This window comes from Zonotrichia leucophrys, chromosome 4 (genome assembly GCF_028769735.1).
Source record: "Zonotrichia leucophrys gambelii isolate GWCS_2022_RI chromosome 4, RI_Zleu_2.0, whole genome shotgun sequence".
Taxonomy (NCBI): Eukaryota; Metazoa; Chordata; class Aves; order Passeriformes; family Passerellidae; genus Zonotrichia; species Zonotrichia leucophrys.
The window spans coordinates 40,685,315-40,973,672 of NC_088173.1; the positions used below are offsets into that span (position 1 = coordinate 40,685,315).

At 42.3% G+C, this 288,358-nt stretch overlaps 5 protein-coding genes and 3 long non-coding RNA genes across 20 annotated transcripts in view; 2 read left to right on the plus strand and 6 right to left on the minus strand.

The window, feature by feature from the left end:
• LRBA (LPS responsive beige-like anchor protein) overlaps positions 1-10,113 on the minus strand; it is a 369,174-nt gene extending 359,061 nt beyond the window's left edge. For both annotated transcript variants that reach the window (XM_064711253.1, XM_064711252.1), the window contains exons 1-2: positions 9,968-10,113; positions 9,178-9,645 (exon numbers count right to left, since the gene is read on the minus strand). In XM_064711253.1, coding sequence (XP_064567323.1) covers positions 9,178-9,396 — 219 coding nt within the window. In that variant the 5' untranslated portion in view covers positions 9,397-9,645; positions 9,968-10,113. The remainder of the gene's footprint in view (positions 1-9,177; positions 9,646-9,967) is intronic.
• A 197-nt stretch (positions 10,114-10,310) lies between these two features.
• On the minus strand, positions 10,311-27,422 carry LOC135446840 (uncharacterized). Of its 4 annotated transcripts, XR_010439906.1 has the most exons (6): positions 18,746-18,816; positions 14,392-14,470; positions 13,937-14,145; positions 13,102-13,206; positions 11,802-11,896; positions 10,311-11,311 (listed from the first exon to the last, which is right to left on the minus strand). It is a non-coding gene; the product is annotated as an uncharacterized LOC135446840 (long non-coding RNA). The 4 variants fall into 4 exon arrangements; XR_010439908.1 differs by lacking the exons at positions 10,311-11,311; positions 18,746-18,816 and adding an exon at positions 27,321-27,422 and having other exon boundaries at positions 11,323-11,896; XR_010439905.1 differs by lacking the exon at positions 10,311-11,311 and having other exon boundaries at positions 11,323-11,896; positions 18,746-18,817.
• Positions 27,423-35,972: 8,550 nt separating this feature from the next.
• On the minus strand, positions 35,973-36,983 carry LOC135447405 (uncharacterized). The gene is made up of 2 exons (XR_010440102.1): positions 36,911-36,983; positions 35,973-36,714 (listed from the first exon to the last, which is right to left on the minus strand). It is a non-coding gene; the product is annotated as an uncharacterized LOC135447405 (long non-coding RNA).
• A 2,686-nt stretch (positions 36,984-39,669) lies between these two features.
• On the plus strand, positions 39,670-55,072 carry PPM1K (protein phosphatase, Mg2+/Mn2+ dependent 1K). The gene is made up of 7 exons (XM_064711254.1): positions 39,670-39,796; positions 42,705-43,213; positions 43,761-43,861; positions 51,798-51,963; positions 52,477-52,621; positions 53,454-53,588; positions 54,068-55,072. Exons 2-7 carry the CDS (start codon positions 42,774-42,776, stop codon positions 54,197-54,199), a joined length of 1,119 nt encoding a protein of 372 aa, XP_064567324.1. The 5' UTR covers positions 39,670-39,796; positions 42,705-42,773; the 3' UTR covers positions 54,200-55,072.
• A 7,287-nt stretch (positions 55,073-62,359) lies between these two features.
• WDFY3 (WD repeat and FYVE domain containing 3) lies at positions 62,360-215,414 on the minus strand. Of its 8 annotated transcripts, XM_064711260.1 has the most exons (68): positions 215,089-215,414; positions 182,203-182,297; positions 164,065-164,275; positions 157,381-157,504; positions 149,590-149,699; positions 148,384-148,545; positions 147,121-147,313; positions 144,551-144,737; positions 141,723-141,889; positions 138,671-139,138; positions 137,216-137,314; positions 134,886-135,079; positions 132,229-132,686; positions 130,222-130,305; positions 124,719-124,896; positions 121,872-122,086; positions 120,697-120,809; positions 119,133-119,364; positions 117,475-117,575; positions 116,485-116,703; positions 114,199-114,380; positions 112,944-113,175; positions 112,123-112,283; positions 110,832-110,943; positions 110,224-110,414; positions 108,623-108,775; positions 106,961-107,034; positions 106,697-106,858; positions 105,225-105,319; positions 103,041-103,161; positions 102,063-102,280; positions 99,214-99,449; positions 97,848-97,982; positions 96,571-96,750; positions 95,033-95,077; positions 94,351-94,584; positions 92,907-93,006; positions 92,058-92,218; positions 91,237-91,466; positions 90,295-90,404; positions 89,256-89,438; positions 88,191-88,348; positions 87,237-87,314; positions 86,278-86,505; positions 85,398-85,451; positions 83,423-83,591; positions 83,083-83,246; positions 82,169-82,317; positions 81,778-81,898; positions 81,352-81,437; positions 80,997-81,077; positions 80,540-80,594; positions 80,069-80,188; positions 79,259-79,376; positions 78,154-78,260; positions 77,481-77,634; positions 75,801-75,892; positions 75,262-75,474; positions 73,406-73,553; positions 72,437-72,591; positions 71,993-72,151; positions 70,479-70,658; positions 69,245-69,427; positions 68,519-68,615; positions 67,155-67,484; positions 66,849-66,960; positions 66,331-66,528; positions 62,360-65,813 (listed from the first exon to the last, which is right to left on the minus strand). In XM_064711260.1, the coding sequence occupies exons 3-68, from the start codon at positions 164,242-164,244 to the stop codon at positions 65,693-65,695; spliced, it is 10,629 nt and encodes a 3,542-aa protein (XP_064567330.1). In that variant the 5' UTR covers positions 164,245-164,275; positions 182,203-182,297; positions 215,089-215,414; the 3' UTR covers positions 62,360-65,692. The 8 variants fall into 8 exon arrangements, with proteins under 8 accessions (XP_064567330.1, XP_064567331.1, XP_064567328.1 ...); XM_064711261.1 differs by lacking the exon at positions 182,203-182,297; XM_064711258.1 differs by lacking the exons at positions 182,203-182,297; positions 215,089-215,414 and adding an exon at positions 176,943-177,068 and having other exon boundaries at positions 99,259-99,449.
• Positions 215,415-218,217: 2,803 nt separating this feature from the next.
• Positions 218,218-228,749, minus strand: LOC135447406 (uncharacterized). 2 transcript variants are annotated; one of them, XR_010440104.1, is made up of 4 exons: positions 228,698-228,749; positions 227,355-227,455; positions 224,368-224,468; positions 218,218-220,207 (listed from the first exon to the last, which is right to left on the minus strand). It is a non-coding gene; the product is annotated as an uncharacterized LOC135447406 (long non-coding RNA). The 2 variants fall into 2 exon arrangements; XR_010440103.1 differs by having other exon boundaries at positions 227,355-227,416; positions 228,698-228,743.
• Positions 228,750-237,469: 8,720 nt separating this feature from the next.
• On the minus strand, positions 237,470-266,730 carry CDS1 (CDP-diacylglycerol synthase 1). Its single transcript, XM_064711264.1, has 13 exons — positions 266,384-266,730; positions 258,253-258,380; positions 255,172-255,268; positions 251,908-252,005; positions 251,465-251,604; positions 249,889-249,947; positions 247,527-247,609; positions 245,989-246,076; positions 244,954-245,022; positions 243,872-244,024; positions 243,237-243,356; positions 241,365-241,468; positions 237,470-240,222 (listed from the first exon to the last, which is right to left on the minus strand). Exons 1-13 carry the CDS (start codon positions 266,462-266,464, stop codon positions 240,093-240,095), a joined length of 1,350 nt encoding a protein of 449 aa, XP_064567334.1. The 5' UTR covers positions 266,465-266,730; the 3' UTR covers positions 237,470-240,092.
• A 14,633-nt stretch (positions 266,731-281,363) lies between these two features.
• Positions 281,364-284,875, plus strand: NKX6-1 (NK6 homeobox 1). The gene is made up of 3 exons (XM_064712343.1): positions 281,364-282,435; positions 283,065-283,237; positions 284,126-284,875. Exons 1-3 carry the CDS (start codon positions 281,826-281,828, stop codon positions 284,375-284,377), a joined length of 1,035 nt encoding a protein of 344 aa, XP_064568413.1. The 5' UTR covers positions 281,364-281,825; the 3' UTR covers positions 284,378-284,875.
• The last annotated feature ends 3,483 nt before the right edge of the window (positions 284,876-288,358 follow it).

Below are 288,358 nucleotides of genomic sequence, written 5' to 3' on the forward strand. Positions count from 1 at the left end.
AATCAGCAAAACTCCCAAAGAGCCATATAGATTCCTCTTTAAAAGCAGTACACAGGAAGGGCACAAGTCTTCAGCACCAGGTCTCAGATGAGTCATGGAATAACCACGTCCCCAAGGCAATGCTCCTGCCAATCAGCTGAGCCACAGCAACTGCCGCACACGGTGGCATTCGCAGATTCCAGGGAGTGCTCAGACTCATTTCTGCAGCCAAGGGTGAGGGCACCAGGTGCCAGGTCATGGAAGAGGAGGCAAGGGGGCACAGAAAGGACAAAGCAGTGTCCTGGTGTGAGGTTAGGCAGCGGATAATCTAGGGTGGCACAAGACTGGGACCTCACTTTTAAGGTAGAAATGGGCAAGGAAACATGGCAATAATTTCCTCATAAGCATTTACTGATTTATATAAAGATGGGAAACCGTTGGTACACTTACTGATCCTGAGAACTCCTTTCACTGCACTTTACTGATCAGTTGAGCACCACTGCTACTCCATTTAAAAAAAGGATATTTGAAGTGATAAAGACATCATAGCTTCAGAAGGTGACCTTTAGCTATAGATTACAAATTAGACAGAGAATCTTTTGCAATTCCAATTGAAATATCCATTCCCAGTATCTCAGGTGTTCTCCTATTCTATAACAGCAGCAATACATTAAAAACACATATCTTCCATCTCATGTTTGATGGTTCAAAATACATTCTAAAAAATGCAATCACAGTTACTCAGTTTTATACTCCATATCACATAGCTAAAAGTCAGGCACTAGGGCACTAAATTACATACTGGAAGCAAATCCTACAGTATAAGTAAGCTTCCATTATACAGGGAGAAAAAAAAAAAGCTTGCAAGTTCTTTTCAATCAAGTTCACAACCACAACTAGAGACAAATCACATGCTTAGTTTCAACAAAAACATTAGCAGGAGGCAGATGCTGACTGGACTAATAGTTTCCATTTGTTTATTTAACAGTCATGCACCATTCACTACCTTAGTAATTTGGTTCTTACCCTCCCCTCAATGGCATTGTTCTAAGGCTCATCAGCAATTCTACGTCTGTATCACTGGCCATATTTTGTAACTGAAGTCTGCGATTCCACATAAAAAACTTTTGGGTTTGGTTTGATGGGCAGGGGGGCTGTGTTGTTTTTCAGGTTGGTTTGGGGGTTTTGGGGGAAGGGGGTTGTGGTTTTGGTTTTTTGGGGGTTTTTTTTGGTGATGGTGGTTTTTGATTGGTTTTCTTAAGCAATGATTGATTCCAAGGTCCACCTGGATCATTAATAATCACACACAAAACAATTGTCTTTAGGAATACTGTTTTAACCCCAGGAAGTGCAAGCAGCACAACTTAGAAGCTTCTCTAATAACAGATTACTAAAACTTAAAAGTTGCAGGATCTGAAAAGCCTTTATTCAGCAATTCTACAGCAAAAGGGTTTATCTCACTCCTTACCTACCCCCACCCAAATCACATATGGGAAAGCAGCCAGTACAATTCCCACCCAAACATACACAGTTTGATAAAGGAACTGCTTTGTGAGGGGTTTATCATGCAAACATTCAGCATCCTACACTCCATAATCACATATTTCCCAGTTTACTGTGAAATGCTACTGGTTCTCTTCTTGCTGGTCTTCTATTACAGAAATTGCCCTCCTGCTGCAGTTACCATCTTACCTGCTGCCTCTTGTATTTCAGGACTTGCCAAAGAGAGAATAAATAAGCTACAGGTCACCCCATGCATTCTTACAGTTACTGTTTTACAGGGCTACTCCAGGACAAACCCAGAAATTTGGAGTATCTAAGTGGGGCAAATAAATTCACTAAATGGACCCAATTCTATCTCAGTAATTTCTGTCCACACCTCAGACAACAACTGCTGATGGAAAAAGGGGAAATGCTCACACACACAAAACACACTTTCACAGAACAGATGAGTCCTACACCATTACTCTGGTTTTGATTTCCAACTGGAAAGGAAAGATAACCCAGAAGCTCTTCAGGTCTTGATTTCTTCAGTTGCATCAACAAAGGAGAAGAGGTTTTGCCTGAACAATTCAATTTCAGCTTTTTAGTCACACAAAAAAATAATCTGAACTTTTTGCATTGATGCATATAGAATTTTTTTTCCAGGATATATGCAGAACACAAAAACATCAACTATTCATATGCAGGCTGCAGTAAAGAGACTTGCAGCTCAAACTCATGGAACATTTACAGGAAGCAACAGAGCACATCCTATTCCCACTAGCAATTCTCATTTAAATATCTTCTCAAGGCAGCTATTAACAGGAAAATCGTGCCTGGGTTGCTCCCTGCTCCCCAGTTACTACTAGGGGAATCCAGTGCAACAGAAGGCATTAGATTTTTCTTCTCCACAAATTAGTTACTATTTAGAAACTACTTATGCCTATTTGTGAAGCTCTGGAATCTAAAGCACTGTGGCAACACAAGCTCTCACAAATTATTCCAGGCTCCCAGCGCCAGCACAAAGCCCCCAGTGGCTCAGGGAAAGGTACTATTGCAATTCCTGCAGTATCATCACTTGGTGAGTCTGATTACAGCAGTTGTGCAAGGATGCATCTCGATTGCTATCTGCCCTGAGCACAGAGTGCTGCATGCTGGAAACTGCAGTCTGCACTGGCCAGGCAGAGCACTCACCAAGCAGGGGGCAACAGGATCCTGTTTTACCATATTCATGGAGCCCTCGGACTCCTGGAAAACAGCCAAAGCTCACAAAGCTCCAGGGTTTCCCAGAGTCAAATAAAAATGGCCAAACTAGCTTTTGGATGAGCAGTAACATGATCTAGCCTGATATCGAGTTCACCAGAAAAATCCAGAATTAGTTAAAGCAGAAACGTAATCTAAATTAGGACATTAGTAATTAGGTCAAGCTAATACCAAAAACCATTATGCAAAATGCTGTGAAGAGGCCAGCAAGGCCTCCAGGGGCTGGGGAAGACACTTGAACAGCAGAAAGTTAGCTAACTGTAATTAGTGATTATGAACAAAAACTTTCTGCCAGATTGACCCATTTAAAATAAATAGAAGTTTTTAAAAAGATATGCATAAATTTAATGCGTGCAAGACTGAATTTGACAGAAGAGATTTTTAAAGATGACAGAAAAAGACAGAAACACCAAAGGTAGCAAGAAGCTATTTCACATTCCAGTGACTAAACAGCAGAGCTTACTTCATCTGTGCAATGGATTAAAGCTTCTCCTTAAGGCTCATAAAGAACTTGATGACTGCATGAAGACAGAAGCTATCAGTGCTTTAAGCTGCCAACTTATCTAGCAAAAAATAAAAGGTCAGAGCAACACATCAAGTGAGAGACAGCTCAGAATGAGCACAGGTTCACCAAGAGGTGGTAAAGCAAATATGCAGATAGTCAATGAAACCACAGACAAAGATCATTTTTATCTTTCATCAGACTTCAATCCATAACACATGCCAAAAAAAATATCAAGTATGATGATTTTCAGAAGACAGGGACTTCCCAGCAAACTTCAGCATTTGAATGTACACCTGACTAACCAGAGTACTGAACACTGTACCAAACCAACACTACCTCAAAAAAGAATTGAGCAAATACTTCATCTTTGATTTTCCTCAACCTCCAATGCTCAACCAATACAGCAACTTCAAAAGCCTTCTCTTCACTCACACTCATCCTTAAAGAGATTATCAAAGGAGTGAACCAACATGTGCTGATTTAACATGCATTTATAACTATCCATTTTTGTATCACTCTGCAATATCCAGCCTTTGTGGCAACCTTGACATGCCATCCACCTGCTTGCCTGATGCTTTTGACTAATTTCATTCTATTCCCTAATCCGCAGATGCTTTTCCTGAGCCAGTCCATATGGCCCCAGGTTTCTGTGCTCTCTGCACTGCTGGGTCAGGCCCATGGTCCCTCCAGCCCAGGACTGTCTGGCAGAAGCAGCAAAAAACCCTTCCCAGAGACAGCAAATCAACTGCAATGGAAACCTGATTCCCTCTCCTCTGTTACCAGACACCACCTAGAAAAATCTGTCATTGAACTGATGCGTTCCCCTCTAAAGGGGAGTTCTGAGCCATGCTATAAACACATTTTGACCAGGCTTCCTTGTAGAACAAACTGCTAATTAAAAATTGTCAAGAATTTTGCATTATTGAGACAAGATACAAATAAATGCACAGCTCAGCTTTGCTTTTGTGGCTTTATGTTTGTACAGAGTCTATTAATGTCAGTAAAGGATGCCAACACCGCTGTAAAACACAAAGCATGTTCCAGGCTTTCAGAGACACTTGAAATCTCATATTGGACACACGAAGCTACAAAAGTCTGGCAACTTAGCAGAGGAGTAAGCAAAACACTTTCCCATGCAGTCTTTGAAATTTTGTCCTCAATATTTTGTTGTCCTACATTGTGCTTGAAGTTGCAGTTACAAAAGCGAATGGATATTACAGCCAAAGTACAAACCAGCTCCTCTTCAGAGCCTGGACATTTTTCTTCAATATTGTTGCATGCCTAATTAAAGACTGCTATTACCACCCCACTACATTCCACACCTTTCTCAGCCAACCACAAAATTTCCCTCAGTTCCTGCATACACTCTACTACATAGAGTAGTATTTCCACTAAGTACAAAGTAAGGTCCAAGTTGCATCAACACCTGAAAAACCCCAATATGCATCACTTCAATAAGTAAAAACCATGCATGACCTCTAACACAGCTGACTGATCCATTCACTATGATTTTTTTTAAAAACCCTACAAGCCTGACCCAGCTGAAGCCACAGACTTACCTTATCATCTGCACTTTAAGTGGACAGAAGTGACTGAACTAGGATAACTGTAGCCAGAGGTGCATTTACTGGGAGGCTGCTAAGGAACACTGCATCTACCAGGAAACACACAACATTCAGTGATATTCTAGGAACTACTTGGTTACTCTCCCTTGTCATCAGCATTGATAGGTTTATGTAGAAAATTAAGTCTCTAAAAGCATACAGTAATGTAATGAAAGGAATGCATTGTTATAAAGACATTTATGGTGGATTTTTACCACTGCAATACATTTAATTCTATCAGCATTAACTTTGTGGGGTTTCTACAACGTGATACATGCAAAGTAAGTCAGTGACAAGAGATGAGAAAAGGGGAATTCAGACTTCATTAAAACCATTATGAGTTACAGGGTTCTAGTTGCATTAGTGTGCCCAAATCATCCAAATTAGAAATGTGACAATGTATCAGCAGGAAAATAATTGTAAGAATTTTTTAAGTCAGTTTGATTTTTTGTTTGTGGTTTTAGTTTGTCTGACAGAAGTGAAAGAGCTGACAAATTAAATTTAGAAAGCAATTTAAGCCTCTGCTCCTCAGATCCCATTATTTTCCTCCAAAGGTGATAACAACTTGTGTTTCTTTCTCATTTGCACTTTGTCACTCTTGGTGAGGATCTCACAATCCCTGAATAGAATCAGAAACAACTACGCATTACCTTCCCCAAAGAGAAAATAAATTTTAAAAAAAGTCTTTGCAACACAGACTGAGGGGAAAAAATTGAGCCAAATCAAGTAACAATCTATACCATAATCAATAAAACAGTTTGAAGCACTAAAGCTTTTTTAAACAAAACTGGCTTAGAACTATTTTAAGTTAGTAACAGATCCCACTGTAAGTAATTTGTTTTTTCACTCTATCAACTTCTCCAACCAGGAGGGTTTTTTATTTTAATAAACTATGGGGGCAAATATGAGGTAACAAACAGGAATTCACCTGATTTGTATGCAAAGGAAATTAAAGGAGTTATTGCTGCCCAAAGGCAATGAAAAATAAAATTCACAATGCATGAGGAATACATATCCATAGTTTAGCTCGGTCTGTCTAAAAAAGTATCAGAACAGATTAATACTTGAATAAGAATATGCTTTCAAAGTTGTCCACAGAATAATCAGTTTCTTGAAAGCTCCTGTTTCCCTCTTCACTTCTAAGAGGTGCTGACATATTCAAAGAAATTTTCAACATGGCCTGGGAAACTGAATTCATTGAGAACCTGACCAAAACAAAGCAGATCAGCTTGTATGTTTCTCCGAGCAGAATTTCGAAAGACAACAACATGAGACCAGTAGAGTTTTGATGCTAGAAGTGAGCTCACTAAGCACTTTGTTTCACTGCTGCACAGAGAAAATGTCTGAGGTGGCTCTCCAAGATCCAACACTGCCAAAGTGAACAACTTATTTGCTCGAGTAATCAGAGCTACAGAGGCTTACATTTCTTTAGGAAGCAGCAGATCAATTACTGTGCACTTTAGATTTCTGACCTCCTGAGTCCTTCACATATAGAATGTGATCATCTCTTAAAGATGAGGAACATCAGGACAGCACTTTGGTCTTCTCTTGATAACCTCCTTATGCTACAGCAAGTTGGAAGGGCATAACTAAGAGCAACATGTTTGTTTTCTCAAGAAATTCAAATTAGGGCACCTAACATTCCTGTTTTAAAAATAATCTCTTCAGATTTGAGGGTGGTTGTGCTAGAAAGAATAAATATACTAAGCCACCTTTCCACCCAGATTTGCTCAGCCCTCATTCCACTCTGGTCTAAAGATGCCGCAAACTAGTGACCATATGAAACCCCAGACAGAGCAGGTGTCCTCTTTCCAAACCATGGGAAGCAGGCTGGCAGATCTCTGCTCCCATGCCTGTGAGTCACCACACAGAATGAAACCCAACAGGAGGGGAGCCAGGGCTAAACCCCATCAGGTAAGAGCAGATCAGGGTGTGAGCGTCACAGCCCCTGCTCACACCCACGGAAACACGCTGCCACAGCCATTGGGAAACAATGTGCCAGAAAAGCCAGAGCTGAGAGTCACCTCTGCAGGTAAAAGTTACAGATCTTCTGTGCACCCACACAGAGGAAACCAAGCACACCACTGCTAACCAGTACTTGACACATCTAAATTCTGGTCAGTGTGATTTCAGAGGTATTAATTGACAAAATGGTCACAGGTAACAAATTCACAGAGGCAGAACTCTGTGACAGATGAATGAGCACTGCTTTGAAGAGAGACTTCATATCCCTCATATCCCAAAAAGCTACATCAAAAAGTCAGCCTCACAGTTTTTATTTTTAAAAAATCTAGAAAATAATGGCTTTCTGTAACAAAAATATAAGTTTGTTGGCTGGTTTGATTTATTCATGCATTTCAGTACCTTCCAAAACACCTGGTTTGCCAGCTAGCTGATGTTTCCCTAGGTCTCAAAGAAATCAAGGGGCCTACTGTTTTTGCTATGGCTCCAAAATTTGGATTTTGTTCTCACATATCCAGGTAAAGTGCCCTTACTATCAAACTGCTGGCAGTGTCATGACACCCAACAGCTAATAAAACAATGTGGGGCAAAAGCATGACCTTTAGCCTCCCACATGTAGGCAGGTGTGCTGAAACGGTTGAGGAATCTTCTCAGAGAGGGCAGGGTTGCTGTTTCACTTGCAGAAAGAGTGAGAACACAGTTTCAAAAATTTCCAGTGCCAGGAAATCTCCCCTATCTGGGAAATGAAGATCCAAGAAAATGCAGTCCACAGATCAAATTCTCTTAATCTAAAATCAAGTGTACTCTAAATCAGGCTGAAGTTTTTGGTCCTCTTTTCTCCAAAATGGAGCAGAGGAGGAATCACATGAATCAAGGAGCTTTTACATTTTTAATTATTCTGCTGAACCTCTTTCCACTGCTGCCACAAAATACACCTCCAGCACACCACTCAATAGGCTACACTAGAAACAAAGTAAAATTTAACATGTTCATGAACAACTTCCCCTCACACAAGTGTCCTGAATTCTAAATTATTCACCAGAATTTCCTTTTGAACCTCATGTCTATATATGTGACCACTCTGTTTAGTCCAGGACATCGTCAAGTGGACTCCAAGTACCTTTAATCACTTCCTCATACTTGAAGAATCCATGAAACCTCTGATCTGCACTTTATTTTTGTCACTACTGCCATTCCCCTGTATTGAGATTTTCATCCAAACAATCTAGGGCACTACACTGTTAATGCAAAAATATTCCAAAACAAATATTTATCATAACCCAAGAAGATAACACTGAAAAACATGAAACAGGCGCTGCACACAAATATTTAGTGACCACTGAAACTTGCATGTAGCAAAGAATATCAAAACCAAAATGACTGAAATGCAAACAGCATAAAAAACCAGTATGACTTCTGCCTCATCTTTTCTTGTTACTGAGTTTTAAATTATTAAATGCTCTCACTTCCTGGTCTGTCAGAAACCACATTGTTTTAGAGTCAGAGCTGCTCACTCAAAGGAAGAAGGAGGGACAACAATTGTTTTTAGAGATGTTTTAAGACCTCTGGTAATAGCAGAGTATCTTTGTAAACTTGAGGGTTTTTCTCCTAATATTTGATCTCCTGCATCAAGGAAACATTACTTACTAGTCTACTTGCTTTAAATCAGGCAATTTAAAGCAACTGGCCCAAAAAGTTCAGTGGTATATATTAAATTTGTAGCTTCAACAAGGAAAAGTTGTTCCCTCAATCTTTAGTCAGATCTGTTATGAAATATTAGATACAGCCACACAGCATTCAAAAAATAGCAGTTGAGTCCCTCATTCATTAATTTAAAAAAGGACACTAAAACCATATTTTGCTCTTCCCAAAAAGCAGACTGTGTAAAACATGTTTGAATGAACTACTCCCTGACACCCTCACCCCCTGCACATGAACATAAAAGTCCCACCTACTTCCAAAGCCAACAGGAAGCAAGAAGGGATGCAAACATCTTTGGAAAACTGCTTTGACTTAAAACAGTGTGTGTTTTTTGATGACAGTTTGAGTTACTACATTAACACTTAACTTTCTTGTTGAGTACACATGTTAAATGTTTAAACATAACAATACATTTCTCAATTCTAAATAAAGCAACAGTTTCTCTGAGGAAAATGAAGGAGGAAGATGCTTACAGCTGATTCAAGTATAAGAGTGTCTATAAAGAGGCTCATATGCTTTTTTCCCAGCTTTTGAGGTAAGTAAAAAGAATATGGTTGAAATCCAGCATGGTGAAAGTGTAAACATGTAAAAAAATATTAACAGAAAAACAGCATCAAAAACCCTGCAGTTTCTTCTGCACACCCGTGCTGTATTTTCCCCTCATTCAGGCAATCAACTTACCAGGTTAAACACAGTGTCGACTATATCTCTGTTGGACACTTCACCAACTTCCACCAGTCCTGTCAGCACAGCAAATTTCATCTTAATGCCTCGGATGGGGACTCCTGGATTCAAAGGCTGCAGCACGCTTCCCCCTTCAGCAGCATTTCCTTCTCTTCCCGCTCCTCCTCCTCCATCATCACCTGTTGGCTGAACAACTTGTTTGCCTTCACTCGCCATGGCCAGTTCACCGCAGGCTACGGCTTCCAGCGCCAGCTCCACACGCTCGCCGCTCGGGGAAGCGCTGCCCAGCCGGGAAGGTGAGCGGCGGCCTCTGCTTCCTTCCCTTGGGCTCCGGTTCCCGGGGAAAGCGGCGTCCGGCGGGGGAGGGCGTCGGGCGGCCGGGGAGGACGCGCCCTGGAAATCGCGGCTCTCTCCTCGGCAGGAGGCGTCTGTCAGAGCGCTGCCCCCGGGCAGGTGTCCGCAGCCCTGAAGGACAGCCCGAGTGTGTTTCAGCCCGCGCTCCGTCAGGCGCTGCCCACAGCCCGCACGTCCCGGCCCCTGCCCCGCTCCCGGCGGGAGCCGCCCTGGGAGCGCTCGCGCCTCTCCCCGCGGAAGTGCTCCCGGACCCGCCGCGCTCCGAGCTCCCACCTCACGGGTTTAATCTGCTTTTTTCTTTTTTTTTTTTTTTTTTTCTTTTTACCAAGAGGGAACGCGTTCCTCCTTCCCGCCCGGCTGCTGCCCGCCGCGGCCCCGGCTCTGTGGGGCACGGCCCCGGGCAGGTGCAGCGCCCCGCCAAGTTCGCACTCACCGCGGGCTGCGCAGGGGGCGCGGGCTGCCCCGACGCGCGGCTCCGGGGCCGGGGGCGGCTGCACTGCCCGGCTGCGGGCTGCGCTGCGCCGGCCGCCGCTCCGCCCGCCCAAAGCGCCTCAAGTTCCAGCCGCCGCTGCTCCCGCCGCTGCTGCCGCCGCCTCACAGCGCGGTCCCGGTCAGCCCCATCTCCTTCCTGCCGGCGCTGCCGCTCGCTGCCGCCATGACAGCGCGGAGCCCCCGGAGCGCCTGCGCGGGCCGGGCGCGGGCGGGGCCCGGCGCGGGGAGGGGGGCGCGGGCTGCGCACGCCCAGGTGAGCGCAGGTGAGCCCAGGTGAGCCCGAGCCGCGCCCTGGCCCTCATTCCCCTCATGCCCGGGGACGCCGCTCCACCTGGGTGTCGGACGCGTGGAGGCCCGGACGGCCTGGAGGCTGTGGGCAATAACTTGTCCCAGACTATTGCAGTGTTCACAGAATTGGTAGGGAAGGGGCCTCTGGAGATCATGGGATCCATTCCCCCCGCCAAGGCAGGGTCACCTGGAGCAGGTGGCACGTCCAGGTGGGTCTGGAATGTCTCCAGAGAGGGAGAGTCCGCCCTGGGCAGCCTGTTTCTGTGCTCTGTCACCCTCAATATAAAGTTCCTCCTCATGCTGAGGTGGAACTGATAGTGTTTTAGCTTATAGCCATTAGTCCTGTTCGTGTCGCTGGGCACTTCTGAAAAGAGTCTGGCACCATCCTCTGGGCACCCACCTTTGTGATATTTATGTGCAGTAATGAGATCCCCTTCGGTCTTCTCCAGACTGAAGAGATCCCGGCTCCCACAGTCTCCCCATAAGAGAGATGCTCCAGACCCCTCGTCATCTTCGTGTCCCTTCCCTGGACCCCCTCCTGCAGCTCCTTATCTCTCTTGTCCTGAGGAGCCCAGAACCACACACAGCCCTCCAGACGTGGCCTCACTAGGGCTGAGTTCTGTAGCTGTTCAATAACTGAAGTCTGCCCTTCCTGAAGCAATTTTCTTTTTCTTTTGGAAGGGGTGGTTTTGGAGGGACGGGGGGGAGATTTTTTTTTTTTTTAAGAATCACAGAAATCCAGTGCGAACAGCGGGCCCCCAGGCGGGCGCTCCGCGTTCGCGGACCCCCTCCGGAGGAAAGGCGCAGCTGTGCGGGAGCGGAGGTTCTTTGGATGGTCCAGCTCCGGCTCCTGCCGCTGCCAGAACGATCCCGGCGAGTCGCTTCTGCCACTCAAACTTCCAGCAGGGGCGGGCGCGCTGTCCTTCCTCCTCCTCCTCCTGCTGCTCCCTGGAGAGCGCAATGTGGGCCGTGAGAGACGCCACCCAGATGTGACGAGCTGAGGAAAAAAGGGAGCAGGCAGGATGAGGGAAGGAAAGCTCGCTCTCTCCCTCCAGGTGGAAAGCCTGTGGCGGCGGCTGTTTGGGTTGCTCAGAGCCGCGGTCACAGCCGCGCCCCAGCCCCAAAAAGTCTCCCCAAAGGGGCGGCAGTGCCAAGGCCCAGCGCCCCGAAATCCCCTCCGAGCCCCGGGGTGGGTGGCAGAACTTCCACGTAGAGCTGGGGTAAAGCACGAGAAGTGCTGCCCCTTTTGTGCTCTCTCCTAGGGTGACATGAGCTATAAATAGGCATCAACCCCATCCTGTCTCTTTTGTTTGACCTTTTACTTGAATTTATTTGATATTAATCGGAGTATCGTTTAATAAAAAAGTGGGAGGATCTGTTGGTCCAGGCTCTTGTTTCAAGGAGTCTTCAACTGTGCGTTTTTAAGGAGACTGCCTATGTTAGTAAGGATTAGACACACTCCTAAAGGCTGGAGGGTCTTATACCACCTGTTTAACACACGAACAAGTGTTTGAGGTTTGTTAATAAAGTATCACAGCATCAAGGATTTCCAGAAGAAGGATCGTCTCAGGAATGTGAAAACCTGCAGACAGATATGGAAAACAAATATAAGCATATGTACCTTTTAACCCTTCACATCCTCTCTGATATAAAAAGCTGTCATTTATGTAATTCTATGGAGGGGAAGGGAATGAATCTTTAAATGGTAAAAATTTCAGTGTTTTGAGATCTAGCATTAAAGAATTTCCAAGGAGGCCAACTGGCATTTGTATGGGAAATAAAAGTTTCTCCTTACACTTGATACTGCACCATGTTCGGGATGGAACCATTTGGATGTACCCCTCCCTGACTGTGTTTACACAGCCAAAAAAAACCGGTAGAAGTGAACTCAAACCACAATTTTTCTGGAAAATGCTTTTCTGAAGTGATCTGCAATGTTCTTTATAAGCATACCATATATTGTTGCAATTATTTAATATTCATTATTATACTAACTGTATTATTACTATTAATATTATTATCAACATCATATAAAATTTTAACTTGCCTGTGACCCAGTTTGAGAATGCCATATTTAGTATGTGTAGGTATCAAATTTCCCACAGTTTTGGGGCAAAAAGTACGAGGCACTCAAGACAAGACACATTCCATTATGCCTGTTCCATTCTCTTCCTACGTAATTTTCTCACATCGTTACTTTTATCTATAGAGAACATGTCAAGACTAGAACATTTCATAGCTGCTCTCCTGTTTGAATTTCCAAGTCCTAAGAAAAGACTAAGCTCCTTTCTTTCCTTTTCTCATTTTCCTTGGTTACATACATACATATACATTATTAGGGAGGGATGGTAGTCTCTAATTTGAGCAGCAAACATCCTGCAGTTTCTTCCTCAGAATGAGAAATGTTTAGGACTGTAATGTTGACACAGTCTCTGCAAAGCTACAGTGGTCTTGTGTGGCTACACACACGCTGTGTAATCTTGAAATTTTAATCTTAGTGTTTGCTGCTGCCAGCATTTCCCATGCATGTTTTGGATTCCTTACACCTACTGCTTGATCTTCCCTGTCTTTCTGAGTCACCTGTAGTTTGCTGAAGTATTACCTTCCCTCTCGTAAGGGACATACCATTTTTATTTGAGCCTTTAAGCTGGCTAAGTACACAAACATGTCAGTTTTATCTGCCTGCTTTTAAGTATACCCTCTCTCCACAGCCTTTAAGGTTTCCATCAGGCTACTTGCCACCAGGCAAAAGCAGAAATGAAATAATGTTTGGAATTTTTTCCATACCTAGTGACTTGGAGTATGTGTTCTCTTTGTGGCCTCTCTTGTTATCCAAAGAGAATGTAACATTTATTAATATTTTTCTGCTTTCTTCTTTGTTTTAACATCTCACTAGAAAGAAAATACATAAAACACAACAATTGCAAAAATCCAACTTAAAGGATTTCAAATGTTTTCATCTAAACTGCCCACTCCAATAGCCAGCAAATCCAGCTTGCCAGGAAAAGCAACATTGTCACATTGAATTCTGTCAGATCTTCCTGTATTTCCTTACAGAGAAATAAATACTCCCTGAGTGGCCTTGATTGTTAAAGGCAGTCGGGTATGTGCATGAGTAAGGCCAGTAAAGTTCAGAAGACTGCCAGTTCAGAGTTCCATAGACAATTGTTTAAAAATGATTTTTCAACCAGCTAAAATCAGTGTTAAATTCTTCAGCTGACCTGTTGATCTCAGTTTGGGCTGGGTTTATGTTCAAGCAACCATGCCAAAAACCCATCACCAAAGATCCGGAGAAACAGACTAGACTGGATTAAAAAAAGTTATTTAAAAGATAGCTGAGAGTTGAAAGTAAACCCTGTGGTCCTGAGCTCCCCAAGTGTGGTTACAAGCCCAGTGCTGGTTCTGCCTCCCACAAGCAAACTGAAAGTGTTGTGCTAACGGAATAAAAAAAGGACAGAAGTTTTCTGTAAACCTTACACCCCAAAAGAAAAATCAGGAAGTGTGGATTAAAAATTGACTTAAACCCCATCTTGGGAATGAACTCCACAAGATCTTATGGAAAGTATAAGCAAGGTCTCTAGGCCCCATTTTAAGAAAAAATTATACTTTCTCTTTAAATAACCTTGAAGTATTATTGTGGGTGCTGGTTTAGAAGCTTTGTTCAAACCTTCTGAACCCTCTATTCATCACTGGTCAGACCCTTTGGGGATGCTGTGTCCAGTTTTGGGCTCCTCAGTACAAAGGCTCATGGGCACACCGGAGCAGGTCCTGGAGCAGCCCCAGAGATGGTGATGAGACTCAAGCATCTGGCAGGAGGAGAGCCTGAGGGAGCTGGGGGAGAGAAGCCCTGGCGGTCATCTCAATGTGCATTAATAGCTGGTGGGGAAGTAAAGTACAGTAGATGAGGAACAGACTCATGGCCAGCTCCATTGCATCTCTTGTAAGAGTAATTTTTGGCAGCTGGAGTCATTACCCTTTAAATTGCTGCAGATAAATCTGAGCAGTGCTCAGGGATCAGATCTTTTAAGTAAAAGCTCCCATTTAGTTCATGAAGAAGAAAGCAAGAGTCCACAATACCTCATAACCTTCTTCTGCTTTCACAGAGCAGCTAAATTGATGTTCAGTTTCATCAGGGTCTGAGGGGGCTTCCTGACACCTAGCAACATCAAAAAAAAAGTATTAAACTCAGTGTATTTTAGCAGCAGCTCTACCTTTAAGCAAAATGAGGGAAGAGAAGTAATACATGATTTTATAACATTTTATGACCAAATGCTTCTTAATCTTGAGCATGGATGAGAAGAAATGGCTGCAGGTTGTGCCAGGGAGGTTTAGATTGGATATTAGGATCAAAGGGTTATCCAGCATTGGAGCAGGCTGCCCAGGGAAGCGCAGGAGTCACCCATCCCTGGAAGTATTTAAGAGATGTGTGAATGTGGCACTTGGGGACATGGTTTAGGGGTGAGATTGGCAGTGCTGGGTTGATGGTTGGACTCCATGATTTAAGAGCGACTTTTCCAGCCTAAATGATTCTATGATTTAGAGCTTCTTTAAAAATTCTTCAATAATTTAATATCCTGGATATTAAAATTCAAATGAAAAAGCCTCTTTTAAATATGGTTCACCTTAAATATGACAGGTCTCCTCAGTTTCTACAGAGAGCATAGTACATCAAGAGAGCAATGTCATCCCAAAGCAAAGATCAGCCTTGCCTAAAGAGAAAGCTTGCTTTCTTTTTGATTAGGTGTGAAGGTTTTTGCAGTATTTGATGGCATTATTTCATTTTTAGATGTATTTTGGTGCATTTTTATAATGTAGGATTTTACATTTTTATAATGTACTTTTAAAAATGCAGATGGTGATTTTCTTCTCATTTTTCTTTGCAAGTATAATCAGTATAATTCTTAATTTGTCTGCATCATGTGTTCATGATCGGTAGATTGCTGCTATCAGTGTTCTTAAAAATACAGAATTAATAAATGAATGTTTAATGAGTCTCAGCTAGGTGGCATTGGAAAATGCATTTCCATTCTCTAAGGAATTTATGCAGGCACTAAGCTGAAGAAGCTGCTTTACCTTATTTCTTTGGTTCTCTTAACCTAGAAGGAGTCCTCAAAATGTCATTGTAATTCCTTACACTATGCAGGTTATATCAGGAAATATCTCATGAAGTTTTGCCACAGCAAATTCTGAATAAATTTATGGAACACCTCATTATGTACTACTCTTAATGAGCAGTCCTTACTTTTCCTGTAGTTCTGCACCCTTGTTTTGTTAGCCTTTTTCTTCCACTCACACATTTGTACTAAAAGATGTAATTCTTCTTGTTGTTGTAGTCCTCTTCAGAATCCAGCTTCTGGCAGCATTGAAAGACACGTTTGCTTTGTTTTCTGCTTTGGTAGTAAACCCTACATTGGTTTTGGGCAAAACAAAGGTGCCTCACATGAGCAAACAGAACACTACAAGTCATGTTTCTTCACTTGGGCCCCGTTCACTGAAAGCCAGGTTTAAATTTATGAGGTCAGGTATCTGTGCACTTGCAGAGTGTGCTGGAAGGAGGTGTCTGCAGGTGCTCACCTGCCCTGCTGTGCTGCACCCAAAGGATTCTGTGAGCCTGTGGAAGCAGCTGCTCCCAACTCTTCCCTCATCACATTCAGCTTGCACTGCAGTTGTTTTTAACATGCTGTTCAAACTCTCCAGCAAAGCCTGGTCCAAAAGAAGCATAAGATCCAGAAATAACTCCGTATTTGAGTTTTGAGAGAGATTATGAGAGGTTTTCTGTATAAAACTCTCATATGATCTCAGCGGATGTTTTGAAATCCCCAACAAATTGCTTCTCACAGAGGCTGGATTAAGATCTGTGGAGTAAATGCAGTTGCTGGCCTGTGCTACATCGCAGCAAGGAATGAGTAACATAAGCTGGAATGATTACTATTATTATTAAAAAACAGCTCACAGTTGGTAGATATGGTGATGCTTCAGAATTTCAGTTCTATTGTACAGATTGAACTATAAAGGTTAGAGATGCTCCTGTAATGGACACAGGAGCCATATGATCCCCCTCTGTCTTTTAGTACTCCTCTAGATCACAACACTGAACCAAAAACAAAAGAGAACAGACAAGCCTGAGGTTTTTGGCAAAGTCACTTTTTCCCAGAGACCACACAGCAACTGGTGGCTACACAAAAAGGAAAAAAAATAAGGGGGAGACTGCATCTCTGAAAATTCATGCTGTATTTGGTTTACTTTTTTTTTAATAGCTTATGTACATTTGGGATGCTATATTGATTTTAGCTCACCTGAAACCTTTCTATTATAGCTACTAATTTCTTATATTTTTCTGTCACACATATATTTTTGCTACCTCATTTTCTTTTCAATGTAGCTCCTCCTGAATTGATGCTTTTCTAGGATTCAGAGGGAGGAGGCTCTGTGGGAGGGAGGAAATTTAATAGGGCTTTGTGTAGGACGATGGGCAGGTCAAGGAAGAAAAGGTGATCTTCATGTTTTAGAAGGAAGGAGAAGGACAATATCAAAATAATGAGATGAATTAAACAGAGGGTGGAACAGCAGAAAGTGGAAGGAATGGAGACAAAGAGCCTGTTTTAGAGAAACAGCAATCAATGGCAAGGAAATGCCCAGGGATACAGTCCATACAGAGCAGTAATGAATCTGTTCCTGCTTTAGGAACAGAATGGAAACAGGAATAAAATATTTAGAAGATTGCAGTTTTACCAACCTGCAGTGTCTTTCATTAGATTATTAGAAGACATGCACCAAGGAACATTCTTTTACTTATTTACCTGAGGAGTCACAAAGTGATCAAGGATTGTCTGACTGGATTAGCTTCGGTGTTTTGCATATCAAGTCACACAAACTGCCTACTTTGCAAAGCAGCCAGGTGCTCTGAGACAGTAGCTTATTGTTAAGCACCAGGCACTGTGGAAGCCAGCATTTCCTGAAGATACAAATCTTTTACATAATCCTTTCTGTATTATCCCCTATATGCTATACCCATTAAATTTATGAAACCAGTGATTTGCCACTGATCCAATTACTCCAGTTAGCACCAACTGAAAATTAAAAAAGTACTTGCATCTAAAAATTCTGTAAACATCTAGCTAACTCATGGGAGATAGGAGATCAGAAGAAAATCTGTAGCAGGGACCCTATATTAGGATATGGAATTAAGGCAAAATGAGGAGATAGAATTAAGGAAGAATTAATTGAGCAAAGTTGGATCTAAACAATCTGCATTGCATGATGTCCATCTTGGTTTGATAACACTTGACCAGATGGTAATACATTGATAAGTACTACTGATGTTACAGCAATTCATCTGTGGAAGGAGCAGGAAGGGACACGAAGCCAGTCCCAGCTGTTACCTCGATGAATGGTCTGTGTGAAATTCATCTTCATTATGTTGATAAGAGATGAACTGTGGGATGAGTTGATGGAGTTGTGTGGTGATTTAAATATGATGTCAAGTGATCACCCCAAATGTTATCAGTAAAAGCAAGACTATTGTTATCTCTACAGCTGCCAGCCACCTACTCACCTGCCTAAGGGATAAACTGACCCATTCCTGTTAATGAGGATTAGACACCATCGTGGGAGCTATTGATTTGCATATGGCCAGATAAATGAAATTAAACTTGTGGTATGTTATTGCACTTTCATTAAAAAGCCCCAGCAGTATCCTAGCACTTGAAAATATTGCAAGAATTCTGATCCAGACTATGATGCACTGCAGCTACGTTATCCTGTCTAGAATTACTTTTCATTACTGCTATCTGCTGCAGAGTTTCACAAAGGTACTTAAGTATTGTTTCACTCTGGCTCTGGTATTACAATCCTAATAAATGCAAAAAGGCCCCAAAGATCCAGTCTTTTTTTAAACTTATTCCAGTAGTTCTCATAAATCCTAAATTCACAGAGAAAATTTCAGACGAAAACATTCCTGAGAGACTTTGGTTTTCTCACATGAGAAGGCTAGAGAGATGTTCAACAAGATTGTTTTAATCAGTGATCTGCATCAGTCAATCAAAAATAACAAAGGAGGAGGAAAATAGTAAAAGTTTAGCAATGAATATAATATTTTCTTGATTTTTGGTCTATTTAAGGCATAGATTCTTTTTCATATGGGAAAAGAAGAGAAATGGGAGAATGCTGCAGAAATAATTGCTTGACTGTGATTACTTAACAGCCAAGTTGGCACTGGGAGTCTTTAGACAGAGCTTCCCAAATCATGGCACGTGCCAGTGGTGGCACACAGACCTCTGCCAAGTGCTGTTCAGGAAAGAGACAAGAACTGCTGCTGCCTCAGGGGCTTTCAATAGCAATGTCAGGTGCTGTACATCCTCCTGTTGTCTTATATATCAAGCGTTCTATTATCATTATAGTGCAAGGATTCCATAACACCAGAGTTTGGTACCTCCTCAGTGTTTCTCACAAGCAGCTCCTCTGAGCACTGACTGTTCCTGGTCCTTGCAGCAGCCATCTGACTCCAGATCCCAGCAATCCACTCTTTTATAACACTGTTCTTATTGGCCACAGGTGTGGCCTCTTAACATCAGGCCTGCTCCTGATCTTTAGTAATTGGTTCAGCTGCAGTTCTTTGGGAGATAAGATTACATTCTATACCACCTTCATACTGTATCCCCTGCATCCTCCCCTTTAGGCCTGCCCAGGGATCTCAGAGCACACAGGCAGAGGCCGCTGTGAAGAACCCGAATCCTCCTGCAGTTAGCACTTTTTGTGTCATTCACTTCCAGACACCTTGTAAATCTGAGGGAAGATGAACAGTCTAGGTTATCCCATGTCCTGCACTTCAGTCATTCCCAGTGCCCTGGTAGATATCATTACTTTTTTAAGTATACCTAATTTTGCACTGTAATAATTTTTTAAATTATTCTTAATTAAGTCTCTTTTTTTAAAAATAATGCAATTTTTATTTACTCTGCCAAATTCATCACTAATGGGTTCCCTGTACATTAAAAAGCTAGCTTTCTTCTGCATGTTTCCATTTCTTTGTTATGTTCTTATGAGCTTGCAAATCTGTAAGCACTTTTCTCTGTTTGCAGGCCAATGGGGGAGGTGAGGATGTTTATAAAGACCTGGAATTCAAAAAATTCATTTTGTATTTTAGTTTTGATTACTACCACTTAAGTGTAATGACAACATCCATCCAGTTAAAAGTCCAGCTTCATTGGAAATTGGGGTTTTTTTCCAATGAAGCACTGTTAATCAAAAATGTATGAGTAATGCTTTCATAAGTAAAACAAAAAAAAAGGTAACATAGCCTCATAAAATAAAGTAAATAATGGAGAGTGAACAACTTTCTGTTCTAACGTGGCCATCTGTCATTTATAAAGACATCACCCCATTAACCTGTCTAATCAACTCCATTCTTTTTTCAAAGTTGGTTAGGTAAGTTTATGAGGAGACGTAGATGTTCTCTTGATTAAATCTGTTGTAAAATGGCGTCCCTGGTGTTCTGCTTTGTGTGCATTTACACATATAAAGGTAATTACAAGTACATATCACTACTGTAAATTCCATGCCTGTCATATTACAGTACATGACATTTTCATTTCCTCCTGGTGAAAATGAAATCTGATATTTTCTGTTCAAGCAATAATGACCAATTAGAATTTGTTATTATTAATGTTTACCCAAAAGTACTCCAAGTCATGGGGTGGTTTCCTCCAAGGCAGCTGAATTTATAATGTGGAAAAAAGGGGGTTGACATGTTGCTATACCACCTTCAGCCATTCCTTCTCAAGCCTGGTTCCCCCTTCAGCAAACAGGCAGATCCTTATGGAAAACCCACAATGCAAGGAAGAATATTACTGAGCTCAAGTTTAGAAATGAAAACCCTGAGATTAGCTCAGTTGGTCAGAGCCTGGTGCTAATAAAGCCAAGATTTTGGGGTTGATCCTATATGGGACTTTCACTTAAGAGTAGGATTCTATGATCCTTGTGGGAGTGCTCCAACTCAGAATATTCTGTGAAATCATTCCTTTCTTTCTGTGAAACCATTCTTCTTGCAGAAATTTCAGAAGTCTGTCTCTGACATTTCCTCCCTGGTATTTTGCTTTTCTCCAGGAAGCAGAGCTCAGCTGTCCTGTGGCAATTGAGGGCAGTTGAGTTGCACCAGTCTTGGTGCAATGTGGTTAAGTTACCAACACCAGGATTGCTTTGGTGGCCTTGGGTGCCACCAGCATCTGGGGAAATTATTGGAAACTGATCCTCAGAAGGACTGCCCAAGAATCAATCCAAACTGCACTGTCCCTGGGAATCACAACAGGAAGGTTTCTCTAGCATGTGGTCAAAGTTTATGGAGATAGCTCAAATGCTGAGTACATTTTAAATGCTTAACTGGTCACTTAGGGAAGCCCCAAATGGTTGTACTTCACAAAATGCCAGTTTTTACACTGCAAATTTCAGCATTTGGGTTATTTTTTTAATTGCCTATTTCTTTTGTTTAAAAGACACATCCTCAAACCCTGAGATGTGTAGATTTACTCAGATTTATGTAGCTTTTTCTAAAAAGTCCTTCAATGGTGATGGAAAGCACCCTTCTCTTTAGAGGGGTTCGAGTCTGAGAATGAAAACTTGTTATATTTGAAATCTTCCCTCTAAAAGCTTTCCTCTCTGGAGGTAACCTGAGAGATGGACAACACACAAACCCACAGTGAAGAGAGGAGGAAAACCAGCCCTATATTCTATGAGAGAGAGGGTTAAAAAAGAACAAGCAGTTGGAATTATGTTGGGGCATATCATAGGACAGAAAGCAGAAGATAATTTTGGGATCCTCCCTCGGGAAGATGGAAGCAGATCTGCTCTATTCTCACTGTAATTCAGTGGAGGAAGCTGGCTGGGGAGTGTTACAACTCAAGAAATGGCCAGCACATCTCTGGAAATATCTCAGGGTATTAGAAATTCAAAGTCAGCCTAAAAATATTCAGATATAAATTAAATACCCATAGCCTTGTGTCTAGCATAGAGACAAAAGAATGGAGAATCTGACTGGCCACTTTTTCCTCTTTCCCAGGTCATAAGCACCCATGCCATGATCACAGACATAATGTGGCAGCTGTTTCATCACCTTTTTCTCTCTCTGAAGGAAACTGACACTTGGAAAAACAAGGAGTAGGCTTATATCATCTTTATGGTCTGAAAACAGCAGGATGTGACACTATGCAGCAGCTATTTTCAAAACTTTAAAAATTATGCAGTTTTGAATGATTTGTGCTTTACTGGCTCTTCCCTTTATATATTTTTTTCCTCAAAAGTGAAGAGAGAGAGTAGTATCAGAAGCAGAGAGTAGAAGTAGTAGTGGCAGACTAAAAACTGAACTTCTGCTTGTTCTGGCAGCCAGAAGACAGGATGTCCTGATGATGAGAATTTGTGGGTGCCCCATCTCTGGAAGTGTTCAAAGCCAGGCTGGATGGGGCTCTGAGCAACCTGGTTTAGTGGGAGACTGTCCCTGCAGGCAGGTTGGGATGAGATGATCCTTAAGAGCCCTCCCAACCCAAATCACTCTGTGATTCTGTGGTTCATGGCAGGGTGCTCTGAAGGGCAAAGGGCCACCGAGACCGGTCAGTGTTGGATGCCAGCCTCCTGAGAGCACAGGGACCATCCACCCAGAACTGCAGGAAAATGGGTGCACACAGAAGGCAGCCAGACTGGTTGAACAGGAAACTCCTAACTCCGTTCAAATGTGACAAGGAAGTGTGTGGGGCTGGAAGTGGGGATGGGCTGAGCAGTAGAAACAGAACTTTTGTGGCTCTGCAGGGATAGAGTTGGGTGTTGCTACTGCACATTGCCAGACAGGACATCAAATCCACAGCCATGGAAATTTAAATTAAAAAAGCTTGAATGCATAAAACCCTGAGCAGCCTGACTGAACTTTCCAACCTAAATTACTAATGATTCTATATTCTTTACAGAAATCAGAGTTGAACAGGCCAGCCTAAACCACTTTCCTCAGGGCACTGTACATCTGAGTTTTACGCTACAGAAAGGCTACTTGCCATTTTAACTTAGTCATATGAAATGAACCTAACTTAAACTCAGTCCTTACTGTTTCATTTCTGGCAGTCTTTCTTTTCAATTTGTGTGACATGTATGCACCAGTATATGCATTTCTTTCTTGAAGGGGATGTCAGATTTCGAATCAGGATCTGCATTGTTACGAGGATTTAAAGATGGAATCAATGAACATCCTGATTAAATGTAGGGTAGAACTGATTTTTTCTATAGAAATACAGGCTTAAGTCTACCTTTTTGTTGTTTATTTCTATGTGCACAGGCAGTTTATAAATGTATAATATATTTTGAAATGAGAGGTACTTCAAGTTCTTGTTAAAAATTGTCTCATTTTGAATATTGGTATTATTAAAGAAAGAAAATATCTAAAAATGTTCTCTGATTGCCAGTCAAATCAGAAGAAAAAAAATCCATGTGTTGTTAGTATGATGAAAAATAAAGAATACAAGAGTAGAAGGAATTTTCTATAACAATCACTGCACTTTTTATATAACATTTTATATAAATGAATGGATCTAAAAATATTTATAGCAGTGTAGTGAACCAGATGACTTCTTGATGACACATCCTGTAAAACATTTGTGTGATTTTTTTTTTGTCAGGATATCCCACTACTACAGATGTAAGCCCAGAGTTGAGAAGCCTTTCTGCATAAGTTCATGCATGTTGAAATATGGTGAGTTCCCTTTAGTTAGATCATTGTATTTAGCTGAACAAGATCCAATAAAACAGCCCTAAGTGCAGAAATAAAGATTTACATGATCTGGTATTACAGCTGGATTGGTTTTTGATGAAAATGTCATGGGTGTTTTTCCCCTTTTTATATTTTAAAATTCTATTCTACTTCCAGTAGAATGGCAAGGATATGTATCCATTTCAAAATAATCTCTTTTTCAACTTAAAATTTGTATCTTCAAGGGATACAGAATTAAAATAGGTGTTATCAAATGTTAGCATGTAATCTCACTGTTTAAATTTAATAAATATAGCAAATGTGAGTCCTACTTAAAGAAAGAAGCAAAAACTGAACAAAAGTTTTGGGATTCAGCTATAAAAAATAACTCCAAGTACCCATATGTTTCTAAAGGCTTGAATTCCAGCATTACAGGAGTGTGAACATTGTTGGGGACTGGATATAATATCATTCTAGTGATAAGTCTATTTGCTGCTTTTTGAAAAACAATTTTCCACTAAAATCATGGCATCCAGATTTCCTACATCCCTTGCTTTCCTCAAATATTTTGAAGGCTCCCATCATCTTAATATAAGCTGTGAAAGGGATGATTTGGCCCTGGGAGCACATATACAGCAGTTCCTATGATACTTCAGACAGCTGGTAGTCTGAAAAGCACAATTTGAACACTCTTATGTGAGCAAATAATCATGTTCTCCACTTACTAAATTAATTTAATGGGCCACGTTGTAAAATTACACTGCAAACCATTCCTGGTCCTTGAGATGAAACATGCTACTCTTCAAATAATGCTGTACAGTGAAATATTTATTCCTTGAAAGGAAAAAAAGTCACAGAAATATCTCAATTTAGCTGTGGTACCTGATCTTTCATATTTTTAACATATGGACCCAGTAAAAGTGATGATTGGGTAAATAGACAGTCAGGCAAATGCCTTTTAGACAAAAACTTTCAAAGTCTCATTTTCTTAATTTGAAGTGGGTGCTGGATAAAATGCATGAGGAAAGTCAGTTTTTTTGCCAACTACAGCATAGTGGAAATCTTCTTGCATAACGAAGTGTTAACTAAGTCATGCTTGTGGAGAATGATTTAAAGTGTGATTCCAGCACCAAAGGACTGTGAAAAAAGCAGGGCACCATGGTGCCTCAGTAATTGCAGCATAGGATATGCTGAGTTTGCAAGGGAAAAAGGTGGGAATGTTTGGTTTGGGATTTTTTCCCCTTCCTAATTTCCAGCTGCCCAAACTCCTCCTCTGAGATTTTTATATTTCATGCATGATTAAGTGGAATAAATTATCATAAGACTAAATTGCATGATTGACTGTAGCTCAGTTGGTAGGAGAGAAGGGGAGATTTTAAGCTGCACCATGGGCAAATTTGGTGAGCAATAACTGATTAAGAAAATTCTTAACCACCTCACTAGGGCTCTTTTACAAAATAATATAGGAGAATCAGATCTTTCAGAATAGCATAATAATGAGCTAAAACAAGCGTGTATAAAAAGATGCATGCCATTCCAGTTACAGGAAAACTCACCAGCAATTTTATGGATTCCAGATTGTTCTATCAACCATCAGGGAAAAAAACCAGGGAATTGGGAAGCAGACAGGTAAATAAAATCTTGATAATCAATCCTTTGCTTAGGATAGAAAACAGGAAAAAGAAGAAAGGATACATAAAAATCCCCTAAAGCAGGTAAATGTGAACAATCAACTGAAGCATGACCTAAAAGAGCAGAGGATTATGGACCACAGGCACTATCTGCCCTCACCCTGTTTAATTTGCAGAAGTGAAAAATTAAGAGGCAGTGGCCTCTTTTCCCTACAGAGGCCACATTTAATTGTACTTACACTAAGAGATCATTTTTTTTTGTCTTAATAGCTTTCTGCTCTTTCAGCCAGAGGGCTCTTAGGACTCTGGCTCTGCCTGTGCCCTCCAAAGCTGCAGCAGAAGGAAATGGATGGAGATTCTGGGAGAGAGGGCAGGAGTGGCCACTCCCAGGGAAGGGAGTAACAGGAGAGATGAGAGGGGCTGGACATTCACTGTGCTCCCTCTTATTACAAATGCTGGGAAGTGATCCATGCTAGCAGTAGTTTCTTCTTCATAATTTATGTGCTATGCCATGGTGTTTTGCTACAGTGGGATCCAAACTATTTCAAGTATTTTTAATTAACAAGGACCCATAAAGGAAGAATTATATATCCATGCAAGAAAATAGGACAGCAGGGAGGTTCTCATGTGAGCCTGGGCTCTACGGAAAATCTTGCCAATAAGGCATAAGGCTGCCTGCATCTGCACTTACAGAGTGCTGTAAATACTTTGGGTGAGTTAAATAATGTAAATTTGAAGGAAAATCAAAATCAGAGAATTAAATAGGCTGGAGAAGTGCCATAAAAAACATATCCTCACCAAAAATGAACTCAGTGTGACAAAGTCCTCAGACCTTGATTTTTTCTGCCTAAATTGCACCTGAGCTGTTGACTAATGTTACTCCTAATGAAATTCAGGTTTGACTAATCTGTTCCTTAATACCTGCTTGCTGTGGGCAAAAATAAATTGTTATACATAGCAAAACCAAATATTTTTTCCTAAATTAGAGTATTTTAATAAAAACTTAAGTGAATCTGCCATGGAAGTGGGCCATCAGGATCTGGCAGTGCTGAGGTACAGAGCTGGCTTGGCTTTTTTGCTATGCAAGTTATTTCTGTAGATATACCCTGCCTGTAAGATTTGCTAAACTAGAAGTGCAAAAACAGTTGTAGGAGTTATCTGAGAAGGGGACAGGAGGATTTGAAACAAAGGGCTTGTGTTTTACTTTGCTTGTAAGGTAAAAGCAAAGGGAAATTTCAGGATAATGTGTATTATGTACTCTTTATGACAACTAAAATAAAAGGGAAGATACTTTCTTACATCTGTAAAGAATAATCTTCTTGATTCAGATGCTAAATGAAATGATGATAATTCCTCCTTCAAACATGGAGTACATAAATAAGTTATACAGAAATACTGATTTTGTTGTGCAGTAAATTCATAAATATTAGATAAAAAAAGAATCTCAGTTACAGAAAGCAACAAAAGCTTTTGCAGTCTCTTGGGTTTTCCTTTTATTAAAATTAATTAGTAATCTTTCTTGGACTCTTAAAAACAATTTCTATCCAGAAGTTAAACATGTTTAAATAAATGGATGACATAGATTTCCAAAGAAAGAAAGGCCCAACATTACTGTCAGATTTATGAAGAAAGTTCCTTATTTTTATTTTAGTAGATTAAAAAATATATTTCTAATAAAGCACAAACAACAGTTTGTGTTGATTTACTTGATCATAGTTTGTATGATCGGTGTATGAAAAATTGGTTTCTAGAAAAGAGTCTATTTTGGCAGGAGTTGAAAGTTTTCACTGATGGTTTAAAAAAAAAAGATTCCATAAGGTTACAATTCTTAGGAACATTCAAAAATATCTTTGACATGTAGCAATAAGAAAGTGTTCAAAGCTTGATCATTTAAAGAGAACTAATAGAAATCCTTTTTCTTCAGACTGGTTATCTGAAAGGACAAGACTGAATAAGACTTTCATGCCCCTTTTTTAAAAAAAGAACAAAGTAATATCCTGAAGTGTTGATTGAGATGTGTACTCTCAGTTCTCCTCGGCTTTAAAGGTGCCCTATTCTTTGTCTGCAGTGTGTGATATGGGAAGTGACTTCTCCTTTCTCAAGCCTGTGTAAAGATCTTTGGGACTGATTTGAATTTATTTGATTTAGGGAAATTGAGAACAGGAAATTTCTGGCACTTCCACTGTCCTTATCTTGCATTGTGATTATTAGCAAAGGGCACTAGAGAACCACTTCATGTTGAGGAAACTCTTTGCAAAGGCCAGTCATTTTGGGTGGTATAGACAAGATCTCAAAACAGTTAAGGAGGAGGGGAGGTCAGACTTAGCTTCCTCTATTTCCACAAATTTACCAGGAGCTACATAAAACATCCTGGCTTCTGAAGTAGGAAATCATGTTTATTCCTTGGTGGGGGTTACAAGTCTTCATAAGGAGACAAACAGTTCCTTTTCTCACAAAACCTTTCAGCTAGCAATAGAAATGAAATAGACCTCAGCATTTAAAGTGAGAACTTCTTTAGCCCTTAGTTATTACCTTTATACATATATTTTAAACCCAGTTCTAGTGTAGACATGCATTTCATAGCTAGTTCTGACCATAGGAAATAATTTTGCCTGACATGGTGGATATGAAAACCACATTTCACAGCTTACCTTCACTTCTGTCTCCTGCCAGGCAGCAGGAGCCCTCATGGGCCAGTCTGGTGGGACAATGGGCAGAAACACCTCTGCTGTTTATAGCCTGTGGTGATGCCACATCTATTCAGAGAAGTACCAAAGCCTAATGAAGCCCTTTACTCAGCCCTACTGTTGCCACACCTGGAGATCTGTGAAGGCCCAGGTGGCCAAGAAGGTCAATGGCATCCAGGCCTGCATCAGCAAGTGTGGCCAGAAGGAGCAGGGCAATAATCATCCCCCTGTACTCGGTACTGCTGAGGCCACACCCCAAATGCAGTGCTCAGGATCCCTCACTACAAGAAGGACACTGGGGTGCTGGAGTGAACCCAGAGAAAGGAAATGGAGCTTGGGAAGGGTCTGGAGCAGAAAGTGAGATAAGGGTGTTTAATCTGCAGAAGAGGAGTCTCAGGGGTTGGTCTCTTCTCCCTGGTAATAAATGACAGGACAAGAGGAAATTGCCTCAAGCTGAGCCAGGGGAGGTTGAGATTGGATAATTAGGAAAAACATGTTTGCTGAAAGGGTTGTCAAGCTGTGGAACAGGCTGTGTGGGTAAGTGGTGGTGTCACCATCTGTGGAGGCATGCATTACCCATGTGCAACCCATTTGCTTTTGCAGTTTAGATGTGGCACTTGGGGACATGGTCTAGTGGTGGGCTCGGCAGTGCTGGGTTAGCACCTTTAACCCTAAGGGTTCTTTCTAAGCTGCAGGACTCCGTGACTCAGTACGTGAATCCCAGCGCAGGGACGGGGATCAGACGCGCTCCAAGGCCGTGCCGCAGTGCATCCTTTGTGCCACCAGGCGGCGGCAGCGGGGCAGGCTCTGCCCACCCCCGCTGGGCGGGCGGGCGCTGCTGCCGTGCCGCTCTCCGGGCACCAGGCGGCGCCAGCGAGGGCTCGGCGGGCGGCGCTGGGCGGGAGCGGCACCGGAGATCCACAGGCTCTGGATCGCCCTGCGCTCACTGGGTCCCGGAGATCCACAGGCTCTGGACCATCCTGCGCTCACCGCATCCCGGTGATCCACAGCCTCTGGACTGCCCTGCACTCATCCCGCCGGGAGATGTGCGCTACTGCGGAGAACCGACACGGAGAGCTCCTGCCAGCACCCAGCGCGGGACATTAAATCACAGATGACGCTGTTTCCTCGCCCCCTCCGGGCAGGAATAGCTCCCAAGGCCAAGAGAGGAGAGGAAAGGAATGAAGCGCCTTGAGGCTCAGGTTTCACGGTGGTCACTTAACTCAAGTACACTACAGGTACTTTTGCTGGACATCATTATGGAAAATAAGTACAAACGTGTATATCCTGGTCTCTGAGGAGGAAATATGCTGTGTTTTGTCCAAGTTAACAAGCTCCCGATAAAATTTACTCTGAGGCACTGGAGAGACCCTGCAGGAAAGCACCCTCCAAGCTATTCCGTTCCTTCAGCAAGGCAGACCAAGTGTTACAGTGTTGAAGGCAGTTCTTACCTGGCAATTGCTCTGAGATACTTAAATCAACTTACTGTTACCATCTTGGTTCCTCTCCCAGTTAAGGAGTTGAAAAACTCCTATTTTTGCTAGAGCTTTCTCCCATGCACATGGAAACCCTATGCAGAGGTTTTGCCGTGGAGGAGTTTGCTGAGAGTGGGATATCCTGGGAATACCTGAACTACTCCTGCCTGCAGTCGTCAGTTGTCACCCTGTAGGTTTCCCTCAGAGACCAAACTGAAGCAGGGAATTTAAAATGTGTTTTCCAACTAGTGGCTCCTGTGACACTGTGCAGACAATCCCTGTGAGTGCTGCTGATGGGGGAAACCACAGCCCTGGCCAAACACAGGACACAACAGCAAAGATCTCATCTGTCACCCATAGGCTGCAGAGTCTCAGCAGACTTGGCTGGTACTCGTGTTTTGTGCTCTTCATCTTCATGGAGCTGGCACTCACAGCATCTTTTCAAGGAAAGGGAAATACTCGCTAGTATGAATCAGTGCAGTAGGAATTGCAATGCTGCTTCTTTAACTGGCATGAGGGTCATGTTTCGTGATTTATTTCTGTACCAGAGGCCAAGGTTATATTTAACGTGCCCTTTCTATGCTTGCTGGGATTGAGGCAGGCAGATGAGCAGACACAGGTCTCAGAAGAACTGCTGATTTCAGAGCAGCAGGACACATAAGTAATTTTGTCAGTATTTACAGATGTATTTCATTTCCAATAGAGCAGGTGACGACTGCCTTGTGCAGACACAGACACAAGGGAATAACTGTGTGGGAAGACAGACTTTTGCCCATGTCATGATGTGGGGAAAGGACATTAGAATAACTTTGCAGCTCACCTGCCATCTCACCCCCAGCTTTTGCTGTTGCCCAAGATGTCTATGAGCACTTTGGTAGGGAGGGACGTGATGAAAATCCACTGTGGTCCTGCATTTGTAATTCTGTGTCATGGTTTAATCCCAGCCAGCACTTCAGTCCCACAAAGCCACTCAGTCACTCCTCTTCCTGGTTAAAGGGGGAGAGAATCATAAAAGTGAGAAAACTCATGGGTTAAGAGAAAGACAGTTTAATAGGTAAAGTAAAAGCTCCACACACAAGCAAAGGGAAAGTAGGAATTCAGTCACTACTTCCATGGGCAGGTGTTCAGCCACCCCCAGGAGAGCAGGTGACTTGGGAAGACAAACACCATCACTCTGAGTGTGCTTCCCTTCTGCCTTTCCCACTCACCTTTACATGCTGAACATGTCTCCATATGTTATGGGGTATCCCTTGCGTCACTTAGGGTTGGCTGTCCTGGCTGTGTCCCCTCCCAGCTCCCTGTGCACCCCCAGCCCCCTCACTGCTGGGGTGGGATGGGAGGCAGAAAAGGCCTTGGCTCTGGGCAAGTGCTGTCAGCATTACAAAAACATCCTTGTGTTATAAACACTATTTCCAGCACAAATCCAAAACACAATTCATGCCAGCTACTAGGAGAAAAGTAGCTCTATCCCCAGCCAAAACCAGCACAGACTGCTTCTTTGAGAGAGCCCAGTTATGAAAAAGGAGGCACAAGGAGGTCCCCTAACCACAATGTCCTCCTAACCAACCCTTTTCCTTTAGCACCCAAGAGAGACAATCAAAAGTCCACATCTTCACCCAGCAAGGCTGCAAATAAAACCAAATGGGTTTTATTTTTTTACCTCAAAATCTCCTCAGCATTATACCCATTCCAGATAAATACCTACACAGCATGAGAGACAGGTTTTCTTGGTGTCAGGCAATTAAACCTTTATCAAGGTATAATTTGAAACACTAGGTTACAAATCACTGTCATCAAACATTGCTGGAGGTTATGTTTGCCTGATTCTTTTCTACAGCTTACTAACCATATCTTTCTGGAATATGTTCTTTCAGATTTGTCAGAGAGTAACACAGAACTTGAATTCAGGTATATGGATGTGTCTTAAAATACTGGAAATAACTTGTGAACATTTGTTACAGCTGCTTGTGCCTTCATTTATTGGCTGTTATATCAACTTGAACCCGTGTCATGTTATGGAGAGGTATGCACAGATATGAAGCTGTCAGATGTGTCATAGCTAATTGTGTTGGACTCCAAAGAGCCTGAGGGTCTGTCCTGTCATTGGATTGTGCACCTGTAACTGATGCCCACCTGCCCAACTTACACATGTTGGGAAGGTGCCCAGCGAGGAGCTGGGGCATCTGCCAGGTCACTGATTTCTGACTGTCCCACGCTGAGGTCTGGGAAATGTGACTTTGCTGTGCTACACAATTACTTAAATGCATTACCTGCCTATTGAGGCAAACTAATCAAATTTGCTGCTGCTGCTGCTGTACACTGTGTTGTACTGGGCACTGTGCCTTTTCTTTATTCCAGCCTTACACCATCAAAGCTGTCATTGAAAGGAGATGTAAAATGGGAGGCAACAAACTGTCTGCATTAAGTGACATTTAACTGTGCAGGTCATGCTGGATGGAGTCCTGTTTATCTTCTCTTTGTTGCTCATAGTCAGATCTTTTAGAAAGGAGAATATTTTGCATGGCTTTATCAAACATTTTGAATGCAGTTCATGCAAAGATCAAGAGTTCCTATGCGGTCAGTAAGTGATAAACCATGTTTAAAATGCATCAGTTAAAAGACAATCTAAAAGTGCTGCTTTTCCAAAGGATCATGCAGAATTCAGAACATGCTGAACTCAGAAACAGGTACATCATGACTGCTGTGGGATGTGGAGGCCAAGCAAAACAGTGACAAGCTGCCTGTGGAGAAGAGGAGGAATAAATCTTGCAGGAACAGCAACTCCACTCACCTTTCACAGGATATTAACGCTGACCCTAAGAACTGGCCTTGACTCCCCTGAAATGAAGAACCAGGGTCTGTGTCTCTCCATGTCTCCTCTGTGCCAGGGTGCTGTTTTTCAGCCCCTGCAGAGGTACCTTGCAGAACAGCTGGGTTTCCTCCTCGGCTTACAGGCACTGTGTGTGGAAAGGATCCTCCACTCCAGCTCTGCAGTGTGGGCCCAGATGTAAAGCAGCATTTTGGAAGAGATGCACTCTAGCATCTCATTGGCTGTTCACACTGTGATTTAGGGTTAACAGCTGTTAAGACAGAAGCAGGACGTACATGTTTTTGTTTGTGACAAGGACATTTCAAACCAGAGCTTGTAAATCTGCAAACAACAGTGGTGTTGGCAACACACTGTGCTCTGTGCAAGGGAGAACTCTGGCAAACCATAGCTGGAGCATGATGATCACAGAGAGGAAGGGAATGGGGCCAGGGAAGGGAGAGATTCAATAATTAGATGTGCTCTCACAAAGCATTTTGGCTGGTTCTGCGCTACAGGGAAAACCTTTTTCTTTGCAGCACCAAGCATAAAACATGTTTTCACTTATTTCAATACATTGGAAAAACAGTCATTTCTCAGGGGTGTAGAAAAAGATGAGAACTTAAATACAGACTGGGAGCAATCTGAAACTCAAAATGAGAGAGAAGGAATAAAATCATGCGTGGATGCAACTGTGCAAAGTGGCTCACCTGAAAGGCAAAAGGCTGAACAGGAGTCTCAAGGAGCAGAGACCAAAGGCACATGGAGTCAGGACCCATGGGAACCTGTGAGGGAACACTTGTGTTTTCTGAGGTTTTCCCATCTGGTGGAATAACTTTACATGTTTTCATTCAGAACTACAGCTGGGCCAGGCTTGCCCAGGGTTAGAATACAGTAGGTGACAGCCTGAAACAGGATGTGCCTACCTGCTCAAAATTACCATTCTCTTAACTGGGTGCAAAAAACAGGTAGGTTCTGCCACCTTCTGTCACAGTAAAGGCGAGAGTTAAGACCATACTTCATTTTTGTTTTCATCAATATTTACTATCATTTCTTTCAAAACAATTCTTATTAAAATAGCCTTCTGGATGACCCTCCACCTGGTTTTGGAAACATTCAAATAACATTCCTAAAGATCATCCTAGGCAGTTAATCCTGCACAGGTGGATTAAGCACAGTGTGACATTTAACAGTGTAACTATCATACCTCCACCCTGTGAACAAAGCTAAATGCAAATATTACTTCTTTCCTCTCCCTGTACTGAGTTGTTCTGAGAACTAAGCAGGTATTTCCTCAAATGCTGACAATAAAATTTGTGTTATTCAATCAGCACAAAAGTAGAGTTCTGGAATAATCAGAAATGGAAGAAGATGACAGCAGCAGATATTCTGCAAGTGCAGAACCACAAACACCCCAGATTCTCAGTGCCTGTAATAGGCCTTTACAAAAAGTAGAGGGCAAAGCAGCTCAGATCACACACAGAGAATGTTTCTACATGACATTCTCATGCCAAACCCAAAGATTACACACAGCTGAAGCTTCCATTCAATGCTGGACATGATTTTGAATGCATCCATCTTCCTGTGGACCCAGTGCCGTCCATGCTAAGGCAAAATTTGGAGGATTCTCCGAAGCTTCCATATGCTATGGGTCAGGATCTGCAAGTTCCCAGGCTCACTTGTAAACACAAGATTTCATTAAATTGTTTGCATTTCAAAATGATGCTTGACGATTTCATTTTGCATGTGGGCTCTGTTTTTCTGGTTTTATATAAACATGTAATTTTAATTGGAATATTGCTTCAGCTTTGGTCTTACAGAAGGGTCATGGATTTACAACACTGAATGCTGATTATCCTATTCTTTTTTCCTCTTAAGATAAAGCAGTAACCCTTTCCATAACAGCAGGCAGTGATTGGAGTAACAACTGGTAAGTAAAGATGAGTAGGAAATAAAAAGGAAAGGGAAATAAAAACTGCTAGTAAGTACAGTAATGCCACAGGCTGGGTCACACATGAGCTGTGTTCTGCACGATTTCTACTTTGAGGAATTTGTGCTGATTTCTGCCTTCAAACCCATAAATCCAAAGAAGCAACTGCTTTCAGAAAGCACTCTCTTTTTCTGTGTCAGTTCTAGAAACTCTTGAGAGTTCCAGAAAGAAAAGCATGGCCAAGCAATAAACTACTCCTACACATCAGGCTTACCTAAAGAAACAAGTATGAGAATCTCTTAAAGAATGCTTGTCAGCAATCACCTCCCTTCACCAGCCCTATTTTCCCAGTCTGCTCCTAGAGACCCCAGCACTGCTGGGGCACCCAATGAGGCTCCCACAGGGCTGATGACAAACACCAGCCAAGTGCCCTCCATTCGGATCACTGTAGCACATTTCCCCTGAGCAGCATTTGTTTTCTTGAAGATGCTCAGCTCAGTTCTGCTAAAGCTGCCTTAAATCTCAGATATCCATAGCAAATAAGGAAGCCAATCCAAATCAGAATGAATACATAACTGGAAAGCTTTGGAGAAGAGCAACTCTGTGTTAATGATGCCTCCAGGATTCTCCATCGTTAATTGGCTTTACATTCTTATTGATCATAAATGGGGTCGAAGGATAAATTATGTGATGCCCCAGACAGCTGAGATGTAAAATAAAAAATAAAAGAATGCAGGCTGTGCAGCTAAGAGCTGTGCTTGCTTTCTCTTTTAATGGGAAACTACAAGTCACAAGAATTGTCTTGTCGTGGAGGGGAAGTGCAGGCAAATGAGAAATAAACCCCCCATTGCTCAGGGCTGTTGGATAGCACAGCCAATGTGAGCATGGACAGCTCCTCCACCCCTCTGGAAGCCTATGCCAGCTCAGAGGTGTGTCCTTGCTCGTCTGGATAAAACCCGGCAGGCAGCAAGCTTCCCTCTGAGCTCCGGGCTGTTGGGCAGCGAGGAACTATGCATGACCCAGCAGGGCTGGAAACGAGTGCCTTTAATATTGCAGGGCTGATCCCAGTCCAGCAGGATACTTAACAGCATGGATTGATCTCTAAAGAAGAGTGGTTGCCAAGGAAACCACTTAAAAGCTGCTTTAAAATATTTGCTACATATTCAAAAGCCACAATCATTTCCTGCTGTCAAATTACAACAGCTCTTCAAAAATAATTTGGAATATTCTTTAATCATCAAGGCAGAAATAGCCACGTGGTTCTTCTCAGCAGGCAGATGACTGAATTCTGATCTGGAATATTATCTTTGTAAAACCAAAGCTGTGACACTGAAACAAAATCAGCTGTGCTGCTGTGCGACCATCCCAAAAATCAGATCTTTCAATTTCATATACAAGTAATACAAAGTTATCATGCATAGCATCCTCATATTTTGAGGTATCACAACTTCTAAGTTACGATACTTCCTAATAGAATCATACAATCATTTAGGTTGGAAAAGTTCAAGGAGAAATTAAATTTACACAGCTAACATGCTGTAATTGGAGAATGCCAAAGGCACAATGTGAAGGGCTAGGAACATTCTGTTCTAACTCACTTTTCCCTGCATTTAAGATGACATCTTCTTCACAACGGGTACAAAAAGCTCAGTCAAGCCTTTTTTTGGTCTGTTTCCAAATAAACTGCTTGAATATTCTGAAGCCATTTAAGTCAGGATAAACAACTCAACCATTTTCTTTTACTTTAGGAAACTCAGTGTGTTGGGTTAGTTAACTTTCTTGTAGCAGTCCTCAGTGCTGTGGTTTGCATTAGCCGCTGCAGTGGTGTTGAAAACACAGCAGTGGCTTGGCTGCTGCTCAGCAGTGCTGGCACTGCTCACTGAGGAGGGGCAATGACAGTGGCTTCACTAGGTGGCTGCTCAGGGGCAACCCACCACGCCAGGGATCACCAAGAAATGAAAGCTGACTTTGATTTAATGACAAGAGCCAATCCTCTAGGTGTGCTCTGGATCTGCCCATCCCAGCACAGTGTTTTGGTACAGGAGTTTATTTTCCATCTTCACCAGGACAGAACCAAGCCATGTCATCTGAATTGAGAGGAATCCTGTGAGAACAGATGTACAACTGACTCCCACTTTCCCTGCAAGTGAGAACTGGTTCAGAGCCAGCAGTTTGATCTGGGCAGTCCTGGGAATGTGCTTAAGCTACACCACGGCCCTTCTGTTTCAGAACACCTTCTGTCTCTGTAAACCATGAGTCCCAAATGAAGTAGAAATTTATTGAGTAGGATAACCAGAGGAAGACTACCATATCCCAAAGTCTGAGCACAGAAGGTTTGTCACATCACCCATAAAAGTATAGAGTATGAGCTTGAGAATTAAGTGTTGCACATCATTTGAGCAGTATCAAAACCAATGTTTTTAATTCTTGTTTCAAAACAGAATGCCTATTAGCTTGCTTAGTCATGTTTCAGTGTTAACACTGTGATTATTTATACAAGGGCAATACCTGGCAAGAGTACCAAAAAGCACTGGAAGAAAAAAGCTGCTTATTACCCACGCCCTGAGGACTGTGTGCAGCCCTCATCAGCATGGAGAAGCATGGCTGCTCCACCACGACTGGGGATAAGGGAGATGGTGAGGCAGGCAGGGACTTCCCTGACAGCTCCATGGCACCTAAGGAGAGCCAGGCCAGCAACAGGGGGACAGCTGCCATCCAGGGACCACCAAGCCTGACCACAGAGACTAGCCAGATTCGAGGTCAAGCGAGAGGATCTATCAGCCAGGGAAGCACAGGATCAGTGACCAGGCACATCCACAACATGGCTAAGGCAAGGGTCCGAACTTAAATTTGGCTCCTCATCCTAGGAAAAGAGATCCCCAATAAGCTTTCCTGCTGCTCTTTTCTCATCACCAATGTCCACACTGAGAGCTGGAGTATCCAGAGCTGTCCATGAGCTACTGAGAGGCAGTCAAATGGCCATGGCAGGGGTGACACAGTAGCTCACTTGATTTTAAAGGGCTGCCTTTGAAAAGTGCTGTGAGAAATTATAGCTTTGGCCAGTTATTTGAATGTTGATGTTAAAATAGTGGCCACTTCACCATAGCCACAGGTTGTTTTCTGGTCTCTTCTGACCTGCTAGGAGACCTAGATTGTACAGGCAGATAATCAGCCAGAAGAAAAAAAACCAAAAAAAAGAAAAGAAAAGAAAAGAAAAAAAAAAACAAAAAAAAAAAAAAAAAAAAACCTATGAGGACAGAAAGCATGGTGCAATGTTGTCATATATATCAAGAGTTTTATCATCATTATAGTGCAAGGATTCCATATCACCAGAGTTTCATACCCCCTTGATGTTTCTCACAGGCAGCTCCTCTGAGCACTGACTGTTTCTAATCCTTACAGCAGCTATCTGACTCCAGATCCCACCAATCCACTCTTTTAGAACACTGTTCTTATTGGCTACAGGTGTGGCCTCTTAACATCAGGCCTGCTCCTGATCTTTAGTGATTGGTTCAGCTGCAACTCGTTGGGGGACAAGATTACATTCTATACCACCTTCATTTACCCACACTGTATCCCCCTACAGTGTAAGAGTAAATTCTCCAACTTTTAACATCATGTGCTGGTGAAAAGAGCCTGGCACTCAGAATCAGCTTGTCCTGCATTTATAGCTTGGTGTGAGATATGATACATGGATATTGCAATGGACATTTCTTCTCCCCCCACCCAGCATTCCAGCTGCTGTTTGTTCAGTTACAATGCTGGGCAGGACAGCACGTAGAAAACCAACCTGCCCCTGCCCCCAGGAGTTTGGTTTGTTTTCCAGCCACACAAGACAGTCCCAGATTAAGGGTTTAGAAGTTGAAGATGGAAGCTTGCAGGAAAGATGAGTGAAAAAGGGAAGAAGAAGCAGTAAAGAAACACAGAAAAATATGTGCAAATCATTAATAAAATTGAATAAAAAGCAGAAAAAATAAAGTAGAATAGGAAGCAAGGGAGGGAAAGGTCAGGAACAAGATGAAGCAGCAAAAAGAGAGGCAGTAAGACTGAAGACAGAACCTTGCAGGAGCAGAGATTCCTTGTTAGGAGAGCTGGAATCTAGGAATACTTACCTCATCCTTTAGGGGGAAAAAACTTATGATGGGAAAGTCCAAATTAACTGTTTGAAGTCAAAACCAAATATTGCATAGTACAAGTTCCTGCCTTTTATGTTGCTGATTTTTTTTGCCTCCTGTTCTCCAAGTGTTATCAGAGGCCCCTCAAAGCACCAAATGCTGCAGTGCAGATCATCCTGCCTGCCCTGTCGCCTGACCTGTGTATTCTTGTCATTGTGCCCTGGCCTTGTCTTCAAGCCTTCTGCCTTCTCACAATGCTATTCTTATGCTTACTGCCTCATTTTTTCCTGCTGCCTCTCCAGATGCCTCCCACTTGCCTTCCAAAGCCTTGTAAAGATAAGAGCAGTTCTACTGCACTTAAGGGCTCAACATGAAACATTTATCATTTCCATGCTGGCCTTTCACTGCCAACTCAATGGGGCAGAAATTGTCTCCCAGCACTCATGCCTCCATGTCATGTAGGACCCTGACACTTCTGAGGAGACCCCACTGGTGCTGCTCTGTAAATCTGTTTTACAGATAATATGCTGGCTTTGTTCTCAGTAATTCACTGTGCTAGCTTGGATACACTTCTGTATGAATCCTTTGTGCTCAGAACTGCTGCTCTCTGCCCAATGCCAGGAGAGTTGGCAGGAGAGCTTTGTTTTTCCTGTCTCACCGAGGACAAACGGGAACCAGAGAACAACTTGCAGTGACAGATGACACTGTTGCTATCCCCAAAACACTAACAGGATCAAATTCCATTCTAAATGCTGAGTGGGACACCACACATCTGGAAACCTGAACAATCTGGTACGTGCTGCCATGTTCACCTAACCCCTTCTTCTACAAGTACAGCTGTACAGTGAGAGGTCTGAGAGGTTTTATTGCTAATTTTCTGACCAGGTTTTGCAGCAACCAGAAATCTCACTCCAACAAAACAAAAGCTTCTTTATCTCAAAAATATATAGGACAAACTTGACAGCAACCTCCTTAACCTCCTATGGAAATTGCATTGGCTCTGACTTTTCTCTCAGGTGCCTGTTTTCGAATACTCTGGTCTCCAGCAGACAGCACAAAACAGAATGGACAGCATGTTTCAAGGCTTTTGTAATCAGAGCCATCTGATTTGCCAAATTGCATCAGAGGTCAGAGACTGGCAGTAGCACAGTGTGGAGCAAATGATCGCTTTAAAATCCTGATAGGGCATGGGTCTCATCAGGAGGCAGCAGGCCTCAGAGCAGCACATACAGCCGTGCTTTAAATCTTTTGGATATTTGATGCATAAAGGCATCACTGCTGCTTCCAGAGGCCTCTTGGGCAGCCTGTGGGCAGCAGCTGCAGGCACAGCCTGGCTGTCCCGGCCCTCGGGCTTCCACCTGCCGAACCCAGGCCTGGAAGGAGGCTGGAGCCAGGTGGGGGTCGGGCTCCTCTCCCAGGACGAGAGGACATGGCCTAAGGCTGCGCCAGGAGAGGGCTGGGCTGGATCTGTGCAGCGCCAGAAGTGTGTCTCTCCTACGCAGTAAATTCCGTGATTCTGTGAGATTAGGGGGAATTCCATAGCAGAAAGGGTGATTAGACATTGAAATGGGCTGCCCAGGGAGGTGATGGAGTCACCCTCTCTCGATGTGTTTAAGGAAAAACAGGGTGCGGTTGGACTCAATGATCTCTGCGGTCCTTTCCAGCCTAAGCGATTCTGTGATTCTGTGAAACCGAGGGCTGTGCACGGTCACCCCGGCCACAGCCACTGCCGTGCTCCCGCTGCTGGCGCGGCCCCAGGCCCGTGTGAGGGGCCGGGCAGGGTCGCCACGGCCACTGCCGTACTCCCGCTGCTGGCGCGACCCCAGGCCTGTGTGAGGGGCCGGGCAGGATCATCCCGGCCACGGTCACTGCCGCGCTCCCGCTGCTGGCGCGGCCCCAGGCCGGTGTGAGGGGCCGGGCGCGGGGGAGGGCGGGCCGGGGGCGGTGGGGGAGGCTCGGCTGGCGCGGCCGCCGCCGCTGGGGCCGATTGGCCGGGCGGGCTCGGCGGGCGGGGCCGGGCGGCGGCGGCGGGGCCGCTCTGCAGCCTTGGCCGGGGAGGCGCCGCTCTCGCTCCGCTGAGGCGCTGCCGCCGCCGGGCCCAGGCGCGGGAGGAGGTAAGGGCCGCCCGCCCCCCCGGGGCATGGGCCGGGGGCGAGGGAGGGTGAGGGACCGCGCTCGCAAGCGTCTCCTTCTTTTGCCCCTTCCGCTCGCTCCGCTCTCCCTTCTCCTTCAGCCGTGGCTGCTGGGCGGGAAGGGCCGCGGCGGGGTTGGGAATGTCAGGGAGCCGGGCTGGCACATCACGGAGCGGGGCTGGGCACGGCTGGCGCTCCGCAGGGGCTGCCGCCGGACGCCGCAGCTTTGATATGCACGGAATAAACGCGATCTGTTGTAATTCGTGATACGCAAACTGCAGCAGAGACACCTTTAAATTGCTGCTGTCCGCGTCCAGTTTGCTGTCCCGGCAGGGAGGCGTGTCACGGATTTAAAAAAATAAAACCAAACAACAAAACACCAAGGCACCTGCTTTATGGCGAGCTTAACAGCCAGAACCGTACGGTCCTGCCCACATCCGTGGGGCTGGGAAGGCACGGGAGGCAAGTGCACTTGGAGTTGTACATTCTTTTTCACATACGTCGGATCCCCTGGGGCTGCAGGCATGCCTTCGCTTTCTTCCGGGTTTCCTTTTCTTCCCCTTTGCTTCTGGCAGCCTGGAAAATCTCCATCTTCCGAGGAGCAGACAGCCTGTAAAACAACAGTTTTAATAACCTCATCCCGCTTTAAGATCTGTGTTTCCCTGTGTGTCTGTAGGAACTCTTTCCCTCCAGGAAAACGTGGACAGATGAACAGGGTCAGATGGAGCACCTCAAAGCACATTTCTATCTAGAACTGTCTATCTTGCACTTTGTCTCTCACACCGGTGCCCCCCTTTTCATTTCCTTAGTCTTGTTTTGCCCAGATTTGACTGCCCGGTGTTTGCAGGCATATCAGCTGGGAAAGCACAGAGTGTTGTGTGTCCAGAGCTGTTTACATAACAAACTAAAGAGCAGGTTCCTACTTCTCTCTTGCAGAGACACTTGGAAGGCAAAACTATCGTCACTATTTTTACTTGCCTGGTGAGAGTTGAATTTGATAGGGAACAAATGCATTAATTAGCTGGTGAGTTTGGATTGATCCTCTGATTCATGCTGTGGATACAGGGTAGTCTAAATATAGCAAACATTTCATGTTCTCTTCTCAAGCTGACAGAAGTGAAAGTGAGCGTGGGTTTTGCTAATTGACAAGTTTTTAGTTTGGGCCTGCTGTGCTTCACAGAAGGAAGTTAACCTGCTGCTGTGCAGGTCAAGGATAGCATGAAAGAAAAAGCAGCTCCAGGAAGTAAACCAGGTTTTAAATACCTGTAAGTACGCTAAAATAAGGGTGTGATATTGCAATCACCCTGCAGTGAAATGGAAAATCCAAAGATTTCAAGTAGTTCCATATTCAGCTGGTGCAAAAGCAGTGATCTCCAGAACATTCAGCCTTTTATCAAGCCAACAGTTAACCTCTAAGTGCTAAGTAAAGAAACCTTTCCTCTTTTCATGCAACCTAAGAATTGCATGAAAGATAAGCCCACAGCATCTGAAGCAACATGCTTTGAGCTGGGAACAACATGTTTATTGAAGGCCTTCTGAAAGCTTTGTCACTGCCATTTTCTACCAAAGGAACCCATTACTAATTTACCTTTGATTGCATGCTTTTTGTGAGACACAGACTTTTATCTAGCAACTTAAAAACATAGTTTTAACAAATATTTCAGAGGCAGAGATGCAGTTGTGATTGGCTTGGGCAGAGGACAACAGCAAGGCACTCCAGCCCAGAATTAAAGTGTCTCTGGGGTACAAGTGTTGCTCTTTGCTGCTCAATTACATCAGATCACCTAATATTTTCTTCATCATCATCATCATTATTATTATTAATTCACAATAAGCCTGGGTATATTTAGATCTTTTGTTGTCATTTAACACTTCTCACTCATAATTTTGCCTTTAAAAACTTTTAAGTAATTAAGTTAGAAATTCCTCACTGGGCTTATATCTTTAGTGTGGTTAGTTACAGTAGTTACAGTGATCTGTGTGGTCCAGTTTGAATTACTCCATTGCAAGCCCATGTAATTATTACAAACTGCATCCTTGGACTTGGGTGATGTTGGGTGTTACTCTACAAAAGATCACATAATCCAATCTTTCTGCACTTTTCAGCATGCTAGGTGAGTCATCATTAGCGAATTTTTGTCTGTGCTGAGCCAAGTGGTGTGTTTGAATTTATCTGGGCTGGAAAAGAGATATGAGAAGCCAGTAGAAGATCTTGTCTGCCTGTGTTAGCCCATTTCAAGGTTAGGTGGCAGAGAGCTTCACGCCAGACAAAACAGCAAATAGCTGCATGGGGTTTTTTGAGGGGGAAGTTTGTGTGTACAGTTGTGGCTGTCGATGGATACACTCTTAGTAATCATTATTAGAATTTTTTTAAAAATCACAATTAACTTAACATCTCTGTTAAAAAGTATTATTCAGGATCTCCATAAATGTGACAGAAACAAATATCACATGCAGATAAAAAATTTAAAATCTAAGCATATATATTTTTCCTCCCTTTCCCCTGGGAGTCACAGTGCAGATATCTCGGCTGGGGTTTGCAGACCATGCGTGATAAGCTCATTTTCTCAACCTTATCTCATATTTTCACATATTCATATTTTAGTACTGTCGTCACTCCCATTTGCTCCTTCTCCACCCCTGTGGAAGCTCGGGCTGTCGCTCTGCAGGGGCAGCAGAAGCGCCTCCCTGGCTGTGTGCGCAGAGCTGGGCTGGATGTGGGATAGTTTCCCGGTGAGTCACGCACATCCCGCTGCAGTGATTCCCAGGGCGTGCTGCGCTCCGCACGCTTAGCGGGCTCTCAGGGTGACATTGTTTCCTGAATGATGCAACTGAAAATTCCCTTTCCCGTGCTGCTTGTTTCCTGATCGCTTCTCCCTCATTCTCTAAGGCATTCCGGCAGCTGCGCACCTTTTGCTCGCCGTCCCTTTTCCCCGGCGAATCTCTGCGAAGACAAGTGATGTCCACAGCTACCCTAATTAGCTTGGTACGGAGCGGAGGGTTCCAGGTGAGAAGGAGAGCCGCGCTCACGTCCCGGCTGCTGCAGGACGAGAAGCGCCCCGCAGCCGCCTGCTCCATCTCCACCTGCGAGCGCCGCGCCTCCCGCTTCGACCCCGACGGCAGCGGGCGGCCCACCACATGGGACACCTTCGGCATCTGGGACAACCGCATCGATGAACCCATTCTCCTCCCACCCAGCATAAAGTACGGCAAGCCCATCCCAAAGGTGAGCCTGAGCAACGTGGGCTGCGCCAGCCACATCGGGAAGCGAAAGGAAAATGAGGACCGCTTCGATTACGCGCAGCTGACAGAGGATATCCTGTACTTCGCGGTGTACGATGGTCACGGCGGGGCGGCAGCTGCCGACTTCTGTCATAAGTACATGGAAAAATATATTAAGTAAGTGCTCATCAAGGCAATGTGTGTCAAATAAATTACAGCCGAGATTCCTTCTTTAATGCGTTGTACATTGTAGCTAAAACTCCCAGGTTATGTAGCTGCCTGTTCTTATGGGACAGCAGGAGCGCTGGGTGGAACAGACATGCGATGAATGACTTAATGCGTTGGTACCGGCCCCACTGGGCAAGCCCAAAACTGCAGGAGACAAAAGCACAATTGTGCCCCCTGTCCAGGAAAGGTCTTGGAACACAGGGAGAGTGTGGACTAACTGTTTTCACACAGGCTCTCTGTAATTGCTGACCTGTGGTTTGCTTACACTCTTCTGTATCTATCATATCCCTGGGTGCTGGATAAGGAACTTAGATATTTCCAAAATTAGAGGATTATGCTTTCAGTGCACACAGTTAGTAAAATCACATTACCTTTCCACTCAGGTCCGGCATGATTCACTGGGTGCAGGGAGGAGATAAGACTGTGAAACAGATTGATCAGGATGTATATTTCTTGGAAAGAAGTTTAATTTCTGTGTTTACTTGCTTGCTTGCAGGGAATTTCTTGCTGAGGAGGAGAACTTGGAAAATGTTTTGAGCAAAGCTTTTCTAGAAATAGACAAAGCATATGCAAGGCATGCTAATGTCTCTGCTGATGGTAGGTAAAAAAAAATTCTACTCATATAAATGTGGAGAATAAAATTTATTTGCTCAGTAGTTTTGCAGTAAAATGTCCAGAAGACTGGCTTGAAAACAATTTTACTTAACACAGGATTTTGCTCTGGTCACTTACTGCAAATAAAACAATTATGCTTTATCTCCTACAAATGAAATAACTACTGTAAGTCTCAGTCAAATTTACTGGAGGAGTTATGAATCTGAATGTTAGCATAATCATCAATGAATTTCTCTTAATGTGATTCTAAAAAGGATTATGTTTTTCAAGGTAGCAAAGAGTGATTTAGATTTGCAAAGACCATAATTTTACTGGTAAGAAATGTGGAGAGGGGTGTTTTTGATTCTCTTTTTTTAAAAATTATTTTATGAGTGTGGAGGTGGGTGCTTTTATATGTTTGCTTTAAAGCTGTGAGTCCCGTGGATTAAAAGCAACAGTGTCAAAGTTCCCCTTCCTAACTTGGCTGCTGCACCTGAGGAGGAACATAAGCCAAAATTAATGCAACCCATATTGCTTCTGTACAAACAGAATCACAGGAGTAGCTGAGTGGGGAAGGGAAAAAAGCAGTGAAGAGGAAAACAAGTTTGGCCGTGGTAAGGCTGTGGTAAAGCTGGTACCAGCTCTTTTAGACTCCCATTTAATCCTGGCTGTTAATGAAGTTCTCGTACATGTGTCTAGAGACTAAATACCTCTGAACTTCCAGTTGCAGCAAGCAGAGCTTATAGGGAGTAACATAGGAGGGGAGATAGAAATCCCTGCCCCAGTTCTGTCACAGGAGCTTTCTCAGCTATGAGATACAATTTTGAGAGTCAGTTTAGCCAGTTTTAAAAAGAAAACCCCAAACAAACCCAATTAAAAAAACAAACAAACACATACCCACAACAGAAAAAACCCAAACAAAATCCCCCACAAACAACCAAACAAAAAACCTGTCCCCATGCTCGTGCAGGCACAGGCAGAATAGCTGAGGTTTTACCACAAGAACAGAAACTGTAAAAGTCTTCTCTCCAAGAAAGACTGGAAACCAAGAAACCCTGTGTGGACTGAAGTGATACTGGATTCTCAAGCTGCTTTTCTGAAGCACTGGTTGAGTACAATCAAGTAATGGAGTGGCTCTCTGCACTTTAATTACTAGATGAATCTATGTAGGCTCAAATGCAGATCAGGTAGCCTGACTGCTGCAGCACTGCCTCTTACCTTAGCCTGCACCAAGGATCAGGAAAAAAGTCTCAAGCTCTGAGATGCAGCCCTTAAAAAAGGACTGTATCTCAGTCCTTACTATATTTTTTTTAATTTTATTATTATTTAGTATTTTATATTTAGCATTATAGTATTACTATAAATGTAATTTTCCCATTGCATTTCATGTTGTAAAAAAGACCAGAGTTACTTTTGACCTATGAGCTGAGTTTTAGCTGAGCTCTTGAGAGACATCAGCAGAGCAGATGTGCTTTTTATCCCACAGCCTCTTCGCAAATGTGTTTTCTTACCAATCCAAATCCAAGACATATTTGAGTACAAGTTTGTGTGCTTTCCTAGATCAGGCCATTCCATTTTCAGATCTAATTGTCCTCTGCCCTGCCCCTTTGTGTGTAAGACAGCTCTTGGTTTGGCTCATTGCAGTGACCTCTGTGTCAGAGCAGCTTCTTGAGGAGAAGGATTGAGAACTGTACTGGATGTATTACTCTGTTTTTTTTCTGAAAACTATTTCAAATCATAACACTTTGTAGGTGAGGCTTACAGAATTGGATAAGAACAATATTTGACAAAGTGTGCAGCATTTTAGAACTGCTTGTAGGATTTTTTTCATAACCAATTAACTGGTGTTGCTTAATGCCAGAAAACGTATGCGATGGTTACCAGGATACTGCACAAGCCCCCTTCATTAAAAAAGCAAAACAGAGGGTAAAAGAGTTGCCAAACCTCCACAGGGGCCACGCTCTGGCAGGCACTCAGTGTTTCTCAGCCTGAGCACCTGCAAGCTCTTGCAGGAACATCAGGGATCTAAGAGAGCCCATTGTTCTTGGCTGAAAATCAAGCTCTAAGGCAAAGAATGGAGTAACAGAGTGCAAAGTCAAGTTTGGATTTCTGAACAGATTAAACTTGTCACATATCTGTTGTTAAAGTGACTCAATACTTTGTTGACTGCTTTGTGTGGATATTTCTGTTGTTGCTGATGTTTTGAAAGTTACATAAAATTTCGGTGCTTGGCATGTGTCTGTTAGAATCCTGCTTCCAAACTGATTCAGTTTGCCAGCAAAATTTCTGATTAAGTGTGGCTATTCTGGATGTGACAGTCAATACAGTTGCTGGAGTGTCTTGAAGTTGGTGGTTGATTGTGTAACTTGGTGTATCTGGGTTACACTGGAAGCTCCCCAAGACTGACTCCTTTTGAAACCTGGCCATAGCTGAGGAAGTGCAAAATAATAGCTTTGACTTGTTCCAGCAGATGACCCTTCCAGGCCTCACTCCTTTCACTGTGTCTGCAAAAATAACAGTGCACATTAAGGATGTCCAGCTCTTTACTAACACACAGCCAGCTCTAAAACTTGTACCTGGGTGTTTGAAGGAAACTAAACCCTGGGACAAATCCCTGTAGCCAAAATGGCATGTTTGAGGCATTGTTTATAGTACTGTTTTAAGGAGTAAGACCTTACATAAGGCATAAATTTAACAGGACTAGAGACGTTCCTTGTTGGGGGACCCCAGCTGTGTCTTCAAGGGCATGGCCCTCTGTAGGTCACTTAACAATGATACAGTATTTGAAATTATAGATAGAAAATGCATAGCATGGTAGCTTCTGTGAGCTTTCAATAATAAAAATGGTTTATGTATGTGTTCCAGGCACTGCTCTGTGTCTGGCATGCAGTTCACCAGTGCTATTGCCAGCTGTATTGGCCTGCTGGGGCTTGCTCCAGTAACCCCTCTGACAGTGACCTATACCTGCTGTTTCACACAAAAGCATAAGAAACTTGCTGTAGGCAGGTCTGGGATAATCTCTGCTCTGCCTGAATCCTGTGTAATCATTGACAGCTTAGAGCCCTGAAGCTTGGTGTTTGATACCTCTTCAAAAATGTATTTTCATTCACATCCATGCATTTAAATACAGGCCAGTCACTTTCAAATCACTGCTAAAGTTAGGTATAGAACATAAAGGAAGCTCACATCCAACAAATGACATTGTCCATGGCCCCAGAGACGGGCAGAATTTTCTGCTATTTCTTACCAGCCATAAAAACTAAAACGTAAAGGCTGAAAAGCTTTGCTCAGCAAAGATAGAAATAAGAAATTAAATTCTGTGCTTGAGGAAATTTGAGCATTTCCCTGAACAAATGTGAGACAAACCTTTTCTTGGCCTACTGGAATCCTACCAGGTATTGTTACTGCTTCTGTTCACTGTGAGCCAGAGAAAACAAGAGGGAGTTTGTCCATCAACCTCCACATTCAGTGCATCCAACTCTAATCACATTGGCCACTCACATCTGGAATAGCCATCTTGTTAAAACATAACCAGGTATTAACTTGTCTACCCATGTTTGAAAGCATTCTTACAGTTGAATCTTATTATGCTGACAAACAGCTGAAGTTATTTTAAAGTAATTCTATTTTTAAAGTAATGTTTGTTTTGTTGGGCTTTTTTAAAGTTACCGTTCAAAAATGATTTTCATTTCTTTAAATATGTTAACCTGCAACACTGAGGGAAAGGGAGAGCTGCAGAAATTGGACTTGAGTATTTAATAAATTTATCAACATTGTAAAGGCAGCCTTTTTATCCAAGGGCTCTGATTATAACCTGATCAATTTAGAAGATACTAATTACAATATTAAAGGTATGTTTGTTTTGGCTATTTCCCATTAGTCAGAACAATTCATAAACTTCTATCCAGTGCCTTTAAGATGGCCCCATTTCATTTGACACTGATTTGAACTCCCCATATTGGTGTAATTACCTTGAGGGAGCAGATGTTCTTCAGTGGCCACTCTTGCCATTTATGAGACAGCTGATCCTCTAGCATTGATAAAATTCTTCATTTGATGGGTTGGTTGGTTACTTATCTCCATCGGGGAAACTAAATTTAGATTTTATTTGGGCTGAATTTAAACTGGTTTTGTCACAGAGTTTTAGTGAGAAGGTGAGAACACTGGCCAGTATTTCCCCAGAAATACCAAGGCTGATTTACCAAGGCCAAAGATGCAGGTGCTTCCTACGTGACCTGCACAGGGCAGTGCAGGCAGACCTGAGAGTGACTGACTCCACCTCCTGTTCTGCAGCCCTTATTCTCACATCTCCAGTGTTGCAGGTTTATTTTGTTTGAACAAAGTCCCTGGGTGAATTTCCTATTTGCCTCTGTGTGCGTGTTATTTGTGGCAGACACTGTACCTGGTCAGCAGCTCTAGAACTGGAGGCCCTGGACACTTTAAGCTGGGCTTCAGTGGAAAAAGAGATCTGCTTAATTTTGTCCCAGGTGAAGGAGTCCAGCGGTTCCTAGCCTGGACTACTGGAAGGTTTCCACATCCTCTTTGTCACATTAGTTGAGATGACTTGCAGTAGAAGTTGTCCAGTGAGTGTTAAGAACCTATTGAAAGATCTTAGTTTTATAGTGATATTGTTAGGAAAACAAACTCTTTAATTGTTAAAACCAATACATGTGCTGATGCAACGTATTTTGTGTTAAACTAGTAGCAGTTGTAGAAAAGCATTAGACATGCAATCCCATCATCATTCCTGTGGTTTTGGGCTGTGCTAGAAATCACATAATGCTACATCTGGCTTCATGCATGTTCTTGCATCCCTCCTCAGAGCATGAACTGGATCCAAGGAAGAGATTGTGAGCAGCATGTATTTTTTTCTAGGAGTGCTATTTAACTAATAAAGTTCAAGTCACTATGTTCATTACCACAATTCTGGACAATATATTTTTCTTTAGTACCAGCCCTTGATTTTGTGATAGCAGCTCTTGTCATTGGGAGTTTGCTCTGAAAAGATGCAGATCCACCTGAATTCCAAATATTTCCAGTCTTCTGTGAATTGAAGAATGTGATTTAACTTTTCATATGTTTCTCAGCATAGTTCTAAAACCACAGAATGAAATGGGAAAGTAGCAGCAGTTCTGCATTAATTTTAATGTCTATATAAAAGGTATCTTCTGTAAAATAAACAGGTAGTTTAACATAGGTTGCTCTATTTCACTTGTTCTAACTGTTGGCTAAAACAGGTATTTTACTGGTTCTACTAAAATTTCTAATTGCACTGATACTTTTTAATATCTTATTTTCATAATGTGCCTCAAAGTGACCCTGCACTGGGCTAGTTCTTGCTTCAGATGTGTCCTGGTTTAGGGCAAATTTGTTAAAGAATCTGCAAAGGAGGGCCCTTCCAGAAAGCAAACCCACACGGCCCCTCCCCCCAACCGGTTCGGGAAGGATTCCTTGGAGAGAGGTGGAAAGAACCTGTTTATTTCAGGCACAGCACCCCCCAGCACACAAAATGAACAATACCCGTTGACACCGCTCTGAGAAAGATGACAAAATCAGAAAGTCTCGTTCAGGAGTGGTTGCTCTGTTCTCAGTCCCTCTGGCGCTGGGCCAGCTGCTGCAGCCAAACGTGCAAACCCTCAGTGTTCCCAGGTCCCAGTCCAGAGCAGGTTCGAGATGGTCACAGAAAAGGAGAGGAGAAACAGTCCAGGGAGGAATGTGGACTGTTTAGCTAGAACTAGCTAATAAGCAGAAGCCACAGCAGAGCAGAAGCGAGAGCAGAAAAAGAGCAAGCAAAGCAGCAAGCCAAAAGCAAAAAGTGAAAACAGCCCTATGTACCGCTCATCTCTGTGTCCCTGATAAGAGAAACCCAAACAAAACTTCCACTCTTCAGAGACAGTCTTAAAGGCACAGAACAGATGAATGGGGATACAAGCATCATAATGTCATGCCAGGACAAGATGAGAAGCAGGATGTCAGTGCCCACCAGTGCCACCAGTCAGAAGCTGCCACATCCAGTTTCCAGTGTCCCAGCCTGCGTGGCCCTGGCACAGCCCATGGCCACTGACGGTCAGCCCTGACCTGCTGGTTCAGCGTTCAGCTAAACCCAGTCCTGGCAGCAGTAATAATACCTGTTTTAAATACTAACACCAGCTTAATTAACACCTGTTTGTGAGGGTTTGTGTTTGGGCTTTTTTGATTCATGGACTCTCTGCTTTCACTGCACAACAAGGCTCAATGCATCTTCCAGGGCTTGGTGACTTCAGTTTGCTCCTAGCCCCATTTGACTTAGAGGGTGCTGAGACCTCACAGGGCTGGGGAAGGAGGCTGTAAAGATCTCACAGCTCTTGCATTTCTGTTGCTACCTGTTGGCATCTGGTCAGATTTGGGGCTGCCTGGCATTCCTTGGGGTCAAACACAAAGTCCTGTCTCAAATCTGTCCCATGTCCCCAGGGCTGCAGGACCAGATGTAGGAGCACATGTAGTTGTAGCTGATCTCTGCAGAAGCAGTGGTGGAAAGACAATGAAATGTTAACTGTTAGCACATGAAAGCAAGAATATAACTGGGGAGTCACATTCCTTAGCAAGCCCAAATCTCATCTCAAATGCTTGCTTTGAAAAACCAGAACAACTGGAAAAGCCCAGAAAGCAGGTGACCTACAGTGGCCCTTTCAAAGGAAATTGCATTGGCTGTAGATGCAAATGTATTCCAGGCAGCAGCTGGTCCTGTCCAGATATTTAGGTGTAATAGCTCAAGTTAGCAGGAGCTTTCCAGGCCTCTCTTGCTGGGTTACCTCTGCAGAATCTGCAGGAAGAGAAGATAACAACTGTAAAGTGGGACTTGGCCTTTCAAAAAGCAAAGAAAATGAGGCAAGCTGGGCATTTTTTCTGGCATTTCTTCACTGCAGATGATACAACAGATCTTTTTCCTAAAATAAGCACTTGCATTTCTCTTTTCCAAGAGTTTCCTTCTTCTTTTTTTTTCTTTTTTGCTCCAGACCATTGTAGCAACTGAAGTGAGAAGCCCTCAAATCTGCTTGCATGAGTGAATCCAGGCAGGTCCCTGGGTGCAGTCAGCCAGCCCAGCTCCCTCCCTTGCCCTGTAGAGGAGGGCAGCACCAGGGCTCTGTTTTGCCCTCTGGGCACTCACAGTGACCCCTGTCAGGAGATCCCAGCAGTGCCCCAGAGGTTCCCAGACACCCACTGCCACCTGCACCAGTCTGGAGGCACAAGGCAAGGCTGAATCCCAGAATGCAGCTTCACCTTTGCGCTGGGACCTCCAACAAGTTCACAGGGAGCACCTTTCCTGGAAAAAGCCAGGAAGCCTGTTGGCTGAATCCCCCTCTGGGGCAAGCAGAGGGGGAGTAACAGCTCTGACAGTGACAGAAGGATGCCACAGACTGATCTACTGCTTCCCTCTGGTGGAGTTACAATTACTGTAACTATAATTTATCAATTACTGTAACTATAATTTATCAATTACTATATAATTGCCTGCTTCACCACCTAAAAGAAAGAAAGAGCCATCAGCTTTATGGTGACCTACTTGTGCAGTCACTGTGCCCAGAGATAAGGACAATAACCCTGTAACTTGAGGTGAGCTCATGGGGCTGGAAAACTGCTACAAACTGAAAGGAAGCTACTGTACCTTGTACTGCTTTTATCCCACTTGCCCTGTTTGCATGGAGCCATGTTGTTGCACAGAAACACAGAAACACTTCATCCTTCCCACCTCCCCTCTCTTCCTCTCCACTCCTACATGCATGCATGTTTGCTTTTTTTTTTTGTGTATGTGTAAATTTAGTTTTAACTTCAAAGCAGTTACTTGCTGATTAGGTAGAGCACAAGTTGTCTTTATTTTACCAATTGAAACTGTTGCTATTATAAAGGACTCCACTCTTTGAGGCAGTGCTAAAACTTCTCTCTTTGATGACATTTGTAGCAACTCTGCTGAGCTCTGGGACTACTGCAACAGTGGCTCTGCTCCGGGATGGAATTGAGCTGGTTGTGGCAAGCGTGGGAGACAGTCGTGCTCTGCTGTGCCGGAAAGGAAAGCCCGTGAAACTCACCACTGACCACACTCCAGAGAGAAAGGAGGAGAAGGAAAGGTACCTGCAGGCTGATGATGTGGCTTCCTGAGCACAATGGACAGCAGAAGTCAGAAGTCCAACTGCTGCTGGGTTGGGCCATAAAGAAAGAAGAGTTGGACACAGAGCCCTTAGACCACTCTGAGCTGGCAGTAAGCTCCAGCCACTGGGTCCCATTTAGAGGACCAGGGATGTGGAAAGACCTCCATGAGCATAAGATCTCAGCAGTAAGATCAGCATCTAAGATTCAGAACAGAGCTATGACCACAAGGTTCAGACTTGTGCAAAAGTGCCAAGTTAGAACCAGCTCAGAACCTGAGGAAATGCACTGTGATTCCCAGGTCAGGACTCAGCCCACCAAGACACATCACTTCCATAGAGCCCTTCAAACAGATAAAGCCAACCCTCAGCCACCAGCACAGGCTCTCCATACATCATTCCTCATTCTAGCTACTGACAGAAATAGAGGATAGGGATAGGGGTAATGGTATGAAGCAGTAACTCATTTGCTTTTTCTTTTGTGCTTCTGGACAGGATTAAGAAGTGTGGTGGCTTCATTTCCTGGAACAGTTTGGGACAGCCTCACGTGAATGGTAGACTTGCAATGACACGGAGCATAGGAGATTTGGATCTTAAAAACAGTGGTGTGATAGCCCAGCCAGAAACAAAAAGGGTTCAGGTAAAAGGAGGTCTGGTTTACAGGGACAGCAGCACTTGGATTAAGGGCTTCATAGGTATTTGATGCAGTGGTGCTACCCACACAACACAAGCCCAGATGAAGTCTGATGGCCACACATTGTTTTTTACTGAAATAACCAGAGAACAACTCTCGTTAAGTTGTTTCAGATTAACACTTACAGGACAGAAAGGAATCTGGTACTAAATTCAACCAGATCAACTTCTAAATCTCACTTCTCACAGCAAAATATATGACGAGGGAAGAAAGATAACACATGATATGTATTACAGCTCTTAGTCTGTTTGGGTCCTGTGGTCAAATGAATAATTTTGAGGCTAATGCTGGTATAAAACCATCACTGAGAACTGGGTGGGATATGGATGGGCTGCCATCAAAAAAGTAGGATGTAGAGAGATTTGCACAGTTGAGAGGAAGAGGGGGAGGAGGAAAGGACAGCTGCATGTATCTTACCATAGCTCTGTAGTCATCTAGAAAACAAACACTCAGAAGGTATTCAGCCTCCACTTTGGCAGGAAGCTCTCCTGTCAATTCATATTCTATTTGTTACTTTTCCTCTATGCACCTCCCAGGGCCCCAAGAACTTCCATTGGTTTGGTCCCAATAGAGTGCCACCCACAAGGGGTTTAGGGAGATGACTGAAGTGTTATCATGTCTTCCTTGAAACCCTCAGCTTCAGGAGACATTTTGCAGGAGAGCACACAGCACCCCAAGAAAATAAAAAAGTGCTTGGCAAGAGGGTTAAATCATGGGGGCCATTGCCTTGCCCTGCAGCACTCACCCAGGTCATGCACCCCGTGTGCCTCTGTTGCAGCTGCAGCACGCAGACGACAGCTTCCTGGTGCTGACCACCGACGGCATCAACTTCATAGTGAACAGCCAGGAGATCTGCAACTTCATCAGCCAGTGCCATGACCCTGCTGAGGCTGCCCACGTGGTCACTGAGCAGGTAATGCCAGCGCTGCTCTGGCCACCAAGGGCTCCTGCTTGGGCTGGTTTGGCTTAAAAACACAAGGGTTTTGTTTACATAATACCACACATTCAACTGAATTGAATGATGCTGGCCGATACATTCACCATTCCTGCTGGCCAGCCTTTTCCTTACCCTGGGTCTTGCCACATCCTTGCCAGGCATCATTCAATGAGCTTGTTTAGCTCACTGTCCACTGAACTGCACGGGATTGTAACTGCAGCTTCTGCCTGTGCTGAAAATGTCACTGTCACAGACAGAAATGGCCAGTTTCTGACCATGGTTCTGGATGGTAGCATATCCTATGGGAAGCTCTAGGGCATATCAGAATGGAGGATGAGGGCTGGGAAGGGGCAAGGGAATCTCTGGCCTCAGAGTGTGCTGTCCCAGGTGAAGCCAGACCCTTGTTTCCCTTTCCAAGCGAGACCCCGATGCTGACACTTTGTTTCTGCTCTCAGGCAGTGCAGTTTGGCACTGAAGACAACAGCACAGTTGTCATAGTGCCATTTGGAGCTTGGGGCAAGTACAAGAACGGGGACATTACCTTCTCCTTCAGCCGCAGCTTCGCTTCCAGCGGGAGGTGGGCGTGAAGACAAGGACACAGCGATCCCTTCCTGCCGTCACCTGGACACAGCGTGCTACAGGAGAACACCTCCATCTGTTCCTAGGCTGACTCAGTGTCTTGTCCATCTCTTCTGTTCCCAGTGTTAGAAGATGCCACTGCTCCCTTGGTGCGTAGTGCCCGTTGTTGCTTACAGCTGACTGTGTCTCGCTGCCCGTTATTCCCAGCAGCATCGCGGCAGCGTCCTGGGTTTGTCGCCCCAGCAGCTCCACACATCACTTTGTTCACACAGACGAGGTTCTGGGCTTTCACCTGAGGCTGGAGGGGGTGCACAGTCACTTCATGCCTACCTGTACTCCTCAGGACCCTCAGCTCCCTGGCAGCTGGGTCCCTGAGCCACATGCTGGATTCCTTGTCCGATAAAACACGGGGGAACAAACGCACAATGTTCTTAGGTAGGCAGAAAGAGGGTTTGTTTTCTTCTTCTGCTGCAGCCACCTGAAACTCCCCTGTGCTCCAGGAGAAGTGGGTGAAAAATAAAGGAGAAGTTTTAGAATATTTAGGTTCTGATGCCAGTGGCATTTGGTGTAGCTGTACAAGTTCCTGAGACAGTGCTGCTTTGTGCTCTCGCTGCCAGCATCTGTGATCCTCTAGCTCCAAGGAGACAGACCAGGCTGGAGCCATGTGCTGTTGGACAGATGGGAACCTTTCTCCATTGGGTCCAAAGCCTGTGCAGTCTCTGTGGACCATGCAGCAGCCCCTTGCACTGTCTTCTCTTTGCTGTCAGTGCCTGACAGAAGCACAGAGGAGGGAAAAAGACGCACAGTTTTGATATCCAGAGACTCATCAACTTGAATTTCTTTTTTTTTTTTTAATAAAGAAAATAAGCTAATTTCAAAGAGTTTACTCTTCAAGATCTGATGCTTAACACAGTTTATTTCTTCATACATACATGAGGATTTTCCTGCCCTCTGCTGAAGTTGTCTGAGTTAGTTGTGATCTCTCATGTCTCTTCATGGTACACAAGGAGGTATAAATTGCCCCAAACTAGCTAAAGAAAGGAGAGAGCACTGTAACAACGTAAGGTAATTTTTGTAAGTTTTGGGTGTTGTTTCTAGTAGATATCAGATATTCTCAGATACCAGAAAGGAATATTATCCTTAAAGGAAGCGTTTCCACTTCCCTTCTTGGAGGGGAATCTGTATCCAGTGAACATGGGGGGGGGACCAGAGCTCTGATCCAGCTCATATCACTGCTGTGACATGGACTACAGCTGACATGTTGGCACAGGTGAAGATCTGTCCTGGTGTGCCTCATTCAGACCTTTTCCTTCCTCTACTCCATGTCAGCTGTCAGCTCCTGTGGCAGTGAAATATGGGCAGAGAAGAATTGGTCTTTTCTCAGACTTGCCACAGTATTTTTCCTTCTATGGATGCTTCCAATAGCACAATGGTAAAAACAAAACAAAATGAAAGAGAAGTTGCCTGATGCTAAATCACCTTGTAAAAAAAAGAAAAAGAATTCTGAGGTGCCTGGACTGATTCTGATTTTCCATTGTGAAGTACATATCTTTATTACTTTTATCCCTTTCCTTTAGTCCAGGGTTAGCCCTTAGGCAGTCAGTCCGTTAGTTTCTCCTTGTCTGTGGTGGAAGGCCCAGCAGCACCAGCACCAGCGTGTGGCACTGACAGCATTAAGTGCTGGGTGTGCAGAGTGCCCTGGGTTTGTCTGTGCCATCACTTGGTGTGGTGAGCACATGCACTTCTTTGGGTTGTGACTGCAGTGCTGTGTGTAAACCTCTGCTGTACTGGGTGCTGGTGCCCAGGCCTAAGCACACCACTGTTTTACAATCCTAATTCCCTCTCTCTCCTCAGATTTTCCCCAGAGTCTGGGTTCAGTGTTCACCTGAGGTCAGGATAGTTGCTGTTGGGGGTTTTTATTTCTCCTAACAGCACAGTTGTCTTCTTGGGGGAAGGATCCATCCATAACTTCTATGAAATTTTACCAAGGAAGGGATAGGACAAAGCTCTGTGAAGCAGAGGATGATTAGATTCTGGTGCATTGGTGGTTGCTATTGCTGCTTCTCTACTATCACAGAAACACTTGGATTGGGAAAGATTCCCGGGCACCATCTCACCTCCAGTCCTTTCTATTGGATCCATTGCTTTGTCCAGTTTCTTTTCCACTCCTGGGGCAATTCCTGTGATTCCTGCTGTTGTCTGAGCCCTGCCCCAAGCCCAGCCCTCTCAGAGCACTGGACTGAGGCTCGGTAGGCACAGCCAGGCCCCAGTGCGGGGCAAAAGCTGCTGGTTTTCACTGGGGTGGGCAAGGCACCCCTCCATCAGGTGGCACACCGGTTTGCCAGGGTTGGAACCCATTCAGGTGTAAAGTCCCAGGCTCTGGGTGGTGATACCTGTGCTAGGAACCTGCCCAAATCCTTGCACACACCCTGCCAGCCAGGGAACAGCTGCCTCAGGGTGCATTTCAGTGTTGCCTCACCTAGAAATCTTCTCTTGTACCATGGTGACACCAGATTCCACCAACCCCATGATGTGCCAATAGTGTCAGGAGCATTAGCAGCTCATGTAAGCATGAACAAGGACCCCTGGACCCTGCACAATCATCCACACCAATCCAGAGCGAGGAGAGGGAGATGTATTCCCTCATCCTCTTGTGGAGACAAGGCAGTTCCTGCAGCTCAGCAAGGCCATCCGTGCCAGGACACAGCCCAGAGCCATTGTTTGTACAAACACATTCCAGCTTCAGCCTTATAGAGGATAAGCAGTACAGCCAGCAAACTCCCTGACTCCCACAGGAGGCTGTGGCTGCTGCAGCAATAACACACTGCATACAAAGCTGCCATTGTCTGTGCCCCGTGTTTAGTGCCAAAAAGGACCAAGGAAGATGAACCTTGGCTGAACGTCAGCTGCCCAAGCTGCTCTTATCACTGACGTTCTCAGAAGAGTGGGGGCTAGGGGCAGAAAATAAAATGAAAATACCCCAAAACCTGGTCAAGATAAAGATAATTAATAAAGAGTGTTACCAGCCCCTTTCTGGGTGCCAATACACTGCCCAGCATTGTGAGGACGCTGTGGGGAGAGGAGCTCCATCCCAGCCAGGCTCAATAAACACTTCAGGTTTTCCATCTGGTCACTGGGCCTCCTGCAGCCCATGGCAGCTCTGCAAGCAACAGCTCCACTGTACCCCCATGTCGGATCTCAAGATCTCAGTCCTGAGATACTGAGCCTCCGAGACCACCCTGGGGGGGCTCGGGAGTCCTGGAATGTTGCCAGAAGTGTCTGGTAGCTGGACTTTAACCCTGCGCAGGAGACGACAAGGATGAGGGCTTCACCGGGTGAATGGTGAAGGGATTAGTTAATTAGAGGGTGAGACACAGGGTTTAGGATTTATGTACAGGGGGGTTTAGAGGAGTAAGATGGAGGAATTGGGGTGTGTCCTGTCCTCCTCCTTCTTCCTCCTCTCCTCCATCTTCTTTGGCCACGGTGGCACCTTTCTATTGGTTATTACTAAGAGTACACCGAGTTATAAGAATAGATGGTATTGGGGAAAAATGATAAATATTGTATACGTAGCAAAGGGTATAAAGATACGTGGCTGCCCGGGAGGGAGAGACAGTGTGCCCATGGCTGACTGCTGTGCAGATCTCTGGTGGCTGAAAGAACATCTTTTAGATAAACAATTAATAAACATAAAACCAGAAAGAAGAACTGAAGCCTCTTCTCGTCCTTCGATACGCGGGCTGCCCCAAGGTCACCCAGGGCCTTTCCAGGCCCCTCAAACAGCCGAGATAAAACCGGACGCTTGGCGTCCCTGGGTGGGCCAGAATCACCAAAACCTTTCGGGGGAGATAATCCGGACACCCCCAGGGACTGGCAGGATCCTCCTGCACAGCAGAGCTCCTTCGGCTTGAGGACAGAGAGCAAATTGTTCTAAAACCACAGCTGCCTGCCAGAGAGGTTTATTATTCCAGGACCGTGAAGGATCTCACACTTTGAATGAAACAAAATGGAATGTTTGCTCTCTAGCTCACTGTCTTTGTTGTGCATCTGAGGTTACAACAAAAAGAGTATTTTTTGTTTATGACAGACTGAACCAAACATTAGGGGTGATCTCCTGGGCAAGCTGTAAAAAATGTTCACTTTTTTCTTCTTTTTAGGGGATGGATTCTGAAATCCAATGGATTTGGTATGAATATTTTCCTGCCTGAACATGGTCCCTGGAGCAGTGGAATCTCTCTCTGTACAGGCATTGTAGGAGGGTGGGCTGTGGGTGCAGAAAGGCAAAAATGCTGTCCAGCTAAGTATTCATTTTTACTGTGAGGATATGGAAGGCATGGGGGTGGCCTCATGTTGCTGGATTTACCAGGAGAGGTGTTGAGGCTGCAGATGGATTTCCAACTTCAGTCTCCCCGCCACTTGCAAAGATGGGGGTTTCATGCTTTATAGAGGGAACTCCCAAAAAAGTCATTTGCAACCTGGATTTAGGAGAGCTGGTCTCTCTGGATGATGAACGTAGCACAGGAGACTGAAATGGGGCAGAGATACAGTAATTAATTGAATATAGGCCTTCATTACAGTTAGTCCCTTTGGGCTGAAATGCTTAGGGCTGGAGAATAATCCTGGAGCAGCTGAAAATGGGGGTGTGGAGAGAAATCAGCAATATCACTGCTTTTTACATATTTGGAAATTGAGAGGAGCTTAGACTCACCGCAGGATTTCTGCTACCTTCCCTGGGATCAGGGTTCCATGAGCTACATTTTCTGTCTCAGCTGGTGGATGTGTGGTGGTCAGAGACTTTGGGATTCTTGGCTAAGGGAGAAGCACAAAACAACAGCTGTGAGTGAAACTGGTTTAATAATAATTTCTTTTAAAAACCTTCAGTTGGGCATGGCCAGGTCATTGCTGACTCACCCAAGAAGCCAAATGTGCAGTACAAGAACACTCTGGGCATTCCTTGGTTCCAAACTGCTGTTCTGAATGCAGAGATACCCATCAGGTGCCCTCTTGACCCGGGATATGGAGTGCTTGGGCAGTGGTGCCTGTCATAACTTTCTTACAGAAGTTAAGTGCAATTGTGCACATTTATTACATGCTTTGCCTTGGGGCTGTGTGTAATTTCTGTGGCTTGATATTTATCTTTGGTGTAATCAGTGTACAAATTTCATCTACTATGAAATTTTATAGAGGTGCCCATCTTGCTTTTTTTCTTCTTTAAAAATGTTTTTTCATCTTCATAAACTCAAAGCTACAGTAGAGCAGCTAAGTCTGTACCGGAATGCTTACAAGATCTTTCAATAAAGAATTGGCTTCTGGAAGCTGTGTCACTCACTACAAATGGATTTTTCTTCCACCACCGCATTGCCAACAACCAGAAAAGCTGCAGCTTCTCCAGCTGTGTCACATCTGCCCTGTCAGCCCTGGGCCTCATTCTTGCCATAAAAAGCTTCTGATAACCAAGGCTCTGGCTACAAAGACGCTCTCCCAGTGATAACCAGTGCAAAGGACCTCTGGGCTGTGCTGCACCAGGATGTAATGTTCCAACGTGCTATTTCTGTCTGCCTGGGTGGCTGTCATGGTGAGCAATGCCAGCCTGTGAACCGGGGCAAAGAAACAAACTGGGCCTCTGCAGGAATAGTTTTGCTGCTGCATGAATTCAAAGCTGCTCTGTTACACTTGAAGAAACTATAAGGAAAAAGTAAGAGCCAAGGGTTTTAACTCAGAAGTAGCCCTGAGATCACTGGTATTTTTAGTTAATATAGCTTTTCACAGTTGCACTCAAACCTATTTAACTCTCTCTCCCTTGAAGGCAGCAGCCTTGGCTTCAATGAGGCCTTAGTTCCCTACAGCTGAGCTCCAGCATTTCTTTTTAGGAGCAGAGTCCTTTTCTGCTCTCCTTTGTTGCCAATCCACATCTCAGTTTGGAGCTGGATCGGCTCTTAGATATATGCACATATCCCATGGCAGTCTTGTAATCACTGCTCACATGGGTAAATTTGGAGAGCTTGGGTGGTGTGCTGGAAAACCTGCTGGCCAGCTCTGCCCTTCCACAGGACTTGGGAAATGGCTCCCAGGTTTCTCTGCAGCTGGAGCATTTATCCCGCAATGAGCATCCCTGTGAGCTGCTGCTTTGTGAGAAGAGGGCAGCGAAGCACCAGCAGCACCGCACTGGTTTCCCTCCCCAGCTTCAAGACGGTCTGGGCAGAGCAGCCAAGCTTTTAGGAGAGCCTAAAGGTCTCAGAGGCTGTGCCTGGGAAGGGCTGGGAACTCTTGCCAGAGCTCGTGTGAGCACCACGTCCCGCCCCTCACCCGCACGGGATTTTCATCGCCGCTGCTGGGCAGAGCCTCGCTACAGCTCCCCCCGCTCAGCGCGGGCAGGGCAAACGCTCCCACCCAGACCCTGTCTGCTCCCGCCCGGCTCCGGCACCAGGAGCTCTGGTGCGCTCTGGTGCAGGCAGCATTACATTCGGGTTCATCCATGACCCAGTTTTGGTGCCATTCCTTACAAATTGCCCTTAACTGTAGGGCCAGGCCCACATTCATCGCAGTGCCACACAACTCTTCTTCAGGAACACAGGGCAGGATTTGGCTCCCAGCACATCAGCCCTGTTCCTGGGCTTGCTTACCCCTCCCTCCTCCCTACACTTCACTGCTGAATCAAATCAGTATCCTGACATGGAGAGAGATGTGTCCCACTGCCAGGAATTCCTTAAAAACATTCATGCATTTTATACAGAACACTGAGCCTGGAAAGCAGCTCAACGTCACCTTTCTGAACTGAGTTACTGCACCTGTCATGAAAGGCAATTTGGTCACAGCAAATTGGCCACAAATTTGGTTTTACCTGCTAAATGGAAAGCCTGGTCCCAGGCAGTGCTTCCACCTGGCAGGAACTGTGGTGGAGCCAGAGCTAAAGGCTGGGGCACTTGCAAGGAGCTGCCCTGTCACTCAACAAGTGCCTCATTTCACTCCAAAACTGGCTGCTGGCCCAGCTGATGCCTGTTGGGATCTACAGGGCTGGGACTGCACTTTCCCAGTAAAAAGGTCCATCAGGATTGTGAGCTCCACCACTTCCCGATGCTTGTTCCTGGCTCTGCTGCTCTCCACCACGCCTGAAAAATGAGCTTGAAATATTGCATATAGCAATTGACCCAGCTGCACAGAGCAGCCTGGAGCTGCTGTTAGCAGGAAATCTCTCCCCAAAAAGAGTGGGAGGCAATGCCAGACCCCACAGCCCAGAGTTGGTATGGTTACCTGGCTCAGTGCTTTGGTGACATTGATCCATGACCTGCTCCCTAGCAGCTGAAGGACACTCAGGCTGCAGCTGTCATATGTCTGCAGCTGCTGAGAACAGTAACTCCCCCAAAACTGTTGAAGAGAAAGCGTTTTTGTTTTTTTTTTTCAGTGTGTGAAAAGATTTAAAATGTGGAAATGGCCAAGTGTGAAATACTTGAACCTATGAAAAATGGACATTACCACCCTATATAACCAAGACATGGCTAAGCAAGGGACCACGTGGGACATTGCGGACACTTAAGTGTGGTGGGCTCAGTGACCAATGACCTGGGGGCACAGGGGTGGTTAAAGGGCAGCAACCTGTAAGGGGGTGAGGGACAAATAACTGGGGTGGGCAGTGTCAGCTGGCCAGTGGGGGAGGCAATCTGACGTAGACTGGCAGTGGTGCTGCAGAGCATCATGTCTTCTCTTTCACAAAGTCTTCTCTGTCAGCCTAGGTGGGAAAACCTCTATGGTATCAAGGGATTCCAGATTCTGCTGAATTCACACTCTACAATTTAAAGCAAAAAAGGACAAACTAATGCACATGATTTCATGCTGCACCAACATGGATGGGCATACTCACACTCAGAAAGCAAAAATGTGACCAGTAATAGGAACTTACTTCTCATGATGACACAGAAAAATGTTACTCATTAGCTACTGCTCCCGAGTTAAAAACGTTTATTCAACTGCAAATGATTTGCCTTTCCAACAAATGCGAACCAGCTTTTTGGTGGTAAATAGCAGGTATTTATTTGAAATGAAAAAAAAATACTTCAGTACCTGAACTATTGCATTTAATCATGTATTGTTGTAATTGTGTTACTCTACCTTTTTGCATTGGAGACAAATATACAATGAACATTCAGATATCACAGATTGCACACTAGATAGTAAATCGTCAGGCCTTTTATGTAACCACCAAAAAACAGATATTGGATTCTGCAATATAGTACAAAATTCCACACTCCAGTCTTAGCCAGTTATCTTCAATTTACTCCTGATGCTGTACAAATAAATGGCCATTTAACTAGGGCTTACAAGTTAATAACAGGACAAAAAAAATATACATTGCACTGACACAAAAAGTCAGCTGTGTTAATAGTCATGCAACAAGTAACCAAACTTGCTGAAATTAAAAATACTTTCTAAAAACAGTTTTAACTGCATAAGTATTTTATACACAGTTCATTTACTGAAACAAAAGGAGTCTTTAAATGATACAAAGCAATATAAGTTTCTACCAATTTTATACATAAGAAAGTGCAAAATAACTTATCTAAAGTGTTTTGCTATTGAACTGATGAATGTTGGCTGGAGGCAGCCAACCCCTCTCAAAAGCATGACATTACAGTTGCACACTACACACGAATGTTAGGAGTACATGGATAAGTTTACTACAAAGAACAAGGCAGGAGAAGACATGTGAGGTACTTGCAGAGAATACAGTCTACTAATGTTAGTGTAAATGAGTATATTTTTGCTCAACAGATTTTTACATGGAAAACAAAGCAAGTATTTGCATTAGAAGCTCGAATGAAATGGAAAAAAACCCCACTCCCACATGAACACCACAGTTGCCCACAGCACCAGCTGCCAGAGGGAATATGAGCAGGTGTGTTTGTCCCCCTCCGCCTCCAACAAGCAAAAACGTGGTTTTTTGGGAACAGCATTAAGTCAGAGGGCTGTGGTGGTTTGCTTGCAAAATGTAAACTGGGCCTACCTGCACACTGCAGAATTTGTAAGGAATGAGGATTTCCTTGGCGCGCTGCCAGCGCCGCAGGCGCGGAACAACACCCGTGCGACACAACTGCAGCCGACAGCGCCGTCCTCGGGAGCCGCAGCTCGGCCCTGGCCTGGCCTCAGGGCTGGACCCCATCAGTGCTGCTGTCACAGCCTTGCTTTTATTAGGGCTTAACCACGTGGCTGTACAAGCTGCAGTCCACAGAAAAGAAGGCTTCCTTAAATTTGGGGATGATTTGGAAATCTGGAGGCAAGGGGAGAAAAACTGTGGACTCAAAGGCATTTAGAGTTGTTAAAACAGCCTTTTCTTCAAACAGAAAACGTTAAGGCCACTAGCCTGTCTTCTGAACTATGCTGGTTTTGCATCATTTTGGGAAGGGTGAAGGCAACGTTAGAGAGAACGGCTGAACACAGAAATTCCAGTGCTCTGCACATGCTTACCGAGGACCTCTTCCTGTTTTTAGGGTCAAATCTGCCAGGTAGCCAGTAGTCAGTGTGGCTACTTGACCATCGCTCTTTGGATCCAAAATTTGGGTCAACTAAGCTCAACAAACCTGCATTTCCTCAACAGTGTGCAAGGGCTCTAGAAAAGCCTTTCTGTTCATTTGGGGACCTAGTATACATACCAAAACAGGAATATATTTCATTTTACAGACCAGCACATATATAATAAACAAACAAGTATCAAAATACATATTTAACCTTCAGTGCATAAACATGTGATACCAGGGTAAATAGTAAGTGGTCAGAATTAACAAATTATTCACTGCTAAAAGCTCAAATCAAGAGAAGACAGGGGTGCCCCCATAGCGCCAGGGACCCTCTGGAAGGAGCTCACCCCAACAGAGAGGGCCTGGAATTTCTGATGGTGCAATTCCAACAATGCTGGTTTTAAGGATTTGCTGTCCCAGGGCCAGAGCCTGCCCAAGTCATTCCAAGTGAAGGATAATCTCATCCCATTGAGTGACAACATTCACTCAAGTACTGCCAGAGCCACCTGTCTTCTGTTGGTCTGGGTCATATCCTTACCTCTATTTAAAAGAATCCATTGTGAATATGCCTAGTTCTAGATCAGTTTGTCACCCATTTACAAAATATATACACATATGTTAAAAAGCAAAAACAAACGGACCACCAGCCTGCCTGCTGCCCTCCCTCTACCCAAACAAAAACCCACTGGTAAGACCTCATGCAGAAATTAAGTCCATGGGCCTATCCCAATGCACGTGCTCCAATCCCAGCAGATATCAGTGTCTCTACTTCATCCCACATGTAGTGCAAAATAAATGACAGAGTAGTAAAAAAATACTGCAATTAAATTCATATTAAAACTTAAAAACCATAATGGAAATCTACAGCTGTCCTCAAGCTGATGGCCTGTGCTGAAAGACAAAGAGAGCTCCGAGGAGCATTTCTGACATGACCAAGATCACTCTGCTTTAGAGCAATGCCTGTTGTTACAAAAAGGTTTTTTGCAGAGAAGCTAGGGGACAACAGCAGGTCAATTTTATGCACAAGGAATTAATTCTGCACCTATATGCAAAAGCCAATTGCTCTTGACTAAAGAAGGTAAAAGCTGGTTCTTGCACTGCATGAATCAGCTGCTAATGAACAGTAAGTAATTAACAAAACTGCAGCTCTGATATATGTATAAAAGAGGCCTTATTAAATATGAACAACACTGAGGTGGTAAATAGTTTGGTATAAAATGCAACACAAGTGTACAATTTAGTTCCTGGTTATCTTACAGCTAGAATAAAATACTCCAAGTTCCTATTCTCAAAAATGTTTTCTTTTGAAAAAATCTGTGTAATTCTATGAATAGCCTCACTTAAGATTCTGTGGGCAACTGAAAGAACAAACATGCACAGATTGGATTTTTAACAGAAATACACATAATGCCTTTGAGTTTTCTGGTTTGGTTTTTTTTTTTTTGTTTTTGTTTTTTTTAAACATTTGTATTTAAATTGATAGATGAGATAAAGATGCCACACAAAGTACAGTGGTTAATCTGAAGTCCCATGTAACAGGCAGTTAAGTTCATATTTAGATAAAAAGGCCGTTATACCTATTTACAATATACACAGTTGCTTGCGAAGAAGGCAGATTTACAACTATCTTCTAAAAAGCCTTGCCCTCCCTCCCCCCAGTTAAGATGACTAACTCTACAAAAACAAGACAAGAAGGGGTGTTTACGATAAACGAGGATTTTCGTGGCAGCCACCCCAGCATGGGCTTAGGGGCTGCCAGTTCTGTTGGATTTGTGGTTATTAACCATGTCTTCCTGGGCCTTGCTCTTCTCCTTCTGCTGTTCACCTCGTCTGCCTTCTGTCAGCACAAACCAATGCAATGATCCCTTTTTACTCTTAGTGCTTAGAATGCAGTATAAACGTAAGTGTAAACAGACAATATTCCAATTCCTTCTGATGCTCTCACTGGTTCCCGGAGTGACAGCGGGGCTGGATGAGGTTTGCCAGGCCCCATCAATTTCTGGGCCCCTCCTCTGAGCCCCGCTCGTGCTGCAGGTTGTAGAAGCAGTTCTGGCACACCCTGACCGGTGATGAAATCTTCAGCCGTTTGATTTCTGACTGAAACCGGCTGCACCTGTGGAGGATAAACAACCATCACTGAACGCAGGTCCTCTCCATTTCTACCCATTTTCTCTTGAGCTCTGGGAATTATCACCATGACTTCAAACACCAGAAAACTGTCCTAACTCACCTTGACATAGAGATGCAATGCAGTGTGGCAGAAGCAGAATTTAACTCAAATGATCACCACAGACTCAATGCAATGAAACTGTGTGACAGATAGCTCAACAGCAGCTCTTGTCACCAGTTTAGACTCAGACAGATAAAACTAGAAATATCATCTCTGACCCAGGGGATCAGAGATGAGATTTGCACTTCAGTTTGTGGGTAAGGAGAGGTCACACACATCCTTTATGTCATACATTTTCTCTGAGGCTACCAGCTAGTGGCCCCTAAACCAGCATCCTCGCCGTCCTGCACACAGCTTAGGCAGCCTTAGTCTTTCACAAGAGTTCTGTGGTATTTCACAGCTTTACCCCACCTAAAACCCTGTGTGGAAAAGAGCCCAAAGGAGGCTGTTGGCTGCTTACTTCTGGCAGAAGAGCTGTCCACAGTTCCTGCAGTGGTGCCGCCTCTCGGTGAGCGAGAAGCGCACGGTGCAGCCCGAGCAGCTGTCGCCGCCCTCGTCCTTCACCCAGTGGTCGGCCGCGGACCGGCCCGGCTGATCGCTCACTGACCAGCTGAACACCCTGCCCCGGCCGTCCCCGATCAGGATCCTGCTGTGATCCCTGCAAGGGAAACCAAAAGCATTCCTGCAACAGCTCTGGCACAGTAACACACAAGCATCAATGGCTGATTTTAAACATCAGAGAATGTAAAATGTGTGTGACTAACCCAACTGCTCTGCTCTAACTGAGAGATGAATCTGCAACACGGTGTTTAACACAGTGCAGCTGAACAGCTCTCCCTCTCTTTAGGGTTTTTATCTCAGTCTTTGAAGAAGGCTGCCCCAGACAGAAGCACTACAGAACAGAGTTATGAACAATGGCACCTCTTCTTGCTGACAACAGCCAAAAGTGTTTGAAGTGCTCAAGTGTGAGCTACTCACTTGGAGATGCCGAGCGCAGTGATTTCTGCTGGGTGTGCGTTGTCCTTGCGATCAAATGCCGTGTGCATAGTTAGCTTGCTTCTGAACACCAGCTGACGCTCCCATCTGTATCCTACAAAGGAGTGGGAAGTGGGAGGGGATAAAGCAAATTTGCTCATTTTCATTTTTGTTCCCTCCTCCCCCAACACATCTGTAACTGCAACTTTGGAGTAAGAACAAAATCCCCCTCAGAGATTGAAGTTTTTCTCTTTTTCTGTAACATTTCACTTAGGAATAAAATTGAGGGCTGTGCACAGTTCCTTTTACCTGGTTTGAGCTTGCTGTAGTGCCGTGCTTCAGCATAGCTGGGGTGAGGGTGGTTAACCTGAGCATGGGGATGCATTTTTGCTTGTCCCTCCGAATAATTGACAAAGATAAATCCATCCTTCTCATCCAAGCTGAGCTGGTCTGACCAACGCCTGGAGTCATCAGAGCCGCTGTCTGCTGACCACGCCGCTGCTGCCCTGGCTGACGATGAGCGGGGCCTGTGGCTGGTGCTGCCTGGCTGGCTCTGGCTCTCCTGCCCTTTGGTGTCCTGGCCTATGCAGGCATCGTCTGCCTCGGAGTCACTGCTGTCCTCCTCATGGGCTTCCTGCCCTGCATGGGAACAGCAGGGAACAAGGCACTGTTAGTGAACCTGGCCATGGCCTGAGCTTTTTCCTTGCTCTGCTGCTGCACTGCCTGAAACCCAATGGGCACCAACTGCTGAGAGAGAGACACTGCATGCAGGCATTGCAGGCATCTCAGAGCCTTTTCAGAGATTCAGCTCCTGCCAGGAATCACACCATTCATATTTTTGCACTTTTTTTGCACTTTTTTCTGTTTTGCCAGAGAATGACACACCTTAGCTAAAGCTACTTCCTACAACAGTCCCTCTGAGGAAGGCTACGATAGACAAAAGAAACTTCAGAAACACTTCAGAAACACTCAAATTGGCAAAACCTTTCAGCAAAACTTACACAAGTAAGCACAGTCAGCTGTGCTGAAACTGACTGAAAAATATGATGCAGACTTGTTAATAACAGGACTTGTTAACACAAAAGAGCAATTAACAAAGACATTTATACTCCAAGTGACACTGAAAATAACCAAAAGCTGTATTTATATAATAATTACTTATGAGTAAAAATGAGATTCAGATCCAAATCCAGATCATATCTTCAAGATGAAGAGTGCAGGAAATGGCTAAAAGAAACAGTCATAAGGCACAGAGCAAACTCTTCCAAGAGTGGAAAGGGAAATCATTGCTTGTCTTGTTTAAGCTGTTCCATCAGTAGATTCAACTTGGCTGCTATGCTATAATTCCATTTCACACTAAAATATACCTAGCTTTTGGACAATCCACTGAGCGTGCCAACAGCCAAAGCCAACAGAGAAAAGTTCCACCTTCACAGAACAAAAAGCTATGATGGGAACATTTTTTCTTACTTGTAGCAGTATGAAACTATCTTAAGTAAGGTGGTGAACACAGAACTCAGATGCTCTGTTCATTGTGCCCACTGGATATCTACTGCTTTTTGAGATAAAATCTCCATCATTCCATTCTGCACTGTATAACCACAGGACTTGACCTACTCACAGCAAAGATCAGATAGAACAGGGAAATACCAAACACTTGTCAGGAGACATACCTATTTGAGCATCCTGACAGTCCTCTTGCATTTCCAGCATCTCCACAGGCTCTGGAGCTGGTGTTTCTGGCACTTGCAAAAACTCCATCCGCCAGAACTGGAGGGACAGGGGATAAGCAGAGTGGCACTTACTGAACTCTTGCCTTTTTCCTGAGCTACTTGAAGAGTTAAAATGCCTTAGCAGAACTGTGTATTCACAATGGTAGCATGCAAGGCAGGTCACATCTCCATACTAAACTCTGTTTTTGAGGACTAGAAACTATAAGAGGAGATCTGTGTTCATGCCTGAATCCACTCCACACAGTTGTCTGACCAGCAGACTCTGCTTAAAGCTGCACCCAAAAGTACTGCGGGCTGAGTTAGACATGTAGTGGTCAGAGATGACACTAAGTTTCTCTTTTCTTTCCAGCCAAGAAAAATGAATTGTCTCAAGGTGTGTGAAATTATAATGGTGAACCAAAGCAATAGTCTCCAGGTATGAAAGCTGGTGACCAAAACAGAGCAAGAAGGAAAATGCATGCTCTGCTGACTATTGCTGGTTACCACATCCCAATGGGGGCACCAAAAAAGGAGAAAGAAGTGTTCAGGTGAAATTCCCAAGTAAAGCAGGACTGCTTTTGGTCCTGGTCAGGACACTGTGTTCTCCTGGACAGGCATGACTTTTCTAAATACTACCACCAGCAAGGCAAAAGCTTTATTTTCCAGGCAATGATTCCTGGTACTCACCCGGACAACTCCATCTGAATGCCCTGTGACAATGACATTCTGGGTGTCCCACTCATTCATCTCTGACACAAAACAACACATAATTTGCTGGCTTCGGCCAGTGAAGGTGTTTACACTTGCAGTAGGGCTGCCATTAATGCTCCACACATGGATGTAAGTGCCAGCACATGATACAATGTCTCCCTGCAAAGACAAATAACACCTCCAGATTTCAATACAAAGCTGCAGGTATTCTTCAGCAAAAATATAAGTCAAGCTCATTTATAAGTCAAGTTGCTGGCACTTTTCAGGAAGTTCTATTCAGGGGGTGCCTGGCCAGCTGAAGAAGCCTTTAGGATTATATGAATTTATTTTTTTTTTAACTCTACCTAGAAAACCACACTTAGTAGCCACCAATTTGTTCTATTTACAGCATAGAATCAGTTGGCCAATTCCTCCGCTTTTCATAGCATAACAATCCAACAGCCTATTTTTAGTACTTTCAGTTTCCAAAGACTGCTCATGTTCACACTGCTCTTTTTCACAAATATGTATCACCCTAAATTTCATTTGCTTCCTTACTGGGAACAGTCCAAACTACTGCAGAGGGAAACGGGAGCTGCATGCTAAAGCACTGGCAGCACTACAGCCAGACCACCAACAGGTAGTAAACTGTACTTGCTACCCCCTGCTTGCATTACAGCCCTCTCTTGTCTTGATTTCTACCACTGCATCTGCTCCAGCTGCAACAGGGTCCATCCAGCCTTGATGGCCACGCATGGGAGCTGGATAAATGGTGACTTGTAACTCACAGGACCACCAGGGACAGAAGCTTTTAGGATACATCTGTTTCCACTACAACTGGCACTGCACTGTCACCCAAGGCATCCCTTGTTTCCTTTAAATTCAGCTTAAGACAAGAGAAGCCAACCAAGGTCGTGTATCAAAAGCTCTTCTTAGCTCCTGTGGCAGATCTGGCATCTCACTTGGAATGTCACACTAACAGTGCTTGCAGCACTGTTAATAAATAACCTCCTCTGAGCTCAAGCCACTCTGCATGGAATGCACCCACGTATGGCTCTAGACAAATGACACAAATTACTCCTAAACCAGTTGTTAATCAGTTTTCAGATGAGTTATACAAGTTCTGCCAAATTAACAGGAGAGCCCAGTGGCTTTTTTCCCTTTGGTTTAATGATTTCCAACTCTTGCTACTGTTCCCACTGCAGCCTGGTGGACAGGGTTTGGCTCTCACCGTTAATTCATTTATGCAGAGTGCTGAAATGGGAGCCCTGTGCCCCCGGAGCTGTGTGAGGAAGGAGAGCTTGTTCAAGTCCCAGATGATGCAGGTGCGATCCCGAGACCCGCTCACAATGATGTGATATGCCAGTGACGCCGTTAAACACGTAACAGTGTCAGTGTGACCCAGCAGCGCCTGCAAAACACAAGCCAGGAGCAAAAGTGGAAATCAGGAGAGAGCACAAAAATTCCACATCAAAGCCTCTTACCTGAAAGATTCAGATAACCTAACCAGAATGTCCCATCAGAAGATGCAGCCACCTTATAAGTCTTCAGTTGATAACTATTTCTATAACTGAAAATGGTAAAAGTAATATTTTTTTTCCATTTAAAAAGAGCTCTGACAAAACAAAATTCCGAGGGTCTAATATTACAGATCCTTCCACTGAAGAAAACCCCATTCTGCATCAGTAGCACTTGGTTTAGGGTCAGAAAGTGTTCCAGGCTGCACCTGAAATGACATTCTGACTCCTACAATAACTGCTGATGACTAAGAGAAGATAAGGAGACAAGAAACAGTTGAAGCCCAAAAAAGCAAAGTCAGTTGGAAGGAGAAGAAAAGTATGATTATCTACTCATATTAGGCCCTACTTTTCCATTTTAGGCTTAATCTATTGGAAAAAGAGTCTGAAATACAGTCAGATTACTGCACCTTACTCAGTTAAAATGAACTCAGTTAAAATAAAACTCATTGAATACGTAAATGTATTCCAATATGCTGCCTCAAAATTTAAGATAGAGTGTTTTATCATGTACAGTTTTAAAGTAAAACACTTCAGAAAAGCAGCTTTGGACAGGTGATTACTGCACAAGGGAAGTTACTAAATAATTCTCTAAATTTCTTTTCATAAATTTGAGAGAAAGACTGCCTCTAAAAAGCAGTCCTTCTGTGAAGATGCTAATGGAACTGTAACACAACCTATAACAATGATTTACAGCTGCTAGAATATATGGACTTAGTTGTGGTTGGATTTTTTTGGTTACATTTGTTGAGTTTGTTTTTTCCTTAGTAAACACACAAAACTTACTCTGCACTTAGCTGCACCTGACTTTAGAGCATGGGTGCTTATTTTAGATTATAAAGTCCAATAATTAAAGCAATTAATTTTTTTTTTAAAGAGGAAAATTAACCTTTAAGGCAGTCTCTTTTTATGTCCTTCCTGACAGGTTTTAGATGAGGTTATTACACATAATACTACAAAGTAGACAACTTCACAAAACCTACCTGCATAATTTTATTAACATCACTATCAAATTCCCTTTGTCTTCAGAAGACTCCTTGTGAACCACTATTCTTAAAAAAAAAATGCAATTTTAAAGACGCATTTTGCCCACTTTCAATGCAGATCCCCATCTCAACTACTCCATTCTCTGGAGAGCTGCTGGACTCATGGTTTCAAAGGTGAACAATACCCATTACACAATTACTTTGATCTTATAACACTACTTTACAGCTTTAATACATTTTACCTGTTTCAGTGTGAGTGCTTTAGCTTTTTCTTTGGAGACACCCATTTCCCACACACACACTGCTGTGCTTGTTCCTCCAGTGATAACTAGTTTGGGGTTGGGGCAAATGGCACACAGGATCTGACCCCATTCTGACAAGCATTCATAAACAATCACGGCCTAAAAACACAGAACACAAAGAATTACTTACAGAACTAGTACTTCATAGGATAAAAAATAAAAACCTGGCTGCCACCTTGCACTCATTAGGTCACTAAGACCTGGTAAAAAACTATTATGAGTTAATATTATTCTGTCAACATCCTGGTGAAGACCCTCAAGAGGGAGCAAAAAAACCTGATGCAGCAGAAGATTATTTCATTCATGTGTGAAATAAATGTCCATTGTTATGGTTTTTTTTCACTATTCAGTACTGATTGCTGGAACAAAGTTCAGATTACAAACCTTGTCTGACTCATAGGTACCCAGTCTGCAGCTGAGGTCTGCATAGCCCCAGGCAAATGTTTTATTCCAGGTGGGTGGGATGAGAACCTTGTTCTGTTCTACTGCCAGAATGCCTTTATCAGTACACACGATCTGCCCCACAGGCTCCTTGAGCTCTGAAAGAGAAGATGGAGTTATGTTTTATTGCTGGGAGAGACAAATACTATCAGATCCCTTTAAGTACCTGCTGCTCTTCCAAAGCAAGGTCTCTGTAGTGGCTATTTTTACATTCTTTGCATCAGCTGCAGTGATGGCAACTTTTGCTCCATTCCTAACAAATGCAGAGCCAAATATAGATTAGTGCTTTCTAATTTCCTGACTTAAGTCTTCTCTCTAAGCCCTGCTATGCCCCATTTAATAGCATGTCTTCTCTCCTTACAGCAGGGAGCCACAGATTGCTTTACTCAGCTAGGAAAGAAATCCCTGTACAGCATTTACCTGCCTTGCAGACAATTACGTTTTGTTCAGTCCAATGTCAGATTTGAAGTAAAAAACCACTTTCTTTTGTCTCAGTGCTGCTACCAACACCATACTTTCCTGCCAACATTCCTTAGTATTTCTTGGCACTGTGATAAATAATCCTTTTGCTGTGAAAATCACAAAAACAGAGGCTATCACAGGTCCAGAAACAACGTACTCTGAATGTTGTTCATTAAATTCAAACTTATAAAGAGGTGCTTGGGCTCCATTTTATCCCTCTATTTAAAAAATGTCATATTCAACTGTGTAGCTGTGGTGTTTCCCAAGATCCTTTAAAGTAGATAAGAACATAGTTGTACAGCATTAGGATATTTTGAATTTGTCTCTCTCACAAAACTACAGGCAGTAAGAATATTAGAAGTAAGAAAAAGATGGAAAAGTACAATCTTGCTGAAACTCTGAATGCTTGGGCAAAGAAACAGCAATAACTACTGTGAGTTTCAAGTTTACCTTTCACTGGGGCAAGAGATGGCCGCAGGTTGTCCAAATGATGGAAAAAGATCTTGTCACCTGTGGATCCAGGGGGCACAGAGGTTCCCACAGCCTCTCCGTTCAGACGGCTTCTAACACGCTTTGGTGGGTGGGGTTTTTTGAAGAGCTGAAATTCATCAAGAAACTAATGATCATCAAAAATTACAGGTTTACAAGGGCACTAGTTTAAAAAGATCATAAATATGTCCAATATATCTTCTAAAAATTCTGCAGGTAAGCAAATGCTTTACTGCTCCCAGTATTCACTAATAACTCATGATGAACATTTCAAAAGCCTTAAACAATACAAAAACCAACAAGGAGCAAAGTTGCTCTCCCCCCTCAGGCCGTGGCATCTTGGTACCCTCATGGAGTCTGTGAGAGCCCTCTTCCAAACACACCACCAGCTCTGCAATGTTTTGCATCATAACTTTTTAAAATTGAAACCCAAACTGCCAGGCATGTTACTAGTGGAAGAGGTGAGACAAAGAAGATGCATGTTACATTGTGCAGGAAAGCAGTGCAAAAATGCACAGCAGCCATGTCTGAGAGAGCCTGCCCTGGATCCCCCATAGGAAATAACAGAGGGAAACAGCAAGACTCTACAGTTACATAAAAATGTGCTCCAAGAGCACTCACCCTCAACAAAGCCTTAAGGAAGTTTTGAGTTTCCAAGTTTACTGCAGACTATTTCCTCTAGCAAAGCATCATGCAATTCCTGGTACATTTCACCACAGCTTTGTACCTAACAGGCATCTGAGGATGCAGGCAGAGCTCTGGACTCAGCTGCAGTGCTCTCTATTGCCCTGACCTCTGTCCCAGTCCCTGTCTGTCCATCTGGCTTTAGCTGGGCCACATCTGATTATCATCACAGGAAAGAGATTGGTTATTACATAAGAGGAGAAAACCCTACAGCCACTACATAATTAGATTATTGAGAGAGAGCAAGGAAGGGAAAGGAGGAAAGTGACAGAAGACGGATAAGCAGTTCTTTGCCTTCCTTCCAAGCAGTGAGAGACAGATAGCTCTAAATGGGTTGCCACAGGAAATATTGTGTGGCTGTCCTGAAACATTATGTGCTGAGAGCTGAGGTTAGAGTTCCCAACACATGGCTTGAGCTCCCAGCCAATTGCTGAAGGTATTTGCGGTTTCCGCCAGATCTAGGATTGGAAATATTTACCAAAGACATTTAAGATTTTCACTGGATAGCAAAAAACTCTAAAGAAATGCCCAATAAAAAACCCAAATCAAAACCACCAACTGAGACTCCCCCCAAACCTGAACCCCCAGATTTAGTATTACATTGAATTATTTAATGTAGTCTCTTGAAGAGAACACAAACTTTAAAGCTGCACCAAAACCTGGTCTTTACATCTTCTTAACTATGGCTGTCCTACAAGAGGGAATCACCCATGAGACTAGGATAAAAAAAAGAAGAAGTTATTATAGAAATTGTTTTATTACACGGTAACTTCAAATACCTTAGCACTGGGCATTACTTTGAAGTTGCACTTTCATTCCTCCCCTATGACTCAGCAGCAGGAACACAGTTCTGGGTTTTTTTAATGCTGATTTTAACAGTTGAGCTATAATTCATTATGCCTTTATTTTAAGGATGTAAAGGGGAAAAAAGACATTTCTAACCTCACAAGTAAAGCCCAAAGTCCATCTTTGTTCAATTTATGATGGAAACATAAATGATTTTGCTTCACTGGAAGAATATTTAGGAAAAAATACTCCCAAGAAGTTTCACTCCTAAAACACCTTCCTGTTTTATATTAACACATTTCAATTTGAGTGCTAACTGGAAAATAAGAATTCTACAAAGGGTATACCTGCTTTGGTATCTGTCCAAAGTTATTAATGAATCCTATGGTAGCTGTCTCTTTTAAAGGATCATTGATGTTATATATGTCCACTTGTCCCTCATAGAAGAGATGGTGAAAGACATTTACAGCTTCTACTGCAGCAGGACCTTGCTGTTTATAGCCAAAGATCAAGTCAATCCACTCATGCAGGTGAGCACTCACAAAGTCACATTCCAGAGCCTGAAATTCAGAAGGCATGCATTAAAACGAGTTGAATTGCTCACTGATTGAATTTACTACAGTTGCCACAAGAAGAAATGCAGAACATGATTTGACACATTTTTGCCACATTTTGACAAAGCTTTTCATTGAAGCTAGTCTGGCCTCAAAGTACACTGTAGCCAAAAAGGAAGGAGAGGAAACACTGGTCCCATAGACCTTGGCAACAATCAGACACCAGCCCTGAACTCACAGACTGGCTTGTGACTGCATAAATTGAGCACAGATTAAAGTGCAGTGGGAAGTCCCAACAGACATTCTACTGTCACCATGAAAATTCAAATTACCTCCCGATGGACTCTGATAAACTCACGAGGATCTCCTTTTGCCCATGGAGGAAGTATTACATCACCAAGTTTAGTCCCATTTTGTTTACAACCTAATAAAAAGAAAAAGAAGGAAAAAATTTGGACAGAAGCACTGAAACTGAACTGCAACAGCAAAGGTGAAAAAAAAAGTGAAAAAAAAATCAAAGTCTAATATCATGTATGTATAAAGGAAGCCACTTCAGTCTTTTCTTTAAAATACTATTGTGGTTTGAAATGTCAGGCAATAAAACACGAAAACTTCCGCCTCAGTTGTTCATGTAAGATTGCTTTCAGGAGAAAGAATCCAAATACTCCTCACTAAGGCTTCTGAAGAGGAAAACAGCATTTTATCATAGAATGAAATTGTCATTTTACTGCTGAGAACAGCCCGTACTCCTGTGATGTGCAGCCAAACACTCATTTCCTAGCAGTGCAGAGCTAACTGGTATGCCCCACAAGCTCCATGCCCAAGGATACTGGCAATTCCCTGGTATGACCACAGTATGGACACAATACATTCACTCTGTCCTGGACAGCCTCCTTCTCACTCTGGACATCAAACAGTGGCATGTTGTGATCAACAAAAATATGTTTGGTAAAACTCCTCAGTTGCATTCTTGTTCTGTCACTTGTTGTCAAGAGACAATTCCACACTTCCTATTAACTCAGAGGAACACCTACAAATTTCCAACTTTACAGGGGCACACAAAAAATAAGTGCAACACTCCAACAGAAACTTTACTTGCATCACCAAACTTCAAATCTTCCTTTCTTTTCAGGTGAGAGGATGGGAAGCAGGATTACTACAAATTAGCACAATCAAAAGTACCTCAGTGTTTGACAATTGCTCCTAAAAGAGCCTTTTCTACTGTTGGTCCAAATGCTCAATGCAGAATTTCCAATGGTTACAGTCTAAAATTATCAGATACAAAGATAAGTGGACAAGAGCTCAACATTTTTTCCGTAACACTCATATTCTTTAGTGTAAAATATAGATGGAAGAGGTATTGCAAAGTGTTCTTTGGGTTTTGCTTTTCTTTTTTTGTAAGGTTGTGTTTCCAATCTGCTACAACAGATTTTGAATAAAGGCTTGCAGGCCACTAAAACCTATGATTTGATTAATCTTTATTGTTGGTAATAGATTCACAGCACAGAGCTCAGAATATGAGAGCTTAACACCAGTGTTAAGAGTGACACATAATAAGTAACATGCATCTCCAACAAACAGGTCTCCTACACAACTCCTGCTGAATAATCACTGTCACAACTGCTGTGACAATTCGAAAAACCTTTAGGAATATTTTCAAATGAAGTTCTAAAAGCAAAGATTTGTCAAACATATTTTGAGAAGCTTCAAAAAATAAACAACGAAGATGGTGAACACCATCATGGAATAGGTTACAACGAGAAAAATGCAAAGCAGAGAAATTCTAAGTAAATTATTACTATCTGTGCATTTTTAACTGATAAAAATCCCCAAATTGACAAAAATACACCGCTTCAAACAAAAATCTTTTCAGGGACTAGTTCTGCCATTCTCAGAAGACACTTTTGTATTAAACTGCTTACAATGAACACTCACAGCTTGAGAAAATACCTGAAGTTTGTCTGGCTCTGTTCTCCCACCCACAGCGCTGCTATCAAGCTCTTTTTGCCTACCTAGATCAAAATTGTTGGAGTTGAGCAGGAACTCGGGGAGGTAGAAGAACTCTGGGATGAGCTCCTTCACGTCGGCCATGTTGTGCTTGGAGGCGGAGTACCAGGCCTCGCGCACACTGTGGAACATGCGGTCAGCCAGGTCGAAGTGCCCGCCCTGGGGGCACAGAGAGCGGCATGTCAGTGTCACAGCATCCCTCAGCATGGCAGCTTTGCCAGGAAGGCAAATCAGAGCATCCTCTGCCAAATCAAGACACTAGAACATAGCACATTTCTTTTTTTAACACAACCAATCTAATCAGCTGCGTTGCTCTCAGGTACACAACAGAAAATACACATACACAGAACTTCAGGAAAAGTCTCATCTGTCTGATTTCAAATCTAGTCTCTTTCAGAGAAACAGCAAAATATTTTTCACAATAGAACTAATTTTGGTTTTTGTCTGCTGCTACTTTGTTTTGTATACATTTAAAAAAATGTTCAAACTACAAGGGAAAAAAAACAGGTGAATTTCATCACATCTTTTAAAAAGACGTATCAAAAATCTGCCAGGCAATAAGAACTCTGCTAAAAGGTATTTCTTCTGTGATATTTGATGAAAACAAAGCTGACTGATCTTATTTCCCAGTCATGTCTGAAATACACAGCAAGCAAGAAATTTGAAGTGCATTTTTACCTGTAACCGTAAGAAAATCTGAGTAAAAGGCTCCATCCGGACAAGATAGGAAGCCACAATCATGGCTGAGGAATAGTGAGTCCCATAGTGATAAGCTGGGGTTTCCCCTGCAGATCAAAAATCATAAACATAGAGAAATAAAGTCGTTAGATGACAGAATCAGTACTAATGGGGAAAAAAAAATAACACTGCATTTTAATTACTCTGTGGCCTTGGACACATTCAGAACCGGAATTTGCAATTTTCATTCTCAGGTATCTGAAAACTTTATGTTTTGTCACTTGAGTTTGGCAGCAGTACAGTAGCCCTAATTCAATAGGGTTCTGCAAAGGAGAAAATAAGAATTTTCTTATTTTCAGAAAGCAGTACTGAATGGTCACTCATTTTTTGTTTTAACTAATTGAAATATTGCAGAGCAACTACAGTGATTTCTGCTGAAGAAAAATTTTTAAAAGGTGTTTTTTTTTAATTTTTGGTGTTATTTTGTACTATGGAGTTAGAATCTTGGGCAGAAATATGTATAAGAACTGTTGCCTACAGATTTTGTACAGCTTTTACTTTCTTAATTTCCTGGCAAAATGTCTGCACTTAGAAACTATTGATTTGTTTCTAAAAATGAATGTCTTTGCCACCTACTACTGTTTGACACAGAACAGCACTGCAGTAGTTAAACAGGCTTTTATCTTCAATGAAAGCACTCAAGAAAACTTTTCTTGCCAAACACAGAAGCTTTATTTTCAAAATATAAGCTAGCTCTAAAATCATGACTAGGTAACTTAATTGATTCCCATTCTGAGGCTTTTTTATGTGTCCTTCATGCGCCTGCCCATATATATATAATATTAAACTCATCTAAACGTGCCACTGTCCTATCTTTGTTTTTACATATAAACAAAGGTGTCATTTAGAATTAAAACAACACAAAAAGAAAGTCAATGTCTATTTGTTCTAATTTAGACTTTGTTGGACGGTCACAAAAAAACCCATGGTAGAGTTCTGCACATCCATATCCAAATCTCTCTACCCACATTATAAAAAAATCCATGAGTCCTTCCTATGATGACAGGCACATGTTCCTCTTTCTGCAGGATGGATTATTACTTACCATTGGGATCCTCCCAATCCTTGTATCGCTTCTTGTATTGGGCTAACCTGTCCTCTGTTTGAGCTCCCATGGGCTTGGCCAGGTTTCTGAATGTTTTGGGATTTGTAAGATCCAGTTCCTTTAAAAATAAATCAGACAACAATTTTATAAAACCAAAACACATCCTTTGAAAACTGCTGATTACCACAGTTAACACCACCGACCTCTTAAGGTTATTATCCCTGCTTTCTACACACGCAGCAAGTGCAATGTTGGATATGCTTAAAACAGTCCTTCAGTGTGATCCAAGACAGCCAGTGTGTTTTATCTGCAATCACATCTGGGCTCTGCACAACTTCTGCCCTGCTCCTCTGATCCTGTCCCCAGTTCCCCCTAATTTTTCCACAAATACTCAACAAGTCCCCTAACAATATTTTATGTAATGGTCTTGTTGGTGGCAATGGCTGTCCACAAAAGCATTAATAGGATGTTTCATCTTTTTCAAAAGCACATTCTTTCACCGTGGGGCCAGATTTCATAGTAGCCCCTATCACAGTCTTCTGAACAAGGATACCTTCTCTGTGGGCTTAGCATACTTCAGGATACACAGTTTAAAGCTAATGCAGACATTTACAGGAACTGCTGCAAGGTAGAGGGGCAAATGTCTCTGTCTGGATCCCAGCCCTCACCTGTGCACAGGCCAACAACACCTGTAAAACCAGCCCAGCCAAGATTCTCTAATACCCTCCCTGTGGAGAAGTGGGAGAAACACAATAGAAACGTTCAACTTATACAAGATCACTATCAAGGCTGACAAGATGTTGTATTCACCTCTGAGTCATAGTCTGCAAGGATCCAGGGGAAGACAGGGTACTGCATGAGGTCATTGTAGGATCTGCCAGCCAGGGTGTTCAAGTGCATCAAGTACTGGAAGTTACTGATTTCTCCTCTCTTAAGGCAGACAGATAACAGCACAGTAAAGTTTTCACTTTACAACAATCAAATATCAACCAGACAGGCTGTCAATGTGCAGCCCTCCCCAAACATAAAAACTTACTTCAATATTGCAATGCTCACTCTACTTTTACTACAGCCCTCCCCCTGCAATTCAACAATAGAACCATTTCCTATTCGATGATGATACCACAAAATACTAAAAATTAAATGCTGAGATACACTTTCTACAACAGTATGTTCCACCTATTAGAAAAAGAGGATGCAACTTATGTGTATTGATTATTTATGTATCATTACAAAATGTGGAATTTAATACAAATAATACCCCAGCATTTTCATACTTACCTCCCATCTTTGAGTAACAGATTTTTCTCCCACTAAAGTGCTAAGCAAGCCAGACCTAGCGGGAAGAAGAAAGTGAATTTCTTGAATTTGCAATAGAAACTGGGTTACATTTTCACAAGACAACCCAAAATTTCAACATTAAAAGTTATAAATTGCAGCCATTAGAAGAACATGTCTCTTTTCCTTTTGCAGTATCTTTTATTAGAATTCTAAAATAGACTTTAAAAATTAAATTGCATGTTAATTATGCAACTCAGTACAAGTGGTGGCTGATGAGTAAAATATTTTTAACAACTTGGATAAATCTGATGGCTTCAGCACTGCAATACCTTTCTGAATGTATCAGTATACTGATAACGTTAATTCTGATATTCTCCAGATAATCATGATATCAACGCAACCATCATTTATTGGAAACTGATGAGCCACAGAGGTTGTGAGGAACAGAACCACCTACCCTTGCTCCACGCTGGTGTTTGGTCTCTGCCCAGACACTGACTCTGAGCTGTCGGTCAGAGATGGCACCACAGCCAAAAACCTGCAGCAGCAGTTCAAAGATTATGATTAGTGTTTCTGCCTTCTGGATGTCATCTCCAGAAAAGCAGCATGCATTTTGTACAGTTACAGACTTCCTTTCGAGCAGCTTCACAACATCTCAAACAAAATCACAGGAGCTTCTTCTCACTGAAGGCTTGCAGTGCCTTCTAGTGGCTCTTTCCTGCAGCAGTAAGGTGCTAGCAGGGACCAAACAAACCCTCCACATAGGTATTTGCAAACATTCATGGTAAATACTCTAATTTATTTTACATTACCTTTGATAAACTTTGTTTCTAACCCCTTTCTGGAAAGCTAGAAGATAGTTCCGTCCATCTCCTGAGAAAACTTCAATTGCAATTGGCTGAAAACGGAAGACAAACCCCATGTCAATAATAACTTATTTTCTTGTCACCTTTGAAGGCCAGGCACAGACCAGTTTAGTCATGCTACATGCAGCACTAAATTACAGTGAAGCAGACTTTGCTTAGCGCAACCAAACATTTTACTTTTTGGATGACTGACATTGACTAATACGTCCAATAAACTAAATCTGGGTAAGTTGCAACAAGGATGCCCAATCTAAATGCTTCAATTTCAACACTGTCAATAGCTTCTCTTTCGAAATATTCTTCAGTTATGTATTGATTTTAATTTCTAAAAATTACATCATCAAAACACTCCAAATATGGTGTCCAAGTTACCTGCAAAAGATATCTCCTTTTGTGCACCTCCTTGATATCTTCATATGCGAAAATGCTGCAAGTTCTTTTGAGTTGACTTGGACCTTGCCTTGCTCCCCTAGGTATGATTGGCTCATGCATCCTGTAAAGGAACACAAACAGGCCTGAGTGAAGTGATTAAAAAGAAGAGAAATTTTCTTCTTGGAAATGAATTATTCAATTAATTTCATATGAGAGTCCAGTTACAGAAACAGTTGACAACATATTTTCACAATTTACCATACTACACATTGCTCAGTACCCCGAGGTCTTCCTGCATCTTACATTATCTTGGAATTGACTCCTCAAAAACCTCATTGAATACTTCTTGATCAGCTTCTAAGGATCAAGGAAACTCTAGGAATGTACTCACTTTGGAGGCAGTGTCTCAATGTCCCGTATCTCCCTGGTGGCTGTCATGGTAAAGCCATCGATGACATAGAAGTGCTCTTTCCCAAAGAGAAGCAGCCCCTCACTGGTGTCAAGGCCCTGAACCCGAGCACAGCGGTACATGTGCTGGATCTATGAGGAAACGCAGATGCTTAGGGAAAGCAGGTTAAGGAGCACAGGCTCAGACCACTGCTCTTTAGAACAAGTCCCAGACACTGCTGTATCACTCGCACATACAGCAAAAATCCTGTCAGTCTCTCCTTTAATCAGACCTAATGCCAGTGACTACTAACTGGGGAGGAAGTTGGATAAGGCCTCATTGGTATGATATAAATGTGTCTATTTGCCAGTTTATCCACTTGCACTACACTGCCTGAACCTATTTTAGAACCTGCAGCCTACTCAGGTTAGAGATCAGGTCTAATAGATCAAAATGCTATTTAACGGTATACTTCTATGGACAAAGCCTGAAATACCAAATACACAGTATGGTAAATCACCACTGATCTTGGGTATAAAATACTACTTTATCAAGGCTTCACATTCTAATGAAGGCAACAATAATTAGGAACAGTGTGCTAAATTCAGTGCTAACATTTTCAATGTTTATTTTCTATTCTGATCATTAAGTTGCCAGGACAATAAACCAAGCATGGGACAGGTCATAGCCTTCATTTCAGGGCAGGTGAATTTTTCCCTTGCAGGCAGAAGGTAAAAAAAAAACCAAAATGTTTCCAGTACAGCATTTTTAGGGTCAGGCACACAAAGTACACATTTTAAGGAAGAAGCTGATGAAATGTACAGACCAAGGAAGATATATAGGACATTTATTCATGTCTGGGGCACATAATGAAGAAATTCCAATACATTAAATTCTTAGTGTGTTTGAAACAGTACCTTCTCTCCTTCTTCAAGCAGTCGAAGCAAAGTTGCATTGTCAGTTTTCTCCTCTTCATCAATTGAACTCCCCTCAACAATTTGATCCTGTGACTGGTCCTGGTTCTCATCATCTCCTCCATCAGGAGCAGAGCGAGATCGTTTTAGGGGAGGCTTCACCAGGCCTGGAAAAGAGCAGAGACAGATAAATGTCATAAAGAGACATAAAAAATTAACTTCACAGAACCTATAATCTTTTAAATTACTGACCCAATGCCAAGAGAGAAAAACAAGAGTCCTGCAGGACTTACACTTGTCTTAATGCAAGTGCATGAGAGGATGACAAAGCAAACCATCTAACCTTTGACTCTTGCAATAGTGTCCTCCCCGTGCTCTGGCTCCTGCTGAGCTGTTTCCCCAACGGCGTTCTCCTCGATGGCGTCCTGGAAGACGGCGGGGTTTCCGGAAGCCAGGCGCATGTAGTACTCCTTGCTGTCATAGCTGATGGCTCTCCGGTAGCGAGCAGGTTTCTTGGGAATAATGGAAGAAATTGCTTGGTCAGCCACCTCCTCCCTCAGGCCCTCAGTGAAGGTCTTTCAGGAACAGGGTGTGCAGCACAGTGCATGCCCACTGAGTGTTTTGTGTGTGCTTGTATACCAACACAGACAGGAACAGAGACTCTTCAGGAGATCTGATCTGTTGGCTAATTTGCAAGGAGCGATAGAGCCATTTAAGCAAACACGGGGTTGCACAAAAGCCTGCAGATAAAACTAGAACATGGGGAGTAGGTGTAGCCAGTATGTTAAGAACTGTCATAAAAGGCTGGGGTTATTGTGCTTAACACTCATTGCTCAGAAGGCCATTTTATCATCTCTTTACTCCCTACCAACATATGCAGTTTATTTGTTAGCCCGCTGACTTCTCTGTTAGGCAGTAACTTGAATAAAAAATTGCCTCAAGAAGATACAACGATGTGGAAGCTGGTATGAACTAAAAGCACCCAGGGATTGGCTTTCAGTCTCAAAAATTCTTCATTAATTTAGTTGCTTATTTTTTTGTAAAGTTTCTGATGGCTTATGGGGAGGAGACCGGCATGAGAATATGCATGTACCTGAAGTAAATATATGAGCATTGTTTGTACCTTTGTGTGATGTTTTTGGTCTTTGATTTGTGAGAGGTTTTTTGCTTTGTTGAGTGTTTGTTGTTTTGTTTTTTTTTTTTTTTTGTAATGTTTCCTTCCTCTTTGTCTGATCCAACCTCCATCACAGGGTAATTCTTATGTTCCTCACTTAATTAAGGAAGCAACATTCAGAACACAAATCAAACTAGCTTTATTAGAAGTTGATGCTCAGAATGATAAAGATACTAAGATCAGCGACACAGAAATTAATTATTCAGGTCAAATTGGCTGCTCCCAATAACCAAAAATTTAAGGCACTGTAATTTAATTTGCTGACTTATGTTTAACCAAGTCTTCATGCCTTATCAGCACAAAACTGCCATTTAAATGATGCTTAAAACATTTGTGGAAACAACTTATGTATAACCTACAAAGAGAAATCCTTTATAGCACTGCTAAGGTGAAGGAATGAAGAAAACCAGTAACAATTTATATTAGATATTCTGTATAATAGAATTACTTGCATTTATATGAATTAGATAATTGTAGAAGGAAATTCAAAATGAGTGAATGCACGTTACACACTGCACTTAGTGATGGGCAAGACTGCGACTCTAATTAACAGAGAAAGGCACAACAATATTGAAATGCTTGCAGAGAGGCCACTTCCAAGCACGTCTGCTCTTTTCAAGATTCATATTTTTCAAGCAAATGTGTGCATTTTATTAACAGCAAAACAGAGAAGAGTCAGCTAAGACACAATTAATATGGGCTTTAACAAAAGTCAGCCTTTTAAAGCCCATTATGGACAAAAAGGAGAAAAAACACTCCCCCAGATCCCCTCTTAGAAGGAAACACTTCCCCAGTAAGTGCTTCCAGGCCATGTGTTGCCCATTACTAAATGTGTTCCACTGACCAGTAGTTTCAGGTCCCAAAGCCACAACACTCCACACAGTGAGAACAGTGGTAGCACAGCCCAACACAGCCTGTTAGTGTGCAGCAGAGAAGGGAAGGTCTACAGAAAGTTTTATTAGGTGAAAGTTGAGGACAGCACAGTAACATCTTCTAATGCAATTACTGAAAAAACCCTTAGGTCTGGAATTGTTTACTGAAAGAGCAAGTTGAAAGCCAAACGTAGAAGCCTTGTTAAGACTGCCTAACATGCAGAAGTTGTATTTATTTTACATTCTTTCAGTCAGTGTACTTGTTTCTTTACCTTTTGAGGAATGGTATCATCAGATGGCTCAGGAAGTCTGTTTGAGAAGTCAGACTGGAAACAGGGCATCAATTACATAAGTATCAATTACATCAGAGAAAGAACACTTTTGAGAAGAATGTATGATGGCATGTTCTCTACTTCATGTGAATTAGACTGTCACTACAGCTACTGTGTGTCAGACCACAAGCAGGCAAAAATATCTAATACTTTAAAATTGACGGACTTCAAAGTTTTCTCTGCTTTTTTAAAGTACTTCGACACCCAGACAATTTGAGGAGAAAAAAATCCTGCATGCATACACACATGCTTAAAAAGACATAATAAAGACTGCTTCCTTTCTTAGAAGCAGTGTTCCAAAATTAACAGGAACTAACTGCAAAGCTTTCAAAGGACACAAACTTTTCTGCTCCACAGCCCACCTTCATCTTCACGGACTGACGAAAGTACATTTCAGAAGTGCACCCAAACCAAGGCCTGTAGCCCTTTTTTCCTTTTTTTTTTTTCCCAAATCACCTTTTCCACATTATCTAGATTAAGGACAAGAACCCAGACTGAACCTCACACAATAATGGAACTTTCAGTCTCTGGAGGCTTGTGAAGATGCCAGTGCTGTTTGTTGGCAGGATCACTCAGCACACCTCACATTATATTGCAATATATCCAAATTTGCTTGGTTTTGAGCCAAGTGACTCAGTCCCTTCCCTAAATATATCATGAGGAAGAACTGGACTTTACCAGCCATTTAGGACAGACAGAAGACTATCAGGTCATACCAAAAGAGTAAAACATCTTAAGAAAAACTTATCAAGGGAAAAAAAAAAAAGGCAGCATTTTGCAACAGGGTGTAATCACCCATCCCAAGCTCCTGAATACTTACCAGCAAGTTTGTTTCCTGCTCAGCCTCGGGCATGTAGGGATACTGAGTATAAAACATGTCATTGCGCACCATCTTCTTCCTCATTCTGCAGGGCCCCTCAGTCATCTCCAGCATCCACTTGTCCAGGTGGGAGCCGATGGGGGGCCCCCAGAGCCCTCGCTCTCGCAGCAACTCGTACTCGATCTGAGACCACTCCTCGGTCACGTACTTCAGGGCGTTCTGCTGACGCTGAGCACAAGCACAGAAATGCATGCAATTCGAAAAATGGTTTCAAGAATGAAACCAGATAGGAGACTTCCTGTCCTTATTTGCACAGGAGAGAGAAGTTCAGTGAAACAAAGTTTGGTGGTCAGGTTTTTTTAAACAAATTGCTTTGAATTACCTGTTTCTCTCAGAAGTTATTTTTTAAGATTTATAGCACATAGCTCAGCAACCAGTGTTGAATGAAATGCCTTTGGGAACAATTGGCAGACACCACAGGGTGGAACAATTTCATTCTGGAAGGCACAGACCAACCACTTTCTATGGATGATACCACAAAATTTTCTTTGTGTTACTATGAAAATAGCATTTAGACACAATGCTTTTCCACATTTCCTCTTAGTTTTTCTACAATGCTTTAGAAACACAGTGTATTTCCAATCACTCTCATTTTGTTCCCTGCTTTGGTTTTTTTTATACTTGTAAGGAATTTAAGCTTCTTAAAAAAAAAATTCACACTTAACATGTGATATTGCTACAAGAATTTTCATCTACAACCAGATCAAAATGAGTTTTGCCATTTGTTTATTTGATTGTACCTAAAAACCCCATAAAAATAACAATTGTTTGGAAACATCCATGCATTTCACCTATGAGAGCCCAATATTGACCAAGTCTCATATTGAGAAATGGCTTTGGTATAACTTAACAGGCCAAAGTATCAATGTCAGGTAATTAGCATGGCAAGCCATCCATACCTCCTGGTATTCTTTATACTGCATATCAACCAGGTCCCGAACCACTGCAATGTGAGTAAACATCCACTGGGAAATTTCCTAAGACAATAACAAGGTGACAAACAGAATAAACAAGAGCTTGTTATGTAAAAACAAGAGTCTGTTCTTATAAACAAGAGTTTGTTTGAATGAAAAGCCTAGGAATACACCACATTGCTAAACTTGCTCACAAAGAATTGTTCCTTAAAATAAACATTCAGATCATTCCCAAACAGATAGGCACTGAGAAAGAGTACTCTTCCCTTCCTCCTTTCAAGTAATATTTTGTGGATGGCGCCTAGTTTGCTGGAAATCCTCAAGGCACCCACCCCTCCTCACTTTGTCTCATGATATCTCTGTTTTCATTTATTGCTTCCTCTTCTGATACAACCAGGAACAGTTCCTGTCAGCTCCGTTTGTTAAATTCTTCCCTTTCCCCTTCATTATATACCTGCTCACCAGCAAAAGGACTGAGAGCACTGAGAATTCATTCATTTCTCAATTCCACTGACTAATTTTCAGCTCAGAAAGAGAACTAGCAACATATTTTTCCACAAAATTTTTAAGCCCCTCTTTCCAAATTGAGGGCAGAATGGGGAAAAAACCCAACAGCTGTATCACAGCTTCCATTTCAGTGCAGCATTGCAAACCGAACTTTAGACCCAGACAACCACAGTCATGAACCAGGAGCAGCTGAGCAGTCTCACCAACAATGAAGGGTTGACTCTCAGCTTAAGGTTACAGATATGCAGATGGACCTACTAAATTAGACACACCAGAAGCAAGATGCCCAGTCTTGAGTCAAAAAGGGGAAAGAAAACCAAGCATAAGATAATGCTTCACACTGCAAGACAGCCCCACCTTGGGATATTTACACAAATCCTGCACATACATTGCTGGATTTTAGACCGCATGTTATTTCTTGACAGAAAATACCTGTGTGGAGAGGTTGTGTTTACTCAGCCCACTCTCCTTGCGGTTTCTCCTGGAACCAGTCAGTTTAGAGAGGCCAAATCCACTGCTGACTCTTGAAAGTTTGGACTGTGTAGTTGGAACCAAAGCCTCTCCTCTACTGATGCATTTTTTCTCATGAGCTGAAAAACAAAGTGTTGGGAGCACTTTTTAGAAGGTTTTTTTTTTCCCCTCCCCCATTATACTTGTTTTTTTTAGATAGAATGACCTTTTCTGTTGCTTCAGAAAAGGTGTAGCTGTACTCAAATGCTTTCTGCAAATATACTGGCCATGAGGGAGATACTGGAAACTTTAACAAACATCAGCTAGGAACACATAGAAAAACAGATACTGCAAAAACAAGTATTCCAGGTTTCCAAATATGTTTTCTGTACATCCAGGTTAACCTCAATTAATTCAGAACTGTGAAATCATCAAATGAGTCACATCTATGGAATTGTAATTTCTGCTGTCTAAACTCTCGCTAATTCAGTCAAGCACCAATTGATCTTTATTACATGGATGCAGAGCTAATTTGCCTGTAACTTGTCCACCAGGATTCCTGGGTGCTTTTTCTCCAGAACTGCTTCATATGCTGAACATATTTCCTAGCCAAGAATTAGTCATAGCATCACTGCTGCTACAGAAGGACTGCTCAGCCACCAATTTCCCATCTCATCACCAGACCAAGAGTTTCCAGGCTGCACCCACACATGCTCAAGAGGATGCCCCTCCCTGCCTGGCACATCTAATCCTGGGAATGGTAATACAGGTCACCACAATCCAAGGGTTCATGGGGAGGAGCTCAATGCTTCTACCACTGTAATCCACAATAAGCTATTTGCTGACTCAGAAAGGGCCCTGTGCACTGGAGTGTAAGAATATCCTGTTTATGGTCCAGTTTCTGAAGGATTCTGTGTTACGCAGTGCCAGTTTATAGAGTATTTACAGCTACAAAAAAGTTGAGCCTATATTAAAACATCCAGTTAATACAGTTTATGCTGAGAAAATCCACCCTTCAGGACAGACAAATCCTCAGTCAGGACTTACCCAAATGGTTTTGCCAACACTTTAAACTCGCTTCCTCAATGAAAGGTCTGGCAACAGTTATATCCACTTGGCCACGATCATTGACAGGTAGTGTCACTTTGAAAACTTCTTCCAAGACCTGTTTCTTACTGTGGATCAGCTCTGTCCACACTCTGTTTATGGCTTTTAAAAGCAGCTGGCGACCTGCATAAGTACAAGATCACAAACAGCAAGCTCTCTACAGTGCTCATAGCATTGACATTTTTACAGTAAGGAAATTAATAATTTCTGTGATTACACTGTAGTTTCTCCCCCCCTTGCATGACGTGTGAAATGCCTTTGGCCAGAGTGCCTGTTTTTGCCATTATGTATGCTATCAGAAAGTCCAACAATTAATTTTGTTTTTTCTCTGTGAATTTGAAACACTGGCTCTGATTAGTTGTGACTCATCTCCCACACCCATCTATTAACAAAATTAGACTGAAAAAACCTTATAGGAGTCTGTGTCTATAAATATATATATAATTCTTATACAATTCTATACATACATTATGCTTCATCATTTTTACATATAACATGTGCCTAAGTACCTGCGTCAATATTAAATACACACATTTAAGAATCACTGAATACTTTCTTCCATAGCATGTTCATAAATTTCCTTGGAGTGAAAGATTGTAAGCATACCACAAAACAGTAACTGTATAGTTTATACCATATATTTCTTTTCTTAAAATGAGCTACTTCTATTGCATTTAAAACAGTGCACATAAAACTGTCTTTCTAATTCTGGAGAATGTCCAGAAAACAATGAAGAGCTCTTACTATTTTAACAAAACATTAATTTATCCTCAATGTGTCTATCTTGGTACTTCCAAGAGTCTTTTCATCTATTTTTAATGTAATTTTATACACACACAGCCCCAGTTACTCCAGAGAGTAACTGGGTAACACACACATACCACAAGTCCCTGCCCTGGGTCACTGGGATAAAAGATTAGTGATGACAATACAAAACTGGCATTATGAGACATCTGTGGCTTTGTCATTGTTAGATTACCTTCACTGACATCTTGACTGTAGACTCCATCTGGTTCTATATCAGAGGGGATCATAATGTGCCAAGTTGTCATCCTGGCTTCTGCTTCCAATCCAAACCCATCAACATTGCTACAAACACACAATGGATTAACAATCATCAGAATAAAAAGACACAAAAACACAAGCCAAGATAAAGCATTTGATTTTGTATCAGATTCACAAAGATTAATACACACTACTACAGCAAAGCATCTTCACTTCTGTCCATTTGAGTTCTGACAATTGTGGTCACAAGCTGAACTGAAGGTTTATGAAGAGATGATGTGCCACAGATATTGGTGTCACTAGCAGAAGATGGTGATATTTGAAGAAACACAAAACAGACGAGGTCAGAAATGGAGAACACTGGGGTTTGATGACTGTTACTAATTATCCTTGGATGAAACACAAGTTGTGGCTCTTCTTGGAAAGAACAAATGAAAATGCCAGGCTGGCATTTGCAGCAATGCAGGAAAGGAGGTGTCTACAGCATTTGTCATGGACACCTGATTTAATGCATGACTGGCCTTACTCAATGCTATACAGAACAAATACCAAGATATTGAACTGGTATGAAATGATTCAACAGACAGTAAATCCAGTGACAGGACTCTCTGACTATTAATTACCTAGCACCAGTGCTTCCTTCTATCTTTAAAACATTTCAATTTATAAAAGGTCAACAACGAAATAGCTGGATAAACACATTTGTCAGTATTTAAAATACCTCTACAAAATGTTCTCTATTTCCAGGAGCTTCAAACCTAGTTTTATCTCAAAATGAATTTCTTAAGATTGCTTGCAACTCACTGGCTGGAAAATTATAAAAATTTGCTAACTTAATTGCAAGGTGAGTAAAAAAGGGTCATTTTAGTACTTCCCTGCCCTGGCTGTGGAATGCACTTCTGCCTGACATATTTACCTTCCCACATGAAGATTAATCAAGCAGTGAGCTAGGCAGCTGATGAATTCCTGATCATGATTTCCAGGTCCCAAAATTAAGTTCCTGTTTACAGTAAGGACCCTTAGGGAATCAAGGAGAGCCACTTGCTGAGGAACAGTTTTGTGTGCTCTTGAGAACTGATACAGGATGGTTCTGTTCAGGCAGTGATAAATGGCATCCAGCGAGAGTCCCTGAGATCTTCTTTTTGACTAATGGGAGTAAAAAAAACATGATCAGAAGTAGCAGCAACTCATTTTACTGGCACACAACTTCCCTTGAACTGACCCAAGCTCATTTTCCAGAATTAGCATTTTACTGTAAGTGTCAATTCCATTAATTTCAAGGACTAAAAAGACATTAATGATTAAACACTTAGAATTTTAACATCTATAAGATGCTGCTGATTTCTAACAGTAAGTCTTCTAAAAATTTCCAATAAAAATGTGTGAGGAAGGTCCCCAAAAATGTCAAGGTAAATTTTGGGAGCTTCTCAAAATTCATGTGAGGCATATTTCATTGTTTATTTTGGGGAGATTTCTAAAAAATAATGTGTTTATTTTGGGGAGATTTCTAAAAAATAATGTGATCTGAGAGCAGTTCTTACTCAATTGCTCTTCACAGAAAGATGTGCTAAGAAAGCTCTGTAAAGAGAGAGTGAGCCTGAGAAAGAAAAGCATATTTTGTGCTCTTCCCAAACACGTATCACTCTCAGATTGTTTAGTGGCATCACTCCATGCATTTCCACATAATCTGCAAATATGGTTTTTCAGGCAGGGTAATACAACAAACAGCCCTGTTACCTGTGCAATGAGCTGGATTATGAAGTCCACAAGAAGCTTGGATTCTTTGTTGAACATGCCCTGCCAAAGCTTATCTACCACACGCTGTGTAAAATAAAACACATTGTTCACCAGCACTTGGTAGCTTCCTCCACTCGTTATAGGCAGAGATGCATCTTCACCTGGGTAATAAAAAATCCCAAAGTTTTCTACATTTATCAAATAACTCCATCTGTATAAATACATTCACATTAGTTTATGCTTTCTGGACTTCCATAAAAGAGAAAGAGATTCAATGAAAGCTAAAACCTCATGGCTTCCCTACAATAGGAACTTTCCCTTTGATGTAAGCAACTGCAGCTCTGAACTTTTATTTTATCTTTTTAAAAATCATTCTGGAGTTTTAAAACATGATTCTGGATTTGTTTTATTAATGCACTGCACCCACAGGGAGACTGTGGGTCTTATTATCAAATTAAATTCATTAAATTACTGCTGTGGCAAGAAATGGTGAGCCTTACAAGGAAGTCTGAACAGAAATGCATACAGTTCCTTATGACACCTGGGATGGAGGCAGAGCAGCCCAAGAGCTCCTGGGAAGTCCAGCAAGTCACCATGAAATGTGACTGGACTCCTTAAGCCATGTAGTTGTTGTGAATAACTTATTTTACAGCTTTGGCACAATCAAGGTAGGGAGGGAACATGCAAGCACATCAACACCATTTACACATTAAAGGAAATGAAAGGGCAGGGGAAAAAAATTAAGATGATCAAGTTGCAACAAAACAGACCACCAAAAAAGAAAAAGGTCACAGAATCAAAACCTGGTGTCCTGATCAATAGATTGACTATTAAACTTTGCTATGTTACCCAATAAGACATCAGCTGCAAGTAAGTGGTCCATCACTCCATCCAAAACATATGTCTGAAACTCCTTCTGCTGGGTTCGTGTTGATCTTTCAGGAGAAGCCTAAAAAATGATATTAAAATAATATTAAGATAATTAATATCTCTGAACAAAAAAGAGGGAGAGGGATGGTGTTCTGTATTATTTCCTTTTCCCTCAGCTCCCATGAACTACATTTTTTTTTTCTCTTAACATTCTGTCTCAAGTAAAAAGTTTTGGCTTTATCAAAAATCTAAGCATGCACATCGAGTATACACTGGCTGCATGCAGACTTGCAAAGCAGGCATTATTCCTTTTTAAATCCAGGAAATTTATCTTCTGCCATAACAGGTACTGGAAAAGAACACATACTGAAAAGGTACATGAAACTCTCCACTATAAACATATGTTCAACATGTGATTTTCTCAGTCGACACAAGTCACCTCCTTCAGTAAACAATGAGCAAATGATCAAACAATAAAGTTGCAGAAAGAGAAATAACAGTAAGTCTGGCAGCGTGTACCTACCTAATCCTATTTATGCTAATGGGCAAGTAACACTGACAAGTGATAACAAGTTAAAAGAGCTGTGAAGAACTGCAGCCACTTGAACATGATCTCAAATATGTGCCCGGGTCTGTGCATAACTGACATCTTCTGACATTTAATTTGTTTTTGCTTTGTGACAGCAAAGAGGTGCCCAACTGCCCCAGGAAACTTGTTAGGAAATATACAAGCATGCAAGTATGGCCCAAAATTCCTGCAGCTTTCAAAAAACTTCAGGGAGACTCAGCAACACATAAGGTGAGGTAACTAAGAGGTAGATCAACGTGAATGAGAAGTGATGTGAACATTTCAAAATATACTGTCTGAAGGTGTAGGCAGTTAAACAGTAACTGAACTCCTCACCTCATTAGCAGGACAATGCTTTCTTCAAGAGTCATGAACTTCAGAAGTTGATTTACAGCAAGACAGCAGTTATTTTGTGAGGTTTTATAGTATATGATCCCATATGTCTTTTTATCTAACTGATACTATCTATGGCACAATTTCTTTTTATCTAATACAAACAGAATGGAAACCCTAATTTCTGCAGAGGTTTTAAATTTTCAACAAAGTCAATAGAGATGTCATGGTTGGAAAGGTGCTTAACCACTGAATCATACTCCACAAAATAAAACTTGAAGAAAGCTTCTTATGCTGGTTTTCCAAGCCAAATAAAGAAAGGTGAACAAGCTACTCTTTATGAAACATTAGTGTTTCTTTTTTTTTCCACTCTTACTTCATGACAATCCCTCTAAATCTCAGGTCATCACTACCCTAACTTTTTAAGGTAATAGAAGAAAAAAAATTTTAGGAAAATAAAGTGTCACAACTAAGCTCAAATACCAAAACCAAACTAAAACACAAACCACAAAGAAATTGTACCTCTAGCAGAAGGTCTACCAGTGGAGTCTGTTTGCTGGCTGGAGTGAGACATAGGTTATCAATGATCATCACACGCATGAAGTCAAACACAAACTTCTTGGCAGGGTGGTTGGTCAGGTAGGTCTTGGTGCCCACATTGCAGTATTCTGATTGGCTCCTGTTCATGCCAGAATCAGCTGCAAAGGCTTTAAACTCTTCAGCTGGGGAACCAACTTCGTCATCGAGATCAGTGACCTGTAAAAACCAGCATGTTAAAATTGCAGAGATCAGCTAATTAATGGCAGTTTCTTCACTTCTCTATTCTTTGCTTGTCTTTCTAAAGGTATTTCACTGCACATTTTGCTTCTTAAGAAGCCTTTTTAGAAAATTATGATGTTCAGAATCAGTTCTCCAATATGGAAACATCCAGTTTTGGATTCTCAAGGCAAATGATGATCTGGAATGTGTTACATTTCATGCTCCCTGACCAACAGAATTGGATGAATTCTAGATACTTGGCAAAAAATAAATGTTCTCATTAAAAAAAAAAAAAAAAAAGAAGAAAAATAAAAGTTTTGAAAAAATTATTAACTAAAGTCGTTAAAATAAAATCAAGACAGAAGCCAACTAAAAAAGGCCATCAAGCTTACATAACATAAAATAAAAAAGGAACTGAGCCTTTTTTTTTCTTTTAATACAATACCTTCATCAGAGTGCAGTTATGGGTAAGCCGGTTTCCCAAAAATCTCTAAAAGAAGAAGAAAAAAAAAAGGGTCTCCACAGCTTTCCCATTTCTGATGAACAGAAACCTTGAAAGGCTAGCTCTTAAAGAGGACTGTAACAAAAGCACAAACAGTAATGAAAGCTGTCAAATCCAGAAGACTGACTCTTTCTATGCAACTCCCTTCCACAAATGAAAGAGGAGACAATACGATTTCCCTCAACAGGCTTCTTGCATCGCCAGCTTACATGTCAAGTAATCAAATGTTTTGAACATTTGGTCTGCTTTAGCAGGAGAGTGTTTTCAACAAATTAAGAGAAGCCCAAATACGTATTCCTTCTATTTTTAAGAGCAATCTCAGAAAAGCTGACAGACCTTTAAAAAAGTTAAGAATCTTCTCTCAAGGCTGAATTTAAATTATAATGTTTTGTTGCAGAAATCTGGCCGTGATTCAGCTATTTCACCAGGCACTGATGAGGGCTACACATTTGGGCAAACAGAAACACAGGAGGAGTAAATCTATTTGGAGTGAAGAGCACCCTCAAACATCAAAGAGCTCAAGTTGCCAGGCAGCTACACAGAATTTCAAGGGATCTAGTAGTTAAAGCCTGCTTAGAGACACAAGGCTCCTCTAAAAACTCTGTACAGGTAAATGCCAAATCAGCATTACCAGTTTTTAAATGGAACTTTTTTTGAGAGAGAGCAAGTTCCTAGTATGTACTTGAAATGCAAGTTTAACAAAAAAGCAAAAAAGCCCATGTCTTTATGAGAGACTCACCAGCAGGCACTGTTAAAAATTGGTCTCCCACTTTTATTGACAACAAAATAATAGCACACCACAAGTTATTACTTCCTGAAGTTTTTTTATCATACTCTCCATAGTTCTAGCATTTGGCAACTGCTAGACTAATTATCCTTCCATGTTCTTAATAAAATTACTTTTAGATGCTGGCTAACAACATCTGGTTTTTCCTTCACATTCATATTCTAGAAATAGTATCATTTCAAATGACACTAGGCTCAAAGAAAACTTCAGCCAGCAATGCAAACAAAGTTGAATTCACACCCTCTCTTGGCTTGAGCTCAGTAGTTTCAGGAAATACAAGAACACTGCTTTGTGGTTAAGCCACAAACCCAGAAATAGAAATGGGAAATGTGAGGAAAAAGAGGTTTTAGGTTTCATCACATCCTCCAGAGCAGAGGGGTGACAGTCTCTTTTGCTTGTGTAAATTTGAGCTAGCATTTTTCATAAGATTGAAAATAATGTCCTCTAGGAAACAGGCAAACTGTTTATTGCTCCTAAAATGCTGCTTCTGATGTTCCTGCATAACAACTGCCCTGCAGTTTAACACACTCTTCTGTCAGGTCCACAACCCAAGTACAAAAGATCCAGCCCAGCCCTGATGATGACCTCTTGTGCAAGTGAATAGAGCTTTATCTTGGTACGACTGGTAATTGACAAATCCTCAAAAGCAACACTCATGTGAAAAATAAAAAAGGCAAGCAGCTGGATTTCCTACCATCTCCGAGTACGGTCGGATGTTGAAAGGAAACACTGTTGCTGCCAGCGCACACAGGAACTCCGGACTCATCCACAGGGAAATGAGGTCAGGTACATTGTGATACAGATACCGAAAGAACTGCATCAGGGTGACTGGATACTCCCGAAGCCAAGAGCCTTCTTCCTCTGACTGCCAGGGCTGGGTTGGGAAACAAACACCAGATTAGCACAGACTGCAGCACTTGAATACTCACTCCAGAAAGGAAGAGCACGCGTTCAAGCACTTCTCAAACAAGAGACCAACAGCATTTTACAGCACATCATTGACCATAAGCTAAAACGTGTGCCCTGTCATGTAATGACTCAGAAATATTGGCAAACATGACCAGACTGAAGCCAACCCCAAATGTGATGGCACAGTTGAACACGCCTGGTGTCAGCACACAAGACACAGCACATGTCTCTGAGCATGTCTGAAGTGTATCCAAACAGGTGAGGACCAAACACAATGATTGGTCACCAGCAGAGAGACAGAACATGTGACAACAGGAATGGGTTCTGCAGCAGGTACACTTGTCCGGAAGATGCTTCTGGACATGTTACCTTGGGAGAAACATGCAAGCAATAGAGCATATCACATACACATGATGATCCAACAGGTGACAATCAAACAGGTACTGCTTTTCAAGCACTGCAGGAGGCAATTCTCAGCAGATAACACATTCTAGCTTCAAGGAAATACATAATTTTCCCACTGAGAAACCAACTTTCCCTACTCTTGACATTAGATTCAAAGATGAGAGGATGACACATTTCTCTGGCAGTAAATTAATCTCTTCTGACATGGGGCTATTCATAGTCAGGGACTTCTCTGCATGGGGAACGTTCATGAACAAAATCTGCAACTCACAAAGCTCTGAGCAGATGGGATAGAGAGTCTCAAACATTCTCCCATGATGTTAATTGCGAAAGAAAGGGAATAATCTCTGACAAGGACATTGTATTCTTCTGCTTTCTTGTTCCATTTTAACTGCAGCTAAACAGAAAGCTCAGCCTTTTTGTGGAAAAACAGTGATAATTTTGTGGCCACTAATATTTCTACACATACAGGGAAAAAAAGTAACATAGAAAAACTCAAGAAAATTACACTTTCCACCCAAGTATTACAAGACTAACTCACAGGCAATTTTGCCATGATACTAACAAAACCCTGACCTTTCTAATTTGGCTTTTAACCAGGTGGAAAACTTGAACAACACAGTATACTGAAATACAAGCACAATTTCCAATGCTTACAGAATTCAGCATGCTCCTCAGCATTCCCAGTAACAAGAAGGCAGCTTCTGTGCAAACACTGTGTATTGAGGAGGTAACAGTGCCACAGGAGGCAGGAACTCCAAATATGAATGTCCAAATGGAGTCTAAATCAAACTGCAAGAGGTGAAGCAGAAGACATGAAATGATCCTTTTCTCCTGGACAATTGTATACTGCTTTTCATTACAGATACAATATACTCATTTTGCAGTAGATAAAAAATCAGTTTACATTCTCCAAACGTTATCACCAAATGTAATATGAAGGTCACATGTTACTGAAGAAAATTTCTTTTAACCATGAGCTAATGAAACTGCAACTCTCATCTTCTCACTTTTTCTCACTTCTCATAAAGTATGCATATGTTTTCAAACAAAAGAATTGTCAGCACACGCGCCACACAATCAACTTAGTTGACCAACATGCAAAACCCACACGGTATTCCATAGAAAAAAAATGAACAACACAAACAAATCAAGTTGTATTTTCCAGCAAGTCTAAATAATTAAATCAATTAAAAATAAAAAGGAACCAAGAGTCCACCTCTAGCATTAAGAGTGCTACTAAGTAGCTGAATTTAGTTTCAGTTTAACAGTGTCATACTTCAATGCTGTAGGCAGAGGAGTGAGTTTCATGCCTCTACCTCATGATAGCAGAGTGCTGAATGTGTGCCAAGTATTCCTCTTGAGAAAGAAGGCAGGCACCTTCTGGTTTGAAGTTTTACTTTTCAGTTCGCACTGATAATGATGTCAGTACTGCACCCATTCTAAATAGGCACCCTGTCTATCTAGAATGGAGTGTGTGGCTTTTCTTCATAAAGCACTACCCTGGGGTTTCCTAGGACTGTTGTAGGTCATATAGTATCTATTCACTTACCTCAAAAAAGCCCAAAATAACCTGTTCAGAATAAGAACAACCAACATTTTTCAGCAACAACTGAGTTGTCTCCCTACAAAACCACACAGACTTTCTGAAATAAAAGCAACCTTGTTTTGCTTGTAACCTGTGAACTCTCTTTAAGACAGCAACTGCCCACTTCTTAAACAAAAAAACCCAAAAAACCCACCCCACAACCAAAGCTAGTAAGTAAAAGGTTATGTTCCCTTCAGTGCCCACAGCATGCCAGCTTGAACTAAGGATCTACTTCTCATTTGACCCCAAAATGGACCACAGTGATGGCTAAGCCATAGAAGGCTGGCTTCTACATACTCCCAACCCAAAGGGCTTAGCACTAAACACCACATCATGACTGTGAGTCAGCTGCAGAGAAGGAAAGGGCCTGGTTAATTCATTATTTTCTTTCACGACAGACAGAATTGCATTCACATCTTACTGGATAATCCCTACCTTGGCACCCTGATTACACTGGCTGCTGATGACAGGCGCACTGACCTGCAGGTTTTCAGGCAGCTCAGTGACTGGCTGCTGCAGGAAAAGGGCCATGAGAAGGAAATAGAGCGCAGGCACGTTGGTGTGCTTTGGGAGAAGGGACTGCAGGACGGGGAAGCCTGGGAAGTGACAAGCATCCCGGTTAATCTCCCGCACTGTCGATCTGCCACCAGCACTCCGGCCAACATTGAACCCTGGGGGAGAAAACAAGGCACAAAGGCAGCAACGTTAAGGGGGAACTACCTGTGAGGACCCTTCTTGTCCACCTGGTGAGATTAAAAGGGAACCTCCTCAGAAATCAATGCTGTACAGAACAAACATGCACAGACAGACTATCACACATGACACCATTCTGCTTCTGATGTCTCATTTTTTTTAAACAATTAAAAAATAAAGGAAATTACTGCTTTCCAGTACCACATAGATGACTGTTCCATACAGACTGCTTACACAACATCCATTTTCTGGCTGTGACCATAACTTCTGACTTTTAAAACACCAAGGTTTCTGAAAATAGGTATTTTGCTGGCTGAGAGCGAAATATCACCTTAATCTCTGTTACAGATTTATATAATGAAGCAGCAACCCATGGTCCATTTAAGTCAACGGGCAGCTAATTTGTGTCCAGAGAAGTCTCACAGACATTTTGTTTCAGATATTTTGTTAATGAGTAATCAGCTGGTAGTAAGCCTTAAACAGCCTTATTTTATTTAAGTGCTGCCAGAACCACTTTTTGTGACCATGTTTCTACCTATGTATTTCAACTTCCTACTTAAAGGAAAAAAAATACACTGGGTGGCAAAAGCACTTATTTTCAAGCAAGGAAAGAAGCAGGAAGACAGGTCAGTCTCCACATCAGCACTATGAGACATTGGTCTGACACTGCCAGTGGTCAGGTGGTTTTTCTGAGGCTCAAATACAGATATACTTTCCACCAGAAACTGACTTTTTAAACAGAAAACCTCTATCAGGAATCAAATTAATGAAATCTGTGCTACACAGCTGCAGAAATTCCATCAATAACCTTCAACAAAATTCATCATACATGGTTTCATGAGAAATCTTGGAGCCAGTATGTTATTTCTTAAAAAACATAGCATACAAAAATTAGATTATCTGTCACTATCAGGTTACAAGACTCAAGTTTAAAAATATCTTTTTCACCACGGCCTAGCTTGGATACAACTGAAGTGATAGTATAATAGGAAAAACAGAGAAACTTGAAAAATGCTTTCAAATGTAATTGTAAATCAGAATCTTACTTAGAAAGATTTTGTGACTGAAGAAAATGTTTATGATATTGGATATTTAAAGTACATACTGAATAAAGAATGGTCTATTACCTAAAATGCCAATGGTTTTCAAGTTTTTAAAGCACAACCAGGCAAGGGAAATGCATATGCAAAATTGTTTCTTAAATAAAATACAGAACCTTAATCAGAATGAGCCAAACAACAGATGCTTTTTATTTTAACAATAAAATATTTGCACGAGTTTTACAGCTTTTGAAAAACCATTTTCCTTAATCCTCCTAATTCATGGCAATGCAAAGAACCATGCTATGCTCGTAGCTGAATATCCTGAAGTGATGTATTGTGGGAAACAGTAAAAAAAGAGTTTTCTTTAAGCAAAAAATAACAAGATACTATATTTGAAACCTATCAAAGATACAAAGCAGAAAGAAATAATTTTTTATATTTTTGTATTTTCATTTCAGGAAGAACCCTCTTCATGAAGGAAGATCACTTCAACAAGACTTCAATTACTTCCATACAGTAAACCAATTCAGAAAAACTTTTAGTGCAGTAACAGATCATGTACTGCTGCAACACAGACAGGTGGCTCCTTGAACAGCTATTTACAACAATGAACAACTATTGATACCACTGCTCTGATCTAAAGGCTACTGAGGCTTTTGAAAGACCCTCATTTAATGTCAATGAGTTTGCACCAGAGCCTGAACAGACATTTATCTGAAAAGCACTATTTTGTTTTGACTGGGAAAAAAAACAGGTTGGTGGGAAATTGCCACTATACCTCTCTATAAAGAGCTGACAAATGTTATTTCAAACATTTGGAGATATATTTCAGGCAGCTCAAAGATGCTCAAAATGGGCTCTGTAGCACTAAAATCTTATACACAATTCTAGGTCACAAGGGGTAACTGAAAGGTCTGATAACCTGGCTAACAGGATTTAAGAACCTGGAAAAAAAGCCTTTAATAGAAAGTGGGCTTGTGTACACAAGAATGCAGGAGAGGGAAAGGAAAAGAAATGCTGAGATTATACCGTGAACACAGAAATTTCCGAGACAGCAAAAATTCAAACCGGTAAATCTGATGGACACAGCACTCACTAGTCAAAGCAGCTCAGATATAATGCTGCACAATAACTATTAAAAGTAATCAAACAAGCCAATTTTACTGCATCTTTATTAGCTGTGTGCATAAAGTGCTGCTCAATGCTTCCTTTACAAGTAGCTCAGCCATGCCTGCCCGTGGGACACACTTAACCTCACCCTGATGGCAAGACAAAAACCCAATTAGCAACACATGATGCACCAAAACTGAACTACAATGACATCTGTGTCATGGCAGCTACAGGCAGCTTTGTACAACCACTCCCTTTTGCCTAGGAAATCCTAACTCTGGCTTGTAAGAAAATGAAGTCAGAAGCATCTGATGGCAGCACAGACAAGAGAAACAGAAAGGCCTCAGCCAGACAGCACCCCCAGAATAACCCAGAGCTCAACTGCCCAGCACAGGTGCTCCCAGCAGCCCCTGAGCCTCGAGGGGCTGAGATGCCTACCTAACACAGTGCCAATCTTATTGGTCAGGACAGAATCCGTCTGATCCAGCCAGCCTCCACCACTGAGACCTTCCTTAAACTTAAGAAGGATGGACTGATTGCTCAACAGGACCACGAGAATTCGCATGGCTGCCGTGACTGTGGTGGAATGAAGATGTTCTTCCATAAACATCATAATCCAATCAAAACCCAGTGTCTTGACCAGTTCTTCACAAGCCCTAAGTAAAGGAAAAGATAAAAGTCACATTTTACAGCATTTAGTGTTCCACTAGACAGCAAAAATCAATGTCCTCCACTGCAGGGAAAACCTTAAGAGCAAATTCTTAGTTAAGTTTGCTACAAACAAGTAATACCACTTTACAACTCTTTACATGAAACAGGTTATGTGCATTTGTTTAGAAGAAAGGAAGGACTAAATACAGCTCCTGGAACTAATTCCATAGCGTGAGATTTCTCCAATAGCTACTTATGATAACAAATATGGAATTCAGAACTGAAATCATCTTGAGCAAGAAGTTTTCACATGACTTCTTAATGAACTGGAATTAAAAATGAAGGAAGATTGTTTCTTTCTTTGTTTTTATTATGGGAAGAGTTACTTGGGAACATTTGAATGTGTTTTTTGCAATTTAAAGGGGAATTCTAGGGTTGATGATCTTAATGATAACCCCTACTGAAGCTTGTGGATCTCAATCAAATGAGAAGCTGATAATCCCACTTCTCTAAAATCAAAAGTTTTCTCTTGGACAGATTTTATTTTTCTATAGCCCCACATGAAGTTGAGATAAAACAACAAAATTAATAATGTATCCCATTTCTACTAGCATACCCAAGAGTAATTAAGTGACATCTGCATAAATCATTGAACATTTCCTGTAAAATGATGCAATTCAACTAGTGATTTGAAGGGTGGCTGTATAATTCCTCCCCTTGAAATATTATATCCTTTCTCTGCTTCAAGGGTTTTTTTGCACTTACTGTAAATTAACAGTTGTCTTTTCTTTAGATGTATACAGAAGTTTCAGAAGGATATCTAAAAGCCTGTTCCGCAGTAGAATAAGATTAGCTGAAACAAGTCCTCCAAAGTCATCCTCTGTTCCTAAATATTGAATAAAACCAAACAAAAAAAGAGAGGCAAAATCAGGATTTTGGAACTTGGGCATTTTAAAGGCTATTCATAAATTCCATACATAAGCAAATACAACCTGACCCCCCACTCAGGCTCCAAGGAAGCTGTGCTAAAGTGCAAGCAGCGTGTAATATGGTGCTGAGAAATGTCTGGTGCCTCCTTACCACTGTCCCACAGACTTCAGGCAGCTTGAAGACCAGGTAAAAGAGAATGATAGCTAGCCTCTCAGACAATAATCTGAACTGAGGTGGTCATTATCTGTCACACTTCCTTCCCATCCCTCCCTTCTCTCAAAACTGCAAAACATGGTAATTAAACAAACATTTTGCATTTTGAAAGCAGAGTGGTTCGGGGGGATGTGGAAATTGTAAGGAAGTGACCCTAATACTTCCTAAATCCCTCCAATTCTAAGAAAGAGAGAGAAAAATTAGTCTCCTTTTCTTTCAACACATCCCAAGCTCATCATCAGTTGAAAAACACATTTACTGCAACCAAGGCAAACCATGCCAGCTCAGGACTAACTTTACAGCTATTTTGCAAACCCCTCTTCCTGTAGCTTATGCTGTCAAAAGAGGACCCTGCTTTTATGTTATTAAAAAAAAAAAAAGGCAGCACAGCTTGAGGCAACTTTTGCAAAAATGAAGACAGACAGATAAATAGAAAATTTCTGGGCCAAGGTTTTGTGCACAAGATACAGACTCAAAGGATCTTCTATGGAAATCCAACAAAAGTGGTGAACTCCACTAGCTTAAAAATCTCATGCCTTTTGCCTCAAAAGCTTCTTTTTTTATTTCTACCACACCTTGAATTTCTCCCCAATGTTCTTCAGTCCCCTATGCAGGCAAAACCCAGCTCAGGCTGCTGTTAGCATGGGGGAGAAAAACTGAAACGAAACTCATGGCCTGTAGTGGGAAGACCAATCTGGATCTCGCTCCAATACCCAATACCCTCGTTTTCACTAAAAAGCTCAAATTTAATCATCTTTGAGGCCCCCAAACCAAAACTATTAAAAAGGAACAGGTGAGGCACAGGACGATAATGATGAATCCCACTGGACGATGGAATGGTTTGGGCTGGAAGGAACCTTGAAGACCCCCCCTGCCATGGGCAGGGACACCTTCCCTGACCTTCCTCTGTTTGCTCAGAGCCTCATCCAAACCAGCCTTGAACACATCCAGGGATGGGGCATCCACACCTTCTCTGAGCAACCTGTTCCAGTGCCTCACCACCCCCTCACAGTGAGGAATTTCTTCCATATATCCAACCTTAAACAACTGCCTTTCAGTTTGAAGCCATTCTCCATCACCCTATCACTACATGCTCTTGTGAAAAATCCCTCTCCAAAATGTGTAGACTGCCCAAACCTTGTTTTTTGTGACACCAGACCAATATAACTAAAAGAAGAAATATCTCTCTCACTTGTCCCTCTGTCCCACTATATTCCCAAGAGATGCAGAAACAGAGGTTCTTTGGATAATCCTTCTATTCATTTGGCTGACATTCACCATGGGACTAAAACATTTCTGTTCAGCGAGACAGATTGAAAATGCAATTGCACAAGGCAAATAAGGGTAGAAATGGTCTCAAATCAGTTCAATATAAGAATTATTGAAGGATGGTAACATTTTTTTTTGCCTAAAAAAAGGTTACTAGGCAGTCTTAGCTAATTCTTTCACTTCTTTCACACCTGGAGGGCTGACACACCTAGCAACCAGTTATTTGGTTTTGTTTTTCCTTTTTTCACAAAGGAGCAGAGATACACAGTTGATTGAAGGGAGCAAGTGGAGGAAAGAGAGCAAAATCACGAAGTGTTAAATGAAGGAAACAAAAAAAAAGTGTTTTGCTCTGCTTTGCACTCAATACTGAAAACTACAGCCCCACTAACTGGCACTCAGGTTATAACAATATCATAACATTGTTCATGGCACTATTTATACATTTTTTTTGTATTCAAGCTCAGAATACAAAAATGTATTTTATATATATATATAATGTATTTTATTCTACTGCTTCTAAGTACTGCCAACACTTACCACTATCAAGCTTTTCTTCATTGTTGATTTCCATGACCACAAATTTCTCACAGACTGCAAACGTAGGCAAAGTGGAAGAGATGAACTGTCCAAACCTTGATGTATATAGAAAAAACATCACTCATTGATATGACAGATGCACTCTCATCTATCAATAATTCACCTTAAATATAAAACCATGACACCAGTGACAGGGAGATACCCAGAAATGTCAGCTTCCTCACATCTGAAGATTGATAAAAATGGTCTTCATTTAAAGTCACTGGCCAAAACACAAATTAATTTGTAGTAATTAATAGAATACTTGCAGACAAGATAAGGAGCCCTGAAAATGCTAGGATTCAGGAAAGGGAACTGGGAGATACTGCTGAGTCCTAGTAAAAGGAACACCTCAAGTTAAAGGAGAGCAAAACATTATTTTCAACTCCTTACAGCTGAAAAATTAGTAGATCAAAACAGTGGTTACTCAACTCGGGAAGAACATTTATGCCTACAGCTTGAGGTTATGTAACACAGGGTCATGGTTTTCCATGACAAGACACTGATGTACCACTCCAAGAAAGGAGATGCAATATATTCCTCTTTCCTCTGCAGCTAACCTGAAATGGCCCCTAGCTAGTGCAACTTCTCCCAAGTTATGCAACATTTTTCATTCTTTATTTCCAGGAAGGAGAACAGAGAACACTGGTCTACAATCTATTCTGTAACCATTAAGCATAAAATGAATAGTTTTATTCTTGAATATTTTTTCCCTGTATAATTAAAACAAAGATGGGAAAGATACTCATGTTGACGCTTCTGATACCTTTGATTGTACTTAAAAGTAAGGAGCTGAAAACATGACTATGCATATGCAAAGAGCTCCTAAACCCCACAATATTTTATCCATTTCCATTATAATGAAATAAGAGATGAAAAAAATCAAGTTATCAAGGAGTTAAACTATTCTTAAAGCATTTCAAATACTCCTGTACATATGAATTGCAGTAACTAGTGTAATTTTCATCAGTCAGAATTAGTAGCACTATATCTGACATCCTTAAATACCTTTTTATACAGTGATGATTAAGAAAAAATCTGGAACTAAACCTTACATTCAAGACAGTAATCAAAACTGCATTTTAACCAGAATTATCTTCTTAGCCCAAGTCAAATAATATTCAATGGTATTCAGGAGGAATGCTTAGTGCTTTACATGAACAAAAGGGGCTGCTCAGCACCTTTATTTTCACCAGTAGAACATTAAACCAGTTTGACCATCCAACCATGCTTGGTCAGATACAAATTGAAAATCACATGCAAATCAAGGCTTCAATACATTGCTAATGTCTAGTTCAATCTAGTTCATAGAGAAAAAATAAAATCAGTACATGAGCATTCCATGTCACACAGTCCTCAGCAGTATGACCATGAAGTACTTTTGACCAAGGTAACAGAACCAAGAAAGACAAAATGATCCAGGTGTGGGCTACCTGAGTAGGTCATAGCTGCTGGGGAAGCCCTGAAGCAGAAAGCTCAGCACATTGCTAATGGCAGCAATAGTGGGCTGGGACAGGGACATATCTCGAAGAGTCAACAGCAGTCTTGGGATGAGCTGCAATTCCCTCATTAACTTTGCATTCTTTGCTGCTTCACTGGAAGAAGAAAAGAAATGAGATGGTTATTTTAAATTGGAGTATCCTCTAAATATCATCTAATCCTGTAAATCCCATTACCAGGCTTCCATCAGTTCATACCTTGACTCAGTGAGGAGTTCAATGAAGTGCTCAAATAATGACAGATGAAGCTCGTAGGGTGCATGAAGCCAGACCTGAAATACAGAAAAAACAGTATTTTTTTGTACACAAATCAACTTGTAGGTTAAAAACAAAATTAATAAATCAAAGGTTATGAAGGTATTAAAATCAGTCATATACATGACTGCTTACCTGGGCATGACAAACCACACATCAATTCAAAAAATGTTCTCTGTAAGGGTACCATGCTAAAAACTTATAAAGGGATATAGACAAAAGGTCACACACCTTTGTCTTTTTGCACAAACTTTAAACAGACAGTGCAATGACTCCAAAGGAGCTATTGGGATTTACAAGGCTGTGCTAAATTTATTTCGTCTAGGTGAAGGTTTATGTCTTCATAAAATTAACTTACTACCTTCCTCCAAGATTAAAATCAAGGTCTTCCCTGATTTTTTTTTTACCTAGCATTCCCGACATTTAAATTATTTAGATTCTTTACCAATATCCCCAAAGTATCAGTTGTTCAATCAATAGAAGAAATAGAAGACATAAGAGCCAGAAAGCTCACAGTTACAGCTGCAAATCTTAAAATTGATATGCTATTGAACAACTAATATTTGTGCTTTGTTCAATAGCAAATCAATTTTTGTGTATAAAACTGGCTTAAATGAAAAGCTTTCTAGTTTTTGCTTTTCTCCTAATCTTATAATTTAAAATGATGAGAACAAATCTTTTAATTTCCCTGTTCTGCATGAATAAGAACATCTAATTTATCCAAACTAAGTGATATGTTTGGGTCACTGATTTCTGAATAAAGTAAATAATTAAAACAATCAAAAAACTGAAAAAACAACAGCCATAATCTCAGACTTTCTTCCTAAATAGGGTTTCCAGGAGTGCTTTGAAATACTCAAACAGACATCTAAAAAAAGGAAATTGTTAAGTCTATTAAGTTATTTGTGCAAAACTGACTTGCAATATTAAGTCAGCAACTTATAGCTGGCTTAGCAGTGGTAGTAGGGTTTTTACCTTCTTACTTTAATGTACATGAGTCAGAATTCTTTTAGTTAGTCTATGTCAGGTACAGATAATGCCAAAGGAACACATACCTAAGGGTAAGTTCTGGGAATCTTTTATCAGCCTATACTGCATTAGCATTTCCCTCTGAAATTTGCTACTTTCCTTACTTTAACACAACATTTCAGTATTTCATAGGTTAGGCAAACAGAATTTTAACTCCCTTACTAATAGCCCTGCAGGAGATGTATGATAAAATGATTTCCATGTGCTATGTTGAAAGTTTGCCTTCTACTTTTATTTTCAGAGCACTTTTCATGCCTTGATATAAGTACTGCAGTAGAACACAGAGATGAAAAGAAATTAAGGAACAGAAAACTACAGAATGTTGACTTCTAAAACAACAAATAGCAGAAACACCTGTGGCACCCATCCATTGTTTGTGCAGTGACTCAAGCCATTTCAGCAGGAAAAGTTAGCAGTAATTTTGCTGCTCACCTGCTTCACTGTACTATATAACAAATAGGATGTTCTCAGTGTAACAGCCTAATTTGCTACTGCTGAATATTTGAGGTACACTATCAGCATCTGACTTAATCACTATCCAGCACAAGAACCACTCTCCTGTGCAGCTCTACATACTTCAAAATCGCAGAGCAGGTCCTGGAAGGCAGCAGAGTTTGGGATAATGGATGTCTCGTGTCCGCTGTCAACAGTTCCCACCAAGGAAAAGGTCAGGTGGAGGATGTGGCTGTTCAGAAGGGACCGTTTCTTTTTTAACAGCATTGCCAGCAGCTTGAACAAGTAAACAGAAAAGGAATTAGTCCTATGAGCACACAGCAATGTTGTCTAAGCATGCTGGAGAGCAGATGAAATGCCTGTGCCCCTTTTCAGAAGGCCTTTAAAGTATGTCTGCTGGTTAATACTCTTGATGAAAGAGTTTGAAAGTGGCATTGCAGTTCATTACAAAAGTGGCATATCCAGGACACTCTCTAGCTCATAAAACATCTGTTTACACCACAGATAACATCTAGGCCCAGAGGATTAGGGACACACACACTGCTCTCAGCTCGCTGGCAGTCAGTCAGTGTAAGACAGAACATCCTTAAGCAGTTATGTTCCTGAACAGCAGTCATGGACATGGCAGACAAATTGAGCAGGCCTAGAGCCCTGCATGCCCAAATGAGAGGTATTCTGGCACTGAAAAAAAGTAACATAAATATGAATAAGCCTCTTTTTTTCTTGCTATGCTTTGTTCCCCAGGCATGACTGCAATCCCCACTTGTGCTCTAACTTATAACCTGGGCTGGGAAAGAACCATTTGCCAGATTTACTGTTATGGTCTCTTCTGAAGCAAACTTGTTTAAACACTCAACATTCTGGCCTGTTCATCTTTACCATACTCATTGAAACACTAAAAAAACATAGATTTCTGGGAATCTCCCTCAAACCACACTATTTGCTGATCTCAATACAAGTGGAATGTAAAGTCATTTGTGACGATCCAGTGACTACTCATGATACAAGAAGGAGACTGTCTAGACTTGTTTGCTCACAGTAAGCCAAGGTCTGCACCAGGCTCTTTGGAATGATACATTTTGATGTATCTGCACCAGGCACTACCATTTCAAGGTTTGTAAATACACAGTCCAAACCACAGAACTTTCCATTTCAGTAAAGCAACCTCCATGAGAAACATAAAACACATTGCTCATGTGAAGACCTCTTCGAATCAACAAACCAACCAATTGCCTTTTCCCCATCCCCGTGGAGAATTAATGTTTTCAGCTTGAAAGGAAACAGCACCACTAACTACAAAATCCACGCAGTCTCTTTAAAAGGATGCTTCTAGGAGTTCACTTGTTTGGGTTTTTTTTGTGTATCCTTATCCTCTCTCTTGCTGGCACATCAGAGACACAAGCTCCTGGGCTTGCAGGGGTGGGTTCAAAATCACAAGAAAAGCCTCATTCAAATATGACAGTTGTGCTCTTCCGTGATGTTACTGAAGGCTCAGTTTCAGCAATGCAGCTAAATGTGCACAACAGCTTAGCAAAAAACTTTTCACCCTCTCCTTTAAAAGACATTGTAAATAATTCATCTATGCTAATTAACCAAGACCTCAAGAAACTTTTAAAGAGAAACTTGGGTTACAACACAACAAGAGATTTCCATGGGAACTGTGATGACAAACAGTGAAATTCAATGCAATCAGCCTAGTCTGTTTTAAGACCTTTCTTACATACCTGATAACCTTTGATTCTTTCCATCTCTTTGCTGGCCAGTGGATTGCTCTTTACCACACAGACCAAGGCTTTCACAGCTGCATACAACCCTTCCACATCTGATGCCATGGCTACAAGTCCCAAAATAGCAGCAGCCCCACCAATGTACTGAAGTGTAGTGGCAACAGGTTTGGGGACAAATGTTCTTACTCCTGAGCACAGACAGAATGAATTAAAATATATTCAAATCAAATTTTTGGAAGAAATAACTGTGAAAATGTGAAAGCAATTTTCATTTTAGCATTACTTGAATTATAAAAAGAATGTTACTAGAAGAATTATGACACCTTAGAAGAGAAAGCAAAGGAAATATATAACAATAGTTTATGACCTAAGGTAAAGTAATTGAATATATTTTCATATTAATGAATCATAAACTGAAACTAGCATCCATGACCATGTAAGCAAAAAAAAAAGTTATTAGTAAATCCATAAAAAATAAAGATGTTCAATAAATACAATGCACCATTAACATTCATCAATCACATGATTTATTATCTAGACCTAAGTTCTTACTGACAAGTAATTAATAACTTTAAAGCATAATAATTCTTAAGAGCTCAACTCACCCAAATACCCTATCAAAGCTGCACCAATGGAGCGTGCTGGTCCATTCAAATGTCCTGCTGAGTTATGTAGCAGCTTCACAGGTGTGGCATTTTCATGAGAAGAAATTGCCAGCTGCAGAAAACAAGAAAAAACAGCAGGGGTTGAAGGGAAGAGGTTATTTTTATGCAAGCCTAAAATTCATAACTTACAAATTTTCCTACTGTGATCAGGAGTAACATAAAACAAATCCAGATTAAGCCTTTCCTTTCAGCAGAGATGCTCCATCCCTCTGACCACATTGGTGGTTTTCCCTGGATTCACTCCAATAGGGCCATGTCTTTCTTGTGCTGGGGACCCCAGAGCTGGATGCAGCACTGCAGGCGGGGTCTCACCAGAGCAGAGGGGCAGAATCCCCTCCCTCCCCTGCTGCCCACGGTGCTTTGGATGCTGCCCAGGACACATCTGGCTTTCTGGGCTGTGAATGCTCATGGGTGGGTCATGTCCAGCCCCCACTTCCACCAGCACCTCCAAGTTCTTCTCAGCAGGACTACTCTCCATCTGCTCATCCCCAGCCTGGATTGATACCAGGGATTGCCCTGACCCAGGTGCAGCACCTTGTACTCGGTGTTGTTAAACCTCGTGAGCTTCCAACTGACTCATTTCTATGGGCCCACCCAGCCCTGGAACTCATCCAGATCCCACTGGATGGAATCCTGTCCTTGAAGTGTGTCAATAGTATCACTCAGCTTAGTTTCATCAGTGAATGTGCTGAGGGTGCACTTGATCCCTCTCTGTCATTAATGAAGGTATTAAATAATACTGGCCCCCACATGGACTCCTGAGGGACAGCACTTGTCACCAATTTCCATTGGGACTCTGAGCCATTGACCATTACCCAGTGCATGCAACTGTCCAACCACTTTCTCATACATCTTAACAGCCCACCAACTGAATCCATATTTCTCCAATTTAGAGAGAAAGATGAAGTGGGGGACTATGTCAAAGGCTTTACAGCAGTGCAGGTAAACCACATCTGTAACCCTCCCCTTATCCACTGATGCAGTCACCCCATCACAGAAGCCCCAAGATCGGCCATCTAGTGCCTAGAGGAGCTGTGAGTTCTCAGTCCCTGGAAGCATTCAAGGTCAGGTTGGAATACATTTTGAGCAACCTGACAGAGTGAAAAGTGTCCTTGCCCACAGGAGGGGGATCGGACTAGATTGTTCCTGGCTGCATTGAACAAATTGTCTTGAAGTAAGTTAAAAGAAAAGAAAAAGTCATACACATTTACTGCCTGACTTCCCAACATACCTGCTTGGCAATAGCTTTACTATCCAACTTGTTGTAAACTTTCCTTATTTTTGCCACTGTAAATGAAGAAACTGACAGTGCATAGAGACCAAAGGAGACCTTTTCTTCTGGTACCAAAGATACCGGTGATGGATTGATTCCTTCAGACTTCGAATCTTTACCTTAAAGACAAAACAGAAGTTCCCTTCATTAATGGCATTGTTTTTCTTTTAATTTGAACAGTAAAACCTTAAGCAACTTACACTGCAAAAAAAAAGATTTTGCAAATAGCTGAGATGTGATATTGTCCAGCCTAAAGGCTGTAAACTTCCCTTCTCTTCTGAAGGAAAACAAAGCAATCAAAAGCCAGAGAAGCATTTGGTAAATCTGCATCTTTGCCTGTGACAACTGTTTTTTTAACATTTTGATAGGAAAGCTGCCTTGGAATGGTATGAGAGACACAAGATTCAAATAGAATATATAACTATATCTTTAAAACTATAACTTTATCTTTAAACTATATAAGATATAAACTATATCTTTAAAATTTTGTATCCTTTCTGATTTCACTTTCTACCGATAAATATTGCATACAGTATGAATAATGACTTTTCTAACTGGTTTAAAACCAAAGTGAGTAATACAAACACTACTACTATATCTCAGCACAAGAATTTGGATTCCTATCATACTCTTCAACAGCAGCTACTAATCTTCTTCCTGTGAAGAGCAAGCTTTTCCTCCCTGCTCCTGCATACTCTCTCACCTCTTCTGCCAGTACGCACACAAGAATTCCAGCCCAGACAGCCCAAGTTACCAGGTGCCACCTGACTTGTACTTACATGGGACATAAACTGCTTGGAAGCTCCCGACATAATTGGGTCCCAGCTCGTAAATGGTGCTGACCCCTGGGGCAGGCAGCACTTCCTCCAGGAAGTGTGTGGGGCCCAGGCGCCACACCAGGGAGGAGAGCTGGCGCTGGGCGGGTGGCGTGCCGATGTACGCGTACACCGTGCTGACCACGGGCGGGTTGGCAGAGCCAGAGCCACTGGGGCTGCTGTGGATGTAGTGAAGCTGTGAGGGAACAAAGCACAGGCGAGTTAGCGAGGGAGCAAGGGTACCATGACAAGATCAGAAATTTTGTCCACAAATCATTCTGCAAGCCAGATGAGATACCAAATGATTGCTATGTGACGGAGGGTATTCCGACAATGTACTGAACCAGACAGTGAAGAACGTTAAACAGAAAGGAAATGTGAAGACCAGAAGTGGCTATCAAAAGACAAAGATGTGTATGGAAATACAGGAAAACATGATAATTCTGTGCCTAAAGAAGCTGTATCTTGATTCTAAAGACATGGTGCACAAAGTCGTGTTGTTTCTCCCTTCCCAGCCTTTGGAAATTACATCATTTCAAGCTAAAGTGCAAATGTGATGAACTAAATTCAGTAAGACTTTTCAAATGGTTAAACAAATACACTAGTAAGATCCTGGCCAATATATAAAGACAATAACCTCACAGGCCTTTTTCTATTTACATTGTAAAAATTCTGTTAGTAGCTATAACATGTAGCCAGAGAGATGGCCAGAGAGACACTCGTGTTACAGCTGTCAGCATAATATAATGTAGTCCTCCTCTTGCAAAAGCAATACTGGGAGGTAAACTTTGAAAGTCAACATGCTGTTTTACCTACAGCAGAGTATGATAACATTAGCTAGTTTAAACCCCACACCAGGTTATGCTTTATACCTTAAAGCCAACACCTGCCAGTTGTCAAAAGATGTTTGGATATCCGTTACAGCTTGGGAATATTTTGTGCTCAGGGACAGGCCCACAGTGGTCTTCACTGCTCTCTGCAGTTTCTTCCACCTAACAATGAGGTATTGATCTTTGCAAATAAATGTGGTGTTTGCTTGCTGTTTTTTGTTTTGTTGCTTGGGTTGGGGTTTTTTTCTATTCTGTTGGGGGTGACCACCTTTTGGATGTGGTGGTGGTGGTGGTTGATTTTGCACTTTTTTCTTGTAAGGTTTTTTTACTGCACAGAGAAAAAAAATCACTCAAAGCAGTAAAAATGAGAATTGAAAGATTTATTTTACCTTAACAGTGTTAACAAGCTGTCCATCGAGGTAGAGTGCAGCTGTGCTGTTCTTCAGCATGCCTTTACTCATGACCAGAACTAGGTGATGCCACTGGCCTTCCACAATGAGGTCACCACAGCGGAAACGGGCACAACAGGGAAGAATTTCATAAAATGATGATTCCTCACTGAAGTCATCAACTAAAGGAAAAGCATCAGTTAGTGGGCACCAGCAGAAATGTTACAAGAGCTTAAAAATCTCAAGATATATTTAGACTTTTGACAATTGTATTTTACTTCATACCTTCTCCGCTCCCTTCAAAATTTCAGCTGGAATTGCTAGATGGCTCAAGGTTTTACTTTCTCTTGCTGACATGCAAGTTACAGAAAGATCTTTTATTGTTTTCCTGAAGAAGTTTCTACAGTAGCAGTCACCAAGAACCAACAGACGTGTCCAGAAACCCACAGAGCTATTTTTCACCTTTCTCACACTGTGGAGAGGATGATAACCATACTCCCACTTTTTTTTTTATTCCCACTTTTGCATCACAAAAATGACCCTTACTCTACTTAAAAGCTGTCCCAACAGAAAGAAAAAAAAGAAAAAGGAAATTGCCCAAAACCCAGGGAATGTTTCAACCATGAACTTTTTCACATCTCTCTTCACTCTTTCATACTGAAGGAAAAGATATCATTAATCCTCTTAGCACAACAGCTGCCTGCACAGGGAGAACACTCATTTCTTTAGAAACAGCACAAGGAAAATGTTAAAGCTAGAGTATTTAGAACTAACATTCAGATACAAAAATAATCTCAAGTTCTTTTTCTTAGCCAAACATCTCTAAGCACAATTCTTGCCCTCAATCAGGGTCCTTAAATCACCCCATTTATTCTTACAAGAGACTATCAGCACTTCCAATCCCTGTGTTGCACACAGCACTTCCAGTCTCAGTTCTTCAGGTCCCTACCTGCTCAGCACTCAACAGTACACCACCAACTATGACTTAGACACTACAAGGTAGCATTTGAGTGAAGCATAGTGTCCTGGCTGAAGTAAAAAAACGGTCTCTATATTCAGAAACCTTCATATCTTCTCTGACAAAGCCTTTTCAAATCCAATCTCTTTCAGGGAGTTTGATTATAGGTGCACACTAAACTAAAACATATGAACTATAGCTTCAGTGCAGCTAAAACAGTTAGTGTGAAGATAAACTTGCTTCATTCCCTAAGAATTTGGTCCTCTGAGAAAGAAAGCACTGTCAGTATCTTTGTAATTTAGGCGGTTTAATTCCTACTTTACACTATGGGTTTTCAACTCCCAAGTTTCAGATTTTGAATTTGACTTCTGCCAAGGGAGACTGCTGCAGTTAATGATGTGAATGTCTGTTTACAGATTATTCCTTACTTTCATGGTAACAGTCCGCTTAGTTCCTTGTGAGAGTTTTTTTAATAACAACAATGGTACAAATTCTGTATTAGTGCTGCCTACTCAAAAGTAAAGAACAGAAGCAGGAACAGTTTTTGACAACCCTTTGGGCTGGTCGGTGAAGAGCTTAGCCTGAAACACATGCAGAAGGCTGCCCTGCTCCTCTCAGCTCCTCCACAGACTCAGTGTGCAACAGCCTGTCAGAACCAACCACTTTTGGAGGCTCTGATGGAGGACAAGGCTAGAGACAGCTCATCCTCAAGCCCCTGAGTGCACTGATAGCTCTCTAGCAAATTTATTGATATCACCAGCTTCACTTAGATCTTCACTACACCTCCTGTAATTCCTCCTTTGGTCACAGATACTGAATGGAGACACAAACTGTTTCTGAAAACTGACCGCAGCATTAGAATACGAAGTGAATGACTGCTTGCCTTCAAAAATCCCTCCAGTACTGGACTATCCAGACTGAAAAAGCCTTCAACCTATTAGTTTACTATTTCCAAACTTCCTCAAAGCAAAGACAGTTAAAATTTGCACATCAAGACCTCAAAAGATGATGTCTAAAACAAATGACACAATATAAATCAAAGGCAAAACCTTTCAAAATCAATGATGTAATCCCTCTCTTGAATACTTATTACCTGGGGTTTTGGCAAAAATTTTTCTTTTATATTCAGAAATCAAACCTTCTTTGGAAATTATAAAAGCTCCATAAATTAATGTTTACATTTTTCCATTGTCAAAAAATGAGGAATTGGTGAAGCAGCAATTAAAGTTCCAGCACACAATTCTTCTGGATACTGGGTTTAAAGTAAACTTGATGTTGCATCCCTATAATACTGTCAGCATTAGCTGATGATGTGGCACAACTCCTACCATAATTCTGAAGCAATTCTTCTTTAGTTGAAACAATCAGTGAGCGGTCCTTTGCCGAGAGGACAATGGCAAGGCAGACGTAATGCTGCTCCGAGGAGTTGGCGCGCCGCACTACAGTGAGGAGTCTCACAGGATGGTTATTGGGAGGTGTACTAAAATGTTCAATGCAAAACCAAGTTGAGTAGCTTAAACCAGATGGCGGTGGGAAAAACCTTTCACCTAAAAATAAAAAGAAGCCCATTACATAGCTGCAGTTAGGATACCTACTTGATCCTGGTCCTTTTTTCATATCAGCTCAGCTAACACTAGCTGTGTTTTCTCAGATGCTGGAGAAGCCCCTGTTAAGGGAAAATCTGTCTACCACATACATCTAACTCCACCTAATATCCCAGGATGCTCCCACTAATTCTATCTTACTATCTTACTGCAGTAAGCCTTCACCTTAGTTTTTAGACTTAACAACTAAGTGACCATGTTCAATTAATCCCACAGCTTTTAATTAAGCATTCCAGTTTCTGAAGGGTGAATAATCCACAACAACATGTAAAAGTGATGGCAGACAATTTAGCTGGGGCTTTTGTGATGGTGTGTGCAACTACAGCTGTAATAAATGCAGTCAAGGATTCAACAGAACAAAGTCACAAGTACAGCATTACAATTCTCTCCACATTTCCTATGTTCTCTACACACTACGACCTCCACTTTTTCTTAATGCATCTGGCTTATTACTCATACATGTTAGTTGATTACAATTTAGCCTTCTACTTTAAGCTTTGCATTTTAAAGCAATCACACATTTATATTTTATATTGCTTTTCACTATCTTGGGGGCATCAGAAACACATTTAGAAAAAAAGACACAAGAAGTTCCTGATTGTGGGTGCACAGTGTCCAACACCGTACTATCAGTTCATGGCTAATCAAGAAGTCTAAGAGAAGTAAACATCAGACACAAAACACTCTTTGTCACCAGTCACACTGGATACTCACCAGTTCCAATTCCGCTCACAACGGCACCATCAACAAGTCCTGTAGTGACAGCATTATTTGTAGGTGCATTGTGGGGAGCCAGACTTGGTAAGAACAGGCAGCTGTTAAACACAAGACCAGTAACACACTGGAGTTTATGGAAGTCAGTGTAAGTGGAGTTCAATACAAACAAAACATAGCTTAGAAAAATATACCATAAGCACACATGCTTGGTGACTTATGTAGTAATGAAAAATAGGAATTAATTTTCCAGATTGCTCATTGTGAGTCTAAAGTATCTCTGGCACAAAGAACTTTGGCAGTGTAAGCCTTTGGTGTGAAGGTATAGAGTCATGCCCATGTGGCTCCATAGCCTAAGATGTTCCCTTGTGGGCACCCTGCATCTTGCAGCAGCCTTTGAGTTGTTCTGAACTTTCTGAAGAGACTGGATCAGCTAAATAGTCAAAGGATCTGGCAACTGCAGACAATGGCATTCCTATCTAAAGAAAGTATGCTCTCAAACTAACATCATATTCCTCTAACTTAACTATGCTTGGTCCTTACAAGAGCCTCTGATGCACAAAGGAAATCAATGGAAGGAAAAAAGTTATTAATTTTTTTTGTTTTTCTAAATGTATTACAGAAGCTTTCTTAGTTGACTTGCTGAAATTACAAGAAGTCACAACTGCATTATGTGAGTTACTTCTGGACATGTTACCAGTACCCACAAATCTCTTGAAGCAAACACAAAGAAAATTCATTTTGCCAGCCTATTTCAAGTTCTTAGGTCCAGACAATTTTCTTTTCTTCTCTCTTATGAAGGATGTAGAACGCAGATTAGAGTAACATTTGTTTACTAAAAAAATAAGTCTGTCCCTGACTGTGTTAGATATTAAGGGTAGATGGAAAATGGAAGCTACATCCTTGCTTTACAGAGCTGAAAAGAGAATGCAGACAGCAGCAGAGCTCCCAAGTATTCAAGTTTTACTGTTCCATTTTTATAACCAAAAAGATCAAACATTTTTCTTAAACAGATGTTGAGAATGGTGTCATGCTTTCATCTTCTGAATAGTTAAATCATATTACATGATCGTCAAAAAAGTGCTTCACTCAGCAGGTGTTTAATTAGAGAGAGAAAAACAAGTAAGTGGTGCTAAAAGAAAAAATTAGCTAAGCATGATATCCAGGCTACGCCTCCAGTTAGTAATACTAAGCTTCTTTCAGTTCTCTAACTCATCATAGCTGCCTTGTCTGCTTCATTTGTATTTCTGATGCAATTTCACATTTTCATGTTTTTCAGCAATTTTAAGTGGGTCTCAGAATACCCGTGCCATCCAAATGTCATACGTAAATGACAGCAACCCTTCAAGGGTATGTTGGCATTCCTTTGTTTTAAAAGGGATGTGAAACCCAGAACTGAGAGGGTCCCATCAATGACACATACTTCTTTTTTTTTCACTTTCACACATGGCAAACAAGCATTTTTTATCAAGATATTAATGAATGGGAAAGTGGAAATTTAGTGACTCGAAGCATTCCTTTCTCCTCTTCAAACGAGTTCATTTGTTCCTTACTTGCAAACAGTCTATTAAAATTTAAAAGCATTCCTTTGGGAAAGCAGGAAGTAAGCAAACACTGCACTGTGCCCCACGCCACATGAGAGCACAGCAGGACCTTACCCAAACCCTTCCAGAGATGTGTCAAACTCGATGAACGCCGGTGTCACCGATGATCCGTGAAGCCTGATATCATGTGGGGTTGTCATGGAGACCAAACACTTGACTCTGGTCAGGGGCACTGTGCTCCCTTCTGCTGGCTTGAGCAGGCTCTTGCTTATCCGGTAGTGGCTGTCCTCGTGCGCACTGAAGACGCTGTCGGGACCCAGACCTTCCATGGAGGTGACCATGCTATCTACAGGAGAAGCCAAGAAACAACACAGCATTGCAATACAGCTTTGCAACAGGGTGGCATTTTAAGGCTGTTTATTTGGACCTTTCAAGTCTGGTGCAATAGCTAAAGTGTCCACAGACTGTCAGCTAGTTCAGCCTCTCATAAGATAACGAGCTGGGCAGCATTGCTTTGATTATAAAAATGTACAACCAAGGCAGAAAGATGGACATCTTGCACAACACGCCAAGGAAAGTTTGTGGTAAAGCCACGAGGCCCTCCCGCATTATCTCATGTCAGCACAGTGTCCTTTTTGCAGAGGTTCCTCTTTAGATGCATTCCTGCTACCTGACTTAACAAGCCAGGAAAACTCTGCTATGTGCTTTTTCAGATGCAGTCTCAGAGCTCTTAGTGAACAGAAAGTAAATTTAGATTAGGCAATTAAACATAATTTGTGGTATTCAGGAGGTAGCTTTGCATTCTCTTTCCTAGGCTAAAAACTTTCTAGTCTCACATTTTCATTGTTCTCATTGTTTATTTTTCCCGGTGATAATACTCTAATGCAAATATATATATATAAATAAATAGAACACTGGCCAAGAGATAAATTGAATCTCTTCTTCTCCCTTCTTTTAAAATCTACTGAACAAGATAATATAACACGAATTCAGTTAATTTATTTTGCTTATTTATTTCACGATTAAATGCTTATCCGGTATCATCTAAGACACTTTCTAGTTTCTTTTAAATATTTCAAAAATTTCAACTAAGCTATTTTTAATGTTATGTTACAGCCAGCCATATAATGACCAAGTTGACACACAGAAATAAATATCTTGTGCTTTGGAAACTTTTCAACAATTTCTTTGTATTATAATTTACTGAGACTCTCCTATACTACATGAATAGCTATTCCCAAGCTCTACAACTCATGGATAATAATAGGAGATTGAGCAGTTATTTTATCTGACACCTTAGTGAACCCATGCGAGATACTAACACAGATATAATTATTTGCTGTGTGCATGCAAAAGTAGCTGAGAAAAAATAATGTTAAGTAACTACAAATGCAGGACCTACGCAAGACTTAAAACAAACTACTACCATATTTAACAGTTACTTCCTAAAATAAAAACCTGCAATAATCTTTGCTGGATATATATTCAATATAAGTACTACATTCCCTCTGGTTTTACAACTTTTCCAGTCTGACTGTGCTGATGATTTCACATTCATACAAAGCTGGGGTAAAGCTGGGTTGTTATGAATGCTTATCTAAAAATTTTAAACAGGTATGCAATTGGGGGACATGAGTGAAACATTATTTACACACATTTTTAGCACTTCAGCACCTACTTCTCATTTCTGGTTCAAAACTCAGTGAGCTGGGTTTGTGCACTCGGTACTGCTTCAACAACTTTTTGTCCCAGGCTCCGCAATTCAAAGGATTTCCCAGGCGTAGAAATTCCCTAAGAAGGAGAAAAAAAATTCGGAAGTATTTTTCTCTACTTATTTGCCTATAGTGGCACCAAATCTAATAGCACTTTTTAAAAAAGTCAGTAATTGCTTGCAATAAACATAACTTTTAACTAAGAAAATTACCCAATGCATAATTACAATCCATAACATATTTGATCCATTCAAAACAATTTAATTTTGGAACACATGCTCTCAAAAGTTAACACTATTTTGAATAATCAAGCACTTTTGATAAAGTAATTTATCATAAAATAAAGCAATTTTGATAACTCCCTTCTCATCACTTGAAAACATGGCAGGAGGCTGCTGCATTCTGCAGGAGAACATCAGGACATTTGATGATGCATGTCCAGCAAGGGGAACTCTTCATGAGAGGCAGATCATAGGCTGAAGTAAGAGACTTCAGCTTTATTTTACCAGTGTGTTCTATTTGGCTGGGGGAATCATTTCACAGCTATCAACACCTGTATCTCTAGATAAAAGTACTATCTCAGTACAGAGCTACACAGGCTCAATGTCTCTGCTTAGAGAAGCTTAAGCCCCTGTAATGTGACCATGAGCTAGAGGGCTCCTTGCAGAATCCCTTCTGACACAGCTACATGTCACTGAGGGGAACCGAGCAGCCGTCCTGGCTACAGGTCAGCCAGCCAGTGATCCATAGGAAATAATACAATTAAATTCCTTCCTACAGCTGAGATCACAGAACCCCAGGACAGTTTGGGTTGGAAGGGACCTTTAAAGGTCATTTGGTCTAAGCCCTCTGCTGTGGGCTGGTACTGCTTTCACTTACACTAGGTTGTTCAAAGCCCTGTCTAACCTGACCTTGAACAACTCCAGTGATGGGACATTCACAACTTCTCTGGACAACCTCTTCCAGTGTCTCAGCTCCTTCACCATAAAAAAGGTCTTCCTCAAGTCTAATTTAAATCCAGCCTCTTGCACTTTAAAACCTGTAGTGCTGCTCCTGTCACTACAGGCCCTGGTAAAAAGTCTCTCTCTGTCAAGATACAACCTATTTGATGAGAAAAAATGGGATATTGCGCTATCCTGACCTCAACACCATGGGCTGCAGAGCCTGGGAGGCCAGCCTTTCAAACATCCTTTGGAGTGGGGGATGCAAGGAGTGGTCCTCATCTGCCAGAGCAGCGCTGCATCTTTGCAGAAGTCGTGCATGGAGCCCAGCTTCACACATGACCTGCTGGTTTCTCTCTGTATGCACCAGAGATTGCAGGATGTTGGCCACTGCCAGCTGCAGATCCAGCGCATGCTGTAAAAGAGAACAGCACAGGGCTTGACAAAGTGCAAACTGAGGAGGAAAACAGAAGAAAGGCTTTATACATAATAATAGAAAGGAAACTAACATTAGCAATAAATACAGAAAATTAACTATACTTAAATATATGTGCATGCACTTGTGTGTTTTCAGGGTGTGTGTGTGCACATGTCTGTGTGAAGAAACACTCTGCACAAAAATAGGTAATTAGACAAAGGATTAGCAGAACTATAGTCAAGAAAAATAATTCAGGTAAGAATAGTTAAACTAACCTCTACTTTTCACCAGCAAAGACAGCCAGCTTAGAGGGAACTAGAAACTCTTATTTTTGTGACTATTAAGTTATTCCTAGTAACTTAGAGACATAATCATTTAGGTTGGAAAAGACCTTTAAGATCACTGAGTTGAACTCTTTACCCAGCCATGGCCTAGCCCACCACTAAACCATGCTCCCAAGTGCCACATCTACATGTCTTTTAAAGACTTGGATGCCTGGTGATTCAAACAGTGCCCTAGGCAGCCCATTCAAGTGCTTAACAACCTTTTAGGTGAAGATTTTCCTAATATCCAACCTAAACTTCTCCTGGCACAACTTGATGCCATTTCCTCTCAGCCTATTACTTGTTTGACTTGTTGGGACTGCCCCTCGCCTTGCTATAACCTACTTTCAGGTAGTTTTAGAGAGAGGTAAGGAACCTCCTTGAGCTTCCTGTTCTCCAGGCTAAAACACTCCCAGCGTCCTCAGTTACTCCTCTCAGGACTTGTGCTCCAGACCCTTCCTCAGCTCCTCTGCTTTCCTCTGGACAGGGTCCAGCACCTCATTGTCTTTCCTGTAGTGAGGGGTCCAGAGCTGGACACAGGATTTGGGGTGCAGGCTCAGCAGTACCAAGTACGGTCACTGCCCTGCTCCTTCTGGCCACACTTGCTGATACAGGCCACGATGCCATTGCCCTTCTCGGGCACCTGGGCACAGCTTGCCCATACTGCAGACCAGCATTCCCAGGTCTTTTCCAGCCACTCTTTCTCCAGCCTGCAGCACTGTCTGGGATGTTGCAACCCAAGAGCAGAGCTCAGCACTTGGCAATCTCACACAACTGCCGTCAGCCCATCAATCCAGCCTGTCCAGATTCCTCTGCAGAGCCTTCCTGCCCTCCAGCAGGTCAGCACTCTGGCTGAACTTGGTGCCATCCACAAATTGACTGAGGGTGTACCTGATTCCCTGGTCCAGATCAACACAGACACTAAACAGATCTGGCCCAGTCCTGAGCCCTGGGGAGCACCACTGGTGACCATCTGCCAGATGGGTGTAACTTCATTCACCACCACTCTGGGCCTGGCCACCCAGCCAGTTTTAAATTAGCAAAGAGTCTACCCACTCAAGCCACGACCAGCCAGTTTCTCCAGAAGAATGCAGTGGCAAACAGTGCCAGAAGCTTTACTAATGTCCAGGTAAACAACATCCACAGCCTCTCCCTCATCAACCAAGAGGGTCACCTTGTCACAGGAGACCAGGTTAGTTAAGCAGGCCCTGCCTTTCGTAAAGCCATGCTGGCTGGGCCTGATTTCACAACTGTTCTGTACATGCTGCAGCACGGGATGTGCAATGATCTGCTCCACAGCCTTCCCCAGCACTGGGGTCAGACTGAGGGGCCTGTGCTTCCCCTGGACAATCTTGTAGATGGGCATCACATTGACTAAACTTCAGTCAGCTGTAATTTTCCTGATTAGACAGGACTGCTGGTAAATGATGGAAAGTGGCTCAGTGAGCACTTCCACCAGCTTCCTCAGCACCCTTGGGCAGATTCCATCAGCCCCATAGATTTGTGAGTGTTTAACCTGGGTATCAGGTTGCTAACTAACTTCCTCTTGGATTATATGAGCTTCATTCTGCTGCCCATCACCACCATAACCTCTAAAAAACTAAAGACGTATGCAACACAATTGTCAAATTTATGTCATGAAGGCAGAAAGTTACCACACTCATGACCAGTAGAGACCAAGAAAGAAGAATCCAGTAATTCATGCAAGCTTTCAGAACCCTTTTTTTTTTTTTTTTTAATAAAAAGTATTCTTGAGGGAAGACATCTCAAACAAAAATTCCATAAGCAACTTCCAAAAATGTCCAATAAATCCTTCATATTCAAAGACATTTTGGGTTGGGAATTGTACAAAGCAGTCAGTATAACTTAGAACTAGAACAAATTTAGAACTTTAAACTTTAACTAGAACAACTTTAGAACTAGAACATATTCCAGCTCCTTCAAACAGTGTGCATAGCCCAAGATATGATGCTCAGTCCTGTGTCCTCACAGTATGCATTAATACCTGATATATCAGGGAAAACATGAATTAATCACAGTGCTTGGAAACTTACATGATGGCTACTTCAGACCGTTCTTTAAACTTACATTACTAACAAGAGTTTGAAAGAGATAAACAAAAGAAAGCCCATGAAATAAAGCAATTTCTTCCAGATCTCTATGCCACCAGTTATACAACTCAGCCTGTGAAATATATTAGTTTTTCCGTACAAAATGAGAGGACATCACCAGCTTTCCTATTTCCCACAGCCATTCCTTCCCCCAGCAACTCCCAAAGCTTCAGACCACACTTTTTTTTCCCTTACCTCTGGGTGTGTTGCTGATCCAACAGAGGCCAGAAGATCCAGCATTGCAAGCATAGCACCAGGGTGAATAATGACTGCATCAGAGCTGTGTATGGATGTGGGTCCTGTCTGGAGCTTCACATCAGCTATATTTTTCTGAGGGCAAACAGGAGGTGTTGAAACAGAATGATATGTGTGCCTGCAGGACAGAAAACATCCCATGGTTACAACACCCAGCTATTGTAAGCTCTGCATTTTTCAAACAGCTGTAAAATTATATTGGCCTATAGATGTTACTCCTTTTTCCTTTCTCTTCCCTCAGTTAGACAAGTGTTCCTCTTCTCAAACCTTTTGGGCATGTTTCCCTAAAGACAGCCTGGAGAGGTTTCAGTTTCTCAACTATTCTTGAATTTGGAAGCGTCTTTCCCAGGTGCTACATGGTTTCAAGAATTAAGAGATTGTTTTTATTGACTCCCTCTTTTCATTCTAGTTGTAGAGGTGGCACACAACAACTGCAGTGAGCAACCTACCACTACTCCTGTTCTCTGGATGTGTGTCCCCTTTTGCTTTTCATTAACAACTGATTAGGAAATGCACTATCACAAAACTCCCAGCAAACTCTAATCAGCCTAGGGGAATAGAAGGGTGGTCTCTGTGCTCAAGCCAGCAATGTGTATGTTCTCAGTCCTTCCATGACTGCTACAGCCATTTGGTTTTACATGAAGATGTAAAACCAAATGGCTGTAGTCTGACCCAGGGAAGAGAGGATTTGACACACTGACTTAGAAGCAACCACTGGTGCTGAGAAATGCAGACATGTTCTTCATTGAAACTCCTGGAGGTATCAGTTTGATGCCACTCTTCTTTCAGCAAGGGTTTCAACACACAAACAGCATGAGCAGCTTACTGAACATATGCTTTCAAGATGGTGCTTTAGAAGCATAAGTGAGATTGAAAGACTCAGGCTCGCCACAAAAAAAGAAAAGCAAATCACACAAGAAACCTCCAAAAAAACCCAAAAAACCACGAACCCAGAAAAACCACAACCCAAATCACCACAGCTCACAGTATTTATCATATGCTTATGTATAAGAAGAAATAGAACAAACTCTGTGTAAGAAATTTTTTTATGACCACGTATTGTCCTTTGTTTTACAACTGAATACAGCAAAACAAGAAGAGTTTCTTCTTATCATATCAGCTGAAAGAACTATTTCCTCTCTTCTGTTCTCAGTGACAGAAATTAACTCAAACCCTGACCCTAACACAAGTTCAGACTTTGAGACTGGCTGTTCCTTGCCCTTTAGACACTTCCAACAAGGCAATCTCTTTCTCCTGAGAAAAACAGGACATAGATGGGAAATGAGGAGGGCTGCAAACACAATTCTGCCCTAAACACAGCCATCAAGCCCAATCCCCCAGCAAGAAACACATCTATGGGAAGGCTGACACATCGGATTATTCAGCCTAAAACAGGACAACAGGAAGCACAGCACAATCTTCTGTGCTGGCTGGAAAACTGGTTCAATAAATAATGTTCCAATAAAAAGGTTCCTACTGAAAAGCTTTATGGCAGATCAGCAAAAACTTGGCACCTGAACGACCCAAGAGTACTGTTCAAAACAGAGTTTTTAAGAAAAATTAGATTACCAATGCTTTACGCATTTAGCTAATGCTTACAGGAAACAGAAAGTAATATGGCAATTCTGAAACCAACTGCTAAGAAAAAGATCTCCCTAAATGAATTTTTCTAGTGTTTTCTACAAACCCTTAGGCCATTAATTTTCGAAACTTCCCTGTCAACCCCACCATTATGTTATGGAAACATCTAGCAGGTAAGAAAGGCTTCATTGCTGCTTTTAAAATGAATGGAATTAAGAACAGTGTAACAACTGGTAATGCTATCACAAAGAGATGTTATCTCAAGCCTCTGCCCTGACTTACTGCAGAAACTGGAATACAGGCAATTGTTTCTCATGCATCCTAAAAGCACTGCTCTTCATCTGAAGGAGAAAACTGCACCCTCTTTCCAATGTCACCTTGAGCATCTCAATGCAAATTTTACAGGATGCAGTTAAAAAAACTAAATATCCATTTATATTTAAGAATTCTCGTAAGTCTAGCAAAAGTCCACTCCTTAAGACATTCTGTCCACTTTTAAGTACAAATTTTACTTTTAAGCACCCTGATCTGCACTATCACGTTCACCTTGTTAGGTAAATTATGAGGTTAAGACATAGTAGCACACAGAGAACATGACAAAAGCATCGCTCACTGTGAGTCACAAACATAAATATGATCTTGGTCTCAAACCACCTGGACTGCAACATTCCACACAACTGAAAAGGCAGTACAGTCCAGACTAGGCTTCCTGTTAGCAGACTAAGGAAAAATTCTTTTTTTTAAAGCATATACTATTAAAAGTTTTTCACATAATTTTAAAATACCTTCTATTTTTAGTTTTTCCATATACATTTCCATATACATATACTAGGAGAAATTGTATCCATTCAGGAGGGAAAAAAACCCAGTTTGTAAAGATATCTCTACACAGAAAAAAGAAAAGAGATCTTACAAAATCCTTCCAAAATATTAATTAAATGTTATAGTTCTATGGGTCAGGGTAGAACATGCAATAAATTACTTTAGCCATACTTCCACATTCTTACATGGCTCCTTTAAGGAAGAACAAAGAAGAAGAAGCAGATAATGGAAAAAGGCAGTGTACACATACACATGCATCTGTATGGCTAATCTGTCTAATTTAATAAAATACATAATTTAAGAGAAATTAATTAATATAAATTTAGTTATATAATTAGCTATAATTATTGATGAAAATTACAACAGCGTTTTGATCTGGAAAGAAATAAGATTTACTGTAGATAAACCCTCTGCATATTGTTCCCCAAGAGCGATCACTACATAAACTTTTCAAAAATAATGGCTAAAAAGTCTAAGCTACATTTTATTCTCTACTTTACCCTGTCAGGACCAAAATATCCCCAAGAAAAAAAAAGAATAAAAAGAAAGAGAGAATGCTTATTTCTGCTAAAATTTCCAGCATTCAAAGAGTGGGAAAAGCTGTATTTCTTGATTCAAAATGCACAAGTGTGGAAGAACAATGCATTCCAGGTAACAGGGAGGACAGCCATGTACTGCCATCCCAACCCACGCTGCAGGAGTCCCACCTACTCTGCTTCCATAAAGGAGAACACTTGGAGGGCAGCACTCCACAGGGAAATACAGCTTTGAGACAAGTCTGAGAGAGAATATTAGCATATCAGTGCATCTAAAACTATTCTAGACTGTGTGAGAAACCAGAACTGTGCTATTTTTGTTTATAAGAATTATTTGTGTGCACAGTGTCTGCTTGCTCTTTTAGCCAAACAACAGAGGGCTCTCCCTTAGGCATCTATCTTACAAGTCAAAAGGCAGAAAACCAGGCCACAACAAGGGAGATCCCAGGGATGCAAAGCAAAGGAGACAGAAAACAATAAGAGAAGAGCAAACACTTCTCTGGGAAGAGTCAACTTTGACAGAATTTGACTGTATCTGACATTTAGGAGGAGAAAAAAATTAATATTGGACTACAAACCCCAAGCTGTTTATTTTTGAAAGCAGAAAGATCACAGCCATTGGCACTGAATTCACTAGGAATGACAAACACGATGCTGTGAGAAAGCAGACAGCTGTTCAAACAGACTTTTTGGAATACCTAGGGTTTTTTTTTAATTTAAAACATGCTTTTCACAAAGGATCTGAAAGTCACCCAGGCAAGCATGATCATTCTTTCTGTCCACTTTTACTTTGAGTCTTACACAATTTGTAACAATCCAGAGGCTTTTTTTGTTTGTGAAAATCTATTTCAAAAGCACTTAAACCCCAGCAAGTACCTACATTACTGTACTGGAGCTTACCTGAATTGCTGAAAGCACCCCACAGGGATAATGACTTTTTAAACTACCCAGTCTTTACCTTGGGCTTTCAAGCAACTGCGTGCATTTTCAGTACCACAAAAAAACCCAAGGGAAGCCTAATGTATCTATTCATATATAGCTATATTCATATTTTAATTTCCAGGCTGCGTCAGCCACCCATCTGGCAGTCTTGTTCATCACACCCTGGAATCAGCTCCTGTTTGGCAGGCACTGCTTGGGTTCTGCTGCAGGCCTTTGCATATCTGTGTGTTTGAGTAATTCAGTGAAGCTGAGCAGCCCTGCCACCTATACCTGGGAGAACAGCAGAACGCAGCAAAGGGATGGGCAATCTGCAATGCTAGAGGTTAACGCAGGGCTGAAGCTGTAAAGAGCCTCCACAGGACTCACTGTTTCTAACAAGTTTCTTCAGAGTAAATGACAGGGAAAATACTTTGGCAGCTAAGGTTTTTCTCTGTAAACTATAATGTTTGTTCTTAAATGTCTCAGTGTTAGAAAGAAAGGAAATTACAGTCAAGAGGTTCTGGGTTACTGGGCAGGTGTCTTTGTCCAAGCCACCCCTGTAGAATATTCAGGTATGACTTGGGTAGCATCACTCAGTAAAGAAAAAAGGTTCTCTTTATTAACCTGCTTTAGTATAAACATTCCTTACAAATCAGTTTCCAAAAGCATCTTTGGTTGTTTTCCTTTGCAAAATATTTTACATTCCAACCACGAAGCTTGATGGCCTATCTTAAGCAGCATACCACTCAATAATGATCATATTTTCTACACATGGCACCTGCATGTCAGATAACCCTGTGTCTTTCAAATGCCTTTTTAGTTCCCAAAAGCAAATCTCTGTCTAACTTCCATCGGTAGATAGCAAAGGGCTGCTCCCTTCCCTGAAGACTCCAGGAAAAATTTTTTTCGCATTTGCACAAACCTGTAAATAACACTGTTCATACAGTAACCTTTATTTTAAAAAAAATATTAAAGTCTACCAGACACATTAAGATGCATAAGAAAAGACTGTAGCTTGGGAGTGAAAGCAGGTGCTTGGATTTCTGAATTGGGCCATTTGTGCTTTCTTTCCAAACCTTTTAATTCAGCACTTCTCTACATGATCTGGTAGTCAAGTACTGACAGGTTCATTCTTTACTTTTTATTCTCTGCAATTACTAACAAATGAGCACGTTTACAAGCATCCACCTTCCACCAAAAGTAAGCTTTCTTGAAAAATTAGGAAAAAAGAAATCCTGCTGTATTCACTGATCTACTAGCATCGTCTGAATCCCTTTGAACTGTTCCTGTGAGTGTGATATATACCTCCCTTAGATAATTTCTTATACTAGGCTTTATTTGATTCTGAAACAAAAGCCTAACTTTAGGTGCTATGGGAATCTGGAGACATCTCTAATCTCATCACTGCCTGGGATTCACTATGAAACATGCCTTTACATTTTTTTATCCAGTAAACACACAAGTGGAAATGCACTCCTCAGAACAGCAATTTAAGAGAAACATCCCTCCCCCAAAACGAAGAAACACAACAGCAAGAGAGAAAAACTGGAAAGGAGATCAGTTTCTCTTTGAAGGGTCGGTACCTTTTCCGGGACAAAGCTGGCGTACCCCAAGGAGAGGGGAGAGAAGTCTCATTTGTCAGGCAAGGAGGGATCTGTTCTGCACGACTACAGACAAAACAGACAGGGGTAGGACAGAGAGGTTAGAGAAGAAACCAGAGGCCATAAGCTTGTTAGTGTTACAAAAGCACCAATAAAATTGTTACTTGGATCCACCCTTCAGAAACAACATGGATGACAGAGGACAAATCGAACGACAGCCTCAGGTGAAAACACAGACATGCAAAGTGAGCACAGGTCTTGTGGTGTGACTCTGCACTGCTTGTTCAGTGCTCTGCTGAGAGTTACTGACACCAGCAAAGCAGAACATCTTTCAATGTTCAACAGCAGAAATTCAGAGGAAAAAGTAAAGCTTCGGTAAATTATATATAACCAACAGGAATAAGAAATAAAGTCAATGTAAATTCAATAATGAATGATGAACAGAAAATTTAAAGAAGAAAAAATCACTGAAAATAACAGCCAAAAAAAGAAAGGGAACTTAGTGAGGTATCTTATGATCTTATGCAACATCACTATGTGATTTACTTACCCCATTGTTTCCTCATTATCTACTGTTGGCCAGTGTCAACTTCTACAGTATGAGTAACACACTCTTAATACAAACTGTCCTCCTGCTACCTGAATGCTTTAATAACACTTCAAAATGAGATTAATTAAACTGATTTCTGAAATTGGCTTTTTGGTGAATGTGTCAGAGTGTGAGTGTGTGTTAGGGTGGTTTTTTTGTTGGTTTGTTAGTTGCTAAAATTTTCATTAAAGAAAAGCGCTAAGATCTCTTGCTTTGGGGGCAAGATGACCCATCTTATTATAACAGGGTCACATACATTCAAAGGCAGGGGTATAAATAGCTTAAAGGTCCCAGATACAAAGGTTAGGTCTGTGTTTCATGTTTTGTACCTTAAATTGTGGCAAAACCTACTTTAAGACAAGTCAGTCTTCAATACATACTTCACAAAGTCTTGTTGTCATTTTTAAAACACATTTCTGTTCATTTTGAGTCTCATTACAATTTAAATTCAAGTTGTTTCACTCTGGGAGTGCCTCCCAGTTAAATTTAAAAAACCAAGAATTAATAGACTACCTAGAACTTTAAAGAACAAACAAATCCATGTAAAACAAGATGTTCATCTTATGTGCTAGCAAGGAGAAAAAGAGGCACAAGGAGAGCCTTATCAGTCTCTAATACTACTTGAGAGATGGTCGTAGCAGTAGAGTGTCCACTTCTCCCAAATAACTAGCCAAAAGCAAGAGGAAATGACCTCAAGTTGAACCAGGGGAAGCTTAGATTTGATATTTGGAAAAAAAAATTCACCAAAAGGGTTATCAAGCATTGGAACAGGCTGCCCTTGGATGGAGTTGAGTCATCATCCCTAGGGGTCTTTAAAAGATGTGTAGATGTGGCACTGAAGGACATGTTTACTGATTGATTAGTAGTGCCAAATTTACAGTTAGACCTGATCTTAAGAGTATTTTTCAACCTAAATGATCCTATGTTTTTAAATTAATCATGGTATTCTTTAATCATTTACTTTAAAGTTCCATATCAAATGAAACAAGAAGTTAAGGTATGACATTCAACAACCCAATTTTCATTTCACTCAGTAAAAGCATAAAAATATAGTTTTTCTAATGATAATGCAACCTGTCAGCCTATCAATCAACAGGCTGCTTCAACACATCAAATATAACCATGAACAGATATCTCTATATTAACTGCTGCCACGATAAAAACATCCAACATCAGAGAGAATGCTGTACACCCTGGAGAACACCAGCAAGTTAAGTCAGTATTTGGTCAGATGTTGACACCTTGTCCTCCTCTCAGTGGAGGGAAGGAAGAAAGAAGTAGATTAAAATGGAAATACAAAAGCAATGGAGGTATCTGAAGAGAAGTATTCTGGGGAACACTGGTGTGGGGCAGGCTGAGAAGATGAAAGAAAAGGAAGAGAAAAAAAGCAAAGGTCATACCTGTCAAAAGAATCCGTTGCTACCTTGTAGAGGTAAATAAAAAGTTTGCTGCAGTGTCTTAGAGTAGGTGACACAGAATCCAGGGATATTAGGTCATCGTCCAAAAGCCTTTGAAACAGTTGTGTATTTGAAGGGAAGACATTCAAGGGACTTATTTTCCTCAAGTCTGAGAAGCAGCCAAGTAATCGAACAGCATCTGCCAGTTTTTCATACTGGATCTCTGTCTTGAAGAAGTGAGAGTTGGCTGGCTCGTAGCGCATTGCTGCAGTCAATGTGCAGAACACAGTGTGAAGCAGTTCAAACACTTGGTTCTGGTTTACTTTTTCCCAGCCATTCTTAGGTGGTGAGCACAAAGATCTTTCCATGGCAACAAGTAAAGATGTGACGTACACAAATCCACCAACTTTCCTAAAAACAGTTCTTGTGCGGTGACTCTCTCTCAGCACCAAGAGTAGGGCCTGTGGACAAAACAATCAATCAAAACAGGGAAACAACAGCAACAACAAGCAGCAGCAGCATTACAAACAGCCTGGGAAAAGGTAGGAACATTTTTGTTCACAAAACATTGTTGTGGTAGTAAAATCCTTGTGTAACTTGTCAGAACTTGGTAATGCCTGAAATCTCTGAAGGTCAGCTTTTACTATGAAAATTGTGAAACTCAAAAGTTTACAAAATAAATAAAAATATAGGGGGCAAAGTAGAACATTGACCCTTATTTAGAAATAAGAAATTACCTTCCAACAAAAAAGACCTGATCAAGCCCAGAATGGAACCCAAAATTGCCAAGTAATTCTCTTAGTGACTAGGTGGAGAGTATCTCTGTTAGAAAGGAATCTTCTCTGCCATCCCACTTCACAAACAATTTCAAACAAGAGAAGGAAAATGACTTCTTTCAGCAATGAGAATTCCAAACCTTGGAGCATACTAACAGTCTCCTAGAAATCAACAATGTGGAAGCACCTGGCAGCTATGAATCCACAATGGAACTCAAATATAACAACTCAGTTAGCAAATCCAGGCAGTAAAAATCAGCCAAATATGCCCACTTATTTTTAGCTTTCCTCTATAAATCTCTGAATTGAGACTGAGACTATATTTTAAGAGTTTCTGCTCAAAAGTAAGCCGTAGAGAGAAACGAAAGGGGATAAAACCTTATTTGCTGAACAAATAAATGCAAAGCCATGGTATAAACAGCAGAAAATACATGAACTTAGGTACTAAAGAATAATACTCATTATCTGTGAAATCAGGGGGTGGAGAAGCCCCTCCATACAGTCAAAAACATATGCAAAGGATACCTGTCATGGGAAGTTTGACCCACGAGTGAATAAAGAAGAAAAAGTCTCCCTACAGAAAGCATCATAAACAACAGAAAAATGCTACTGATACAGAAAAATAGGCCAAAGAGAATTTCCCATGACTGAAAGTTTAGTTCTTCAGAATCAAGCTGTTTTTTTAAGCACTCAGAAGATGGGTAGTGAAATAGGAAGACTGTCATTCCTCTGAAGGCACTATCTCCTTTCTTGACAAACTTGAACAAACAGTAAGAGACACATCACCACACTGTTCTGGGCTGTCAGTTCCATAACCAAAATTTCTGAGAACAGCATCAAGGGAGGACAAGTACAACAGGTCAAGGGAAAGACAGAAATCCTGATTTTCTGTTAAATCCTCTGGAGAACTCCAGTATCTATTCTTTCCTCCTAAGTATGGTAAATAACACATGCTCAAAAATTGCTGAAGACCTTCACAGACATTACACAGTAAATGAATAGTTTTATTACTATCTTTCTTTTGTGTCTTTTGGAATTACACGGAACTGTTCATCTGCCAGAGAAATACTACAGCTCCTTTGAACAGAAGTTAACCCAGATGTCTGAGCTCTCTTATTTAAGACTCATTTGCTTTCTACTATTTGCCTCAGCTTTTCTACCCCAAAATAAATCAGTGTTTTGTCAATTTTAAAAAATTAAATTTTTAAAATTTAAAAAAAAAAAAATTATAAATTTTAAAAAAATTTTTAAATTTAAAAAAAAATAACATCAGCTACTCTGAGGAGAAATTGTGGGTCTAGATTAGCAAATGAAACACTTAATACAACAGGAAACAGACAAGAGTTTCTTGCTTCTTCCTCCACTCCCAGCCTTACTTTCTTACTATTCCATTATTTTGCTTAAGCAAGTTCTTCAGCTTTATCTTCTACTATGATCACTACAATTTGCATTTATAATAATTATTTCAGCATTCATAGATACAAGTTGGTAAAATAAGATGCCACAGAAAATGCAAGCCAGAGCTGAAAAATAAATGTATGTTGCTTGCTTGCTTTTTCTTCTGTATGTATTCCCATTATTTTTAACTCAGTAAGACCCCACCAGGGAAAATTATCATAACTGCAGAATCTCATTTTCTATCCACAAATATGATGATGCTAAAAACATATTCACTAGCCTACATCTCCAGTTCTGAAGCCTACCATGGATATAGATGGTAGAAAGGAAAAATAAAACCATGGATCAAATATATGTATTTCAACTCCAGAGACAATCTACATACTACCTAAACAATATCCATCCAATCCAATGCCCTTCTCAGTGTTGTGTCTCTTGGAACCACACCATAGGGGCAGGAGTGCAGAAGAAGAACCCTTTACCTACCCTCAGGATGTCAGTTTTGAGCTGCAGCTCTGTAGGTGGGGCCGAGTGCATCAGCCCCAGCAGGGTGCCCATGTCATCCTCTCCACTGGGGGACAACACCAGCTGCTGGATGATCATCAGCGCGTGCTGGCGGCACTGCGGGTACTTCACAATGTTGTGCACGCACCTGGCGCCACCAAACTCCCTGAAAATGCCTGCTCAGAAACAAGGTGGCACAGTAAGCACTTCAACAGTAAGCAAAATATAACCAGTGGCAAATAATGACAACAAAACAACACCAAAGGTGTTAATTTTCATTTCTACAGAATGAAGGGCAGAGTTTTAGCTCTATGGATGTGTAATGATTTACTACTATTTGTCCTCCTCTAACACAAACAAAAACAGAACTTCAATGTCTTCTGACAAAATTTTTTCACTAAAGGCATTGTGTACAAGGATGGAGGTCAGCTCTAAGAATTTCCTCAATAATTCTGTTTCTCCAACAGCAGTTACTCTTTACATGCTAGAGGTCAAAGGATGAAATAAAAATGTACCAAACCCTCCGTGTTTTGTGAAGACCATATGCTGTTCTGGTTTAGGGTAGTGTTAACTTACATTTAGTAATGACCTAAATGCAATATTAACTGAAAATATAACTGGGATATTTCTGGACATGAGGACTGGTTGAGAAGTGGTTCAGTCTATCCACATCATTTGTAAGATTCTGCAGATTTTTTGTGGCAAGACCTATCCTTGTAGAGATTAGGCATAAGTCAAAGTTTTTCAAGTTTGCTGGTTACTGCAATAACCAAAAATTATATGAAAATTGATTCTGAAAGCATTACAAACCCCAAAGTGTATATATATGGCATATATAATGTGTGTTTAGTACAGTGTCAGCACCTAGAGCATTGCTCTTATGTTAGTAACTGAAGATGAAAACTGACTGGGGAAATGGATCAATGCTGCATTACTGCATCAAAAGGGATAATTTTCCATGTGATGATAAACTCAAAGAGCAGTTTAAATGACCAAGTTCAGGATTAGCAAGTTGGTAAGTTGTTTCCCTCTAACATATATATATACATATATATAAACACACAGACATGAATACCACTATCCATTTCCTGCCTCCTGCTTTCTCTGATGTCCTTTGGATCAGAGATGGATTCAGTGCAAAAGGAGAGACCTCAGACCTTGAGACAGATGAGCTTGTTGCACTCCTTCACAAGTAAAGCCCATCTCCTTTCTGGTTTTCATAGAGACTGGGATAACATTTTATGTTTCTCCCACTCTTCGTGTAGGTTTTCAACTATCCAGCAAACCTGTGTGGGTCTGACATCCAAATTTCTTGTTGAAATGTAGTTGGCAGTTCTGCAATACTCTGGAAAGCTTATCAGAGACTGGTTTAAGATCAGACACCAAGCACTGAGTGTGGTATGAATCACTGCAAGGCTGTGCCTACTTATGCTTCTGTGATGACCTATAACCTCTGCTGGTCTCTGGATACAGCACCACTGCACTCACATCAGCGGCCAAACTTTTTGAGAAATAGTTTCTCAGCTCCTCCTGTATGCTCTGTCCTGCTCCAGAACTGGGAGAGCTACTGATGAAATGAGGCCCTTGAACTCTCCAAGATTCCTCAGAAACATCATCTGTGGCATCATCCCAAAGTGCTGATGTCTTTTACACTCCCGCTGTTGTTTCTCCAGTGGATCTTCAGATATGAAATCAGTCCTGAGAAGCAGCAAGGAGGTCCTGATGGCTGATTGATGCTTCCTAGGTGAGGTCAGGAATGCCATCTAACAGCAGTCAAGGGTTTATTGCAAGGCAGGTGGATGCTACCACAGTGTCAAAATCACTAAGTCTTGGTTAATGAATTATAATACAAAACTGCCTTACATTTACAAAACGGCAATTGTAACAGCCCTGTGTGTACATACTGACTGGGAATAACTCTTTAATATACATGAAAAAACAACTTTAACTGAAAGTACAGGCATTACATTAAGTTGACATGACACTGTGAACACTGAACTACATTTCTAATTATGTGCTTAAATTTTGGAATATCCAAATAGTCTTAGCACTACCATGAATTATTATGTACCTGTTGAAGAGTGATGGGGTCTGGTGTTTGCCTTCAAGTAAACAATACGAAAGAAATTTAAGTTAAACACTATCTTGTTCTCCTTATTTTATGCACTCTAGGCTATGCTGTCTATTCTCTTTGCTAGGAAAACTTGGCCAGAGAGAACGTGTATTTCAGTGTAGTTGAATACTGGCCTGAAGATAGAAAGTCAAGACATGATTTTCTTTATACGTATCTTGACAACAATCTCTTCACTCACCTGCATTTGTGTTTGATCCTTGTAATAGTACTGTCAGGGTCTCCATAACCAATAAAGCCAGCTGCTTTTGGTCCTCAAATGAACTGTTTCTTGAATCCACTACAAAAAAATTTCAGAAGCTAAAGTCATAGAAAATATCACTCTTTTCAAAGATGTTTCTCAATACTTTCCACCAACACTTTTACTTTCTTTGCTTCCCCAGAGAGCATGCAGCCCCACCATTTTCCAAAGCAAGCTGTGATTTAGTCTACACATGCATTCCTGGGAAAGCTTAACTATGAATCATACAAAAAGTTAATTTTATAAAGACAGTAATTTAAACTGAGGTTTTAAAGCACTGTGAGCTCCACTGTGAGTGCCTGACATTGCAGCTATTGTTTCTTCGAGCCACAAATGACACCAGTTGAAGATTAACTGCATCTGCTCTTGTTCAGTTTTCAGTACCTGAAAAGAGAAATTCCGCACAAAGCCCACAAAACTGCACTCACATAATTACAGCAAACTTACTGATTGCTTAACAGGTGCGGCAGACCAACACTGCAATTGGCATAGTACACACAGAGAAACACTCCAGGAAAAACAGTGGGGTTTTGGTTATTTTAACTTACTCTAACAAAAAGTAAAACTCAACACAAGGACATGTGCACCCAGGTAGCACTCTGATTAGATGACATCCATTTATTTACAGGAACATAAGAACTGATGTGTTTTCCAATGGAGTTGAATGAACAAAGGTTTCCAACTAACCTACAGCTATCACTCACTAATGAAGCTTCATACAATTAAATCCAGGTGAAACATCCAGCAGTTATGGTTAAAAATTAAGTGTCACTGATGCACACAAGCTTGACTGCAATTTGAATGAATAATGTAAAAAAAATTGTCTGTCTGTGCATGTAGGTTCCTATGGCACGTGGCAGAGCCTGCCTTGGAGGCCTAGTAGCTAGAGCTTATCTGAGCTCCAGTCTGGAGACAACTCATCTTCTTTTTTTTTTTTTTTAATGCTTACAAAAATGTAGACCCAGCTTATAAAAAAGTCTCCTATTAAGAGCTCAGATATGCACTCTATGGTATTTTTTCAAATCTGGGGCTAAACATGAAGTTACAAAGTACCTTTTGTTAGGAAGAACACTGATGGTATGCATTGTCCCTATACTTTTTTCACATTAAGTAACAAATATTGAACCAGTACATCAAAAAATCATTTAGAAAGGAAAATATGAACTCGTACTACTTTGCATTCATACAGCATCATTCATTAAAGTTAGCCTTGAGCTTCTCTCAAGAAACTGAAAGAAGCAATTCCAATGAGCTTTTAAGATGGCACAGCAATCCTCAGCAGAATTCAGGCCTTGAGGTACATGTTCAGACTCTCTCATTTCTCCTAAATGCAAGACTCCACTATTTCCAGCCAAAAAAAGACAAGAATTAGAAAAATGGAAATGGACACACTACCTTGATCATTCAGTGCCTGAGTGGGATCTTTCAAAAGGGCTGCATATTTATGAAGAAGATTTACCATCACCTCCAGAAGCCCCACTTCCCTGAAGACATCCTTAAAGATGTAATCATGACGAGTGAACTTCAAGAGTGTCTTCATGGCAATGATGCTACACTGAAAAGAAGTGCTGGATTTTAAAAGGATGCTCACACTGATCAGTTCTTTACAGGGTATGTAATTCAAGCTGAAGACAACCAATTCCAGCATCTCAAAGTATTTGGTCTGCACTTCTGGAAGTTTAGGAATTTTCTCTGCAAACTGAGACAATGTGTGCTGCGATTCCAAAATGAAGTAGTTGGCACTGTCCGCCATATAAATATTCGTGATGGCATCAAGGATGATTTGTGCTAGATAGTTGGTTTTTGCTCTCAAAAATGCATTCTGGAGGACAGAAAATGCTTGAATATTCCTCACACTATGACCTAAATCAGGAAATAAAGTGGGATGGGAGGAAAAAGGAAAGAGAAAAATTCTTAATCATCATAAACAATTAATACACTTATTAATAATGATCCATGCATTTTAATAAGTAGGAATAAAATAACAGTGTATGATGTCACTTTTAATAAAAACATCATTAAAATTAATTTCAAAAAAGCCTCTGCACATGCACTTACACTGTGAATTCCACAACCTACTATTCTTTAAGATGGCATCTAAATATATATTTGGTAGTAAGAGCTTATGTAAGCAGCTAAAGATGCTGATCAGAGATAATTTCTTTAAAATAGATAAGTACACTGATTTAGTGTTAAAATGTACATGGGATACAGTCCTAGAGACAAAACAAAGCCTGCTCAGGATGTACCCACACCATAGGAGAACACATTATAGCAACAGTGATACATTCTATGTTCTGTAATGCAGAACACAGCCCTTGCAGCTGGGAATAAAAAAAGCTATGGCAGGGTCCAGTACTATTAACAATTAAGGAATTAAAACAGAGGGAAAGAGTTGTAAAGCATAAAGTAGCTATAATATTAGCACACAAATATCTCACAGCTTTAAAGCTCAGTCACATTTCTTCTTGTAAGTACCTTCAAGTTCATTGATATCTCATTCACTTAGCTAAAGAATGCATAATTTATGAGTGTGCCCCAAAATTTTCTATGGGCAAATATTATTCTTATTCTACTCAAAAGATGCCTTAAATTCAACTTTTTAAACTTCTGTAGGAATAGTACAAGACACAGTGGACAGATCCCACGATACAGAAAACAACTAAAGGTAAAACATAACCAACAAAATACACAATCAAGAGTGAGAACTTTAAAGACAATCTAAACAAAGCATTTGGAATGTTTTAACAATAATTTTTTTTTCCAATAAAGGTATATGCAAACTTTTAACCTAATTTGAAAACCCTTCCATAAACAAAAAATTCTTATTTATTATGTATTCTCTATGGCACACTACTCTCTTCATTTTTGTAAACTAAGTTGTCCAACTGAACAGTAAATTCAATTATCTTCATGCCTAGTCTCCCCACCTTCCATTTCAGTATTTCTCCAGAAGGCAAGAGAAAACTCCCTAGTAAAATAACATTGGAACAATTTCACATCTGGAAGAATATTAATTACATTATAACACAGTTGTTCCTAAAAGGCCTTATTTGCATGCTTTCTTTATTATGAAAATGATCAAATGAGGGGATTTAGAGCTTCTTAAATGTGACAGGAACATAACAGTTTCAGATACAACTATTAACATTCTAACTAAGTATTAACAATTGTTCCAGGCAATCAAGTAGATTAAAAAAATATTTTTGATTATTAGGAGGACCCCTGAAAAAACCAAATTCTAACCAGCTTTTCAGAGTTCAAGAACTAAAATGATTTAAATGGAAATAACTGAGAAATTAGTAAATTGAGAAGACACAGTCTTCATAAAAGACAATTTCCCAACATTATGGAAAGCAAGTAAAAGGAACAGAGATGTCCTGACAAACACCACAAAGTTCAAGAACTCTTTTGCAGATTGCAACAGACCATGGTTCTCTCATAATATTGTATCAGAAAAGCTGATTAACCTAAAAAAAATTATATTGTTATCAAAACATGAAGAAACTAAACTCTTGAGTGTTCACCTTATTTCTCTATTTAGTGCAAAAGAAAAACAATTCCTAAGAACAATGAACTCTCTCCATACCAGAGAAAGGAAGTCACTGTCCAAGGAACCCAGGATGTATATTCATTAGTCTATAAATCTGTAAATGGAATCCTAGAATAAACTTTTCTTGTGCAGTGGTATATCTCATAAAAGTTCAAAGTAGCTCCACAGTTACTATTAAATTCCAAACTCCTTAGTTACATACAAGACTAACCTGAATTTTAAATTTATGAACAGGATATGAAACCTAAGTTTATTTTTACACAACCCTTTCTCCCTCAAGACTTCCTCAACCTCATCTCCAAATTGTAATTGACTGGTTTCAAACACATCACAGATTTTATCACTGACTGCAGTGGTGATGAAATAACAGATTTCAGCTTAAAAGTAACACCTGCCTGAGCTGACAAAAGCTAAGAGAAAGCAAAGTGGAGAAGGATTTAACAATTAAAAAAAAAATCCCAACAAACAAACAAAAAAACAAAAAACAAACAAACAAAAAAAAACAAAAACAAAAAAAATCAAGCCAGCACATCAGCCTTTCATATCAATTTAGTAAGAGAGCAGCTTAAAACACTATAAATCAAATCAGTGCAGCTCTCCAATAAAATAATCTCTTCAAATCTCCACATAGAAAACTGTCAGCTCTGCAAGCTCTGCAGTGAAGAGGCTGGACCTGTCCTCAAAGACAAAAGCCCTAAGCTTTCTTCTTTGGGTACCAACCCCAAAATAAAATATTTGAGACCAAAATAACTGAGTATTTGATACAGAATCTTAGGTAAAGAACTTAGACTTAGTTGCAAAGGGTTTGTCCAGTACACAGCTGGCTCTGCATCTTGTCACTTGCACTTAGAACAACAAAAAAAGGAAATAAAGAGAGAAAGGAAGCAGACTCACCTTTGCCTGCAGGCTGTGGGACTGCAAATCCAGGTAGCAGGAAAGGTACTCCAGTGGTAACACCAGCTGGCTTTAATTCGTTGACACCGTATGTTGTTAAGGAAGTTATCAAATTAACTAAGTCCTTCAAAGCATCCTTAGATTCAGCTTCTTTTGCCTGTTCTAACCTAAAGAAAATACAATAGGATCAAGTTAGCAGCACTAGTTTATCTGAACTCAAATCACTTCAGTAAGGTCTGGTTTACTCTATCAGTTTAGAGATTAATATTACTGTCTGATTCCTGCAGTATTTTCCATGTCCATATGTCATACCATTAGATTATTCAAACATGGGACTTAAAAGAGCAAACAGTTATTTGCCATAGGGATTTACCTCATAAATCTCTTCTTGAACTCAACAGTCAGCAGAGAGACATGAAAAATTACATTAAGAATCCTCTCACAGACATGAAGATACTGTACAGGAAAGTATAGGATAGTGTGTAATTACACAGATCTGTAATTAACTTGCTAGACTACATCTGCCACTTTGAGAGTGAATATTTTGTGCTAATGAAAAGGTATCTTGGTAAAGGATAGCACTCACAAGCACCGGATGAAGCATGCTCACTAGAACTACAAACTCTACCGCCTTTGAACACAAGAGAATGGAAATGCTAACATCCCATTCCAACCATTTACTGACAGGAACACACCATCAGACCAAACCCTAAAAACTGACTCGAAATCCTAACACCATCCTCATTTTCCTGCTACTTCACCACAAATAAAACCACGTTTAATTATTTACTAACTGTAAACTGGGGTCCACATTCTTCTATAGACTCAGGCAGTGCAAGCTCTGTTTTGCTTCTTGCTGACAAATGATTGTGGGAGCCCTTTACAAGCAGCTCATTCCGCATCCTCCATCTTCTTCTCAGCCAGATGTGGCTGAGGAAGGAACCTCCTTCAAACAAGAACCTCCTGCAAACAGTCACTACAGAAGCACAGAGCTCACCTATTATCATTCTACTAATCCTCCACATGATCTGCCATTTCACATCATCCAGATGAAATTACCAAAGTGCTCCTCCTGCCTTCACAGATCTTCTGCAATTTCTTACTGAGCCACCTTCTTCACACATCCTTCTGCTTTTCCAGCTCCAAAGCTTTTCTTCTTTGCAGCCAGAGACCCAGTGTCCAGATTTCATACTCTCACATTACAGCTATCATCATAAAAGTGCCCCATAGTGAACAAGTCTCTGTGGGCAGGTTGGAGCCAAAACAGGGAGAATACATCACTCTGGTCCATCACTGACCAGTGCATGGGCTCATTCAAGATCATTCCTGTTTTTGAAAGGTCTATTTTCTTCTAGAAAACCCCCTCAGGAAGAAATGAGGATAACACATTCCTATGCTATTAACCTTTACTGATGTCACCTGATGATCCCAGGTGTCCTCCTTTTTCAATGAGACAATCAAATCCCTAGGCTTCTTATACATTTGGCAGGGATCCCCCATTCTTTGATCTAAGGATATGCAAGCTTAGGGGAGAATTTGTTTAAAACACTCGATCTACAGAGAATCACTTTAGTACCTCAACATGTAACATGACAGCATGTTCCCCTCATATTCCCCCTAAACTCTGGCTGACAGTTTCTGGAAAACAATTGCATTTGAATTACACTACTTTGAATTAATGCGTTAGTGAATATAACATACTCCAAAACTCCACTTATAGAACAAGAAAAATAACAATTCCTTAACAGGTGCTTTAGCTTTTGTGGCACCAAAGGTAACTTACGAGTAATTTCAAGTGTGATTAAAAATATCAAATGCCATGTCTATGTCTGGTATCCATTTAAAACAAACAAAAATCCCCCTAAGAAGTATACAATGTAGTGGAAAATTTAGGTCAAATACTAACATACTCAGCATACTAACACCAAAACCAGGGAGATAACAACATTGGCATTTCTCAGCAATAATGTCTTAAGCATCTTTGACATCTTTGATACTTCCTAAGGTGTACACTTATAGTTACCCAGTATGTACCTTGGATTTGTAAAATATATATATATATTACAATAGCAACAGCTAAGCATTCTTCTTCACAGCTTCATATTCAAACAAAACAACATAGACTGCCCACAGATTTTACACAAATAAAGCAATAGACACTATTTTCTTTCTCAGTCAGAAAATTAAAGAAGTTTCTTTCATGGAAAAGAAAAAGAGATCATGGATATATCATATACCAAAGGTTTTTTGGGCAGGCATTTTCATTACCATATTTTTTTAATGCATTAGCAGCTTAGAAGTACTTTTAATTAGGAAAAAAACACCTGTTCCCTCATAGGATTCACCACATTTACATATGGGCTTTTTCATTACGATAGCATGATAAGACAATAATTATAGAGTTATTTAGGTTGGAAAATACCTTGAAGATCATTGAGTCCAGCTGTTAGCCCAACACAGCCAAGCCCACTACTAAACCCCTCCCTTAGGCAAAACAAAACAAACTCCAACCACTCAAAAATCACTAGCTGCAGCCAAAATTTTATGTTCTGGATTCTCTCTAAAAATTTCGTACCAGTTTTTTTAAGCAACTATCTTTCCAAAGCAAGAAACAGTAATAAACCAGTACTAAAGAACAAGAAGTTCAACAATGTAGTTTAATAAATGGAGAAAAACACAGAATTCAATGTTTTGGTCTTAATATCTTCATCCCATAATGATCTATAATCACTTATTGTTTAAACCTATTCATCTACTCTTTATTAAGAAAACTTTTTTTGAAAAATTCTCAGTGATCTGTCTGCATTTCTTCAAGCACTTTTGCCTACCTGAGGAGAAGGTCACAGAGGAAGTTGTATCCTTGCCATATCCTAAAATCATCCAACAACGTTTGGGATACATCACTGGAGTCTTTGAGAAAACAAGAAAGTCCAGCAAACATCTCAACTATTTCTAGGGGAGAAAGGTCATCAGACTGCTGCATGTTCTGGACACACGTGGACAAACATTCCTTTTCTGAAAAGAATTGCAGTGGAGAAATTTAGGATTTTACTGACATTACTGACAGCAAGAAGCATAACCAACACACAAAACACAGCAGTAAAGTAACTTATTCAAGTATCTCTTGTCACAGAACACTCAATACTACTTGAGGATGAGAAGGATTCTCAAATGGCTTTGGATCAGAACCCTAACCTCTTCTTGCCAACCTCTTCCTCCCTTTTACAACCTTTACTCTTGTAAGGAGGAAACTGTGTAGATAAATACTAATTTTTACCTAAAAAGTCTGACCAGATAACTCAACAAAATAAAAAGACAAATATGGCAACTGTAAGTAATTCTAAACCATATTTTTTCTTTTAAAACACAAAGTTATACAAAGCACTGACTTGAAGTGTTATTAAATCCATACATATAAACCTTTACACCATGTCATCTTATTCCTTCTCTGGCTGGCATCCAAGAGACATAGTTGCCTTGCCCTGCATAAATTCCATATTCCATCAGTTCAATAGGTCAGTAACAAAGTTTCCTCAAACCTATAGTGAGATTTTAAGTTGCACTCTGTTTTAAAGATGCTCCTTTCAATTATTTGCTATTTTAACTTTGCGGCATGCACAACACAAGCACAAATCTTTCTAGCTAGACTGATAACATAATTTTCCAGAGGTTAAATCAGAGCATGAGAGCATGAAAGGATGCTCCTTTGCATATGATGAAATATCTTCAATTTTTCCTGAATATAAGTTGAGTCTTGTGACAAATGTTGTTATCTCTTAAGTCAGGTTCACTTTTTTAATCAAAAAGAAAGAGGCAATGCTGACTGCTTTTCTTTCTAAAACTCCATTTCACTTTTTAAAGAACCTAGAGTATCTTTTCACATGCCAGCTTCCCTCCTCTATGGATCAAGCCCATAGAGAAGCAATAATGGTAGCAACTGTAACACACCAAATGACAGTCAGAACTCCAGTTACTTTCTTCATTGCACTTAATAACAGCTTCACACATACACATACACCTTCTACACTCATCAAAAGCCCACCAGAAGCCTATCACCTTTTAAGTCCTAAAAACACTCAACTGGTGACAATGCTGTGCTTTGAGTGACACTGTACATTCACATCTTTTTGACTGGAATTGGAAACACGCTGCTAGCAGAAGAAAAAAAAAAGCAGACTGAAATTTTCTCTGAAATATGTGAGAGCAGGGTGATGTATTCAATAAACCATCAATATAGAGCTTTGTAGCTACTTGCTTCTCAGGGTGTGAGCAACCCACAATTGGGGGTTTCTTCTTTTCCAGCAGGTGTACACTGCTAAAATGTGTAAGGATGTTAGTTTACTCCAAGTCAGTCCAATTAAAAACTACAAATGCTTCCTATGTTGCCCCTCAGGCTAAAGGCCTTAAATATAATATTAGAAACATATTTTATCAGATTTCTTACCTCAAGTCCTGCATACCTAAACGCTCATATGGTTTTCAATTAGTGCAAAAAGAATAATTTGTATGCAAAGCTGCTTCCAGGTACCTAATATCCTCTCCAACACTGGTTTTCATCTGCAAGTTGTTGTCAACCAGCTTGGCACTTCCCTCTTTACCAGCTCCTTGCAAAGATAGATGATGACTAAAGTACTACTTTCATTAGCTACCAAAATCTGTAACCAGCTACACAAATGTCCCTGTACAGTTTCCATGCCAGCAACATCCAGGATCTACTTGTCTTAAAAATGGACAGGAGACAAACTGGAATGATTCTGGATGCTTCACTCATTAAGTGACTTACAGGCTGGATTAAGCCCATGAGATAACTTAACTCGGCCTTCAGCATGCACAAAATCTTCAATCTGTAAAGCAAGGTGGGGAAGACGAGGGCCTGGCAGAAGAAATTCAGGCTGACTGAAGTGTCAGCAATCCAGCTAGTGACAGACCAGGGAAAACATAAGGGCTACAAACCCATCCAGCACAGGTATGGTTCTCAGCCAAGAGAAAAGCCTCCATGGGCCAGGCCCTAGAAACAACATCCTTGGGTTGGGAAAGCTGGGCTGGACCACAGAGGGGGAAGACAGCTGCCTGCTAAGAATTAATGCATCTTCACAGCAAATATTTCTCAATACAGGCAGTTACTGAAGTTACTGAAAGCCTTTCCTTTTGGTTATCATAAACACTACAGAAAAACATAAGAGGAAATGATCCTTCCAGATTAAACTGAAATGTAAATGAGAGACTCAGCTCTCTCACTACACAACAGCTTAGAAATGTTATCTGTATGTAAATAAGTACATGCCCAAACTAAAAGCCTAGAAGCCCTATTATTTTCATGGCTATTTCCCAAATAAGAAAACTCTGAAAGAAGAGCAGGAAAAAATCCCAATAAATAATATTAAAGAAAGGCACATACCATGGATGTACTTCACTACATTGACACTAAGGCCATGACGAGATATGGTCATTAGTACTTCTCCTGCACTCTTCCTCCAAGGCAGGTTATAGGGAGGGCACCATGAGGTTATTGCACTGAACAGAAGCTGGAGATCATCCTTCTGAGCCAGCTCTTCCGCCGGGGACACAAAACTGCACAACTTTACTAGGATCTGAAATGCGAAGTCATTAAACAACTAGCATTAATACCTTTATCACTGAAAATTTTGCCTAGACTTAGTAAAAGGTGAAACATTCTTCCACTGAGGAAACACATTAAAAAAGGTAATTTGCTGTTTTCTCTAGGTGTGTTTCTATACTTTGAACACAAGACAAGGTCATGTGACACATGGTTATTTCAAGTCCCAGTTCCGTTTAAAATGCTTACCAGAAGACTGCAAGCAGAATTTAAATCTCTTAGGCTGACACAGCATATTTGGATGGATACCAGAATATTCCATTCTTGGAGAATCTGCCAGTTGCCTAACTTGCAGGTTTAAATTCTGCACTGAGGGAGAAGCCTTGTGAGGCAAACTGCTGTATTCCTTCCTAATGCAGGAAGAAGGCTATTGATGGGTTGTTGGCAGAGCAGCAACCATAACATCTTGGTCAAACTAAGTTTGTCAAGAAATGCTACAGCAGAACTGCAAACATACCTGAATAACTGGCACCTGGTCTGAATTTCCTAATTACTAAAACCAAGACAAAATGCAGCTGTGTAGGTGAAGCTACTACATCACACTCCCTTTTCTGCATGTTTTGAAATGTCTGATTTTTTGCATCTCATGCAGGAAAATCTCAGGCTCAGGAGAGAGGCTGTCTGCAACTGGATGGGGAGGTCTGAAACCTCACTAATTCCAGTCAGTTCATTTGAGAGCACCACTTTATTATCAATACTTTTTTACTATATCTATTTCAATCAGTAACAGCCAAAGATAACAAGTACTAGGACCAATAAATGAAAACAGAATAGTAATTCACATGTTGCTCCTTTTAAGTATCTGTGCAGAAAAGCTGCAGAGATTTCTGTGCAGGAGGTATTTGTCAATGACAAAAACTAGAGGAGGAGTGGGAATTTAACCTCAACTGTGCTTGCAGGAAAATTCACCTCTGTCTTAGCTATCAGTTTTTTAAGAATCAAGGAAGAATAAAACCTGGCTGAAGTAAAAAGTTCCTAGACTTTGTTCACATGGAGTATTTACATTCCTCCTGCAAATTCCCTGACCTATTTTACCTTTCTTACCTGTACAAAGACTTTCTGTAGTAGCGCTCGGCGCTCTGCGAGAGGTAGTTCATTCTGTGCTCCTCCAACTACCTCAGGCACGTGTGGAAGGTCAAAAAACAGATACAGACATTTAACAAGTGTGGAAGGCACTGACATTGTAGTCATGCAGTCCACAGTTTTCTGAGGAAGAAGAAAGCACAGCAAAAAATACCAGTTCAGCATATTGTATATTCCAAACACCAATAATAATGCAGTTGATTGAAATGCTGTTTTTTCTTTCTCACACCTTTGGCGAGGTGTTGGCACAGCAGTACAGATTCACCATCTATTCTTGAGTGCCTATCTAAACAGTAATTTTAAAAATAGGATGATTTATTTACATGACAACAGCACCTCACAGCCACAGTTCAGAGCAATCAATGCACAGGACAGAAACAAAACCTGTCAGTCTCTGCCAACAGAAGTTAACAAGTTAATTACAAGACCTTCAGCCAAGGCCTCATCAGCTATCAAGTCTTTGTAGTAGGAGAAATGGGAGTGAGAAGAGGACATTTCAATTTATGCTCTCACTTGGCAAGGTGTAAGGAGCTGTAAGAAGCAAGGTAGTAGAAAATATGAAAGCATCAGTAGGAAGAAAAGACAAATTGGTGTGGAGCATGGTGACATACTAAAACAGAGATAAGACGATGTGCTGAATTACAAAGGCAGATTAGAGCAGAAATAACAAACCACAGAGCTGCCCAGTATCCTGCCAGAGAAAGATCTGTGATGGAGCACAGGGCCAGAAGCAGAGGCAGGAATGATTCACTACCGCCCCCATTCATCGCTGCTGCTGGCCTTGCTTTTTGCAACTGCTGTGGCCCTCCTCCAGTGAGGTGTGCAAAGTTCAAGGTCTGAACTATTTAGGTGCTCTATGTGCCATGCATCTCATGGGGCACTAAGCAGCAGTATGCAAGAGAAGCCTTTGGGCAGCAATAAAAGTTGCATGCATTATTCAAAAGAGCATTATAAATTAAAGTCCCAAAACTACTCTTTTTTTCAGGCAACTGAAACAACAAGGAGCTAAAGCATAAGTCCTGTGGCAATACAAGAGAAAGAGGATCTTAATACAGAAAAGCAGAATATAGTTACATCTTTTGGTGAGTGTTCATGCAGTTCATTTTATTATTGCTTTTGTCTCTTCCACTCCATAATTTATCTTTAACTTTGTCGTTTCAGACTAACCTGTCCTGATGAAGCTAGTAAATTGATTGTGGTGAGCAGCATCCAACCTCTACTTGCTTCTTCACTTTGATTGACCTCCAGAAACTGGACTATGGCACGACTTGCAGCCTCTGCAGGGGCAGTAAAAAGAAAAAAAGCAGTAAGAATTCAGTCTGCTAGTCTGCAGAAGGGAACACATCCTCTTAGCAGCCCCAAGCACTGAGAATAAATTCACCTTTACAGCACTACTTAAAAAAAGGACTAGGCTTAGGCCTATGCCTTCCAGACACACATTCCAATCTTGCACATATTTTGGCTTTGCCACTGGCAAGGCTGCAAAAAGTACATTCTGCAACCTGCAGCAACATCTCTTAGAGTAGTTTTGCTTTATCAATATACAATATATTTTTTCCAAAGACATGAAGTCACCAACAATTAGTGGCCTCTGTGGAAATAGCTGAAATTTCTGGAAAAAAAGAAAAGCTGCACTGTAACAACAGTTTGAAGGATAATGGGGATATTAGGGAAGGAGAAGTGCTGAAAGACAAAAGGAATTAAAAAAAAAACAGGAAAAAAAGTAACATTAAGAGTATGATCAGCAATTACGACATCCCCATCCTACATTTTTGAAAATGAAGACAGTAACAGCTTACAGATAATTTTTATGATTGAGAACCACTTCTGGATGCTATTCCATATCAGTCAGAGCCAAAGACAAATACTCAAACTAGTAAACAAGTTATCAGCCTCAATAAATAAATCAAGAGAAAATGCAACCCTATATCACTGCTGCATGAATACACACTTATGTAAGAAGTCTAAAATGCCAGTTGTGATGCCTGCCCATTACCTTTAAGAGACATCTAAAAACATTTTTCATTAATAACTGTGTATAAATCATCTCCTGTGCTTTTAGTGTCAACTAGGGCAGAAAAGGAAGGTGAATAATATCACATAAAAAAGAAATTACAAAGGAATTACTAATGGAGGAATAAATCTGCAACTAAAGAAAAATCCTATTTTGTTATTGGCTTGGTTGCTTCATCTGCTGTTAAGATTTCCCAGCACATACCTGGGAAGTTTATTTGAAAGGCAGCACATTTCATATGGCCAAGTACTTATCAAACTTGTAGTATCTATTACAGTGAGAAGATCACTTTCTGAAGCATCACACTGTAATCTGTGCAGATTTGGTTCATTTGTTCAATGGCTCCTCTCTAATGTTTTTGTCTGGCAGAATTTTTTTCCATAACAAACTTTTGTACAAACTGCTGGTTTTCCAATTCTGACGCTAAAGTAAGGAAAGGCCCCTACCACTTCCCTCCATGAAACTGAGATAAAGTTTGAGATACCAAGGTGAAAAGTAAGGCAATTTATAAAACTCTCACAAACAAGGACAAGTAGGAATTTCCCAGCATGCTGACCTGAAACTATGGGCGCAAAGCACTGGTCAGATGGTTGGGTATATGACCAGGCCAACTTAGAAAGCACAACAGCCATGACACAGTTGCATTCCCTACACTAAAGTCATAGGCAAAATGCCAGAATTCCTGACAAAAGCTGGTTTTTCTCAGTTCTGAGAGCCAAGCATGTCTAAAGCATGCACTGCTGCTACATGTGCCCCACTAGCACAGCATAAGGAGTGATTTTGTAGGCCTATTACTTTTCTATTCCACCACAGACAGAGCTGGGCAATCAGCCTCTGCCTGCAAGAGAGGCACCCAAACTGGGTGTGCACAGCCTCCTTTGGGCACAGTCTCCAAAGCCACCTATGGAATAAGGGCTGGTTCAGTCATCTTTGAGAGTGAAACTCAGGGGTTAAGTCCATGCTTCTGAAAAAGTTGTCATGCTGCTGGCATCCTGGCATAGCAGTTGAACACTATAAATAGCAGTTTCAAAACTGTCACTCTTAATTAAGCACTACCTAAAACACAGACAGCATTTTAAGTGCTGGAACACGTTCTCTTGTCATCTGCTCTGAGCAAATTTGATAGTGCTATCATTTAAGATTAACTTCTATCATCAGCACTAGTCTTAATTTATTCCTTGTACCTCTCCCCTGTTTTTGAAGAGCCCAAGACATCATTTAATATAACATCCTGTATGTGCCCCACTCAGATGTCCCTAGCCCTTCAACTTCTGCTGCAGAAGAAAGCCAGATCAGGAGTAGGATATGCTAATTAGTAAAAACAGCAAAAAGGCAAAGAGAAAAACCTATAAAATAAGACGTAAATATACCTATTGAGACAATGGTGCAAGTATGTACATGTGAGTATGACCATGATTATGTGGTTACATGGTTAATACACAGGAGTCAGATTTTCCAGCATGGATTCAGTATATATGGGATAGAGGCTTTGTAGAATCAAACAACAGAATTTTTTTCACGGGTAAGAAGTGCACTGCATCCTGGACTTCAGAAAACCAAAAGGTAGCAAGCAGTGGCATTAGAGTCATTCAGATGGGTAGCAAAAATCACGCTACAAGCACTGCAAGCAATCCTGTTGCCTATAGCAATAGCACTAAGGGCAAATTTAGTACAAGAAGCTTTTAGTTAGATGATGGAGAACCATAAACAGCATATAATAGCATAATCAGACTTCTGTAAAGATTATTCTGGAGGGGAATATTAGCAAAAAAAAAATCTGTTCATCTGCCAAGGGTGGGAGGGGAGGTGCAGTCAAAGGTATGGATGGGTGTGCCAGGAGGTGGTAAAGGTGAAGTCAGGGATCTCTTCTCTAACGTAGCCTTCTAGAAGTCTCTGCTTCTTCTTTTGGGAAATGCCTGCAGACACAGTCAGACACAGTATCTAAAGTTACAGAATACAAATAATTCCAACTGCCTAGACAGTAAGAGAGAAGTATCAACCCAAATAAAAACGTGATGGCACAAAGTCTGCCCTCCCCAGTCAGGAGCAGAGTTGGGCTGTCATCACACGTGGCAGATATGAAGGGGCTGATGCCTTTGCAGCATGCAGGAATGGAGGGCTGCTCATCCAAAGATTAAACAACCCAACTGTGCCAGCTTTTAGCCTCCCTAATGCAGATGATAAAAGATCACTTTCTAGGATCTCTTGGAAAGGCGCTATATTGTACTACACTTGCCTTGCATAAGGGGTGGTAGAAAGCACCAAAAGCAAACAGAAAGTTGACCAAAAGTAATAAGATATAGGAGTTGTTGATCAGAGCTGGCTTTTAATGAATAGTAGCTGACAGGACACTTTCCCTTCTAGAGCAATTTCAATAAACACAAACCAGAATCGCCTTGTAAAGCAAAGTCCCCCACAGAACAGGAAGAACATATATATGCAATGAAAAGATGTGCAATCCCAGCATGCAAAGTAATTTCCAACACTCTCTTCTCAGCAGAAGAAAAGTTAACATACCCAAAAAAGTCTGAAAGCAGCCCCTAAGTGCACTTCGTTTATGGACAAGGATCCTCCCTATCAGGAAAACTTCAGACTTCATTAGGGAGCCTGAAATGCACCTTAGTAGAAGATCCCTTCAATTATCATCTGTAATTCACCCAAATGCAAGATACACTTAAACAAATTATACTAACTTCTGTGGATTGAGGATAAACATAAAATTAGTTCTGCTGATGTGACAGAGATTAACTAAAAAAAAAAAAACCAAAACCAAAAAAAAAAAACAAAAAACCCATTAGAGTTTGCAGATTAATGAATCTTTAAGAAGAATAAAGGTAGGCATTCTCAGAGGCCAAATATCAGCCACTGAAGTGGTTTTCTGCAATGATGATAAATGTTTATCAACTTGATCGCCCAAAATGGTTTGATGATGAGATAATGATAGTCTTTCAGCAGATCTGCTAGAAAAATGCCTGAGGAGGTTAAAAGGATTTTCATTGGTGAAACAGTTTGAGCAAATCTGTGAAATTAGAAGGAAAAGACAGAAACTGGGGGTAGAACCCCTCCCTCTACATAAAAACCACAAACTAAAAAAAAAAAATAAAAACACCAAAAAAACCAATACAAAACCAAACAAACCAAGAAAAAACTCCCTAAAAACCAAAAAAGAAGGGTGGGGGAAAAAATTCAAATTTAAAACAAAACAACTCGCCCCTCCTTCTCCCCCCCAAAAATAACCCTTTAAAAAAGACAAAATCACTACAACATTCAGATGGTATAAAAAACAACTGAAAGTGCTGGAGATAGGAAGGATTAGCTGAACAGCCAAGCAGTACAGTAAAAATAAACTTAGCATTCAATAGTAAATACCGTAACAAACACAAACAAAAAACGTTGTAAATACGAAATTAAAAACTGACTGAAATTAATAGTGACACAGCTTAACTGAACTTAGAAGGTGCACAAAGCAGTGATGTACACTAGCTGTCCAAATAAAATCACCAAAAAAACCAAACAAACTTTTGAAACTGTCTTTGAAAGGAGGCTAAAAAGTTCCAGACCTGTGATGCACCACTTTGCTTTCTCACTGTTCACTTTTCTACCCTTCTTCAGTTCCACTTGTCCTTGTAACCACTTATTCATATTCTGTCTACAGCATGGCTTTCCAGGTTGCAGGACTGCCCATCGCTTAGGGAATCATTCTGAATCTCCCTGGGATAAATGTTAATGCATTAAATAATGGGCCCTGACTGGATGTTATTTGGTGTGCTCGAGATGCAGACAATGGAGAGTACTGAGTTAGAAACCCATTTTAGTAAAAATGGAATCATCACTACCACAAATAATAAAAAATAGTAACAATAAACCAATAACCACCAAATCACAGTTTGCACATCCTCAACTGATGAAGTATGAGAAGCTGTTTAGAGTGAAAGAGGTTGGTTAGAGCCTGGTGCTAATAACACCAGGTTATGGGTACAGGCTGTAGGTACAGTTCACACAGGGGCCACTGACCTAAGAGCTGGACTCAATGATCCTTGTGGCTCCCTTCCAACTCAGAATATTCTCAAATTCCTTCCCTAGCAACCTTAGTTTAAAGACATGCTGTTGGAATATCTGCAAAATTACAGAACCACCAACTTCACCCAGAGTATGTCTTTAGAAAAACACATTAAATGAAAGTGTGCTTTCTCTCCAGCCAAAGTAGTCATTAGCAGCCACATTGGTTCTACCAAGTTTCAGATGTGCCTGTCCCTTTTTTCAGAAGTGTTTTTCAGCTCTGAGCCAGATTAACTTTTCTTTTGGGAGCAAGTGCATCTCAGAACTTAGATTGTATTAGAAATAGGTGTTTGAACATATATTTTACATAGTACTACCACAACTTTTCGATCAATTCAGACACAAAACTGGACTTATTTGTGACAAATGTGGCAGCTAAAAATCTCAAGTATATAGAGCTATCTCACCCATGACTCCACCATCCTCTAAACGGACTAGACAGTCCATGGCAAGGGAAACTATTTACTAATCCTCCTAAACAGTTACTGCCGTCACCAGAAAATCATCCCTATTGTACTGCAAAGACTGAAACCTGCAAGATAATTTAACTCAGATGTAACTGCTTAATTTTTCTTACTATCCCTACCAGAGAAATAAAGCAGTTGAAATGTAGCTGAACACACAGCTACAATGGCAATGTACAGAGTCCACTTAAGACAGGGTGCTGGCACAGTTACTACAGAATCACAAAACACTATTCTGAGAAAACTACTACAGTCTGCCAAGAATAACTGAGATATGCCTCCACCACGGCAGGCATTACTCACATAGCTATTAGCATAAATATTCAAAGGCCCGATGAAAATAATTGCCCTGTGTTCCATTATCAGATGGAGTAGGGGAAAAAGAAAAGAATAAGCAAAGGAAAAAAACAAACAACAAAAGAAACAAAAAAACATGCCACAAAAAATCCCCCAAAACCCCAAACAACCACAGTATACTGACAGGCAAGATTTAACCATACCACATTCCCCACTGTAAAATACTGCCAACACATTTATAGAAATCAAGTTCTTGCAAAATTTCTTCCCTGTCATTAACTATCAAAAGTTTACTTGTATGGAAAGCTTGTCTCTAACACCGGCTCAGCTATTTTGTTGACTTACATGGAGCACTTCACACCATCAGGAGTTTGCACTTCTATATTACCAGAGACATTTCCTGCATGTTGTTGCTAGTGAAGTTTTTTTACTTTTAAAAACATGTTAGGAGATATAATTATCTGTCAGCAACTATTAAGACATGTTATATCTTTGTGTTTGAGACACCAAAATAATGGAAGTTCTAAAAAAAATTATGCAAGAATCTTCACAATCCACAGACACTGTATGAGGTCTTTAACATAAAACATATTCTAAAAAGCCAATAATTTCTATTTTGTTTAAATCAGCATCACAGGAAGTGTGTATCTAGCTCTAATCATTTTAACACAGAAATCTACCAACTGAGTTTTAATAGCATGTTAATTGGTTATTTTTGGAGAGAAAACTGCAACTCACTGGTCCCACTGAGAGAGTCACAATCTAACTGCACAACATGGACCCATCATCATGTCCATGGGTCTTGAGGTATAAAAAAGGTTTACTGACCAGAGTAACAGCAATCCTGATAACAGAGGAAAAATGACTGCTTTCTGTTTTAATACAAACATTGGTATTCATTACATTAAAGCTTAGAAGAGCACCAAACTGTCCTTTTAGTCATTGTGGTCAAGTTTCCAGGTGGGGTGGAAAACATGAAAAACATCCCAAACCACCATCATCAACAAAAATCTGACTCTGACTCGCAAGGTTTTAAGAACTGGATTATCTTGGAGCAATAAGCAGAGATATGGCTGAAGTAACACAAAAATGGTTATTCCCTGCAGAATCCAACTGACTAGCAGGCATAACAGATGTTTCCGGGGAAAAAAGGTCAAGCAAACACCTCCATTCTGCCAGCATGGCTGTTGGACACTTATTTCCCCCTAATACTCAAAGAAAAGACATTTTGCGCCTGTTTACCCATAGAGAACAGGTTTGGTCTGTGATATCTGTTTAGCCATCTGGAATGTTTCACTGCTTCACTGTTAGTCACTCCACTTAAAATGGAAATATATTGTAATTGGCACAGTTTGTGACTCCTGACTTCCTGTGCAATAATTTTCAGAGCCTTTTCCAGTCCTCCTCTGCCACCAAATCCAAACCGAGAACACAGCACAGATCTTAAAATTATCTAGTAGGCAAAGACTTGATACTTCTTGGAAGCACTCCTCTTCAGAAAAGGAAGACTAAAGGAAAGCTAATGAAGCTGCCCTCTTGGTGCACTGTCCTCAGTTATGCAACTGCCAATACAACATCAGGCTCTGATACATGCAGGGGTCAACAGAACCAAATCTCACCCTGACATTTAATAATCAGAGAAGTCCACTGACAGTTTTCTAGGGCTGGCATTGTTGGTCTGAATGTGGGATTTACTGTACTTTCACATCTTATTAGCTTCCTGGCCAGCAGCTAATTTAAGATGCATAGTTTTAGAATGTTAACATATCCAAGTGACACAACACACCACCAACAGGCGCCTCAGGCAAGAAATAGCAGCTGTTCACATGCATGTTCTTGGCCTCCTTCTCCTAGTAGGTCATGCAACTCAGTTCACACCTCTCTGTCTCATCTGTTGAAATTTTGTGGAACTCAGCTTTCTCTGTAATCCAGGGAGGAAACCTCTAACCTCTTCCTCCTCCCTCCCTCAGTACAAAGGAACAAAAGACAACACATTTTCATTGCTAAAAACTCAGTTTCTGTGCCTGCACATTTGCTGTGAATTGCAGCTCTTAGTGTTCTGACGGATCTGAAAATCACAATGCACAGATATGGAAAAGGCAACCCTTGTGCCCCATGCAATACCTGTGGACTTATTTGATGCTCTCCGTCGAATTTCAGTCACCATCAATCGTGACACTTGAGTAGTAAACTGCAGGAGGTCAGAAAATTTCTCTGTCATTGTACTTGGAGGAGCATTTCCAAACACCTAAACCAAGAGAAAAATGCATTAAAATAATTCAATTTACAAGGATCACTGCAATGTTCTTTTGTGAAGAAGTATTCCAATGAAGATTACAAATTTTTCTTTACATGCTGCAGCATTCATCACTGCACTGGTTTGCAGAGTGCATACTCTGAGATATGTCAGGGTTGGAATTCAGACCTCATTCAAGGAGGTAAAATCTGATGAATGGAGGGGAAAAGAGAGTTGTAAGTTTTCTTGCAAGATGAAAACACTACAGAACCCCAAAAGACTGAGATTGCACTTAATGGGGGAAAGAACAGGTACCAGACCAAATTCTCCAACAGGACTTCCATTTTTAAGATAAACTCCTTTACTGTCTACTACTTCTTTACTATCTACTAAATATAATGACATGCATAAAGTCTTCTAAAAGGCTAAGAATTAGAACTGCCTTGTTATGTTCTTCAGCAATAAACTGACAATACCAGGAAGTCTCCCATATTGCTTATATCCTGACTTACTCTCCTCTTTTGAGATCTCCCTGAACACAACAGCAGGCTTTTTTTTTATAAATTGTCACTTAATTCTAGTAACTTATTCTTCATGATTAAGCATTGATTTTGTTATTAAATAATGGATTAGATCACATATAACAGGGAAAAATGTGTTAACTCTGTGGTATTACACAAAGCTGTGGAACACAATCTCAAAATGGATTAGCTACTTGCTGCAGTAATTTACTCTTCATTCAAGACTGCACAAAAAATTGAGTCTTCATCCACATTTCCAATGCATAACTTGCACTAAAATGGTCACAATAAACCCACGATATTCATTATCAAACAAAGCACGCAATCCCAATCATGGTATCATCACTTGTGTTAGTACTGAAGAAACAGAATGGCCTGCTCAACACCTGAACAGTCTCTGCTTGTTTAAATTTTTTTCCCTTATAGATATTTATGCAACCTTCAGTAGTGTCCCTGATGAGCATAAAAGATGAGAGTATTTTTCTAGCAAAACCTAAGTTCAACAGGTTACACTGGCCTCCCGGAAGGAGGATGTGTTCTACAACAGTACAGCTGATTTGGACTCAACAGCTGCTTCACCCCTGTCTCCTTTCTCTGGGTGACCCAGTTATCCTATTACAGCTAAACTGCTGACATACTTGGCTGAGGTCATTCTCAAGTCCAGGGACATCCAGTGAAATCCATTATTACAGCCAGCAAGGTTGTGTGGTAATTGTGGTGCAGCTAACCTTGGAATCCCCAAATCACTGAAGATGACTTAAAAGGCAGAAGGAAAGAATAACCTTTGTCAAAGTTTGACTTCTTACCTCCCTTAGTATCAGCTGCTCCAGCACATCACAAAACAGCCAAAAATATTTCTCCTGTCTATTTGCACTGCAAAGTCATGATGAAATGAAGCCAGAAATACAACATTGAAATGGAACACTCAGCTTCCGCAAAATAAAAGTAATTTTCACCAAAGGCATAAGTACTTCTCATACTGGAAAGATCAACCACCATTATCATTAAAGTAAGCAAACGGGAGACCAGACATTACAGGCAGACAACTGTTTTCTGCACACCAAGAAAAATACCCCTCATTTGAATTACAGACTACACAACACGCCTAGTACAGACAATCCAAGTTTCCCTAAATATTTCACAAGACCTCCTTTTGCAGTTGTCTGCATCAGATCCCAACTCATCCAAGAGCCCGTAACTTCCACAAAGCTGTAAGAAGGGAAGAGGGCCTTGAGGTTTGCATGCTCACATAACTTAAGCAAGATTATCTAGACCAGAATGCACATTAGCATCTTGTCGTCACTAATTGTTTAAAGCTCTTTCACCCAGACCAAGTGAAGAGGACAAACTATTGACCCTGTTACCTGTCCTGAGCTTGCTCAGATTTGTCAGTAGTTACCAGGAAATGCAGAGAACTCAAAGTTACTGTAAAAGGTTAACTGAGGTCAAGTGGATTTTAATTAGTTGCCCCATAACCAAGTTTGCACTATGTAGAATAAGCATCTCCATTGGATATTTATGTACCCTTAGACTAAAAGTGGTAGTAAAAACCAAGAACAGGATGTTACACATTTTAGCAGTAAATCATCTTTTTAATATGGAAAAGCAAGGTTCTTTCAAGGTAATGAAACACTTATTCAAAACCAGCCTCTTCATCATTCTATCCACTTTTTTCACATACTGCACAAGCATTACCACCACGTTGGTAGAGCAGTGCTGCCACAAACTCACTGAACTCTGAAAGGAGCCTTCCACAGGGCCAATCTTTTCTTAATTATGCACCAATTTAGCTTTTCATTACTATGTGATTCATCATTTCATAAGCCTCCCTGAACAATGAAGAAAAAGAAGTGGTCTGTAAACTCACTTGTTACCAGAACTAGCAAGATGGTTTTATCCATGCAGATTTGAGACATGCTCTATCTATAAAACAAACTTAAGAATGCTTTAGCTCTGCTGAATTTACTCATTAATAATACTCAAAATAAAAAAGTGAAAAGGAAATGAAGCTGCATTTCCCACAAAACTTGAGATACCTCTGATGAAAGGAAAAAACTCAACCTGATGGCTAAGCAAGAAAGTCTCAAGAGCTCCTGGATACCCTGGTTATTTAACTGGCTGCCAGCTGCTGGCCACTTGGATGCCTCTAGGAAGCAGAGTTACTGTCTTCACTCTAGACCTCTGCAGTCAGCAAAAATAATGCTTCTCCCAGGACTCCTTACTGCATTTTGTGTGCACACACACAGATCCCAGGCAAACATATGCAGCTCCCTCTTCCAACAGCTCACCACTCTGGGACAGGAGACATTCTGGACTACACATAAGGGCATGATAGAAGTTTTGATCTGAGCGTCACAATTTGTTTGAGTTTCTCCTACTAACATAACCATCCCAATCTTGTAACAGAAAATGCTTTTATAATCATAATCTTTGCTGAAGGCAGTAACAGGAAAAGGACTCTATCACACTTCAAAGTCTTTGACAGAATAAAGATAACCATGGAAAGTAACTGATGGATGGATTCAGTGTCTGAATTTGAACAAAGCTATTAAGTGATCACTTGAACTTCAGCAGCTAAGGATTAAGTTTGAGAAACAAGAAAAATTTTAGAAAGGAACTTCTAATAATGTTTTAGTGTTTCCTGACAGCAAAAGGTCCCTTCTCAGAGAAAAGTTGTGTCAGAATTTTAGAGTGAACCAAGATTCACCCTATCTGCCACTGAAAATCTCTTCCAAGACTCTTTGGAAAATGAGATTTTATTCTTGTACTATTTTTTATTCCAACCACAATTTGTCTTGCTGTGACCTGCAGCATTACTAACCTTTCAGGATTGTTCCAAAACAACCTGTACCATCAAGAGTTGACACTCCAGAAAACATAAAACTAGATAAGCTGAGGAAGCCACAGCAGACTCTGTATGTGAACATCAAAAGAAGAAGGTGGCATTAAACAGGAATCTAAAGACGTAAACTGCAAAAGCAGAAATAGATGGCATCACAACTGTTCAGCCTCTTGAATACAGGAAAAGAAGAATGCCTTTACATGAAATGAAAGGAAGAAAATCCCCCTGTAACAGAGACAGGATAAGATCTGACTGATCAGGAAACACCAGTTTTGTTTGGGTTACACTATCCCAGTTCATCAATGACAGATAATAGTTATCAAGGTCTGCAAGAAAGGAAGTGAAAGAGCAGAAACAACACCTGCTTTCCTCAATATGCCAAGCTATGATCCAGATTTTAGAGACTGAAAACTAAAGTGACAACATCTGGCAAGAGCCTGTATTTGTGGCATGAAGGACAGCTCCAAGAAGCTCACAAGCTCAAAGAAGGCAGAGCTTGAGGACAGCAATGTTAAAACTAAACAAGGAAACTGAAGGGGAGAAAAATGAGGAAAGAGGAAGAAAACACTCAGAAGTAGGACTGAAAAACAAAACATTTGGTAAACATGTAAGAATGTACCTTCAGCACCAAGTTCACTTCAGTAAAGAAGGGTACAAAAGAGTCTCTAGGACTCGGAGGAAAGACTCCATAAACAAAACTAGATAGATTCTGCAAAAGAATAGAGACATGGGGAACCTGGGGAAGGAAAAGCTACTACAAAAAAAGAGGAAAACTGAAGAGTAGCCAAGACACATTCATACAAATAGAAATCACAGAAACTAACAATCTGTTTGAGGATATAAATGGTACCTGAGATTACTTTGACAAGAGCTGATTTTCACGAAGTAAAAAGAAAACTTGGGGCTACTGATTTGGTTTTCAGAATGCTTCAGCACAAGCTGAATGAAGGACAGTTAAAACATATGGTGCAAAGACATGAAGTAGCTTCAACTGGATTTCAGCAGAGTGCAGAGGAGGAGCTGAGAATTAGGATAAAGCCAGCAAGTGGTGTAAAAGAAGGGGGGAGATGTGCATTAAGGAAGAAAACAAAAAAGAGAAAATGTAGAAACAATGGAGAAATTAAAACAATTAAAACTTGGATTTTTTTTTCATGTCAGAAGTCTAATCAAAGTCTTTCCTTAGACTGCCATACATGCATTGATACACTAATTTTACTTAAACCCAATAATATTACCTCTGCAATTTCTATAGATATAATGCTTCTGCCAGTAGATACCACAAAGAAGAAAAATTCTTCTCTGCCTGCACATCAGAGTTAAGTGCTGAAGAAGCTCAAGTGGAGGCATCCTATTTTCCAGAAGCATCAGCCTTATGTAACCACCAGAGGGAGATTTCTAAGTGTACCTGCATCAAAATAACCTTCATGGGCTCAAGGCAAGATTAAGACTCTACTGTGCTAATTTGTAAAAACAAATCAAGAAAGTCCGTAACTAAAAGGCATATAATCTAAGATAAATTAAAGAGGAGGCATATAAAATGAGCTTACTTCTCCCAAACTCACACAACAGGTTACCAGTAGAAATAAGACCTAGGGCATTCAAGCAATCCATCCACTAAAGCACACTACCTAGTAGACCGAAAATCCTAGTAACGCTACGTCTTGACTAGGATTAATTTTTCTATACAGCATTGTTGTAGTTTAACCTCAAACTGGCAGCTAAGCACCACACCGGCCCATTGCTCTCAGGTGGAACAGGGCAGAGAAACAGCAAGGTAAAAGCAGAAAACTCATGAGCTGAGATAAATACAGTTTAATAGGGAAAGCAAAAGCCAGGCAAGCAAGCAGAGCAAAATAAGGAATTCATTCAGTGCTTTCCATGGGCAAGTGTGCCCAGCCTTCTCCAGGACAGCACGGCCCCATCATAGGTAACAGTGGCTTGGAAAGACAAACCACTTGAACACTCCCTCCACCTCGCTCTCATCTTGCCCCTGCTTTATGCTGAGCCTGACACTGTATGTGGGGAATATCCACTGGGTCAGCTGGGGTCACTGAGTCTCCTCCCAGTTCCATTGGCACTCCCAGCCTCTGCACTGGTGGACTGGGGTGAGGAGCAGACAGGCCTTGCCTCTGAGAAAGCACTGCTCAGCAACAACTAAAACATCCCCATACTGTCAGCATTATTTCCAGCGCAAATCCAAAACACAGCTCATACAAGCTACTATAAAGAAAATTACCTCTATCCCAGCAAAACCAGCGCAAACATGCAAGCAGCTCCATGTCTAACACCTTCATAAGCCATACCTTCAACAAATCATCCTTTTAGTTTTTGGATTATTCAAGTTCTCTGAGCTAGCATATACAAGGACAAATCTATCACCCAATAAGTAAAGAGTAAGAGCACACAGTGGGGAAAAAGCCAGAAAGCTAGATATGTACCTACTGGTCTTTCATGACCCTAAAACTACCATCAAAATCATTATTCACAATAACCTGGTGGGGTAACTGACTGATATAAGACATCAGGAGGATTTAGTTCCTATTAATTCCAGTGACAGTTGCCACAGTTCTGCTTCAAAATAAAACCTCAGTGCCTAAGTACAAGAGAGTAGTGAAATATGAATGCCACAGTAAAAGTGGCCATTATACATTCCCTACAGATTGCTTGCTCAAAATCTCCCTTGTCCATGAAGGGAGATTCAGACTCAATACATAGAAAAAAAAATGGCCTATAAGGGTGATAAGAACACATGAGAAATAAAAATTGTTCAGCTCATGTAGCCTAGAAAAACCAAGTTGACAGGACATATTATGATTGCTATATCTAAATATGCATCAGTACAATAAATGCAAAGAAGGGAGAAGAGCTATTTAGACTCAAGGATAGTGCTGTCACACAAAAAAAGTGGGTATAAACTTGCTTGTCAAGTTTAGGTTGGAAATCAGACGACTGTAATAGCAGCAAGCACTGCAGAAAAGCTGTCAGGCTACATGCATTTGTGGATTGCACTTGAGAAAAAGTGGTAAGAACAGGAAATCTCCAATGGTAAGTTCATCCCCTAACACAAAACCCTGTGAGGATAAGGAGAAAATTGAAAGGATGCCAATGGGAGAAAACCTGTTGTGCTAGAACCAAAAGGTCTTGGGAACACAAAATATGAGCAAACAATTCAAATAAAGACAACATTTGTTGCAAATTGCCCGGCTTACCCTGTTGAACACAGGTAACATCATGTAGAGTTTTTCTTCCTGCTCTTTCTGTGTCATGTGCCGTGGAGGATGACAGAGCTCCGTGAAGAGGCGCCGCAGATGCATCAGGCCCAGCGCGTTGTCCTGGGGGCTGCACTCCTCCTGCCGGGGCCGGCCCATGATCCTCTTCACCATATTCATCTTGGCTGGCTTCTGGAAGCTCCCTCGTATCCTGCTCAGGAAGGAAAAGGAACCTGCTGAATAGAGAAGACTGAGGCATTATTCCACCAAAGCCTACATAGCACCCTCTCTCACAGTAAGTACCATACTGTAGTGAAGAGCATCAGCTAATTTTATACGCCAGGCATTGATTAGGAGAATTTAAAGCCAACAACTTGGAAGAGCAAAACATCCAATATCCTCCAGTTGAAAGCATGGCTGGCCAGGCTTTGAACACTGCAAAATACTTTTTATTGGATGAGTTTTACGATCCTTTGGTGCACATCCCACAGCATTTACAACAGTGTTATCTACATAATGCAAAATATTCTCAAATTAATTCTGGAATAAAAACAGTACTTTAAAATCTAATCACACAAGACCTTCCAACTCTCTCAGACATCAGCTTTATCACACAGAGACAAGCATAGATTTTTTTCCTGACTTTCCTGTGGCAGAGAGACAAAGCTATCCAGTGGAACTATTGTTCATCTCATCCCTCAGCTACTGGCTCTGCAGAATAACACCTCAGTCTTCAAAACAACATGGACCAAGTCTTCCAGCTGTGTGACTGAAGTCTATCAGGCAGGACCTTGTATGAGAGATGTAAGGGCCAGAACAGATAAATCCCTAAACAGATATAACCAATCCCTAAATAGATGTAATCAATCCCTAAACAGATGTAACCAATCCCTAAACAGATGTAACCACTGCAGCAATAGGGACTAATCTCACAACCAGAGTCACGTAAGGGAAGGAGTAAGTGGAATACATGGAAAACAGTTTCTGCTCCATATATAAAGACCACCAACAATGAAATACTCCACAGAATTGCAATGCCTACATCTCACTGCTTAAATGTAGCTGAAAAACCAAAGGTCAGTAACAGCTGTAAAAATTATTCAAGAGTAGAAAATGCCTTGCAGCAAAAAACTTAAAGAACTTAATTATTTAACTTGTCAAAAAGAGAGGTTACCATGAAGGGTCAATTAATAAAAGGAGAAATGGTGATTCCAAAGGTGCTGTAATTAGAGTAACAAAGGGAAAGTAGACACTACTGAAGAACTCCACCCCAAAGATTAAGTTGTGATGAAAGACTGCAGCTGGATGCTAAAGCCAGGAAAATAACATCAATAACAAACTGGAGCTATGCTTGTAAAAGTGAAGGCAATTAACTACCAATAAGAAACATTAATAAAAGAAAAATCTTCTCTCTCTAACCCAAGAAAAAGATACCTTTCTGGAACATGTTCATAAAACATATTCAGAGAGTATTTTACTAAAACATAGTAAAACATTAGGAACTAAAGCTAATGAACATTTTAGTACCATTATTTTTATAATTCATTAAATGAGAAGTCATCAAAAAAAGCTAATGTAAGTTACAAGCCAACAACTGTAAGTCCATGCTAGAAATGTGCACTGGCTTTTCACAACTGGGGAAAAATTAGATAGAAATGAGTGTTGTCCTTTAGTATGTCATCCCTAAGAAATAACACAGGTAACACTTCAAATCAGTATTAATCATGCAGCTGAAAACAAAACACAGTTTCCTTCAGAAACCCATGGCTTTTCCAAAACTCCTCAGTTTGAGGGCGCTTCTCTTGCTGTAACAGGTAAAACAGCAGAATACCACACCTGAGCTCAAAGACCCAAACCTTCACTGCCTAAGCAGCAGGAAAAAAGTCTGCATTGTCTTTTTAATAAAATCATTTAAAGACAATATTTTAAATTTCTTTTTATGATTCACAAAATGCTGAGAACTTATATACCCACCCAAAATTCACACTGTCATCAAGTCCATGACTGCTGTGGACTTTTGCTCATGTGGCAAATTTTTCTTTTAAATTCTATTGCTTTCTTCAGCCTAAGCACTCGACTAAAACAGAATTTTACACTGGTTCAGACACACACTTGCAATTACAGATCTGACAAGTTTTGTATAGTCAGAGAAGTCCAAAGAAATGTTACACACTATTTTCCCAGTGTAAAGGAGCCTACTGAAATGGCATTTGCAGCTTTGGTCTATTTAACTCCACCGTGGCAGTTAATTCCAAGGGATGACAAACAAAGAGAACAATTACAATAGTCCTCACTTCCTCAACACAGTCATGGTCCCTCCCATCTATTCCCCACCACAAGGAGGGGAGAGGAGGAGAGGGGAGGGAAGATGATGTCATTCCAATTAAATACCTCTTTTTTTTTTTTCCCAGAAGTAACCAAATTCCAAAGTAGATACTACATCTGGAATTATTCCAGAGTTTAGAGAAACTCCTACTGTGTTTCTCTCTTATTAGAAAAAATGCTAGTGTGGGCTCCAAGCAACGTAATCTGAAATATACCGTACATAAAAGCTGAAAGAATTTGTGTGATTAATTTTTGCCTGTCCAAATCCAGTGATATTTTCTCTGATTATCACAGCACAGATTATCTATGGGAAGAGAGCTGTCAGCTCTGGGATCTCCAGCATTAGGCCCAAATCTTAGACATGTGAAAGTGAACAGAGAAAGAACAGTGTTGTATTGCTATTTGTCCTGTACAAATATTTTGACTGATCTTTTCTTTGTTTAGTATTAGGCCTGCAGAAGAGAAAGCAGTATACCTAAACCTTTTATTATAAACAAAAAAACAATCTAGAAAAAAAGCATGTTCCTATTCTAAGTGAAAGCATCTGCACAATCCTCAGTAGTTGCAACCATCACATGCGACTTGAATTCAGCATTAAGACCTGGCAGATCCTTTAATGTCAAAAATGAAAAGATTCCAGTATTTTCAGTAAAACAGCCACTTCACCTGCTCACAACTGCTTGTTTACAGCACATGACAATCAAGCACCCTGCACAGTAATTAAGACAAGCAAACTCAAAAGTTAGGGAACACCAGTCTTGTAAATGATTGTAGAGCTTGAATTTGGCCTGGCTCTGAACACGCATTGCAGTAGAGTCTTAAATTGCACACTCACTTCCTACAGTCCCCAGAGAGCCTCCTGCCTCTCTCAACAGATGCTTCATGGGCACCTGGTTGGTATTTTGTTACTACATCCCTCTGAGCATGATGCTACACCTTGGTTCCTACAACCTGGACTGAAAGGCTGCTCTGCACACCCAGCAGTGCATTTCCTCAGGGGTCAGAATGCATCACAACTTCCTTTCACAGATATGCCCCACAGCACAGGCACTGCAACAGCCTCAATATCCACACAACCAACACACATCTTCCCTTATGCTAAAATTGATCATGTCTGATAATATGGTATCTATTTCAAGATGCTTTGGAGAGTGGCTAATCCTTCACTCCGGCAATGCTTGAATCTTTCTGCTTGCTTGCGTTGTGTCCCTTAGAGACCAGCGGATGTCCTTCTCCTCTCCTCTTGTGATCTCAGAGCTAAACACCCAGTGCACTCAGATGCAATTAGAGGGCAGGTCCAAAAACCTCAAGAGGAGTTTTGTGGAAGTGGCAAGGACAGAAACCTCTTCTCAGCACAGGAGCCTCTTCTGGCACGTACATCCCACCACTGCCTCACATTCTTTACTACATAGCCCTGATGAGTTTCTTCCCCCAGCAGGTCCAAGCAGGCACACTCTTCATAGGGAACCTGTAAGCTGGACATTCCAGCTGTTGGGTGTTTGGCTTTTTTAAACTGAGGAAGAACTTATCTTGAAAAAGCAAACTAAGCAAGTGGAAGTTCTATGACGCAACCCCACCGCGACAGGCATGTAGTTTATCAGGAGGGTTGAAGCATTTCAGCCTATTGTACCCATTTTAGCTACTAGAGCTAAAAATGTGAATTAATGGCAGTTGCAGTGCATCATGTTCTGTATGGACCAAGACTAAAATAAGACACTTGATGAGTAGATTACAAACATGTACAATAAAACTACTGCCCTTGTAATACACATTACAGTTTTCTCTCAGTGGTAGAAGCAGAAGAATCTCCATGTGAGGAAAAATGAAGCAAGAGGTGAAAGCATGGCATAAGCATCCTCACTTTAAAAACTGCTCTTTGTTCTTTTCCACAGGCTGTCAGATGGCTGCACATTTCCCCATGAGCATAAGCAAGGCTGACCCATTTGAGCAGCTCTGATATAAAGCCATTCACCAAGGTTCTTCACTTTCCTGTTAAATTTATGTGGCAATCTCACAAGATGAACCCATGAGATTCTCCAGAAGCTTCACAGGAGTTAGTGTAAGAGCTAATTTCTACCCTTCAAAATATTTTAAAGTGTTTTCTATATTGTTAGTGGAAGCCATTGAAAAAATGATCATAAATTACATTACAGAAAATAACAACAACTTACAAAGCTCAAAGACAGACACTACAAGAAAAACACAGCATACACACATAATCATTAGCAGGAGTTAGGGTATGATAATGTGAGGGTAATACTACTACAGCTATCAAAACATTTGTGAAGAAAAAAAAGTAGACAGACAGAAGCTGCTTGAGACACACTCATTTTCACAACAGCTATTATAAATCCAAGCTCTGCATCTAGCTCCAAAAGGATGTTATTTAAATAAGCAGCTAGGTAATTAACTGCTTAGTAATTACAGTCACAAGTGCCTGTTTCTCCAGGCACTATATTGTTATTACATCAGCAACTTAGCAGCGAAACAGGAATCAGCTTCTCTCTTTTCAGATTATGTTGGGACACCAGTACACACCTCCATCCCAACTATCTCAGGAAAATGAAATTTAAGTCTTCTTCCTATAATCAATCTCAGAAGTCCATCAGGATCAGTAAATTCCACACCTGCTAGTTCCCTCCCCACTAGGTCTGTTACTTCTTCCCTGAATTTCAGGTTCCCTACCCATGCAGTGAGTACTAACATTCTGAAGACAATCATCAATATGCACTATTCAAAAGGACATTGTCTGGCCCTCAAAGGGAACAATAAAGAGCTGTTACTGGCTAGATACACATCCATTTTTGCTTAGAACTGAGCAGGAATAAAAAATTCTCTTTGTAGACAAAAACATCAGTAGGAGGGGAAGCGAGGAACACAACTACTTCCTCCCATTCCCTTCCCCCCCACCAGCCCTGCCACCAAACACAAAACAACTACTCACACACAAAGAAAATCATGCACAAGCAAGCTGTGTTGCTGAAAAGGATGCCATGAGCTTTCCCTGACAGACTGAACTGGCACGCATGCCTTTGGGGAATGTTGCCTGGTAAGAGAGAGCCTGAAGTAAATCTCATATTCTGCCCCAGTAATAAAAGTGCTTATTCCCATACTATGATTTCCTCTTGTTAAATATCCAGTCATCTGGCTGAAACAGGAACTATTTCATTAAGAAACCTCCCCAACATGAAAACACCACCAACTCCCACTCTACCCTTTAGATATTGCTAAGTATCATTAAGGAAGTTAAGGAAGGTGTGCAGGCAAGGATTTGCAAGGTCACATTATTATTTCAAAGTCATGACTTTTGTGTGTGTGTTGGCTTTTTCCCTCCTTTGCACTGAAAAAATTCAAAATTTCTTGAGCAACCTTATGTTACCACCTAAAAACAATCTTGGCTTTTTTAGATTAAAAAAGAACTAATACTGGTGGGTTTCCATAGGTTGAAGAGCTGTTTACAGAAGTGTCTCAGTTCACAGGGTAGTATCCAAATCTGAGAACTCAATGCAGCTATTTTTTGCTTTAATACCTCTAAGAAACACACAAACCAAAAAAACCTTGCTATCCTTATTCAGGACATGTTTTTCCTGTTCTCTGAACTCCAGTCAGATGACAGTTAAAGATAAAATTTCTCTGTTATTTGCAATATTAGAAATGCTATTCCTATACTCAATCTGACCTTAATGCCTTGAAATCTCTGCAAAAACAAAAATTCCTAATGCTTCAACAAATATGAAGAACTTTAGTAACTGTTTATTGAGAAAGATAAAGCTATAAAACATGGACTATCAGTCTTCTTCGATTTCCCACAAATTATTCATGATAATGACACATAATAGCAAGTGCTGATAGAGTAGATTTCCTGTGGTTTGTACCCTCTTGAAGGTTAATGTTTTATATTCAGTGTAAAAGGACAACAATTAAGTAACAGTGATACTTTTGACCTATGCTCCTGGGATGGAGGAAAGCTGTCTTGCTAAAGACTAATAATGCACATTTTCTTACTTACTAATAACTTAAATGAAAATGACCTTTAGTTCTATCAACTTTTTGCACTTAATTTTTTTAAAATAAGAAAATAAAGTACTGCTTTTGACTTCTGCAAATAGCCTATTTTTTTCCTGACTTACCGTGTAAAGCTTGTATCTAGAAGATAACTGTCACCGTGTTTTCTAGTGCTTTAATAACCACATTTCCCAAAATTTCTTGCACTACTATAACAAATTATTTCTAGGCTACAAACACTTCTGCCATCTCCAAAAAAAAGCCTGTAATCCAAAGTATTAAATCCTACCTACTCCAGCTGAAAATAGTGTGTAGTACTTCTCCAAACTGCAGCTGAAGTTGCATCACTTTTCTTCATTGCTATCACCGTGCAAGAAAAGCAGAGACAACGTCAATACCAGGAGTGCAGTCCTACAATCCAGAATGCCCTTGGGACTGAAGAGCCTGCTTCAACATCATTGTTCAGAGCAATAGCACAGAACAAGAGCTAGCTGGCATGAAGGACTACCCATTCACACATGGAGGCAAAGGATGTGACTGCAATCATTGCCCACAGACATCTGGAGATGGTGTACAGAACTCACACCTTGATGAAACAGAAGGGAACTACGAGTTATTTTTACAGAGAGTAAAGACAAGACAGTGCACAAAGAAGCAAATGTGTGCCACCTTTTCCTACATGGAACAAATCTGTCCACACTGCATCTAGAAGGTGATTTTTGGCTAGATGATGACAATTCCACTTCCTACATCTTTATTTAGCACTCATTATGATCTGTCATCACCATGAACCCAATTCTCAGTCCTGTTTTTCTTTAAGGAAGCCCTTAACAAGACTTAAGGACTTCCATTTCTCAGCTCAGTAATAAACTGATAACCAAGCTAAAGAATTGAAAATGCTGAAAAAGCAAACTGCCAGAAAGCTCAAATACAGGCTATTTAAACTGGAGACATGTTGATTTAAGGTGTCTGCCTTTCTACCCTTTACATCTTTTTCAATTAAAATGAAAGATGAACTCTTATTTTGTCTCAAAGTATCACACACAATCCTGAGAACCAAAAGGTAAGTCTGCTGTGGTAAACATTTAAATAGCTAAATCCACCACTTGTTTAAAAGCAGCTTTTGAAAAACATCACGGGAACTGAATGAGTAATTTTCACTTTTCAGAAGCCAAATAGCACGCAATGAATATTGTATCCAGCTAGGAAGAGCAGAAAACCTCATCTTTGAGGTATCTGTAACAGATGGTCCTTCATCTCTTCACAAGACCAAGAAATACCTTCCAACAAATGCTAAGGCTACCTGAAATCCATATTTGACTGCTGGGTTCTACACACCTTCATCTCTGAATTTCAATGCAAAGTCTTAAACCACCTCATCTGCATATAAACACAGATCTGATCTCCAGAAAACCAGTGTAGGTTTGCTAGCCATCAAAGAAGGTGGAAAATTCCATACTGCAAAATTGCTCCATGGTACCTGCTTAGGTTGGAGAAAAAAGACAATATTTACACCAGAAAAAGGTTTTCAATAATTTGTTCATGGCAGAAATATATTGCGATTGCAGGGCTGAGGATCAAACAAACTCTTCATGTGTAACAGAAACCTTTCTGCTTTATGAGATGAGAAATGGTCATTCCAGAAAATAAATCAATCTTGCCATGTTTCATTACCCCTAATCATCAGTTACAGTGAAGATCAAAGTACAGGGCTCTATGTTAGAAAGGAGACACCTGCATTAGCACCTTCAGGTGGTTCATTCATAGACATCCAGGCTCCAAGAAACCATTTGCCCCTGCTTGTGCAATCATACCACTGACATTTTCTGCACTCCTCTAACCTGTTCCAGTGTGGTCTCAAAGCTGGCAATCCAGCTCCGAGTGCCACAAAGTCTGAACTAGCTCTGGACATACAATTCCTCCTCTACTCAAGGAATGCAAAGGACATTTTTTACCAGAAGAATATGCTAACCGAGGAGACAAAAATATGTGTAACACAAAAATCCTGACAGGCAGAAGCAAAGTCCAACTTGGCTGAAGCAGACACAAAACATGACAAAAATAGAGACATTGCTCAGCAACATGTATTTTTTAAATACTTATTTATAGAAAAATGATGCCTAGTAAGCTAACAGGTTTTGGACTGAGGGAACAGAAATTCTGTTCTTCAGTGTAACCAGTATGCATACGTTATAAACCCAGCAGATTTGTTTTGGAACCTATAATTGGTCAGATTAATGTTAATCTGGAACTGTGTAACTGGACATTTGAGGTAGGAATGACCCCCATTTGCACCTGCTGGTTGACAAGACAGTAGATAAGCAAACTCATATAATCCTGCAAACCTCAATACTGCTATAAACATCTGGAGCTGAAAAACGCATTGAGGAAAAATAAATACTGAAACATCATTTTCATTTTGAACATATGCTGGCAGAGTTGTAACATCTTAGAAACATTTGGAGCTCAACAAAATTACCTGAAATGGAGGTATCAATTGGAACATTTTATCAGAAACTTATGAACCAACTAACCTATGCAGTATCAGAAAAAATACACAGAATACGACAAAGATATGTAACAACTGGTTAAGAAACTCAAACTAAAATAAAACAGACTATTTGCTTCCTCAATATCTTGGACAGCAACTTCTAATTGAATTCTTGACATGTTCTGTGGAAAAACAACTTGAGCATCTTTGAATGCTGGTTTTCTTGTTTTGAGTTGTTTTATTTTCAAAAGGCCTAAATAAACAGATTTGCATTAATTGGACAAACAGGATACTAGTTAGAGCCCATTGGACATATAGCAGAACTTAAATTTTAGGTTCAAGTCCCAAACTGCATGACAATGACTAAACCATGAATTCAGGAGAGAAAATTCTGCTAAGAAGCCCCTAGAAAGCAAAAAAGGGGTGAGAGGATGAGAGGGTAGCGGACACACAGAAAAACAAACAAAAATGCAAAATAATCTGGGATCTGAGGAGACAAGTGTGTGCTTTATTGGAATGCAGACATCAACAAATGCACAGGAATAATAACACTGCTCTGGAGAGTGGCTCTGGCATTCACAGTAAACAAGCAAAGTAAAAAAGCCTTCCTAGGAAAGTTATTGCATTCGAACCAATAGTGAAACAATGAGCCACCATCAGGAACGGGGAAGATGCTTTGGTCTATTCACCTTTCGAAGTAATGGGGAGTGGGAGGGTGTGATGGGAAAGATAGGGAAGGAAACCAGGGAAACTGGAACAGGAGAGAGCCTGTCTATCCTCACAGTAAGGCCATGCAGGAAGCAAAGCACCAAACAGGACATGTTCAGTAGTGACAATAGTGACCCTAAGCACGGTTCTCACATTTAGCTAAAAAGGCCACCGAACTTTTTTAACAGGAGCACGGTCCCCATTTGCGGTGTTGGTGGTAGTGGGTTTTCTTCTCAACAGAAATCTAAAGCAAAAACTTCCTGCAGCCATGTAACCCAGCCATTTATACACCAAAAGAAAACATTTCTTCTGCCTTTAAGAAATTTGCATATGAAGGAGCAGTAAGTAGAAGCCCATTACCTGTAAAATTTGTCTCCATAGAGCCACCCTTGTTTCTAACAACACAGAAAAGAAAAACAACAAAATTATCCTACCAGCACATGTTTGGCTGATGTAATAAAATTCCTCTCTCTGCTACCATCGAAGCAGAAAGATTGTAACAAAACCAGCAGCATATCTGCATTTAAATCAACATTAAAGGCTGAGCACAAATGCTTGTTTATTTTTGAAGCAAGAGGAAGTAAGAAAGGGTGAATAACCCCAATGTTTTAAGCTGCATGTTCATAGTATTTCTAAGTGCAAAACAAAATAAAACAGCCCAAGACCTTATAATTAGCAATCCGGTCCAGAGATTAATGGAGAAGCAGCAGAAATACTTGCATACATGTTATCTAGCGCCTGAAATTAGGATGCTCCAAAGGCATCAACTGAGCTCCACTGGAATCAAGTTCTGCATACCATAGAGTACAGAACCAAAGGACTACTTAGGATGGAAAAGACCCTTAAGATCATCAAGTCCAATGTCTAACCCAGCATTGCCAAGTCCACCACAAAACCATGTACCCAACTGCCTCATCTGCACATCTTTTAAATATTATGACTGGAGCAGCCCCTTCTCTGGGCAGTCTCTTTCAGTGCTTGATAATCCCTTCTGTGAAGAACTTTCTCTTAATATCCACTCAAAGCCTTCCATGGCACAACTTGAGGATATTTGATGGCTGGGACCAATGGGATCCTGGGGTGCATCTGGCAGATGGGGGAGGTGATCCTGCCCCTCTACTCAGCCCTGGTGAGGCCACATCTGGAGTGCTGTGTTCAATTCTGGGCTCCTTAGGACAAGAAAGACAAGAAGCTACTGGAGAGGGTACAGAGGAGGGACACAAAGATGATGAGGGACCTGGATCACCTCTCATGTGAGATGGGACTGTGGAAGCTGGACCTGTTTAGTCTGGAGAAGAGAAGATTGAAGGGCATCTCATTACCGCCCACAAAGATGGATGCCCAAAAAATGGTACCAGACTCTCTGGCAGCGCTCAGTGACAGGATGTGGAGCAATGGCCAAAAACTAAAACACAAGAAGTTCCACCTCAACATGGAGGAAGAAGTTCTTCACACTGAGTGTGGCAGAGCCCTGGAACAGGCTGCCCACAGAGGTTGTGGAGTCTACTTCTCTGATGACATTTCAAATCCCCCTGGATGTGCTCCTGTTTCACCTGCTACAAGTGACCCTGCCTTGGTAGGAGGGTTGGACTGGATGATGTCCAGAGGTCCTTTCCAACCCTAATGATTCAGTGATTTCTTCTCATCCTGTTACTTGGCACAAAAGACTGACACCCACCTCACTAGACTTCCTCTCAGGTAGCTGCAGAGAGCAGTAAGGTTCTCTTCAAGCCTTTTTTTCCCCAGGCTAAACAGTCCCCCCTTCCCTCAGCTGCTCCTCATAAGAGGCACCACCAGTGGGAAAACCAGTAAAGATTGCTATGCTTTGTGTAACTGAACAAGTATTGTAACAATGGGAGAAAAGTATTGTCTTTTCTCCTCGCCTTCCCTCTCTTCTGCTCCTCCTTTCCCTGACCGCTCTCTGTTGGGTGCCAGAAGATCCTCTGGGAATTACAGTCACAAATTGCAGATAAAAGCAATTCAACCTCTCCCAGTCTCATCTTCAGTCTTCCTGAGGACTGCAGGCAGAGCTAGATTAAAATCCCAGGCTCCTAGGGTGGTTTTGGATCCAGCTCCACGAGACTGCACATAGAAACACTTCTCAGGAGCCTCACATGGAGCAAAGACAAAAGAGCTGATTGTGGACCTTTCCTTACAGAAAACAGCTCTAGCTCCTCAGTAACATAAGAGACTGCTGCTCCTAGAACACTGCCTTGCAGAGAAAGCCTGGGACAGATCCAAGGCAGGACTGAGCTGTTTGGATTTAGAAGTAGCCCATCAGATCTACAAGGTTTCCATCTCCAGCAGCGAATGTGTCAGACAAAGGATTAAACAGGAAAAAACAAAGGAGGGGAAAGACAAAACACCCCCACAAAATAAACACTTCACAAGAAAAAACACAAACCTACAAAGCAGACTAAAACTGCAAACTTTAAAAGCAATATTAATTACTCAAATGAAAAGATTCCTCCAGTTCTCCAGTGATTTTTTTTTCAATGGCACACTTCTTAAATGATCAAAGTGGGCATAGATATTTTTGTATATTAAAGCTGGTGTCTCTCATAAAAGGAAAAAGCTGCAACATTTTAGAAAACCTATACTTATTTTGCTCATTTTTGATTGCTGATAAAGAGGTTGGTTTATTTACTATTTACCATAACTACTTTCAAAACTATTTTTGTTTTTCTCTTCATTACTCATGTTCTAGCCCTGTTTGGCAATAGTGCCAAAATAAAAGCTGTATTTCACAATGAATAAATGATTTCTCGACACCAGTTTGCAGTGTATTACAAGATTAAATTGGACAGCTAGAAATCCCCCCAAAAGTGAGTTTCTCTTATTCAAAGGGAAAAAATGAAGCCTACAGCACTCAAGAGACAGGGAAAATACTACCTTAATACTATTTTCTCCAACTTGTTAGATTTCTTAGAACATGTGTAACATAACTCGATAACAAGCTTGCTTCACAGCAAAACTACTGCACTCAAGGCTCGTATTAGTTGTATTTTGAAAACTACCCATGCGACAAACTAAAATCAATTGTTTTCTTCTAGCTGAGATGATAAATGTCAACTACCTACTTTTAACTTATTTCTCTAAAGCCAACATCCTAAACACAAAAAATTATGCAGTGGTACATTACTCATTTTATTCAAAAATATCACTAGATTGTGACTAAACCTTTGATCAATCACAGCTTTTGTTCAACTTCTCCTATAACAGCGAGTCTAACAACAAGAGGTACAACTTCACACGTGCTAGTCATGAAATTAATGGGGGAAATTTATGGAAGAAAAACTATCATGCAAAGAATTAAAAGTAGCTGGGATTCATTTAGGTCTCATCCTACCTTGAATTCTTGAAGTTCAGTGCCAGCATCTTAGTTTCCAAGCGGTGCCCTTGTAAGACCCTAGAGACAGGAGGCGAGCTGCGGGGCCTCCAAGGTGCTGGCAGCCCTGGGTCAGTAAACACGCCTGCGGCAGTCAGGCGGCTCTGCCGGGCTTTGCGCCACCAGCCCCCCGCGCGGGGCCGCCTGTACCAGCCCAGGCGGGAGGGACTGCGAGCAGGGAGCAGCTGCTCCCTCCCGAGGGAAGGGAGCCCTTGTCCAGCGCACAGGCCCCAGTCACTTATACAGCTGCTTCACAAAGAATAAACCCAACTCACACAAGCGCCGGATCAAGATGAAAAACTGTGCGCTCAAGGAAATTGACATCTGGTCAGCAGTGCAATCACCGCAAAGGAGAATGATGTATCATGGCTTACAAATTAATTTGCAAGATGACATTTTCTTGCTTCTCTTATCACACAGGAAAGTAAATACATTTCAATTTTGGTTACAACAGAACTAATTATTCTAGGGGAAAAAATAAACTAAGGACAAGAGACACTCCTTTCTAGAATCTGGATCAGATGTAATGTGGATTTTCTTGATTAAATCTTCTGCTTTTCAGGGCTTTGTTGTCTTGTTGTCTTTTTTTAACACTGTTTACTATTCTAGATTGCAATGCTACTTTCATGCACAGCACCATACAATCTAGAACTGCCAGGTGTTTTGTTTCAATAACAAAAACTATTCAGAAGTGGTAGTATTTTCAAAGAAATCCACTATGTTATCCAAACTCGCATGTTATGTCTCACCACCACACTTGCCCCTACCCCTAGTAATAACCAAGGGTACAGAAAACAAATTATGATTGAAGCTGCAGTTCTCTGAAAAGAATTCTCCTAGAATGATACTCAAATGACTATAGTGGACACTGCTTTCCAACTACATTTATCCCAGAAGACAGTTTGAGCATCCACTTAGTAAAAGCACAACTACTGACATGGAGTTTATTCACATTTTTCCCTTGGATTCACCTATGCATACACACAGTACTCACACTAAAGAAACATACTTCCTTGCTGGAGGAAAAACCATTAAGAAGAGAACAAAAAAAGAGAGAGTAATTGTCTATCAAATGCACTGTAATGTCATTTACATAAATCACTGAGTAGTTATTTAATGCAAGTCTTTTCTTCTGCAGTGCATCTGTGAAAGTGTATGGCCTCAAGTAAATGACTTACACTGTGCTTGGCTGTTTCTGGATGCAAAGAACCTGGGGACAGACATTGCTCCTCACAAGAGAGAAAAGAAGACTTTTCAGTTGCTACCCCTTTTCTCTGGTTTTGCGTTTCTTTTAAGACAGTAAGCAGCATACAGAATGAGGATAACTACTCCTATTTTCTTGTTTATTTTTACGACAAACACAATGCAATAAACAGAGTGAAACCCAACAACATGCGGGCAAACAAAGACACATGAAATAATTAGGCAAATAAACGCTCAATACTAAGATTGAATTGCAACAGTAGTTGCAATCAACAATCAAAGCAAAGGCTTCCTCTCTTATACATCCATATATTCCTTCACAATTTCATCGTACACTTCTTTCTGTAGTTTGATTTTACTTCTCTGTCTTCTCCTAAGGTGACCTTTTAACAATACCAACGAGTTAACAGTACTTCTACTATACTCTCACTGCAACACAGGCAGGTGGTAGCCCACTTCTGCACTATTATTTCCTCACTTATAAAAATTGCTGCACATCAGTTTCATCTCCCAGCACTTTGAACAGTTATTCTTGCATCTACAGGAATGTGCTTTTGAGATTTCTCCCAGGCAACTTCCTGAAATGAAAATCAAACAAGGGCAAGCTCTAAAACTAGGTTTACCATGCCTCCAGTTTGTTTCAATTCCTGGGACTTAAAAGTCTTTCCAAGGGACTGCCTAAGGCTTGCTGTTCACAGGCTATCACTTATCAGCAATGGCTCTTCCAATATTCCCCTCCCTTTGGGACAGAAGATGGGGCATGAAACCTTCACAGCATTCCTGCAATTCCAATTACAACACTGGTGCACCACTTTCTGCTGCTAAGGTGTACCTTCTCAATTTGTAGTTTTACTAGAAAAACATTTTCTAGGATAGCAAGGAAAAAGCCATATCCCAAGAAGTCAGGAAAACAGCAGCAGGGATCACAGAGACAGAGAACAGCATCCCCACAGAGATAACCTAAATAGAGATTTTTTTTTTTTGGCCTCACGATGCTTCCTATCTGTAAGAAACCATGGCATCACAGATGGGAACATGTCAGACAAGGGAGTTTTAGGCATTAATCTACTGCTAACAAAAATTACTGACCCAGTGTGAAATATTAGTGTTTACCTCTAAGGGAGCCATGAAATGAATCTTTCATGATAACCTGATAACTATGAGAAGAGCCTTGTGTATACAAGAGCATGGCATACAAACACCCCTTTCTATCACAGGGAATTTAAAACAAAGCAGTATGACAGACTCCCCAACACCATCCCAAGATAACAATCATTTCCATATTTCATATCTTATTCTACAAAAGCTCTTAAAAAATATGGTCACTCTTCCCCACTCACACATTTTTCTCCCTGTGGCAGAATAAAGAAACTGCTACAAGTAAACAAAGACTTCCTTTCCAGTTCTAGGTTTCAGTGCTACAGTTTTCCAAAGGATAAAAAAGTACCACAAGCTGTGCTGTGAGTGTTGGAAGAGGCCATCCAACGCGGTAAACTCAGCATAATTAGGTTATACACACTGACTGAGCTCCTTTGGTATAACAAATAAACACCGGGTGAGTCAGGTCAAGCCAACACATACACTTTGCTTACCCCAGTGACAAACAGCTTCATATCAACCCTCTGAGCTGCACATTCTGTCCACTCCCAGACTGACCTCCCCTGCACACCTCGGAAGTAAACTCTACCCCATGTACTACAATCTAAATAATGGGTGCCATTGACAAACCCAGCCATGACAAGCTAGTATAGTATGGAAGCCTACTTCAAATGCTTTTCCAAGTGATCTCAAATCCCTATTAACTGCTCCACAGAACCATTTTTCATAATTTTTGCTCCTGCAATATAGTAATTTAAGGAAGATCCCATTTAAAAAACCGAAACACTGTACATATTAGGCTCAAAAGAACATCCTTCAGAACCTTATACGCTTCTATTTGTATCACTTCTATCCCTTGCCTCCCTTATGCACTAATCTAATTCATCTGTCAAGGAAGCAAACTAATCAGTTTGACACAATTTTCTCCCTAGCAAATTTATGTTGGTTGGCTGTCTTCCCTTATCTCATTATCTCCTATGTGCTCATAAACTGCATCACAGTTTTTACTATTATCCATGTAGCTGAAGGTAAGTCATTCCACAGCTGGAGAGAAACTCAACATGGCCCCATGGAGAGCTCAACGAAATCAAATATAGCAGGCTTGGGTCTGAAAGGAACGTAACTGCAACCGTAAAACGAAGCTGTTCAGTTCTGCCAGTTCTTGCGTGTCCTCAGAACTGAAAGAACAGGATGCATGAAGTGCCAAGGAAATATTTACTACATAAGTACCTGAATAGCAGATCAGGAGTCTAACAAGACAGTCGTCACTGAGTCTGCATTCAACAGGCACTTGAAACCAACCGCTTTTACTAAGTCAAGAGGGAGACTATCATGAGAGGAGATGAATCTTTCATCTTCTTTTATTCTCCATAAAGTAGTATATATGTCTCAAAAAAAAATCTAAACACAATAGGCTGAAGGGAGCTAGGTATTTTTTATTAAAGTAAAAAAAAGGCATATTTCTGTCAGACCCCCTCGAGGGTAGGTTTGTGGGTTTTGTTAATGAACAAAACATTGGAAACAAAAGTGGCAGCACAGAGCTAGAATGAAAGTACTGATGTTGGAGTGCAGGATTTCACACGGAAGGACGTGCTTTGGGGTTTCTGTCTTTCTCTATGCTTTTGTTAAATTAGAAGTGATACCTCACACTTTCATATAAAACTCTCAGTTTTATATAAAGCAAGATAAAGATGGCGAGAATACATCAATGACTGCAGCTCTTGATAAGAAGTGGCAGCACTTGCAGTTGTTGAGCTCTTCATGCCTCAAAGAGTGATGCCAACTAACATTTTCTTGTCTTTTCCCACTGGGTCACTTCGTCACTTTCAGCATCTGTGACATGCTGCAGCCTTTTTTCCACTGGGTTGTTTTTCTTTTTGCTCCAAACAGGTCTGTATGTCAAAGGGTGTCCTAGCAAAGCTTGGACATTACTCTTCAGTAGCCACACCACACACACCTCTGTGCTTGTAAAGTAAGCTAACAAAGATTAGAATCCTTTACAGATTCTAAAAAACCAGACAGATTAAACAGATTTTAACTCAACTGCTCCAATGGAAATTCACCTCTTTGCTTCAGCATTGCACTTTAACCAGCTTACCTCTTCCCTCTCCCCCTATTCCATCTAATTTTACTTGCTACATTCGTTTTTCATCAGCAAACCAAGCCTTACTGAATTTAACAGCTACACAAGCTTTTTTTTACTTCACTAGTTAAAAAGTAATCCACTAGGTGATAAATCTACTTAATCATAGGCAACTTTCCAAAAAACATGGAAGTAAGCTAGACTGACAGTTCTAGTTGCAAAAGGAAGCCTCTTGTAGGCCGTAATGTTCATAGAAGGGCTATAGAGCTCTGAGGAAAAACATTCACAGCAAGCAGTCTATACAGTTTGTACAAACCCAAGTAAACCAGGATATAACACCGAAATACAAGTCACTAGAGGCAGAAGCAGAGATAGCATTACCTCTGTGTGGATACATAATGGACCCTTCCTAGCCTGTCAACTCTACTGAAGATCAGGAGTAATCTTCTCTCAAAGTAAAAATGAGAGATTTGAGAAATTCAAAGAAGAATCAGGCACTATAGACTCATGTATTATGATCATTCTTACTGGGTTTTTTTAACCTATTGATGAAAACCTCCAATTTTAATGCAGCTTGTCTCTGAGCATGCATCACACCCACACAACTTTCTGTGACCACTCAGCAATGTATTTCCACACATCCCCACAAATAAACAGAATCCTAAATTTTGTTTGGGTAGAGCAATTTTAAGCTGACTGTATTCTGACAGTGCCTGAATAAACTCCCTTTCTGTGACAGGCAAATGATCTGCTTCACACAGAATTTATTGAAGGGTGTGCCAATTACAAATCAAAAGGCAATTTCCACAAAAGCTCTTCAACATTCACATCACTAACCTCTACAGCATTCCTGGGATCAGAGCAAACAGCTTCAAGAGAACAGGGCCCATTCCTTTCCGAGGTTTCTCTTCAACACCAAAGCTGCTCTCTCACTAGGTAAAAGAGAAAAAGGTTAGAATATAAATGTGACAATGATGTCACAGAGCTCTGCTCTTCTGAAATGAAAGAGGAGTCATTCCTATGACAACTGGACTTTCACAAACTAAGAAGTCCTTTAAATAGCTCTGGGAAAAGGAACAGTAGCAAACTAGAAACTGACAACACAGCAGTATTTCTCTGATTAAATGACACTCACTGAGAGCATATGAAGTGCTAAAAGAGTTAATATAAAGCACAAGCCCAGTAATTAATGCACTGACAGCCCAGGATCAGCAAGAGCATCCCTCTGAGGAAGCAAGTGACTTCCCACCATTACAGCACAGGAATAAGAACTAAGCTACATTGATACTAACCTAGCTGAGCAACTGTGAAGCTACTGAACACACAGTTTTCCCTGGCCTCTCCCCTAGTTTGTCTGCCTCTTTATTTTCAGAGTTATAAAATATTCATCTTCGAGCCTGCAAGCAGACTCACACAAGCCAACAAGGGGCATCAAGTGTGAGCTCACTTTAGCACAACTCCAGGAATCCATCACAAGGTTCTCCAGCTAACCCAGACAGGTGATAGAGGCAGTAAACCCAGCAGTAGCAACTGTAGGACCTGACAAATAACTAGGTGAAATGCTGCACCTTGGCTATTAGCCATGAATTGGCAGACCTCTGATTATTTTACCTCTGATTTCCAGTCAGTCCCATTTGGCACTATTAGTACAGGGCTCCTACACTCCCGAGCACCACACAATACAGGCATACCTGAAGCAACTGGAAAAACTTCGTAATACTACTCATATCATTTATTGTTTTAACATTTTGTACATTAAAAGAAACAGATAATATTTTGGTGGGGGGAAACTGACTTGGGTAAAAAAAGCAGTACAGCATCAGATACCTTTGAAAGGCTTTGCAAGAGAGATGGCATTAATCTGAAGATCTCGCTCACAGTGATGTTGCAGAGGTTAAAATTTTGTTACGATGTTGTTCTATGCTCTAAAATCTTTAGCAACTAGCTAGCAAGTTCAAGTGTCCAGCATTAACAACTAAAGGAGAATTTCTCTCTTAACTCCATCATCCATGACCGTGAAATCTTCTCCCTCCAGTTCTATCAGCTCATGGGGCAAAGTAAGGAACCATCAGCCACAACCAAATACCACCTGTGTACACAGCACATAAAACTGTAGAAATTGGACCATGGAATTCAGAAATTCCAAAAGAAGGGAGAGCACTTTGATTTTATCTCTGCAGAAGCAAGTAAATATTTAAACTGAGATGATAAACAAATGGTCCTTTTGTCCAACTGTTCCATAGGAACATTTACTGGACAAACCTTAAAACAAATAAGGAACTGCTGTTTCAGCTATCTTCATTTCACCCTATTAAGAACTTTATTATGTAACCAAGTGCCTCTCAGGTTCAAAATCATATTTTTTTTGTTTTTAAATACAGACAGTGGAGGTTTCAGGCTCCAAATCAGAACAGACTGTGATTGCACTGAACTTAATTAATGCTTACTATATTTGCAAAGCTCAAATGACCAATTACACTACAAGTACACAAAACCCACAAGTTTCCTTGAGCAGAAATTAAAGGGTGGTATCATCATCTTTTCCAGCTAAAACTGTAAGAAAGGTCAAGAGGAAGTATAACCTTGAAGACAGCTTGCAACCCTCTCTCATATGTGTTATTTACTTGGTTCTGAACCAAAAGTTTATCTATGGTTTATCTATATTCCCATAGTACACTTGGAATGCCTTGTCTCTAAGTCCTGATTCCCCTACATTTATCCTACTTCTATATTTTGTCAGGGTCACAATAGCTTGAGAAAGACTTTATCAAATGTATCTGCACAAAGCGAATTGTTTTGACTTGCAGTCTCAAAACCAATAAACACAGGGGAGCAGGAGGTCCTGTTTAAACATAGTTAACAAGAACTAAATGCCTTCTGTAGTGCCAAAAAATAAAGCATTCCTAACTTACTTCCATCAACCAATCTTCAGCATTACCCAAGCTTTAATTCTCCCTGTGGTCATCAGTTAGCAAAAGTGACTGCAAGACCAATAGCACACACCATCTACACTGTAGCAATGAGAAAAAGGAAGATGTTTTCAACCTTGAATATCCCAAAACACCAATATCCTCTAAAGAAATGCAACTAAACTAAGCAAAAAAACAGGTTAGTTTTGAATCCACCAGTCAAGAGCAAAACTCTAGAAGCACCAAAAACACTTCAAACTACTCCAGTCTCTTCACATCCCCAGTCTAGCGGAGGCACAGGAGCCCTCAAGAAGAAATTACAGCTACTCTGACAAAAACTCTACTGCAATTTCTGAGAAAGGAGAACCAGTTCTGGTCAGTGTCAAGAGGGTGGCATAGCTTAGTCACCTTCCTGCCTTATTGAATCTCCAGTGTAAAGGAGAAATATCTCTGGGAAGTATACTGACTGGCATGTTCAACAAAACCTTTCCTGGACAAAAGGATTATCTGAATCTTGTTTTCAGACAAGATTCAGATTTAGCTTTCCTAGATGATTTCTTAGGGTATTCACTCTCTCTCCACCTGAACTAGATTCCTGACTTTCCACAGGGACAATGGATCTCCTGGCAACACACAGACAATATAGTACTCCGTGGCTATGCTGCCTCCAGGCTTCCTTGTCCATCTCTGTCCACTAAAAGGGCGCAGAAAGGAATGTAAGTACATGCTGAAGCTCTCCAGACAGGCAGCACCTTACTCTGGCTAATGGCTTTCCCATTTGCAGATCACACACTACCCAGAAGCTGCTCAAACCCACAACAGAGAAGCAGCACAGCAAAGAACCAAACTGCCCCTTCCATATCCGGCGTCTGCTCCTGACCACTTCCAAAGTGTCTCAAGCAGCAATTACCTCATGAAAAAGTACACCATAAGTAACAAATACAACAGGGAGTTGTGGTGGCTCCACTTGCAGTGCAAAACAAACAGGATGGAGATTTCTCCTCCCCAGAATGCTGCACGCACAGGTAGCATCTGACTCAGCCCATGGCAGCGCAGATGAGGCGTGCATCACCTCGTTTTCATGACCCACCACTGAACCCTGGCAGCAGCCTCATCTATTCCTTTCCAGAAGTGTCATTCAGCACATTTCCAAGTGTCATTCACCAAACAAGTCTCAGCCATCAAAAACATCCCCACCCGTGGCTTACATAAAGCTCCCTGCTGCACTGAAGGGCTTTTTTTCAGTTCAAAGAGTTGGAATATATAATTTGCAACTCTTTTCTCAAAACATAATATTAGGGTGGCCAGCTCGAGCATGACCAATAAAAACCTAAGTGACACCACCACAGCTACCATCAATTTTAACAGACATCATCTTTTTCACACAAGTAACTATCTACAGGCAGAACTTTAAGAGTTTATTTAGGTAATCTGCATAATTACATGCAGTAAAATATTATAAATTAAAATATTAAACACTAAAATTAAAAGCATTTTTCCATCATATGAATAAAAGCTTTTTGGCTTTTCTAAATGCAAAGTCCATTGGCTGAACATGTATTTTATAATAAATGCACTCTGGAACTATAAGGGGGTTTTTTTGTATAGACATGTTGAACTGTTTCTTATCCAATCACACTTCTTCAGAACCGATGCAAAAAAGTTTAAATCAAGTTCTAATAATATGTATTTATGACTTGAATAACTTCTCTTAGCTGCCATTACACCTTTGTTCTTGTGAATTAAATAATTTGCTTGCTGTAACAAGTGTTTCCAGACCTACATCCCACTAGGTATTCAACCAGGTGCTTTAGGTCTCTTTTTATTTTGCCCCAGTATCTCAGTACCCTCTACTTCTAGAGCTTAACAAATCAAATAGGATTTGATTGCTACACCCAACAGACATCATACAAAAAGTACTAAATAACAAAACCTCAGCAATCACAAACCACTTGGTTCCTGCAAAGAGGAAAACTGATCAAGTAACACCATTCAAATTTGCTTTTATATACATCTTATTTCTGAAAAAGAAATACAAACGTTATGCAGACTCCCATCTTAGTTGCTTTCCCCTTATTTATTTTCCAAGTATTCCTCTGTGGATAAACTATTTATCAACTTTATGCACACCATACTGGTGCCATCAGTATATTAATAAAGGAAAGCCCTACAGGAGCATAAGGTTTCTTCTGCGCCGACACACACCACAAGCATTCAACAGAAACGTATCCACACCTAACCAGTGATTTTCCTCCTGGATTCCATGTTTTGCAAAGTTACAAAACTCACTCACATGTTACATCAAAGAGGAGTCAAGGAAGACATCACATATAAACTGTTGTTGATAGGAATTAGAGTAGCTGAGTGCTAGCACTTACTCCACATTGGATAAAGAAAAAAACCCTGCCTCTGATGGAAAGAAATCAAAGGGATCATAAACATTATGTGATCCAAGTATATTTTCCACCTTTTCTAGCAGACATGTGTGCTTAGCATGCACTCTCAACCTCACTGGTTCCCCTTCAGATATACTGCAAGGGATGTCAAAGCCTGCCTTCAGTCAGATGAGGACAGAGGTCTGGACCACAGACCAGCAGGAGCCTGGATCTGAATTCACACTATGATGAGAAATAACTTTGGCAACAACATATTTCTGCTGTACATAAAATCTCAGAGAAGAAACACAAATGTGGGCCCTGTGTTGTAACAATACTCCCAGTTGTTTTAACAACAGGATCAGGATGGAAGAGCCAGATGTTTACCTGCAACAAAGACAAAACCTTAAAAGCCAACATAAGGGTCAGACTCATTCGTAAAAAACAAACAAAAACCTCAATCAGGTAGAAAACTAGTTTCTGGCTCACTTGAAAACACTCGTCATTACTGTTTCTTATTCACTACTTCTGCTAAAACAAACTCTAGTATTGCAAAACTGCATGCAGGAACAAGTAAAGAAAGGTACCACATCTGTTCCCAGTAAAGTTCACAACTCCAACACGCAGGTACTTTCTTCTCCTCACCAGCATTCCTGGATTCTTTTGCTTTTTGTTTATAAAGCCGACTCTCAGCACTCTTGTCATACTTCCAAATGAATGCATGCTTCCTAGTGAAGACTCCATTACATCCTCCTGCTCAGGGAGGATGAAGGAATGCATTAAGGCACACACTTCACTTTCTCAGAGATCAACTGCAGAGGTTCACGGTAGAAAACAGCAAAAATGGCACACTCAAGTCTACAGACACTAGTCAAAACACACTGCTTAAATTTTTTCAGACTATTATTCCATCCGTCTTCAAATTAGAATATGGTTGAACATCCGTAACTCTGTGTTCTTGGTGTCCCTAAGACCCAGTGTAACACAGCTTGGAAACACTAGAAAGAGGATACCAGAAGTGAGCACAGAGGAAACACCACTGCAGCTTAAATGCAACTTTATGGAGGTGGAGGGAGAATATATAATCCCAACAACTAATCATGTTTAGACAGGTAAAAATTAATTGGGTGGAAAAAAATGAAGATGAAGATACCCCACTCTGTGCAACAACATGCCATGTTCCAAGCCAATCTTCAAAATACCTTCACACTCAAGAGCTAAGGGAAGTACCCTCACAAAAGGGGTTTTAATGACAGACTGTTACAGCCACCCTACTATATACAATTCTTAAATGTTGTTCCTCTTCATTGAAGTTGTCCAAAAGCCAAACACAAACAACAGAAACACTTTGTAGATTGCCTGGGCACCATGCACTTAAAAGTTCCTCCTTAATCTAAAAAAATCTGCCTTTCAGGCAGGTTTTTCCCAATATAGCAAAGCCTGAGAAGATGTAGATACAAATGGCCAACCAGACACAATAAAAGGAGACATCACCCAAGAGAAATGGCTTGAGCTGCAGCTGCATTCACATCTCCTCCAGAAGCATCCTCTACACAGAAAAGCACAATGCAAAACAAGAACTTCAACAATCTGGCACTGGGTGCAATTTACCAGCAAGGAAAATTTAACACCAACAGTTTAAACTTTTTTAAAGCAAGACAGTGAAAGTCAAGGAAATAAATCCACTCTCATTTGTGGGCAAGCTCTGTTAGACAGCTCAAATCTTGCTTCAGTGTAACTGCAGTCATTTGGAAGTCAGGAGGTCTGATTTCTATGCCACTGGAAAGGAAAAATGCTCCATAAACTGCATTTATGTTAAGTTAAAGCCAAAATTAGTTTCAAAGAGGAACAAGAAAATCGTCATACACGCTTCATGTTACTTCACCTTTTAATTACTCTCTAATTAAATTTGCATGCTTTGATAATATCTACTATTATAAGTTGATGCTTCAAACAGAAATAAATGCTAATTCCCTCTGCAAATGAACCATCAAAACTACATACATTTAAATAGATTAGAAAAATTTATTTCAAGTTGTCTTCAGAATACTCTCACCTGCCAAACTCAATCCTCAATTTACAAAAGTCTGCCAAGGATGCATTAATTCAGGCACCTATAAACTGTCTTCTGCTCTTAACAGCAAAGACAAGTGCTTCTTAGAAATAAATCACAATGTGTCAGTACTAAACTCCAGATGCTCCCTACACAGACATGCTGAACTGACTTGTAGGTCACCTGTGACATAAAATTTAATTAATTACATTGCTTGATAAGAAGCACTTTCCTTACATAGATGTTTTCAAACTAAGCAAGTGGGTCTTAACGTTAGAGCACTATGATCTCTGTCACTGAAACACTGGATGTTGTTTGCATGTAAATACAGACTGATATAGGATGGAAGACTTCTGTGAAGCTCAGTGCAGTCCAACCTCTGCTCAGCACAGGGGCAGCTCAGATCAGCTGCTCATGTGAGCTCCCAAGCATCTCTGAGAGTGAAAATCCCACAGCCCCTGAGAGAACCAACTATGCTGTTTACCTTCATGGTATAAAGTTCTATCCTGCTTGTAACTGGCCTTGTGCTGCTTGTGTCCAATGCCTCCCATCTTATCCCTGTGCATCTCCAATAAGACAGTCAAAATTTCTACAGTGGTCACACCTCTTCTGAATTACAGATTAGTGATCACAGAGATACTCTATAAGTTGATCAGATATCTGAGGACAGGGCCTTTAATCAGATCAGTCAGGTACACATTGACACAGTAAGAGTCTTTTTTATACAAGACATTATTTTATTTATGAATGAATAAAATAAACCTAGATAAACACACATAACATTTTACTTCATCAAATGAGAAATAAAGACCAGAAAAATAGAGAGGGGTTGTTTATTTCAGGAAGCTAATGCCTGGCTCACTATCAGCTTTCCATAAGATGAACAAAACCCTCTGGATATAGAGACAAACCCTGATTACCTAAATCACTGGTATCTAAAATTCTGAAATACAAAAGTCAAATACCTGCCTGGAGGACAGATGCTCTGGCATTTCTAAGAACAGATCAGTTACCTTGGTATTTGAAGGCTACCAACACAATTCTAAACCTAAGTTCACCCACTGATGGGTGTATGGTTATTTGTTTCTTTTACAAAGAGAAGTGTATAAGTTGTTGCAAAGAGTACACTCAAAAGTAAATAAAGATTTTTCCCTCTCAATTAGTGTCTACATGCTAGCTTGCTCAATAGAGCTACACTCACTGATGCTATATTGCATAACATAATCAATATATCACTATGTTATCCCTGCCATTAATTCCAAGCTCATAAGCATTTTTATTTACTTTAATTAATCACAAAGTTACAATTTCCTAACAAGGACTGAAGGCTGACCTATATTAAAAGATGCCACAGGCTACTGGCAAACCAAAGAGGAAGTCAGGCTTTTCACAGCACTGAATGATGGGAGGACAAAGGACAACAGATATAAATTGATACAAGAGAGGTCCAGACCACACATAAGAGAAGTTTTATTCCTCCACTGAGGACAGAGAGGTGCCAGAACGGGGCCCAGAGAGGCTGTGCTGTCTCCAGACTTGGAGGCTTTCAAGCCATGACAGGATCCAGCCCAGTACAACCTGGTTCCATCTCAGAGCTGGTCCAGCTGCGAGCAGCAGGTTGGACTACAGCCCTGCCAAAGTTTCTCCCAGCTTGAGAGATCCTGAGAGGTTCTCTTCCCCACTGTCATGTATAGAGCAAATTTTAATCCCAGTGTCCCACTCTAGTATTTAATGTGCAAAGTCAGCTGCCTTGCTGCCCTGCTTTCCCAAACCTCCCAACTGCATGGATTCTTTTCCCTCTGCAGCCTTCAGCTTCCTGCCTATCTTGACACTTCACAACAGGGAAGGTAACCCTTTACCAGTGGACATAATTTTCTCTCCAGGCATCTACCTGAAGGCCAGAAAACTAGTCACTATGTCTGGAGTACATGAAAAACAGCAGGAAAAATCAGAAAGCAGACAGACTATAGAACATGCTGGGCAGAGGACAGGTCCTCCCCAAGCATGCAGACCTCCTGAATAGCAAAGCCTTTTGTATTTAACTCACATCCAGCCCTACAAGTTTCAAGCAGGTTCCTCCAGAGCCCTACCAGTCACCCAGTCCAGCACACAAGTCCTGTGACAAGTTTTTCTCCAGCTCCTGCAGTGCAGGGGTAACATTTTGGCCTGTGCTAACAACTCTTCCTTAAAAAGGATCACAGAGAATCTCAGCATGACAACATTTTGGTGGTCCTGCCTGGAGTCAAGACTAGGGTACTACCCAAAAGCACCTGTCATGGTGAGCTGTGTTTGACAGCAGCACAAGCACTTACATGGTGCTGTACTTCAGGTAACATTTTAATAAAGGCAAGAGCTGTCTTGCATCAAGTTGATTCTTGCATGTGTGAATCCCCACTTTCGTCCATGGAAAAAGTGTCCCAGAGCTAATGGAGCCGTAGCTGTGCTTCCTGGAGAGCAGCTTTAGCCCACATGCACCTCCTCAACAGCATCCTCACTTCAAACACAGCACTGAGCCACTCACAGCATGCCCAGCACTGGGCCACTCGCTCAGAGTGTGCTGAGAAAAAGGAAAATGAGGGCAACTGGCAGAGAGGAAGATGACTTCCAGCTAAGTGGCCAGCCAGGCTCCACACACTTCCCAGCAGTGCTCCTGCCCTCGGCTCAGCACACAGTTCTCAGGCTGTGGGCTGCACAGCTGCTGTCTAGGCATATCCAGGGATCAGAAGAAATAGATTTGCAGCAGAGCTTCCATTTCTGGATTTCCAGGTAGCTATTTCTGTTCTACAAGAAGTCTCTTCTGGTCAGTGACCTTTGACTCCAAGTCTTGAAGGGCATGTATTTCAATAAATTGTTTCCTTGTTGTTAAATTAAATGTTGCTGTTCTGAGAAGGTCTGTGGTCATGTCTCTTTCTGACAGAGAATTTTGCCAGCTCAGATTGAGCTAAGGCATTAAGTAGCCTGTCCACCAAAAGAACAGATCAGTATGTATTTAAATGCTTATGAATAGCCTGAAGATTCTGTTCAACATTGCAACTGAACAAGTCAAAGTTGATGATATACAGAAATCCTAATAATATAGATTTATTTATTCTATCACACACTCTACCATCAATCTTAAGCTCCCAGATTCTGTTTCCAAGGCCCATGCACAGCTATAAAACATTTTGTAGTTATTGCGGTGTTAGTCATATCACCACAATTTGCCAGCCTTCACCTCTCAGGAGAGTGCTGCAGAACTCTCTCATCTCACAGAAGAACCGTTTTACTCAGCTCCTTGAACTCCCACTAATAACCAGTTGTTTGTGCTGTGCAAGTTTGCAAGGCTGGTATATATTTGACAGCTCTCTCCAGGTCCAATTTCTAAATTAAATGAAGTAACAAGGCATGTTAGAAAAGGAACATTAGGACAACCATTTCCACAAATGCTAATTTTACTCCAGCATCTGATAGTAAATTAAATGATGCTTTATTCTAGTAACTGCATGAAAATAAAGAAATCCACTGAACTACAGCCACAATCCTCATAGAAGACATTCTGAATAACATCCAAGATCATTTATGGTGTTCTTGGGAGAGCTTGTTCTGCAGACTGCCTGCAAAGGCCTCACATCTTTGGCTTCTGCCTTCTTGGCGGCTGCCAGGGATCTCATTTTGAATCCAACTTCCCATCTTGCCCAGTTAATACAAATGTAGGACATAAATTTTTTTAAAATCCCACCAAAGATCAGCAAAATAAATTGATACTGACTATCCCAATAACTGCCTCAGTTTGCAATGTGAAATCAAAGAGTGTCCAAAGTAAAAAGCCACCTTCTTGTTTAGCAACCCCCAAGTTAAACAGATATCTCCTCACAAATGAGGGTCGGACCTCCATGTGCAGCTTATCACTGGCACTTAATAAACAAAGCTAATTGAGTTTTCTTTTTCCTTGAACTAAAGGGAAAACTAAGGTACTGCAGAACAAGTCCTACAAGAAAAAAAGAAATGTCTAAATGGAGTCACTCTTAAAATTATCTGCAAAAATTATGACCATGTACTTCTTTCTCTTCTTTGAGACAACAGCAGTCACTACTTGAAACATGCCAGCCTGTTTCTTAAAGTGTCTCCCTTGACTATTCCTTCATTCCTCAATTCATTCATTCATTTTTCCTTTTTTTCTGAGATGTCAGATCCAGGAGAGATCACAGGCCAATAAAGATCTCAGTACCCAACTCCTGATCATTATTAACTTAAGTCACATTCAGATGAGTGAGTGTCCTGGGTTGACTATATGATGCTTTCATCCCCAATCGTCTCATTCTGTTTATGTTGAATAATAATAAGTTTTGTACCTTTAAGAGTGTTACAGAGAGTGAAAGGGGAGAGAGAAGAAGCGCGCAGTTTGTTTTCAGACACTGCACTCACTCCTCCACATTCCTGCTCCTGACTGTGTTGTCTGCAGACAGACAGCGGGACAGAGAGCTCTTCTTTTGCTTTTTAGTTAGTGTTAGCTAGCTGGGGCAAAGAAGTTCCCTAAACTGGTTTTTTTTCCCTTTTCTTTGGACCTCTTGGAACTGCTCTGGACTGAACACCCAGGAGAGCACCGGCAGCTGCAGCTGTGGCCCACTGGGCCGGCCCTGGCCTGCGACAATTCCAGCACTGAGAGACTGATCAGAGACTGAGTGAGCTGCTGCTTGAACCCGGGGTTTTCTCAGTTTGTCATCTCTTTTAGAGTGGCAAGAGGTCTCATTGTTTTGATACTGTTTTGGTCTTATTGTTTAATAAACAGGGGGGTTTTTCCACCTTTCTCCAAGGAAGTATTTTTCTTTCCTCCCGGACCAGTTGGGGGGAGGGGCCGATTGGATCTGCTTTTCCCACCGGAGCTCCTTTGGGGGGATTCTTCCCCAAATTTGCTCTAAACCTGGACAGTGAGCAATACTCATTTTTATTTTTATAAATACATTTTTATTCTCCAAGTTACAGTATCACTTGATGTATTGCCTAGCAGTCCTAAGAAGTTGAAAGTGTAAGAACACAGATAATATATTTGATTTTCCATGGTTTTTTTCTGTCATTCTACACAAAAAGCCTCCTGCCAAGACTTCACACAGGATGTCTTTACATAAAAAACCATGGGTAAATCCAGAGCAAAATCTGTAAAAACACATGGATGCAAACTTCAGATCCAGACAATTTTCAATGGCTAAATTTTAATACATACAAGAGGAAAAAAAAAGTTAGATACTGAATGACTTAAGGAAGTGTAACTTGCCAATATGAAATCACAATGTCTCTTCAGTCATCCAGTAACCTCAATATTTGCATGATCTGCTTGACAAATCATGAAGAAATGTCGCAAGAGAAAATATCAACAGTTCAGAGATTTAACTCTTTTGCCAGTTATCCAGCTCTCCCTCTTACACAAGCACAGAATCATATCTTCATTTGTAAATATTTCTAATAGATTTGTAGTTACTGAGCTTGTGTGTGCATGAAGTTTTTGTTTCCATATGGATTTTTGTCTTACTCTGGTTTTGGGGGCAGGTGCTTTGGCTTGATTTCGGTTTTTTTGCTGAGGAAGGGAAAGGGGACAACATTTAGGAAGAGGACTCCAACAGCTACTTGATCCTTCCTTGCTCTTAACACCTTCTTACTCAACTTGCTGCAAATATAAGTTGAAGAACTTATTCTTCCTCTGCCTGTGAGCCACCAACAGTATCATTCTTTTGCAATTTTCCCTCTACTACCTGCCTGGAGTATTTCCCAAATGAAGAAATCCTACTATTTATACTAAATACAATCTAAGTTGTCCATAATTATTTTTTCTATTGAAAAGTTAAGACTATTTTAAAAGTCTGTGCTAGAACTATCAAAGTCAACCAGAAAAGCAAGATTCTGGCTAAAATTGTGTGTGCTATAACCATGTGGACAAAAAACCACAATGTCATAATGGAGAAAAAAATAAAGAAACCCCCAAGCCAATAGTAAAGTTTCATTATCATTCTGCTACATGAGAAATAAGTGAAGAAATGTAAAAAAGCTAAAAAACGGTGAAATTTGAAAGCTACTTGTTAACAGCACTTAAACTGTTGCTTATTTGTGTATATCCCCTGGATCTATTTGTGTTTATTGTTAATACTATTTAAACTGTTGTTTATTTGTGTATATCCCCTGGATATATTTCTCCAGGGGAAAGGAAGTTACTCCAAAAAATATCATTAATGACACCAGGTAGTCATCATTTGATGACTCTAGATTCCTGCTCATTCTGTAAAGAAATGTCACATTTGGTTTGGTGTCCATGTCACTGAAAAACAAACCAAAGTCCATGTCATGTTATTTTGAAAGAACTGAGCTTTTCATGACATCATCAGAAATACTTAGGCTTGCCCTGGCAAAATGAGCAGCACTGCTGAACAGTGCAGAGTGTCAAAATAAACACATTTAAAAACTGAGATCTGGTGAAACAAAGCTCAAGAAAGGTATCAGGAAACACCATATATACTTCTCTTGTATGAGACAACTCATTAAGCTTATTGATGTCATCATCTTCCTAGATAAGGGCTTCAGCTCTCCTTTAGAAAAAGAAGTGTAACCAAGATAAGATGCTAGATTTTCATGCTTTTCCATGTCCAAACAAATTGTTTTTCATATTGCAACCAAAGTCTGTCAGGAGATATCAAGCTAGAGTTAGTTTCTCTAGAGAGACCAATTCAGGCAACAGTATTCTGCTGTATTTGCAGTGAAAAGTTACCATCTCAGTTCTCTTCTCAACCTAGGGTTTGAAGTGCAAACAGTCTTTAAATACTGTGATCAAGTACCACTCTTGATCAAAATTCTTCTCATGTCTCTCCTTACTAGGTAACACAATTGAGATTTATCTCTTGTAACAATAAAGGTACAATGGACAGATTAGTCTGAAATCTCCTTTAAGAGAATTACCATTTCATGAATGTCCTTAGAAATTAATTAGAAAATCCAAACAGTGCTTAATAGGAAAGAGAACAGACTAAAAACAAAATTCTTCAAGAATATTACTGAACTAGAGCTGCTGTTTATTTCCAGTGTGCTCCTAATGCCATTGTAAATTGGTGCCAACCTTCACCTGCAATTCAATAGAAACACGTGTAGAATTATCATTTCTGATTGCCTTCAACAGAATAGAAACTCTCCAGTAACCAAACTCAATGCTGCACTAAAAGGAGATTTAGGTAATGGCAACAAGGAAAAGAAACCACCAGATTTAAAAACAAAAAAACACTTTTCTCCAAAGTAGGGAAGACTTTCTCCTAAATTGTTCAATTCCTAAGACTTCTAACTGAACTGCTGACTAGTTTTCAAAACCAATAGTAAGAAAAAGCAAGTCTAAGTTATCAGTCTACACCAGACCTTGTCATCTAGTCACACACTAATTTATGCATATGTTCATTGAAATAGCTGAAGAGTCATTAAATGTTTCTCAGTGATCATATCACTTAAACCCTTGATGAATCAGTTGAAAAACTACATATATAAAGTAGAGACATGGAGGCAAACAATAAATACCCCAGGAACACACACAGCTATTAGGACCACAGAATATTTCACTAAGGTGTGAAAAGCAATTTCAAAATTCCCAATTAAAGTTTTCTGCCTTACAAAACCACTGCTTTTGTGAATTCCATATTAGACCAGGGCATTAGCACCACCATGCTGATGAAGAATTAGACATAATATCAAGCTTTTTTCCAGAAAAATCTTAACAACTCTTCCCTTCTCATCATTACTTTCTGGGTCTCTCCAGTACCAGGTGCTCTGATAAAGTACAAAGTTCTCGTATTCACAGTGCCAGAACTGCAAGGCTGAGGGAAGAACTCTAGCAGAACCTTCACTAACAATGGAAATAATCAAGTTAAGTCTGTGATAAATGTGGCTACAACATACATTCTCTTCCAAGCCACAACTCAGTATCTCTGTCATGAGAAACTGGAGGGGAGAGGTGTAAGTTGACAAGACTGAAGCAAACACACTATATATCCAGTCTTTTGGTTGTAAAAGAGAATATCTTCTGTGTGCCTGGTCTGTTGAAAGCAGACAGGGACGGACTGCCACTGAAGGAAATGAAATTCCAACAAAAAGAGCCCAGAAGGAAGAACCCCAATTTTCTACAAATGACAGCTCCTTCTCACCTCTCCAATACCCTATCTACAGTATAGACACTGTGAGCAAGAAAACACAATCTTTGCACTCCCTATGACATCTTTAGCATAAGACTTATAAACTAAATAAGGACCTTAAACCCTTGCCCCAATTTATTTCCTGATATAGGACACTAAGCACTAGAGCCTATTTATGACTGATGCAGATTGCATTTGACATGGCAACAAGCAGTGCAGCCAACAGTGTGGTAGCACAGACCAACTATTATTTCTTTCTGCTGGGACTCATAGATGGTATACTCAGGGAATAGCACTGCAGTCTACCATCTCTTCTCCCATCCCTAAATGTTTTATCAAGGATCAAAACAACCTGCCTTGGTCACTTAGGCTCACAGGAAGCCATGAAACATGAAATGGAAATGACATGACATAAAACTGAGAACTGAAAATGGAGTGTGAATAGGGCAAACATTTTTACAATATATTAACAGCCTTTATTATACTGCAGTGATCAGTGATCACCTGGCTGTAAAAGTATGAGATTTACAGCTACCTCATCTTATATACAGGAGTACTACATTTTATTTGGCGATCCCAGGGCAGGACTAGGGGGAAAAATTACAATTTCTCACAGGCCCACCCTTTGAAGGAAGAGGAAAAAAAAACAAGGAACTAAACAAACAGCAGTTATTTACATGTTTCTAAAATCATGAGAACATGAACTTGGAACTTTTGACCTGAAATCCAACAAAGGCCATCTGCAATATTTCATTTAGATCCAAGCAACTGCCTTTTCTTATGTACCCATAAAGTATCAAGTTACTTTATTTCCCTAGACATTTTAGATTTCCCATGATGTACACGGGCAGTTTGATTTTGCAGCATAGTGAATTGAACAATGAACCCAAACAAAGCACTGTCTCACTGGCGCTGGAAAAATAAGGAAACTGCAGCATGGAGTAAAAAAAAAATTGTTCACAAACAAATCAGGGCAGGGACAGGGGGGAAGAAAGAAAAGGAAAAAGCAGCAACCAGAACACAAGCAGCTGGTGCTCAGGGACTAGGAAGGACTTTGGCTCCACAATAACAGGATCAGTTGCATAATTGCTGCTGCCTGAGAAGTTATACAATGTCTGCCCTTCTCATCGCTAAGAAAACAAATAAGCAACAAAAGCCTTTTTGGGGCACAGAAGCTAATAAATGAAATACCACATGTAAAGTCCAGCCAAAGAGGAGCTCTGTAGTTTCAAACACTTCTTTTTAGCTTACTGAAACATTAAACATCAAATTGTATGTTGACCCTTGCTAAAAACATCTATTTCTCCTAAAAACAACATGTCCTAAAGCCAGAGTCAAGCCACAAGAATTTCCCACCTGGCTTTTCCAGTCTGGCTCTCAGAAGACATGTTTGCATGGGAGAAAGCTGTCCCTAAGGCCAAGCTGAATGATATGTGACCTCTCTTCCTGCTGTAGAACTTTATGAATTTTCTGGCTATTGTGGCATTTGAACCAAAGTAACAAACTACACAAACATCCCAAGCACTAACATGACTCTAATTGTCTAACCGGATATTTTGCAGATACTTACAGAAGAACCAGTGTAACATTTATAAGAGAAATGAAGAAAAATGAACTTCTGAGGAATGACCTCACTGAAGAATGAGCAGGAAAGAGGTTTTCCAGAGTGGTCATGTATTGTGCAGACCTGACACTGAGGCATTGCATGGAGAGTGAAAGTGAAGTCTGACTCAAGAGTGAAAGACCACAAAGATACTGCATGCTAATTAAGAGGCAGTTGAACTTGAGTTTGCCAGCACTGAATACATAAAGGTAATTTTAGCCTAATTACAGCTCTCTCATTAAGGACTTGGGCCAAAAGAACAAAAGCTCTATCTCCTCATCTAAAATTTGCATTTCCCTGTGATTACCTCTCTTCTGCTCCAAGTCTTGTCCATTTGATTCCTCTTACCTCTGGGTCAGAAGTTTTGCATCTTTTCACCACGATTTGGGCTCACAGCCCAAAGCTACTGCATTGCAGGACCAGCAAAGACATGATGCAGCAATATTCCTGAATTTCTCTGGATGTGGAAGTACATGTCATTGCTGCCAATCTCTGAAAGCCATCCAGATAAAATTCAGAGGCCCATGGCATTTCAGAAAAAAATTTTAAGAACCCACACTGACACTAAGATGGCCATCCTGACACTTTATGTCCCATTGCTATTTTCCAGCTAGCATCTAGAACACTGCAAAATTCACTGATTGTGCAAAGACAGAACAAACATGTATTCTGCTACTCACCCCTAAAACTCCACGTTACCTCCTGTGCTCAGCACACACCACTTCCAGAAACAACTGCAGGAATTAGCAGAGAAGTGGAAATACCAGGATCTGTATTGCAGTGGAAGGACAGGCCAATTTCAGAAAGAAGAGAGACACCTAACCAGTATTCCTCTTGCCTCCACTCCAGCCTGTTAGCTCCTGGATAAGCAAACAGAATGAGAATGGCAGCACCCCAAGCAAAGGGAAAGGAGGCTGCTAACCTGAAAGCCTGCACAAAGGAATATGCTGGCCATGCACTGATTCTGTATGTACAACTTATTGAGAGACCAGCAACTGCAGCAAGGCACACCGCTCTCTGCTTAACTCACGAGTGCTGAACTTGCCTCAGGAAAACGCAGCAGCTGCTGCTCTGTCTCACCAGCCTCACTACACTCAGCAGATTGTCTTGACCAGTTACAACTCCAGAACCAGTGGCCAAGTCGCAGCCACATTCCATTAGCAACCACCTTAACAGGAGAGCAGCACATCCCAACTCCACCTTCCTTATACTTTTTTTCATATCAGGGATTGCTGCAGATGGCAATAATTCAATCCTTAAAGCCCCTTACTGTGAATATGCTACAAAGCAGGATAGCTTTATCCATAATGTCTCAGTTCTGAATTAAGTAAGCCACTTACCTCTCCTAATGCTTCTGCAACAATTCAGAATTTTGATTAATGACCTGCTCTGCAACAAGCACCCCTTACACCAACTTCATCAGCAGTCCACTCACTTCCCCTCTTGACTCTGGCAAATGCTTTGAACAATTCTCATGTTTAGGACTCAGGGGAGTCATTTTACCTACTCAAATAGTAAAGCAACACCAGGCAACTCTCAAGACACTACTGTACACTAATCCAAGTGCAACTGGAACAGCTATTGTGGATAAAGAGCACGATGCCCTTCCTTGTGGAAAAGAAAGGAAGGTCCAAAAATCCCATCCATTCTCCCATTCTTTTTGGACTTGGTGCTTAAAAAGGAGCAGAAGGAGAAAAACCACAAACATGAAGTGCTCCAAGAATCCAATAAGAAAAATCTGGCACTGTAAAAAATTTACTTACAAGACACATAGTAAAAATGCTAAAAGCTAAGTAAAAAGTAAATCTCACAGCTAAGCTTCCAAAGTTCCTCACTCTGCTACTCACTTTCATTAGACACATTTATAAAAAATGTGTCTTATTAGTAAACTCACACATCAAACAGAATTTACTCAGAAGACACTTCTTAGGTGGCTAGGGTTGCTCTAGAGTTGGTAATTTCTGATTGAATAGCTCTCTGAAAGTATGATCTTCAAACCAACACCTAAGCTAATGGGAATTAAGTACCTGCAAAAGACAATTATTTCCTCCCAAGGCTGCAGGGGCATTCCACGTCTATCTTGATTTTGGACAGCTGGGTTCAGACCCTTGCGAGAGGTGAATTCTGCCCTCTGTGCAGCTCAGCTGATGAGCAGTTTCTCTTAACTTAATCATCCACCATCAGATACTCCAAGTGTATAATGATCTCTTTTCCAATAAAGAATGGAAGCACAACTAACTCAGACTCACTGCAGAAGCCCTCCTAAGACTCCAGGCTTTTTACATCCTGGTAATTTGTCTTCAGGCTTTGCAAATGGAATTGAGACTCATTCTAGGTCCTGAAAAATCTTCCCCATTACATTACATCTATCTCTTTCCTCAAAGGAGGAAGAGAGAAAAGAGCAAACCCGAAAGAAAGAGGAAAAAACCCAAAAGGCAATTATCAGTGACTTGGAAAAAATTGACAAAATTGAGCAGGCAAATTCTGGATTCAGGAGGAAGAAAAGGAGATGCATCCAGAAGGCATGAAGGAGATGGAAAATGGAAGATGGACTACAATTCTGTGGACACACAAGTCCTGAAAACCTATTTACTTAAACCATGAGAACCTCAAATGCAGATGTTCAAATCTGATTATTCTTGTTTTATAACACTAAAGCTTAGTTTTGGAGGAGGTAACAAAATGAAGGCAACAATAGCATAAAATAATGAAAATAACTGTCATTTGTTTTTCTTTTTAAATCATTAAAAGGCTTTTGCCTGCTTTGTCAGTAGCATAATCTAGGAAATCCCAAAGCTTACTGTGTTTTGGCCTAAAAAAAAAAAAAGCAATGAAAAATATATCACTTCCTGAACCTGTCAAGTCTCAACAACTCTCCTGTGCACCAAAAGAAAAAAACACAAAACATCATCCTTACATCATCCTAGTCAAAAAGAAATGAACATGAAACAAAATTAGGATTTAGGATTTACATATATTGCATAAAACTGAAGTTAACTCACTGATCACCAATCCTATGGACAAAAGGAAGCCATTGCAGATTCTATTAATCAGAAACAATTATACGAATCCCAAATTACCCACACATGTACATGCTGAAACAAAAATAACAAATGATTTGTCTAAAAAAAGCAATATTATTTAGAACATCAACAATATCCTGGATTTAGGTGAACTGAACTTATTAGAAGCAATTAAGAGGAGAAAAAAAATCTATTTAGTCTTCAGTTTATTCTCCCTTTGATTTTTAATGATAATAAGGTCTCCATATTAAAAAAAAAAAAAAGGGTGGAGGAGCAAGTTTTGAGATGGGTCCAAGTGCATAAGGCCCATGCTGCTATCTGTGGTTTCTTCCCTGCTCGGATGCATTTTCAGGAGGACTCTGGAGGAATTCTAGCAATCTTTTTCCAAGCAATATTTTGGCATGAATCCAAAGTACTTGTTTTAAAACAGAAGCCCAGCAGTCTGGATCAGCAACAGACCTGCAGAAAGTCCATAAAGCATAATTTTCTTTCAAGGGCAGATCAGGATCATTATACAATTGAGATTAAGCTGCACAAAAAAAACCCAAAAAAATCTCTCAAACCAGCAGAATGGATAAATGAATGCTGTGACAAACCAGCACAGATACACGCACACAAGTCTGCTTGCTCTCATAAGCAGCATTTTTTGCAAGAGCGAAATATTAAAAGACAAACAAACCAAACTCACTGGGCCAGGAAGGGGAATTAATGCATTTGTTTCATTTAAAGCACTCCCAGGAGCAACAGTAGCACTTACATGCCAGACTTACAAGAACAAACACTGCAAGAGAAACACTAACTGTGAAACAGAGATGGGTCACTCAGCCGGGTTCTTGCTTGTGGCAAGCTGACACATTCCTTCTGTCTGCTTGTCCAGACTTGTCAGCATTCTGCTAGCAAGTGGCTGAAAAACCTATAGCCATGTTGATAATCTAAAGTACTTTCAGAGAGCACCTCCTCCTCATCAGCCCAAAGGGAGAACTCCACCAAGCAACAAGCACCCAGCAGGGCACAAGGGTAAAAAGGTGTCACTAACCAGCCACGTGAAGGAGGAAGGCAACAAAGAGAACAAATAAAAACTCAGGGTGACTGAAGAGCAAAGTGTCAGAGGTACAAAAGAAATATTACTTCTTAAATTTAATCAACCTCTCATACAATTAAAGAGCAGGGACAAACCTCTGTCAATGTCCAAGTGAGACTGACTAGTGCTATTCCCTAAACTGAAAGATGAGGAAAAGAGCATTGCATGATGATTGCAACACAATTTTCTTAACTTTGCAGATCAATGAAGACAGTTCAGAAGAGAAACTGTCTTCCAAGACCTACTGCTGCACAACCAGCACTGCTTTGTCTCCACTTCCATCTCCCTGCCCTGTTGACAATACAACCAGCATACCAGAAGCCAGAAAGAAACAAACTGGTTTAATACTGGGAGGACCTCATATTCTGAAATTCTGGCATGCTTAAACTATTGAGGGGAAATTAAACAAAAAAACCTTCACTCCAATAACAACAAAACAAAACACAGCACCACAAAAAACATCAAAACAACACCAAACCTCACAAACCAAGCAAACAGACAAAACCCCAACTCCCTCCAAGCCCTCACCTACTGGGTTGAGTAATTAAACTTCTACCATTTTGAGACTGAATTGTGACTACGATAATGGTGATAATGTTATTTAGACAAGCTATATTAGTTCAGATTTGACAGCATATATGAATGTCTCAGAAAGATGGCTATCTCACCTGCATTATTAAATTGATCACTTTGAGATAAGCATGGTATCTTCACATGAATATACTCAAGTCACTACCAGAACTGGCACATGCTGCTCAGCACCATTAAACTGATACCTTCAGCTCAGCAACCTACCTTTAATCACATTAAAGGCACACCAGCTAATATGAGAAATAGAAGCCAGTAATTCATGTATCTGGATGAGCACCCTGGGGGAGTAGATGGTAATTACAAAACAATTATTTGGATACAATTATTTGCACCTCTTTGCAGACAGGGCACCTTCCAATCATACCCATTTTAGTACCTCCAAATGCATGGCTATGTGCTAGAAACCAGATTGGGAAGCAGGGATCTGAACACACAGAACACAAATCCCAAAAGAACCAGCACACCCATAGTGACGTAAGTTACATGACCCTCGAGGGCAGTAGGAGGCATCCCTGAACTGGGGAAGGAGGGGAGGGTTTCAAAGCAGGCAAGAAATATTACTGCACAAACCAGCACATCAACAGACTACTCTGAGACATCTAAAGGTCAGCCTTCTTATAGCTCAAGAGAGCAACAAGAATACAAATGACTACCAAACACTTAAATATATTTTATTACTGAAAGCTAAATTTATAATTGAAGGTCAAGATAAAGCTAAAAAGAGCCTGAGTCGGCATCTCTGCATGCAGATCATATTTATACAGCTCAGGGCTCTTGGACCAAGCAGATAATGGCATTACAACACCTACTGGAAAGTGAGCAAACTCACTTTCAGTATGAAAATGAAACCTCTTAGGACTGGTAACTGGCCAGGAGAACACATTATTAACCATGTAAGATTCCCCCTTAACTCACAGCCATGAATTACACAGAGCATCTTTTTAAAAGAGATACCTCCATTCAAATAAAAGATGTTGCAACCATTGCAGCACTACTTATGTAGATAATCATTTCTTACAGCAAAAAACCATTACAGTCATCCAAAGCTGATCATCACAACTGAAACAACAGATTCTTCAAAAGGCAGTTGTTTTCAACTAAGAAAGGACACCATACAGAGTGAAAAGCTGGAACATACTGTAATTACAGGGCTCCAGTACAAATGTTTTTCAGCTATTGCTCCGGAACGCCCATGTTCTCTGTCCTTACCTCTTCCTTTACCATGCCTTTTTATTGAAATAAAAACTAATTTAAACCTGGCTAGCTATTCTTCAAGATGAATCAACATGACATTTCAAAACAAACAGAAAATGAGAGTAACCTATTAAGAGGTATAAATTTTGAGACAATAGTACAAGCCTACATACTTAGTACAAGCCTTCAGCTCATGATGAAGCTTTGCCACCATCTTCCCAGACCTGTTCAATATTTTCTTTGACGTCTTAGAGTCCCATCTCAGGAGTATTTGTAACAAATGGTATAAACTAACATCAACATAAGCATAAGCAATGAAAAAGGAAAGGGAGGGTGAGAACACCACATTCCTTCTGCAAGAGAGGAGTAAGGAACAGTTTTTATTGCAATATCTGTAAGCACATACACTCCACACAGCTCAGCCTAAGCATTATTCTAACAGTACCTGAGAGGAGAGCTGGAGGGCAACACAACTTATTTTTAACCCAAAGAATAAGAGTTACAGTAAAATGGTCAAAACAAAATCCTCGTGTCTTGTTTGTCACACTATGGTTTTTCTTCTCCTACTTACATGCTGCTAATAAAGAAGCTAGGGACAGAGGGAAAGGGACCTATTTTGCTGGTTTTACTTTTTATTGGTAGACTTTTGCTTGTTAACTGGCAAACTGGACATCACCATACTAACAAAATTTAAAAGAAGGCAAAAAATTCTACAAAATTCAAGATACATGCAAACAAATACCTCTTGTCCCGACTAAAAAATAACCGCAATACTTCAATTAAAGAGAAAATAGCACAGAAAAAAAAAGTTTGCATCATGCCTCCATTTTCCATTCATGTAGACAGAGCAATCTTCCTGAAACATTTATACAGAAAACTACTCAAAGACAGTCTTCACACATTAGTAAGAAAATGCACACTGTGCACCTACTTTTCTTCTTTAAATATCAAGGCCATTCATGAACCCCAAACAGCGCAGTTCTTTTAAAAACATGGGTTGTTCAGAGACTTCTCATCCAACATTATTTAATGCTTTAACAAGAAAGTGTGACTTCTGACCAGTGTTCTTGACATGCTCCAAGTTAATAGCAAACTTTCGGTTGAGTCAGGGTGCTCCTGACCAAGCTCCTGTACTTCTCCACCTGATGAAGTGCAGGCTTATTTCTTTGAACACCCACCCTAAGCCAAGTAAAAGGGTCAAAGGGCACTTGTTTGTAATTAATTTGTTTAAGTCTACAAAAGCAGCTTTCTTTCTCCTGGGTAGAGGTAAGAGCCCTCTGCAAGCTGTGCTCACTTTTCAACAAGGTTTCCCTCAGCCACTGCTGGCACATCACTGCTGCCCACCACTCCAAGAGCAAACACACAAGTCTGAGCCACAGACCAGTTATAAGCCCACAAGTGGACAAAAAACCAGTTACAGTAAAATATCCAGTACTTTCATAGCCTACCACATTAAAAATTATTTTACTATCTTCAGTATCATGTAGAGAAAAAAAAATATCACTCTCTGCCTATCTGCCGCTGAGCTTCACAGTGGACATGAAATATTCCCATGTCTTCATTTGCTATTTTAAGCATTTAAAAAACTTGTCCCATACCCTTACCTCTTTCTGTAAAAAGTCAGGCCTCAAGCACTATGTTCCCAACCTCTGCAAATGTCCTGCTTCAAGCACGATTACAGATGTCCCTTCCAACCAAAACTTGTCCAGTGTGTTCAAACTTTTCCAGGTGAACTCAAAATTTAAAATGAGTCCTTCCTCACATCACATAATAAAGATTAGTATTCAGAGACAGCAGCAGTCTGTTGAACCCAAGTCAAAAAAATGCATTTCAATTTACTACGAGCCTGCAGTGCTTGAGGTGCTCCACTTTCCTACTCATTGTGAGTATTTCAAAGGCAGACAACAAGCATGTCTAGGGACTTCCACCTCAGCACTACAACCCTCAGTTTAATGCAACAAGACAACTCTAGGCTGAATTCCACACAATATGAACACCTACTAATGACGGCACCCTTTTCTTTTCCTAAATTATTTAAATAAGCTTATTCTCATACTCCGTGCTAATTACATTTTCATTTGAAATGTTTATCCTTACTCAGGTGGCAAGTTCAACTTCATCCTGCAAAGGATCATGGAAAAGAGGATAGACAGGAAAGTGGAAGAGTGTTTTCATCTTTTAAATTTATTCTGTTTGTTCCAGAGGAACCTAAACCCTCACCTTGGTATATTCTCTACTCAATTTGAGCTACTTCAGACAAACATCAACTATATTGATCTCTTCCTCTAAAGAAAGATCACAATGCAAAGACACATAGCTAGACTAAAAAGATTTTTCCAAGTACGTTACTTGCAGTACACACACCTCCTCTGCTTCCTTTTATTAAAAAGGAGAAAAAACGCAACCAAACCCAAACAAACAAAAACCTAAACATTCACATCATCATCTGTATTTGAAGCATACAATACATGTATATGTGCTTTACTGAAATAGAAACAGGTTATAACTTTAGGGTTTAACTGATCAGTAGGCCATCCCAATTCATACCAGAGAAGTTTATGTGCTGACTTCGGCTGGAGTAGAGTTCATTTTATTCAGAGTGGCTGGTAGGGGGTGTGTTCTGGATTTATGCTGAACTCAGGGTTGATAATACAGAGATGTTTTTGTTATTGCTGAGCAGTGCTCACACAGAGCCAGGGCCTGTTCTGCCCTTTGTACCAGCCACACCAGCAAGGAAGCTGAGGATGCTTGGGATGGTGGGAGGAGACACTGCCCAGACAGGTGATCCCAGCTGGCCAAAGGGATATTCCAGACCATGTGACATCATGCCAAGTATACAAAGTGAGGGGAAGAAGGAAAGGGGAGTGATGGTATTCATCTTCCAAATAAATGGTTATGCATGATGGGGCTCTGCTGTCCTGGAGAAAGCTGGTCAGCCCATGGGAAGCAGGGAATCCATTCCTTGTTTCACTCAGCTTGTGTGTGTGGCTTTTGCTTTCCCTGTTAAAATGCCTTGATCTCAACCCACAAGTTTTCCAGCTTTTACCCTTCTGACTCCCTCCCCATTCCTGGTGCAGTGCAAGTGAGCAAGTGGCTCCATGGGGCTTGGTTACCAGCTGGGGATAAACCCTGACACTGTACAAGTAAAAAATAAAAAATCCTGTTACTTATACAGCACATCCAGAGTCCTGTCTGTACAAAAACACCACCAGCTGAACTACAAGGGCTTTCAACAGACAGCAGGGAAGCCATGGTCTCCCCTGTCTTGATCCAACACTGCTGGGAACATGGCTATGTTGCTGGAAAGAAATGCAAGCAAAATATTTCTGTCTACAGAAATTGCTACAGTCAACATAAGACATGTTGCTTTACACACTCTAATCTAATGAAAAGCTTGAGAAGATACTCCCTGGTTACTTCATGACCCACTCAAAATCTAAATTAAGTATTCATCACTGGCTTAGGCTCACTGCTCAGAACTGTTAAAAAGAAACTTTTGCAAACCTAATTAACAGGCAAATTATCATTTTCTTAGACCATACCCATAGAGACTTTGTTTTTACATTTGTACTGTGGCTCACTGCTCAACTGCTGACTCAAGTACCAGTATTCAACTTGTGATGCAATACCAAAACGGTTTCTATGCCTATTCCACATAACTGCTTATAAAATTATAACAAATGTTTACTTCTGTCTGTTCAGATAGGCATTCTTTCTTCTGCAAGTGTAAAGAAACTCCCAAATAAAATAAATTTTACTCCTCCTCAGTCACCTTATCAGACAGGAAACCAGTGATGACAAGAATATTACCAGCTCTGATCACAGCTTTCTCAGTCTCATACCTGTGGCACTCCAGCTCAGAGAATTTTGCCATGTGAAGATTCCAAAGATGACGTAACCCTCACAAGCTGTGGGGAAAAAATGACAACTGCATGCTTAAGGCTCAAAATCAAAAAAGAAATCAATTTGCTTTGTGCTTTCAATGCTTTAAAAGCCGTAACTTGAGCCAATCTCTCTACTGAGGGCCTACACCATGACACTTCAACTCTGAGAACAACAAAAGGCCCAACTTTCACATTAAGAAATGCACTCTTCAGCTGTTTTGTCTGTCATTCTGCCATGTGATACATTCTGTACTCTCTGCACTCATGCAAATACAAACTAAGGCCTCACCTCGTTCCTGGCTCTCACTTGAAGACCCAAGGACCTCCTTAAAATCCCATTAGAAGTAAACAAGCCTTGGCAAGCATACAAACGCAGAACCAAATCCTAAGACCATCAATGGCACTCTGAATGCTATCAAGGTGGTGAATTCCTGTCTCTTGGTTCCAATACTCCTTTGGTTGTCTTCAGGCAACTGTTCCGTTTGATTTTTTTGTTTTAGAGGGTTTTGTTGGGGCTTTTTGGGGGTGTTGTTTTTGTTTGTTTCTTGGGGTTTTTCCCCTAAACCTAAGTATAATTTCTGAGCTTGCTTCCACGCATCGCTGGCCCCCTCCCAGCTCTGCATCCCTTGGCTGTAGGAATCACATGAACTGGTACTGCCACTGCTGCCTCCCTATCATAAAAGCAAGCTTCATCTAGAACAGCTCTCTACCACAGGCTGATACTCCCCACTGGTCTAATAAACCACAGACAAAAGCTCAGGCTCATTATGCCAAGTGCACTTACATCTGATTAACCTTCTCAGGGAACTTCACCTAAGGCACTCTGAACAGTCTCTCCCTTTTGGGATTGCCCATCATCCAAGCACTTTAAAAGTCTTTAGAAAGTTTTATTACCAACCCAAGCTGATACTTTGGCATATTTTATCCCTCTCTATCCTCTAAATAACATATCTTCTGGATACCCTAGGCATTTGCTTAGGCCTGCAATTTCTCCTACTATTCCCCTTATCTCAAATTAAACAAAAAAAGAAGGATATGCTTACAGTGCCAAATAACCAAACACAGACTTTAGGAAGTTCCTGCTGTACAAACCCTCTCTTCCTGTTACAGCCCATCTGTGAGCTCAGATTTTGGTTCTCAACAAGAACCAGGGATAAAAAGCAACACTATTTATCACCATGGCATTCAAACACATTCCACTTTCTGGAGCAACATGCCATCACCTATTAACACAAATCAAACCATCCTGCTTCGGACAACAGCGAGATTTTCACCATGTCTTCAGATGAAAATAATAAATCATCTGGTAATGTAAGAACATAAAACATGGTTCACTTGCACCCACATTCCACCTGGCAGAACGATACTGAGAAAAGCAGCACTAGGTAGAGCTACTCTCTCATACCCAATGCATGGTGATCGCTCTAACAAAAGCTGAAGTAAAATAGAAAGCCAGATGTACATTTTTCTCAAGAGCTACTGATCTACACTCTCACTGAAGTCATCACATTCCAAAATTGAAAGACCCAAGAAAAACCCAAAACACCTAAGAACGTGTAGGAGTTTCTTCTCCTTCTAGCCATGTGTCTATCTTTGCACTACCAAATTGTCAGCTCTGAAGGTTTGGGGTTTTTTTCCCATTTGCTTATTTGATATAGCTGGTTTAAGGTAAGGATCAATGTTGCTAACTCCCCCTTAATTCTGAAATCCTTCACTACAAATCCTCAAATGCAAATTCAAAATGAAAACTGTTACAGCCCTTAGTAAGAAAATGTATGATTCAACAGAGGGACCAGCTTTATAGTTAAATGGGTCTGACTTTTCTAAGGTGGATGTCTTAGAATTGGAAAAAGAAGCTTAAGTTACCCATGGAACTGATGAATACTCACCCAGCCTGAAAAAGCAGGAATTTATCTCTTACATGCTTACAGTGCAACAAAAAAAAAAAAAATCTGTAGAGCAAGATAGAAAGGGATGAAATAACCCACCTGGAAAATCCACTTCTATGTGTTTTCAAATTTATTATTGTCTGTACATTAGGTTAGCCAACCTGATCAAAGCTTTTTCCATGTCATATTGTAACAACAATGGAAATAACAATATTTGTGATGCTGTAAGAACTAAAGAGCCTATTAACGCATTTCTGATTGTTATAATTCAGATGCATCCATCTCATCTTTCACTGACATTTCTTAAAATTTGCCCAGAAATGAGAAGACACTTGTCTTCCTACCACTCAACATCCCTTATTGTTTATGGCTTCCACACAATTCCCTCTTTCCTAGCACAATACTGTTCTAGTGCATTTGAAATTTCAGAAGGTATTTTTTACATGTGCAAGTTCTGCAAATCTGTTCCTATTCTGCGATATGTGAGAAGCATTACAAGTCACATGCTTAAGACAGGCAGAAATCCATCACAGGGTAGTGATGAAACACCAAAATCAGCAAAGCAGTCAAACCCCTCTTCCCTCATATGAGAAAGATCCCAAAAGATAGCATGTAGCTCTCACTGGAATAAAGTAATTCCAAAACATCAAACTTTCCCCCCCCCCCAAATCTCAATACAGTTTTACTTCCACTATCACAGCTTTGCTCAACAGGTAGGGAGAGAAAAAAAGAAAAAATACACCATAAGAAAAAGCCAAAAATATTCCCTGCTGTCATTCAAAACTTCAAAAACATCAGCACAATGGTCAAAAATCATGTCAACTGCACATTTACACACAGAACAACATCAGAAAATTTTGTCCCAGAGCTTTCATGGGAAAAAACTAAAGACGTAGGTCATCTTCACTCACAAAAGACTTGAAGGAAAGAAAAAAAAAATCTCCTGCATACTTAAAACAAAGCAAATAGAAAAGGAACAAGACCTATTCTTCCTTCTTTGGACTGGACAAAGCAGCCCTTCTCACTTGTTCTGAAAGCCTTGATACCAGCCAAGAGCTCCTAGCTCTTGGAATAACAAAGTTCCCCCAACAGTGACACCAGCACCTGAGACTACACCCTGCCCTCCCCAGCAAGATGCTGCCATTCAGTCCTCAGAGCAGTCACCAAGGCCCTGTTTGTACCAGGGAGCTGCTGTACACATTTACCTGCAATACCCAGAAGAACAGGGAACATGACTAAAAAGCCAAAGCCCGCACTACTGCCCCATCAAACATGGGTCACTTGCCGAACAGATGCTCTCAAGGCTGGATCACCACTAATGCACACTCAGGCCTGCAAAGCTTGCAGGGCTCTCACCTGAGCCAAGAAGCTGCTCTCACCTCCCCAGCAGCGACTTCAGTTAAAATGTTACATCCTGCCAGCAGGATTTTGTACCAACAAAAGGACATGGCAACACTTTGTGCTGTCTGTGGGACAGCAGCTTAAAACAAATGCACACAGGAGCCTTATCATGTCCTCCCCAGCCTGGACAAGGTATGAACAGCCCAGCAGCAGGATGAAAGTCTCCAGAAGAAGATAAACAGTTTCACTCTTGCATTATGAAACTGTAAATGAAATGACAAAGTTAAAGAGAGCTGTTCTAGGAGATATGACAATCTTACATCAATGCACCTCAGTCCTTCAACACATGAAGGCTTATAGACTCAAGCTGTTGGTCACTCAGGACAGATAAGTAACAAAAAAGTACTTCTTAAAGCAACCAGCATTCCAAACACAAAGAAACTGACATTTGTATGTATTTGTCATAACTTGGACACTTCCAATAGTGTACTATTGCAATCAGCAACACCAGCAGCATGAAAAAAAAGAATCAAGCAGGAAACCAGTGAAGTCAAAAGCTGCTATATTAAAGCAATGAGGAAATAATTTGTTTTCCACCTACACACATATCCAGAAATTGTATGTGGACCAACAGAAAATTCTACTTCCCATTACAAAATTCAAGTTACATTCTATCCCATTACAAAATGCAAGTTACATTCTAGTAACATACCATAAGAACAGACTTCCATGGTAATAATTATCAGAGAAGTAAGCAAGCAATAGGGGGTAAATTGTGACTTAGATGTATGGTTTCTCACAGCATACTTTATCTGAACTCTTCAAAGTCTGTTTATTTTGGACAAATGACACAAGACTTCCTCATGGCAGGAAGTCCTGCAAGTCAAAGGCCATTGCTGAAACAGTATTTCCACTATTTTGTAATAGGGACTGAAAAACCACTTACAGACATGAACATGCTAATTAACATGAACAGATTTGTCGTCTGACAATTTAACCACCCAAGGGGGAATCACTTTTTTCTCTTTACATTTTTCAGCTTAGCATATCCTCAGAACCCAAAGTAACAGCCCAAAATCCAGCCACAGAACAACTCATATCAATATTTGGGAAGTGAAACACCATGTTACAACACCAAAGTTTCCAAATAATCTCATGACAGTCCTGAGCATTTCAAAGGGTAAGCAGAACATCTGTCCACACTCACCCCCATTCCCTGCACATAAAGCACCACTGAAAGTTTCCTGAATGCTAGAAACCCCACAGAACACTTGTGGAAAACTGTGAATTAGTTAATGCAAGGCTGCTGGATCTGAAACACACTGCTGAATTCCTCTAACAGCAACACACATCAATACATCCTGAAGACCTGCTCACCTTGCACACTCATGCCAGTTTAGCTCCACTAAGCCAGAATTAAGTACCAAGGTTTGAATAGCCACACAGGCAGCTGTCACATCACCTTCTCAGACCACTCCTATACCGAGATAACGTAGCCTTGTTATATCAAGGTTGAAATTATCAATTACTATAATTATTTTTTTATTTAGCATCTTTCTGCTACCACTTTGAACAAAAAGACAAGCGTTCTTTTCCCACAGTCCCGTTCTCTTTCCCTAGTACTGTGTGGTAGCAGAACTACCAAGTAGCTGATCTCAATGTACTGAACTGGAAACAACTGACAGGACACACCAACCCTTACTTAAACCTTGATACAGAAATGTTGTATTACATCTTCAAATGGGTGCTGAAGATACTAAGTCACAGCAGCATCATGATTAACTAGATAATCAGCTGGCTAAGAGATGCAATATGACCATAAGAACCAAAACATACTACATTTTTATTCCAAGTCTAGAAGCCTAAAATTGCCCAACTAGAAAAGCAAATGTGCCCAGTTCATAGCAAACACATAACAAAGAGAAGAATACGATCCTCCAATCTGATATTTGAGGGATTCTTCTACCCAAAACACCTTGTTATCAACAGTGTTGAGTATTCCAGAGCTGGCTCCAAATGAGCTCAACAGACTCACACCACACAGTGAGGAGACCCCCACTCACAGTCCAAACATGCAACGTGAATTTGGACTGCCAGCACATCTTGACCAGGGCCACAGAACAAAGGCACAATGCCACATGAACATGGACACACTTGCAGGAGACGATGCCTGCCTGCCTACAACCCAAAAGCAAAGAAAGACACTTAGCTGGCTTACTGCCACTGACCAGCTCCCACAGCAGGTAAGTTCATATCTTCAAACGCTGTATGTCTACCAAGATGGTGCAGGATGAATGAGACATTGCAGAAATGTCAGTTCACAGACTGTACAATTTGTTCACATAGCCTACTTCAAGATACTGCTAGCTTGTCACCAAATTGTGCCAAGGATGCAATCAAGCTGGCTCTCTGCAGAGGCTCACAGGATTCTGTGAGCTCAGGAATATCCTACAGCTGTACAGCCTTAACTGGGCACAGAAGCATGCACAGGCATCAGGGAGCAACCCAGCTTCAGTGAAGAAAAATAACTTCTGTTAGCTACAACACGCAAAAACTACTTCTCTTAACCCACCACTTGTTTTTCGTAGTAAAGTTTCATGGTCCAATACACGGACACGAATGGACCTCATCACAAACCAACATTACCAAGAAACCAAAATTCAGTCGTTAAAATAAGGCCAGGACTCACAGGTCTACACTGAAATCCTGCAAATTACTCTAGTCAGCAAAAAGAATTTCAGTTAAATATTTCATGAAACTCTAGGTCAAAATAAATACATCTAGTCCTTTGCACTTCTTCCATAAGTGTTTTGCTATGCAGGCACAGCTAGAAATTATAGTCTTAACATTTCAAGGTGAACATCACACAGGGTTTCCAGCACCCAGCTGAAACTGATTAGTCTCTATGCAAACCTCTCCATTGCGTGGACCACCTCTCAAAACTGCAGGGCGAAAACCACGCTCAAGACAAGGAGCAGGTACTTCAGCAGCCCCGCAAATCCCCTCAATAACTCGTTCCGAATCCTCCAGGGGCCACGACTCCCCTGTCCCCAGGGACGCACCGGGAACAAACCTGTCGGGTTCTGTAACTTCAATGTCCCTGCCGCACCGCGGGGTCGACAGCTCCAGGCTGCCGCCAAAATCAGTACCCGCATGAAAAATCAAAATAAAACGCGGGGGGGGGGGGGGGGGGAAGCCGACCCGACCCATCGTCTGTGAGCCGCCCAGGGCCCGTGGCGGCCTCCCCACATTCCCTGCAGGCCTCCCCTGGGCCGGGGCCGCCGAGCCCCTCCCGCACCCCGCCGGGGCTCCCGCGGGAAACCCGCCCGCCCCAGCCACAACAAAGGCGGTCGGAGCGGCCCAGCGCTCGCGGGGCTCCTTCGCGACCCCCGGGCTTCCCCCGCCCCCCCCCCGGCCCCTGCATTGGAGCCGGAGGCGGGGGGGGTGCCCGCGCAGTGACAATGATCGGCCGCCCCCGGCACCTGCGCCGCCGCCCCCTCCTCCAGCCCGGCCCGGCCGCTCGGCATCCCCGGGGAGCGGGGCCTGCGGCCGGGCCGAGGGGGCGCCGGGTCTCCCCGGGCCCGCCGACGGCGCAACAAAGCGGCGGGGCCCGGGAGGTGGCGGGCAGCGCCAGCGGGCACTCACCGGGGGGCAGCGAGGTCCCGGCGGTGCGGCTGTGCCGGCCCGGGGAGGGGGCGGCGGGCGGTTCGTCCCTCCTCGCTCTCCTCTCTGCGCTCTCTTTCCGCGAGCAGGGCTCAGCTCGGGGGGTTACGCGGCGCGGCGGCCGGGCGGTGCGGGCCGGGCCGGGAGGACGGCTCCTCCCGGGCGGGCTCCGCCGCCGCTGCTGCTGCTGCACCGTCCGGGCGCCGGGGTCGTCCCGGCCCCATCAAGGCCGGGCCGCGCCGAGGGGGCCGCGGAGGGAGCGGGGCCGCTCCCCGCGGCGGCTGGTGGCCATCTTAGTCCTCCTCCTACTCGGCGCCGCGTGCCCCCTCCCCGCCCGGCTGCCAGCGCTGCCTCCTCCCTCCGCTCCTCCTCCTCCTCCCACTGCTCCCGGCTGGCTGCGGTCGCTCCCGCGGCCCGGCGAGGCCGCCCGAGGAGAGCCGCTTGGTCCTGGCAGGCCGTGGGCCCGCTTCTTAATTCTGGGGTTTATTGCAATTATCTTACCTTTTGGAGCGGTGGGTTTGGCTTCTCCCCGTTCTGTGATAGAATTCCCACTCCTCTAGCGCTGCCCGCCCGTGTCCTCTCCCTCTGCCCCGCCGCCACAGGCCCGAGCAGCTGACGCGCGAGGAGAAGCCGTCCCGAGCAGGGACCTGGATGTGTCATGAGAAGGGGAGTGCAGGTCAATGCCGGAGCAAATAACCCACCCTTGAGCTGGGCTTGAGGTGCTTTCCCTTTTGCTCTTTGTCAAGTATACATCTAGGAAAAGTCCTCTGGATATCCCCAGTGCCAAGCACAGAGAGGACTGTATGCCTGTGCTGGCCAACCACTCATCTGTATGATCCAGATGTTCAAACGGAATCAGTTACCCTTTTCCTACTAATCCAAAACTCCTGTTAAATTCCCAAAGCCGAAGGACTCCTTTTGTCTGCAGGACAAAACTTCGTTTTAGCCTTGCGCTGGGCACAGAGTGCAGGGTGTAACTGCACCCCGGAGGCGAACTTCACTTGGACACTTCTGAGGAGCAGTGCAAAGGTGTGTCCACACGTGTGTGACCAGATATCCTTCTGTCTTTTTCCAATCACTTATAAACTTACCTCCTCTAAGAAATCAGCTGCTAGCAGCCATTCATTCTCTAGCAGTTTTGTTTGTTTTTTTTTTTTTTGTTTACAAAATCCCTTCTGAAGCCTTCATTGAAAAAACAAAATAGCAGTTTGGAGAATTTGGCTGCAGGGGTAAAAGCTGCAATAAAAAACACACAAACCATCCAAGACTTTTATGTTTCATTGGCAAATTATCACAAGCACCAGGAACCAGGACCATTGCCTCTTGCCTGTGCTACAGGGGTTTATTAAGGGAAGTTATGTACTCTGTTGAGCTTGAGGATAAATGGAGTAAACACCATTTATCTGTTCTTCTTTCTCTGGCCGTTAGCATCAAAAATGTAAATGCACTTAATGTTTTTTCTGGCTATTGTTCTGCTGTTCAGCTAGCAGTGGAAATTATCCAGTCCCATTAGGATGGGGAAAACTGCTTAAAACTTACAGATGTCTTGACTGAGGCTAGCTCTACTTCAGCTCCCAAGAAGCACTCACTGAAGACAAAAATATAACTCCAGACAAAAAAAGCCTACTTCTCCCAACTGAAAAATAAAATAAACAAGGAAAAGTGTGTAACATCCTTGCCTACACAATACAGTGCCATCTTTACTTTTTAAAGACACCTTCATGCGCTCAAAATTCACTTTGTGGCCAGAAGCAACATTTAGCCCAGCTCAGGGGAACACTCCAGGCTATAGTTTGGCTTGAAATAGAGCTAACTCTCCCTTTGCAATACCTATATTTCTTCTCTGTGCAGGAGAGTCAGTGGAGAACCAAGAAAGAAATCATGCACAGTATATCAGCCATAGTCCTGTCACAACAACTGTAATATGATCAGTGGCAGAAGATCTTAAGGCAGTTGGTATTCTTGTGTCTCCCAAGAAAAACTTAAATTTTATTCCATGTATATCTTGTTTTGCCCCTCCTAATAAAATGCTTACTTTTGCCTACTTTTTAAACATAAAGCATTATAACAACTTCTTCCCAACCACTCTTTGTAGCCTCCCATTCCCACGTCACCTGAAATTGTCACTGTCTGCTACAGAAAAAAAATACATTTGTCTATAGCTAAGACCATATAGGAAATGTTACAAGGATAAGTAGTGGTATTATCATTATAGTGCAAGGATTCCATATCTCCAGAGTTTGGTACCTCCTCGATGTTTCTCACAAGCAGCTCCTCTGAGCACTGACTGTCCCTGGTCCTTGCAGCAGCCATCTGACTCCAGATCCCACCAATCCACTCTTTTATAACACTGTTCTTATTGGCTACAGGTGTGGCCTGTTAACATCAGGCCTGCTCCTGATCTTTAGTAATTGGTTCAGCTGCAACTCATTGGGGGATGAGATTACATTCTATGCCACCTTCATTTACCCACACTGTATCCCCCTACAGGGATGCCTTTCTGAGGGCACTCACCATGTTTTGTAGGCGTCACATAGCAATGTATACACAGAAAGGAAAGTATGTGTGTTGGGTTGCTTGCTATCACATACCAGACTAACATGATTTACCTACCCTTTGAATGAAGGCTAAGCTCAGGAGTCAGTGGAAAATATGTTTCTGCTGCAAAACTGCCAGGATCTCTCAGTCTATTCAAAGCTAACATGCACTGAATTTTTATGGATGCATCCTCCAGCCATGCCAGTCTAGAAGCAAAAACTCAATGAACTCTGCTAGGCAGAATTTGGCCCCATTTGGTGTTTCCATTCTGAATGGCAGCAAAGGGAAGGACTGATTCCATCAGCTTGTTCCAACAATTACTTCACTTACTGTGCAAGATGCAGCCTGTGAATGGTACATAGCAGTTACACTTTACAAAACAAACAATCTTCTCCCTGTAATTTACGCGTAGGAGGAGACTTGTATCTTTCTTAGGTAAAGTTTTATCAGGACCTATCTGAGCGAGCTCTACTGAGTAAGAATCAAAGCTAACAGAGATGGTGCTATTCCTAATTCATTGTAAGTAGTGGGAAATCAGCAAAATCCCCCAGGATGGCAGTGGGAGTTGCAGGGACAGCTGTATGCTATGCCAGATACACTTTTTGCTGCATGCCAAGTTACACTGTTTTTTTCTTCTTGCGCAGCTAATGTTCATTGCATTCCTATTTATAGTTCCCATCTTTTGGTCAGTTGTCACAGTTCCAAAATAAATAATGGCAAGCTGTAATGTTCCATACTGAGTGACACCAGACACTCTTTTTACCTTCTCAGCATCTCTCCTCTCACAAAGCTCATCACGGGTACCTGCTTGTCTTTCTCAGAGAAGGTGTGAAATAGTAATTACAGTGCTATAGTTAGACAAAAGAAAGTATTTACAGTTCATCTTTCTTCCACTTTGCAAAGAAACTGTGCACAAGGGATTGCATCAATCATTAAAAAAGTGGAGATATATTTAAATGTCTTTGCCTTCTTTTTTAGAGGGTAAGGTGAAACTAACACAATTGACTTCCAGCGGTGCAATGCCACTCCGCATTCAGGTGAGATGCTCATATACTTCCATTGCATTTATTTCACACATCTTGGGCATAAAGCTACATCTGTCCTCTTTGCATATACTAGCTTAAGGCAAAGTACAGGCAAATCCAGAACTGGAAAGAAATTACTACGAGAAAGTGAGATAAAGTAGGAGGAATTTTGGTTTGTTTTTTTTTAATTAGAATTTTTTAACAGAAAAAAATGGCACTGTTTCCCAAATTTACACAGCCTAATATTTTAATCATACAGGATTCTTAATATTTCCTCCGAGAATTACTCTTCCCTCCCTCTGTCTTGCTTGTTTACAGATAGTTTTCAGTATTAAATAAGAGGAAGGGTGGGGCTGTCGAGGATCTAGTGCCTCTGTCCTGTGACACTCACGTTGAACTTGGCTGAAATTTGAAAAATAAAATAAGTCCCTTGTCACACATGTTCTTCAGAAAAATAATGGCCTGCTTGTCATAAGTTAATAAATTATACAATCCCCAAATAGTCTACTACTGAGCTCATAGCATTTGTAAAACATTAACACAGTCACCACAGCAGAAACACCAGCAACCTGATGGAGTAACAAAGAAAGCAGCAGCCAGGGCTGCTACCCCTTCACCCTCTAGGGCCCAGCAATCCAGCTCCACTTTGGATAAACAGCTCTTCTTATGCTCTCAGTGTTAGTCACATGGTTCAAATAAAAAAACATTTGCATCCCAGTGCTGCAGGATCCAAGTTTAAAGGTAGATAATTTAAGAATAGTTTGTTACAGCTGGACATAATGTGTAGGTGTTTTTCTTCTGAGACAAAACCACCAACATAACGGCATTGTAAGCAAGAACGTGAGGATGAAGGGAAGAAGCAGAACAGAGGATGGTGAGATAACAGAATTCCCAGCTTGCAAATCTTTAGGCCATGTCTGTAACTGTAAAAAAACCCAGAGCTTGCAGTTTAGTTCTCAAAATCCCTGCTCTGCTTCAGATTATTTGTCCAGAACTGCGTTCTTGCGATGGAGGTTACAAGTCTAGTAGCACATAACTTGTCATATGTAAGTTGTGTATAATGAAATATTATTCAAGGAATAAAGCATCAATAGAAAAGGACACATGCCAAACTTGCCTGGTGACAAGTATTACATTGGACACGAGTGTATATGGAAAAGAGCATGTAGTTAACAAGAACATCAAATAAACTTCATGATACTTAATATTTAGAGGATGTGGAAAATTTGGAGGTCAGAGCTGTATTCTGTGGGTCTAAATTTTTGCATATCTGTTTGCTAATGATTCTTTTTAGACTCTCAGACCTGCACAAACAAAAGGCAGCCACAAGTTCAAGGGCCTGGATTGTGTTCAGGCCACTTGAATGTGACTCTGCATGTCCAATACAAGTAGGAAAAAGGAGCAGGTGGCAACAGAGAAGGTACAGTTCAGCTGAGGTCATTGTGGCTTACGAAGCCTCAAAGCCTGATGATCCCAGGAGTGAATCTGAGAGGATGAGATCACACTCAGTGAGGGAAAAATGCTGCCATCTGGTGCCTCTGGAGAAAAAGAAAAAAAAAAAAAAAAAAGGGATTATATTGATGGTGTGCTTCATCTGCAGTGGTATCAGTGCTTCTGGTTCAGTCCAGCAGACCTCCAGCTGTCTTTTTGTTGTTAGGAGGTGTTACCATTCTTCAAATCTTGCTTTAAACAAACACGTTGAAAAAGTGCATTTTACAGTGGTTTGCCCACAAGAGGAATATTGTTAAGTATTAATGTAGTCTTTAAGGCAATTTTAAGAAAGATGGTTTCAAACAAAGTCATATCTGAGAATAACATAGACCTTATTTATTATGATGAAGTTATGCATATTCACACCAAGAGATTGCAAAATGCTCTCCTATCACAAATAATATTTATTTATTTATTTTACTGTTATGTAGCAGAAGAAAATTGTAGTCTGTAAAGTACATCTGAGAGAGAATGGAGATGCTGGATTTTGCTACCAAGTTGAGTGAAAAAGTTTGACAGAACAGGAATTCAATGCATTTCTATTGCAGAACTGACTTTGACCTTGAGCATCACTGCCCAGCCTCTAATGCCCACTATTTTATCTTATGAGCATTGTAGATTATACTGACTGCATGTCAGAAGCCTCAGAGGATACAGGACCAGACACTAAACACCACTTACTTTTATAATTCGCCTTTTACATCAGCCTATTTTGGATTGTTGTTGATAGAACCTCAGAGGATGTGCCAAATATGTACTGAGACACTACACGGTCTTAGACTGAGGCAGTGTTATTTTTGTCTAAGATATTTTTATTTTTACAAGCTTTCACAGAAAGCCATAATGGTAGCTTGGAGAGGTTGAAATTACTGATTAAATGAAACCCCATACATTGCTCTATTTTAGATGTAATAAAGATAGCTCTTTCTGGGAACTTAAATTTGTTTATCCCTTGACTAAGGGAAAATCTGAGGGCCACAGGTCAGCTTCCGAATGGAAGTAAACTGAGTAAAGTGGTTCATATACCATATTCATTTTTAGACACAGCATTTTTGTAACAAAGTAGTCACAAAACCTGAGGAATGAAATTCACTCTTGCAGATAAACTAACTCCTGCAACACCATACATTTCCTAGGAAGATATTCTAGTCTAAGAACAGCTTCAAACTCATGAGGTAACCCGAGGACCAGAAAGTCTTGAAAAGGATTTATTGTACAATTCAGCTGAGCAAAGAAAAGGAACACATCCCATTTAGTTCCCAGCCCTAATGTATCTGCAGCCACCTTATACATGTTTTTCCTAAAAAATCCCTACATTTTCATTCAAAACAGAGCTGGATCCTTATATCATCAACATTACATTGAAAGAACTTGGAGTTTCTTCCTCTCCAATGGCATTGGAATTGCTTGTGGCTACATGGAGGGAGTCGGAATTTTTTAGATGTGTTCATAACTTAGGATAGAGGAGTAATTTCTTTGACCCTCCCTTGACGATGAACAAATTAGGCAACTTGAAGCCCTTCTAATATTCTTAGCCATATAATATAAAACTAGGTTTAGGAAACAACAAAAAAGCTTTGTCAGTGTCTGTGGCAGCCTTATTAACAGCCACTTCAATCATCGGTCTCCATTCACATTACAGTCTGGGAAGAGCATTTCATTTCGCACATAAAAGTGATTTTGCACAACTTCCACCTCCAAGCAAAGTAACCAAATCATGCCAGCAAGGTGATCCAAAGAGATTTCTTAGTAGCCAAACTTTTGTCTACTCCCAAGGGATTTGATGGGAGTTTTCTGTAGTAGATTGATAAATGGCTAAACAATCTTCTGAGCAAGCTGTGGGAAACATGGCTGGAAAGAGCCTGTGCCTTGTCAGTAGGCTTGTATTAACCTGGTCTACAGGCTCCACCTCTCCACTGGATCACACTTTAAGTTCCTGCCTTTTTAAAGGAGTGGGAAAACACCAGGCTAAAATAACCAGGGGTCCAGATATCCATGGCCCAGAGAAGTGGAATTATAGTAGAGATAAGTTACAGCCCTGGTGTATATGTGGGGTCTTGAGGATAACAAAACACACCTCATGGCCTCTAAAATGACTTGCCCAAAGCTTTCCAAATGACTAGATGTGTTAACCTCTGGGCCCAGGTGGCCACCATACCGTGAGATGTCCTTACAAACCTGATTAGTTTCTCAGAATGCTTTAGCCATCGGCCTACAATCATTGCTCAGTGCACTCATGCATTTCAAAACCTTTGTTGCAGGGATAAGAGAAAGATATAGCATGTCTTAGCTTTTCCTTGGTTTATGCAGATGGGTCCAGATAATTATCTGTCAGCACCATTGTCCATCTGTGCACTAGCATACGCTACTTTAAACATGTAAAAATGGCACTTTGCCTTCAGTCACAAGAGGAAAGCAGTGACTCCTGGCTTTTTTATGTCATCACTTTAGCCAACCAGCTTTTGCAAAGAAGTTTTTTTGATACACAAAATGGATGCTTAACCAGTTCTGGAAGAAAGTAATGTGCAAATATTCCATAGTAAAACTGCCACCAGCTCAGTACATGGGCATCAGCTTCCTTATGCTTTTTAAAGAATTTTTTATGCATAAATGCTACCTTAAAGAATGGCTTCTTCTTTCAACACCCAATTGCCACTGTCAGATGTAGAATGTTGGCTTCTGAAAATGAAGCAGACCCCTCAGCTATCCCCTGAAGCAGAAGTGGTTGCAGCTTGATGTAATCTGCTTCTGAAGTTCAAGTCAGCCACATAGCCCATCACACAGGATGGGGTATGAGCTCTGCTTTGCCAGATGCACATTCATCCTAATAATGTTTGTGGCTAGCATGTGCACTTATTTTATTGCAGATGGATAACATGCCTGAAAATAAGACTTGGGTCTGAAAGGCATCAGTTTCCTGCATGATTTTAATCTTGGTTTTTTTCCCCCTCCCCATTAAATCAGCTGATCAAAAAGTACACAAACTAGCTTGCATGTTCATTCTAATCCTCTCATCTATTCTCCTCCACCATGTGATCCTTTCTTCCTCAAAATGCCCGACAGCTTTGTACATTGTCAGCAGTAAGAAACCAAGTACAGGAACCTCCAGAATGTCATGGGCCTTTGACAGAAGGCAGTCCTGAGTGTTATTGCACACTTGTTGTCTCTGGATGAGGCACCCTGCTTTCTCAAAATGTCTAATGAAGAATCTTAGAAAATAGTCCCTTCCCATAAATTCTTCCTGAGAGTATTCCTTCATTTGTAGCACAAATCTTTCCTGTCAACAAATTTGCTCACTCTCCTCATAATTTCCTGCTATGCCCTCTGAAGAGATAAACTGCAAACCCTGCAACTGGCTTTTATTTCCTCATTCAGGCACTGACCAGAAAGGCATGGGGATATTCTCTTGTCGAGTAATCAGCATAAAATGCTGACTATCACAGCTGAGCAAAGAGATGGCAGTTCATGCAAAATCTGTACTCTGGAAAGAAGCCAACAGAACTTGAATAACCTCTCACCTGCTCATTGAGAAAAACAAAACAAAACAAAACAAAAAACCAACAGCACAACAAAAACAAAACCAAACAAAACATACACCTAAAAGGAAATACCTTGGATATCCATTAGTACATCTGAAACATTACATTTTCCAGCAGAGGCTACAGGAGGGAAACCAAGGTAAAGGAGTGATATTTATGAGGAAAATAATGAATGTCTACTCAATTGATTCCAGTTATTACAGAGATGGACCTGTGCAGAAAATACTTCAGCTGTTCCTTCTCCCTATCACCTAATAAGAAATCATGCAAGGAGATTTTTCTTTCCATTTTGAAGGAAAACCACAAACCACATTTTTCGGAGGACTGTTCTGCTTATCTGCTCTTACTAAGGCCAAAGAGGTAGAAGGTAAAGTTTGCTGAAACAATTTTTGCAGTAATTCCATTCTCCAGCATCTTTGAGAGGTGCCAATCTTTTGGCCACCAAAACCTCAGTTATCTCTCATAAGAAAGTAGTTGATCTAGTTTATTCTGTGATTTGTGACACAATGTTGAATTATTATGAAAATTATTCACATTTGGTCAGAGATAAGGACTGTAAGAGAAAAGCTGCTGCCCTTCAATTTCTGTGATATAGACTCACCAGATTCCTCTCATTTCCCCTCACTGGGGAATCACCCTTAGATACAGAGCCTTCTCATTCTCCTCACCTGGGAATCACAGCTGGTTCATAAACCCATCTATTGCCAGTTGCAATAGGATAAGACTCCTATGGAAGTGGTCTTCAGTTCAGATTCTACTAGCACAGTGACTGAAAGGGAGAAATGAAGAAAATTTAAACAAATACTAGGACTAAAGTGGAGAACAACATCCTGTGTTCACAGCAGAGTTCATCGTAAGATCAGAATTTGTGATATAGACTCGCAGTATTGGATTAATTTAAGAGATTTAAACCTTTGTATGCAATATTAAACGAGAAATATTAATTGGGGAAAAGAATCAATGTTATGTTAAGTTAGACAATTTGTCTTTTCCTTCATGACTGTCTAAAGACTATATGAAGGCAAGAAAAAACAAAAAACTCAAATTATGTTGGCTCACATGACTGACTCCTAATACTCACATTTCTGTGACAATTTTCCAGCAGTAAAAAAGCTTCTAAATTAAAGGTGAGATTGCTTAGTCATCAGGACTTGATGGTGTAGTTGTACCTGGCACAGGGGATTGTATTACATGACCTATGATTACCATTCTATTCCTATTCCTCTGTTGCACAAACTGCCCAGCAGAATTCCTAAAATTGAAAGGTGACTCAATCTCCCTATCCAGAAATAACATTGATATTTTTTGCAGGGGTATAAGCTCCAGCTTGCAGTGTGATGATAAAATCCTTCCTGAGACACCCAGGGAAGATCTCTACCATGTGGGAGTTTCCATCACTGTTCCTAGAGGCTTACTGAGCAATTCACATGCTTCCCACGTACCACATTTCCACCATCTGCAGCTTCCACGTGGTTTCCAGATGTCCTATTGCCACCAGCAGCCGTTTGTGAGGCAGCCTCCAGAGCAGGGCTTTCTCACCGTTTCCAGGGCAATGCAGCATGGCCACACATGTAGCCAAAGCTCACCAAAACACCATCTCCAGCCTACACAGCATCCCACCACCAGCCAGAAGGCTAAACTCAGGCCAGACCTTGTCTTAATTGCACAAAGTGATTCAGAGCAAGAGGAATTGTGTCCAGCAGGCTGCAGAGAGGATTTTTGAAGGTGGATTGCAGACGGTGAGAGCTGCTTGCAAGAGACAGGTGCCAGGAAGGGGACAGAGCTTTTGGAGGATGGGAGTGTTTTCTAATGAAGATGGCCTGAAGAAAATAATTTGTGTGCTTGAGCACGTCCAACCAGTATGGCCACCTTCAGTTAGGAAATGTGGTGTGCTCCTTCCTGATCATGGAGACTGATCTCAGAGTTGGCTGTTTTGCACAACTGCTTTCATTTTGGGTAGTTTCAGTCCATTCAGAAAAACCTTCATCTTCTTCCTCTATCATTCTCTTTCCAAAATACAGACAAGCCTTCTTTTAGATTTTGGTTTGTTTTTGGAGTTTTTTTGCTCAATGAGCAGGTGAGAAGCATAAGTGGCCAATTCAGAAAGATTGCCTGTCCCAAAATTGCAGGAAGCATTTGCATGCTCTTGTGAAAAAGATGTGGCACCTTAGTTGTTACTTGATTTTCAAGTTGTTACACCTAGACGAAGTCATAAGGTAGAAACTCACTTGGTGTTTTAAATAGCTAGTTCTGGCAAAGTGTCACCTTTCCCTCAGGTTTGGGGAGTTTGGTCTGTGAATACAGCTAATTTAGGCATTATACTGCATTCTCTTGGCTGGGTGGGTGTTGGATCAGGTGTTTGTGGCTCTGTGGGACCACCAGGTAGGTACACTCTGCAAGACCATCCCCAATGCCAAGGATTGCAGGCTTGCATTCAAGGTGGCTGGAACATGAGAATGTCACCACCAGCACCTAAAAAATGCCCTTTCTCAAGCTTCTGGCTCTGTGTTGAAGGGTTTTTTACAATACCTTACAGAGGAGATGCCTGGTGCAATCTGTGTTTCGGTGGATGCTGCAGGAGGGCTGTGGGTTGCAGACAGTGCAAGGGGGAGGGAATCAGGATCTCCTCTGAAGCTGCAAGCAGCTTATTCTAGGGACAGGCTCACAAGCAAACTTCCTCCTCTTCTCTCTTGCTGTATTTGTCAAATCAGTGTTCAAATATACCAGTCTGGTTTTGTGGAAACAAGGGCTGTTCTCTAAAGACACTGGAAGCAGGTAAAGCAGCTACCTTGGTCCTTTTGTCCAAAGGAGACAGGTTTCATTTGAACTACCAAAATATATTCTAGTTTTTTAGTCCAGGACACAAATACTGCTTTTCAAAATACTGCATTCAGCTGCCAGTCTCTTCCTATGTGAATGCACTTGATTTCCAGGTTTCCCCTCGTAAGTCTTGCTTTAGAGATTTCAGCTTTAGGGTTTTGTGTGTGTTTTTTAAAATAAAAATAATTAACCCCCCCAACCAACATCTATCTTTACATCTAAAAAGGCAAACATTACCTGTTTACTGATGGCTAGATAGAGAACAAAGCTGAGTGGTAAGAAGGTTTATTTATAATGCATTTTCCCAAAAAACAATTGCTGAAAGAAGAATATGAGAACCAGGCTTAAGCAATGGAAAAATTGCCCATCATTTAAAAATAATAAAAAAGCTGCTATATTAATCCTCAGTAAAACAATAGTTTAGTCCTTCTCCACTCTAGAAGTAAACTACAGTCTGAGCAAATGTAATATTATTCACCCAACTGTGTTCTCACTTAGGTCAAGTTTAATTAAGACTTGTTTTAATTCAAACAGTAATATCACATCCCTGATAAAGAGCAAGTTTAACCTCCCCTTGCATTGAACACCATCACGTTCCCAAGAGTTTCAGTGTTAGCTCAAGTTAATTATGTTTAAATTATTTCCTTTAGTGTGCTGATGTAAAGATCATCGTCTGACCCCTCAGAACAGGAGCAGCAAATTAAAGCTTTCTGCACTGCCAGCAAAGGCTGCCTTACCACTGCACCCTCGTGGCGGTTTGCCTGCCTTGAATTTTAACACTGAAGGGCTACATCGTGTAGAAATCATTGCTCAGTTACACTGCTTGGCTTCTTACCTCTTAAGATTCTTCCAGGGAGGTTTTCAAAATTCTTATCTTCCAAATATCTTTGTCTGGCACTGGCAGGGAAACAAAAATCACTGAGCATAAATGCTCCCCTGTGGAAGTTTTTAAGCATGGGAATGTGTAAATTGGAAGCAGTTTCTGTCTTACAGCACAGCTAATTACACAAAACTTCCAGGTGAGACAGTTGAGAAAAAAACAATGTTTCTTGGGCAGCATTCCCTTTTTGATTGTTTTAAAAAGAGCCCTTCAAACAGACAAGGGACAGGAATGAAAGAAACTGGATGAAATTGCCTCGAATCTGTTTTACAAGTTTTCAAAGTTTTTAGCCAAGGAACACTCAAATTATCAGAAAATTGGGATCTTTTTCATATATTGTGAGTATACAGATGCTCTGGTCTTAAAATCAAACCAAACAACAATGAACCAGAAGAATTTGTTTGTAGTTAGTGTTATCAGAATTCTTGTGCTGAAGACATGCCGAACGTCTGCACAAATTAAAAACCATGAAGTACACAAAGGGACCTTTTCTGATTCTGGCAAATGCTTCCTTCTGACCTTTTGTGGTGAATTTCTCCACTGTAAATAAATAAAAAATTACTTAAGGCTTTCTCCTAGAGACTTACACTTTGTGATCTGATGGGTAGGGATGATGCCAGCTGCAGAAGACAGGCCATTTTTTTCTCCTGCTGTACAGGGGTTTTCTCAGAAAAAAAAAAAAAGCTTAAAAACAGTAGAAATCTACAAGCTGTTTTTTCTTACAGCCTCTGTTCAAAAAGGGTGGCGTTAGACTTGCTGCATACCAGATGAATAAACATGATAACCTCAATGCTGACAACTTGTTTAAGAGAAGGCAGAAGGCAAATACTATGTTGTCTTCTAGCAAAAGCTTCAGAGGACTTTGTCCTTGGTTTAAAAATTAGGTCAAATACACCAATGCCTGCAGACTAGCACTCTTTTCAATGCCACCCTAGCAGGGATCTCAAAGTCCCATCCAACCTGGCCTTGAATGCTTCCAGGCATGGGAAGTTCAAAGCCATTCTTCCCTTCTCTATCACTACATGCCCTTATAAGAAGTCCCCCTTCATCTCTCTTGTAGCCCTTTTCAATACCAGAGGGCTGCTAGAAGGCCTCTTCAGGGCCTTCTCTTCTCCAGGCTGAACAACCCAAACTCAGCCTCAGCTTTCACAGGAGAGGTGTTCCAGCCCTCTGATGATCTTTGTGATGTCCTCTAGACTCCCTCCAACAGTTCCATGTCCTGCTCATGTTGGAGACACAGTACTCAGAGTGGGGGTCTTAGGAGAACAGAGTAGAGGGACAAAATCATCTCCTTTTACCTGCACATTGCTGGGTCATGTCAAGCTTCTCATTCATCAATATCCCCAGTTCTCCTCTGGGCTGCTCTCAATCCCTGCTCAGCCTGTACTTGTACTTGGGATTGCCCTGACCCAGGTGCAGGATCTTGCACCTTGTTGAACTTCATAAGGTTCACATGGGCCCACCTCTCAACTCTCCAAGGTCCCTTTGGATGGCATCCATCCCTTCCGCACGTCCACCACACCACACTGCTTGGTGCCATTGGCAAACTTGCTGTGGCTGCGTGCAATCCCCCAGTCCATGTCCATGTCACCTACTAAGATTTTAAACAACTTCTTTTCTAGCTAAGCCTTCTTTTTCCCTTTGAATCAGAAGTGTTTGTAAACATGTATATCTGCAATGTGAAATTACTTCAGTTGCATAATAACTATAATTTGTCAGTTTACAGCAGAGCAGGTTAAGGTCAAATTTACATGCTGTGTTTGAAAGTACATCTGGCATTAGAAGAGCCAAGGATGCTGCAAGCTTTTTTCTGAAGAAAAAAGCTTCCCCTCACGTCCCTTCACTCTGCCAAGTAGCCTCCCTAGTTTTTGTTTGAAGCTGAAATTAGCTAGTTTGGGACTGGTTTGGAAATTCGTTTTTGCTGAAGAGAGGAGGGCCATTCAAGTGTGGGAAAAACTGTTTAGTAACAAGGTGTCAGATAGCTTTGAGCCCAAGTTGAAAACCTAAGTTTTTCCTTTCTATTTGCTAACTATGCTTAACCTTGAAGTAGTACTGATTGCATGGGGTAGGAGCAATTTGGCCACTTTGCTTAAGTGCCTGGGTATAAAAGCCTCTAGAAGAAAATCCATCAAGATGAAAAAAAAAGTCTTTCAGATCAACACAGTATGTTTCGATTAAGCCTGTTCCAGTTAATGCAAAATCTAGAGTTTCATTTAACCTTTGCTGCATATTTGGGAAGCCATAATCTCAAAATACATTGGAAGCCACTTTTGCTCAGACAAACAGAAAAGTTAGGGGGTATTTAAATACCCAAATCCAGATATGTGTTCTGCAGGATTCCTGCTAACTGATCCTGAAGTTCTTTGACAACACAAATGCCTACAAGCTTTCAAATGAAAGCTCCCCAGGTTCACCAACTTCTGCTTCTGAGACTACTCAAAACATGTCTCTTTCAGCCTGAGGATTAGCCTGCATATCCATGCTTACCCTGAACATACCAAACCCAGATCACAGCTTGCCACATCCTCCCCTCTAAGTGCTTGGCATGCAGTGTCTGCCAATGACAGCTTTTTCCAGAAGAGACCAGAAAGACATGATTGCTTCCCAAGACAGAGAGAGCACTGGGAATTGCGACCTGCAGCTTTGGAGGTAAATGCCTTGCCCTTTAGAATAACTAAGCATTGAGTTTCCTTCTCAGACAACCTCCACATCACATAATTCTGCTACAAACAGCCACTCTGGGAGACAGGATTTCATTCCTGACATAGTACAGAAGTGGTCTCTAGAGACAAGGAAGAGACTGGAACCTGAGCTGGCCACTATTATACACTGGAGTAGACAAGGAGGGGTGATGGCTGCATTCCTGCCCTGCTGCTGGTTGTGGAGGGAATGATGGTCCTTGCTTGGCTCTCAAGAGAGAAGAATTTGTTCTCTCTCTCTTCAGCAGCAGGAGGTACCTCACTATAAATCACAGTACCAAAAGACACTGAATTCTGACCAGAAATTTAAGGGGTCTAGGATGTACAGGAAGTTGTCTGCAGCTGACTCTGCCAACTCCTCATTCTGAAACACCCAATTCTTACCAACATTTTTTAAAATGCCTGTTACCAAGATTATCCTGAAATCACACCAGGACAAAACACATCAGGACATCCAGATTTCTAGCCTCAGAACAGTGTATCCCTGGTACCACTGGAAGTCTGCTGAGACAGACTGCTTTGCTCAGTAGAAGCTGTCCTTTATTCCTGTGACCTCTACCACGGCTGGCTGTCCCTTGCTATTCTTTCGGTGAAGAAAGTTTCCTAATACCCAAGCTGTGTCTCCCCTAGTGTAGCTCATCCTGTTGCTTGCTACTTGGGAGAAGAGACTCCCCCCACCTCACTACACCCTTTTCTCAGGATAAGGTGTCCCTTGTGTCCCGATAGCGCAGCTCGGCCGCCAGGCGCGTTCTCCCGCACCGCCTCCCGGAGAGGGACGAGGAGGGATGAGCAGGAGCCCGGCGGGATGCGCGGACGGCGGGGACCCCTAGTGGCACCGAGGCCTGGCGGGGCGAGGTTTTGGGTCCTGCTGCCCCACGCAGGTATCTGGTGAAATGCTTGTGGAAAAAGTAAAATCAGTATTTGTGGACCGCTCTGTTCAAAAGAGGGAAAAAACAAGTTCAGTGTGAGTAATTGTCACAAAACCGGGTCCACAAAGCGTGGCTGTTTGCAAGTGATGCACACTTATTATTTAACACTCTTTAAGTCTTACAAATCAAGCTTAAGAAGGGAGATGAACTGTTAGAGAGGAGGAGGGTCCATTCAAAACCAGGATGTACTCAATCCAATCAAGCCTCACCTTAATGTCCTGTGTCCAACACTGACATTAAGCAGTTGACACCAAAAGCATAAGGCCAGAGTCTTCCTTAGGGACACTCCAAATACTCTTTTGACTTCATAATTTTCAGCTCCTGCTAGGCCATGTACTGTTGTTGTCCATTTAGGATATCTCAGTGTAGTACAGACATGCCTTATACTCATGGGGCTGCAGTGCTGCGGCACAGTGGCCGGCCCTGGGCAGAGGGAGGCCCATCCCATCCCATCCCATCCCATCCCATCCCATCCCATCCCATCCCATCCCATCCCATCCCATCCCATCCCATCCCATCCCATCCCATCCCATCCCATCCCATCCCATCCCATCCCTCCCATCCCATCCTGTCCATGGCACTCACCAGTCTGGGTCTGCTATGGAGCCACCAAGACCATGTCAGGGAGGCAAGAGCTGCTCCTTGACCTCCTACTGAAGGAGGTGTTTCTTAAGCAGATATAAGAACTACAAGCAGATAGTTCTGATGCCTGCAGGAGCCATTGCCTGCTTAGAAATAATGAAAGTTTAAAATTTAAAACTGTACTTTTTCTCAGCTTTTTGTGTTGAACCAATTTTTTTGTACACACACAACTCAGGTAATTGGGCTAAACTGACAGTTTTATTGAAGAAAAATTATAACATATTATATACAAATACATATAAAACACAGTCTGTTTGCAAAATGTGTGTGATAAAAATGAACTAGATCTAATCATAATGTCTGAAGGGGAGTCACAGACTGGTGTCATGAAGACATGGCCAAGAACAGTCTGGCAGCAGGATGGCCTGGGGACAGCCAGATGCTTGGGGCACTGTCCCTGCATCCATCCCCGCTATGCTTCCCTGTGTCACTCTCTCAGAGGACGCTGCTGAGGCTCGGAGCAGCTGTCTCCAAGCATCTGCCTGGCACTGGGAGCAGGACACTGCTGCTCCTGCTCCCGTGGGTGGTGGGTGCCATGGAAGGCCCTGCGCACAGCCCTGAATGCCCTCCTGAACAGGGACTGTCCCTGCTGCTGCACTGCGGCATGACTGTCTCCAGGGGGCTGTGAGGGCAACAGGCAAGCTCCCGCCTGCCCTCCTGGCAGGAAGGGCACTTTCCAGGAAGAAAGGCCAGTTCTTGTGGGTCTGGTGCCACTGGCCCCCCCTCGCTGCTGTGGTGCTTGGGTTGGGAACATGGCTGGCTCATTCTCGGTGTCCATGGAACCAACCAGGTCAGGAGATGTGCTCTGCAGTTTGCTGATAGCCTCTCCTGTTCCTGCTGTGCCCTTATCCTCTTCCCCTTGAAACAGCCCTTGGTCACTGTACACTTCTGATGTGCCTTGGGACTCCTGGCATCGGCTGCATTCTTCCCACATGTCTGAGGGCACTGGAGATGTGGCATCCTCTTCCAGTGTCTCACGTGACTGCTTCTTGTCAAGCTTGTTTTCACCGTTCTCTTCCTCATTGGCCAAGGTCTGTGGATCATTGGGAACATAGAATTCAAGCCACTGCAGCACCTTCTGCCTGCTCGAAATGGCCTCCAACCTCTCCAGACCTGTTGGCAATGGCTGCCCAAGGTTGAGAGATGCGCTCCCCTGGGAAATGAGAAAGGAGAGAGGGGTATTTCTTGAGGAGTTCTTCCCCAGCTTGAGTAAGAACTTCTTTACATTGAGATGGCAGAGCCCTGGAATAGGTTATCCAAGGAGGTTTATGGAGTCTCCCCCTCTGGAGACATTCCAAAGTCACCTGAACTTTTCTGCATGTAACCTGCTCAAGTTGATCATGCTTTGGCAGGGTGTTGGACTGGACTATCTCCTGAGATCCCTTCTAATCCTAATATCTGTGATTCTATGTGATTCAGTGATTTTGTTATTTGTAAAGGTCACCTGTCTTCCTCCAGGAAATACCTGCTGAAGACCTAGCAGCAGCAGCTGCTGGAACAGTGCTGTGGGAGGGGGATGGGGCTGCAGAGGTGCAGTGCAGCAGCCGGCCCTGGTCAGAGAGAGGCTCATCCCCCTGTCCCATCCTGTCCTGTCCATGGCAGTCACCTGCCTGGCTCTGCCATGGAGCCACCAAGACCAAGTCAGGGAGGCAAGTGCTCCTTCCCTCCTGGCACTCCTCTGTGGAGCCCTGCACATGGGATGGGCCTGACCAGCTTTCTTTAGCCCTTGCAAGGGCTTCCACTTACTTCACATGATGGCTGGGGAGCCCTCCATCCCATGAGCTCTGTGGGTGGAGGAGCGGTCTGAGCCTGCCCCCATGGAGGGACAAGGCCTGGGCCTGGCTCTCCAGAGGCGCTGCCTCTGGCGGCCTGTGACGGACCCTTGGGAAGCAAGACCAGGAGGAGGAAGAGTGGGATGGAGGCACTGCCTTGGCACAGCGTCCTCCACAGTGCCAGCAAACCCAGCCCCAGCCCCCAGGCAGCTCCGTGCAGCCCCGGCCCACAGCCGGCCTGTCCCTGCTGCCCCGTCCCTCACGTGGTGCATCACGTCCAGGCTCAGTGGCTTCCTGTGCATCTGCGACTTGGCATTCTTCACATGGCTCTCTATGTCTGTCTGACACTCTCTGCTGCTGGGGCTCCAGGGGAGATGCACCTCCTGCGGGAAGGGCTCTCCTGGGAGTGGGCACCCCAGGCCTCTGCACTCCTTCAATCCCCCACAGCCAAGGCCAGGCCTCGCAGTGTCACAGTGGTCTCTGGGCACGATGCAGCCCCTCATCACAAAGCCCTGGCAGCTGAACCCGGGCTCCACTGCCTGTGCACATCTTCCATGGCAGACAGAAGAAATTATACAAAAAAATTTATCCCTCGGTTCTTATACCTTAAGCAGATACAACAACTATAAGACAGGTAGTTCTGATGCCTGCAGGAGCTCTCACCTGCTTAGAGGTAATAAGAATACCCTGTGAAATTTAAAACTGTACTTTATTTCAGCTTTTTGGACTTGAACCAATTTTTTCTATGCACACAACTCAAATAAATTGGGTAAATTGACAGTTTAGGTAAGAAAATCAAACACTTACTATATAGATATGTGCAATAAATTTTATTTGTGAAGCATTTGTAGTAAAAATATGAAACATATCTAATCATAGTCAGTCTGAAGGGGAATCATTGGCTGGTCTCACAAAGCCACGGCCAAGAGTAGTCTGACAACAGGATGGCCAGGCTGTCATCGATCCATCAAGACCTGCATCCATGTCAGGGTTGGAAGCTGCTCCTCCTGCTGCGGGAGTTCCCTTTCAGTGTCTCCTGCTGCCATGGCAGGGTGGCATTTCTCCTCGGAGCCCTGTGCTTGGGACGGGCCCGGCCATTCCACTGCAGCAGCTGAGGAAGGCTCTTCTTGCTTGGCAGGGTGCTGGGGTGCTTCCCGCCATCCCGAGAGCTCCGTGGAAGCAGTGGCAGCCTGTCTCCATTGAGGTCTGAGGCCTGGGGCTGGGTGTCCGGAGGCACTGCCTCTGGCTGCCTTTGTCCCCCCTGCAGGAGGGAAGAGGAGTGGGATGGAGGCAGCTGCCTTGGCACAGTGTCCCTCACAGTGCCAAGCAAGCCCAGCCCCTAGGCAGCTCTGTGCAGCCCCATCCCACAGCCGGCCTGTCCCTCACCTGGCACATCCAGACCAGGCCCAGCAGCCCCTTCTGTATCTGGCACTTGGCATTCTTCACATGGCTCTCCATGTCTGTCTGACACTCTCTGCTGCTGGGGCTCCAGGGGAGATGCACCTCCTGCGGGAAGGGCTTTCCTGAGAGTGGGCACCCCAGGGCTCTGCACTCCTTCAATCCCCCACAGCCAGAGCGGGGCCCTGCAGTGTCACAGTGGTCTCTGGGCACGATGCAGCCCCTCATCACAAAGCCCTGGTACCTGATTCCATTTCCAGTGCATGTGTTCCATGGAAGATATAAGAGACCATATAAAAACATTATTTTTGGTTTTGAATCAAATTTTTTTATGCACACAATGTCGGTAATTGGGCTAAACTGAGTTTTATTGAAGAAAAATTATATTATATACAAATACATATAAAACACAGTCTGTTTGCAAAATGTTCATAGAAATGAACTAGATCTAATCATAATGTCTGAAGGGGAGTTACAGACTGGTGTCATGAAGACATGGCCAAGAATAGTCTGGCAGCAGGATGGCCTGGGGACAGCCAGATGCTTGGGGCACTGTCCCTGCATCCATCCCTGCTGTGCTTCCCTGTGTCACTCTCTCAGAGGACGCCGCTGAGGCTCAGAGCAGCTGTCTCCAGGCACCTGCCTGGCACTGGGAGCAGGGCACTGACAGGTCATTGCCAAGGAAGGCCCTGCACACAGCCCTGAGTGCCCTCCTGAACAGGGACTGTTGCTGTCATCATGTCAGGGACAGGGGAGGAGATCTGTCATGGGAACTGTGTGGACATCAGACAAGCTCCCGCCTGCTCTCCAGGCACTGGGGGATCTTCCCAGGAAGGAGGGGATGGTGCATGGCCAGTGCTGGTGGGTGTGAGGGTGCTGAGCTAGCCTGGCCAGTGCTGCTCTCTGTGATGGCTCGGCCTGGCTTGCCCTCGCTTGGACAACACTGGACTCAGGCATGTGGCTGGCTCATCCTTGGTGTCCATGGGACCAGCTGGGCCAACAGACATGCTTTTATAGGTTTGCTTCCATCTGAAGTCAGAAGCTTGTTTTGTGCAGCTGGACATGACACAGCATGGAGTCTGGCAGAGCTTGCTTTTCTCTCTGTCCCGGAACAGCCCATGCTTGTATCACAGTTTGTCACATCAAAAACAAGGTCAAAGTATGCAGAGCTACACACACCCTCCAAGTACATACAACCCCCAATGATAAGCCTCAGTTAGGTAGGCAATATAAGCCACTATTGGGCAATAAGAGCTCTCAGTATGTTTTCTTTAGAGGTGTGCATGATATCTGCCAGATAGCACGAGTATTTCACTTCCTGCAATCAAAGAGCAGGGTCCCAACAGCAGAAGTGAAAATCAGCCTCTTGCTCTGAAAACTGCATGGGACTAGCTCAAAACTCAAGTTCCTGCTGAGCTGGGGACAACTGGCCCAGTCACTTCATATGGGAGCAGCAACCACTCGAGGAAGCAAATTGCTTCTATTGCACCTCAACACAGACAAGTGCAAGTCACCTGGTGGCAATTAAAGGGGGCCAAACCTTGACTTCCCTGTGAAAATATTTACACAATCACTTGCAAAGGATATGTGCATGCTAACAAAATCCTTATAATAAGCAGTCTTTGTCATCACCTGTTCCTTGAGGGATCAAAATATGTCCCTGTATTCACCAAGGAGCAAGCATCAGAATTGAGAGGGCAGGGTGCAGTATGTATGCAATGAACAAATCCCAGTGTCTGTAGTACTCAGCTGTACATTCATGGAGGACTTGGACTGCTGGGCTAATGGCTAGACTCAATCATGTTGAGGGTATTTTCTGACCTAAATTGGGTATGTGTTTATGGGTGACACATTCCCACCTGTTTCTGGCATCCTGTCACATACAGGACTCATGCTTAAGTTCATGCAATTTGAAATTGCCAAACAAGGAACTGAATATCCATTTTATAATTGGGAAACTACTTGCAAGAGAAAGGGAAATTGCAACTTAGGTAGTAGTACCAGCTGGACAAAAGGACTCTGTGTGAGTCCCAAACGTTACCTGTCTAGCAGGAGAAAACTCACTGCTAATTTTCCCCTTCCTTCCCTCAGAAGACCATTAGGAAGCAGATGTGGACCACAGGAAAGCTCTGTGCTTCTCTATAAGTTTCCTAAAACCCAAGGAGGTGCACAGCACACACCCAATTGGCTGAGAGTCAGTGTTTAACAGATATTACACTCTGTGTAATTTAGAAATAAAGATGCATTTTTTACCTGGCTTGTTTGAGGCTGCAGGAGGTGAAGGGCCTCAAATCCAAGACTTAAAAGGGAAGGAACAGGAAAGCAGGGAGAGGCAGCTGCCAGCTGCCACCCCTTCAGCACCACAAATGGTGAAGTGTGATAGGTCTATATAAGTATTGTTGGAGTGAGCACCTTCAGGAAAAGATGACAAGCTTGCATATTTTTGGACACGAAGCACACTGTACAATTTTCAGCAACAGACATGGATAGTCTGAAGCCTGGAGGGGCAAAAGGTTGGAAATTAATAGCAGACTTTCTATTAAGAACACAAATGTAAGGAATCAAAGGAATATAAATTCTTGTTAAGAAAACTCCACCCACTATACATGCTAGAGGAAATAAGACAGGAGGACTTCTGTCCCAATTTTATTTTTTTTTTTTACACACCTGCTTCAATGAAAGATTGAAACAGTCAAACTAAAACAGACATTAAATGCTCATACCATTTACAATATTTACAGAATATACATTTTTCTTTTTTGCTCAGCAGGTAATTATAGCCACTTGGGACAAAAGTGCAAGTGAAAGGAATCACTGATGTACAAAGTTAACTTCCCTGTTGATCATGTTGCAATGCTTGAACTAACAGAAGTAGCCAGTGTGGTAAATTCTCTTTATAGTAACCAAGTATGGATGTCACTTCACAGAGACAGATCCTGCTCAGCCACATCAAGCCTAAACCAGAAGGAAGCTATTACTCTACCTAGAAAATTGATGAGTGAGTTCACAGGTGATCCCATCTTCATTTTAACACTGAAAAGCAGAATTGCAGTGTTGAATTTTCTATTGTGCACATTGACAACAATTAATTTCATATGCTCTGTTGTATTAAATACTAAAATATATTCTAACTTCCTTATTGTACATGCTATAAAATTACACTAAAAATTTCAAGTTTCTGAAGTAACAATTACCCTTTTATATATATATTCTCTATATATTTTTAAAATATTTAGATTTTTTTTTTAATACCCAGGATAAAGAGATACTAGTTCCAGTATGGCTGCATTTTATTAAAACATATACCAGAGCCCCATACATAACCAAAGACTCATCTAAAAGCTAGTTTTGAAGATATTCTACTTTGGTTTCCTTCACATTTTTTTCTTCACTTCTTTTTAAATCATCTTTCCAAAGGTAGCTGTGCTACCTTTTAACTTCAGGCTGTGCTCTATCTGGAGTGAGGGCTGAACTTCAGTCCCCTCCAACTAATATGCCAAGTCACAGAGCCACTGATGGACAAGCAGCAGGTGATGTTTTTCATCTCCTGGAGTGCTCCTTCAATACAGTACTGCAATCTCCAAGTCAGACATAATTTAAGTCTGTCAATACTTGACATTAACAGGAATTCCTTCAGACCTGGATTTTGTTGAATCTACAAGGGGCTGCCTTTCCATACACAAGCTGTACAAGCTCAAGTGCAAAACAGAGTGCACGGTGGTCTCAGCTATGTGGTGTTCAATAAAAAGCAGTTTGAATTTTACTGATACATCTTATCACCCACCCAAATTTTCTCCACAATCGTATCCTCAAGTAGCACCAACCATTTAAATTTTAATCTTTAGTATATATACATACATCTTTTAATAATTTATATACACACACATAGATATGGCATCGGTATGTAGAGAAACTTATTTACAGTTAGTTGGAAAAATGAAATTGTATCAATTTACAGTATATGAAGACAAAATTGGCATTTGTGCTTTCTGTTTGTACAGCAGTAATTTTTGTAATTTCAAAAAAAGTTCATATTTTTATTTGCATCAAGACATGTTACATGATGAAAAAAGTTGTAAAACAACTACGATTTAGAATAATGGAGCATTAATTCTCCTCATATATCCCACTAAGTCTACAGAATAGTTGCTTTCTATAAAAATTCTCCATTCAAACCCCTTTGTGGTTACCCAAGCTTGCTTGAGGATCTTCTTAATAAATAAAGATATACAGCAGAAGAACCACGCATCCTGTCTTGCACTGTGCACATTCACGAGATAAAAGTTTCTGCCCTCACTGAGTAACACACTGATACACACCAACACACCACTTAAACCTCACTTGTTAGTCAGGACCTCAAAGTGCTTTTAAAAAGAAGGAAATACCCCGGTTCTACAAAGCAGTTAGGAGGCACAAGGAATAAGGCTTGAATTTCTGTCTTTAGACACCAACCTGGCCATGGAAACTAGGGACTTAAGCTTCAGATTCTCCCTGATCTGTTTATTGGGCTGGAGAATTCTGTAATCTCTACTCCTGGAGGTACAGACTTGTTCATGATGTGTAATGTTAGCAACAACAACAAAAATAGCAGCTTCACAGCCTGAACTACCCAACTGTATTTCAATGCCCAGCTGTATTTCCATAAATGTATTTTTCTCTTGAAAGCATGAAATGGTTTCATAAGAAAGCTGTTAAATTAAAAACAGAGCTAAGTTTAAACTTCATAACAACTAAGTAAATACAGGTAGTCTGATAGAGCAGGCTTGAACTACTTCTTTGACCAGGCTAACAAGTGTTTTCTGGCCAATAGTAATTTCAGCATCAGCCTATACAGAAGTTACTGCCTTCCTGACATGTTTACACTTCATTAACCATCGGAGACCAAAAAGGTATTGCTAAGATATACAGCTTTAAATAATTCATTAAAAACTTACAGTGAATTTCATAATTTTTTTTCTGAAATACAAAGACTAGTAGGCTGGGTGCTGAAGAACGGCTGCTGCCATCCATCTCAGGAACTAAAATGCACAGCATGTGTACCATTACTCCGTAAGCATTTGAATTATTTTAGGAGGAAGAAATCTTTAGTGTCCTAGTAGGAAGTCATAGCATTCACATTCATTTCAGGAAACATTCACCTGTTCCAGACTATAAACTACTCTTCCTTTAGCCATTATTTATGTGCACTTTCGCAATGTTTTTCCGCAGGCTTCTGGTAGATGGAGTTTTCTTCTAGTCCTCTGTTTTGACAAACTACCCTCTTAGAGATGGCTGCAAGATCCCTTTTTCAACGAGGTGAGATTTCAGGGTTTTATACACACTTAATTGTTGTTCAGGCTGAAGTATCAACAGCTGTTTCAGTAATTTGCTGGGATTTGGACCCCTGTCAATGCAAAAAAAAATGTTTTGTGACCACAGCTCTAATGAGCCTTTTAGATTTCCTCTTGCTGTCCAACCAATGCCTTCCCTGTCTTGAGGGCACCAAGTTACAGATTTCTCCCAATCTGTCTCCTCAGGATGCATGGGCCAGCATTACTGGCAAAGCATACTCTTAGCTAAATATAAACAGAAACTAAAAGCATTTCTATTTGCTGTCCAATGGGGATATTAAGAAGTCTTATGACAAATAAGATTCCTTGATTTGTCTTTTATCACTGTAATAAATTTTTTTATTAGCATATCCTTATTTAGTTTCTGTTGTCTGCCAGATCAGCTATGTACTACTGAAATAAATGGGAAATTGGCCAAGTCAGTAAAGAAAACTGCAAATTAAACCAAGCTTTTCCAAATATCAGCCACATTTTTAGCTAGCCATTTACAATCTACTTCTAAGATGAACCAAATATAAGGCAAAGAATCTGTTGCTGATTAGGTATCTAGTAATTATTTAGCCATATGCATTTACAAAACTAAGAGCATGTCTTGATTTGGCCCCTTGAACCACCTCTGCCTCAGAAACTAAAATGTCTGTTATAAGAGAATTGTGATTCCCATGATTTCATCTTGAAAGCTGGTGTGGTTCAGGAAAGATGAGCAATATTTTAGGAAGTTGTCTCCTTTCTTTAACTATAGCATTTTCATCCTAAACAGAAAATCCAAAGCCAAGCAACTGAGAAATACTGAAACTCATGGGAAGAACTGTAGTCTCTCAATCTACAAGCTCTTTAGGAACCACACAGGGAAAGCAGATGCTGCACAACCCTCCTGCCTGAAACCCCATCCCACACCTTTCTGTAATCAGTAAATTCTAGTAAAACTTCTGCTAGGCTGCTACACAAAACTTTCTTGTATTTCAGGTACACATTACCTTCAATAGAAGTCACAGAAACATTCAGGCATAGTTTGAACCTGACACAATGTCCCTAGGCAGGGACACCGTTTTCTTAATAGCCCTGTATTTGAAGTGAGTGGATAAATCCTATTTAGCAACCTGCAATCTCTGCTATGCTAACATAACTCTTACGCATTCATTATGGCACAGCTCCTGTGCATGTTTCAGTAATTAATATTGTAAAAAGTCCATACCTTATGAAACTGGTGATGTAGACATGAACAAAAGTGGCCATCAAGTACTGACAATCAAAGCGATCCATTATGCCACCATGCCCAGGGATTGTGTCTGCAAAATCCTTTTGGGTGTGAAGGACAAAAAGGGGAAAGAAGAAAAAAAAAGATGGTCAGTGGTTCCCATGAAACACACCAATGATGTTATCTCTTGGCAGCAGCACATTAGGGCTGCAAGTAAGCCATGGTTTCACTGCCTGGAGCCAAAAGTTAGCAAGAGGCTCCTTTGCTAAAGGAGTTTTTAACTGCAAAGGCAAGCCAAGGGGTGAGAAGAAAAAGAAGAGAAGCAGCAATTTGTCCACAGTTTTGCACAAGAGGACAGTAGTAGGTCAGGTGCAGGTATGCCAGTACTGAGAACACTTGTGTGCCTATATACACTTTGTTTTGTAGCAAACCTCTTAAGCTGCTGGCTGTTGTTTCTTGCCTCTGCAGAATCTAATTCTCCTCTTTAAGACCTTTTTTGCTTTATCATCTACCATAGTTAAAAACCATAACATGTGCAAACAATATAAATTCATCTAACAGAATCAAAAAACACACTGTGAAAAAATTATCACTACTGAAAAAAAAAAAATTTGATGCAAACAAAGCTCGATACACTACCTTTGTGTTATCTAGCTCATCTATAGAACAGGTTTATCAATAGAAATACCTTCAGACATCCTTTCTGTCAGCCACACTCACTCGTGTCCTCTCTGAGTGAAAACCTTGACCTTAGTAATGTGGGATGACTGCCAGCAAGTTAAACTAGTTCTGCCCAATGTGGGGCAGGCATGGAGGGCACTGCCTTCAGCACAACATCCCTGACTTCTGTCAGTCCTTAAGTCATCACTTCGGGGCCCAGAAGTTTTAAAAGGAATCTACTTTTTTACTTATCTACTTTAAGAATAAGTGCTGCTTTTCAGCAGCATTTTTTTCACCCCAAATTCCTTCTTCACACAAAGTCTTTTGCTATGTGGCAGTACAGGTATGAGAGTGCTGTGGCCAGCAAAGTGCTGGGCAAGCTGCTGGGACCAGCATGAGAAAGAGGGTTAAGTATAAGCATATGTACAGGAGTTCAGCACAAACAGAGAGGTTTACACAATTCTGTGCAAAGCACATGCCGGCTTGGTGGACATACGGAACAACAACATGAACAACAAGCAACAGGGTAAGAATTACAGCAGTCCTACCAAGACATAAAGAAGGTCGGGAGAAATTTGGGGCTGCCCTCTTGCCATACTCCTGCTGCCATTTAATACCAGCCAAGGACAGAATTGCCACAAGCGACAGCGCACACCTTGCAATAAACAGAGGGTAGCAGGTCACATAATTTGCCAGTACACACTCCTGTTACAAGGCAGATGTTTGGCAAAGGCAGCCAAACATCTCATGCTTTGGTGAACCTGACACACCAGCATCTGCCTGTGACACCAATGCCACCTGTAAAAACCAGCCAGCCAAAATCTGAAGGTAAACCACTGTCAGCACTTTTGAGGTGTCTCCAGATTGCCCTTCATGTCAAGTACAATATCTCACATCTTGCTTGTCTAAACCACTTCTGCAACATGATTTGGAAGAATAATTATTGTCCAAATTATGTAACCAAATGATTCTTAGATTTCCAGCATTGAAGTCACATGCTGACTCTGCAAAGTTTGAAGAATATCATGCACAAACACCTGATAAAACTAAGTCCTGCTTCTGATACTAAAAACCAGCCAAAACATTGTTGCAACTCAGTAGAAATACAATTGTAATGAAGGATTTAAAAAAATCCCTAACCCACCAATTTATCTAATCCAAAGAGAAAAACAAAAGACAATTTAGAGGCTTACAGGATTCATTACATACCTTGATTTTGAAAGCTCTTTTAAATCCACTGGCAAAGAATCCTCCAAATGGCCCAATTAATGAGGCAAATGTTGACAGTGCAAAGCTGTGCAACTGAAATGGATACATATTCACCGTTTCCTACAAGAAAAATAATTAACACTGTGTTTCAATATGTTTGACTGTAGGCATCTTTAGCTTACATATTTAAAGGGTCAGAGAGTACATTACATATACTATTGCTGGTAGTACTTTTTCACACAGCACAGAAGTAATGGCACTAACACACAGGATTCTGTGTGGAGAAGAGAGCAAAACTCCAATCCTAACAGCAGCTACACCCTACAGGCTTACTTCAGCTTGCCACTATTTCCAGCCATAATAAGACTTTGTCCACTTCCCACAGAAAATTCAAAGGTTGCTCTTCAAAAATAAGTTTGCAAAATGCCTCAGTGACATCCACGTGCAGCACAAAGAGAGCACAGGCAGGTTCCCTCAGGTGACCACATCCCCTGTAGGAGCAATGGAGGCGCTCATGGTATCGACCCAGTTCTTAAGGTTAAACTTTGCCAGCATTCAGATATCCTTCTAAAATTATTTGGAAACCCATTTAAGCAGGATTTCAATTTTAACTAAAGCCTGTTTTTTCCCCTTACCCATCCCAATACAGCCTGAAGCAATGGTGGCACAGAGTACTTCTTCATTTGGAAGAGCTCTGAAGGTTCACACTCTGTCACAAATCTGTTGGTTTCACTGTTGTATTCCACAGGGCAGACAAAGTACTGATGTTGAGCCAAATAATAGGAAAACTGAAAAGCAAAACAAGAACTCCTGAATCAGGCGTTTGTTATTACACTCAAAAACTCCACAGTAAATGGCTTTATCACCACAAGCTCAGGGTAATAAAAATCTTTCTAATAAGAGACACCGAATGGAGAAAAATCAGCCTGCCTTAACTGGAGTGCCTCAACAAGGCAGATGTTCCATGAGCTTAGTGATGATTTCCCAAATTATTTTCCTTTTTCTGTCTCTCAGATTTCTATCTTCTGTATTAAAAAATCCAAAAATGTCATCCACTCATAATTTTTTTGCAGTTCACTTGTCCATTAAAACTTGAATATCTCATCTACTAAGTTTGGCTATTATGGGTTCTGCTGACCTTGGTGACAAATTACTTATCACAACAGTTATTTATGATGGTATTATCATCTGTGCATGTCATTAGAGTAAATTGCTTTCCAGGAGAAATATCATTATAAAGCATGTAACACAGAAGGACTACTTCACAAAGCATAAATAATGCTACTGGTAAACTTCAATTTCAAAATGGGTATACAACTAATAGATAAAATTATTCCAGATACTGTAACAGAAATGGCAGAAAATGGTCAATATGATCTCTTCAGTAGAGGTTAAAACCTTGCCTATCCTTTGCAGCTAGTTATGAATTGGCAGAATTCTCTAGACAAAAAAACATCCTAACCCTGAGGCTTTCAGGAGTTTGAGATAAAATTAGTTATAAATTTGGATGTTTCAAGTAAAAATATGAAGACTGATTCTATACAAAGAAATTGCCATGTGCCTGGAAATGTTCAAGACCAGTTTAGATGGGCTCTGAACAATCTAGGGTAGTGGAAGGTGTTCCTGTCCATGGCAGGGGCATTGTAAGAGATGATCTTAAAGGTCTCTTCCAAACACAACCATTCTTTGGTTCTATGAGTGTCCCAGGCTTACTCACAATAAATCCAAATACAACAGTGGAAAAGAAGCCTCCAATGAAACCCTCCCAGGTCTTCTTAGGAGACAGCTAGGCACAAAAGAGATAGTGTTAGTCCATCAGTTAAATCATTGCACCCTTTTTTACGGTATTTCTTGATCTTGTTTGTGAAAATTAGCCTCCTGCTTTGTTTTTCAAAGGTTTCTGTGAAATACTGAATGTCAGCAGCTGCAGCTACTGAGAAGAGTATGGTCATGACCCATTCCAGGCAAGGTGTGGAAAAGCCAACCAACCAACTTTGTCTGGTGCCAGTGGCCAATTTGAGGGAAGGGAGAGCTCCCATCCCACCTCATCTCTGGCTGCTGCTGACCCAGGTTAAGCAGCTGAACTCCCTTCATGCAGAAGACTGGGAGACCTGCAGGAGCACACCTCAGCTCTGTTGGAGACCCAGTGCTGGGGATGCTCCTCAGGAGACACAAGCTCTCTGCACAGACTGGATAACTAATGCAGCAAATAACTAGAAAGACCAGTGTGACAAGCTGTTGCCAAATTCTATCACATTTTCAATTTAAGAGCATTTTAGTATCAGAACCAACTAAATCCCCAAAAGTTAACATGGCAACCTCATGAAAATAATTAATGGCTTTCTGTGGGGTCTTGCATATTCTACCAGAACAGGAAGATTAATGCTTGAGCCCTTCTCAGTCAACGAGAGGAGCAGGTGTATATATAACTTAGTGACTTATTTTAAAAAAGTTACTGTGGAGTAGGTATGCAGCCAAACATGCATCTGAAATCCAAAAAGAATGCAATTATAAATGATGCAATAGGCTCAAACTGCATTATCCTGTAACACAAATATCACATTCACATTAATCCCAGTTCCCCATATTCAAATTTTCAGGAACAGCATAGTCAGTTTGGACTTTTTTAGCAAAGCTGTGAATCATGTAGTACAGTGTAAACTATTTTTTTCCATTAACATGTTTTTGAACAAGTAACAAAATTGCTATAAATTGTAAAAGCTCGTTAGCAAGGAAATGCCTAAGCACCTACCTTAATTAATGGAGTTCTGCCAAAGAAGAATCCAAAAATATAAGCGGTAATGTCATTACAGATAACACTTGAAATTGGAACCAGAAACCTAGAGAAAGACATTAAAAGTTTCACAGAGAAAAACTGCCTGAACCTAAACACTGGACAAAAATGGAAAGAGCCAAATTTCTTTCTGAGAAATTTTTCTGCAGTATTTAGAAGGAATTATGTTTCATAATGTGTTTGCCTTGCTCCCCATGAGCATCACACTCAGCTATACCGGTTTTAGTCTTCAGCCAAACTACATCATAACAGATTCATGTTAGTCCAAGTTAAAGTGTTATTTTGATGCATGAACTTAAAACATGAACAGGCTGGCTTTTTCCTATCAGGCTTAAAGACTGGTACCACAGGTAAGAAGCAATCAACATGTTAATGTTTTTGTAACATCAAAACAAACAAATTACTCAAAAAGTTTAAATTTAAAAATAGTTTTCCTTTATTTTTTCCCCTTCTTGTCAGTTTGGAGCAGCTTTTAAAATGTTATTTGCATGCAGACTGCATCTGAAGTTGTTATTCAAGCCTATTAAGTTCTCTTTTCTTTCCCCCTCTTTTTCAAAGCAGGGATGTATTAATAAACTAAAAGTCAGACTTTTTTCATCTCCTGCTGAATTGTCTAGCAAGAGTGGCAATAAGAAATAGTTGGCTAGCAAAGGAACTAGGTTCAGTTTTTGACACATGAACATAATCACTATGAAAAGTATTTGTATATAAAAACTTTGTCAAAGGCTTTGGGCTTTCTTTCTAACTGTAAATATGTCTTGTCTGCAATAATCTCCCCAGATGTACATATATCAGGAAGAGGAGAACATACAGCATTATGTCCTTGGAAGAACATAAACCATCTTCCACACGCTTCTTCTTTCTTTCTCAACTTGAAATTTACCCTGTCCCTGAAGAAGAGAGGGGGAAGAAAACACACCCACTCTCCGAGGAGTGGCTTTACATAATCAAGTTTAATTGCATTGCCAAAATTTAACGTATTACTGAAAATGAGGCACAAATGTTGCCCAATCATAAGCAAGATTAAAACTCTTAAAGTATTTTGAGTACTCGGAATTTATTTGAACAGGACAGGCTGTAGGGAACATAGCCAGATGAGGGATTTCAAATTAAATGGTCCAACTTCAATAGCTCTGAGCAACTTGAAGCTCCAAAGTAATTGCAAAAGAATTGCTGGATATTCATTTGTTCAGCAAAATGCTGTGGAAACTATTTGACCTAGCATACAATCAATCCTATTCCCTGCAAGTAAATGAAGTGATTGTTCAAAACTATCAGACTTGTGCCTGTCAATCTAGATAAAGAGGCTTCTGCTTCTTCTCCTGTATGCTTTACTCCACTCCCAATTCTCAGATTCCCCTTCCAATTAGACATTAATGCTCCTATAATTCGTCCTGCTTAACTGTTCCCACAATTATTCCCTAACCAGATCTATGCAAAAGAACCAATCTTCCAATGCAATAGAGGTACAAATCAGTTTGTTACTGTCCCCTTACCAGATCATGCCTTCAAAGAGATTTTGGATGACAAGATGAGATTGAGTTACAGTGATCAGCAAAGTGACATGAGTCCATGCGAACTGTTAACAATGCAACAACACAACAGTTAGAGAGAACACCGACCCGTAGACCTCCATAAATCCTGGCACATAGCTACAGGAGCTACTGAGGAGCTCCGTGGGAAAACCAGTTCTAATGATAATGCAAGAGATGAGTGCATACAGTATATCACAAGTGAGCTGGCTTTCTTAGGCAAGTTCTAAAACTTCAGCAGGTCTCTTCATCACTTACCTCCACCCAGAATTTTTCAACATGCTGTTTTAACACCTGATTTAATAAGACATACACCTCCAGCATGAAAGCAGCAAAGAAGTTTAAGCAATGTGATATTCTGTATATACATATAACAGACATGTTAGAACTGTAACAATAAAATGGCAATGAACTACTCATGAAAGAGTACTGTTACACAGATGTGGATGTCTCATAACTTATGAAACATGAAAATTCTCAGGATTAGCAAAAATGAAGTGTTTGTTTTTAAGGGCATGGTCATTTAAACAATCATTTAGTTCAGTACTACTGTACGCACTTGGTGTTTAATCTGTAGAGCCAGTGTACAATAAAGTGGTTTCCAAACAGGTTACCAGTAAAGATTCTGCAACAGATTTTATTTTCCAAATGCTTTTAAATCAAGAACTGGCAGTTTTCTCATGATACACCAAACTTAGGCACTCTAAATGTCTGGGCTGTTTACACTCAAAATGTCCTACTTCTTTAATTCTCTTATCACGTGTTTACCTACAGCAGCCAGGCTCTGCTTCCAGATAAGACAACTCAAGAGGCCTTAAAGGGCGGAGTGGGGAGGCTACAAGAAATGACAAAAGGTTTCTGAAAGGATTACCAGCTGGTTAATTAAAACTGCTCTGCAGCAGAGTTTTTAGCATTTGTACAGTGACATTGGAACACCACCTAAATCCAAATGCCTACTCTACTAGAATCATGGAGCAGTTTGGATCACATAGGTCCAACCACCTCACTACAGGCAGGGACACCTTCCACTAGGCCAGGTTGCTCAAGGCCCCTTCCAACCTGGCTTTGGACACTTCCAGGGATGGGATAGATTCTCCTTTTTTTCCTAAACACTGTTTTGCCACACAGTAGATATATGGCTTCACTTCGTTTTGTTGCAATTCCTGGGTAGGCACATTTTAATGTTTTCTGGGCAGACACCAAGTCACATGACTGACCTACACATTTTCACCTTTTTTCCAGAAGAAGAAAAAGGAAAAAATAATGGCCAGTGAATATATTTAGGCTGTGCCAATCTGAAGATGAGGTTTTTTGGTGTTTTTTTTTTTTTTTTTTTTTTTTTGTTTTTTTTTGCAGCTTAGAAGAGAAAGACTAGAAAAGCTGCATCTCACTGTCAGGTAAACTCTCATACAAACAGGATATATTATTTTGAGTAAAAGATCTTTTTACATGTTATTATAAGGCTCAGTTAAGCCCTGGTCTAGAAGTGGGAATCCTCAGTGGTAAAGCAGTGCAGAAACAGAAGGGTTAACTGCAGTGTCAGAGCTTTAGGAAATCTTTAAATTGTGCAATGGCCCGATTGCTCAAGTTCTTTCAAGACAGGAGCTGTACTGCACTGTTGTTTCACTGTGATTTCTAATCATTCCTACATAGAAGTGGGAGTTGGGGTGCTTGCTTTGGTTTTAACCTGTAATGTTACAGAATTAGTTTTCAACGTATAAGATACACATAAGAAAAAGGTTAATGCTGCTGCTTAGCTACTATGCTGATTATTAGGTGGACAAATATGATAGATGAGAATGCTGGTTGCTTTTAATTCATCAATGATCCATTCAGACACTGCAGAGCAAAAGACCAGAACAGCTGTGAAATGTCATGGAATAAATATTTCACACAGGCGTTAAGATCAAGACCCTTCATGGTACTTCAGTGGGGCCTCTAAAAAGCAAACCTGAATCCCAATAATCACTTTCCACACAATGCTGAACAGTTTGGCTTCAGACCTGGCTGGGAGATGCATCTCCCTTCTCCAGGAAGGTCTTTCATATCAGCCTATCACTAAGGGAAACATATCATGTTTGACTTGTACAAGGCCTCACCAAGGACAGCTTGTACTGACTGAGAGGCCACATCTGGGACATAATAATAATCATCATCATTTGGAAGGTGAACAGATACAGTCCAGCATGACTTGATTTCATGTAACTTTCAATTTAAGCACAATTTTCCATACCACTCTTCTGAACTATTTTATGAGCATAGGGACATGACTGTTTCCAGTGGTATTTGGAATGTGAATGAGCACAGCAAAGTGGGTAATACACACCATGTAAAACTGCAGACGATAATGTTTCTTCACTAAACTCAAAACAAACATGCAGAATCCTGTAAAACAAAGCAAGTGCAGTTTGTACATCTTATATTTAATGACACTGAACTGTGATATGCCAGTAATTCTCTTCCTTTGAAGTAGTTTTTAATCCCTCTGCTGCTAGAAGTGTTAGCTTATATTCAGTCAAAAGTACATAGTTATTCTCATACAAGACTATGATTTAGTTGACACGGATTTAGCTAGCATCAGTAAAGAACATCCATAGTAAACCATCAGTAAAGAACAACCCTCTAGGCACATACCAGGTCCTATTGTGGACATCAATTTTTAGCAAAGGAGATCATCACTTTTAAAAACCACTTGAAAGCCAGGTCAACAAACTAGTTTTGGATACTTAACAGAAGTAAATGAAAGGAAAGGACCAGCTTGCCCCTTTCCCCCAAACAGGCATATGACTGCAGACGATGCAGGTGTGAAGCACAGGTGTTGGAGGACTCAGCTGACCAAAAAAAATTTTCTGGGTGGCTAATTGAGTGCTCCTCCTCTCCTATGGTAGCCTCCTGCACCAACAGGGGACCAGAGGTCCTCAAAAGACCCTGAACCCCAGGGATTGCCCCAAGTGACCTCACAATCCCAACACCAGGGGGCTCTGCTATGCACTGCCTCCTCCCTTTGCTCATGCTTGGCTTGTCTCATGTCTCCCCTCACCAGATCACAAGGCATTACATAAGTTAGTTTCCCCAAGCCAAGGCCAGCTGAAAAGGGTCAAGTCCTGCAAAGCTGGTTTCAAGTTTGTGATCTAAGCACTAAGCAGAATTTTTATTTGGTTTAAGAAAAAAAAAAACCAATAGAAAAACTGACAGATCATCACAAAGATCAGATTTTTCAGTACACTTTAGAAATATTTGTTGCATAGCAAGCCTCTGTACTTTAAACCAATCTGAGTCTTAAGCTGATTTAATTTTATGCTAAACTGCATTGCTGGAAAAATGTATTTACGTGTTCACAAAGCAATACCCCAAAAAAGTACCAACTTGTGTCTCTTCTTCCTAGAAAAAATGCTTTTTAAAAGTTCTTTTTGGACAGGGAGGAAATTTTTCCATGAGGAAAGTATCTGAATATGTTGCAAACAAAATTAAGACTCAGGCATTTTGACTAATCAGTTTAAAAATATATTAGTAAATCCTATTACTGGAGACCTAGGAGAACACTTGCACAGTAAAGAATCAACCCAGCACAGCAATTACACACAGAAGTCATCTCTACAGCCTGCCAAAATAGCCTCAGGTCTTCAGCAATCAAAATTAATGCTTGCCAACCTATTTTGAGCACTATTTTCTCAGCTGTCTCAAGATCATCCCCTTGTTTAGGCTTTCTTCTTTTCAGTGAATGCAAAATTTTTACTCATCTTTTCACAGGAAAAAATATAACTGCAAACACCTCATTTCCTCAAGTATTAAGAGGAAAAAGAAACTGGAAGTGGATAATGATGGGGAATAATTAATATTTTAAAATTAAATGAGCAAAAGCAGCACAAAATTCTTTCATTTCTGTGATTTCCTGCACTTACCTGTTAAATAGAGGGCAAAAGATATAAATCTGTGGTAACGAATGAGGAATTGCAGCTGCTCTCTTCTTTGCACAAATGTAGCAAAGTAATCAGCTACAGTCTCTCCATAAAAGAAGTAGTTCACACAGAGCAAAAAGTACCTGCAATATGCAACATCTAACAGTTATTTTAATAAGACAATATACATTAAATGCAATTCTTAAAAACAAAACAAACAAACAAGGATTTATTTATAACCAGTTAAAAAAAATACGTAATAAAATGCCAATTGATTTGTCCAAGTTCACAGGGGGAACACAACTACAAAATTCTGTATTAGAGACAGATGTCAAGTTTTATGTCTGCACATGACCCACACAGCTGTCATTCCACCACAACAGGTGAGGAAGAAGATTGTTTAAGTATCACATCCTGGTTCATTGATGTTCTGGCTTGCTACTTACCAGCTGAGGGATCTAAACCATGGTAAATCATATGAGTGGTAGACTCTGTAACCGATAGTAATGATTTCATGATAACACTTCACTTGAATGCTTAAGACCTAAAATAAGAGAAAACTTTGTAAATATGCTGCAGTTGTTTCTTACAGGCAGTAAGGAGCACTGCAGCTTACATTAAGGAAGACATTATTCTGAAGTCAAATTCCAGTCAGAAAACAGCTTCAAATAAAATCCAAGGAAAAACTAAGCTCCATTTAAAACTTAAAAAAAATCTCCAAACCACAGTACATGAAGGAAAAAAAACCAAACCACATTGGGCTAGCTTCAAGAATATACTTGTGAAACAAGAGAAGGCTCCTGACCTTTCTGCATCAAAACAGTTTGATAGCAGCAGGTCAGAAGTGTTTCCTGTAAAGAAAACTCTCCTATTTCTTTTGGCTAAGTTTTATCTTTACATTTAATTCTAGAAATATTTTCTGTGCCCAATGGAAAAAACTAGCTGCGCAACACAGGACACCTTGGTCTTTCACTTGCAAGCATCTCATTAAGGGTTATTAGCCTTTATGATTAGAGGCAAAGCTCATCTAACCCAAGTCTGAATGCCACACCCTCCCAGGCCTTCATTTGCTTTGCTGACCTCACTGCTTGCCTGCATTGACGGGCAGTGTGTCCTGTCATGCCTTTGGGCTTCAAAGGACTCTGCCACGCCTGTCCAATCCTCAGCCTCCGAGTGGATCACCAGACATAAGGAATTGCCAGACTCAGTGCCAGGTGATGCCGCGCGTGTCAGCACGCAGGGCTCCGAGCAGGCCTCACGGCCGGCACTCCTCAGCACATTCCACCTTGCTCAACGCCTGAACGCGGACTCAAAGCCTTGCACCGCCCCAGCGAATCCATGGTGAAGCTCCCCTGTCTTGTGCTCTTTCTTCTGCTCGGCCAACCTTACAAAGCTTAAATGCTACAGGCAAGAGCAACATTGCAGGATTGTACTGTACGGTGGAACAGGGCACCGGGGTCCAAGCCACAGGAGCCTGTTACCCAAGGAGGCAGCAAATGCAGAGCATACATTCCAGCTCTGTACAGCAGGCTCAGGTCTTGTCCTCCAAACCTCACTGGATTAATCCTCCTACAAGTCTCCGGGCATTTTCAGTCCCAGTATTGAGATTTGTTATTTAAATAACAGTTGTCATGTTAAAACCAACTGTTACTTAAATACAAGCTATTTTATTCCAGTCAAATAAAATCATTTATGAACAACACTGGGTTTTCCTTCCATTGTCCTTTTTATGTAGTCTCAAATATCAATAAATTACCAGCTCATTATAATAGAAGACAGACTTTTTGCTTTATGACACAAAAGAGGAGCTCTATTACAATTCTCTACTAACTGTGATTACTTTTTGGTTCATGTCTTAACTGCTTGCCCATGATTGCAGTCTCACAGTATGAATACACAAAATCACCCTGCAAATTAATTAGTTCCTTTTTGTTCATAATTATAATTCTCAAATGTAACTGACTATTAAAGGATTGATGGGGGGGGGGGGGGGGAACATCTTTTTACAGCAACCTGCACTTTAAAAGGGCCTTTTTTGTTGTTTCTTCACACACTAAAAAGAAAATCCTCCATGAATGAGACTATGAACTAGTAGTTTGTTATGTCATTCTTCTGAAAACAGGAAATATTAACCAGACTAATTCAGGTGTAGAAACTGTAATGCAGACCATAATGCTGGTGAAGCAGCATTCCAGTCTCTCAAGACACTAGATTTTATGACCTTTGGAAGAAGGGGCAGGTGACTCAGAATGGCTACAAGGATGTTGTGAGGTTATGCAGGAAGAAAAGTAGAAGGGCCAAAGCCCAATGAGAACTTAATCTCCCTACTGCCATAAAAGACAATAAAAACTACCTATATAAAGACATCAGAAGAAAAAGTAGGGCTAAGGAGAAGCTCCATCCTTTGTTGGCTGCAGGAGGAAACAGTGACAAAGAGCAAGGATCAAGCTGAGGTTCTTGGCCTCTTTAGTGGTAAGAGCAGCTGTTGAGCTGGTTACCCCATCCCCTGAGCTGGGAGACAGGGCTTGGTCTCTTCTCCTAGGTAACAAGTGAAAGAAAATGGCCTCAGTTCAGATGGGAGCAGAGGTTTAGATTGGATAGCAACAAAGATTTCTTCACCCAAAGGGCTGTCAAGCATGGCAAGATGCTGCCCAGGGCAGTGGTTGAGTCGCCATCCCTGCAGATATTTACAGGATGTGTAGATGGGGGACTTGGGGACACAGTTTGGTGGTGGACTTGGCAATGCTGGGTTAACAGTTCAACTCAATTATTTTAAAGGTATTTTCCAACCTTTAGGAATTGTATTTAGGAATACAATCCTAAAATTGCCTCATAGGAGGCGAGAAAAAAGTTTAAAAATTTTGATACCTGAACAAACTTAGAGTCAAAAATCAATGCAGTTACCTAAAAGAATCAATTTCAGCATATTAAAAGCTAAATTCCTGTCTGTACCTTTTTAAGACTGGGAAAGACAGTTAAACCATCATTCCATAAAAATACCAGCAATTAAAATGGTGCAAAGAAGAAATAAAGGCTGACCTGCTATACAGCATGTATGAAGATTATTAAAACATTTTTTATTGTTATCCTCGACAGTATTTCACTGCATGACTTAAAATGCACTTTGGCTGTACCTCAGAAAGGGATCTAGCTCCAACTTACAGATAAATGCAAGGCCACAACGAAGTCTCAGAAAAATATGGAATTAAACAAGCATGGCTGAGGAAAGCCTTTCATGCCAGTTGCAGGCAGGAGGCCAGGGCTGCCTGCTTTCCTTAGCCTCAAAATTGCACCTGACTCTTAATTTTTTGGTTTTAGATTTTTTCTGTTGTTAGCTGATCTGGAGTTTTCCCTGGATTGGCTTTGGTCTGATTTTTATTTGTTTGCTTTCTCAAACAAACTTCAACATGTAACACTAGGTGATACAAACTAGTCAATGAAATGGATGATAGTAGTTAAGCAAGGCAACAGTAATTCAAACTCTTGGAGCTACTCTAATTCCTAAAGAAAAATAAATTACAGCATCTAAGAAGTCCCTAATCTGTAAGGTCCAGTTTTTAATCCCTCAAGTGTTTTTCAGAAGTATTTACATTTACAGAAATAAAAGACAATTGCTCTGAATTGTCCATGCAGGTTCCTGTCAGCTCAGGCACGATGGATGAAGAGATCAAATAACTCTTGCACAGAAGAATGCATTTAAATAAACTTACCAGAAGCATCAGCATAAATGATCCCAGATATATAATCAGAAAAAAACCAGAAATCATAGCTAGGGAGAGAATTCCACGAATCCACCAATTTTTCCACCTATTTAAAAATAAAAAAAAAAAAAAGCAGCAAGCAGTTATAAATGAAAATGAATTCCACTTCCTCTGCTAACTAGAGATTAAACTGTATTAGAAACAGTGGGAAAAGCAGAAGTTTTTGTGTTAATCAATGCATAGCAAGAAACACAGGATCAAACAACTATCCTACTGAACAGGATGCACAGCACAGTAACAGAAATGAAAGTTGGACACCTTTCTTCTTCCTGTGTGCTGCCTCAACCCTGCCAAATGTCATTTGCAATGAATAGGTACAACCCCACATTGAAGCTGCTGTGAAAATACATCAGGACCCTCAAAAAGCATCACATCAGCTGCAAGACTGATGAAGGCTCAGCCATGCAAAGGCTGGTGTATGAAAGAAAGGCTGCCAGACAAAAAGCAAATGACTTTTTGAGGAGTAACAGACACAGAACAGAACCTCAGAACAAAACCTCCTTTCTACAACAAAGCAGCTCTTTTGCCAGGTAGAGGGTTATCTATTGGAAGCAGCCCTATGCTTTGTGAGCACTGGAACCAGGACAGGAGAACAGGTGACAGTTTGGGTTGATGGGCCAAACTAGCTGTACTCTTTGACCTTGTAGATCTGGGCAGCTGCTAGTGGTTACCTAAGGAGAACAGAATAAAAATTTATGTTACTACAGAGTCATAGAATCATTTGAGCCAGAAAAACATTTAAGATCATCGAGTCCAATTGTTAGCCTAGCACTGCCAAGTCCATCACTAAATCATGTCCCTGACTGCCACATCTACACATCTTTTAAATACCTCCAGGGATGGTGATTGCACCAGATCCCCAGGCAGCTTGTTCCAATGCTTGACCTTTTTCCTAAATTAAACCTCTCCTAACTCCAAACCTCTTTCCTAAATTAAATTTTTGCAACATCCAACCTAAATGTCCTTTGGCACAATTTGAGGCCGATTCCTCTAAAAGTCCGCTGAAGTAACTAATCACAAGCTACTGCTAAACACAAAGCCCCCTACCATAGCCTGAAGACTTTTTTCCTAATGTTTTGCTTTGCATCAGTCTTGTGTTTCACTGCTTCACCAGGAGATACACCTGGTTTAGTGTTAGTTTTGAATCAGACTCCAGTTCCAATGTAAACTTCAATAATTTGATTTTCCAGAATGTGACTGATTGACAGGTTAATGGCAACTACAGCTACTAATTGGATTTGCCTCAAGTATCAGAATAGAGGTAGAAGAGGCTTTATCACAACATGTTTTATGCTGCTCTAAGAGGTGGGATACACAGTAGCAGCTTGGCCCTGGTGGCATATCCTTAGTGAGCAAGCCTCCTCCAGAAGAATTCAGCTTCCTTTATGAGTAATGCTAAAATACCACATGTTACCTTGGGGGTGTTGGCAAGCACAGCACTGGAAAGACAGCTTCAGTAAGACAAGAAGCCCCAGAATTTAGGAAGCCACCTGGAAAGTTTATTGTATCCTAACTCTCTGCTAGAAAGTTATAGACACCATTACTTTCAAAGGTCAAATACAAGGAATATCCATATTTCTGAAAGTTACAGTGCAATCCACCCACATTGCATATGATGAACAATGCTGGGATTGCTGGATACTGAACTGGCAGGTAATTTCAACTTCAGCATACATAAAGCACCAAGAATTTGATTTTTCAGTCAAAGCACCCTTTCTACACTTTGGTGCAAACACTCAAAGAATTTCAAGCCATGAAACAGGAAAGATGTCAGCTGCACCTCTTAGCTGCAGGCTTTGAGGTATCACCATGCCCTTTGGAACAAGTCTGACTTGGAGACCTAAAACTTCCACATTTAACACAATGACAGAACTCTGTAACAGAGTCCTTGCAGTGTGATGGTAACAGAGAATATCACATTCTGCTCACAGCTGCTGCAGTTTAGAAACAGGCTGTTTAAAACCTGAAGCATTACATCTGCTTATAGCTCATGGACATAACAGAAATGGACAACAGATTAGAAAATGAGCAAGGCGAAAAATTCATTTCACAGTGCTATTGGAGATATCTGCTGGAGACCAGTTTTATTACAAGGATTTGGAAGGTTTTAATTATAGTCTGGATTAGAGATCCTTCTCTGACTCTTACAAGACTGAAGTTGCTTCTAAAATATACACTGCATATTGCTTAATTTGTTATATTGAGCATAACATAAATATGACACCCATATTCATTTTAGTAGGTAGTTTTTTTATATCTATCATGTGAACGCTCTTTTGTTGCTTGGGTGAAAAAACCATAATGCAAGTTGCTTGTCCCTAAAGCATCTGACTGATCAGGTGTTGTAAAGGGACTGCATAAAAATTATACTAGGAACTTTATCCAACAGCCTTCATGAATATGCACCTCCGCACGACTATCTGTCTATCTGTACACATACACATCCCCTCACATTTGTTGGCCATCAAGATCCTGGGAAGATGGAGGTAAAAACTTAAGTTTGAAAAGAAACAGCAAGAAAAAAAAGTATTGCTTTAAAAAGTATGGACATATCAGTTGTGGCGTATTTAACTGTACAGTAAATTATTTAGAAGTGGAAATGTCACAAGAATCTAGCAAACCTTATGTTGAGAATTTACACATCTTTTCATTCATAAACCAATCCACCTCTCAATCTTGGAGGTAGGATATCAGTTTATTACAACCTCCAAAAATAATAATTCTGTAATTTAAATTCTTTAGGCCAATGTTTGCAATGTTTAGACTCAGTAGATATTTATATAAATTGTGTTCATTTAGAAAAGCATGCAATGGGTAAACACAGGTGTATGCAAAAAATAGTCTACTGAAGGGAGTATCAAAGCATAAATAAGTCAATAATATCCAGCAACAATTTATCCTTGAAATTTTCACATCTACCATATGAAACTTAAAACTCCAGTACAATTTGTAAGACTTAAAACTGCAACAGAATCTGTATGACTTTTAGCCACCAACTGTTAAATTTGAGATATCTTTCTTTCACTTTACCTGGCAGATAAGCCTGACAAAGCCTTCTTGAGGATTTCTGGAGTGCTGTCTGTTGGTGGAGGAACATCAGGAATATCTGAATCACCTCTAAGGTCCAGCTCATGAAGTCTTTCTTCCAAATCCACTTCCTATCACAAAAAGAAAAATAAAGCTATCAGAAAACTCAATATAAAATGAAAGATTATCAGATCTTTTGTCAGAAAACAGTATTTTGAGCCAAACATTAGTTTAGGAACCAATAATATCTGCATTACCTTCTAAAAGACAACAATGGTGTACTGGTGAAACTGTAGATGTAGGAGACAAATGTATGCCAGTAAATGTTTATAGGAAGGCCTGTACTTGGATGTTGTGACATTACCTGCTGTACTCAAGAAACTTCCCATTCTAGGCATTACTTTTTCATGGATATTTGTTTCCAGAAATACTCCAGCTGACAGAATACTGGAGTTCACCAGAAATCCCCAAGCCTTTAACACATTCCCTCATCTACATCTCAAACTACCCTTCTATGGAACAAGGGGAAGCTTAAATGTCAAATTAAGAAGAAACAATAGAAAATGTAATGCATGAAAAAACAGTCCCTTTATACAAAGAAGAGGCGCTGGCAGTTTTATACGTGGTACATTGAAACCTCAGGCTTGAAAAGAACAATCCAAAACCAAACTGTGAAGTGACGGAGTGTCCCACAGACAGAGTATTACTCAAAATAATTTTGTGTATGACTAGAATACTGTAATTCTTTCTTCAGTGCTTGCTGAGGACTGCTAGAGAAGACATCATCTAGACAGACTGTGTGTCTAACCCAAATGCAAAACAGGTGCTACATATTTTGGTGCCCACATACAAATTGTTACCAACTCTCAGAGCACAATGTCAGGACTAATTTTCCCTCAGTTAAAGCCAACACACAGTGTGACTTCAGGCATTGTAAAGTTGCAAACACCACAACTCCAGGGAGCTGGAAAGCTGCACTCAGCCCTGGCACAGCAGTAACACAGAGAGCAATCTCTAGCTCAGTGTCTGGCTCTTTTGAGACCTGAACTTCCTCCTGACCTCCCTGACTCTGCTCACCTTCTTACAATCTCAAACAGCTTCCAGCCTGCCCTGGTGCCTCAAGTTCATCAGCTCTTAGCCATTCTGGGGACTGTTAAGTAACTGTGCCTTAAAAATTTCTTCTCCACTGCTATATGCTATTTGTCCATCTCCCTCTTTTTCCAACTTCCTCATCTCAGGTCTCCATTCTCCTTATTTCCATTCTCCTCTATTTCCATTAATTAGAAACTTCTGCTTTTCTTTCCTACTCTTCCATAACAATATTACTTTCTTCCCTTGTTCTGAGTATTTTTGTCACTTTTTCTGAGCCATCAGAGGTACATCCTCTCTTTCATCCCCACTACAAGACAGCACAGAATTCAGGTGCTTACACCCCCAGTCACCCCACCCACGCCCAGCGTGGTTACTCTGTTTATAATCCATGGCCTTTTCCCTGCGGCTGCACCTCGGTGTAAGCTCTGTCCCAGCGCCTGGCCCCTGCAAACAGCACGAGGCAGAAAATAAAGTTTCACATAACTGGTTGCCCAAAGGCAAGCACCCAGCCCGCACCCCGGGGCTGGGCAGAGGCAGCCGTGGAGGGGCCAGGGGTCAGGAGCTGACCAAGGTGCTGCAGCAGGCTCCAACCTCAGACCCTCCCCAGGGACACTGATCCGAGGAAAATCACCACCCTTTCCATTAAGACAGTGCTTTTAACCTTTCAGAACCTGAGACAGTGTGCTTGCACTGCACACATGCACAAGCCAAGTGGGTAGGTATGTCTTCTCTTTCTTTAAGTTAGGCCTGGGTTTTTCTCATTCACTTGATGTAGCACATATATGCCCTAGATGAAATCATCAATTTTACACCATTTACTTCTTTCAAAAAGGTGATCAATGCTTCCCCAGACTGTGAAATCCCACAGTTGAATAATTAGGCAGACTCTGCCTGTAATTAATACAAGTAACAAGAGCAAATAAGCTCTGGTCCAGACTTCAGAAAGTCTGTAGAACACCTGAAAAAGCAAATAAATAAATAAAAAATTACCACACTCACAACCCTGCTATTCAGAGATGTTTCTCACAGTGTTGCACCATAGCCTAGGAAATCACTATAGATGCAACTGAGGGAATCCCAGCTATCCAAAAGCCATATTTCAACTCCTGTGACCTGCTTTGGAGTGCAGCAAGCTGTCTGTGCAGTCCTACAAGACACCACTCACTGCGCAGATGACGGGCAGTAATCCTGGCCCTAAGACCATGACTTAGCGTCTTTAATATTAATCCCTGCTTGCAGATGGCAGAGATGTTCTCTCTTCTAAGCACTCAGAACTAAGAATATCCCCAAACTTTTTTATTCCACTTTGTTGTTGCAGAAAACAACTGTGTTTAAACAAACAAACAAAAAAATCATACTTAGTTTTGTCCTTCTGATCTTTAAACACACAATTATCACTTATAAGCACCTCATTATCAGCAATACTTTAAATTTGCTACTTCTAACATCTGAATTCACAAGTGCACAGCTTTTTTCAGCGTATCTAACCAGCTGGAAGAAGGGGCCTGTGTTTATCTTCTGTGATTTTCAGCAGCTCACAAGAGTTTGGCTGGTGCAACCCAAAGTTGCTTAGAACTTGGTGCATTTTTTTGGCCTTATATTACTAAAGTGACCAGGGGGGGAATCAGCACCTCAACTATCTTCAACTTCCCTGTGCAACATACCTCAAAAATTACTATGAATGCTTTATTTTCCAGTTAACTGCTATCACAGCCACAACAATTTCCTGAATGAGGCACTTAATTTGTAAACTTAGGAGCCAAAGAGGGCATAGATCACTAAAAGCTAGTTAATTGTCTTCTGCATCCTTAAGTGCTTAGAACCCCATCACTGGGGGACGAGACTTCCTTGCTAATAATTTTCTAAACTATTTTATGTGACTGGTTACAAACATTCCAGTTTATAGCCACAAATAACGACAATCATCATGGAAGGAAACACTAAGTTAATCACTACAAAAACACTCTAAAAAGAAAAAAATCTATCAAGAGCCTTACTACTGCAGCTTGACCTTGTAGAAGCAGTTCTGGAGTTCAGCACAAACCCAAGCAGCCCTTCAGATTTGAGATGTGGCCAAGCTCAGTACACAGTAACACCAAGGACCCGTGAAGGTCTGTGGGAAATGTCGTGGGTTTCACACTGTGAGCAGGTATTCAGGAGGTTTACAAAGGTTAATTGAGACCAGCACAGGTTGTACTGTCCTAAGTGCCTAGGAAACCTTTCAACCCCACTCCAAATTAAGTGTTTTATCCAAGGTGTTTGGATTTTTCCCTAGAGTTTATTTATATACAGAGAGTGTGCCACTCTTGCCTGCTACGGACACACAAAGTGTCCGTAAGGGGTAGATGGTTTAAGTTTAGTATTCTTAAAAGACAAGACTTTCATCCTGGTGCTAAATCTTCTCTACAAGAACACAAATACTTGGCCATACAAAGGGGGAAACCCAGCCAGTCAAGAGCTTGAGCCTCCATACCAGGAATTCAGAACATGTGACATCTTGCCATAAATTAGGCGTCCATGTGGATTTCTGCTTGCCCACTATTTTGCAACAGCTCATGAAATACAGCTGTGTGTCATGGAGAGAAATCCATCTTTCATCATCTAAAAGGCCACACATTTGAAGCGCTGTTTTGTACCACATGCCCTCCACTGCAATTAATACATGCCAAGCAAACCACGCACCAGAATTATTCTGGTTACAAAGGCACTTGCAACGTTCCTCTTGCATGGCATTTTCCCAGGACACCATAAGGAACTCCTAAGCAGATAGCAAATATGTTCTTCTTTGAGAATGTAACATCCCCAGGAAGAGCAACTAAAAAAATGAAGCCACTGTCCAACAATTTATGAGAAAAAGTTAATGAGTAAAAGTATTTAGTTATTGTCATTTTATAAGTCTAAGTATTACTTGAAGTATGTTTTCTTCTCCATCTTTGATCTTTCTGCAGTCTCTCTCAAAAGTTCCATAGTAAAGTCAATAGTTCAGTTAGAGCACATTGTAGAGTGTTTAATTAGTTGCACTTTGATACCTTCCTCTGAAGCCAAGATATCAAAGTACCAGAAGATCCTGAATAATGAAACCTTTCTTTCCAAACTATTAAAGCCTGGCATATGCAGAAACTCAGGCAAGAGAGCTGCACATACTGAATCAGTAAGTGGAAACTACAGACCCCTCGCTCTCTGCATTAGTACTAATTCACCACCATTTCCAAGAAAACAGATGCTTGGAAATAGTCTGCCCTGATTATTATTACCATGCATGGAGCAGAAAGCATAGAGGTTAGACTTCTCTGTGGAAATTAAACTGATACATTTTTGGGGTACTGCAAGAGAGGTAATCCCAATGAAGTAACAAAGTGATCCATGGCAGACAGACAGATCCACAATAGTCTATACTGCAGCCAAGAATTTCATTTGTCTCCCAGCAGGTTTCTGAGGTTTTGGACATTAAAGATCCAAGTGCCAAACTGAGCTTCACAGGTCTGAACAACTTATTTGGCAATTGATTCCTTGGAAGGGCTGTCCCGTGGAACAGAAACAGCTTTTTCAATGCCACAAGAGAAACAGCATTCAGTGATTCCAAGCTTCTTGTAGTTATAAATGATTAACAGCCAGCAATGCAATACAATCACAATTCCCCCTCCTTGTCCTACTCTGACAACTCTGTACAGTACAAAGAAGAATAACTGTACGATTTCTTCCAGGATATGCTAATTTTTTGGAAGCCTTTGAAAGCACTGTCCCTTGCTTTTTAGCAAAAAAAGCAAACAATTGAAATTTTAAAAGAATCATGAACACATGAAGATCAGCATCTGAATGCCAAGTCATTCCTCTTTCTCCCAATGCTCACAGAGTATTTATGAAGGCACTTTGACCAGACATTCTTAGGGAAAAGAGCAGCCAGGGCAAAGAGCAGGAAGTAAGAAAGTGACAACCAAAAAATCACTCCTGTATGCCAGAGGACAATACAAAGAAAACAACAAACTTGTGAATTGCAGGGCCCTACACAGCAAAGGCATGTTCACAGCAATTTTGCAAAATATCACCAGCTCAATAAGCTAATGAGCAAGTGGAGATCCTAAGACTTGCAGAGCTTGGGAACTTCAAGAAGCTTTCACAAAGGATATATCATATTCCTTCATACAAAACCAAGGAATTGAACTTTCCTTTGAAACTCCATCGATATAGAAATAGCTACCAGTTGTTTCAAATTAGTGACAAAAGGCATGCAAATGAGGAAGAAAATCCCCAACAGCTTCACTTAAATTCAGTAGGAAATGAGCATCTATGGACATAGTAATTGTAACACAAAAAGTACCAGAGAGCATGTTGAAAATAGGGCTCAAAGTAGAATTCAGAAAAACCTTCAAACGTATTTAGTGTTTCTGGAGCTCTTCAATAAACACAGAGGGCTTCTCTACTCAGACAAAAGAAGATGCATGTTGCCTTTATGTATATGGAAGGCTTGGTTTGGGCCAACAAGATCAGAAGCAGAATGAAGCACATACAACCCAAAGAAACAAGTTTTCTCCTTCATTACAAGTGATGAAGGGGGTGATGTTTCTGAGCTGAATTCTAGAAAGCTGTGCAAACCCACTGAATCATGGCTTCCTTGAGTAGTTATCAGCCAAAGAACCAGTTTTGAGTCCAAATACAGGATCACCACACGAAAAAGGTCATCTCAAAATAGCCAGAGGACAATAAAAATATCCACTTGCTGTAAAGTCTAGGCAAGAGATGGAGCAGAGTGATAACCATCTAGGAAGCTGTATGTGACACCTGTGAATCCTGATGACCAGATGCTACTCATCAAATCACCTACAGCAGACCTTATGTGTGTGCTCATATCCAAAAGAGAGTCCCAAATTGTGACCCACTGATTGGAAACTCAGTACAAAATACTGGTTTATCTCTGCAGTCACCAATGGCACTAAAGCCAACTTAATATGTAAAATCAATCCTTACTGTCACTTGTGAGCCACGACAGGGTCACCAGTGCTGGGCACATTGTAGATGGGTTCAACAACTCCAGTGGGAACACAGAGGATCCCACAAATAACCCATGAGAAAGTCTCCTGTGCAGTGAAAAAGGCTTTCCCCAGCTGTTGTTCAAGTGAACACAAATGTATGCATACTGAAATCTATCTCCTGTAACCAGCATCCTGGCTGCACACACAGCACCAGCCTCCTGTCTGCTCCACTCCACCCAAAATGGGGTGAAACACTAAGCTGTTGAGTGGCTGGAGTAAAACCACAGTAGGCCTGTAAGTAAGAACAGCATTTACTCTCTGAAAATCACACAGGTAAACAAAGATTAGAGTCACCCTTTGAAGGTCAGGGTAGCAGAGGCTTTGAATGGCAAGAATTCTTTGAAGGCAGCTCACTGCACACCTCAGAAATAAAGTTACTCCTCAAAATAAAGCAAACCAGAGTATCTCCACAGGAAAACAGCTTTTGGAGCAGACTGTGATGAGAAATCATGTTTAAATTTACTTCTCATCTACAGAGAAATAATGTGCACAGCTATAGTCTAAACACTATCTTATGTGATCACAGGTCTCAATGTAGCAAAGCACTACAAATTTGCAAATTCATTGGCTTTGAATTAAAGCAACCAAAGCATGGAATAAAAAGTCTTGAGTTTCCCTTTCCAGTTCCTTGCCACAATGCCTAAGGCAGACTACACACTCTGCAACATCGACATCCATGCAAGTTTAAGCAGTTACTGATTCAAGTAAAAACACAGTATTGCTACCTCAATTTAGCCATCAGAAAGCTTTTTTCTAAACTTCAATTCCAGTTACCCAAATGAGACCTTCTCTTTCATTTTATTCAGACAATTAGCAACTGTAATGTGGTGATGTGCCTAGCTTTTGTAGAGATAAGCCTTAACTCCACAGCAAACAAAAGAACAGCACTGTGGCTGTTTTGCCACTGTAATGAACCTGATGCATAGACTTAGTATTTCAAAAACCTCTTGCCTTAGCAGAAATGTCATACTGTAAGTCCTTTCCAGGCCAGAGGTGAATGCCTATCACTTAACAGGCCATAAAGCAGAAAGAGTTGCTGAGGAAATGCTGACACAGCCTTTAAATGGAGCAGATCACTGTTCTGAGTTAGTTCCAGTGCTACTGGACTGGCCCAACCACACTGAAGCGTGCTCTTGGCCTGGGCCAGTGTCCCAGTTTTCTCCGGGATAGAGTTAATTTTCTTCCTAGGAGCTGCTACGGTGCTGTGTTTTGGATTTAGCAGGGGAATAAGGTTGATAACACGCTGATGTGTTGGCTTCGCTGAGCACTGCTCAGCCCAAGTCAAGGACTTTTCTGTTTCCCATGCTCTGCCAGTGAGGAAGTGCACAAGGAGCCAGGAGGGGCCAGAACAGTGGATCTGACCTGGCCAAAGGCTCTCCTGGGGGGTACTGGCTGAGAAAGGCTGATTGATTGCTGCTCCTTGTTGGGCAGGTGGCGAAGCAATTGTATTCTGCGCCACTTGCACTTCCCTGGGTTTTATATGCCTTTTTGTCATCTCCCTTCTCATTAATGCCACTCTTTCATTTCAATTACTAAACTGCTCTTATCGCAACCAACTGGTTTTACCTTTTCTCCCCGGCTCTCCTCGGCACCCAAGAGGGCAGGGGGGAATGAGAGGTGCGAGGGAGCGGCCGGGTGGTGCCCAGCAGCGCTGGGGTCACACCCCGCCATCAGCTCCCTAGGGGAGAGGTGAGACACGACACGCAGCCACGGCGCTGAGCTTTCGCTGCGGGCCGTGAGAGAGAGAGCCGGGCCGCTCCCATTTCAGTCTCGCCACGGGGAAACGGCAATGGGGTAAAACACGCGTGGGCACACACCCCCTAACCTGGCACCCAGCCCTCTCTCTCCTCCCGCCACCCGAGAGCGCGGCCACGTTACAGCCCGGGAGGCACCGGAGGGTCCCTGGTGCCGGGGCCGGGAGAGCGGAGCCCCACGGGCGGCGCGTCGGGCCCTGGCGGAGGCAGCGCTGCCCCCCTGCCCCAAAAGCCGCCGCCGCCCCCGCGCGTTCTCACCTTGTCGCTACCCGCCTCCTCCTCCTCCTCCTCTTCCTCCTCCGGCTCTGTGGCCGCCCTCCGCCGCCGCCGCGCCGACATCGAGCCGCGGGAGCGCAGCGCACACCCGGCGAGAGCGGGCGCAACCGGGGTCGCGATCGGGACGGGGAGGGCGCGGAGGCCGCGCCGCGGAACCCGCCCGCCGCCTCTCCTTCCTCTGCCTCCCGTTGGGAGCCCGGCGCTGTGCCCACCAGCGGGGAGGCGGCGCTCCAGCCGCGGACGCCGCCGCAGCTCGGGGCCGCAGCCGGACCGGCGCCCCGGGAGCGGAGAAGCCCCGCGGCCGCGGCTGGGGCGGAGCGGGCGGGCGGTGTCGCTCGCTCAGGTGCGCCCGGCGCTCCGCCCCCGCCGCCGGCACCGCCCCCGGGGCGGGCAATGAGCGCCCGGCCCGCCGGGCTCCCGGTCCGCTGCGTGCGGGGGGCACCGCAAAGCGCCTGACCCAGGCGGGGAGCTCCGGGCTGTTCTCTCCTGGAAGCCGGAATGGCCGCGGGACGCTGCGTGCCTGCAGCCCGCCGGGAATCCCCCGGGAGCCTGGGACGGGCATCGCCAGGCAGCCCCGGTGGCAACTTCGCATCAGCGCCCGTGCCGCAGCCCCGCGGGTTTCTGTAGAGTGTTTTGTTTCCTTCTGGGATACTCGTGCCCACCTGCTCTGTGTCCATTTATGGGGACAGGTGCTTGGCTCGTCCCTGCCCCACCATGCTGTGTGCCCTGCCAAGTGTGGTGCCACCAGAGTGCACAGAAAGGAAACGCACCTGACTAGGAGCTCACAGTGGAGAAAAGCGCTCTGCAAGGCCAGCTACGGTGCTGAATTCCCGCAGCACCCTGTATCGGTGCTTGTGCCACTCCACCAGTTTTGTATGGCCACTCTCGGCCTGGCCATGCCAAAAGCTGGCCGCCAGGGAGCATTCCCACAAAGACATGCAGTCCAGATGTCACTTCCATGTCCTCACACCGGCTCACTGTGCCTGCAAACACAGGGCCAGCACCCCTTGTGAAGCAGTGCCAAATCACCCCTGTTGTCATTTATATTGACCGTATGGTGACTGACTTCACCAACCAATTGGTTTTGTTTCATTTTTTTTTAGCTTTATTACATAAACAAGATTGTTATTATTATGTCCCTCCAAAAGTATGCTTGGTATGTTTTTAATGTAAACACCATGGTTCAGAACTGATGCTGTGGGTGGACACGGATTATGACATTAGTAAAACAATTCCAGTCTTTCTGCCAGGAAGTGGGGACACCTCAGTATTTCAGACAAACAGCCATTTATGTGAAAGATTTTACCTGTGCTGACAGTCTCAGGGGGTAGTATGTCTGCAGCACCCCCAAAAAACCTGCAAAAATGTGCTAAGAGAAGGGCTGGTCCAGCACAAGGCAAAGCAGAGACCCAAAGCTAGGCCAGACAGGCCACGGAAGCAGTTTCTGGCACTGTGTCCCTTGGTGAGATAATGTGAAAGGTGAAAGCAGCAGCCCACTGCAGGTCAGTGATGTGGCCGTATGGCCAGGCCTCTCCAACACTTTACTCTTGCTAAGTATAATTTTGATGTATTTCTCCATCAGTGAAATATTATGGGGTAAATTGAGTTGGAAGATTTCAGCTCTCCTTGCTCAGAATATGAGAGGGTGAGAAACAGATCCCCAGCAGGTCAGAAACCTAAACCATACAAGGTGAGCAGAGGGGATCCCGGTGAGTAATGAGGCATCCTTTCCCCTCTCTCCTTTTTCAACATGTTTCCCCTGATGACTTTTCCCTTGTGAGTGTTCCTCCAGCAAAGCTCTCAGAAGAAACCAGTTTCCCTTACTCCAAGTGCAAGATGTGCCTTTAGCCTGTTGGCCCTGCAGATGGGAGAAGCTGTCAGGGGGGGAAGCATAGACGTTTATTTTCTCTGTGCAGAGAGAATAAGGAGTGGTTTCTCTGGTCCCCACCCCTTCACTGCCCGTGGCTGCCGCAGCACGTGGAGCAGACATCCAGGCTGTTTTCCCCAGCATGCAGCTCCCACATGTTCCTCAGTAGCCTGGGTTGGGGTGGACACCAAGTGCCCTGTTTGCGCCGTGGAGCAGCTGGGTTTAGCTCCAGAAGTACATGCCTTGCTACAGCCCTTCCTGGTAAACCTGAAGTAAAAAATATAAGGCTAGAATGACCAGATTTCTTTTGCCACAGGAAAAACCTTTCTGTGGTCAATGAGACAGAGACTATCCTTCAATACCTGCATAAAGATCATTAGGCTGATCTTTACATCCCATCTAGGAGAAGAGTAAGGACCTCCATTTCTTCTACATCTGTGCTCCATCCTTAACCTAAACAGTGAAGGGAAAGATAATACTTTTAGAAAAGCTGAGAGGAGAAAAAATATTTGTTAAGCAAATGGTGTGTTGGAAAAAAGTAGCAATAATGTCAAAGAAAGAAAAGGTGAAGTACTCAATGCATATTAATGAGCAGAGGCAAGGCAAATTCAAGAAGATAAATCAGTGTACAGCAAGCAATGAACAACTGGTGACCGTGGGATGAGGGGTGAAGTCCTCTGGGCAGGGCCACTGGGAGAGAGAAAATTAAAAACAAGGACTAGGCCCCAGTGGGATCAGGCAGGAATCCAGCCTCAGCTTCGCTCCTCTCTCCCAGCCAGATGTTCCTGCTCCTGTCATCCACCTTTTCACCCACAGAGTGCTCAGAAGTGAGAGAAGGAGCAGCAAAAACAGTTGTAAAACAGCAAAGCATTTCAAGCCTCTCCACCTCAGAGGAAAGAGGCAAGGGGCTCCCAGAAGAGCTGTGGGGCAGGGGCCTTATGGATGAAGCAGATCATGGGAGTGTGGTTGTCCTGCTTCTCAGCTGCAGCACCTTGCAGCCATGGGAGCCTGGTACCTGGTTAGACTGGTCGGATGGGAATTTTCCAAGTCAACACCCTGTTACTCAGGTTCCTTTGGGGCAAGTAACTACACTGGCTGGAATGTAACATCACTTCTCCAAATGTTGTGACTAGGCATGGTTTCACAATGTGTGGCAGCAACTTTCATGTGCTCCTAGGACAGAGGGATTAGCATGTCAGCTGACAACTCTCCTGATATTCAAATATTATCACCTCTCCTGAATGGATTTCAGTGTCTGGATGTGTGAGGCCTCAGAGGTTTCTGCTGCTCTGTGTTGCTCTGTGTTCCCTCATGAATTTAGTGGCTCAGAGCTGCCAGTAAACAACCCAAACCTCATCTACTGACTCAACATTATCTGCAGCACAGGGAAGCTTCTAACAAGCTTCCCCCTCTGCCCCAAGTTAGGACACATCACCTGCCCCGCCGTGCTGCCCCCTGCCCTGCACTCTGTTATCCACAGCAGGCAGATCTGCCTCCTCTGCTGCTGGCTGAGCCCGGAGCTGCCTCTGCTCTGAGCCCCGACCTGCGTACAAAAGGAGGAGTTCTCTGCAGGCAGACGCAGAACCGGAGCCCTGACATTAAAGGAGTTATATAAGCCCTTACACAAGCTGCATCCAGGCTCCTGGAAAGGCAGCGGGCACGGAGCTGCTGCTGTCTGCCCTGAGCAGCAGCAAGGCCCTTGCATGGCAAGAGGCAGAGTGGAGCTGCTTCATGGCTGCAGCAGCAGAAGGAAATGGAGGGAACTGCTTCGCTGTCTGCTCAGAACCTGGGGAACAGAAAGTGTCTGTCTCAAAACGTGTTGGAAAGAAAGGCACGTCTGCAGTTGTAACACTGAGGATCCCTACTGCCAGCAGTCTCAGAAACAGAAGTGGTTTGCAGGGCCTGGGGTTATTTTTTAATGAATTCCTACTAATGCACAGAAGTGAGACAAGTGGAAAATGTTGATACCTACTGGTCAGCACAGATAGCAATGTCAGGCCTTGTCAGCAACAGTTCAGTACCCTCTTAAATAATATCACTTATGAACAATACTGTAATGCACTGCTTTCAATAATTTTTTTAATCCCTAAATCATTTTAAAGAGGATAACCCCAAGTCAGAAAGAAGCAGAGGAAACAGCAATACAACAGCCTCAATCAGGCTGTATGATTGCTCTCCAAACACAAGCCTAGCTATTAATACCCTGTGCTCCCCTGACGAAACCAAGAGCTGCAAAACACTGCCTGGTGCTGCCTTGAGACAGTGCATGGGAGCCCAGGTGCTCAGGATATGCTTAAAGCTGAAATTCCAGGTCAGAAGCTCATTATTACACAACTTGTACACTCTGGGATGAATCCTCCTCCAGCTCTAGGCTCTAGACTCAGATGCTAAAAAAAGGGAAAGCTGCACTGAAATATGGGCTTGTATGAGGTTGCTTTCCCCCCCTTTAAATGAATAGAGCATGAGCTGTAATACTGTCTTACTGGGTTTAACAGGGGTCAAAAGCCAGTGATACTTTGCCAAGGCATCCTGAAGAGAGCATACATATCTATATTTTAGTAATTTAAATCTACTGACAGCACTGAATTGTTCTTTTGTGTTTAGTTAATATGTCGTGTAATCTGTTTTCATTTGCTAGTCTGGCATAAAAACCTCATAGTCTGTAGCATTTGTGGTGACTATTTGCTTATTAGTTGTACATTTGAACTTTATAAAATAGGCCACTTGTATGCCAGTAAAAACAAAGCAACAAAACAAACTGACCTCATTATTTCCAAGTTATGCACCAGAGTCTGAGGAACACAATCTAGTGACCACTGTGAGAGCTCTGGCAGCAGGAATCTTTGCCCTAGACAGCTGTCACCTTCTGTTTGGTCCAAGTGACTGAGTATTGCACAGCTACTGAGTTATTCTTTTGCCTTTATTCCTATCATAATCCCAGGGATGGTCATACTCTTTCCAAAAAAAAAAAAAAAAAAAAAAAAGAAACCAAACCAGGGTTCATTTGTGCATTTGGTGGGTGCTTGGCAAGCTGCTGCTGTGTTTGCATTAGACGTGAAATTAATTCTTGAGCTTGTTGAGGCTGTCTGAACATGCCATGAAATTGCAACACACCTTCCTTGTGCAATCACACGTGCACTATGCGTTATATTACCCATGCAGATTCTTTCTTGTCATACAAACCTGCCTTTGGAATGCCATAACTTGCAACTCTTCTTTTTGCAAGGAGATGTGGGCATGGAAAAAGGTGGAGACAAGTCTGATGAGGAAACAGACTTAGCAGGGGTGAGGACTCTATGTTTACAATTCCAGCTGGGAAAGGCTAAAGGGGTAACCACTGGATTTTTTAAAGGGACAGATGACACCACTCTGTCAAACACAGGTGGCTGCCAGAGAAAATAGAGGAGTTGGCTCCATTCTAGCCAAGTGCCACAAAATGTAGCACTGGCAGAATCAGCTGTCCCCCAACAAATTCAGTCTACAGTATTTGGAGAAACTAGCTTACCCTTGGGCAGGACTGAAGAGCAAACCATTGTTCAAAAAGTTGCATAAGATGCTTTTTAAAAGGCCTCAGTGGATTCACAACAGCTCTTTCAGGTGACCCCATGCACTGCAGCTCCTCAGCCCTTCAGGCACCAGCCTGGGGGAGACTCAGGGGGTGCAGGGACACCCCACCCTCACAGGACACGGTCGGGAGCCCCAACACACAGCCTGCAGCAGGAAGGGCAGGAGGAAGAGGAGAGTGGGCGCCTCCTACACAGCTCCCATCACTCTGTCTGGCAACACCTCCTTGTCAGGAGAATCTTGGCCAAGCAAATTGTGCTGGTGCCACTTCCCAGTGGTTTCCCTGGAGGTGGAGACCACTTATGTTAACACATATAGGGTTGGCACCAGCCTTAACACCACAACTGCCTGCAATTCACAGCCAGCTGCAAGAGATAATCCCTTCTGCATGACACCAAGGGAGCCATGTTTGTGCCCCAACTTCACTGCCCTCCTCAATCCCAGCTTGCTCTGGCTTTTCCTGTGTAACTGAGCAGACCACAATGCTCTCTGATGGACAGACTCTCAGGGAAAGTGCTTTCCTACCACTCTATGAGCAATCCCCATTTTATCATCTGGCAACACTCATGTGCTCCCCCACAGGCCAGATATGAGGCTGAGCCCTGGTCCCATCTGTGGGAATTTTGCCGTTTTAGACCAAGGCAAAAGCTCTGCAACATCTCCCACTCTCAGGTTAGAGTAACTTCCACAGGAGGTATTTACTATTTACTGGATTTGTGGTGCACAGAGCACAGCTTGCACTTGTCTCTGCTCTCTGTCACTGGATTTGCTCCCCTCCTCTTTGTGTTGCTTTCAATACGTTTCATATAATTTCATTATTTGAGCTCCTGTATTACCCACTCTATTACATTTCAGTTCATGAGAAAAGTTTATCTAAGGTATGATCAGGCATATCACCATTGATTTTTAGCAGTTTATGAAATATCACTCTGTTTTGCCAGCAATACCATCTAACTATCTTATCTCAAGGGACAGGAGGAGCATTATGGCCCACTCAGAGTGTATTTTATAAGTGGTGAGCAGCCGACAGGATGCAATTAAGCCAAATATTACAGTCAAGATCTGCAAAGGTTGCCCTGTAAAGTCTTGGTTTGCTGCCACTTTGCTGTGGTAGTCCTCAGACTGAAGTACATCTTGTACTTTACAAAGGTGTTCCTACAGATTCACTTAGGAGCATCCTCTGAGAGTTACCTTCCAGCGGTATAGCTGTAAAAATGCCCCAGAAATTACCAGCTGGTTATACATCTTTCCATCTTTTTCCAAACCCTGTGCACTGGAACTGTGTTACATGAGATCCTGAGGTTTTTACTAGGGGGATACCTGTTGAAAGAAGCATCTTCCCTGTAGTTGAAGAGTCAAGACAAAGTGAGCTTCAAAAGATGAAGACTTATGGCCTATTCTCTTTTGTTCTTTGTGTTTCCAGGTTTGTGGTTGAAAGCCTCTCAATAAATCTTGACCGGTGACTTTTGGATATATGCCACAGCACCTCCCATTTCTGATATCACTTTTCTTCTCCCTAAGTCACCAGCACATGCAGAAGCAACTCCCAGGAAGTTCTTCTTATCCCTCTTTTTCTTACCCAAAAATGCCAGATTTATTGGGAAAGCACTTGATCCTGGAAAGCTTCTTCTAGAGACTTGCTATGTGTGCTAAATGGGCAAAGGGCTCCATCTGTGTTGCCTGTCCCCCAAGCCCCCAGCTGGCTGTCTGCCTTAATCACAAGGAAGGAGGGGTCTGTAACACCAGGAGGAATGGGTACTAGTTGCTCAAAAGAGGAATCAGTTCCACCTTTTAGCATTTTTAGCTCTTTTGGGGGCTGTGACCAAAGTGGCTGGTCCGCAGTCAGCTACTGCCAGAAGAGCAGGACCCAAAATGGGAATGGAAAGCAACAATAGCAAGGGGCTTTCTGCTGCTTCTATTGTTGTGCCAGACAAATGTCTGCTTACCTAAAGTCTGCAGTGTGAAGCCAAAACAAGAGAAAGAAGTCCAGAACCATATCTTCAGGCTCACCCCCACTTTGATCCAGGTAATTTTTTTTCATGTAATTGCAAACTAAAGAAATTTCCTGTTTGCCAGCACAAGAAGACTCAGTTTTAGCCAGCTGCTGTACCAGCATGGTGCTTTCTGAACAGCATCCTTCCTGACCTCATGTCACATAGCCAAAGATAGTACTGGAAGAAATTACCTGGGTGTCTTATTACAGCGGACTGAGAAACATGTAGAAAAATGACAGTTTCCTCTGTGGGGCAAGAAACAGGAGTGTGCTTTATCCCAGGAGTTCTTGACACTGCCACTGCAAACTGAGGCAAGAACTGGGATTCAAACTCCTACAGTGGGAAATTGCCACTTCTGGATGCAGGCTCTTTAGTGGTATACGTTTCTGATCCTTCACTAGAGAGGGAAAAGCAAGAGGGGAATAAACCCCTAAAACACTGGACAGTTCCCTAAGGATTCAGCTCTTACAGAAAAACCTGACCAGCGCTTTTCCTGCTTCCTCAGCAGCTCCTTCACACCTCTGGAGAGCAGGTCCAGCCATCCTGTGCTTCCCTGCACCGGGTCATGCCCAGCCGTGAGCCTGCTGCCCCTGCCGCGGGCAGCATTTCATCTTCTCTGCCAGGGAATGGGCTGGAGCCCGACAGAAGCCACCACATCCCCTCAGTCTATAGCATACAGCACTCACCTTGTTAATTGCCTCTAACAAACATTAACTCAACTTGTTAATTACCTCTAACAAACCCCCAGGCTGCTGCTGGGGCCAGTGAGCTGGAGTTTGCAGGGCTGGGAGGGAGGGACGGAGGGAGTGAGGTAACTCTTTCCTGCTGCTCAGTGTACTGCCAGGCTGTTCTGCTCCACGCTGTTCTGTTCCAAAGGCAGGAGTTCTGCACACCAGAAGCGGCAGTGGAAGCTCCAGCCCAGACCCATCCAGGGAGATGCTTCTGCCCCTTCCATTACCGCACCACAGCCACCCCTGGCATGGGGCAGGCAGACGTACTCTCCCTCCTGACTGCACGAACAGATTTGTGCCTTCCTGCGGTTTCCAGCGGCCGGCCAGCGCTAGGTGGAGCTGCCGGGGCGAGCACGGAGCGCCGGGATCCGGCCCCAGCATCCCAGCCCCGCGCCCCAGCCCTGCTCCCCGGGCTCCCGACACCGCCCAAATTCCCCGGCTCGTTTCTGTGACACCGAAACTGAAACGGAGTATACCTCTATCAGTGGTTTTCTCCATCCTTTGGGCTGAATCCGCTAATCAATGCGACCCTGTCAGCCTTTGATGTGATGGAAAATGCTGAAATATGATTTTCTAAGAATCATAAAATTATGCACATAGTGATGGCCATCTCACTGCTTTCCCCCTCCCACCTCCATTTATATCATCAGTTTAATGATTTTCAGTTCCCTGACACTGGACCACGCTGTGCCAACAGCTCCTAAGCAAAGCTCTCAGTGCTGATTTCCGTGGTGGGGCTGCTCAAAGATCAATAGCAGCCATGGCCTAGTGTACATAGATTTGTCTGACAGAGTGAAAGAAACTGCATAAAAGGTCCAGCTTTGCCAATTAGATTTCCATACATTTTTGCTGCTAATATGGAACTGAAGCAAAGCCAGACATTACTTTTAGCCATAGAGTATACGTGGCTATCCACATCAAGAACTCCATCACTTGGATGCCAGGGCAGTGCCTGAATCCATATCCTGCTGTTGTGGGGGCTCTCACTGCCCTGTTCAACTGGTCAGCCAGGGCTGGGGGATGATGGGTGAACTTCTGTTGGATTTAAACTGATTTCTTTATCCACATCTCATATGCACACTGCAGAGTGGGAAGTTTCTGTACAGCAATGGAAGGGAATGGAAGGTAACTTCCCTTCAATGGAAGGGAAAAGGAAGGTAACTTTGGAAGAGTAGCACCTTCACAGCCCTTAGGCAACGATGAATGAAGGTGATGGAGCCCCAGTGTTTCTTGCCCCTGCTGTTGCCCACCTGGCCTTATGGCAGGCACACTTTGGCATCACTGTTTGCAGCAGGTTTCCAAAATAGTTTCTTTGCCTGGGGCTGATTGGCTACATGCATCCAGTCCCCACAAAATTCCCAAATGGAGATGAAGGAGGCCTCTCACCAGCCACCACACCACAGTCTGAGGTGTGCAGAGGCAGCAGCAGTCCCATTGCTGCTGCTCCCAGGTGGAGAGAAGGGCCATCCCTACCACAAGGACTTCAGTCTTTAACAAGTCAGTGGGAAATGCCTTGTCTGAGTGCCAGGTCACATCACGGGCACATCTGTGCTGGCTGCAGTGTTTAGGAGCGCCACACGGGAATACACAATTATGGGAATGTTGAGAAATCTGTTGTGCACCAATTAGGGTAGACGGAGGGCCGGCAATCAGTAATGCCACAGGGCTTTGGAGCCAGGGTGCCAGCAGAGAGTTGGGTGCACCTGCAGGAGACCCCTGTGGCCATATTAAATCGATGTGTGGTGTTCCTACAACGTGGTGTAACAGTGGAGGTGGTGACAGGTCCTGTAGGTGGAAGCTGGACAAACTTCAGGTAAAGTTTGTATTGCCCAGAGGGCAGAGAGCAGTGTGGGCAGGGCCTGAGCAGGGCATGGGCCTGGGCTGGGAATGGGTCTGGGAACAGGAATGGTCTCGGGTGAACCTGAGGATTCTGGATGGACTCTCTGCGCTTGTAATCCTCTCCTCCCAGCTTCCCCCAGCAGGGGTCAGGCTGAACCAACGATCACAAATCAAAAGTAAAAGTAACTACTCCGTTTCAGCAGCAAATATTCTCAATGTTCCAGAAACGAGAAAAATATTTTGCCTTCCAGAGGATACGGAAAATGCTTGAGCATTTCACTTAAGAAAAGCAAAAGAAATATTGAAGTGGTAACAGAGGTGAGTGCAGGCAGCAGCCTGCAACACCCTCCTCTTCGCAGCTGTTTTTAAAAGGCAATGACCGTGTTCCGTTCCCACTCAGCCTCAGGCTCCGCTCCCAGTTACTCTGGATACGCTTCAGTGTAAATGCAAAGAGAAATTGGGGCAGGATGCTCGGACCGCAGTGCCAGCGGGGCCAAGTGACTGGAGCGTGTCCCCAGGAGGGACCGGGAGCCCGGGAGGGCAGAGCCCGCAGCATCGCGGCCGGCCCGACAGGGAAAGCGCTCCCGCACAAACCATTCCTGCGCGGGCACACGTGAGTAACGCAGAGCGGTGCCGGCCCTAGGGCGAGGCCAGCACGCCCCAGAAGAGCTGGCAGCGTTTCGTGGTCCTCGGCACTCTGCGGAGCAGCCCAGGGGGCCCGCGGTGGCATCTCCCGCTAAGCGACGCCTCTGACCTAAGCTGTCACCAGAGGTCTGCGGGCAGACACTCTGCAACAAGAATGCTAAAAAGCAGGTGAGGTGTACCCAAAGGACCGTCTCCTGAAAATTCTTCTGGCCAGCTTTGTCTCAGTTTATCACCCAGCAAGAGGACACAGGATGGCATTTCATGCGTGGAATTTTAATGATAAATTTATTGTATTTTAGTGTATTATTGGCGTCCTATTTTGTAGTCTTACAAGAAATTTCCGTTTCCACATCTCCATTAAATGTCTGATTCATTTTCTTGGCTCGTGGTAATGCCTCAGGCTACATCACTAAAGAATCAGTGCTCTGCATTAGATAAATATAAGATCAAGTCTGATTAACCTATTAACTATTCTTAATTAACTTTTACTGTTCTTCAAATATTCCGTGTTTTTGAGGAAGCAGGAAGAGGATGAGAGCAGGCTGGTGCTGTAGAGATGTATAGAGCTAGCATATGGACCGAGATTATTCATCATCATTGGCAGCAGCTCTGCTGTAGGGAATCTTGCAACAACATCACAATTTTCCTCTAGAGTGAATGTCATAATGGACACATTTGTGGGGTGAGTTATGGCCAAGATAGAAAAAAATTTCAATCTTTATAGCGTTTTTATGCTCTGTCTTCCTTTTTGGTAATCAGATCTTGATTAAGAGTTCGAATTAGCGCCCAGAAAAACATTATGCTTTCCTGGCTCAGCTCCTTCCCACGATGTAGGGCAGACGACAAATGATTCAAAGGTTTTACAGTGCTGCTACAACAAAAAGGTGTCTATGTACCCATCCACCACTTTGGGAAAGTAACGGGCTGCCTGCTTGCAATGAGGAACATATGGTAGTGGCAAAATATTTTATTTGCTAAATAAAGTGACTGCTTCATTTAGTTCAGACAGGCTCCTCTCACAGCCACGATGACTTATTAGGGAACAAGCTGGCCAAGGTGGGGGTCGCTGTCTCTGCTGTTGGGGGCTGGAAGGGCTCTGTGGGGCAGAGCAGCCCTTCCCTCGGGGGCAGCACCCCGCACGATGCTGCAGAGTGGGCTCTGTCTCGGCAGCCTGAAGAACATCTGACCCTGCAATGCCAGAGCACGTTCGACCTTTTCATTTTAGGTGTCCTTATGGTTTGGTTGGGGTATTCTTTCCCTTTCAGATACGCTGGGACCATTCTGGTGGAAGTGAATTTTGAGTGAATTTTGGAGCCATAGCCGCTCCAGCACTCGTACTTCCTACGCCTCGAACGAGACAAAACAGCTTATTTTTTCTTTCTTTTTTTTTTTCTTTCCTTTTTTTTTTTTTTTTTTTTTTTTTTTTGACAACGCTTCTCTTGCGTACCTGTGAATCCATTCTGACTGCCTCCCGGGGAGGCCGGGCTCCCCAGGGCAGCTCAGCCCCTCCCTGCCCGCAGCCCCCGCCCCTGGCAGCCCGGACCCCGCTGTCCCCGCAGCCCTCCGTCCCCGGGCTCCGCGGGCTCCCCGGGGCCCCGATGGGATTCTGAAGGAGCTGCTGTCCTCTCGCTCTTTGCACCCTCCGGCTCGCCGCTCAGCCCCGCTCTCCTTGGTGGTTGCTGTGTTTGAAGCGGCGAAGCGCTTGCGATGAGACCTCGTGGATGTGGTGAAACGCAGCCGGGTATTGGCGAGCAGCCACGGCTGCAGAGGGTCCGGTCAGCGACCCCATTCCTCAACGAGTGCTTCGGCTGCGGTGCTTGCAGGCTGCGGCTTGCTCGCCCTGTTGGTGAAGTTTGCTGCTGGGGTGGCTTTCAGCCCCTCCGCTGCCTGGATGCTCACGGTGTCCCCCACACTCTGCTCAGCCCCGGCTGCCTCCCGAGATACTTTTCCTCGCTACTTCAGCTGACTGCCCTAGCTTAGGGAAAACAGAAGCTGAGCATGGAAAAGGAACCAAATATTAATATTTTCGAATATTTCGGTTGTTAAAGACAGAGAGAAGGTAATTCTGGTGTCTGCCTTTGAATCCATTTCTCAGGCAGGGGCAGCCCTATGGGCGCCATCCCACCTGCGATGCTCTCTTTAGGGAAGAAGTTGCACGAGGAGACCCCCAAATAAACACTCGTTTTTCCAATACGCCATCAGTTTCTTACAGTAGAAAAGGAGGAAAAGCTCTTGTGCTGGGGAGATTGTTTTGTTTTCCTTCCGCTGGAAAACAAGCCGGGAGGTGCCGGGCGGCGAACTCCCGGGAAAGGTGCGCGGAGCGAGGGGAGCGGGCCGGTACCGCCGGTACCGCCGGGCCGAGCACGGGGCTGGCGGGGCCCGCAGAGCCCCGGGCGGTGCCGCAGCTCGGGCCGGCCCGGCAGGACCGCGCTGCGGGCTCAGGGCCCGCTGCCCCCGGCCCAGCGCGGACCCGCGGCCGGAGCTGCCGCCGCTGCCCGGCGCTGGCAGAGCTCCCTTGGGGCGCTGGAGCAGGGAGGGAGGCAGCGGGTCGGGCCGGGGGAGAGCACCTACCCCCGCACCGTCTCCTCGGCAGGAGGGAGGAAAAGAGGCTCCCTTGGGTGCTGGACACGCAGCGGGGCCGCTCCGCGCCTGCCTCAGCACTTACAAAAGCGGTTTAGCATTTCTTTCCCCCCTAATTCAGATGCAAATCGTTCCCTTTGAGAGGCGGCTCCCCCTCTCCATTGCCGCTGCCGGAGCTGAGCCGGGGCTGCGGGGCCGTGCGGGGCTGCGGCAGCCGAGCGCCCCCGGCTCCTCCGCAACCAGCAGGAAAACACTTCTTTTGGGTTTTCTTTTAGAATATTTGCGAAGTGACAAGAGGACAAAGAAAAAAAAGAAATTCAGACTCGGAGGTTTAACTCGAGCTTCCCGGCCGTGCCCTTCGTGTGGCTGCGCCAAAGTTAAGGCGAGGCAAGACCCTACGCGCCCTTTCTCCAAGTGTATTCAGCAAATTTATAACTCAAACTAAAACAATTCAGAGCAACAAGGGATTATTTAGAAATAGAAGGAAACAGCGTTGCAGGTAGAGGACCAACGTGCCTCCGCTTTAGCTAAGATTCGTAATTAAAATAAAATTAATTTTCGCATCATCCCGGTTTTCCACGCTCGAAGAAAATAGAGTTTCCCAAAGGTACAACACACGGCACAGACAACACAGGGTAAAAATTGCTCAGGGTGATTTTGCATCACTCTTCCGTGGAATGCTCTTTTTGGGACAAATAGGATTTTTTTTTCCCTTGCAGCTTTAGGCTGCTGGAATTGCCGTGAGCAGCCGGAGTGCCGGGCACAGGTGCTCAGGGGCTAGCTGGTACCGGGGCTGCGGGGGCACCAACACCCGGACCCAGCGGGAGCAGAGAGCATCCACACAGCCCAGAGCGTGCGGGAAGGGCCGAGGCTGTTCACACCTCCCGCATCCCAAGGAAACACCGGGGCAGGCCCGGCCCCACCGAGACTCGGGCGGCTCTGCGCTCTGGAGTCGCTCCCAAGACAGAGAGGGAGAGAGAGAGGGAAATAGAGAGAGAGAGAAAGAGAGAAAGAGAGAAGAAAGAAAGAAAGAAAGAAAGAAAGAAAGAAAGAAAGAAAGAAAGAAAGAAAGAAAGAAAGAAAGAAAGAAAGAAAGAAAGAAAGAAAGAAAGAAAGAAAGAAAGAAAGAAAGAAAGAAAGAAAGAAAGAAAGAAAGAAAGAGTAATACAGATAGATAAAATGATGGGGGAAAACAGGAATTAAATGAGAGAGGGCAAAGGAAAAGAGAAAGAGAGAGAAGATGAAAAAGGAAAGGAAACGAGAAAGTAAAGGAAAAAGAAATCAAATGCAGAAAAATTACAAGTAAAAAAAATAAAAATAAAACATAAAAGAGAAAGGAAAAAACAAAGAAAAAAGAACAGCAAGAAAGAAAAGGAAAAAAGAAGAGAAAAAATGAGAGGCAAAAAAGGAAAGCAAAAGGGAGAAAAAGAGGGAGAAGAAACAGGAGAGGAAAAAGGGTAAACAAAAGGGAAAAGTAAAAGGAAAGGAAAAGAGAAAGGAAAGAGAGGAAAAGGAGAGGAAAAGGGAAAATATAAAGAAGGGGAAAGAGGGAAAAGAAAAATGGAAAGGAAAAAGAGAGGGGGAAAAGGAGAAGAGAGGAAAATAAAAGAAAAGCCAGGAGAAGAGGCGAGGGGAGCCGAGCCAGCCCGAAGTTGGCTCAGGGCGGGCGGGCACGGGTGGGCAGGGCCGGCGGCCGCCCCGCCCCCGCCCCGCGCCGCCGCCGCCGCCGCGCCCGCTGCCGGCCGTGCCCCCGCTAAAGGAGGCAGGAGCGGGGCGGCGCGGCAGTGCGCCCCGAGCCGCGCCCGCAGCCCCGACAGAGCCTCCGGAACCGCGCCGGGAGCGATGCGGGGCGCCGCGGAGGAGGCAGGGCCGGCGAGCGCAGCCCCCGCGCAGCTGTGAGCCGCCGGCGGTCCATCGGAGCGGGCACGGCCGCTGCGCACACACACGCGTATACAGCCGCCGTGTCCGACAGTACCGCCGCTCCGCTTTCCGCCCCGGCAGGCAGCGTCCGCCGAGGCGCAGCCCCGATGCCCGGCGGGACGGCGGGGCCGCCGCTCGGGCGCGTAGCTCCTCGCTAGAGGCGGCGGCCCCCACGGGCTGGATGCGCGTCGCCGGTGCGGGCGGCACCCCCGGGCCGGCTGCCGGGGCCCCGCGGCTCTAGGGGCCGTCCGGGCCCCCAGCCCCCGGCCGGCGGCGGCACGGGGATGCTGGCGCTGGGGCAGATGGACGGCGCGCCCCGGCAGGGCGCCTTCCTGCTGGGCAGCCCGCCGCTGGCCGCCCTGCACAGCATGGCCGAGATGAAGGCACCGCTGTACCCCGCGTACCCCCTGCCCGCCGGGCCCGCCTCCTCCTCCTCCGCCTCCGCCTCGCCCGCCTCCGCCTCGCCCTCGCCACCGCTCGGCTCCCCGGGCCTCAAGGCGCCCGCCGCCGCCGCCGCCGCCGCGGGCGGGCTCTCGGCGCTGGGCACGGCCCCGCCGCAGCTCTCGGCCGCCACCCCGCACGGCATCAACGACATCCTCAGCCGGCCCTCCATGCCCCTGCCGGGCGCCGCGCTCGCCTCCGCCTCGCCCTCCGCTTCCTCGGCGGCGCCCGCCGGGCTGCTGGCCGGGCTGCCCCGCTTCGGCAGCCTCAGCCCGCCGCCGCCGCCGCCGCCCGCCCTCTACTTCAGTCCTGGCGCCGCCGCCGCCGCCGCCGCCGTGGCCGCCGGGCGCTACCCCAAGCCGCTGGCCGAGCTGCCGGGCCGGACGCCCATCTTCTGGCCGGGGGTGATGCAGAGCCCGCCGTGGAGGGACGCCCGCCTCGCCTGCGCCCCCCGTGAGTACCCGGCGTGGCGGGGAAGCGGGGGGAGAGGGCGCGGGAGCCCCCGTGGGATCCGCTCCCCGTGCCAGCGAGCCCCCGCGCCCTGGCATCGCTGTGCGACCCTTCTACCCAGGGCCCGGCCGCAGCCGAGCGGGCTAGCTTTGCCTCGATTTCTTTTGTTTTCGTTTCTTAAGTTCATTTTGCTTTCTCCCTCCCTTCGGTCACCGCAAATCTCTGTAATATATCGCCAATTATCGCCGGCGAAAAGCGAAACCCTCCGAGGGGAAATTAGCCGCGCTGCCGCCGTCGCTGCTGGGCACTCTCGGGGCCGGGGTTGGCTTTTGGGGCGCTCACAAACTTTTCCCGAGCAGGACTTTCTGCTACCACCCGCTCGCACCGGCTGCGGCTTTTTTTTTTTTAAATCCAAATAATTTGCCCGCTCAGATTTTTGATCTTAAAGAAAAAATAATCAAGGCGAGCCGAAAGGCCAGAGCAGTCGCTTGGCTTAGGCAGTAGTTTTCTTATCCCCCGCGTAGAGACCCCTCCGCCTCCTGGGGCGGCTTGGGAGTGAAGCGCTTTCCCAAATCCGTAGATTAACTTGTCTGTCCCTGCCTTCCCTTTCTCTCCCCCCCTCCCTTCGCCAGATCAAGGCTCAATTTTGCTGGATAAGGACGGGAAGAGAAAACATACAAGACCCACTTTTTCTGGCCAGCAGATTTTCGCTCTGGAAAAGACTTTTGAACAGACGAAATACCTGGCGGGCCCGGAGCGAGCCCGGCTGGCGTATTCCCTGGGGATGACGGAGAGCCAAGTCAAGGTGAGAGCACCGAGCGGTGCGGGGCTGGAGGAGCGGGGAACAAAAGGGCCCCACCGGGAAAAGGGGCCCCGTCTGAAGCAGCCGGAGATGCTGCGGGCTGGCGGGGGCTTTCCCGGCAACCACTGGCATTTCTCCCCTTATCGCCTCATTGCGGGGGCGAGAAAGTAGTTTTAAAGCATTTTAAACACTAATCAAATTGAACCATACAAACCCAAGCGAGACTGAGAAGCTCTGAACACCGTGGGGGTAGCCAGCATTTTGGGAAAGCCGGGAAAGGGTGTCGCACTGCCGCACCCGCACTCTTACGTTCTGGTTAAAAACTCTGTGTTTTGGGCAAAGCGGAGGTGTGAGGGGTTGGGAGAGGGGGCTGAGTCCCCCGAGAACACGCAGAGGTGTTTGCTTGGTGGACTGGGCCAGAGGGGCCCCTCGGCGGTGCTCACGCTTTCAGTCTGATCTGCATTGCCTCCTTTGTCACGGCAAATACGTCCCGATGGCTGCGAATAAATTATTGCAGCTCCTACAATGAAAATGCCCCCCTGCTCTGGCAGCGCCCTGCCGGAGAGTAAATACATCTGGCGGGGCAGGGGGGCTGGGGAAGGCATCGGCCCCAAATGCGTGCTTTCCCACCCCAGGCAGGATGGCAGGGAGCCTCGGGGGAGCTGGGGGCGGCTGTCGGCCCGCGCCGGGCCGGGTGTGGGCGGCGGCCGGGAGCGCGGTGCCGCGGGGATCGGCCGCTTTCGTTGCGGGAAAATTGCCCCGAGGGCGGCGGAGCGGACACCGCTGCGCACGCCGGGGATGGGGAGATGGGCACCGGCCGGGCAGCGGGGGTGGGAGCGGCCCGGTGCCGCGGGTGGCCGTGCTCTGATGCTGACGGTGGCGGCGGGGCAGGTCTGGTTCCAGAACCGACGGACCAAGTGGCGGAAGAAGCACGCAGCGGAGATGGCGACGGCAAAGAAGAAGCAGGACTCGGAGACGGAGCGGCTGAAGGGCGCCTCGGAGAACGAGGAGGAGGACGATGACTACAACAAGCCCCTGGACCCCAATTCGGACGATGAGAAGATCACGCAGCTCCTGAAGAAACACAAGCCGGGGGGCGGAGGGCTGTTGCTGCATCCCCCGGAGGGAGAGGCCTCTGTCTAGCCTGCTTCGCCCTCCGCCGCGTTCGGAGATGTACAGATCTATTTTTCTAGACTCTACGCGCCCGGAGGAGGAGCAGACGCCGCAGGGAGCGCAGAGAGGACTGCGGGCCCCGGCGGGCCCGGCGGGCGCCCCCGCTCCCCGCGCCGCGCGTTGTTGCCGTGGGGCGGCGGGCGGAGCGGAGCGGCGGGGCTGGCCCGAGCCCGGCCCCGCTCCGGCCGGGCGGCTTTGCCGGCTCTTTGTAAATAAACCGTGAGTCACCGCGACCGTAGGCGTTCCTTACTGTGAATATTTAAAATGTAATATACATTCTTTTTTTTGTTGTTGTTTTTTGTACAGCGGGGGCCGAGGGCGCAGCGTCCCGCCCGCCCCACTCTCTCCGGCAGCACCAGGGGCACCGCCGAGGAAACGCCGCCGGTTCCTCCCTCGGGCCGAAACTGCGGCGGCCCCGCGTGCTTTTTATTAGTATTTTTGAAACACTTTCTGTTGCGGTCGTCGTGCAAGGGGGGGCGGAGGGTGGGGGGGAGAGGGCGGAGGGACAGAGTTTGCTTTCATTTACACCGTTCCCAATCAACCGCGTGTTGAAAAAGTAGCTGGTGGGAATTGTCACAACCACTGTCAGTCAAAGTATAAAATTGTTGTATTTGAATTTAAAGTGTGTTTTCTTTTGTATCATACGGAATACTAGAGAATGTAAATTGGTTTTTCTTTTTTTTAAGCTAATAACGATGATATATCGTGATATAGCATCTTAACATTTATTAATTTATATTAAAAATAATTCGGTTTGTAAAGAGAAGAAAAGCCCTTTGCAAGACCAGTTAAATGTAATGCACTTTCTGTTAAAAAACAAAAAACAAGCAAAACAACTAAACGATAAATCAATTAAACCAGTTTAAAGACGTCTGCTGCCTTCACTAAAGGGTACAGATAATCTATTTTATCAGAGATTAAATAATGAAACCACGGAAAAGGGGAGGAAAAAAAGAGAAGAGATAATTTTTGTTGATTCTCAGTAGTAAGGTTTTTGTTGTTGTTTGGTTTGTTTGAAGAATTTTGTTGTTTGAGCGCTTTTTTTTTTTTTTTTTTTAATGGAAGTTGACTATTTTGCTGTGGGAACTCAAGAAGGATACAAATAAAATAAGCCGCGGGTTGTTTGGGGACGTGAGCGGGCAGGTAGCTTCCACCCGGCCACTCAGCCTAAATTAGGCTGTTTCAACTTTCTCAGAGGCGGGCGATGCAGGGCTTTATTAACGGCAGAGTGTTACCATTATTATGGGAAATAAACGGCTTTCCAAGAAGAAAACAGTGGATAAAATAAAAGCCCGGCTAAGTGTCTAGAACAAATAGACCCAATACCAGACCTGGTTTAAATTGAAACTCATTATCTGACGCGATCATTTCCATATCCAAACAGAAACAATCCAAACGATCCAGAAACAATCGCTTTCTTTCTTTTTTTTTTTTTCTTTTTCTTCCCAAGGACCAGCAGAGCAAAGAGAATCGGTTTCATATCATATCAGATATCGGTCTCATATCATATCAGATATGAGAGAGAAAAAGGGCCAGCTATTCTGGAGGAAATAAATAAATAAATAATTCTATTTGGGGATAATTTTCTAAACAGGATAAAAAATAAGAAGAAAAAAAGGTAGAGCAGGGTTTTATTCCTATTTCGGCTCACACAATGCCGGGGCCGGGAGCAAGCCTGGCGCTCTGCGGCTGCCCGGCGCGGCTGTCCCGGCTCTCCCTACCCGGGGTACCGGGGGTGCCCATCGCCCACCGACACTCCCCCCAGCCCATCCTTCCCGACGGGTCGTGCAGGCAGGAAGGGAAGGGCTGCTTGTTCGCCAGGGAGCTGCCTCGGCCCTGTTGCGAGATCCCCGCGGGTTTTGCGGGGCTGCGGGAGAGAACTCAGAACACGGCGGGGTCCGGATCGCCGGGGCGGGGCCCGGCCGGGGCTCTCGGCCCGCGCACCCTCGGCCCCGTTCCCGTTCCCCGGCCGGCCCCGCTCTCCGCAGCCCGGCCCGGCCCTGCCCGCGCCCTCCCGTGCGCCCCGGGCTGCCGCCAGCACTCCGGCGGCCCCGGCCCCTTTTCCAATTCACCGCAGCACCGACTGAGGCTTTCCAGTTAATTTACTCCTGCACAGAGACCCAGCTGGCCACCAGTTGCAGTTGGCACCGTCAAAGTGGAATCGCGGGGAAAAGAGCCCAGCGCTGTCCGCTTGGCTGGGCTGGTTTTGTCTGGGGCGCTGGAAGAAAGAGCAGGGGATTCACACGAGCTCGCGGCCCCCCCTTTTCGGGACATGTTTTGGAAGCCAAAGCCGGCTGGGCTTCTTCTCCTCCAGGAAAGGACTTTTTAGGAAGAGATTCAATAGCTAACCCCTGGATTGCTGCCACGGACAGCACGGTGAACAATTAAAAGACAAATGTCAGCTGGCTTCACGGGGCGGGAGGTTCCCCCCGTGCGCGGGGGCCTGGCCGAGATCCGCCTCACTTTCGGCTCAGTCCTTCGTGCAGGCAGGAATTTGTGACGGAACTGTAAAATCTCCGGGAAAACGACATTTAAAAAATGCTGCAGAGCCGTGTCCTTGGGGAATGGGAGCCTCTCCCCGGCAGCCGTCACTCGCTCGGGCCCGGGCCGAACTCCCGCGGGCAGAGAGCAGCTGCGCACACGCGTGCGGAGAGGCGGGCACGGAGCGGGGCGGGAGGGCCCTGCCCGAGCGGTGAGCGAGCACCGCGGGCCGCTCCCGACAGCTCCCTTCGCACACAGCTTTTGGCTTTCCTTCCCTTTCCTCACAGAGCCCTCTGTTTCAAACCCCACTCACTTCCGTGCGCTGGACTTCCAGGCTCAGCGGAAATAAAACCAGCTGTTTCTGGGATTTCCCGGCTAGGGGGAAATCGAGGCGGCTGGGTTTACCCTGCCTCTGTCCCTGTCATGTGCCTTCTCTGGGATGCGGAAGATACCGCGGGAGAAGTTCCCGGCCGTGCCCAAAGCATCCAGGGTCCCTACTTTTCCAACGCCTGGTCCGTCTCCAGCCCAAGCGAGCGTCACCAAGTACAGGGGAAAAAATTTCCTTCCCCGTAGAAGCGCCCCAGGCACCGGCCCCACTCCGCGCCCTGCAATCGCCGTGGGCACCCCGAGACTGCGGGGAAGGAGGGACGGGGGCAGGGGAGGCACGGGAAGCAAAGGAGGGGCCGGGGCCACCCCACCGCCTGCACCCCATTCTGGGCCGGCAGCTGGATGTGGACATATGGACGCGGGCAGGATCCGCACGGCGGTGCCACAGGGGGACACAGGTTCCAGGGGAAGCCCACGGCCGGAGTGGCCGCTGGCAGGGAGGGGGAAAAGGAAGAGCTCTCCGCTCTCCGCGGGGTAACGAAGGGGTGGCTCTACCCGGGGCGTGTGCGCTGGGGGAAAGCCCAGGACGTAGGCCGCTGTCACCCGGTCCCCGACAAGGCCCTACAGCAGCGCTGTCACAGCCCCGAGGCCTGCGGGTTCTCTCATCCCGACAGCAACTCCCAGCCAGAGTTCCCGGCGCAGGCAGCGAGGAGGGAACTGCCTACACCCTGCCAGAGGGATGCCCAAACCGGCAGCCACGCGGGACAGAGCGACCCTTTCAGCGAGTGATGGCTTCTCCCGCCCTTTTCCTCACGTGTGGTCTCCTGTGATGAGCTTCTGAAATCCCGTTATCTCTCATCACTTCTCAGTGCTATTATTTTTTAACGCTTCCCATATAACACGCTCGCTGTCTCCCCTCCGCTCTCCCTCCGTTTGCTGCCGTGATGTTATTTCGTGCAAGACTTTCGTTGTATCCCTGCCAGCCGCCCCGAGGCTTTGCTTTAGGCACTCCTTCCCTCGGGACATGAGTCGTCCCTCAGGCCAGAGAACCCGGGCGCTAAAATGAGGGCGGTGGGCTTTCACCCCTGCCCGGACACCCCGAGTCCCTTCCAGTACCGCGGCCGCGGGCAGAGGAGCCGCTGG

Coding starts and splice junctions, on each gene's coding strand:
- NKX6-1 (XM_064712343.1), top strand. CDS start 281,826: ATGCTGGCGCTGGGGCAGATGGACGGCGCGCCCCGGCAGGGCGCCTTC. Junction 282,436..283,064: donor CCGCCTCGCCTGCGCCCCCC/GTGAGTACCCGG, acceptor TCCCTTCGCCAG/ATCAAGGCTCAATTTTGCTG. Junction 283,238..284,125: donor TGACGGAGAGCCAAGTCAAG/GTGAGAGCACCG, acceptor GCGGCGGGGCAG/GTCTGGTTCCAGAACCGACG.
- CDS1 (XM_064711264.1), bottom strand. CDS start 266,464: ATGTCGGCGCGGCGGCGGCGGAGGGCGGCCACAGAGCCGGAGGAGGAA. Junction 255,269..258,252: donor TTGTCAGGCTTATCTGCCAG/GTAAAGTGAAAG, acceptor ATTTTTAAATAG/GTGGAAAAATTGGTGGATTC. Junction 240,223..241,364: donor TACATCACCAGTTTCATAAG/GTATGGACTTTT, acceptor TTGCATTGACAG/GGGTCCAAATCCCAGCAAAT.
- PPM1K (XM_064711254.1), top strand. CDS start 42,774: ATGTCCACAGCTACCCTAATTAGCTTGGTACGGAGCGGAGGGTTCCAG. Junction 43,862..51,797: donor TGCTAATGTCTCTGCTGATG/GTAGGTAAAAAA, acceptor TGACATTTGTAG/CAACTCTGCTGAGCTCTGGG. Junction 51,964..52,476: donor AGAAAGGAGGAGAAGGAAAG/GTACCTGCAGGC, acceptor GCTTCTGGACAG/GATTAAGAAGTGTGGTGGCT.
- WDFY3 (XM_064711256.1), bottom strand. CDS start 176,971: ATGCTGGCACTGAACTTCAAGAATTCAAG. Junction 102,281..103,040: donor AAGACAACTGTTAATTTACA/GTAAGTGCAAAA, acceptor TCCTTTACTTAG/GGCTTGTGAAGAACTGGTCA. Junction 72,152..72,436: donor GTACCTATGAGTCAGACAAG/GTTTGTAATCTG, acceptor CTGTGTTTTTAG/GCCGTGATTGTTTATGAATG.